At 57.2% G+C, this 272762-nt stretch overlaps 16 protein-coding genes, 1 long non-coding RNA gene and 1 pseudogene across 26 annotated transcripts in view; 13 read left to right on the top strand and 5 right to left on the bottom strand.

The window, feature by feature from the left end:
• Positions 1–3108: 3108 nt before the first annotated feature.
• Positions 3109–7707, bottom strand: CCR10 (C-C motif chemokine receptor 10). The gene is made up of 2 exons (XM_077806545.1): positions 7681–7707; positions 3109–4191 (listed from the first exon to the last, which is right to left on the bottom strand). Exons 1-2 carry the CDS (start codon positions 7705–7707, stop codon positions 3109–3111), a joined length of 1110 nt encoding a protein of 369 aa, XP_077662671.1.
• A 10060-nt stretch (positions 7708–17767) lies between these two features.
• Positions 17768–41244, top strand: CNTNAP1 (contactin associated protein 1). The gene is made up of 24 exons (XM_077806167.1): positions 17768–17910; positions 22089–22190; positions 22556–22749; positions 23384–23531; positions 25587–25790; positions 26531–26715; positions 27243–27386; positions 30033–30294; positions 30809–30958; positions 31042–31213; positions 31711–31817; positions 31907–32026; positions 32609–32812; positions 33302–33458; positions 33970–34097; positions 34224–34391; positions 34834–35052; positions 36772–37011; positions 37304–37531; positions 38070–38197; positions 38475–38568; positions 38879–39109; positions 39595–39642; positions 39976–41244. Exons 1-24 carry the CDS (start codon positions 17832–17834, stop codon positions 40164–40166), a joined length of 3903 nt encoding a protein of 1300 aa, XP_077662293.1. The 5' UTR covers positions 17768–17831; the 3' UTR covers positions 40167–41244.
• A 784-nt stretch (positions 41245–42028) lies between these two features.
• Positions 42029–67037, bottom strand: EZH1 (enhancer of zeste 1 polycomb repressive complex 2 subunit). Its single transcript, XM_077806058.1, has 20 exons — positions 66923–67037; positions 63443–63566; positions 62743–62871; positions 62295–62414; positions 59533–59653; positions 58388–58561; positions 57520–57622; positions 56139–56302; positions 55136–55227; positions 54243–54423; positions 53447–53643; positions 51988–52079; positions 51384–51424; positions 50709–50834; positions 48608–48786; positions 47886–47981; positions 47024–47105; positions 46134–46214; positions 45548–45632; positions 42029–44898 (listed from the first exon to the last, which is right to left on the bottom strand). The coding sequence occupies exons 1-20, from the start codon at positions 66931–66933 to the stop codon at positions 44838–44840; spliced, it is 2259 nt and encodes a 752-aa protein (XP_077662184.1). The 5' UTR covers positions 66934–67037; the 3' UTR covers positions 42029–44837.
• Positions 67038–89152: 22115 nt separating this feature from the next.
• On the top strand, positions 89153–104867 carry RAMP2 (receptor activity modifying protein 2). The gene is made up of 6 exons (XM_077806262.1): positions 89153–89292; positions 91891–92025; positions 94811–94945; positions 97743–97877; positions 100916–101018; positions 103528–104867. Exons 1-6 carry the CDS (start codon positions 89223–89225, stop codon positions 103781–103783), a joined length of 834 nt encoding a protein of 277 aa, XP_077662388.1. The 5' UTR covers positions 89153–89222; the 3' UTR covers positions 103784–104867.
• A 3743-nt stretch (positions 104868–108610) lies between these two features.
• On the top strand, positions 108611–114463 carry VPS25 (vacuolar protein sorting 25 homolog). Its single transcript, XM_077806315.1, has 6 exons — positions 108611–108721; positions 109637–109782; positions 111816–111869; positions 112309–112397; positions 113071–113146; positions 113739–114463. The coding sequence occupies exons 1-6, from the start codon at positions 108675–108677 to the stop codon at positions 113849–113851; spliced, it is 525 nt and encodes a 174-aa protein (XP_077662441.1). The 5' UTR covers positions 108611–108674; the 3' UTR covers positions 113852–114463.
• A 2285-nt stretch (positions 114464–116748) lies between these two features.
• LOC144258014 (uncharacterized) lies at positions 116749–118750 on the top strand. The gene is made up of 2 exons (XR_013344625.1): positions 116749–116944; positions 117798–118750. It is a non-coding gene; the product is annotated as an uncharacterized LOC144258014 (long non-coding RNA).
• A 6897-nt stretch (positions 118751–125647) lies between these two features.
• Positions 125648–150796, top strand: WNK4 (WNK lysine deficient protein kinase 4). Of its 3 annotated transcripts, none has more exons than XM_077806588.1 (20): positions 125648–126340; positions 139226–139398; positions 140382–140602; positions 140872–141029; positions 142069–142157; positions 142541–142760; positions 143164–143494; positions 143880–144019; positions 144121–144194; positions 144467–144608; positions 145032–145148; positions 145228–145401; positions 145703–145760; positions 146087–146242; positions 146535–147103; positions 147612–147708; positions 147916–148351; positions 148668–148870; positions 149198–149298; positions 149590–150796. In XM_077806588.1, exons 1-20 carry the CDS (start codon positions 125786–125788, stop codon positions 149590–149592), a joined length of 4017 nt encoding a protein of 1338 aa, XP_077662714.1. In that variant the 5' UTR covers positions 125648–125785; the 3' UTR covers positions 149593–150796. The 3 variants fall into 3 exon arrangements, with proteins under 3 accessions (XP_077662714.1, XP_077662715.1, XP_077662716.1); XM_077806589.1 differs by having other exon boundaries at positions 149201–149298; XM_077806590.1 differs by lacking the exon at positions 146087–146242.
• A 2223-nt stretch (positions 150797–153019) lies between these two features.
• On the bottom strand, positions 153020–154065 carry COA3 (cytochrome c oxidase assembly factor 3). Its single transcript, XM_077806407.1, has 2 exons — positions 153870–154065; positions 153020–153455 (listed from the first exon to the last, which is right to left on the bottom strand). Exons 1-2 carry the CDS (start codon positions 154048–154050, stop codon positions 153352–153354), a joined length of 285 nt encoding a protein of 94 aa, XP_077662533.1. The 5' UTR covers positions 154051–154065; the 3' UTR covers positions 153020–153351.
• A 410-nt stretch (positions 154066–154475) lies between these two features.
• CNTD1 (cyclin N-terminal domain containing 1) lies at positions 154476–162717 on the top strand. The gene is made up of 7 exons (XM_077806406.1): positions 154476–155415; positions 157254–157329; positions 158291–158465; positions 159428–159554; positions 160254–160398; positions 161340–161436; positions 162063–162717. Exons 1-7 carry the CDS (start codon positions 155244–155246, stop codon positions 162216–162218), a joined length of 948 nt encoding a protein of 315 aa, XP_077662532.1. The 5' UTR covers positions 154476–155243; the 3' UTR covers positions 162219–162717.
• A 130-nt stretch (positions 162718–162847) lies between these two features.
• On the bottom strand, positions 162848–168997 carry BECN1 (beclin 1). Of its 2 annotated transcripts, none has more exons than XM_077806403.1 (11): positions 168730–168997; positions 168097–168164; positions 167813–167871; positions 167003–167093; positions 166570–166706; positions 166190–166384; positions 165753–165899; positions 165071–165220; positions 164926–164986; positions 164188–164330; positions 162848–163642 (listed from the first exon to the last, which is right to left on the bottom strand). In XM_077806403.1, exons 1-11 carry the CDS (start codon positions 168890–168892, stop codon positions 163474–163476), a joined length of 1383 nt encoding a protein of 460 aa, XP_077662529.1. In that variant the 5' UTR covers positions 168893–168997; the 3' UTR covers positions 162848–163473. The 2 variants fall into 2 exon arrangements, with proteins under 2 accessions (XP_077662529.1, XP_077662530.1); XM_077806404.1 differs by having other exon boundaries at positions 168766–168996.
• A 2808-nt stretch (positions 168998–171805) lies between these two features.
• On the top strand, positions 171806–183883 carry PSME3 (proteasome activator subunit 3). Its single transcript, XM_077806263.1, has 11 exons — positions 171806–171978; positions 175529–175561; positions 175977–176039; positions 176451–176555; positions 176858–176906; positions 177465–177577; positions 178209–178277; positions 178966–179033; positions 179202–179256; positions 181416–181502; positions 182053–183883. The coding sequence occupies exons 1-11, from the start codon at positions 171937–171939 to the stop codon at positions 182131–182133; spliced, it is 765 nt and encodes a 254-aa protein (XP_077662389.1). The 5' UTR covers positions 171806–171936; the 3' UTR covers positions 182134–183883.
• Positions 183884–188561: 4678 nt separating this feature from the next.
• On the top strand, positions 188562–190160 carry LOC144257850 (amine oxidase [copper-containing] 3 pseudogene; annotated as a pseudogene).
• Positions 190161–192100: 1940 nt separating this feature from the next.
• On the top strand, positions 192101–205617 carry LOC144257976 (amine oxidase [copper-containing] 3-like). The gene is made up of 4 exons (XM_077806257.1): positions 192101–193685; positions 202679–202964; positions 204114–204243; positions 204772–205617. The coding sequence occupies exons 1-4, from the start codon at positions 192116–192118 to the stop codon at positions 205054–205056; spliced, it is 2271 nt and encodes a 756-aa protein (XP_077662383.1). The 5' UTR covers positions 192101–192115; the 3' UTR covers positions 205057–205617.
• Positions 205618–210085: 4468 nt separating this feature from the next.
• LOC144258039 (amine oxidase [copper-containing] 3-like) lies at positions 210086–217547 on the top strand. The gene is made up of 4 exons (XM_077806351.1): positions 210086–211670; positions 214023–214308; positions 216826–216955; positions 217263–217547. The coding sequence occupies exons 1-4, from the start codon at positions 210098–210100 to the stop codon at positions 217545–217547; spliced, it is 2274 nt and encodes a 757-aa protein (XP_077662477.1). The 5' UTR covers positions 210086–210097.
• Positions 217548–233547: 16000 nt separating this feature from the next.
• On the top strand, positions 233548–241767 carry LOC144258033 (glucose-6-phosphatase catalytic subunit 1-like). The gene is made up of 5 exons (XM_077806346.1): positions 233548–233777; positions 235075–235184; positions 239080–239185; positions 240016–240131; positions 241256–241767. The coding sequence occupies exons 1-5, from the start codon at positions 233548–233550 to the stop codon at positions 241765–241767; spliced, it is 1074 nt and encodes a 357-aa protein (XP_077662472.1).
• A 12142-nt stretch (positions 241768–253909) lies between these two features.
• Positions 253910–259471, top strand: LOC144258044 (glucose-6-phosphatase catalytic subunit 1-like). 2 transcript variants are annotated; one of them, XM_077806360.1, is made up of 5 exons: positions 253910–254139; positions 255800–255909; positions 257058–257163; positions 257636–257751; positions 258960–259471. In XM_077806360.1, exons 1-5 carry the CDS (start codon positions 253910–253912, stop codon positions 259469–259471), a joined length of 1074 nt encoding a protein of 357 aa, XP_077662486.1. The 2 variants fall into 2 exon arrangements, with proteins under 2 accessions (XP_077662486.1, XP_077662487.1); XM_077806361.1 differs by having other exon boundaries at positions 257058–257157.
• A 2104-nt stretch (positions 259472–261575) lies between these two features.
• Positions 261576–265952, top strand: LOC144258042 (glucose-6-phosphatase catalytic subunit 1-like). 4 transcript variants are annotated; one of them, XM_077806357.1, is made up of 6 exons: positions 261576–261799; positions 262606–262715; positions 262810–262915; positions 264554–264673; positions 264833–264843; positions 265456–265952. In XM_077806357.1, exons 1-6 carry the CDS (start codon positions 261576–261578, stop codon positions 265950–265952), a joined length of 1068 nt encoding a protein of 355 aa, XP_077662483.1. The 4 variants fall into 4 exon arrangements, with proteins under 4 accessions (XP_077662483.1, XP_077662482.1, XP_077662484.1 ...); XM_077806356.1 differs by lacking the exon at positions 264833–264843 and having other exon boundaries at positions 264554–264675; positions 265423–265952; XM_077806358.1 differs by lacking the exon at positions 264833–264843 and having other exon boundaries at positions 264554–264675; positions 265459–265952.
• A 4254-nt stretch (positions 265953–270206) lies between these two features.
• Positions 270207–272762, bottom strand: part of AARSD1 (alanyl-tRNA synthetase domain containing 1) — a 6789-nt gene continuing 4233 nt past the window's right edge. For 2 of the 3 annotated variants that reach the window (XM_077806312.1, XM_077806310.1), the window contains 4 exons: positions 272494–272585; positions 271687–271741; positions 271024–271118; positions 270207–270448 (listed from right to left, as the gene is read on the bottom strand). In XM_077806312.1, coding sequence (XP_077662438.1) covers positions 270313–270448; positions 271024–271118; positions 271687–271741; positions 272494–272585 — 378 coding nt within the window. In that variant the 3' untranslated portion in view covers positions 270207–270312. The remainder of the gene's footprint in view (positions 270449–271023; positions 271119–271686; positions 271742–272493; positions 272586–272762) is intronic. The other variant, XM_077806311.1, reaches the window with a different exon arrangement.

The following is a 272762-nucleotide window of genomic DNA, read 5'->3' on the forward strand; positions in this document are numbered from 1 at the left end:
AGAAGAGCGCCGTGCTGTGTCAAGTGTCTGTGTGGGACTCGGGTCCCCCTGTGCCCGTGGCAGCTGGCCCGCTGGGCAGGAGAGGTGCTGCCCCCACCCTGGTGAAACCGGGAGTCCTCACAGATTTGGACAATGGCAGAAACCCGCCCCAGGAGCCAATCCCCAGCACAGGACTGGGCCATGAGCTCGCTCCTGCTGCTCCAGGGATGGCACTGTCAGTGTGGTGCCACTCCCGTGGGCAGCCCCAGTGCCCAGCCCCAGTGCCAGGGAGAGGGTGCAGCAGGGATGGGTGCCCCGGCGCATCTCACAGGAGCATGGTGAGACGTCTGACCATCTGCTCAGCATGCCACCGAAAGGGGGTGTGGGGGCTCTGCTAGCCCCATTTCACCATTATTGCAAGGCATTTGCAGAGTAACCGAACAGCCAGGCTAGTGGGATCCCAAAGAGGCGGGAGGCTGTGAAACTTGTCACCTCAGGTGGGGGAGTCCCCCTCCCATGCTGCCATCCAGGGAGAGACCCTGGGCTCCCAACCTGGCTGACTCCGAGCACAGGACTACAGGGAGGCTGGGCCCTTCTCCCCAGGGACCTGGGGTCGGGGTGGGCCTTGCACTGAGATTAGACGCTCTGCCAGCCCGACGTGCAGGGAGGGGGAGGGGACTACAGCTGAGCTGTGACTCCCATACACGGGTGCCCTGTGCGGGCCACCAGCCAGGGCTGCTCCTCTCCCCACCCCCGGTGTGGGTAGCCATGTCTGCCAGCCAAGAGCCAGGGATCAAGGGCAGAAGAGAACACCCTCCCCCTGACCCCCTAATGCCTACTGCTCAGCCCTGGGGGATGGGGCCAGAGGAGACAAAGGGGAGCAGGCTGGGCACCGGCCTGGAGGGGCTGGACGCCCCTGAGCCCCACAACCCTGCAAGATGCTCTGGCACGGGGCTGACTCACCTGTCTGGGCCACTAACCACAGGGTGCGGCAAGCGACCAGGCTGAAGAGTTTGGTTCTACTGCCCCCTGCAGGGCATCCCTGGCCAGAGGGTCAGAGACAGTCACCCCACGTGGGCCTGGCCATGTCCCATTTCTAGCCCATTGCACCCCCAGGCTCCTCCTGGCTCCCGGCCCGCTGCTCTCCTGCCAGAACGACCCTCGCTTTCAACCGAGCATTGGCCCGCTGGCCCCGGGGCAGGGGAGCACCTGACAAGCTCGTTAAGTGTCTTCCGCCGCCGGGGGCTACGCGGGGTCAGCGTGATCAATAGGGGAAACTGACACAGCACAGATGCCCCGACTCCGCATCCTGCCCCCCAGGACCTGGGGCAGAGACAAGGGAGGCTCCCAGTAGGTGAGCCAGGGCCTGGAGAGGAACGATGGGACCACTGCAAACCCCTCTGAGAGCTGCTAAGCAGCCCCCTCACCCAGCCAGCCAGCCAGTTGCCCCCCCCCCCCGCCACCCAGCCACCCCCCTGTTGCCCAGCCAGCTGTCCCCTCCTTTTGCAGCTGCAGCTCCAGGGCCACGCTTTCCAGCGAGGCCGGCTGCAGTTACCACCAGCCCCGGCCCACAGGTTGCCTGGCAAAGCGGCATTTGGTAGCAGGGGGCTGGGAAGCTCTGGGAACATGTGGCCCCATCCTTCATTGTTGCTGACACAGCCATAGGCCATTAACACACCGGGGCGGGGGGAAGGTTCAGAGCATCTGGCCAGGTGCCGGTCCTGACCCTAGAGGCCCCGAAGCCTTGCCGTCTATAGCTCCTGGACTCTTAGTTCTTGGCTCTGATCATGAGACTGCATGTAACGGGGTCACCGCCTCCGAGCACCCCGTCATGGCATGGCCCTGCAGCATCCTTGCCTCAGTTTCCCCTCAGTGACTTGGCTGTCTGGCCTGCTGGAAAGACAGAGTCTTCTGGCCAGCTGCAGGCTGCACCCAGCACCTCCAGTCTGAGGAGCTGCTCTGCCAGTCACTCAGACACTTGGCACCCCACACCCTTCCGCCCAGCTGAACTTCCCAGGCTGCCTGGCCTGGCCCCAGTGTGTTGCTCCCGGCTCTTTCCCCAGCAGCTGCTCCCAGGCCCACCTGGCTGGAGTCAAGTCTCCTGCACACTCCAGGCCCCTGCTGAAGCCCCTAGTGTCTCTCAGGCCCGGGGCCTTCCCTTCTCTGTCCCAGAGGCCAGGGCAGGGCACATGGGAGCCAGCTAGGTCACAGGGAGGCTGAGAGCCAGCTCCCTTTAAAGGGCCAGTCATCACTGCAGCTGAGTGGCTGGAGCAGGGGAGTTAATGAAGAATCAAATGCACATGAATAACAAGAGCACACAGGTGCCCAGGGCATTTTATTGGTTTGCAGGGGAAGAAGACGAGGAAGCTTGATTATTTTTCCACTTCCCCAGATAGTGCTGGGCATTACACAGACCCTCCAATGCGCTGGCATTACACAATTCCTCCCCCCCCGCCCCCCGTGCTGGGCGTTATACAACCCACCCCCATGTGCTGGGCATTACACAGACCCCCCCCCCAGTGTGCTGGGCATTACACAATTCCTCCCCCACCCCGTGCTGGGCGTTATACAACCCACCCCCATGTGCTGGGCATTACACCCTCCCCACCCTGCCCATGTGCTGGGCATTATACAGACCTTCCACTGTGCTGGGAATTACACGGATACCCCACAGAGTGCCGAGTGCTACACAGACCCCCCCCCCACATCCAACGTGCTGAGCATTACACAGACAGCCCCAGTGTGCTGGGCGTTACACAGACACCCCCACCCCCCAGAGTGCTGGGTGTTACATGGACCCTCCCCGCACTGTGCTGGATGTTACACAGACACCGCCCCCCCCCCCGTTTGCTGGGCATGACACACACACCCCCCAGTGTGCTGGGTGTTAGACAGCCCCCTCCCCCCATGCGCTGGGCATTATACAGACCGCCCCCGCCCCAGCCCCCCCCGCACCAGCCAGTGAACAGTGCCCCTGGAGTGGCCAGAGGAGGGGGCTGTAACAACATGACCCTGCCTCCTCCCATGAGCCTGCCCCAGTTGCCCCCTGCCAGCCGGGGAGGGGAGCCCTGGCCTCCCGGCTGGCAGGGCAGAGGGCTGAGCCCTGGGCCAGCCCGCTCAGCACCGCCCCTACACCATCTCCAGGCAGGTGGAGAGTGATGCCCGGCGCCTGGAGCTGGGGCGCTGCCCATCCCGTGCCCGGCCCACGCAGCCAGCATCGCTGGCCAGGAGCCACAGCTCCTTCCGGAAGCGCACGCCCACGAAGGCGTAGAGCACGGGGTTCAGGCAGCAGCGGGCGAAGGCCAGGCCATTGGTCACCACCAGAGCCAGGTCCTTGCGGCGGCTCTGGGCACAGCTCATCTCCCGGCTGCCTAGCATGTCGGCCGTGTCCAGCAGCACCACCAGGCTGTAGGGCAGCTGGAGGACCACAAAGACAAGCACCAGGGCCAGGATGACGCGCAGGGCCTTGTGCCGCTGGAAGCTGCGGGCAGCCAGCAGGGTGCGGGCCACGGCCGTGTAGCAGGAGGCCATGACCAGGAAGGGTAGCACGAAGCCCAGGATGACCTGGGCCAGGTTGGTGGCTCCCCGGGCTGCCTTGGAAATGCCGGCAGGGAAGAGCACCCTGCAGAGCTCGCGGCCCTGGTGCCGCTTGGCCTGGCTGTAGACGAACTGGGGCAGTGCCAACAGGGTGGAGAGCAGCCAGGCCAGCCCGGCGGCGAGCCAGCCGTAGCAGCGGGCCCGGGGGCGCAGGCGGCAGGCAACTTGCGCCCGGACGATGGTCATGTAGCGGTCCACGCTGATGCAGGTCAGGAAGAGGAAGCCGCTGTAGAAGTTGAGGGCGTAGAAGCCCTGCAGGGTCTGGCAGGCGCTGGTGCCCAGCAGCCAGCCCTGCAGCGCACCCGTCACGGCAAAGGGCAGCGAGGTCAGCAGCAGCAGCAGGTCGGCCACGGCCAGGTGCAGCAGGCAGACGTCGGTCACGGAGCGGGCCTGGCGGTAGCGGGCGTGGGTGAGCAGCACCAGCCCGTTCCCCGCCACGCCCAGCAGCGACAGCAGCAGGTAGGCGGCCGGCTGGTAGGTGCGGGCAAAGTCCTGCACGGGCCCCTTCTCGCACAGCTCGGGCAGGGGGCTGCCCCCGTCCGGGAACAGCCCATCCTCGTCCTCATAGTAGAAGTCGGTGGTGACCGGGGGCTCGGCCGCCCAGGGGCTGAAGGTCTGTGAGGGTGAAACTTCGTCAGGGTCATTAGCAAGAAGCTTCGCTGAACAACGCAGCACCGCACAACGACACAACGTGGCATCCCACAGCCACAGTACACAGAAACACAACACAGCACCGCTACACAGCCCTACACAACAACACAGCACGGCACTGCACAGCCACAGCACACAGCAACACAACACAGCACCGCTACACAGCTACAGCACACGGCAACACAACACAGCACCGCTACACAGCCCTACACAACAACACAGCACGGCACTGCTCAGCCACAGCACTACACAACAACACAGCATGGCACTGCTCAGCCACAGCACTACACAACAACACAGCACGGCACTGCACAGCCACAGCACACAGCAACACAACACAGCACCGCTACACAGCTACAGCACACGGCAACACAACACAGCACCGCTACACAGCCCTACACAACAACACAGCACGGCACTGCTCAGCCACAGCACTACACAACAACACAGCACAGCACTGCACAGCCACAGCACACAGCAACACAACACAGCACCGCTACACAGCTACAGCACTCAGCAACACAACACAGCACCGCTACACAGCCCTACACAACAACACAGCACGGCACTGCACAGCCACAGCACACAGCAACACAACACAGCACCACACAGCTATAGCACACAGCCCTACACAACAACACAGCACGGCACTGCACAGCCACAGCACTACACAACAACACAGCACAGCACTGCACAGCCACAGCACACAGCAACACAACACAGCACCACAGCTACAGCACACAGCACTACACAACAACACAGAATGGCACTGCACAGCCACAGCACCGCAGAACACAACATAGCACCGTGGTTACACCACACAGCAACACAACACAGCACTGCAATGCAACGTATTAACACAACACAGCACTGCAATACAGCACAGTACACCAACACTGCACAGCACCGCACAGCAACACAGGAACACCACACAGCTACAGAGCAACACAACACAGCATCACACCATAGAGCAACACAACACAGCACCAGACAGCACAGCTACCCAGCAACACAATACAGCATTCCACTGCAACGCTGCTCTGCACCACAACACCCCACAGCAAAACAACACCGCACAGCACCACACACCAGGTCACAGCACCGCACAGCAACCCACAGCACTGCAGAGCAAGGGGATCAATGTCCATTGCACAAGCCCCGCTCAACCAGCCCTGCAGCCCAGCCCGGGACCCGCACCCCCAGGGACATGCTGCCAGGCTGGGCAGCTGGAAGGGTCCTGTGCCAGTCTGGTGCTGGCCCCCCATTGCCCCGCCTTGCACAGACCCCAGAGAGAAGCTGAGTCTCTCTGGCCCCTCAGCCCGGGTCCCCTGCTGGGGCTGCCAGTGAGGGGGCTGGCTGGTGCCCGCTGGGTTGGTGGGTTTGTGTGATGTGGGCGCCTGTCCTGTAGGAGCTAGGCTGAGCCCAGGGGAGATGGCTGGTGCCTCGGGACGGGGCCTGCCACACCAAGAGCCACTGGATTCAGTGACTGCGTTTCTGTCTCACACCCAGCCCTGATCAGCGGGGGCGATTTCCGGGCTGCCAGTTGTGAGAGCTACTGTGTCACTCCCTGGGCTGGGGACTCGTGTGCCGGGGGCTGCCAGGTAGGGAGAGGGCCAGGCTGGCATGACGCCCTGCAGGAAGGGGGAGCGGCAGCCTCGTCTGTGGTTTCCTTTAACTCCTGGAAGCCTGGCAGCGTGGGCACCTGGGCAGCACCCCCAGCCCTGGGCTGCAGCTCGAGGCCCTGAACAGCTCGGCATTTCACTGACGAACAACGAAAGTGTCAGTGACCAGAGTGCGAAACGGGAGCGTCATGGAGGGGACAGGTGCTCAGCACCCTGAACTGGAGCTGCCTGGAGCTCGGCACCCAGAACCAGAGCTGCCTGACACTCGGCACCCAGAACTGGTGTTCAGCACCCAGAACCAGAGCTCAGCACCCCAAACTGGAACTCGGCACCCAGAACTGGAGCTGCCTGGAGCTCAACACCCAGAACCGGAGCTTGGCACCCAGAACCAGAGCTGCCAGGAGCTCGGCACCCCGAACCGGAGCTGCCTGACACTCGGCACCCAGAACTGGTGTTCAGCACCCAGAACCAGAGCTCAGCACCCCAAACTGGAACTCGGCACCCAGAACTGGAGCTGCCTGGAGCTCAACACCCAGAACCGGAGCTTGGCACCCAGAACCGGAGCTGCCTGGAGCTTGGCACCCAGAACCAGAGCTCGGCACCCTGAACCGGACCTCGGCACCCAGAACCGGAGCTGCCTGGAACTCGGCACCCCGAACCGGAGCTCGGCACCCTGAACCGGAGCTGCTCAGAGCTCGACATTCAGGCCTGGAGTTGCGGTCACTGACCCATGCTGGGCCTGAGTCTCTGTAGATCAGGTGCCCATGGGGTGAGGTGAGGGTGCGTCTGTCTCATGAGTTGTGTCAGGCCCCACAGACAGGCACTGGGACCCCACACAGTGATGCTGCGCTGAGCCTGGATGCACCGGTGGACATACACCGGCATTCAGACATGGGGAACGTGCTGTCCTTCGTGGGGGGATTTCCCAGGGGCCGGCAGGTCTTTTCCCCTTTGTGGCTGCCTGAATTGCTAATCAAGATGTTTGGGGGAAGAAACGTGTAAAACCCGTTGAGCTTCTCTGGACCCCGGGGTGATCAGATGTCCTCTGGGATGCCCCTGGACACCTGGGGCCAGCCCTGCCTGGAGACCCCGCTCTGGATCCCATCCCATCAGAGCGCAGATTCTGTCCCTTGCGGCTCAGACCCGCGCGGAGCCAGAGCCCAGCTCGGGTAAATCGGCAAACTGAGTGCTGCTGACTCAGGGAAACTGCCGTGGTTATACCAGCAATTTGGCCCTGGCCTGCAGTTTCCTTCTGACTGGGCTGCGCGCTGAACCCTAAGGGGCTGCAAACCCCAGCAACTGGGCCTGGCTTCCCTTCTCCTGCCTCACAGCAGCCCTTGGGCCCCACACTACGGGCGGCTGCTCATGGTGTCTTGGGGCCGGACGGAGCCCAAGAACTGCCCAGGGACAGTGTGATTTCCCAGCGGCCCCACGCTGGCCTTTCCCAACTGCCCAGCCCCTGAGACCCCAGTGTGGAGCTTTGCCCTGCCTTTGGGACATGGGACCCACAGTGTCTGTGCCTGGTGGGCTGGGCAGAGAGTAGCTATCCTGCAGAGCCAGCTTTGGAGCTCTGTGTGGGTTCAGGGGTCAGCATGGAGCTCACTGCAGGATTGGGGCCCCGACGTCCCTTTCTGCTCCCAGCCCCCAGGCTCCGGGCTTGGAACCCATCCCAGCCTGCATGGGCTGGAGGATCCCAGGTGGGCCCATGTGGGACCAGGTGCTCATGACTCAAACCCACGATCGGAAAAACCAATCAGAGAAAATGGTTTTACATTCAAACAAGCAAGTGGTGTCCCCTCCCCTGCCCCGGAAAGCCCCCGCAGCCCCTCACCTGGTTTGGGGGAGGCATCTCTGTCATTGTGAAGCTGCAGTAAGCGTCCCGCTTCTTCGAGGCTCTGCCGTGGCCACCCCCGAGTGCGACGCGGCCTGTGGTTTGACCACGTGCCCTACCTGATACCGAGAGCTGATCTCAGAATCCAAGACCTGCCCCCACGGGACCTGAGCGCCGGAGGTGACCCCAGGGCGGGGTGAGGCCCTGCGTCGGTGACAAGAGGCATCCAGCCAACACCCTGAGCGCTGGTGCCAGATTGAACAGAGCACAGTTCCGCGCCCCACGCTTCGTGGAAATGGGCCCTGTGGTACGTGGCAGGGTGGGTGCCCCGGCCATGGGGATGTAGGCTGCAGAGCGCGAGAGCTGCCAGCAAACTGAACGGAAACCCCATGAGCATGCGTGGGCTGGGGCCAAGGGAGCGAGCCTGGGTCGGCGCACCCTGCTCAGCCCCAGAGCCCTGGGCACGCGGTGCCTGCCGGGCCTTTGCTTCTCCAGCTGCCGTTGGTGTCAGCTGCCCTGCTAGCCCATGGTCAGGGCGCGGGGTGCTGGGCCTGACCCCTGGGAGACAGGCCTGGAAACGAGCCGCTCATGAATCGGGGGCCACTTACTGGGATGAACTTGTCTGGAGTCCCCCGAGAAGCCCCCACAACGGTGTGATGGAGCTGGGGCTACACAGCCTGGGAGCTCTCGGGGGCCGGGACCAGCGAGATGTTTTGGGCTTGTGCGGCACCCAGCACAATAGGCCCCTGCTCCAGGACAGGGCTCCTGGGTGCTGCCGTAATGCACCAAATAAGCTACAGCACCCAGCGCAATGGGTCCCAGGGCTCCTGGGCGCTACCGTAATGCACCTAGTAACGTACAGCACCCAGCCACAGTGAGGTCCGGGGCCATGACAGGGCTTCTGTGTCGCAGATAACACGAATCGTGCCAGACCCTTGGCTGCTGTGGACCAGTGTAGCTGAATGAATGGAACGAGGCCAAGTCCCACCAGCGGGGCTCTGGCCCCACTGACACCAATGGGGCTCTGGCCTGCTGCTCCCAGCCCTGTGACAGGGACTCACCCTCCCTAAGGAACCAGGACAGTCCCTCTTTCAGGACGCAGCTTCACACAGGAAACAGTTTGTTCTTGGACCAAGGGGCAGCTGCTGTCATCACAACCCCCCGGGGGGCTCCCTGGAGGCTGAGCCCTTCTGGCCCAGCAGAGGTGTCACCCCAGACGGTCCCGCTCCAATACACTGGGGGGATTTATGACTTGACCCCCACAAAAATTCTTAAGCTTTTTATTACCATGCAGATTAGGGCATGGCAGGGGAGGGGGAGGGCGAGGGGGAGGGGAACCGCTTTTCTCTCCGTGTCGGCAGCAAATCGATTCCCGTCATTAATAGGCTTTCTGCCTTTTGCAGTTATAATCTCACAATCCCCCCTTTCTCCGAGGCTCGAGTCATCTTTGCAATGGCTTATCCCTGCTTTGCCTTTCAGACCCCCACACCCCAGCTGCCAACACCAGTCCACCAGCCAGCCTGGGCTGCCTGGGAACGGGGGCGGGGGGGTGTCCCTTTAAAATTTGTGAGCCTTCTACTGGTGCTCACCGTGTCCTGGGTTTCAGAAGCCGCTTGACCCCCATCAGTGCAGCCGTGTGTGCATGGAGCCAGGCCTGGCATGTTGTATCTAGCCAGTACACGTGGTCTTTGGGCCCCACCATGCCTGTGGGGTTCCTTCCTCTGAGCATTGTTGTGCAAGGAGCAAAGGACACAACAGCCCAAAGGACACAGCTGGGCTGTGGCTCTTACCATCCCTCTCGCCGTTTCCATGTGCTGCTGCTCTGGGCTTTGACTCCCCCGCTCCACTAGTGCCAAGAAAGGGGCAGCTGCCACGCCCTGGCAAGCTGGCAGCAAGGGGCAGTGAGCGGGGGGGGAGCGCTTGGCGGGGCAGCGGCCCCTCCTCACCAGGGGAGAATGCAAAGTGGCCCGTAGGAGTTGTGTGGGGCGGGGTGGCATGGAGGGGTCAGCCCAGCTTCTGCTTGGACCAGCACACAGTGACTGTCATTCATGGCCCCCCATGGCCATAGGCGCGGAAAGTAAGGGTGCGGGGGAGGTGCTGCAGAACCCCCAGGTTTTATGCAGGGCTGCTGGCCCTGCACCCCGCTCCCCAGCTGCTGGCTCCATGCATAAAACCTGGGGGTGTTTCCCACGCCTATGCCCTGCTCCTGGCCCTCCACCCACACTCTGCTCCCCAATCCCTCATCTCACCTGGGGCTTGGGTCCTGGCTGCCGGCCCCACCCCCGCTCCCAGGACTCCGCTCCCGGGGCCCACCCCACTCCTAGCCCAACGCCCTGGGTGCTGCTCCTAGGGTCCTGGCTGCTGGCCCCTGCCCAGGGCTCCACGCCCACCCCCAGCTGTGGCCTCGGTCCCCTTACCCCCGTCCAGGTCCCCACTCCCGGAGACACAGCTCTGCTCCCAGCCTTGGTGCGGGGTGGGGGGTGGACAGGGGCAAGGGGGCTGGCTTTCAGCTGCAGAGATGGGCCAGAGGGAAACGGGCTTCGCAGCCACCTTGTTGCTTCCCTCTGTGCCCCTGGGGGAGGCGAAAGCTGCCTCAGAGCCAGGGTGGGGCTGCTGGTTTGGGGGTGCCCTCCTGCCGCTTAGGCAGGGGCCTGGCCAGGTGGCTCCAGCCCCTACACAACCCAGCCCACAAGCCAAGAGCTGCTTCGCTTCTGAGTAACTAACTGTGTCCCTGCCCCCGGGCCCGCTGCACCTGGGATTCTCTGTTCTCTCTTTCGCCCTCCGACCAGGCCCTGCTAACAGGAAACAGCCACGTCGCCCACCACCGAGCAGGACCCAGACATCCTCCCAGGCCTGGCCCCGTCTGGCTCCTGGCCCCCGCCTGCCCCGGGGTGCAGGGATGAGCGCCCTTCAGCCGGGCTTGGCTCCCTGGGGCTCCCCCTAAATCCAGGAAGACGCCAGCTCCGTGGATGTGGGGGAGCCCCCTGCACGGGGGCGGCCAATCGGGGCTGCCATCTCTGACCCTGGCTCCTGCAGGTTCTGAGCCCTGGCCCCACAGACATCCCTCTCACCATCAATAGCCAGGGACTGTGGGGGGCTGCCAGGGGCCGAGGGAAAGCCAGGGTGGGCGTGCTAAGCCGCAGGGCCAGAGGAGGCTGGGGTGGGCTCCTGAGCCATGGGGGGGTTCTTATGTAGGCACGAAGCCCGCTTGCTCCAGCCCCCCCACTGAACGCGCCCAGGGAGGACAGATGACAATGGCCGTTTGGGAGCAGAGAGGCTAAATCCCGTGTCTTTTTTGCACCCGTGGAGAGAGACAGGCGACCCCTAACCCCGAAGGCTTAATCTGCTTGTTGATTACAGGCCGGTTCCACATCTGTCACAACGCCTGCTTTGCAAACGTTGTGGTCACCGTTATCCTGCCCTCACTCCTCCTCCTGCTCTCCCCGGCGTACCCTGCGGGGACCAGGGCTCACGACTACTCAGCGCCAGGCTCTTGCTTGTGGTGTCACTGGAAATACCCAGACCGCTGGAGTCGGCAGCTGCCGGCCTGGAGTGCCCACCCTCGTCCGCAGCTGCGGACTGACCACCCCTGCAGAGGGCCTGTGGCACAGGGCCGTGGCCCGCCAGCTGGGCTGGGAGGGGGGGTGCGTGGGGAGCCTGCTTGGCTGCTGCCCAGCCAGGCCTGCATGCCCCCCAGGGCAAGTTAAGTTGTGTGGCCTCTCCCCAGCGTAAGGCCTGCAGGGGCCTGACAGAGACTCCTGGAGCAGCCCCCCCACCCCCGGTTCCATCCCCTGCTCTCTCTGAAGAGGGCTCTCGTGCTCCGGCTGCCCTCCCCCCTCCCCCCCGATCCCCACAGGCCCTGGGGGAGGAAGGGGGCAAGCGCTCTGTGCCGGAACAAAAGCCCAACACAGCCTGTGACACAAAATTGCTCATAAAGTCAGGCAAAGCTGGAGCCCAAGAGACTGGTACTGGGGGGCCTGAGCCTGGGGGTTCTGCAGGGAACACCCCAGGGGCTGTGAGGTTCTAGAGATGGGAGGGAATCACCGCCCTGCATGGTGACCAGCGGGATGAGGCTGCTGCCTCTTCCGGACGCTGTTTGTCTGGGGGTGGGGGTCACTCAGCTTCACCATTCCCGCCAGTCATGTCCTGAGACCCACCAGACAGTGCTGGGCTTCATCGTCCTGGTCCTGGCGACGCCCTAGCCAGAGCGGGCCAGGCAGAAGGAACTGATGCCACCTCCACCGGCTCCTGGTCTGAATGGCACCTGGGACGTCAGACTTAGGGTCCTGCTGTCAGCACCTCTGGGCCATTTTCCTTTGTTCTCCTCTCTCCTGACCCTCTCTCTGTCTCAGGCTAATGAGAACCCGTATGAGGCTGCCCAGACAACTGCACCTTTTGCAACAGAGCAGTGAGCCTGCACCTGGAGGAAGCTAAAAGCAATACCGTAAGCAAGCCCAACACTGGTACGAGTTTGCCAGGTCTCAGCGTGGCTGGTCAGACCGTGGGCTGGGCCCGTTTTTCCAGCAGTGAGGTTAAGTGAGAGTCAACAGAGACAGAAGCTGCATTTTCCCTCTTAGCTGTTCGTTTCTCTCCCCTTTCCTGTGCGTTTGTCTTGTTTTGTAGGGAACCCACCTCAGCTCCTGTAACGAGGCTGGTTCTGGCGGGACCCAAGTGAGAGTGCCAATTCAGGACGAATTGCTTCAAGCAGGGCAGTCACAGCCCAAGGCTGGGTTTTTCCACCTCTAAGGCAAACCAAACCAGCCAGCCAGAGAGGACTTCGGTCTCACCCCACTGGCTAACCACAAGTCACACAAGCAATTCCTTAGACACTCCAGTTTCCCAGTATCTCCACCAGTGCCACTTGTTATGGGGACAAATGGTGATAAAAACCAATACCCCAGTAAAAGAAAAATGGTTTTCTTGATCCCAAAGGCCCAAGCCCCAGACCCAGGTCAATGTACAAATCAGATCTTGCCCACAAATCACGCTGTTGCCAATCCTTTAGAATCTAAAATCTAAAGGTTTATTCCTAAAAGGAAAGAAATACAGATGAGAGCTAGAATGGGTGAAATGGAATCGATGACACCCAGTGATGGGAAAGTTCTTGGTTCAGGCTTGCAGCAGGGATGGAATAAACGGCAGGTTCAAATCAAGTCCCTGGAGAACAGCCCCAACTGGGAGGGTCTTTCAGTCCTTAGTTCAGAGGTCAGGGCAGCCAAGTCCCTCCGGAGGTCGGAAGCAGGACTGAAGACAAGATGGCGGAGCTGCAGCAGCTCTTTACAGTCTCTTGCCGTGTGGTCTCTGCTGTCTGTGTCCCAAGGACAAGCTGCCCATCCCATGGCCTGGAAACACCTCAGAGTTCTGTCCCTCGGCTGAGTCCCCAGGCGTGTCTGCCTTCTCTCAATGGGTCAGTTGTGTCGCTGATGGTCCTTAATGGGCCATCCGGCAGGCTAGGCAGAGCTGACACCCACTTGTCTGGGGTGTCACCCAGAAGCAGAGCAGAAGTTTGAACTTCAGACAGTGTAGAGCCAATATTCATAACTTCAACTAAAAAAATGATACCCACATATAGACAGCATCATCCTAACCAGCAAACCATAACCGTGTCTGAGACACCTCATTTGACCCCCCTTATACAAGATTTGGTGCCACGACAGGACCTTGGTTGCAACAATGATCTATACGGTCCCAGATTAGGTCAATAACGTCACAGCAGGACACACAGCATGGCTCCCCTCCCCACAGCCACAAGGACCCCCCATTCCATTTGCCATGCCCAGCCCCCCTCCAGCCACACGGACCCCCCATTTCCTGTTTCCTCCCCCCTTCCATCACCCTAGTTTGACACATTTGCAAGGGGGAGGCCCAGCACGGAAGTGTCATGAAGCCTCCCCCCCACGATTAGCACCGGGGCAGCCAGAAGTGGGGGGAGAAGTGCCTGCTCCCTGCCCCCGAGCCCGTTGGGTCCAGAAGGCCCCAGAGCTCGGGCTGGGGACCCTGAGCAGCAGCCCCCAGAGCCACAAACAAGGTGCCCTGTGTTTGGCCTCATCCCCAGCACGGAGTGGGGGGGGGCAGCACCCCGGGGGGAGGTGCAATGCACTGGCAGAGGAGCTGCAAGGAGGAAGCCCAAAATGTTCAGGCAGGAGGAGCCATTTGGGACCAAGCTTGAGACCTGCGAAGGGGCTGGGCACCCACCTCCCCAAACTCCAGCCCTTGGGGGTTGCCCTGGGCACCCCAAATAACTGACCACTTCTGAAAACATGCTCAGCTGCACAGAAGTGAGAGCTCCCAACCCCCTTCTGCACCCACCCCCTGCTCTGCACCCCCCCACTGCTCTGCACCCCCACCCCCTTATGCCCCCCACCCCACTGTGCCCCCACCCCCTTCTGCACTCCCATCCCCTGCTCTGTGCTCCCCCACTGCTCTGTGAGCCCCCACTGCTCTGTGACCTCACCCCCTTCTGAACCCCCATCCCCTGCTCTGTGCCCCCCACTGCTCTGTGCCTTCACCCCCTTGTGCCACCCCCACCCCACTGTGCCCCCACCCCCTTCTGCACCCCATCTCCTGCTCTGTGACCCCACCCCCTTCTGCACCCCATCTCCTGCTCTGTGACCCCACCCCACTGCTCTGTGCCCCCACCCCCTTCTGCACCCCCATCTCCTGCTCTGTGACCCCCCACTGCTCTGCACCCCCACCCCACTGCTCTGTGACCCCACCCCCTTCTGCACCCCATCTCCTGCTCTGTGCCCCCATCCCACTGCTCTGTGACCCCACCCCCTTCTGCACCTCCATCCCCTGCTCTGCGACCCCCACCCCACTGCTCTGCGCCCCCCCACTGCTCTGTGCACTCCGTCCCTCCACCTCTGGTGCCTCTCCCCAGGGCTGGATTAACTTCTTGTTGGCCTAGCGCCAACCATCGCTGTGGGCCCCCCCAGGGAATGAAGGGGTCGGGGCAAGAGCACAGTGGGCAGGGTGGATCTGATTTGATTTAAATCACTAGTCAGGAAGATTTGATTTAATCATGGGTTTTTCTACATAGAAGTGCATTCTTCGTGGTTGTTCTAACCTTAGTACATATTCTTCACAACTCAGACAGAGACGTAGGGTTTGTTTTTAGAAGGTACACACTCTGCTTTTTTAAACAGTGATTTATTTTGAAAGCTTTTCAGATGAGTTTTACAGCTATGTCAGAAAACAAAGGATTGTTTGGTTATTTCATTTACCAAAGGTAATTGAAGCAGATATTTATGAAGTCATTGGGAGGTGAACTATCTCCCATTCAAGAGGTTAATCCTTAATTTTTGGAGGATTTTCTTGCCAGGCTGTATTAGGAGGAGAGCATCACCAGACAGACATTTCAATTGTTTTATTTAACTAAAATGACAACATTAAGTATTCTGGATTTTTTTTTTTCAACAGCAAACAGAGTATTTTAACAAAACAAGCATATATCCTTCGCTTCTCACATTTATCTCCAGACTTCTTCTCCTTGTCCAGATCTATTCCGCCCCCCACAATCTTCTATTCATTGAACTTTTTGAAACTTTTCACTTTCAGAGAGAGGTAAGGGATTAAGTCTGTGTACACAAATTTGCAGAGGGACAATAGAGTTGAGGTCTGATATTTCTCATCTCTATATATTATTTAAAAACATTTTTGCTGTTAACAAGCACGTTACCTCTGGAGACACAAATCCACAGTCTGAGAACTGCAAAACTAAGCATCTCGGATGGTATCTTCTGGACTTAGCACCGAGTCCCATTGGGTAGATAGAAAGATTAACCTAATTTAGGCTATACAGAAGTCCCTGGAACCCCATAAAATTGAGTCCCTCATCCATGAACTATTGGAACTCATTTACAAAACTTTTCTTAAACGTGACATGACTATATTGTCTCGTACTACAAAATTATAATTTATGATCCCTATTCCATGATGAGAGATCTTTGCTCTACAATGTGTCTTAATTAAAATGATCGTTAGATAGGTTTTTTCCTCCAAAAGCATTTTATCAAAAAAATCTGATTTAAATTAAAAAATAATCCATTTTTTAAAAATCATTGATTTTTATCCACTGTGAGAGACCCAGACCAGTGGGGTGCAGGAGTCTGGTCGAAGGCAAATATACTGGCCACTGGATGGATAGTTTTCTGTTCCCGGAGGCTTCAGGAGGAAGGTCCTGCGGTGGAGATAAAGAAGGGCTTGGGGGAGGCCATGGGGAAGTAGCCCAGGGAGTTTTAGCTGTAGCTCTCAGGCCGCTGATACAGGAGAAAGAAAAGGAGTACTTGTGGCACCTTAGAGACTAACGAATTTATTTGAGCATGAGCTTTCGTGAGCTACAGCTCACTTCATCAGATGCATACCGTGGAAACTGCAGCAGACTCTGCTGCAGTTTCCACGGTATGCATCTGATGAAGTGAGCTGTAGCTCACGAAAGCTCATGCTCAAATAAATTCGTTAGTCTCTAAGGTGCCACAAGTACTCCTTTTCTTTCTGCGAATACAGACTAACACGGCTGTTACTCTGAAACCTGTCATGATACAGGAGAGGATGCAGATAGCTGCTATCCACAGGGTCCTGGGCTGGAACTCGGCGTAGAGGGCAGGACTGGGTCCCCCCCACTCTCTATCTGACACAGGAGGAGTTGACCTGTATGTAAGACACACCAGAGGGGAAGGGCTCATTTGGAAAGGGATCTGGCCTGTTCCCAACCCACTAGGTGGGATAACAGAGACTGCGGAGATTGTTCTCCTCCATTTCCCCCATGTTGGCCAGTGCTGAGGTTAGCTGGGTGAATGGCAGGTGTCACAGAGTCCCCGGGCGATGCTCTGGAACTGCTCCCCATGAAGCCAGGCAGGACTCTGGGGAAGTCTCCTTTCTGGGAGCAGCCTGTTTGCAGGACACACAGCTCACCCGGCTTCCCCCTTCCTGGGTCTGACCTCGGAGCATTCAGCATCCTCTGCCCCTCCGTGCGCTTCCCGCAGCGAGTCTGCTCATGCAGGGCTCCTGGGAAAGCCAAAGGGTCCCGCACCCCAACTTCGCAGTCAGACGTGGGTCCATTTTGGGGTGCAGTGAGCCAGACAACCACCTCTGCCCTTCACTCCGTGTCCTGGCCAGCCCCTAACTGAAACTCCCTCCAGTCCCTCCTCCTCTGGGCTTTGTCCCTTTCCCGGGCCAGGAGGGCACCTGATTCCTTTATTCTCCAACCCTTTAGCTCTCACCTTGCAGGGGGGAAGGGCCCAGGCCATCAGTTGCCAGGAAACAGGGTGTCGGCCATTCTCTGTGTCCAGACCCCTGCACACCTGCCCTCTAGGGCTCTGCAAGGATCATACACCCTTACCCCACCCCCTAGATACTTAAGGACTGCATAGGGGAAACTGAGGCACCCCCACACTATTCAGAGGAACCATTAAGAACAGTCCCGCTTAGTCACAGCAGGTTTCAGCCTCCAGCAGAAGCCCCCAAACTGAGGGCTGCCCTGAACCTCTGACAGTGGGACATGGAGGGTGGGGGGGGAGGATTGGTCCCCAGCTGGAGTGAGGCAGGGGCCAGGGGCAAGATGAGCACAGTGGGGCATAGGGGCGGAGGGCTGATCCCTGCTGACTGGAGCAAGACAGGGATGGGGGCAAAAGCACCGCGGGGCGGGACCTAGGGTTGGTCCCTGGAGCGAGGGAGGTGCCCGGGGTAAACGGCAAGTGCAGCAGGCCTGGGGAGGGGTCAAGAGGATCCCCCGCCCCGACCCACATAGAGCAGGTGTCCCCCCCCCCTCCCCCCGCCGAGCAGCGGCCAGGACCCCCCCCGGGGCGGTGACATCCCTGGCTTTGGCCCGGGGCAGCCCGTCGCGCAGGGCAGGGCGGCTCCGCTCGGTGCCTGGCAAGCAGCCTGCGGGGGGCGGAGAGGAGCCGAGCCCCGAGCCGGCTGCGGAGAGGCGGAGCGGGCGGGCGGGGAGGACGAGCCCAGGGTCCGGGCTGCAGCAGAGGCGGGGCGCAGGGGTCCCCCGCGGCGCCTGGCCGGAGCCTGGTCTCAGCCCGGTGCGGCCCCGGGGAGACGCTGCGGTGCGCGCGCGGGGCCCGGGATCGGCGCGTGCGGCAGCGGGGGAGGCGAGCCCCGGGCTGAGCTGCGGGCACCGAGCGCTCCCCGCCGCCTCCAGCATGGGCAGCCGCCAGCTCTGCCTGCTCCTCGCCGCCTGCGCGGCCGCCCAGCCGCTGGACCCCCGCCGCTGCCCGCCACGTAAGTTCCGCGGCATCTGCCCGGCTCCGCAATGCGGGACGAGGCGCCGCCGCGGCCCCCCCAGCCCCGCTGCCAGCCCGGAGCAGCCCCCGGCTTCCTTGCCCTTCCCCAGCGCCCGGTACCCAGTGAGCTCCCCGCTCCCCCGCGGTATAGACAGGGAAACTGAGGCACCGCGAGGGGAAGGGACTTTCCCAAGGTCACCTAGCCAGGTGGCGGCAAGGTCAGGAATAGACCCCCGGAGCCCTGAGCCCGAGCCCCAGGGCTCCTTCCCACGCTGGGATCAATAGTTCTTGTGCCCTGGATCCAGCCCAGCCCGGCGGGTGCAGAGCGGCTGGGCCCACCCCATTGCAGCACCTGCCTGCGCTCACTGCAGTCCTGAGCCCAGCAGCCGGAGACAGGCTCGTCCCCAGCTCCATCCCTGCGGAGCTGCCCTGCCCAGCCCAGAACCCCAGCAGCCCACCTGCCCCTGAGTGTGCACAGCCCCTGCACCCTGTCCCCCTCCCCAAATTACTTCTCCACTGGACCCCGGAGCAGCAGCTGCTGCTGCAAAAAGCATCCCTGGCAGCGGAAGGGCATGGGGGTATGGGGGTGTCCAGCTGGTGTCGTGCCCCCTGGGTGCCCATGCAGAGCGATTTGGGCCCTGGCTGCGTCCAGGTGCTGTGACCCTCTCGGTGGAGCGTGGAGCCCGCGTGCGAGGTCATTGCCATGCTGGCTGGAGCGGGGCTGCAGGGGACACAGCGCAGCTGCCAGGGCCTCTGCTGTGAAAGAGGCTCCAGCAACACGCCTTTGCTGCGGGCGGGGACGGGGGCGCTCAGGAATACCCCCCAGGGCAGGATCCTGGGCCAGTGCCCCGGAGACAGGGCGGCCGTGTTCTAGGGCAGGGCTGGGCTGGGCTGGCGTCTTCCTGAGCTCTGGGCTGGCGTCTTCCTGAGCTGCCGCCTGGCGCTGCGCTCTGGTGCATGGGCCGGATTTTCTGAGCTGCTCAGCCCCTGGGCCAGGCGGCTGCAGGAGGCCGCAGGGTGCTGCGGAGGAGCATGTGGCCAGGGCTCAGCAGTCCTGTCCTGGCTTGGGGCTGCAGGATGGGCGCAGAGCCCCTTTGGGTTCCTCCCAGCTGTATGGCTGTGCCATGCTGCCAGTGCCCCCTGCCCCCCTCAGGGGTTGTGCGGAGTCCTGCCCAGAGGCTCTGCTGATGCCTGGGATGCCGGCAGGTGACTGGGGGTCCCAGGATTGCAGCTGGGGTGGGGGGGGCACAGCCCCTCTCCCATAGGGATGCCTGCTCTGCCATAGCCCAAGCGGCACTGGGGCGTCACTTGCCAGGTGTCCCCAGGGAGAGGCGCCCAGGGGCTGTGGGTGCCACAAGAAGTCTCTGAAGAACACAGTAGGGCTGGCTGGGGTTGCGCACCCTGGGCCCCTCACTGGGCTGAAGTGACCTACCCCAGCTGCACTGGCTCCCCCCAGGACGGGAGGATTAGATTCAGCCTGGCCCTGGGCCTGTCTGACTCCCTGGGCTCAGCTGGGGCAAGGTGGTGGCATGGAGGAGGGCTGGGTACCCGAGGGCAAGGTGCCTTGGTGAGAGGCCCTTTGCCCCTCCGATACCCAGGCTGTGAGGCTGAGGGGTCTGAGCACAGGACGGGGAGGTGGGGAATCCTGCATTCAGATTCTGGCTCCAGCACTGACACCCCCCATGCCATGGGGTGAGGGCCATGGTTCTGGACCCCCCCCCAGCCTTTCGTGGCGGGGGGGCTGAATGAGGAGCCTCCATCTCTGCTGGGCGCCACCCTGAGCCTGTGCAGGGCCCTGGGTAACTGCCCCGGCTGCTCTCCCACCTGTCTGTGCCCCAGCCCAGCCTGGCCCCTCCCCACAGCAAGAGGAGAGCGTGCAGTAGGGTCCCCAAAGTGCTGGAAAATGGGGGAGGTGAGCACAGCTCCTGCTGGCCCTCCCGAAGCCCCTTGCTCTGCTGGTGAGCTGTAGCCCAAGGCAGCTATCAGCTGGGGCGCAGGAGAGGGGGAGAAAGAGGCTCGCCCGGTAGGTGCCCCGTGGGATCCGGCCTGAGGCCAGCGCATCAGCCTGTGTGGGGAGCCTGCTGGGGCTGCCCCATCTGATACTAGGCAGGGGCTGCCTGGCCCCATCTGGAGCCTCCAAAAGGCTTAACACCCTCCCAGCCCAGCCCTGGGCTCTCCCCTGCCTGTGCCCACCCAGCCCCCTGGCATCCCAGGCCTCACAAGTGCCCTGGGAGCGTGTTGGGTGCCCGACTGACACAGCAGAAACATGGGGCTTCCATCCCCCCCCCCCGGGTCTCCCCAGAGAGACCATGCAGCCGGTCGTGTGGCTGGTGCGGGCAGCCGCTGAGCTGCAGGGCGTCAGCTCTCTGCAGTGGGAGGGAAAAAGAGAGAGCGAGCAAGAGCAGAGGGAAGCCCGGCTGCCCCAGGGACCCCAGCCGAGCTGAGCCACCCGGAGCCCTGTTTGGGGCAGACCCTTCCTGATCATTTGTTGTGCAGGCAGCAATGGTCAAGGTCTCTGGGGCAGGGCCCAAGGGCCACGCTCTCTAGCACCAAATGTCCCCAGGTTAGGCACCATCCTGCCCTGCCAGCTGCCGCGGGACCATGGCCAGTGTCACCGCTCCCCACAGCTGGGCTTTCCCCTCCTGCGTTTGGCACAGCCTCCCCCTGCCGGGTCCAGGTGCCTGGGAACAGCCAGCCTTTAGAGCTCACTGGGAAATCACAGTGAGAACATGGCAGGGGCAGCGTTCCCTGGGCATCGCAGCCCTGATGGCTCTGGGGTAGCAGCAGGGGCTAGGAGGAGGGATGCACAAACGCAGGGTAATCCATAGGTGTACCCCTGGTTCCCTGTATAGCAGATCGATCACTCACCGGTGCAGCGCCTCCTGCTGGTCATCCAGGAATTAGCTCCATTCCAGGCTCCAGAGCACCTCCTGCTGGCCAGTGTCTCACCTGCCACAGCCCCCCCATGTCCCTGCCAGACCCCAATGCCCTTTACCTCAGGGTTCTGCCCCAGCAGTACCCCTCACTCTGGGTCTCCCCTTCCAGGGGAACCCCCAACCCTCTACACCCACCCTGCCTCAGTGGCTACTGCCAGTCATCATCTAGCCCCTGTTCTCTGGGGCAGACTGCAGTGTAATGGCCACTCATCACTGGCAAGGGGGTAGGACCCACTGCCCCTGCTCAGCCCCGGTACCTCTTTAGGCCTTAAACAAGGCCTCAGCCTGGGGAGTTGCCAGGCTGGAGCTCCCCGGCTCCTCTTGCCCTTCCGCAGCCCTGCTCTGCATCAGGTACCCTCTTTTCCCAGGCAGCCAGGCCCTTCTCCCTCCAGGGCTGGAGAGAGACTCTGACCCAGCTCCTCCCTGAGCCCTTCTTATCAGGGCCAGCTGTGGCTTCATTAGGTGTGGCCCCAGCCGTGGTACTTCCCCAGTCAGCCTCCCTTTTCCCCCCGGAGCGGGGTAACTGCCCGGCTACACCCTGCGAGGCTGGATTTCCACCGACGCCCTGTCCCCTCGGGCCTCGAGCGCCTTCATCTCCAGGGCTTTGCAACGGGCCGTTCTGAGCTGTAGGGGCCTGTGGCTGGACTCGTGTACCTGTAGGGGGTTTGCATGGCATGACACAAGGACCTGAAGGGGCTGGGGATGCTGGTGAACTGGGGGGACTAGATGGGTTGGGAGCATCGCACAGGCTCAGCCCCCAGGTCCCACGGGGTGGGGGTGGGAGCCTGGCCCACAAGCTCTGCTCTGACCCTGCACACGCACTAACTGAGTGGCCATAGGGGGCATTGGGGGGAGCCATCAGGCTACTTCTCCCCGCCAGGGTGGCATCTCAGCTACTCACCTGCGACGGACAGATGCTGGGGACGCAGAGACTGTGAGCCGTTCCAGTCTCAAGCTGTCCTGTGGCCAGCGTCAAAGGAGTTAATGGGCCCTTCATGTCCAAGGGTCCAGCCCTGCCCCTGGTGGCAGACTCCGAGGCCAAGGGCTGAGGAAGGGGTGGGGGTCCCAAGGAAGCACCATGCCTTGTTGCTGCCCAGCCAGGGGGACAGACAGAGGGGGACAGTCCCAGAGGCTGCAGGGCTCCGTCAGCGCGTTTGTCAGCTGGGGAGAGGTAGCAGGGCCAGGGCTGGAGCTGGGCCAGGCTGGGCAAAGTGGCTTTAACGCAGCTTCTTCCCTGCAGTGCAGTGTTACGATGAGCTGGTTGCTCCCCTTTACTCCTCGTCCATCGGTGCCTCCTCCCGCTACAGCATCTTCTACTCGTCCAGCTTCGCCCGGCTGCACAGTGAGTCCTGCCTGCCCGGGCCCGGGGAGAGCTGGGCCCAGCGAGCCTGCCCCAGCCACTGGGCAATCGCTGGAGACCCCACAAAGCAGTGGCCTGGGTGTACACGGTGCTGGCGAAGGAGGGAGGGTCCCCACATACCCCAGAGCAGCGCCTGGGCAGAGCGGGGAGGTTAGTAGGGTTCCTAGGGGATCCCCCTGTCCGTGATGCCCCGGGGTCCCCGTCGGGTGGTGCGAGGCCCTCAGGCAGCTTGGAGAGCGTTTACCCTGCTGCCCTCGGGCAGCTCTGGCCCCATGTCTGAGCTGAGCAGGGAGCGGAAAGGCCAGAGCTGCGGCTGGCACCGGGGCTAACCATGCCCCCTGGGACAGGCAGCAGCGGCTGGTCTCCAGACCCCAGTGACAAGCAGCCCTGGCTCCAGATCGACCTGATGCAGAAGCACAAGATCAACGCGGTGGCCACGCAGGGGACGTACAACACGTACGACTGGGTGACACGTTACATCGTGCTGTACGGGGACCACCCCAGCAGCTGGAAGCCCTTCTTCCAGCTAGGGAGTAACTGGGTAAGGAGCCACTGGCGATACATCCGGGGGGGCTCCCATCGGTGCCGTGCCTGGCTCCAGAGCACCCCTGTCTGCACACGGCTCTGCAGGCCTGGGACAAAAGTCTATGAAATCGTGCCAGTCCAAACGAGGCAGTGGGACCTGCCGACTTTTCTGCCCCATGAGACAAGAACGAGAGGACAGTCGCTGACAGGGGGACATTCAAAACTGATCCAAGGGGAAACTCTCCCACCCGTTGGCCTGTGGAACTCCACACCACAGGACGGCGGTGAGGCCAAGAACTCAATAAGTCTTGAAGGTGGGCTGGCCAGTTCTACGGGCAGTCTGTGGTAACAAACGTGGGAGGGAGCGTCACCCCTCCTGCCCCAGGCTGATCGCTGCCTCGGCTGATCTGAGACCAGGCCAAGAGCTAGCGTGGGGGCAGATCCTCCTTCCTCTGAGGGGCTGGTGCTGGGCCCGGTCAGAGAGAGGCCACTGGCCGAGGCAGGCCTCAGGTCGGCTCCAGCCTCGGCTGGCCCGGGGGAGCGTGGTCACCCCGGGTGGGAAGGGGCTGGTGGGGGGCCCAGTCACCCCAGGGGAGGGGGGCCTGGGCGCGCTGCGTGGGCTGCCCTGACAGGGGCTGTTTCTCCGCCAGACGTTCTTTGGGAATGTGAACGAGAGCGGGGTGGTGCGACACGATCTGCATTACCCCATCCTGGCTCGCTACGTCCGCGTCATCCCCACGGCCTGGAACCCGCGAGGCAAGATCGGCCTGCGTCTGGGCCTCTACGGCTGCCCCTACCGTGAGTGAGCGGGGCTCCTGGCCCCAGGCCGCCCGGGGGGGCCACTGGCGCTGGCAGGGCAGGGGGAGGCCGGCCTGCTGCTGCGGTGCGGGGGGCTTGGGGGTTTCCTAGAGAGCGAAAAGGCTCTGAGCAATGGGCCTGGCTTGGCTGGGTGCTGTGTGGCACAGAGCCCTGGGGCCCCAGGCCCTGCTCAGCCCATCTGGTCTCGGGTGATTTGGGGCCCATACGGCTCCCCAGGAATTCAGCTCTGACCCCCCCAAGTCTTGCCCCACTGCCCCCAGCCCACCCCACTGAGCCTGGGGACCTGTTCCCCTTCCTCCCCAGGCTGCCCCAAGGCTCCTGTCCCAGCTCTCCCCAACCCCTCCCTGCTCTGCCCCGACCCCTCCTCTCCTGCCCCACTCAGGACAGTTTCAATTTCTTTTTTTATTTGGAAACAAATCTGGTGACCAAAACACAAAAACAGCCCTGGGGAGCTGTAGACAGGGGCCATCCCAGGGCTGCCCTCGTGCCCCAGGGTGGGCCTGCAGGCTTCTGACCTCAGTTTCCCCAAAATAATTCACTGTCACCAGTGTCTTCTAAACAATCTTCCCCCCTCTTGGGTCTAATCTACTCAAATCTATCAGCTCCCCTTTCACTTCAGGGCTTCCCAGCCCTTCTGGGGAGCTGGGTGCCCCCAGTCCTGGCCCCCTGGCTTGGAGACTCTCCCTCGGTTTGGAGGTGCACAGCCCTCCTTCCTGGGGCTGGTCCAGGCCGAGCTCTCTCCTCCACAGCTCTCTCCTTGACTGGGCTGGAGTCACCTGACCACCTTGACCCTGCCCAGGGCGGTCTAATCACCCCAAAACCAGCTGGGGGAGCCTTGCCCCACCCCTTTTCCAAGGCTCCTGGGCCCCCAAAGGAACAATGGCCTGGGTTTTCCCTACACCTCCCCCTCAGATACCAACTCTTCCCTGGCCCATCTTCATCTCCCCCGGTGTCTGCTTTCCGTTATTCCAGACGCCTGGAAGAGGGTAACTGGCCCCTCAAGTGACCTTAAAGGGCCACTGCTTGTTATGGAACCCAGAAACCTCCTTGCTTGCTGGCAGTTCTGGATCTTTGGGCCGGGACTCCCAGCTTACATCCCAGGAGCTAGCCCTTCAATCGGTACGGATCACGAACTGTTTAATCAACAGCCGATCACTGAGACGAATGCACAGCCCCAGCCCACAGCCTCTGCTCCGACTTGGTCCTGTGGATTGGTCTAGCCATGGGAACGTGCCTTAGCACTGTTAAATGTTTTACCCATTGGGAGCTGCAGGTTAGAATCCCCAGGCGTTACTCCAGCTCCGACATAAAGGAAAATCCTACAGACAGGAGGAAATCAAATAGTGGTTGAAATAATGACTATGGCATGAAACTCAGGACCCTGCGCTCCTTCCTGCATGGAGCATCTGACACCACCTGGATAACCCGGCCAGTGACTCATGAAACTGCAGTACAGACCTGAAACAATTAGAAAACCATACGCCTGGTAGATGTTTGCAAACAGGCACCCCCGAGACAACTGGGAAGTCTTGTCTTACCTGGGTCGCGCGTTCCAGTCAACGAGAGACAGTCCGAGTCCAGGCTAGCGGGTTTGCTCTGCAATTAGCATGGCCCCTGGAACAGCCGGGAGCTGGGATCGGGTCAGCCCATGCGATTCGAGGGAATGTTAAATGGGCTAGTTCCTGAGTCCTTGGGCTGGCGTTACGCTTGCCAGCTGCCTGGATTTCCAGTGGGCCACGTTTGTCTGGACTCTGTTCCAGTCTGGAGCTTATTTCGATTCTTAGGCCTCTCAGCTGCTCCCCTGGCAGGCCGGGGCTGGACTCTGCTAGGTGGGAATGCAGGGCCAGGGCTGTGAACTGTGGCTGGCACAGTGCCCCCCACGACCGGCCTCGCTCCTATGGCTTGTGGCCAAGGAGCCTATTCTCTGCAGGGTCGGGCCCTGGCTCTGGCTCTCTGCAGGGAGAGTAGAGGCCAGGCAGGGGGTGTGAGCAGGTTTGGCCAGTGCCCCAGGTGACGTTGGGTCTTGTCCCCCAGGGTCTGACGTGTTGTACTTCGACGGGGACGATGCCATCTCCTACCGCTTCCGCGGCAAAACTGTCCGCACTGTCCAGGACGTCTTCTCCTTCAGCTTCAGGACGATGGAGCAGGACGGGCTGCTGATGCACGGCGAGGGCTCCCAGGGGGACTACGTCACCGTGGAGCTGAAACAGGCCCAGCTCGTGCTGCATATCAGCTTAGGTGAGCCTGGGCCTGGCCAGGGTGCTGTGGGGCTGCTCAGTGCTGCAGGGGCACTGGGGATGGTGGGGCTTGGACAGGGGATGGGGGTTAGGAAGAGCTGCACAGTATGGGGGGGCAGATTGACAGGGGCTGTTCTGTACTCTGGGGGGGCATTGTTGGGGGTTTGGGTGGCAAAATGGGGGTGAGCAGGGTCTGGTCTGTACTGGGGGAGGATTGGGGCCATGGGCGTGGGCAGTGGGATGGGACTGGTCCATACTGGGGGAGAACTTGGGCCGTGGGATGGGGGGGTTGGCTGGGGCTGGTCCATACTGGGCGGAAATGGGGCTTTGGGGGTTGGGCAGCAGGAGAGGTGTCGGCTGGGGCTGGCCCGTACTAGGGGTAGGATTATGGCCATGGGGGGCGGGCAGTGGGATGGGGGTTGGCTGGGGCCGGTCCCTAGTGGGGTAGGATTGGGGCTGAGCCATACTGGGGCCTTGGGAGTTGGGCAGTGGGATGGGGGTCGGCAGGGGCTGGTCCATACTGGGGTAGGATTGGCGCCATGGGGGGCAGGCAGTGGGATCGGGATCAGCAGGGGCTGGCTTGTACTGGGGGGAGGATTGGGGTCATGAGGGTTGGGCCGTAGGATGGGGGCTGGCTGGGGCCGGTCCATACCTCGTAGAGGGGTTGGGATGACCCCTGAGCGGCACAGGGCAGGCCTGGGGCCCCTCCCTGTCAGTCGGGTGACTGGCCGCCCTCCCCAGGCAGCAGCCCGCTGCACTCCAGTCAGGGGCACACGACGGTGACGGTGGGCAGCCTCCTTGACGACCAGCACTGGCATTCGCTGCGCATCGAGCGCCAAGGTCACCATGTCAACCTGAGCCTGGACGGGGAGGTCAAACGCTTCCGCTGCAACGGGGACTTCCAGCAGCTGGACCTGGACACCGAGGTAGAGCCTGTCCCGTGCCAGCGGGGCCGGCCGGGGGCACCGCTGCCCAGCTGGGGTGGCAGGGGCAGGACGGGGGGCCTGCTCCTTGGGGCAGCCTGGCTGGACACAGTGTTGGAGGGGAATGCCCAGCGCAGCTCTGCCCGGGCTCCCAGCCCTCTCCCAGGAGCAGCTGCTGCGGGGACGGAAGCGGCCCATCACATTGCTGTGCTGAGAACCGCCGGCAGCGGGGCCCAGTGGCCTCAGGCTGCGCCTGTGTGATGCCTTCTGAGCTGAGACCAGGGGCTAAGCCAGCGGCAGATCTCAGCCAGGCCTCTCCCTGCCCCCTGTGGGGCTTTGCTCTGTGCTGGAGGGGGCTAGCGGGGGATACCCCCGTCCCTGGGAGCCCCAGAGGGATGCATCCCAGCCCCACTGGTGCTGAGCTCCACATCGTTCCTCTCCCTGATGGGTAGGGGGCATGTCCCATCCGCACTGGGGCAGCGGTGCCCCAGACCGCTGGGGCTCAGCCCAATCCTGCTGACTCCCCACAGCTGTTCTTCGGCGGCGTGATCAGTCAGAAGAATCGGAGCCTGGTCTATCGACAGAACTTCCGGGGATGCATGGAGAACATCTTCTTCAACTGGGTCAACATCGCCGACCTGGCCCGCAGGAGAGCGCCCAACATCCGCTTTGAGGTGTGGGGCGCGGGCAGCCCGGGAGGGGTGGGAAAGCTCAGGGAAAGGGTTGGGGGCCCTGAGGAGTGCACATGGGGTCCTTTTGGCCTTGGCAGATGCTGTCCCAGGCACTCTGTGAGGCAGGCATCTCTGGCTGCCAGGATGAAGCTCAGTGACCCGAGCCCAGCCGTGGGGCTAGGATTGCAGCTGGCTATGGGCCAGGAACTGGTTGCTCCAGCCCTCACTCATCCATCCCAGATCGATAGCGTGAGGTCGTTCTGGGCCTGGGGCCACCGGCTGCTGTCACCAGGCGACGGGTGCAAGCTCAGAGCGGGGGTCTCGGCTGCGGCTGCCTCATGGGTTCGGCTCTGGTGGCTACAGGCTCGAGTTCAGCAGACCTCTCGCTGCCTGGTTTGGATCTAGAGCTCATAGGAACACATGAAACCAGAGGCAAGTAACAGCCAATCACAGGAACAAGGTCCACTATCTCTTATCAGTGTAATGAAAGTTACTATCACAGTTAGGAGTTTCATGCAGCTCGCAGCTCGGTCTATCCCGGCACCAGTGATAGCTACAGACAGAGTCACATCCTCCCAGACAGTGTTCGGGGGTAGAGGGATGGTCCCTGCTGGATCCTCCCAGAGGAAGCTCAATTTTCCCACTCTGGGCACCCCCCTTTTGTAATGTGATTCTGCCTATACCTTCATGGACATGCGCAGAATGTAAGTGTCACCCCTCTTTTTCCTTATCAGTCTGGTGTCCCCATGACACTTAAGACCCCCGATTTCCATAGGTCGTGTAGGTCTCTTTATTCTCATTAGCACTGACACACAGCCTGCATTCTGTGGTTAAGAACTAAGAACACCCAGACTGGGTCAGACCAAAGGTCCATCTAGCCCAGTGTCCTGTCTGCCAGGTGCCCCAGAGGGAGAGAACAGAACAGGGAATCATCAAGTGATCCATCGCCTTTTGCCCATTCCCAGCTTCTGGCAAACAGAACGTGTTAAGACACATGTTAGAGACAGATGTGTCTCTACTGCATGTCACAGAGTCCCCGGGCGATGCTCTGGAACTGCTCCCCATGAAGCCAGGCAGGACTCTGGGGAAGTCTCCTCTCTGGGAGCAGCCTGTCTGCAGGACACACAGCTCACCCAGCTTCCACCTTCCTGGGTCTGACCTCAGAGCCTTCAGCATCCTCTGCCCCTCCGTGCGCTTCCCACAGCGAGTCCGCCCAGGCGGGGTCCTGGGGAAGCCAGAGGGTCCTGCCCCCCAACTCCGCAGTCAGACGGGACTCTCAGCCAGCCAGTAAAACAGAAGGTTTATTAGACGACAGGAACATGGTCTAACACAGAGCTTGTTGGTGAAGAGAACAGGACGCCTCAGCTGGGGCCATTTTGGGGGGCAGTGAGCTAGACAACCACATCTGCCCTTCACACCACGTCCCCAGCCAGCCCAAACTGAAACTCTCTCCAGCCCCCCCTGCTGTGGGCTTTGTCACCTGACTCCTTTGTTCTCCAACCCTTTAGCTCTCACCTTGCAGGGGGGAAGGGCCCAGGCCATCAGTAGCCAGGAAACAGGGTGTCGGCCATTGTCTGTGTCCAGACCCCTGCACACACCTGCCCTCTAGGGCTCTGCAACGATCATACACCCTTACCCCACCCCCTAGAGACTTAAGAACTGCCTAGGGGAAACTGAGGCACCCCCACACTATTCAGAGGAAACATTAAGAACAGTCCCACTTCGTCACAACCACACAAATGAATAATCAACTAAAATCACTGGCTACACTCAGGAGATGGGCCCCAGACTGAAATGCTCCCCAGCGGCCCTGGCGGGAGGGTCCTGCCAGGCAGCCCAGCAGTAGGGATGTGCCCCAATTCCTGCTCTGCCACCCCTGCCCCTCCTGCCCCCTCGTGTTGCCCATGTGTGATGGAGATCAGAGGGCAGCCAGAGGCCGAGTGGCTCTTGGGAACCAGCCCAATGTAGCTGCAGGTCATTTGCTGCCTGGTCAGCTGGGTGTTTACAGGATTCTCCACAATCCTCCCGATGTCCCAAATCCAAGACGGGCCAACGGGACAGTGGTGCCCCCTGGGGAAGGGGGTATTGCATGTGGGCCCAAGGGAGGCCTCCTGCCTGACCCCGCAGTGCCCTGGCCTTGGACCCCTCGGAGCCTGCCCTGGGCCATGGGCTTCCCAGTTGTGTGGGAGTTGAAGCTGTCACCCTGGCAACCCCATGCACAGCCCGGTACCCTAGGCAGCACCAACCCCTCAGCGGGAGGTTCGAAGGGTTCCTCTCGGCGCCCGGCCTGGAGCTGGCAGCAGCCTGCTCAGGCCAGGGCTGCCCCGGGAGCATCACCTCCCACCCATCAGCCAGGGGAGCCTCTGCCACAACCCCGCCTCCCCCACCCCACCCCACAAGTGCAGCTCCCTGGCTAAGGCTCTGGGATGGAGAGACCCAGCTGGTCCCCTGCCCACCAGCTGGGGGCATTAGCGACTGGCTCAGGCTAATGAGGCTCCAGGCCCAGCTGTGATCCCTGAGAGCCCCAGGGCAGGGCCCACATGAATGGGCGTGGGCTGTAACTGCCCCACTCCCACCCCGGACAGCAAGAGGGGAAGCAGCAGTGCCAGGGGGCTGGGCGCTCACCAGCTCTCGTGTGGTTATTCCCAGGGCCACGTCAGCCACTACTGCCAGGACCAGCCCTACATGCCCATCACCTTCGCTGGCATCAACAACTACCTGCAGGTGCCAGGCATCCCGCGCCGGAACCGCCTATCCGTCAGCTTCAAGTTCCGCTCCTGGGACACGGTGGGGCTGCTGCTCTACACCAGCTTCGCCGAGCAGCTGGGCTCCCTGGAGATGGTGCTGAGCAATGGCCAGGTCAACGTCTCCATTGCCCAGCCCGGCCGCAAGAAGCTGGAGTTCGCTGCAGGTTCTTAGCTTCCCAGGCTGGTCTGACCTGCTGCCCAGTGCAGCCCCTGGGACCCTCCCCCCTGCCCCCGTTAGCTCCCAGAGCAGAGCGTGAAGGAAAACAGCCAGGCTTGGATTAGAAGTGGCCAGTGCTAGAGAATCCTCCATGGCCCTGGTGCCTTGTTCTAGCGGTTAATTACTCCCACGTTAACACTGCACACCCTTAAGTTTGTCTAGCCTCCACTTCCAGCCATGGCCCCGTGTCGGACCGTGCTCTGCTAGACTGAAGAGCCTGTTCCCAGATATGAGTTCCCATCTCGGCACTTACAGGCTGGGATCCCGTCCCCCCTTCCCCTTCTCTCGACCAAAGTGGGGCTGGGGGAGGAGGAGCTGGGGGGATGGCAGGGCCTGTCTCCCCATGGCCACTTGCTGGGGGTCTCAGGCCCCGGCGTTGAATCATCCTTCCAAGGGGGTGCAGGAGGTGATGGGAACCAGCAGCCCGTGGGCCCACGCGCACCCCCTCTCCCCTCATCCAGGGTATCGGCTGAATGACGGCTTCTGGCACATGGTGGAGCTGGTGGCGCGGGACGGCTCGGCCGTGATCACCATCGACGACAACGACGGGGCTGAGTTCCGGGTGGCCCACCCCTTCCAGCTGCGCACCGGGACCCAGTACTTCTTTGGAGGTGGGCGGCCCAGGCCGGGGGGGCAGCTGGGGGGGCAGGTGGCAGGCAGCACTCACCCCACCCCGCCCCTGTGTGTGTTCCAGGCTGCCCCAAACCTGCTGCCATCACCGGCTGCCTGTCGAACCAAACGGCCTTCCACGGCTGCCTGCAGACCCTCAGCGTCGATGCCCAGCCCGTGGAGCTGGACCTGCTGAGGCAGGAGCGGCTGGGGAAATACTCCAACGTGTTCTTCAACATGTGCAGCATCACCGACAGGTACGTGCCCGCCGGCCGGCCGGCCACACGGCTGCCTGACTCACGCCAGCAGCCGGGCTGCGTCTGCGCTGGGGGTTTGCCCCACTTCCAGCTACGGCTGCCCCAGAGCAAACCGTGGGGGAGGGGCATGGGCTTGTCCTCAGTGCCTAGGGCTGGGCCTGGAGGGAGCCGAGTTCGAGCCTCTGCCCTGCCGCCAGCTTTCAGCCACCCCTTTCTGCTTGGTTCAGCGTGAGCTGGTCGGGGCAGGACTGTGTCTGTGCAGTGCCCGGCCTGACGGGGGGCCGCGGTCTCAGCCGCCATCCGTGCAGCGCTGCGGCCATTGATAACAGCTCTAAGGACAATTTGCCCTTGGGGCAGAGCCATCAGGTTTGAGGCAGGGTCTGGCTCTGCTGGGGCAGAGGACGGGTTTGCCTGGGCAGCTCTGCCGATGGCTGCACACCCTGTTCTCCCCGGTGTCCATGCACCCGGCCATCCTCAGCTGCATCTGTCCCCACCAGGTGCACCCCCAACCTGTGTGAGCACGGCGGCCGCTGCCTGCAGTCCTGGGATGACTTCACCTGCGTCTGCGACCTGACGGGATACAAGGGAGAGACCTGTCACAAATGTGAGCTCCGGCCCAGCCAGGGGGACGGGAGGGCTGAGGGCGGGTTCCTGGCCCCAGCTCAACCCAGCCCCCTGCTTTGCCTGTTCCAGCCCTTTACAAAGAGTCGTGTGACGCCTATCGGCTCAGTGGAAAAACGTCTGGGAACTTCACCATCGACCCTGACGGCAGTGGGCCCCTCAAACCCTTCACTGTCTACTGCGACATCCGAGGTAGCAGGGTGGGGAAGGAGAGATGCCAAAGACTCTGGCAGGGCCTGGGAAATGGGGCCTTTCCCATCTAGGGGGCGCTGGCTCTGACCCAGCCCCAGGGTGGGGGCCTGGCTGGCTCAGGGGGGCAGGGAATGGGACATGGGTTCTTTCCCCTCTAGGGGGTGCCAGCTCCCATCTGGCCCCAGGACAGTGGGATGGGCTGGCTCAGGGGGCAGGGATTGGGGCACGGGGCCTTTCCCCTGTAGGGGGTGCCAGCTCTGACCCAGCCCCAGGCAGTGGAGACCACATGCAGCACCTGTGTGGTGGGGTCTCAGCCCAGTTCCTGGAGGGCCGGTGACGGTGTCCATTCCAGAACCAGGCCCGAGAGTGACTGCCCCCTGCCTGCAGAGGGGCCCTCGGGGCGGCCAGGGCTGAGGCCCATTGGTAAGGAAGGGGGTTGGACCTTGTCATGGTGCCCCCATTTCCCCCTGCCCCCTAGTGATGCAGGAGAGAGCCAGAGGGAGGGGCTGGGGTGGAGGGGCCAGGGGCTCCCAGGCTGTTCCCTCGCTGACTCTGTCCTTTCTCCCCGCGCGTTGCCCCCAGAGGATCGGGCCTGGACAATTGTCCGGCACAACCGGCACTACGCCACGCGGGTGAGGGGCTCCAGTCTGGACCGGCCCTTCCTGGGCGTGGTGGAGTACTGGAACGCCTCGTGGGCGGAGGTGGAGGCCCTGGCCAATGGCTCCGAATACTGCGAACAGCACCTGGAATTCTCCTGCTACAGCTCCCGCCTGCTCAACACGCCCTGTGAGTGCCACGGGGCGCTGCCCTGCCCCTGGCGGGGAGGGAAATGGGGGCTGCTGCCCGGCCCCTGGCAATGGGGGCTGGGGGGGCTCTGCCCCACCTCTGGGAGTGGGGAGTAATTTGGGGGTGCTGCCCTGCCCCTGACAGAGGGGAGTGGGGGGGCACTGCCCCACCCTGGCAATGGGCGGTAATGGGGGGGTGCTGCCCTGCCCCTGGGAGTGCAGGGTGCTGGGGGGGCACTGGCCTGCCCCAGGAGTGGGGAGGGGAGGGTCATGGGGTGAATCTCATGGTCTCTGCCCACCCACTCTGCACCTCCCGCCTGGGCAGGTGCAGCCTGGCCCCCTGGGCTGCTCTCTGTCCGATTGCAGAGGTTGATGCTCCCCCAAGGCGGGGCTCGCTCCCCCAGCCCCTTAGCCCCGCTCAGCCCTCCCCCCACCGGCAGGCTGCTCCCCCCTCCCCCCGCCTCACCCACGGCTCCGTCCCCTCCTCCAGCCGGGCTGCCTTTCAGCTTCTGGATGGGCCGCCACGACCAGCGCCATTACTACTGGGGGGGCTCCCCGCCGGGCGTCCAGCGCTGCGCCTGCGGCCTGGACAAGAACTGCGCCGACCCCAAGTACTTCTGCAACTGTGACGCCGACCACGCCCAGTGGTGAGCCCCTGGCGGGGCTGGAGCATGGGGTGGCTCTGAGGCACTCGTGGGGGCAGTACAGGGCGGAGGTGGGGTGCCTGGGGAGGGGGTGCCTGAGGTGATGGGGCACTGCAGGCGGGGGGGGGCCGGTGGAGTGGGGCGGTGCAGGGTGGCCAGCGGGCTGGGGGGTGAGTAGGCAGCAGTAGTGGGGGGCAACTGAGTGGGGGCGGAGCAGGCCGGGGCAGTGGGAGGCAGCCAGCTGGGGGTGGGGCAAGGGGGGGCGTGGAGCAGGGGGAGCAGTTGGGGGTGGACAGTGGGGGGCGGAGAGGCGGGGCAGTGGCAGGCAGCCAGCTGGGGGTGGGCAAGAGGGGCAGGGGTTATAGAGCAGGCTGGGGCAGTGGGGGGCGGAGCAGGGGGGGCAGCGGGATGCAGCCTGCTGGGGGTGGCAAAGGGGGGCAGGGGCGTGGAGCGGGGCTGGGGGGGCTCCTGTCCCTCTCTGATCCCTGCTCCTTCGCCCCGGCTCCGGCTCCAGGAGGACGGACAAGGGGCTGCTGAACTTCGTGGACCACCTGCCCGTCACCCAGGTCGTGGTGGGAGACACCAACCGCTCCCAGTCCGAGGCCCAGTTCCTGCTGGGGCCTCTGCGCTGCCATGGAGACCGTGAGTGCCCGGCGGGGCGGGGGGCACGGCTGGGGCCCTCTGTCCTGCGGGGGAGGGGCTGGGCCCGGGTCACCCCCTTGCTGGCTCTGCGGGGCCCGGGTCTCACCCTGCCCTGGTCTCTTTCAGGGAACACCTGGAACACCGTCTCCTTCAACAAAGGCGCCTCCCTCCTCTTCCCCACCTTCCTGGCCAACCAGAGCCTGGACGTTTCCTTCTACTTCCGAACCACGGCCCTGTCCGGGGTCTTCCTGGAGAACTGGGGCTGCCGGAACTACATCCGCATCGAGCTCAACAGTAGGGGCTGGGCGCGGGGCCGGGGAGTCGCAGACGAGATCTTCCAGAACTTGGCTGCAGTAGTGAGGGGGCCGCGGGTCGGGATTGAGGGGCACCAGCAGGGCTGTCAGAGGGTGACCGGGTGGGGTCCGGGGCTGGGATTGCAGGAGCTGTGGGTCGGGATTGCGGGGCACTGGCAGGACTGTCAGAGGGTGATGAGGTGGGTGGCGAAACGGGGATTGCAGGAGCTGTGGGTCGGGATTGCGGGGCACTGGCAGGACTGTCAGAGGGTGATGAGGTGGGTGGCGAAACGGGGATTGCAGGGGCTGCGGGTCGGGATTGAGGGGAACCGGTGGAGCCGTTGCAGGGTGACAAGGGGGGCCAGGGCTGGGATTGCAGGGGCTTTGGGCAGGACTTCGGGGGGCCGGGAGCCCCCGAGAGCTGATCTCCCCTGCTTCCCCAGCCACCAGAGACGTGGTGTTCGCGTACGACATTGGGAATGGGGACGAGAACCTGACAGTGAGATCCCCCGTCCCCTTCAGCGATGACGAGTGGCACCAGGTGAAGGCCGAGATCAACGTGAAGCTGGCGCGGCTGCGAGTGGACAAGCTGCCCTGGGTGGTGCGGCTGGCCCCGCCCCAGAGCTACGTCCGGCTGGAGTTCGACAGGCCCCTCTATGTCGGTGAGCGAAGGGCAGAGCCTGGGGCCCCTTCCCCAGCCCAACAGCAAATACGGGATGCTCCAGCTCCTCTCCTTAGAGACCGGGGCTGCCCTGAACCCAGGAGTCCTGCAGCTGGCACGGCAGGTTTAGCGCCAGGCTAAGGGCCTCTCTGGGCTGCCCTGGCTGCATTGCTCCTTAGCCAACGGGTGGGGGTGTCCTGGCGTTAAAGAGTGCTCTGCTCAGATCTGTAACCAGCCCCAGGCCAGGGCCCCATTAGTGTGCCAGGCCCTTGCCCCCCTTTCTGCAAGGGGGAGCCCTGCAGCTGTGAGAGGAGCCCTCGGGTTCCCCCACTGCCCAGCAGAGCCCCGCACCCCATCCGATCCCTCATCCTCATGAGCCCCTCAGCCTCATCTCCCTGGAGCTCTGGCAACTTCCCTCAGTCATTGCCGGGTCTGTCTGAGAGCAGCAGCCCAGCCCAGCCCAGTCCCCCGCTTGCCCCTGGCCCCGGGGAGATGGTGACCCAGGAGGAGCGGTGCATTGCCAGAGGGGAACCAGAGTCACTGGGCTTTTCAGACAAGAATTCCCACCCAGCTTTCTGCACACCCTGGACTCCTAACATCCCCCCATGAGTCCCCATGGACCTCCCTTCATTCCCCCCTAGGTTCTGTACCCCCTTTCCATGCCCCTCTGCAGCAAGGTCCCCCTTTCCCCCCCCCCAAGTCGGGGCCTCTGGGTGTCTCCTTTTTCTCTCCCCAAAGTACCTTGCTCCCCTCTGGTTTGGAAGCAACGAGCACAGGCTGGTGCCCCCGCATGGAGCGACTCTCAGTAGGCAGTGAGCAATGGGGCAGGGCCGGGCCTGGCCTCCCCTCCTGGCCGAGCACCGCCCTGGGGCCAGGGGATTGCTAGGGGTTAACCGTGTGGCACCCAGCTGTTTGTGGTTTTGTTTGATTTGATCCCCAGAGAGCTGCAAGGTGTGTGACCCTGCGGCTGTGCTAGGCAGCTGGCAGGGGCGCCATGCATCCCCCTGGGGCCCCCTTTTCCCAGAATCCCCCAGGTTCTGACTGTTCCAATGGAGAATGTTCCCTGGGCGTTGGGAACTGCTCAGATGCGGCGTTCAAACATTACAACGGTACAGACAGAAACACAAGCCAGCCCCAGAGCCCACATTCCCCTCAGCACTTAGAATCTCAGGGTGGGAAGAGACCTCAGGAGTCATCTAGTCCAACCCCCTGTTCAAAGCAGGACCAATCCCCAATTTTTGCCCCAGATCCCTAAATGGCCCCCTCAAGGATTGAACTCACAACCCTGGGTTTAGCAGGCCAATGCTCAAACCACTTCTTCAGTCTCAGAGCAGCACTGGCTAGTGGTGAGAGCGGGGGGTTGGGAGCCAGGACTCCTGGGGTCTCTGCCTAGCTCTGTTACTGACTCCCTCTGTGGTGCTGGGCACATCCCTTTGTCTCTCCGTGCCTCAGTTTCCCCGTAAGGTGAGAACCGGGGCCTCTCCTGGGGGCCGGGGTGTTCCCTGGCTCTGAGCCCTGAGCAGGGGTGCTAGCGAAGGGTGAAGGTCAATTTCCCTGGGGGAGTCGGTGCTTTGGGGCTCTGCCGATCCCCCCTTGGGGCCACTGAACCCGTGGCCTCGGGGTCGACCGTCCAACCCAGCCTGGCAGCGCAGGGCCCACGGTGGGGGCAGCCGCGCCGCTGGCTCATCCCGGGCGTGACGCGCTCTGTCCCGCGGGCCAGGCTCGGCCGAGCACCGGCTGCGCCCCTTCCTGGGCTGCCTGCGGGCCCTGCGCGTGAACGGGCGGACGCTGAACCTGGAGGGCAAGGCCAACGAGACGGCGGGCGTGCGGGTGAACTGCACCGGCTACTGCCAGGACCCGCGGGTGCCCTGCCAGAACAGCGGGCTCTGCGTGGAGCGCTACAGTCACTACACCTGCAACTGCAGCCTCTCCGCCTTCGACGGGCCCTTCTGCAACCGCGGTGAGTCCCACCGCCCGCCCAGAGGCCGGGGTGAGGGGCGGGGCGTGCGGGGTCAGGGCTGCCTGCCCACAGGCCAGGCTGAGCGGAGCTGTGTCGAGGTTCCTGTAGCACAGGCCCAGAGGGCCAGCAGTGGGGCAGGCTGTGCTCCCCGGGGTGATCCCTGGGGGCGTGGGGGGGCCCCAGGGGGATCCTGTATCCAAGGGTGCTGGGGCGCAAGGGGGGGGTTGTGGGGCACGTAGCTGCCCCCCACCTCAGGCCAGGCCCCCTCACTCCCTCCGTGCCCCCCACGCAGACATCGGCGCCTACTTCGAGCCGGGCACCTGGGTTCGCTACAACATCCTGCCGGCCGAGCTCTCGGCCGCCCGCGAGTTCGCCAGCATCGTGAGCCAGCCGCTGCCGGGCTACAACCTGACCAGCGAGGAGCTCAGCTTCAGCTTCCGCACCAGCACCGCGCCCGCCGTCCTGCTCTACGTCAGCTCCTTCCGCAGGGACTACCTGGCCGTGCTCATCCGGGAGGACGGTGAGAGCCCGGGGACCTCAGGCCGGAGCCAGGGCCCCCCACACCCTGCCCGCTTGGGGCCGGAGCCAGGGCCCCCCACACCCTGCCCGCTTGGGGCCAGAGCCAGGGCCCCCCACACCCTGCCTGCCCGGGGCCGGAGCCAGGGCCCCCCACACCCTGCCCGCTTGGGGCCAGAGCCAGGGCCCCCCACACCCTGCCTGCCCGGGGCCGGAGCCAGGGCCCCCCACACCCTGCCCGCTTGGGGCCAGAGCCAGGGCCCCCCACACCCTGCCTGCCCGGGGCCGGAGCCAGGGCCCCCCACACCCTGCCCGCTTGGGGCCGGAGCCAGGCCACTTCCCCCCACAACCTCAGACTGGCATCGCCCCCTCCCCACCTTCCCGGGGTCTTGGCCCAGAGCTGACGCCCCCTCCCTGTCAGGGATCCTCAGGCCCCGGCGCCTTACAGGGGGGTCTAACCGCGGAGCCGGCCCCTCCCCGCGCTGGGTTCTGGGTCGCTCCCAGCTGGCCCCTGCTCATCGCTCTGGGCCTTGCCTCGGCAGGGAGCCTGCAGCTGCGTTACCAGCTGGGCACCAGCCCCTACATCTTTCCACTGACCACCACGCCCGTGACGGACGGGAGACCCCATCGCATCAACATCACCCGCGTCAACCGCACACTCTACACCCAGGTACCGCCGGGCGGGGCCACGGGCTGGGGCCAGGCCTGCCCGGCAGAGACCCGCTCCAGGGGCCGCGGAGGCAGGGGGGAGGTGGGTGCCAGGCAGAGTTGCCGTGGTCGGGGGGGACATGAGACTTTCTGGCCGGCGCTGAGTGGCCGGACCCCAGATTGGCTCCCGCGAGGACGTGCTGAGCGGACACAGTGAAGCTGCCGGGTCGGTGGCTGAACGGGTTTGGGGGGCAGCAGGCTCGGGGGGGGGCTGACCAGGCCTCTCACTCTCACCCCAGGTGGACTATTTCCCCGTCACGGAACAGCAGTTCTCCTTGTTCGTGGACAGGAAGCTGGACTCGCCCAAGAACCTATACCTTGGGCGCGTGATGGGTAAGCAGGGCCCTGGGGAACTGCCTGCCTCCTGCCCACCCTGGGGAACTGCCTGTCCTCCTCCACCGCCCCCAGGAAACTACCCTGCCCCCCCATTGGGAACTGCCCTGCTCCTTGGCAGCTCAGGGCCCCTGGCTGTGGCCACCTTGGACAGACTGGGAACCATTCACCTGCGCCCGGCTCGTGGAAGCTGAAACCCCTAACCAGCCTTATGGGGCCAGGGTAGCCTGCTCCCCCTCCCCACTGGGGGAGACCCCTGGCCCCTCCCAGCTCTGCCCCAGTTAACCCCGTCCTGTCCGTGCTTCTGCAGAGACAGGCGTGATTGACCCCGAGATCCAAAAGTACAACACGCCTGGCTTCTCGGGCTGCCTGTCGGGGGTGAAGTTCAACAGCATCCTGCCCCTCAAAGCCATCTTCCGCCCCAGCGGCAGGCTGGTGCCCTACAACATCAAGGGGGAGCTGGTGGAGTCCAACTGCGGCTCCATGCCCCTCAGCATCCTGGACATCCCTCCCGAAATGGACCCCTGGTACATGGGCACAGGTAGGGAGGGCTCATGCCAACCCTGCCCATCGGCACTGGGTTCTAGTCCCAGCTCTGGGAGAGGAGGGGGGGTTTGAGTGGGTTAGAGGGAGCCAGGACTCCTGGGTTCTAGTCCCAGCTCTGGGAGAGGAGCGGGGTCTTAGTTGGTTAGAGCAGGGGGTGGGGAGCCAGGACTCCTGGGTTCTGCCCTGCAGCACTGGGGGGAGCTGTTCTTGCCGGGCAGCCCGGCACCAGCCCTAGCCAGCAGCGCAGCAGCGGGAGGGCTGGGGGCAGGTCCATGGCTGCAGCATCCTGGCCCCACCACCTCCCCCTGGGTGCGTGTGGGCTGGGGGGGCGGGCCTGTGCCATGCACCACATATCAGCCTAGCAAAGGCAGTGACCCCCAAAGAGCCTGCCCCATCTGCCCACTCTCCTGAGGCTGATCCCGTGGCCCTGCCCCCCCGGCTGAGCCCCCCAGCTGACCCCCGGCCATGTGTCTCTTGCAGAGTTCCCCCACGTGCACGATGACGGCTGGATCGGGATCGTCACTGGCTGTAAGTGACTTGGCCGCGCGTTGGATCAGCCGGCAGCAGGGCTGGGTTCTCTCTGCCGGCTGCCGAGGGCTCCCGCTCTCATGCCAAGGGGCTGCCCGCAGGGGTGGCTCGGGGGAGCGGGGCAGGTGAGAGGAGGACTTGGTTCTGGTTGCACGGGGCTGGGCCCAGAGCTGAGCCGGGGGAGGTCGCGGGCCCAGCCGCGCGCGCGTGGGGATCTGGGCTCCAGGGCCCAGCCTGGCTCGGGTGCCCCGCCATGCTGCGGCAGGGGAGAGGGCTCAGGCCGCGGCTGCAGGAGGGAGACGCACTCACGGCTGTTTTCCTCCTTCCCCGTAGTTGTGACCTTCTTCCTGCTGCTCCTGGCCGGGCTGCTGCTGCTGCTGTATCTCCACCACCACCGCTACAAGGGCTCCTACCGCACGAACGAGCCCAAGGCCGTCCAGGACTACCACGGCCCCAGCAAGCCCCTGGTCCCACACAAGGACCAGAACCTGCCCCAGATCCTGGAGGAGGCGAAAGGCGAATAGCCACCGGCTGCGGGGGCGGAAGGGGTTAATGCCTCTGGCGCTGGCCCCTCCTGCTCGGTGCTGGGAGGGGATCGAGCGCTGCCGGCCCCAAGGGGCCAAGCAACCCAGGACTGCCAGAACCCAGCTTCCGGCTGGGGCGCCTGCTCCTTCCCCTCCCGCTGCACCTCCCCTGCCCGCGCCGCTCTGGGGGCTGCCTGGGGCCGAGCACCGTCTAGCCTGGGAGCCCCACGGGCAGGGCCCACGTCTCCCTCCTGGCTGGCGCGGTAACAACCCCCCTGCCCTGCGCACCGAGCGGAAGGTAGGGGCCACGCAGAACCACCCCCCGCCCCGGTGCCCCTGGAACCAGCTGCTGCAATCTCTCCTGCCCCCCCACGGACGGGACGTCAGCCCCGGGGGGTGATACGGGCCGACCCCGAGACGCCATCTGCGCCCAAGCCTGGGCAGTGAGGCACGTATGGGGGCTGCCAACCCCCCGCCCCTATAAACTCCACCGCAGCTTCCCCTTGGAGGAGACGCGGTTGTGCCAAGAGAACCTGGGCGGGGCAGCCTGGCCTTCCGGGGGGCCGGCTGGCGATGCTAGCAGCTAGATTTCCCGCTTGTTTGCTCGCTTAGCAAAAGCCGTGAAGTGACCCATGCACTATAGAGCACTGGAGCACGGCCAGCGAGCGTGTTCTGCGCCCCGGCCGCGGTCTGCAACGGCCCTCGCTCGTGCACGCCCCCTCCCCCCGCACTTCGCTGCTCTCGTACAACCAGGTAAAGGTCTTTGGAGTCTTTCTACCATTTTTGTTGCTGACCAGTCGATGACACACACTGCGTCTTTTTATTCTGTTTGTATAAAAAACAAAAAGCAACCAGGGCGGCTGCTCCGGCTGAGTGGGTCCTGGGGCACAGGCCAGCGGGTGCTACGTTTCGCCCAGAGGGTCAAGCCCTGCTGAGAGCAGCCGACCCCGGGACCGCCCCAGTTCGCGCGCTGGGGCAGCCATGCATGGAGTGACCCAAAGGCCTGGCGCTGCCGGGCGTTTTATTTGGTACAGCTGTTTTGTTGACTGACACATGACGACGTGCAAATAAAGGCAGACTGAGAGTGCAACACCCCCAGCCTCGGCTTTGCTTGTGCAGCAGAAGGGGTTTTCCCTGCCTTGGGACCCTGTGTGCGCTGGCAGTGAAATGGGCCCCTTTGCCAGCAGGGGGCAGCGTCCTACTGCGGGTGGTGGAGCCGGCTGCTGCTGCCTACGGGCAGAGGGGGTGGGGCAGATCTAGAGCCAGGCCTGGGGGGGAGTGGGAGTGGGGCAGGTTACGGGGCTGCTTCCTTGAACCAAGGAAAGCTCAGAGCAAGGTCCAGGGGGAGAGAAGCAGGAGCCTCCCCCTCCCAGCCTCTGCTCTCTAGGTCCGGGTCTGGATCAGTGGAAACGGCCCCCGGAGAACGACGCTGTGCAGGGCGAGTGCTCCTCCCCCTCCCTGCGGCTACTGGGGGGCGCTAGTCACTGGAGTGCCAGGTAGGGCAATGCCCCTGTCCCCGCGGGCACAGAGACAGAGGTCACTAAACGGGGCCAGCCCCTCAGACTATAGCCCCGTTCTGTGCCCAGCCCTAGCACCAGGCGCCACTGTACCCCCCACGCCTACTGCAGTTAGCTGCTGTTAGCCCCGTCAGGCCTGCTCCGAGCTCGCAGGCGAGAGCAGAACAATACCGCAGCCAGGCAGCTCCAGAGCAGGGCAGTCCTCGCCAGAGCCAAGCCAAGGATCGGGCCAGCGGCCGCTCTCCGCTCCTTTGAACCGCTCTGGTGCATCCAGGCCGCAGTGCAGCCGCCAGCTCCTGCTCAGGCTGGTGTAAGAGAAGGGAGGCTGGCGGCCAGACCAGCGAGGATATTCACTACCACTTTATTCGGACAAAGATTACAAGCCACATCAGTTTTAAAGTGCATATAATTCACGGGCAGCAGACCACAGACACAAAGCCTCTTGCTGCGCAGGCGGCAAGCCACTAGCTGGGGCAGGCGGTATGGTGCCAGGGAGGGGTGGCTCTCTCGGTGAGACACAAAGGGGGCCCAGGCTCACAAAGGGGGCCAGCCCCAGGGAGGGAGACGGGCCTAACAGCCCTGGGCGGAAAGCCGCGCAGGCAGGACAGGCCTTCGGCCCCACGCAGCCGCTAGCAGCAGTACCAGATGCCTGGGTGCTGGAGAACAGGAACAAGCCTGCATCAGTAGGCGCCAGGCCCAAGACCCTGGCTCTCCTCCAGCCTGCCTGCACCCTCCGCCCAGAGCGAGACAGCGGTCAGCCAGCTGCCCCTTGGCCTGCGTGCTACGGACAGCTCCCCCCAAGTCTAGTCCGAGGGCATCGGCCAGCGAATGGACTCAGCTAAGCCCTGCGCTCTGTTCTCGTGGCCTCATTGGCCCACGGCAGCTTGGCACTCAGGATCCAGCTCTCGGGACCCAAGCTAGCCATGGGGCTCAGCTGTTTGCTGGGCCGATAGGCTGATCTTCCTGGACCTGCCCCAGCTCCCAGCTCTGTTACACCCACCCAGCTTCTTGCCAGTCCCCTGCCCCAAGCACACAGGCATTTCCCATGGATGCTACCCTGCACCGAGTGACCTGGAGAGGAGACCAGCCGGGGCACTGGGAGCCGGAAACCTGTAAGGTAGCTGCCCTTAGCTGGAGGCCCTGCCCCCTGGGTGCTTCTCAGTGTGTGTCAGCCCCAGAACATTGTGCCCCCTCTCCGCAGGCACGAGCCACCCCTTGCTTTCATTCCTGTTCCAGGTCAAGACCCTCGTGTCTGAACTGACCCCACCCAGCGCCAGCTGTGCTTGGGGAGGGAGGGACACGGGAACATGCCCCACTGAAGGATGGTACCTTGGGCTGGCAGGTGTGTCCTCAAACCCAGAGCTGCCCAGGAACAGCCCTGGTCCCAGCCCCTTGGCTGGGTGGGAGGCTTATTTTAAAGTGCTCACTTGATTTCTTTGCATGGGGTGCTGAGAGCAGACCCTGCCCTGCTCTCCAGTCCAGGAACCATCTCTGGGGAGCCTGCCCCTCGGGTCTGCACTGCCAGGATAGGGCCTGGCGCGACAGATCTGCTGGCAGTCAGCAACGTATTTACAGCAGGCAAAGCTCTCGATGATCCAAACGCCACCCCGCGAGTTCTGTGCAATGACAGAGGCTCCAGGCTGGAGCAGGGAGCCACGCAGGGCTTGTAAAGTGCCTTAGGGGTACTGCTGGGTCAGCTTGGCCCAGGGGAACCTGCCAGCTCAACAGTCCGATGCTGGAGCACCCAGCCCAGCACTGGGCAGGCTGGAACCTCTGCGCTGCCGGCGATCTGCGGGCCAGCAGCTCTCTGATCTCCCGGGGAGACCCACACTTCCAGCCCCAGCAGACCTACGCTGACTGGCAGCCCCCCAGAGAGGCCCCAGCCCCACTCGCTGGTCAGCGTGGAGCAGTGCCTGGTAGTTCAGTGCCCAGCATTCGCAGTGCTGGCTGGCTCTGGCGTGGCATCTCTGGGGCTGATGCCACCCCACAGAAGGGCAGCTCCAGAAGGGGAAAGCCCCTCTCGAGGATGGGGAGTGAAGCAGCCCGAGTCCCAGCCCTGGCGGCACTGCCAGTTGCTCAGCCCTACAGAGACGCGGGTTAAAGCGTCTGCACCACTCACTTGGCTAACAGAACAGAAACCACCAGGGGCCGAGAAGGGTCCACAGCCCAGAGGGGCCATCCCAGCAGTGCCCACCCTCCTGTTACGGCCTGAAGGCTTGACTCGGGAAGGGCCCAGGGTGCCCGCCCCTAACCCCAGGCGCAGGGAGCTGGAGCCGCGGCCCGTGGCGCCCCACTCCTGCACAGCAGGGGGGTGTGCGACACACCAGGCTCCAAGGGCCCCTCCAGCACAAGAGGCAGAAATAGACATCATGCACCTGTGGGTCTGCAGAGCCAGGCAGGTGGGAGCTGGGGCCTCCCACGCCCCAGCCGGCCTCATGTTTCCTGCCCCCTCCCACCATCTCCTGGGGCAATCCCACGACAGATACACACACAGCTCCTCCTGGCACCATCGCATCACGGGACCAACATGGCTCCTCGCCCCGGCGGACTCTTCCACACGCTGTGCTGGGCGGCTCCCCCCTTTCGCCAGGCAGCGGGGAGCGCCTGGGGCCCCTGGAACTGCGCCGCAGGGAGGCGGGACTGACCCTCCACGGGGTCTGACTGTGTGCTAGCAGCCTAGTCCCCAGCACTTCAGCATGGAAGGAAACCGAAAGGTAGCAACAGTCGCCCCAGGGCTAAAAGCTCACTCCAACGGCTGTGCTGTGAGCAGAGTAACATCAATCACCAGCTACCTGCTCTTTACATGCAGGTTGGTCGCTCCAAGGTCCCTTAGCTCCAGATGCAGCTGGTTGCTCAGGCAGCTTTAGAAACAGACTGAGCATTTCTTGGCCACTCTTCTTCCTTCCAGTCCAACAGCCTCAGTCTCTGGAGTCGTCCCAGCCCAGGAGCGCCCACCTGCCCTGGAACCGAGCCAGGTTCCTGCTAGCCCCAGGCAGCGTCTGGCTCCTGCTCCTGCCCTGGGCTTTGCTCCCAGGCGCCTGGCTGGAACGGAGCACTCGGGACACACAGCAACGGGAACAGGGGCAGCAACGACGGAGCATGGAATGGACACGGCATCGCGGCAGCCAGGAGCAGGGGACACGCCTGCAGGGGGCTAGATGATATCCGTCTCCCTTTCTATGCCCACGTACTTCAGGGCATCGGCCTGGCTGTACCTGCACGACAGGGACACCGGTGCATAGTCGCTTCCCCAGCAGCCTCTTTTCCACAGCCCGTCTCTAGAGCAGCGGTCATCAACCGGTCGATCACGATCTCCAGCGGCACAGTGGGGCTGCCGCTAAGACAGGCTCCCTGCCTGCCCCGGCCCCAAGCCGCTCCTGGAAGTGGCCAGCGTGGCCTCTGGGGCAGGCGTCTCCCTCCACGCACTGCTCCTGCCTGCAAGCGCTGCACCCCAAGCCCCAGCCCTGACCCCCCTCCCAAAGCCAGCACCCCAGCTCGGAGCCCCCTCCTGCACCCCAGCTCGGAGCCCCCTCCTGCACCCAAACTCCCTCCCAGAGCCCACACCCCAACACTCTGCCCCAGCCCGGAGACCCCTCCTACACTGCAAAGCCCTTGGCCCCAGCCCAGAGCCCGCACCCCCTCCCGAACCCCAACCCCCTGCCCTGTGAAAGTGAGTGAGGGTGCGGGAGAGCAAGTGACAGAGAAAGGGGGGATGGAGTGAGTGCGGCGGGACTTTGGGGGAGGGACGGGGCAGATCCTGGGTTGCACTTAAATTCAAAAAGTGATCTTGGGCATAAGAAGGTTGGAGACCCCTGCTCTGCAGAGCTTCACACCATGCATCGGAGGGGCCAGGCCCTGGCTCACCTGTAATCAAAGAAGAGCTCCTCCCCAGCCTGGATGGCCCTCTTGGCAAAGATTCCTATCCGGTGGTCTCCATTCACCATCACCACTGCGGCAGAGAAAGGAGTCAGGGCTCGTCTCCCAGCCCGGCTCTCCCGCAGCACCACAGCCCACCAGCCTGCCTGAGCGCTGGTGAATCGCCTGGGGGCATGGCTGGCCAGCAGGCTCTGCTCCGGGCACTCAGCTCCCACTGAGCAGCAGGAGGGTCCGGCAGACCGGAGAGGGCCCAACTGCAGGGGCGTGCCTGGAAACCCAACGCTCGGCCTTTCCTTTGACGTTCAGCCCCCTCCAGAGCTCACAGACCCAGAGGATGCTTCCAAGAGGCTCAGGAGACCCTGCGTAACCCAGGGCTCCATGGGCATTTCCCGGAGCGACAGTAGGGGATTCCCTGTCTAGGGTGACCAGACAGCAACTGTGAAAAAACGGGACGGGGGTGGGGGCTAATAGGTGCCTGTATAAGAAAAAGTCCCAAAAAAACGGGACTGTCCCTTTAAAAACGGGACATCTGATCACCCGACCGGCCTGGCTGCAGCTGGGCACAGGCTCTCACCTTTGGCGTAGCAGTTGGGGTTCACAGAGTGGTTGGCAAAGCGGATTTTGTTTCCTTTGCGGGTGGCATCAACAACGAAATCTATTAGGAAAGGAAACCACAGAACCCTGAGATTCCCGTCAGACCAAGATCCCACTAGCTCTGGGGCTCGGCTCGAAGTCTCTCCCCTCTCCCCCACGGCTCCGGGGCTCGGCGTCCCCCCATCTAGCTCCAGAGCTGGGTGAGACTCAGCGAGTTGGGTAGACTGCCCCAGAGCCAGACCAGTGCAATGGCCTCTGCACTCAGCTGCTCTTCAGAGCCGGGCACACAAAATCCTCCTGGGTTCTGGAGGGTCTTTCCCGTAAGGAATTTATTCCTCACAAAAAGACACCTGGGGCCAGATCCCCCAGCTCACCCGAAACCCTGTAATGGAGTCACGTCCCTTGGCTACTCCGACACTGATCCCAGCACCACCGGGGGCTGATCGCATTCGCTGCCTGGTTCTACAGCCCGGAGCCAAGCCGTGAGCTCAGGAAGCGAATCCCTTGGGACCGGCTACTCTCCAGCCCTGGCTCGGGGCTCGCAGCTTTGCCTTTCTAGAGTTCGATTCTGTCCTCAAAGACCACCGAGCAGCAACTGAGCCCCTGGCGCTGCCAAGTGCCCGGCGGCTACAGGGAGCTCGGACGGTGGCGTGTCAGACCAGCCTGGCCCAGCACTGCAGAGGTAGGCGTCCAGGAGCTGTGGCAGCTGCGAGACACCCCAGGTGATCCTGAAAGCACAGTGCCTGGGCCAAGCCAGTGTCGAGCCTGGGAGACTCCTCCAGGCATAGCTGCTGTGGGCTCCTCCCTCCCCACAGCCAGGCCCTGCCCTGAATGACCCTAAGGAACCTGGGTCCCCACCCGGGAAGTTACCATTGTTGAGGTTGAAGAGGAAGCTGGACATGTACTTGTCATAGACCTTTCCTCGCCGGTCGGCCTCGTCCTGAGAAATAAGCTGGGAAATGGGTAGGCATTACACTGAGTGTCCCAAGGGATGGGGCTCTCCAGAGCCAGGGAACAGCCCCTCTGCATAGGGCAGAGTCTGCTGCTGGCCTCCTCAGGGAGAGCCTCCCTCTGCACCGCTGGCCAGGGCCAGGACCTTTATCACAGCCTCCCTCTGTAGATGGCCGACCACGTCAAACGAAGCCTGGCTCACACGCTCCACTTCTGCCATGACAGGCATTCAGACAATGCGTGTTCTCGGAGGGGCTGAGAGCTTTTACCCACTGAGACAGGAGCAGCTTTCCCATTTACAGCCCTAGGGCCACAGCTGCAGAGGATACCGAGCACCCACAGCTCTCAGCTATTTCAATGGGCGGTCGCTCAGCCCCCTCCACAGACCCTGCCCGTGGGGGCTCAGGCTGGATTCCTGAAAACTGGTTTCCCCAATCCAAGGCCATTTTCACAAACTTCGCCCAAGGACACCCAGTGAGTCTGGACCAGGACCCAGCCCTGCTCTGTCCCAGCCCTTCCCCTTAGCCTTCACTGGGCCCCTGGGGTTAAGGGGTTTATTTGTTTAAGCCTCACTCATTGTTACACATCTTTGAGGGTGGGGAAAGCTGAGAAAATCCTGCTAGAGGCTACATGCCACATGAACTGCCCCACAGCATGAGGGCAGGGACTGCGTGTTAACCGGTACTGTGACACTTGTGCAGCTGCAGCCCCAGGAACAGTAGCTAGGCACGTCTGTGTCATCCCAGACCCCACGGGGATGGGCCGAGACGGCTTTACTAACCTCACCACAATATTCAGAGATAAATTCATTCTTCTGCACAGATTCCTTGATGAACGTCCCCCAGCCAGCGACATCTGATGGAGCCAGCAGCAAATGCTAGAGTGCAAGAGACTTGGCTGAGTCTGCAGAGCTGCTGCCCAGCAGGGTGCGCAATGGAACGAAAACGCCCCGACATCAGGCAGACTAGCCCAGAGCCCCCCGGGGAATCGGCTCCCCTGCTCCTTAGTGCCCGTTTATGCATTGCTGGTATTACCGCTGTGTCCAGCTTTGACCGGGATCAGGCCCCATCGAGACACAGTCCCAGCCTCAGGGAGTTACCATCCGACACGACAAACGCCCCGGACAGAAGGATGGCTACGAGCCATCCACTGTGAGCAGTGGCCCCCGGCTTCTTACAGCCACTTTCCTTGCAGCTTCATTAGTTCCGTTGAACCCTGGCCTGTTTTCTAAGGATCTCACCGTGTCCCCTGAGTTCTGTCCCTTCCTACGCTTAGCCCCAGGTAGCTCCAGTTCCCGGGGCCTCTTCCTGCTTCACATTAGTTCAAACCCTGCCTTTGAATCTGAAAACGCTTTGGGAGCCTGGGGAACAGCCCAGCCCCCACCTCAGGCCTGATCTTTGGGGCGGCTGCGGCCTGGGGAAGCCCAGGGGGGACAGAGCAGCAAGGGTGGATTTTCTCCAGCCAGGCTGCTCTGCACACCAGGGGAGGGGGGCAGCAAATTACCTTTTTGAGGCCGCGCTGGATGCTGCAGTTCTTACAGGAGACCACCTTGCAATCCCAGTGCTCCGAGGCCCCGCAGGTCAGGCACAGGTCAGGGTCGCACTCCCGCACAGCCAGGTAGCATGGACACTGCTTGGTGTTGCACTGGGTCTTACAGCGGCAGCCCGGGAAGCGGTTCTGACCTGCAGCGAGAGACACCCAGATTACACAGGTCAGGCTACAGGATCCCTGCTGGCCTCAAACGCCAGGACTCCACCCCAGGGACACATCCCAGCTGGAGAGGCTGCTCAGCTGCGGTGTGGCCCAAAGAATCCCTCAGTGGGTTCGCTCTCCTGTCCCAGCACTGCCTTTCAGGCCTGACAAACTCTCTACACCTAACCCGCTGCTTTCACAGCGGTTATTCCAAAGGGCGTGGGAGGTGTCCAATGAACACTTACATCAGACAACCTCACACTCCTTGCAGGAGGTACCTCCGGGTGATGTGTCGGGGCCACGCGCACGCTGAAAATCCGTCCCGAACATGTGCTCTGGAGGCAGAGCGGGGACGAACAAGTTTGCTGCCAGGCATCGGATGCTGATTCTCCAGCCTTGGTTCAGATGGACATTAACCATTCTAAGCCAAAGACATGGGAGCTACGTTGAGCTACGTTGAGCTACGTCAAGTCAACAGGAAAGGAGCATGCAGGACACCAAGCAGCGGGGCAAAGAGTTTTATCTGGGGGTGCATAGCTAAAGGATGCACTTCAAATACTAGAGGGCAGAGTCAGCACCACCCCCCATCACTGAGGAAGCAGGAAGGCGAGCGCTGGGTCCCGACCATGGGAGCTAGAGTCACTGGAAGGCAAGAACTTACTTCAGACAAGGAATTCAGCCTGTTCAAGTTAAAACTCCAAGAAGCATGTTATACTCACACGTGTTTCCAATATTCTCACTCACTGTTCACATGAGTCTTTGAAACTCTGTTCTTTGTTAATAACCTGATCCTTGGATTTTATTTTAAATCCGTCTCAGTGCTGTGGTATTAAGTCAAATGTGAACCCTCAGCTGAATTAAACAAGCTGGTGCATAGACTGTTCCCTTGGGACAAGGGAACCTGGTAATTACTGACAGGGGCTGGATACCACAGGGGGAGTTTTGGAGGATTTTGAGGACTGAGCGCATCAAGTGTTAACCTGCAAGGCAAAGTGGGGACTGGCATAAGAATATAACGGCCACACTGGGTCAGACCAAAGGTCCATCTAGCCCAGTATCCTGTCTTTCGACAGCAGCCAATGCCAGGTGCCCCAGAGGGAATGAACAGAACAGGTCATCATCAAGTGATCCTGGGGAGATTGTTTGGGGGTGTCACAGAACCACAGGGTCAGAAGAGACTGCAAGGGTCATCTAGTCTGACCCCCTGCCAAGACGCAGGATGTGTTGTGTCTGACCATCCAAGAGAGGTGTCTAGTCAGGGAGTGAACCAGTGAGAGTCACTTGCTGAGGCAGGGGGGTAACACGCTGAGAAAGTATTCCACAGACGGAGACAGGTCAGCCTGCCTTTGCCCAGAGCTGCCCTGCCAGCCCACCTGATGAGGGAACAAAGGGAAGCAGGGCTGGGGCTCTGCACCAGTAAACACATGACATGGTTTTCAGGTTCCAAGGAAGGAGAGACAGCACTGCAAAGGGAATAATGCAAACCCCCGGAGAGCACCGCCGGCAGCAGCAGGCAGGCATGTTCCCTGCTGCCCTCTCTCCACCCAACAGCACCCTTCTGCATCCGATGCAGCAAGCTGTCGCTCACGCTCAAATAAATGGGTTAGTCTCTAAGGTGCCACAAGTCCTCCTGGTCTTTTTGCGGATACGGACTAACACGGCTGCTACTCTGAAGCCTGTCACTATGGAAGTCCGCATTACCCACTGACAGCCCACGATTTACCACAGAACACACCACTTCCCCTGACTTGGGCAGACTGCTAGCCAGCCCTTGTGTGTTTAGACTCCAGCCACCCTGCGCGAGCTGCCTGATGTGGGAACGCGAGGGAGCCGCTGTAACGCCCTGTTCACGCCGCTGTGCCGGCAGCAGGGCGACGGGCTTTGTTCCCGGCCGTCTCAGCTGTGTCCTTACAGTCAGGATTACACTGGCAGAACTTTTCACAGAAATTCTGAGTCATGATGCAGGGGCAGGAGCTGTCGCAGGGGTGGTCGGGGTGGTCGCAGGGCTGGTAGTTGTACACCTGGGTAGGTGAATTATCTACAAGAAGAGGGGAAATGCCATGGTTACAACCCATGCCCCGCAAACACACATGGATGAGGAGTCACTGGGCACCAGGCTCTGGAGCATCAGAGCCTGCCATTTCCAGTCTGCCAGCAGAGGGCGGGCAGCCCAGCAGCAGGCAAGCGTGCCCCTTGTGCTGAAGGCCTTACAGACACTGCACCGGGATCACAAGCACATGATCCGTTTACTTAGCTCCTGAACAGCCCCCATTACCCCCCGGCCCTTGCTCCAAACCTCCGCCTGGAAACGAGAGGGAGCTTGCGCCACTGACCCCACCCCAGAACGCTACCACCGGGACGAAGCCCCACCACAAGCAGATGGGAACTTCACAGGCTTCCACGGCAGCCAAACAAGGTGCAGCCGGGGAGCCAACAATAGCACCGGCTCCTGTGGCTGCTGCTGGCCTGGTGCTCACAGCTCGAGCTGGCAGGCTGGATACATGCTCAGCACTACACCGCGCACTGATGCTTCTCAAACCCAGGCCGTGCAAGCAGCCCCCGGATCACGGCCGGCACCGCACGGTACCTTTCTTCAGCTGGATCTTCCTGCAGTGTGCAGCCCACAGCCTGAAAGAGAAACAGAGACGTGGGAAACGGGCGCCCACCTGAGGAACGGCCAACAGAGCGTCTGTGCCTGGACCCTCGGGGCTCCCAATGAGCTCAGCCAGCCTGTCAGCTTTGCATGCTAATAACCATCAGCTACTGATCACAGAGGCGAGGGCAGAACAGAATCAGGCGTCTAGGAGAGACGCTCCTTAGGGCAAACCCTAAAGTCAAGCAAAACCCCACGGGAGACAAACCGCTTGGCAGGGTGGATCAGAACAAGTGCATGAGAAGACGGTTAGAAGCCAGCCATCTTCCAGCTGGGCCTGGAGGGAGGCTCCTGGGACTGATGCTCACAGGCAGCTGTTCCTCAGTGGCTACCAAGCCATTGCCAGCGCCTTGGGTACCAGGGCCCAGGGACACCGCAGCAGTGGCAGAGAGAAGGCCGGGGACCAATTCCCAGCCACCAGCACAAGCCCCCCATGCTCACAGCCACTTGGGCAGGTGTGGATTAGCGGGAACACCAGCAGGGTGTGCAGAGGCTCTGCCAGCATTTTAAGAACAAGACAAGCTCGCGGAGCACTTGCCTGTGCTTTCTTTTTTTCTTCTGGGACGGATTCATGAGCTCGCTGGTCGGCAGTTTCATTATAAGGGATTCTTTCACCGCAAACTGGAAGACCTGTAGAAAAGAGTTCAGCTCCTTCAAATCATACCCTGGAGGACAGGCCCAGCTCCCACAGGCCAGGAGCCCGCTCTTGCCCTCACTGAGCCAGTGGAGATTGCTGCTGCTGTTCGTTTGGAAAGCAAACCCCTCCCTCTTGCCAAAACACTTCCCTGCAGAGCTCGTCCTCGGGGGACCATTAGAAGCACCAACCCTTGAAGCTCCAGCATGACGGCAGGGCAGGGACAGCTCTGGGCAATGACAGGCTGCAGCTAGCTGGGCTGGGGGCTGCAGTGATTTTCACCATATGGAGCGTGTGCACATCCAGCACTAAACTTCATGAGACTCGATGTGCCTAGAGCTGAGCAATGAAAGCTCATCCTCACAAAGCCTGGGCTGGGCCCGGGATGCTGCGGCTCCCTCTTTCCCATGCTCCTTCCCTCTGCACCTGGTTCCACGCGTAGCTGTGAACCCAGCCAAGACGGATGCGTGACTGCGTGAGCACATCGAGTGGAATCCGGCACTGGGTCTGGGGTCCCTAATTCTTCAGAAGGGAGATGGAAAAATCCCAAAAGGGCAGCAAAAGGGATTCCAGGCTGGGAGAATGTACATGGCGTGACTTTGCAGTGCTAAAGGGTGTGAGCGGCATTTTCAAAGGGCCTCCTAAAAACCCACTCACAGCTGTCTGCACACAGGCATGCTGGAGCAGGCAGGTACTCGTCTACACATGGCCCTCTGAAAACCTGGCCCTGCCCAGGAAAGAGAAGAGTCAGGGGAAGCCCTGATCCAGGCCTTGTACATCCCTTCGAGTTTACTCCACAGTCAAAGGAAGCGGAGCACGCCGGATGGGCTGAAACCAGAGCCAAGCAGTCAGGGCAGTGGGATGGTGGAGGCGGACTGAACAGTGTCATGACACAGGGGTATTAGGCACCAAATCCTCAGCTCTGCAGAGAATCAGGAGCAGGCTAGTGGGTCGGAGGCAGGGGCAGAATCCAGGGCCTTGTGGTACTATCCTTAGGACAAGCAAACGGCTTTGCAGCTGCACCGCTCCAGGCTCCTCCCTCACGACCGTGACTGACACGTCGAACAGGAACAGCTAGGTGTGCGGGAAGCTACCAGACCAAAGAGGCAGCCGGCATCCTCCGAGACGGAGCAGAGGAAACAACAGACTATGGCACTCCAAGGAAGCAATTCCTTGGGCACCAGCCCCTCGCACAGCCTGGGCAGATAAACGATGCAGTTACCTCACTTGGCCCCTCAAGGCACATTTCCTCTGGTCTGTCTGCGGCACAGAAGGCAAAGCAAGAGAAAGCGAGGCTCCCAAGACTCCCTCCCCTCCTGTCCCGCCCGCCCAGAAGCGGCCAGGCGAGGATGCCAGGCCATACCTGCTTGCAGGTTTTCGTGCCCAGCAGCCTGGCTATGGAGCAGAAGTTGTTGAAGTAGGTGCCGTGGAGCACGCGGAAGAGTGACTCCTCAGCCCCCGTCCACTCGACAAGTTCCTGCGGCGCTTCCATCACAAAGAGCTGAGAGGAGGCAGGGCTGCCCTTCTGCTTGGTGGGGGTCTGGCTTCGGGAGTTGGCCTCTAACAAGACCCAGATGACAGGAAACACAGCAGTCAGGGCAGCAACAAATACACAAGACACCCACGCTGGGGAGTCTGGGTCTGCCAGGAGCCAGCCCCTTCCTCCCATGGCCCCCCTCCTTATTCCTGCCTCCAACTCCTCTCACCCGTGGCAATCTTCCCAGCAGAGCTCCTGCCAGGGCCCAGCACCACCCCGCGTGTCTGTCTGTGTAGGGCAGCAGAGAATCACGCAAGCTGCTCCCTCTGTTCCATGGCCCTCAGCAGCCTGAGCCCCAGACCAAGCCATGTGGCATCGCTGGCAGGGAAGCACTCTACCCCAGAGCCCCCTCTCAGAGGGGGCCTGACTCACGGTGGCCGGACACACAGAGCCGTGGCAGAGGCCTGTGTTCGATGCATGGACAGAAGGGGATGCTCTGATGAGCCCGTTTGCTCCTGCTCCCCCTGCCTACTGGGCTGAGCCAAGGAGGGAGAGGAGCTAGGCTAGCCGGTGCAGCCAGGAAAACCTGCCTTGGCAACCCTCCAGTGCCAGGTCTGCAGCAGCCTGGTTAGATGGCAGTGGGGAGGGTCTACGGAAATGCGGAGGCTCCCAGGCATCATACCTGAGGAACTCGAGGCCCAGTCGTTGCCCGTGTCTCTGTCGCTGTCTCCCTCCCTCGTCTCAGTGGTGGAGGAGGCCGAGGGGTTTGAGCTGGAAGCACTGACCACATGGTGCCTACGGCGTCGCCTACCGGAGCATTTGGACCTGGGATTGTGCAGCACTGCAAACTCCTTGGCTCCCTCCTGCAATCAGACAGCACGTGGCACATGAGAGCCACGCAAGGAACGCACAAAGCTCTGTTCCACGGGCCCAGGGCTCTGCGCTGCAGCAGGGACCCTCAGCTCTCTGGGCGAGGTGCCTACAAATCCTGTGGGTGACGAGTCTCTGCAACCTCCATTGCAGTGAGACTATTCCTGGTGAGCCTCTCACACTGTAACCTGCCCATCTCCACTGCCTTGTGCTTCCAGAAGCCCCTGGCCTCTCCTCCTGTCCCCAGACAGCTCCCCTGTACACCTCCAGCTAGCGCAGCATCAGCTAGAGGGTGAGCTCCCAGGGGCAAAGACCACGTCCCCTTGTATGCATGTCCAGCACTAAGTCCTTTCCACAGCTGGCTCATCTCTCAGCTGGCTCATCTGCTGCCGAGTCACGTGCTGTTTGCCAGTGCCCCTGGCTGTGGGGGTTGGGGATGGGTGGCTGGATTTAGGGAACCTAGCCGGGTTATTTTAAACACAGTTTCCCATGCTAATACTGCACAGTCTTGTGGTACCACCCAGTATTGCAGGGCCTCACCCGTTTGAGACCAGCTAACACTCCGTGGCTGGAGGCTCGTTAACGTGGGTCTCAAGTGAGGTTTTTATTTGGACTTGTGCTCACCAACTCTGTCTGATCACTGGAACGATACAAAGGCACCAGCTGGTCCTGCAGGTAAGGCAGGAGAGTATCCCAAAAACCTACCAGCCAAAGGAAACAATCTGTCCCGCAGGGGTCTGGCTCAATCTTGATCTCTCTGTTCTTCCGTTTATAGACATTAGGAGTTGCATGGAAAGCTGAAAAATACAAGCCACCTTCATCATGTTAGCACCAGGCACCTTCCAACTGAGAGGCTCATTCGTCCCCACAGTGGAGGAGGCAGCCGACAGCCCAGCATGCATGGTGAAAGGGGCTGAAATGCACCGAAATGCAATGCTGACCAGGCACCATGGGCACTGACCGGGAGTCCTACACTACCAGGCAACTTAGCCACAGCCCCTGGCCTCCCCGCCCACTCACAATGGAAGGAAACCTAGATCTGTGATGTTGGGACAACCCGAACACCTCCCATTCCTGGAAAAGAGACTTAACGGGAAGGTTTACTTTTAAACTGACACACATATACTAACTCATGGTCGTATGCCAGTGTTTAATAACAGAGTCTAGCTGAAGAGACTCCTGTAACTCCGCAGTGACCCCCAGGAACAGAAAAGCTCCAGGTCTAACTGGCAAAGCAATGCTCACAAGGCTTTAGCACGACACGCTGGAGGAATGGGCCCAGCGACTCGTTACGATAAAGTAGTAAAATGTGGGGGCAGGGGCAGACCACAGTGAGGTGTCAGTGTAATGTGCGTCAGGTCTGTGCTGTGCCATGTCCACGGTGCAGAACAAGGGGGCTCACACAGCAGGACTGGGACTCCAACCTACTGCAGCTAACCCGTCCATCTGTGGAGATCGCTGGGGAAGATACAGACTCACGGCCACTTTAACAATGCAAGTAGGTGCCTATCTGCATCTTTAGGCGCCTGAATGTCTTTGTCAATCTGGCTCTCCAGGATTGCAATACTACACGGTGCAGAGCACCAGGAAAAGACAGAGGCACCTGCCCAGCATAGTCTGGAGTGTGAGGCACAGTAAAGAAAGGGGTGGAAATGGTGGAACAGGCACCAGAACCTCCAGGGGAGTTTCCAGTTGAGTCTCAACTTACGATGCAGAAAACAGTCATATTTGAAGCAACGCCTGCAGAAGAGCGTATGGAAAGAATGCAGGGACTGCTCCCGCTGGACTGACTTTGCACATGGCCCATCAATGTTTGGAGTGCACTGGGGGGGCAGCACGTTCGGATCAGACTGTTCAGTAAGTTCCCTGTACCTGTTTTAAAAAAAAACAAAAAAACATGCATGTGTATTTTCCTAGTGTCTGGACACACTGCTCTATGTCACTGCAACTAGCCGCTCGGCGTGCTGATCAGCTCTGTACAACAGGGCTGAGTTCAGGGGGTTGAAACAGTCAGAACTTGGGTTTTCTCCTTGCAAGTTCTCATTAGGCTACTTTCATTCTATTTCCCAGAAGTCTTTGTACAGTGTTTCCCCTCCTCCCATAGAGACAGTGTGTGACAGACATGGCAATTTATTGCAATATCCTGGGAGACCTTACTGAACTAAGTTTAAGCGTTTTTGGGATCCATTGTATGAAATGAATGCTTTATGGGCCAGGATTGTACAGAGCCTCTCCAGGGGGCAGATGTGACAGATGAGAGGCCTGGGGGTTCAATGGACTATATTGAACAATGGCCCAGACAAGAATGGACTCTTGCAACAGCGTGAAGTGGTTTTCCTGGGGAAATAGCTAGTGGGAGGTAAATGCAAATTCCCCACCTCTGGTTATGCCAAACCCCAGCCTTTGGGGGCTAAACCCTGAGGGGTGGGCCATTGTCTGCTGATCACCTGTTACTGAGGCCAAGCTACATAAGGGAAAGACTGAAATCTTCATTGTTGTTCTGGTTCTGAAAAGGAGACTTGTAACCCTGGGGAAAACCCAGGTGAGAGTTTTGAAGGACACTACCAGAGCCCAAGGTTCTAGCTGGCATGACCTCTAGTAAGCTTTAGCCTGTGTCTAGGTTCTTTTCTTGTTTTCAGCATGTCTTCTCTGTAACACTTTCACCTTAAGAATAAATGTGCTTGCTTATAAAGAGTGTGGGAACTTGTAACTGTGGCAATGACAGTGCTCACTGCCTCTGGAGAGAAAGCAAAGCACAGACGCTGGCCTTTTAGGCAGTCTGCCTTGCAGGGGAGGATTTCATAGCACAGGCAGGGAACCGTGCAGCCTAGAAAAACCCATCAGGAGGGAGAGAGACACGGGTCTCTAGCCAAGAGAGGTGACAGCTGAGAAACCGGGAGTCTAGTGTAGGTGCCCTAGAGGGACCCTGGAGGGGGAACAGAGGTGCAGTTTCCCTGAACATTGACACTGTCCAGGGCAGATACAGGTCTACTGCACTAGTCAGACTAGCGTACTATTATTTGCTGAAGTATCTTTGTTAAAAACTGGAACTGGTTCTGCTAGACAATTTAACCAGGAATGTCTCCTACCGCTCTTTCATGTCTTCCGGGAAGCCGTTCTCAGGAAACATTGAAGAAATAGCACTGAAGATCATGTCATTTGGGAACTGCTTCTTTGAACACTTTTTGTTGCCTAAACCAAAATGACAGAAGATTCTTAAGTTAAGCAGGACTTGAAAGCACCTTTCCCTTTTAGGGGTAGGGTTACTCCAGGGATGCTTTGGATCCCATTTTAAAAGGCAGAGAGACGATCACACAGTCATCCAACAGAGAGTCCTTCCTTAATCCAACAGCTAGCATAAGGAACACACAGTTCCAGAGGTGCCCCTTCTACCCACCAGCAACGCCATCAGTGAGATTCAGTGATGATTCATAAGGGAAAAATTACTAATTTGTGCTGCAAGGGGACTGAGTGCACAAAAACCCTTCCCCAAATGCCAGAGGGGTTTAAAGAAGCAGGACTCTGCTTGGACTCGGGTTTTACTCTTGGATGTTTCATAACCAGACTAAAGTATCAGCAAGAAGATGCGTTAGCTGCGATCGCCAAGACCCAATACTTTGTGGAGTCTCTGCAGCTGAGACGAGAGATATTCCCTGCTACTGGTGTCACTCAGAGCACCACATACAGCAGTCCGAGATGAAATCTGCCACGAAAGCTTCCTGCGATTACACAGCACACGTGAAAATCCCACTGTTCTAGCTTCCTCCCACTGCAACCCATCCCACGGAAACACTCCAGCTAGCATCCCAGGGGGAGCAAGGACAGGCCACGGAACTTTCTACCTGGCACTTCACTACCCTTATTAGCAATCAACATGATGAGTGCAGGAGGGCACAGTGACTGCTGGGGAGGATGGAGGCCACCAGAGACTGTCCCAGCTTCTGCTGCCAAACCCACCTTCCATTGTGGTTCGCTTTCTTTTTCTTGTGACTGGCAGCTCCTCCTTCCCATCCTCCTGTTTACCCTCCGAGTCATTGAGCCCTTCTTCTTCCTCATCCGAGTACTGATTCAGAGCATCAACGAGCTCCAGGAACACAGCGTCGCTGATAAGGACGGACCCTGTAATCATCTCTGAAACACAGCAATATATCAGCTGCTTCGTGGGCGTGCTGCAATCTTCCAGCCTGGGGTTTGGTGGCAACCCTAAGTCAGCCACGGGACAGACTGCTTGTTAGGAACAGCGCTTTCACGAGAGGATTTTGCCAAGGCAGGGTGTGTTTGGGGAGGTGGGGAGATGCTGACTGTGCATCACTCTTAATCACACCTGGCAGCCAACACATGGAGCAAAAGAGCCAGCCCCTCTTCCCAGCTGTGTAGTAACTGCTATAGACACAGGTTTCAGAGTAACAGCCGTGTTAGGCTGTATTCGCAAAAAGAAAAGGAGGACTTGTGGCACCTTAGAGACTAACCAATTTATTTGAGCATGAGCTTTCGAGAGCTGAATGCATCCGATGAAGTGAGCTGTAGCTCACGAAAGCTCATGCTCAAATAAATTGGTTAGTCTCTAAGGTGCCACAAGTCCTCCTTTTCTTTTTGCTATAGACACAGACACTCACTAATTAAGCCATTTGGGGCGTGGGATGGGAGACAGCTTTTCAGTGTCTCCTACCTCCAGGCAGGGCCTTGTGAGGGGCTAGGCAGCTTGGTGGGAAAACACACAGGCTTTTCACCACTTAAGAACTGGATTCAGGTCTTGGCTCAGGTCACAAGTGAAATGAGTTTTCTTGTCTCACCCTAACCCTTCATGGATATCTGCCATCGTTATACAAATGGCAGTGCTGCTCAAGAGAGGCCCAGGGCTGGACCTGCCTGGGACGCGGAAGGTTGGGCCTGAGGTGCTCTGGCAGAGCTGAGGGCAGGGAGACGGGACCAGGCCAGCAGGGGTGCTCTTGCTTTACATGCTCCCTATTCTAAGGGACCCTCGGCAGAGGCTGGTTATTGGTACTGCTCTTTGCCTCCTCAGCTGCTCAGAAAGCTTGGCCATGCTCCCTGCTTGCAAGCCGTCCAGTGGGAAATGGAGAGCACCCCTGTGCCCAGGTTACCTTCCTCGCCGTGAACTTTCCCGTCGTAGTTATTAATTAGCTCTTCAATGAAGGTTTCATCTTCCTCCTTCACCTCATCTCCCATGTAGGGGATATTGCACAGCACAGTCTCATCCTCCACCTGCAAACAGGTCAGGCAGCTAGCGCTCACCAACAGCCAGTCAGAGGGCAGCCTTGTGACTGCCCCTTCCCGTTCACATGCGGGGCTGCAAAGACTCACCCTTCCCAGACTTCACTGCTACCCGGAACACTGTGAGGTGCTCTGTTTGTAACATACCCCCTGCCACAGAAGGGTCGTGTCTCCAGAGCCCAGAGACGTTCAGAGACACAGGATAAAGCCGAGCAAGTGGTCAAATAAGTATCAGGGGGCTCATGAGCGGGACAGTACTGGGTTGGCACACAACCAAGAGCACACGGTAACTCAGCCCTGTCTGAAATACAGTACACACTAGAGGAGCATGCTCTCATTACATGCAGTGGGGACAAAGGCACTCTGCATACTCCCGTGCTACACTCGGTTTTCGTCACTCGGTTCTGCCAGAGCTGCTCCCCACTGGCCTTAAGGGAGTTATTGCAGCAGGCAGATCGGTACGCTCCTGCAGCAAGCAAACGGCCAGTAGGAAATAGCTACAGATTGACGTTTGTCTCATAAATAATTTTAAACGAAGAAGGTCACAGCATTAATGCTGTGCCTGAAAGTGTATTTCAATTATTCTGCGCTGTCCTGTTCTCTCAACTAACCCTCAGCAGCACCGCTGTGGGGTCAGTCACAAAGGTAGGAGCTGCCTGACTTATTTATTGAACATTTAATTATTTTAAACTAGGGCTGTCAAGTGAATAAAAAAGTTAACCGCGATTAATTGCGCTGTTAAACAATAATAGAATCAATTTATTTAAATATTTTTGGATGTTTTCTACAATATATTTGAAAATTATTTCAATTACAACACAGAATACAAAGTGCACAGTGCTCACTTTATATTATTTTTGATTACAAATATTTGCACTGTAAAAAACAAAAGAAATAGTATTTTTCAATTCACCTCATACAAGTACTGTAGTGCAGTCTCTTTATTGTGAAAGTGTAACTTACAAATATAGATTTTTTTGATTACCTAACTGCACTCAAAACCAAAACAATGTAAAACTTTAGAGCCTAAAGTCCACTCAGTCCTACTTCTTGTTCAGCTAATCGCTACAACGAACAAGTTTGTTTATATTTACAGGGGATAATGCTGCCTGCTTCTTATTTACAATGTCACCTGAAAGTGAGAACAGTCGTTCGCATGGCACTTTTGTAGCAGGCATTGCAAGGTATTTACGTGCCAGATACGCTAAACATTTGTATGCCCCTTCATGCTTCAGCCGCCATTCCAGAGGACATGCTTCCATGCTGATGATGCTCATTAAAAAAATAATGTGTCAATTAAATTTGTGACTGACATCCTTGGGGGAGAATTGTGTGCCTCCTGTTCTGTTTTACCCACATTCTGCCGTATATTTCATGTTATAGCAGTCTCGAATGACGACCCAGCACATGTTCGTTTTAAGAAAAACTTTCACAGCAGATTTGACAAAATGCAAAGAAGGTACCAATGTGAGATTTCTAAAAATAGCTACAGCCCTCGATCCAAGGTTTAAGCATCCGAAGTGCCGTCCCAAATCTGAGAGGGACAAGGTGTGGAGCATGCTTTTAAAAGTCTTAAAAGAGCAACAGTTCAATGCAGAAATTACAGAACCCGAACCACCAAAAAAGAAAATGCTGGTGGCATCGGACTCAGATGATGAAAATGAACACGCATCGGTCCACTCTGCTTTGGATCATTATCAAGCAGAACCCTTCATCAGCAGAGACACAGGTCCTCTGGAATGGTGGTTGAAGCATGAAGGGACGTATGAATCTTTAGAACATCTGGCACGTAAATATGTTGCAATGCTAGCTACAACAGTGCCATGCGAATGTCTGTTCTCACTTTCAGGTGACACTGTAAACAAGAAGCAGGCAACATTATCTCCTGCAAATGTAAACAAACTTGTTGGTCTGAGCGATTGGCTGAACAAGAAGTAGGACTGAGTGGTCTTGTAGACTCTAAAGTTTTACATTGTTTTATTTTTGAATGCAGGGTTTTTTGTACATAATTCTACGTTTGTAAGTTACACTTTCATGATAAAGAGATTGCACTACAGTACTTGTATGAGGTGAATTGAAAAATACTATTTCTTTTGTTTATCATTTTTACAGTGCAAATATTTGTAATAAAACTAATATAAAGTGAGCACGGTACACTTTGTTTTCTGTGTTGTAACAGAAATCGATATATTTGAAAATGTAGAAAAACATTTAATAAATTTCAACTGGTATTCTATTGTTTAACAGTGCGATTAATCACAATTAATATTTTTATCACAATTAATTTTTTTTTTAGTTAATCGTGTGAGTTAACTGTGATGAATCAACAGCCCTATTTTAAACAGAAACAATTCTACAGTTTACTAAAATCAGCCACTAAATTCAGGCGTTGAATCCTGCAAAGGCAGCAGTCAGGCTTGGCCAGCCCTTGGGATTTCAGGGGAACTGGTGAGCCAGCTCTGCTATTAAGGGATACAGCATAACACGAGACAAAAATGTTCCCTTCCAACGCCTTGGGAGCAGCAAGAGACTCAAAAGGAGCAGGCTGAGGAAGGTATCTGCAACCGCAAACATGTAGGGATGACGCATTAATCGTCTCAAAAGTCTCACACCACAATGCGCTCTCACATACCATGAAATTCTGCTGAAGAGGGGACCAGGAATACATAATAGGCACCAATGCTACTGTGTTTAGGGACCTCATGAAGATGGTCTGGTTTGGGAATCCAGGGTAATTGCTCTCAACGGTACACTGGAGAACAAGCAAACACAGGGACAGTAAGCAAAGGGCAGCTCAGACACAGTGACTGCAAGACATGAACATACACTTTGATCCCGTCTCTTAGGTACAGCTACTGATCTGCTGAGCTTTACAGTCACATACAGTCCTCCCTGGACACTAGCCACAGGGTTTTCTTTTTACCCCCATTTCTGCAGCCTGGGGGGAGCACGAGGTGCAGTAAGAGACTGACACGCAGAGAGCGAAGAAAGGTACAGCCCTCTTCAGCCTTCCCTGCAAAGCCCTGGGTTGTAATCAGCTTGTGTGGCTGCCCTGCCATTTCCACCTCATTCTTCTGTACCTGTTTCAGGAAAGGGTGCCCAGTGCCTGGCTTCATTAGTGGGACTGGCTGAACTCGAAGCTTCTTCCAGTCTTCGTTCAGAATTTGAGTTTTTTCTTGAACCTTTGCAAAATTGGCCACAAACAGAGCCTGAAATTAGAGAGAGAAGTGCTTACAATCCTCAAAGCAAGTTTAGACTCAAGTTACTGAAATCCGAATGTGTGACACACAGCAGGCTATAGAGTCAACACAGCTGCCACTTTCAGCAAAGGCAAGGAAGGATATTATTCCCATTTTACAGACAGGGAACTGAGTTTCAGAGGGACTAAGTGACTTGCTCAGGGTCATACAGAAAGTGTATGGCAGAGCAGGGCCCTGAACCTAGGCTCTCTAGTCCCTGATCACCAGATCACGCTGTCACAAGGAACACCAAAGAAAGATTATCTACGCCACACACAGACACTGATCACGGTCTAGTCTAACAGCAGAATGTGAACAATTAGAAAAAACTCCACAGATTATAAAGCCTGACGGGACCATTCCCATGGCTCTCCTCTGAACCCTCTCCAATTTTTCAACTTACGTCATGAATTACGGACACCAGAACTGGACACGGTGTTCCAGCAGCCATCACAACAGTGCCAAATACATATAATCTCCCTACTCCTACTCGATATTCCTGTGTATACATACGAGGTCTGGCCCCAGAGAACATATCTACCTTCGCTCCCATGTTTGCCTGAAACCTCTTGAGCTGCCGAAGACGCATATATTCAGACTTGACTTTCCTTTTCCAGTAAATAATTTTGCACTTAGACGTTGGAGGAGTTGGGATTTCCATTTTCCTGAAAAACAAAACAGAAAGGGTAGCACCCGAATGGCAGAGTGCTTCTTCGCAAACACAAGGGGTTTCCTAACAAAAACGGAGTGCTGGGATTCTCAGTGCATCACCAAGTTTATCTGGCAAAAGAAGTACAGTAACTGCCTGCACGGGCCACATTGGTTCTGTTTGTTTAGGGAACAATTATGGTGCAAACTGTACCTAAGAGAGGCACAGAAAGTTCTTAGAGCCAAGAGGGCACTGTGTGCTCAGGACAGATCATTCGTTGGCAGGGGCCTCACCTATCAGTGCCCCTAGAATGCCTGGTCCCAACAGCATGAGCCTGGGTGACCTCTTTTTCCACTAAATATTCTGACAGGTTTCAGAGTAGCAGCCGTGTTAGTCTGTATCCGTAAAAAGAACAGGAGGCCTTGTGGCACCTTAGAGACTAACAAATTTATTTGAGCATAAGCTTTCGTGAGTGACAGCTCACTTCATTAAATATTCTGAGCAGCTCCTCTGTTCCATTTGCCCCGGGCAGTAACAGACTGAAGGCAAAGGTGACACTGGCTTCATTATACACAGACTGGAATCACAGCTTGTGCCTCCAGGTGACCCTCCTAGCTCAGCTGGGACCTTTCCCCCACTAGCATTTTCCTCCTCAGGAGTGCACAGCCAAGGGTTATTTATTAAAGATGCCAAACATTCCCTGAGGCAGCAAAAAAATCAAAACTAAGAGCCAATCGCACACACCAAGAAGAGGATCCGGGGCTGTCCCCAGGGACTGCAGGGTTACAAAACATACTTCTGCAGGGTTAAACCTCCTTAAAGTTCACCCAGTGCCAACTGTGCACATTTCCTCCGGATCTAGTCTTAGGGGTGGGAGACATGATCACAACATGCATGTAACAAACTTGGCTGCAGAACTGTGAACGAACCTGCTCTCCTATCTAATGGAAGGAGCGGTGTCTCTCTCTAACACACACACACAAACACACTGCAGCAACACTAAACAAGGCTCTGATCTCATGCAAACTGTAGGTGCAAGCCTGACTGTCCCAGGGAGTCAGGTTAGCCTTTGCAGTGAGTTACAGTCCATTCCGGTTCATCATTTAACCCTTCTGTTTGTATTATTGTTGTTCCAGTTCACCCAAGAGCACAGCAACATAGGTAGGGATCCGATCCCCTCACTTCCAGGCAGCCTGGATCCCGTTGTAACAATACAGAAGTCTTTGGACAATTAGGATTCTGAGGCATACAAGTAGGTTTTCAGGATTATACTTTTGTTTTCCTTTCATCTACTGGGATTTAACGGTCCAATTCCCCTTGCGGTACAGTTTCAAAGATATAGTTCCCCAGCATTCAAACATCTCTTTTACAAGAGGTACTGCCATTCAAACCTAAAAAACTAGACGCCCTCAGAAGCACCCTGGGCAGCTTTCCCTACTGCTTGGAATAAGCCTCCTGTGAGTGATGGGGTTAAAATAAACTACCTGGCAGAAACCAAAGAGTTAGACCAAGAAAGGGGCATTTCAAAGGGGCATTTAACTGTAATTAAGAGTCAGCAGCAGCGTCAGCCACAAACACAGTGGGGCATTACATGCGTATGTGACAGTGGGGAACATCATTCGGCTTCAGCCCATGTTCTAGCCCCAGTAAGTCAGGAGTGAAGGAACAATGTCAAAAGCACAGCAGACACCTACTGCCCAGACACACAGATGTTTTAGTTACAGATTCCAAATGAAGGAAATAGGACAGGTGATGGTGCCATCCCAGTAGCTGGAGGCAAAATGATGGCACGCAGCAATCTGACCCCCTCACAGAATATCAGGGTTGGAAGGGACCTCAAGCGGTCACCTAGTCCAACCCCCTGCTCAGACCAATCCCCAATTTTTGCCCCAATCCCTAAATGGCCCCCTCAGGGATTGAACTCACAACCCTGGGTTTAGCAGGCCAATGCTGAAACCACTGAGCTATCCCTCCCCCCAAATAAGGCCCATCATGTTTCAAACTGGTCAGCCAGAAATGGAGGCACCACAGATTAGTGGCTACTTTTTCGAGTCACAGAATCTCAGGGTTGGAAGGGACCTCAGGAGGCCATCCCAGCTCAGCAACTTCCCAATACCCCCCCAGTTGCACAGGTACCCCCTATTCCAGCACCCCACTCTCCCCACCACACCTACCCTAAGCCTCCCATCCCAGACATCCTTAAACAAACCCCACAGATGAACCCCAAACCAATCCACTCCCCATACCCCAGCTGCAACCAGCCCCCAGACAGATCGGTCTGCCCCAGTTCTCCTCACACCCAGAGGCCCTCCAAACCCCTTTCCCACAGGGCAGTCAGCCCATATACCTGCTTCCCACACTGTCGGAGGCCCCAGAGCCCCCCTGGCCCACACCCCGCCCCTCCCCCAGGAGGGGGGCCAGCCCCACACCCCGCCCCCCCGGCCCACACCCGCCCCTCCCCCAGGAGGGGGGCCAGCCCCACACCCGGCCCCCCCCCGGCCCACACCCGCCCCTCCCCCAGGAGGGGGGCCAGCCCCACACCCGGCCCCCCCCCCCCGGCCCACACCCACCCCTCCCCCAGGAGGGGGGCCAGCCCCACACCCCACCCACACCCGTCCCTCCCCCAGGAGGGGGGCCCGCCCCTCCCCCAGGAGGGGGATCAGCCCCACACCCCGCCCCCCGCAGCCCACGCCTCGCCCCTCCCCCAGGAGGGGACCAGCCCCACACCCGGCCCACACCCCGCCCCTCCCCCAGGAGGGGGGCCAGCCACCCCCCGGCCCCCCCCGGCCCACACCCCGCCCCTCCCCCAGGAGGGGGGCCAGCCCCACACCCCGCCCACACCCGCCCCTCCCCCAGGAGGGGGGCCAGCCCCACACCCCGCCCACACCCGCCCCTCCCCCAGGAGGGGGGCCAGCCCCACACCCCGCCCACACCCGCCCCTCCCCCAGGAGGGGGGCCAGCCCCACACCCCGCCCCCCCGGCCCACGCCTCGCCCCTCCCCCAGGAGGGGGGCCAGCCCCACACCCGGCCCACACCCCACCCCACCCCTCCCCCAGGAGGGGGGCCAGCCCCACACCCGGCCCACACCCCACCCCACCCCTCCCCTCCCAGGAGGGGGGCCAGCCCCACACCCCGCCCCCCCAGCCCACGCCTCGCCCCTCTCCCAGGAGGGGGGCCAGCCCCACACCCCGCCCCCCCAGCCCACGCCTCGCCCCTCCCCCAGGAGGGGGCCAGCCCCACACCCCGCCCCCCCGGCCCACGCCTCGCCCCTCCCCCAGGAGGGGGCCAGCCCCGAAGCCCCCCCCCCGGCCCAAGCCTCGCCCCTCCCCCAGGAGGGGGCCAGCCCCGGACCCCCCCGGCCCCGTTACTCACTCCTCATCCATCGCGCTCAGGTGACCTGGAGGCCGCAGCACCCCGTCTGCTCTGCGCCTGCGCCAACCAGCTCGCCCCGCCCCCGCCGCTCACTTGCCCTGCCCCCTTCCAGGAGGCTCCTCCCCTCAGGGCCGTGTCCGGGCTCAAAGTCCAGCCCACTTTCTAAGACTCCGCCCACAAGGCCGCCGCAGCTCGGGGCCCCGCCCACGTCAAGAGACCCCGCCCCCTGAAGCGAACGCCGTTTTCTCACCCGCCTTGGGATGTACCAAGCGAGGGGAGGGGGGAAGGGATCATACCACTGGGATCGGGAGGGGGGCATGGGCTGTACCACGGCGGGCCCCATGGAAAACATTAGAAACAATCCCTCAGTATCTCCCAGCCCCCTGCTCTAACCCACCAGACACCCTCCAAACGGGGGGTAGAACCCAGGAGTCCTAGCTCCCAACCCCTCCCCCTCGTTGGGGGAGAGAACCCAGGAGTCCTAGCTCCCAGCACCCCCACCTCTCCTCCAGTGGGGGAGAGAACCCAGGAGTCCTAGCTCCCAGCACCCCCACTTCTCCCCCACTGGGGGAGAGAACCCAGGAGTCCTAGCTCCTAGCACCCCCCTCACCCCCACTGGGGGAGAGAACCCAGGAGTCCTAGCTCCTAGCACCCCCACTTCTCCCCCAGGAGTCCTAGCTCCCAGCACCCCCACTTCTCCCCCGCTGGGGGAGAGAACCCAGGAGTCCTAGCTCCCAGCACCCCCCCTCACCCCCGCTGGGGGAGAGAACCCAGGAGTCCTAGCTCCCAGCACCCCCACTTCTCCCCCACTGGGGGAGAGAACCCAGGAGTCCTAGCTCCTAGCACCCCCCCTCACCCCCACTGGGGGAGAGAACCCAGGAGTCCTAGCTCCCAGCACCCCCACTTCTCCCCCACTGGGGGAGAGAACCCAGGAGTCCCAGCTCCCAGCACCCCCCCTCACCCCCACTGGGAGAGAGAACCCAGGAGTCCTAGCTCCTAGCACCCCCCCTCACCCCCACTGGGGGAGAGAACCCAGGAGTCCTAGCTCCCAGCACCCCCACTTCTCCCCCACTGGGGGAGAGAACCCAGGAGTCCCAGCTCCCAGCACCCCCCCTCACCCCCACTGGGGGAGAGAACCCAGGAGTCCTAGCTCCTAGTACCCCCCTCACCCCCACTGGGGGAGAGAACCCAGGAGTCCTAGCTCCCAGCACCCCCCCTCACCCCCACTGGGGGAGAGAACCCAGGAGTCCTAGCTCCCAGCACCCCCACTTCTCCCCCACTGGGGGAGAGAACCCAGGAGTCCTAGCTCCCAGCACCCCCCCTCACCCCCACTGGGGGAGAGAACCCAGGAGTCCTAGCTCCCAGCACCCCCACCTCTCCCCCCCCCCGGGGGAGATAACCCAGGAGTCCTAGCTCCTAGCACCCCCCCTCACCCCCACTGGGGGAGAGAACCCAGGAGTCCTAGCTCCCAGCACCCCCACCTCTCCCCCCCTGGGGGAGATAAGCCAGGAGTCCTAGCTCCCTCCCCCTCACTGGGGGAGAGAACCCAGGAGTCCTAGCTCCTAGCACCACCCCTCACCCCCACTGGAGGAGAGAACCCAGGAGTCCTGCCTCCCTGCTCTAACCCATCTCAAAGTCCCAACCTTGCTGATGACCCATGTCGGGTCAGTTATGTTCCTCGTGATGAAATTTCTGTTTTCTTCATTTTTTTTTTATTTGAAAATTACATACAAATAGTACCAAGTATCAGAGGGTAGCCATGTTAGCCTGTATCCACAAAAACAACCAGGAGTCCGGTGGCACCTTAAAGACTAACAGATTTATTTGGGCATAAGCTTCTGTGGGTGAAAAACCTGCTTCTTCAGATGCATGGAGTGAAAATTACAGATGCAGGCATAAATATACTGACACATGAAGAGAAGGGAGTTACCTCACAAGTGGAGAACCAGTGTTGACAAGCAGGGCTTTGGAGGTGTGCTCCGGCTCCGCTCCAGCTCCAGGCGAAAACCTGCAGCTCCACTGCTCCGGGGCTGCTCTGCGTTCCAGCTCCAGGCTCTGCTCCAAAGCCCTGTTGACAAGGCCAATTCAGTCAGGGTGGATGTGATCCACACCCAATACTTGATGAGGAGGTGTCAATACCAAGAGAGGGAAAATTGCTTTTGCAGTGAGCCAGCCACTCCCAGGCCCTATTCAAGCCCAAATTAATGGTGTTAAGTTTGCAGAGGAATTGTAGCTCTGCAGTTTCTCTTTGAAATCTGTTTTTGAAGTTTCTTTTTGAAGGATGGCTACTTTTAAATCTGTTATTGAATGTCCAGGGAGATTGAAGTGTTCTCCTACTGGCTTTTGTATGTTACCATTCCTGTCTGTTTATTTTTTTACGTAGAGACTGTCCGGTTTGGCCAATGTCCATGGCAGAGGGGCATTGCTGGCACAGATCACATTAGTAGATGTGCAGGTGAACGAGCCCCTGATGGCGTGGCTAATGTGGTTATGTCCTCTGATGGTGTCGCTAGAGTAGGAGAGTACCATACACAGTACGTTAGCAGAAGGTTATGCTGCCAAAGCCAAGCACTCACACATTGGGAAATGCCAGAATTCAAGATAGTTTGTGCAATCTTACCCCAGGCCCTATGTGCCTTGTAATTTCTGTTACAGCCTTTAATGACATGATCATGTATAATTTTTTCTCGAGCTTGACTTTGCAGCTTTAGGGTGCTTTGAAGCTAGTTACTGGGGCTGTAATAGGGTATGTCCAGCCTCAAACCATGCAGAGGACAGGTTTCCAGGACAGGGTTTTTGGAACTAATGGGAGCCGTAGGAGATATCGTTTAGATTTTAGAAACCCTGGGTTGGGTGACTTTGGTATATTATTTCCAATCTGCAGGGCAGTTTCTATGGGCCTGACAACTACCTGCCTGGAAGATTCCCAGGTGAAGGACTCGCAGAGTTTTTCTGTTCTTGTTTTCAATTCCTGTAGAGCAAGCTCTTGTTGAGACAAAGAGGGAATTTAAAGCCTTTCCTGGCTGCCGGCTCTGTGAGAGACAGTCAGTCTCATGATGTTATGGTAACGCCAAATGCTTGGATTTACTCCAGTGACAACATGCACCTTTGTTAGAGTTCACTCTGGCCCCTGTGGAGCATGGAGCTCATCTTGTTTTGTAATTTGTGCTGCCCTTCTGGTTGGTAGCATTAGAGGGTACATTACACCAACTTGTTCCTGGCTTCCAGGTGCTGCCTTTCATCAACAAAGCACAATGTGGCTTGTGTGCTGGCTAGCTGAGAGACTCCTCTGATTAGGAGCCAGATCAGCCAGGACATTCAAGCGAACAGCCCCCAGAATCAAGCATCTGGGGATTGGATGCAGGTTGTTCTGGTGGTTGCCAGGCTTGGCTCTGGAGTGCACTTCCTCCAGGGGTCTGACAGAGCCGAGTTTGTTGATCTTTTGGGCATGGTCAAGGGCCCATCTGTTTCCTTTGGCTTGTGTGGGAGGGGCGGAAGGGTTGGCCAGGCTGCTGTGTCAGGGATTCTTTTCCTGACAGGTTTTTGTTCCTAAGCTTCTATACTGCATGTTGCCCTTGTGCCTGGAGATGGGGTATTGGGAGCATCCGACACACACAGTAATAACTATGCCAGGAAAAGGAATTGCACATCACATCCGCTCGCCCCCACCCCCACCCCTGCCCTTCACATGTCAGGCCAGAATCACAGCTCAGCTATTGGGAATGCAGCTGAAGGCCGACCCCTCCCCTCCATACTCCTCATTCTGATCCTTGTTAATTTCAGCCTCTGCCGGGCTGGAGCTGGATATTGTACTGAGTATCACTCCTGGCCTGTGCTGCGCTGAGCTGCGTATCTCAAGACCCCTGGGGCCCATGCTCAGCACTCGACGTGCACCTGACACATGCTAAGCTTTTCCAAAACCTAACCCATAGGGCTGCAGCAGGACTTAAGTCATGCCTAGGCTTCATGCTGGGCCCTGCCCGGGATGAGGGGCTGGGACCAAGGCCTTGTGCTGGCCCTGCCCAGGGGTGGGGAGCTGGGGGGAAGGGGGGGGGGCTAGGCCTCAGGCCCAGGGGTGAATTTCCTCCTGAATTAGAAGCTGAGAGAACTGGGCATGGTGAGAGGGGTGTCAGCCATTCAGTTGCGGGGTAGCGAGAACTGCCCTTCTCACCTGGATCCCGCAGGGGGAAGTCAGGAACTGTCTCAAGTTTTGTAATCTGCCATTAAGAGAGTCCTACGGGGAAACCTGAGCAGCCAGTGCTGAGCAAGCAGACAGGAGGATTTCATCCTGGAGGAGCCTGGCCCCCGCTCAGAGTAATAACCCCCTGCCTTGCATTGCAGAAACACGAGGCTCTGTTTGCTGGGGTTGGGTTTCCAGCCCGTGGGCAGGGGCTGCGATAGCAGCAGAACAAAAGCTGATTAGCATCAGCTCATGTTGCTCTCCCAGGGAAACAGGAATTATTTGTGCTCCGGTATCTTCAACAAAAATCTCCCGTTGTTTATATTTTGCTTTATCTTTATTGGCTTCAGAGCCGTGTTTTTCTTATTACCAGTTGGATATGGCTGAGCAGGGGGACGTTCGTGCCCCTTAGCACATTCCCGCCACCCCGGAGGCGAGGCCCAGGCTCAGCACTATTGATGCTGCCATTGCTCCATGCTGTAATGCCCTCGCAGCTCCCCAGTCTGCACCCAAGTCAATGGGAGCTTCTGCCTCTGACTTCGGTGGGGGCAGGAGTAAGATTCTTGTGTGTCTCAGAGCCCTGCTAGCTTGCAGAACTGCAGCATACAGGAGCAGGGGGTTGGAGCCCCCCACACACGTCTCCCACAAACCAAACAAACTTACAGGCTCTAGCTGTTCCTGAGGCCCCCAGCCCGGATGGTGCCTAGTGACTTCTCACCCATCTGCACATCTGGTCCTCCTGTGAGAGGCTCTGCATGTAAATCAGATCCTAGCTCCATAGTCTGCCAGCAGCAGCATCTAAATAGGAACGGACTCCAGATTAAACAGCAGGCACTGCCTGAACAAGCAGCTAAACACAGTTGCTGAAAGGGGAACAAAGGGATTGTGACTCCCAGTGAGAGGCCACCCCCGTCTCCCAAAATGATCTGAGCTAAGACCACCGGAAACTCAGCACGGCAGCAGCCTGCAAGGGTCGCCCTGGCTTCGGTAGTGTTGCCAGGGGCCTCTGGACAGGATCCCCTGGCTGAGGAAGCACCAACCTGCAGGTGGAACCTTTTGGGGAATTCCATGGTGTGAGAAGAGCTCTTTGCGCTACCCTGGGCGGAGACAAAACATCTTGTGAAGGGCAGGGAGGCCCGATGTCCCCCACCCTCCTGTATCTCAGGGGTTGCGCTTGGAAATGTACCACAATAGCTATTCTGGACTGAGCCCTCGTGTGGACACCCTTATTCCAGAATAGCTCCATTAGTAAATTCCCAAGTGTAGACAGGTTCTCAGTGCAAGTGATCAGAGAGTGGGCGAGAGGGGGCGCTGAAGGGAAATGGAGAGATCATTAGCGTCACTGTGTTCGGAGGGCCCCCCGGGGCTTGCTGCATGGTTGGTTAGAACCTCAAAGGTAAGAATGGGGCTATGCGATCCCTGTCCAGCGCAGTGCGCGGTGCAGGCACAGAGCAGCAGCTTTCCTGCATTGCAGGGCTGCCTCCCACACCTCTGCAATTAACGGGAGCACAGAGGGGGAAGCGAGGAACCGCCGCTGGGGCTGGGACAAGCTGGCACCGGCTACGGCTTTTGTCACATGAGCTGAGCGGGAGGCTGGGCTGGGGCTTGGATTAATCAGCTTTTGCAAGAACGGCCCCACGGTCCCTCTTTGGCCCAGCAAGTGGCGCCAGTGCAGGAAGCTCGGTGTGTGTGTGCGGCTCCGATCAGGGAACATGGTCCCTGCCTGGGAAAGCCGCTTATCTCTTGGAGCCGCTCCTGCCCTGCTGCTGGGCTGGGCTGAAGGTCACAAGCACGCCGGGCTGAGATTCCAATCACAGCAAACTGGCTCGTATAAGAGCCTGGCTCAGATGCAAACAAGAACTAGACACGTTCAGGGAGGCTAGGTCCATCAATGGCTATTAGCCAGGCTGGGCAGGGAGGGTGTCCCTAGCCTCTGTTTGCCAGAAGCTGGGAATGGGCAACGAGGGATGGATCACTGGGTGATTCCCTGTTCTGTCCATTCCCTCTGGGGCGCCTGGCGTTGGCCACGGTCGGCCGACCGGAGACTGGGCTAAATGGACCCTTAGTCTGACCCAGCCTGGCCGCTCTTATGCACCCCTCACCCGAGAGGAAGCCAAGGCACTGGTGGGGAGGCTCTGTGGAGCCTGGGGAAGTGGATTCCTTGGTGCCCCTCACTTTGATAGAGTACAGCTTTGCACCTGTACCCCACCTTCCCTCTGGGATCTCCTCGCACTCAGCCACCGTTCAACAGCGAACCCCGCCTCAGCGCTATGGGCTATGGAGAGGCCTCAGTTTCCCCAAGGTGACGCCATGATGCCCTGGCAGAGATGGGAATGGAACCTGAGCCCTGCTCCCCGTCTCCAGCCCCAAACACTAGACCCTGCTGCATTCCTCCCTTAACCCACTCCCAGCCGTGAAACGTCCCACACAGCAGCCAACATCCCAGCCAGCACGCTGTCTGCCTTCCCTGGGGGCAGGGGGGTCACTTCCCTCCCAAGTTGCCCTGGTAGAAACTTTCCCTGATGTTTCACTTAGACTGTTCCTTCCTCCCCTGCCACCCCGGTCTGAGCCGGTGAGAGAGACCAGCCCTTTCCGGTGCTCCCACATGGGCTTCCAGCACATCCCCTGCACTCCCTTCTCCTAGACTGCATCAAAAGGCCGGATTCTCATCTGCCGTGAGTGGCTGTGTTCCTCTGGTGACGTGGGTGGCCCTGAGCCGATTCACTCCATCCAAGGGTCTGGCCCCCTGGGTTTGTTTCCTTGCTCTCTCCCCACGTGCCCCCTCTGATCCCTGTACTGGTTTGTCATCGCCCTTCTTTGCATGTTTTGTTTGGACTTTTCCTTCCTCTCTGGAGTGAATCGGGGCCCTGCTTATGGTCCCAGCTTTACCTGCTGGAGCTGGTTGCTTTGCTTTGTGCTGCCCGGAATTTCTCCCGCAGGGAAGGGGAGGCGCTCCCAGCTGCTGACACTGATGGAATCCTGCCCCGTCTTCTCGGGCACCCTGATCTAAGCTGGCCCTCTCCCTGCTCGGTGGCGCATATATAACGACCAGCTGAAATCCCAGTAGGGCCAGCCCAGCTCTGCCTCTTCCCGTGGGAGACAGATTTGGTCCCGGGAGATTTTCCATGTGTGGGTTTCTCACCCCTCAATTGTCTTTGCTCTGTGTGGCTACTCCAGAGCCAGGACCTGGGTCTGGCTGCTCTGCTTCCTTCAGCCAGTGTCCAAGCTCTCCAGGGGTGGGGCTGTTTTCGTAACAAAATGCATCCAGCAAAGCTAGGAAGACACTGGAGCAGGTGAGCAGAAATGCATGGTACCACTCAGCCATCAGCCTGTCCCCCAGTGCCAGACCCTGGAGCGCTCCCTTGCCAACCCCCCAGACCCCTGCCCTATCCCTCCCTGTACAGTCACCCGCAGCCTGGAGATCTCACTCAACCTCTTATCTGATGACTTTGGAGGCTGGAAGATCCAGCCCTGGGTGAGCAGATGTTTTCCCTGCCCTCTTCCCTCCCATTGGCTGGGCTGCCGCCAATAGCCCAGGTGCTAGATGGGGCGATAAGTGGCTGGGGGATATCTGGGCAAGGGCCCTGCTGCCCCTCTCCTGGGGAACGTCTGCGCCCTGGCCCCACCGGTGGGGAGCATGCCCGTCCAGCCCCGGCCACACCTCTGCTACTGGCTGCTAATCCCTCTCCTGCAGTGGGGTAAGGCAGCTGCCCCTCCCCGGGTCCTGCTTGTGGGGCCAGATTTCCCAAAGAGCCCAGGCCCGGCAGCTCCCGCTGGGCCCCTTGCGGTCTGACCCCAGCGGATTGGATGCTGAGCCTGGCTCCAGGCCTGACATGCTGCCTGGGAAGCCCCTTGGAAGGCAGAGAGCGGCCGACCCTGGCCAACCGCCCTGGCTCCAGCTGCTGCATTTGTCTCTTCTCCCTCCCCAGGGCAGGTGCTGCCTCTTTGTGACCAGCTGCTACAGCTTGGCCCTTCTGGTTCAAGGGATGTGGCTCTGCTAGTGGGGATGGTCTGAAGGGAGCAGTGTCCCCTAGGCTGGCCTCCCCCACCATGAAGAGCCCAGCCCCTCGGGGGGCCGTGCCACATCCCCAGCACCCTGTGTGGTCACCAGCCCTCCCTGCTGCTCTGGAGGGGACGGGTGCCCGGGGGTCCCCGCTGCAGGCCCAGGGGTTCTGTGCAGCACCTGGCCGTGTGCGCGTCTCCTGTAGGCAGGCCCTATGGAGTCAGACGTGTCCACGTAAGGGCGCGTCCCTCGGCCCATCGCTGCCTCCCGCACACACAGCCCCACCCGGCTCCTCTGACGCCCTCAGCACCCGGCTGGGAGGTCCCAGCAGGGAGAGAGGAGCAGGGGGGCACGAGCGCTCTCCTTGCATCCAGGCCCTAGAGCCCCAAAGGGCTGGTCGGCAGGGGGGTCAGCTGCATCGGGCTGACTCCTGTCTGAGGGCTAGATACTGTTTGGGAGGGGGTACAGCCCATCTTCCTCCCCCGGGCAGGGCGCTCCTGGCTCTCACATCTCCCCTGGGTTTGGGTTCCTTTCTGCCGGGCTGTCCCATTGGGGACCCCTCCCCGGGAGCCCTGAGCAGATTTATGGCTAGTCGGAGGCCCCGGGGGGTGGTCAGCGTTTCATGCTCCCAGCCAGGGCCTGTCCTGCAGTGCTGAGTAAGCCCGTCCTGAGCCAAGGCACCGAGAGGCACTGGGGCTGTGCTGGGTGGGGTGTGAGGGGGTCCTGGTGGGCTGGCGCTGGGCTCAGTGCTGGGCCATGGGGCCCGTATCCAAAGCCCTTGGGGGTGGATGGGAATGGCTCCTAGGCCATGAGTGGGCATGTGCCAGGGAGGGACACGCCAGCCCCTCCCGTGGTGCGGTCAGTCCCTGGGCATTTCCACCCTCTGCCTCCATCTCCACCCTGCTAGACCCGTGCCCCAGCTCTGCCCCGTGTCACGGAGTCCCTGGGCGATGCTCTGGAACTGCTCCCCATGAAGCCAGTCAGGACTCTGGTGCAGTCGCCTTTCTGTGAGCAGCCTGTCTTCAGGACACACAGCTCACACAGCTTCCGCCTTCCTGGGTCTGACCTCGGAGCATTCAGCATCCTCTGCCCCTCCGTGCGCTTCCCCCCAGCGAGTCCACTCAGGCGGGGCTCCTGGGGAAGCCAGAGGGTCCTGCACCCCAACTTCGCAGTCAGACGTGACTCTCAGCCAGCCAGTAAAACAGAAAGTTTGTTAGACGACAGGAACATTGTCTAAAACAGAGCTTGCAGGTGCAGAGAACGGGACCCCTCAGCTGGGTCCATTTTGGGGGGCCAGTGAGCCAGACAACCACGTCTGCACTTCACTCCATGTCCCAGCCAGCCCCAAACTGAAAACCCCCTCCAGCCCCTCCTCCTCTGGGCTTTGTTCCTTTCCTGGGCCAGGTGGTCACCTGATTCCTTTGTTCTCCAACCCTTTAGCTCTCACCTTGCGGGGGGGGGAGGGCCCAGGCCATCAGTTGCCAGGAAACAGGGTGTCGGCCATTCTCTGTGTCCAGACTCCTGCACACACATGCCCTCTAGGGCTCTGCAACGATCATACACCCTTACTCCACCCCCTAGATACTTAAGAACTGCCTAGGGGAAACTGAGGCACCCCCACACTATTCAGAGGAAACATTAAGAACAGTCCCACTTCGTCACACCCCGTCCCTGTGCCTCGGAGCCGATATTTGCTGCTCACCTTCCTCGGCCCGGAAAATCGATCTGTCTGTTCAGGAACCAGCCCGTCGGCACCAGCGCCCCCGATGTTGGAACCCAGCCCCCGCAGACAGCTCCCCACGGGGGGTCTCCCCAGGGCCCAGGGGGAAGCCCCAGCCCGTTCCCTTTGGCGTCTCCCTCCAAAGCCGTGGCCTCCTCTGCGAGCTCATCTCAGCTTGAGCAGGTGACAGGGCTGGGTGTGGAATGGCCTGTGGGGCCAAGCCCAGCTCTGCCATGACCGCTCTCTTCTCCTGCTGCAGGGTGCGGGGAGCTGACCTACGGAGACCTCGAGGATGAAAGTAAGAGACCCCTGTATTGGCCTCCCAAGGTGGGACCCCGGGAAGAATTCTGGGGGCCTGATCCTGAGCTCCCTCCTCCACCCTGTGCCCCAAATGGCACCTTCCCCCCTGCCCTCCCGGTGCCCCCACTCCTGCCCCTGAGGTGGGGTGCTGTCAGGGATGCTGAACTGCGGGCACGTGGGGGTCTCCCTCCAGCAGTGACCTGTTTCCCCATAGCTCCCACCCAGTGCTGAGGGCACCCTGCTCCTGGGGGTCCCTTCCTGGAGGATTCCCCAAGGTCTTGGCTAGCGGGTAGAGCGGCCTGGGCCAAGTTGGAGGTAGACGGTGCCCACTGCTGCTGACGGTGCCCACACAGCTGAGACGGGAGCTGGACCGATTCACCCTGGCCAGGCCCCACTGGCTCGCCCCCTCCCTCCACTCCCTGCACTGATCCTTCCCCTTGCTCTTGCAGGTCATTACCTGTATCTGGAGGAGGACGGTGAGTGACGCCCCCCTGCACCCATCATGCCTAGGTGTCAGTCCCCCCATCAGGACTGGGGGGCTCTGCACGGCGGCACTGCACACCACACTTCGGTTTCCATAACACACGCGCTTCGCTCCGTGTGGCCACAGACCCAGGCAGGAGCGGGGGGGGGTGCCCGGGCTGGGCAGAGATGGGGACACTGGGCCAGGCTGCAGGGCTCCCAGCCCCGCTCCCAGCAACACCAGCTGTCGCTAGAAAGCAGCCGATGGTGCCCAGAGCTCACGGGCACTGGCTCAGCCTGGGGGCAGGCCCCAGACCCATGAGCTGCTGTCCCAGCACCGAGCCAGCAGGCTGCTAACTCTGAGGCTCATTCTCTGGGCCCCGGCCCTGCTAGGAGGCAAGGGACAACGGCACTTTTCTGGATCCACCCAGGCCAGCTCAGCCTGCCCCCAGTTGTGGGAGCTGAGTGTCTGGCCAGGCCTCTGGGATCTCGTGTCTTAGCTGGGGCTCTCAGAACAGCCTCTCCGGGGAGCCCGAGGCTGGGTAGGGCTGGGTCCGATGCAGCCGGGCCGAGGCGAGGGGCACGCTCTGGACTCCGCTGGGCTGTGGGAGGGGACGGGAGCTGCGCTGCAGGGGGCAGAGCTAGTGGAAGGAGCTGGGAAACGCAGGACGGAGCTGGTTGGGGTCCTTCATTCCCCCAGCCTATGTGCCTTGTAAGGAGCTGGGGTAGAGCAGACACCAGCCTAGCAGTGCCAGGGCCTCTGCCCCACCCAGAGCTCTGCCGCAGATCCTCCGGGGTGACTAACAGGCAGATCTCTTCCCCTAGGCCCCTTTGCTGGGGAGGGCGGGTCGGCCCACTGCAGGGACACCTACCTGGAGTGGATCTCCCTATACTGCTGGACCACCTTCCACGCCACAGTCATGGCCATGCCAGAGTGGAGCCGGTGTCAGTGGGACCAAATCAGCAGGTCTGGACGTCCGTCCGCCCCAGACAGATCCTTGCTTCTGAGGCGCTCTGGGGCTGGGAGTCGAGTGCACACAGTGCTGGGGCAAGGGCAGGTGCCGGGACAGAGCATCGCCTCGCTGGGGTTTGCTCTTAGATGGGCTCCGGGACCCCAAGGGCCCCGGCTTGGTAGCGACCCCATGCAGAAAAGGGATTTTCAAACAAGTCAGGGCTGCAGTGTGTCCTGTTTCCCTGCGCACAGCTGTCAGCACGCTGAGACCAGGGCACATCATGCAGTGCCTCTGGCGGGTGCGACGTCCTGGGCGCAGGGTGGTGTGTGCGACGCACCATCGGCTGCCTGCAGCGTCCCGCGTGCGGGGTGGGGTGGGAGTGGGAGTGCGACGCACCATCGGCTGCCTGCAGCGTCCCGCGTGCGGGGTGGGGTGGGAGTGCGACGCACCATCGGCTGCCTGCAGCGTCCCGCGTGCGGGGTGGGGTGGGGGTGCGACGCACCATCGGCTGCCTGCAGCGTCCCGCGTGCGGGGTGGGATGGGGTGGGAGTGCGACGCACCATCGGCTGCCTGCAGCGTCCCGCGTGCGGGGTGGGGTGGGGTGGGAGTGCGACGCACCATCGGCTGCCTGCAGCGTCCCGCGTGCGGGGTGGGGTGGGGGTGCGACGCACCATCGGCTGCCTGCAGCGTCCCGCGTGCGGGGTGGGGTGGGAGTGCGACGCACCATCGGCTGCCTGCAGCGTCCCGCGTGCGGGGTGGGGTGGGGTGGGAGTGCGACGCACCATCGGCTGCCTGCAGCGTCCCGCGTGCGGGGTGGGGTGGGGGTGCGACGCACCATCGGCTGCCTGCAGCGTCCCGCGTGCGGGGTGGGGTGGGGTGGGGGTGCGACGCACCATCGGCTGCCTGCAGCGTCCCGCGTGCGGGGTGGGGTGGGGTGGGGGTGCGACGCACCATCGGCTGCCTGCAGCGTCCCGCGTGCGGGGTGGGGTGGGGGTGCGACGCACCATCGGCTGCCTGCAGCGTCCCGCGTGTGGGGTGGGGTGGGAGTGCGACGCACCATCGGCTGCCTGCAGCGTCCCGCGTGCGGGGTGGGGTGGGAGTGCGACGCACCATCGGCTGCCTGCAGCGTCCCGCGTGCGGGGTGGGGTGGGGGTGCGACGCACCATCGGCTGCCTGCAGCGTCCCGCGTGCGGGGTGGGGTGGGGTGGGAGTGCGACGCACCATCGGCTGCCTGCAGCGTCCCGCGTGCGGGGTGGGGTGGGGGTGCGACGCACCATCGGCTGCCTGCAGCGTCCCGCGTGCGGGGTGGGGTGGGGTGGGAGTGCGATGCACCATCGGCTGCCTGCAGCGTCCCGCGTGCGGGGTGGGGTGGGGGTGCGACGCACCATCGGCTGCCTGCAGCGTCCCGCGTGCGGGGTGGGGTGGGAGTGCGACGCACCATCGGCTGCCTGCAGCGTCCCGCGTGCGGGGTGGGGTGGGGTGGGAGTGCGACGCACCATCGGCTGCCTGCAGCGTCCCGCGTGCAGGGTGGGGTGGGGTGGGAGTGCGACGCACCATCGGCTGCCTGTGGCACAGGCTGCGGCCGGTGGCTGCTTGGCTCCCAGCAGGTGCTGAGTGGATGCAGTTTAAGGCCCAGGGGGACCCCGCGGGTGAACGGTGCCCCCATCACTGCCATTACCGGATGCACGGTCACTGCCTGGCTTGGGGCTTGTTTTGGCCACCTCGCTGGCTGCTGCTGAGCCCTGAAGCCCCAAACCCCACAGACCCAGCCAGGCTCAGCCTCACATCTCTTCCTCTTCCTCTCCCTCTCCAGGATTTACAGCGACCTCTCCAACTGCACGGTGCTGATGGCCGAGGCTCTGTCCTGCCCCTGGCCCAGCCCCGCTCTTGACTCCTTCTTCCTGCAGATCCACATGGAATATTTCACCAACTGCACCATGCCTGCCAGCTCCCAGCCCAGCCAGCCACCTCTGGGGCCTGTCCTAGCCATGGCTGCCATGGCTGCCTGCCTGATCCCTCTCGGGGTTGCTCTCACGCTCCGCAAGGCCAGGAAGGCTGAGCCAGAGCCAAAGCCAGACTGGCCCCTCCCAGCGGCACCACCTGTGCTCAGCAGACAACGGGCTTCTTCTCATGCAGTCCTGGGCACCAACTGGAAAGGGAGAGAGAGTATCTAGTGGTTGCGGGGGAGGGGGTGGTGCTGGGAGCCAGGACTCCTGGGTTCTATCCCTGGCTCGGGGAGGGGAGTGGGGTCTAGTGGTTAGAGGGGGTGGGGCTGGGAGCCAGGACTCCTGGGTTCTATCCCTGGCTCGGGGAGGGGAGTGGGGTCTAGTGGTTGGGGGGGGGTGCTGGTGTGACGAAGTGGGAATGTTCTTAATGTTTTCTCTGAATACTGTGTGGGTGCCTCAGTTTCCCCTATACAGTTCTTAAATATCCAGGTGGTGGGATAAGGGTGTGTGATTGTGGCAGAGCCCTAGGGGGCCAGTGTGATGCTGTCTGCACAGAGAATGGCCGACATCCTGTCTCCTGATGGCCTGGGACCCTTCTCTGCAAAGATGCCAACTGAAGGGGTTGGAGAACAAAGAGATCAGTTGGCCTGCTGGCCTGGGAAAGAGACAAAGGAGAGGAGGGGCTGGAGAGTTTCAGTTTGGAGCTGGCTGGGGAAATGTGGGGAGGCTCAGATGGGGCTCTGGCCTCCCTGCCACCCAAGATGGACCTGACTGAGGGGTCCCGTTCTCTGTACCTACAAGCTCTGTTTTAGACCATGTTCCTGTCGTCTAATAAACCTTCTGTTTTACGCTGGCTGAGAGTCACGTCTGACTGCAAAGTTGGGGGGCAGGACCCTCTGGCTTCCCCAGGACCCCGCCTGGGCGGACTCGCTGGGGGAAACGCACAGTGTGGACAGGGATGCTGAATGCTCCGAGGTCAGGCCCAGGAAGGTCAAAGTTGTGTAAGCTTCTTGCCCTGGGGAGAGGAGACTTCCCCAGGGTCCTGACTGGCTTCGTAGGGAGCAGTTCCAGAGCATCGCCCGGAGACTCCGTGAAGACTGGGAGCCAGGACTCCTGGGTTCTATCCCTGGCTCGGGGAGGGGAATGGGGACTAGTGGTTGGGGGGTGCTTGGAGCCGAGACTCCTGGGTTTTATCCCTGGCTTAGGGAGGGGAGTGGGGTCTAGTGGTTAGAGGGGGTGGGGCTGGGAGCCAGGACTCCTGGGTTCTATCCCTGGCTTGGGGAGGGGAGTGGGGACTAGTGGCTAGAGTGTGGGGGGCTAGGAATTCTGTTCCTAGGTCTGCTCCAGACTCCCTACGCCCCTCCCCTTGCTGTACAGGGGCGAGCAGTGCTGCCCGGTCCTGGGGGTGGCTGGTCTGGGGAGGGGGAGTACTCAGGGCCCTGCGAGGGGCTGAGGGACAGTGGGAATGATGGTTGCTCTGCAGGCCCAGGGGTGATTAGAGGAGCTGAACCCAGACCCCTGCAGCCTTGGCCTGTCCAGAGCACTCAGCCAGTGTGGACACGCCTGGAGCAGATCCCGAGTTCAGTGGGGCAGCGATCGCAGGCTCTTCCCCTCAGCAGCCTCCAGGCCCTGCTGCAGCCCTCCGCTTGCCCTGCCCTGTCTCGAATCCCCCGGGGCAGGAGTCAGGAGAACAGGCTTTGGCTGGCAGAATGTGGGGGAGAGAGGGTGAGCTCTGGAGCTGCTGCTGGGCCAGGCGGAGGAGAATCACATGAGCAAGTGACAGCATGGCCCCGTCTAAACTCCAGCACTACAGCTGACATCAGTGGGTGTTTCCTTGGCAGGGAAACTATCTGCCGAACTCCAGCCTCGGCTCCAGACAACAAAGAACAGGATCCAGGGGCTCTAACCCCGAATCCACACCGGGCAGCTTCATGCGCTGGGGCGTTATCCGTTCCAGATGCGGCTGCTTTCCAGTGAACGGCTGGGAGCTTCCCGGAACGAGGTCCTCTGGTGCTGCCCAGCGCTACTTGGCCAGTGACTCAAGGACATTTCCAGTGAAAGCCCAACGCACAGAGCGATAGGATCTTCCTCACTGCGAACCCTTTGCCCTGTAATTTACACACAGTATGGGAGACCCAGAGACTGACTTTAAAGGGGAAACGCTGGACTCAAATGCTGTCTCAGGCCACAAGTGACATGAGTTTGGTTGGTCTCAGCCCGATCCCTGCAGGAGTGCATCACAGAACTGCTGCACAGTGCGGTGTCGTTCTGAAGGGTTCACTGCTGCTTGGAGGCACCCCGGGCTGGGATAGCAGGGGGGCTGCAGACCAGGATGGAGGGGCGCCGGCAGAGCTGTGTATGGAGGGAGCCCCGGGCTGGGCTAGCAGGGGGGCTGCGGGCCAGGACGGAGGGGCGCCAGCAGAGCTGTGTATGGAGGGAGCCCCGGGCTGGGCTAGCAGGGGGGCTGCGGGCCAGGACGGAGGGGCGCCGGCAGAGCTGTGTATGGAGGGAGCCCCGGGCTGGGCTAGCAGGGGGGCTGCGGGCCAGGACGGAGGGGCGCCGGCAGAGCTGTGTATGGAGGGAGCCCCGGGCTGGGCTAGCAGGGGGGCTGCGAGCCAGGACGGAGGGGCGCCGGCAGAGCTGTGTATGGAGGGAGCCCCGGGCTGGGCTAGCAGGGGGGCTGCGAGCCAGGACGGAGGGGCACCGACAGAGCTGTGTATGGAGGGAGCCCCGGGCTGGGCTAGCAGGGGGGCTGCGAGCCAGGACAGAGGGGCGCCGGCAGAGCTGTGTATGGAGGGAGCCCCGGGCTGGGCTAGCAGGGGGGCTGCGGGCCAGGACAGAGGGGCGCCGGCAGAGCTGTGTATGGAGGGAGCCCCGGGCTGGGCTAGCAGGGGGGCTGCGGGCCAGGACGGAGGGGCGCCGGCAGAGCTGTGTATGGAGGGAGCCCCGGGCTGGGATAGCAGGGGGGCTGCGGGCCAGGACGGAAGGGCGCCGGCAGAGCTGTGTATGGAGGGAGCCCCGGGCTGGGATAGCAGGGGGGCTGCGGGCCAGGACGGAGGGGCGCCGGCAGAGCTGTGTATGGAGGGAGCCCCGGGCTGGGCTAGCAGGGGGGCTGCGGGCCAGGACGGAGGGGCGCCGGCAGAGCTGTGTATGGAGGGAGCCCCGGGCTGGGCTAGCAGGGGGGCTGCGGGCCAGGACGGAGGGGCGCCGGCAGAGCTGTGTATGGAGGGAGCCCCGGGCTGGGATAGCAGGGGGGCTGAGGGCCAGGACGGAGGGGCGCCGGCAGAGCTGTGTATGGAGGGAGCCCCGGGCTGGGCTAGCAGGGGGGCTGCGAGCCAGGACGGAGGGGCGCCGGCAGAGCTGTGTATGGAGGGAGCCCCGGGCTGGGCTAGCAGGGGGGCTGAGGGCCAGGACGGAGGGGCGCCGGCAGAGCTGTGTATGGAGGGAGCCCCGGGCTGGGCTAGCAGGGGGGCTGCGGGCCAGGACAGAAGGGCGCCGGCAGAGCTGTGTGTGGAGGGAGCCCCGGGCTGGGCTAGCAGGGGGGCTGCGGGCCAGGACGGAGGGGCGCCAGCAGAGCTGTGTATGGAGGGAGCCCCGCGCTGGGCTAGCAGGGGGGCTGCGAGCCAGGACGGAGGGGTGCCGGCAGAGCTGTGTATGGAGGGAGCCCCGGGCTGGGCTAGCAGGGGGGCTGCGAGCCAGGACGGAGGGGCGCCGGCAGAGCTGTGTATGGAGGGAGCCCCGGGCTGGGCTAGCAGGGGGGCTGCGAGCCAGGACAGAGGGGCGCCGGCAGAGCTGTGTATGGAGGGAGCCCCGGGCTGGGCTAGCAGGGGGGCTGCGGGCCAGGACAGAGGGGCGCCGGCAGAGCTGTGTATGGAGGGAGCCCCGGGCTGGGCTAGCAGGGGGGCTGCGGGCCAGGATGGAGGGGCGCCGGCAGAGCTGTGTATGGAGGGAGCCCCGGGCTGGGCTAGCAGGGGGGCTGCGGGCCAGGACGGAGGGGCGCCGGCAGAGCTGTGTATGGAGGGAGCCCCGGGCTGGGATAGCAGGGGGGCTGCGGGCCAGGACGGAAGGGCGCCGGCAGAGCTGTGTATGGAGGGAGCCCCGGGCTGAGCTAGCAGGGGGGCTGAGGGCCAGGACGGAGGGGCGCCGGCAGAGCTGTGTATGGAGGGAGCCCCGGGCTGGGCTAGCAGGGGGGCTGCGAGCCAGGACGGAGGGGCGCCGGCAGAGCTGTGTATGGAGGGAGCCCCGGGCTGGGCTAGCAGGGGGGCTGAGGGCCAGGACGGAGGGGCGCCGGCAGAGCTGTGTATGGAGGGAGCCCCGGGCTGGGCTAGCAGGGGGGCTGCGGGCCAGGACGGAAGGGCGCCGGCAGAGCTGTGTGTGGAGGGAGCCCCGGGCTGGGCTAGCAGGGGGGCTGCGGGCCAGGACGGAGGGGCGCCAGCAGAGCTGTGTATGGAGGGAGCCCCGCGCTGGGCTAGCAGGGGGGCTGCGAGCCAGGACGGAGGGGTGCCGGCAGAGCTGTGTATGGAGGGAGCCCCGGGCTGGGCTAGCAGGGGGGCTGCGGGCCAGGACGGAGGGGCGCCGGCAGAGCTGTGTATGGAGGGAGCCCCGGGCTGAGCTAGCAGGGGGGCTGAGGGCCAGGACGGAGGGGCGCCGGCAGAGCTGTGTATGGAGGGAGCCCCGGGCTGGGCTAGCAGGGGGGCTGCGAGCCAGGACGGAGGGGCGCCGGCAGAGCTGTGTATGGAGGGAGCCCCGGGCTGGGCTAGCAGGGGGGCTGAGGGCCAGGACGGAGGGGCGCCGGCAGAGCTGTGTATGGAGGGAGCCCCGGGCTGGGCTAGCAGGGGGGCTGCGGGCCAGGACGGAAGGGCGCCGGCAGAGCTGTGTGTGGAGGGAGCCCCGGGCTGGGCTAGCAGGGGGGCTGCGGGCCAGGACGGAGGGGCGCCAGCAGAGCTGTGTATGGAGGGAGCCCCGCGCTGGGCTAGCAGGGGGGCTGCGAGCCAGGACGGAGGGGTGCCGGCAGAGCTGTGTATGGAGGGAGCCCCGGGCTGGGCTAGCAGGGGGGCTGCGGGCCAGGACGGAGGGGCGCCGGCAGAGATGTGTATGGAGGGAGCCCCGGGCTGGGATAGCAGGGGGGCTGCGGGCCAGGACGGAGGGGCGCCGGCAGAGCTGTGTGTGGAGGGAGCCCCAGGCTGGGCTAGCAGGGGGGCTGCGGGCCAGGACGGAGGGGCGCCGGCAGAGCTGTGTATGGAGGGAGCCCCGGGCTGGGCTAGCAGGGGGGCTGCGAGCCAGGACGGAGGGGCGCCGGCAGAGCTGTGTATGGAGGGAGCCCCGGGCTGGGCTAGCAGGGGGGCTGCGGGCCAGGACGGAGGGGCGCCGGCAGAGCTGTGTATGGAGGGAGCCCCGGGCTGGGCTAGCAGGGGGGCTGCGGGCCAGGACGGAAGGGCGCCGGCAGAGCTGTGTATGGAGGGAGCCCCGGGCTGGGATAGCAGGGGGGCTGCGGGCCAGGACGGAGGGGCGCCGGCAGAGCTGTGTATGGAGGGAGCCCCGGGCTGGGCTAGCAGGGGGGCTGCGGGCCAGGACGGAGGGGCGCCGGCAGAGCTGTGTATGGAGGGAGCCCCGGGCTGGGCTAGCAGGGGGGCTGCGGGCCAGGACGGAGGGGCGCCGGCAGAGCTGTGTATGGAGGGAGCCCCGGGCTGGGCTAGCAGGGGGGCTGCGGGCCAGGACGGAGGGGCGCCGGCAGAGCTGTGTATGGAGGGAGCCCCGGGCTGGGATAGCAGGGGGGCTGAGGGCCAGGACGGAGGGGCGCCGGCAGAGCTGTGTATGGAGGGAGCCCCGGGCTGGGATAGCAGGGGGGCTGCGGGCCAGGACGGAAGGGCGCCGGCAGAGCTGTGTATGGAGGGAGCCCCGGGCTGGGCTAGCAGGGGGGCTGCGGGCCAGGACGGAGGGGCGCCGGCAGAGCTGTGTATGGAGGGAGCCCCGGGCTAGGATAGCAGGGGGGTTGCGGGCCAGGACGGAGGGGCGCCGGCAGAGCTGTGTATGGAGGGAGCCCCGGGCTGGGATAGCAGGGGGGCTGAGGGCCAGGACGGAGGGGCGCCGGCAGAGCTGTGTATGGAGGGAGCCCCGGGCTGGGCTAGCAGGGGGGCTGCGGGCCAGGACGGAGGGGCGCCGGCAGAGCTGTGTATGGAGGGAGCCCCGGGCTGGGCTAGCAGGGGGGCTGCGGGCCAGGACGGAGGGGCGCCGTCAGAGCTGTGTATGGAGGGAGCCCCGGGCTGGGCTAGCAGGGGGGCTGCGGGCCAGGACGGAGGGGCGCCGGCAGAGCTGTGTATGGAGGGAGCCCCGGGCTGGGCTAGCAGGGGGGCTGCGGGCCAGGACGGAGGGGCGCCGGCAGAGCTGTGTATGGAGGGAGCCCCGGGCTGGGCTAGCAGGGGGGCTGCGGGCCAGGACGGAGGGGCGCCGGCAGAGCTGTGTGTGGAGGGAGCCCCAGGCTGGGCTAGCAGGGGGGCTGCGGGCCAGGACGGAGGGGCGCCGGCAGAGCTGTGTATGGAGGGAGCCCCGGGCTGGGCTAGCAGGGGGGCTGCGGGCCAGGACGGAGGGGCGCCGGCAGAGCTGTGTATGGAGGGAGCCCCGGGCTGGGCTAGCAGGGGGGCTGCGGGCCAGGACGGAGGGGCGCCGGCAGAGCTGTGTATGGAGGGAGCCCCGGGCTGGGCTAGCAGGGGGGCTGCTGGCCAGGACGGAGGGGCGCCGGCAGAGCTGTGTATGGAGGGAGCCCCGGGCTGGGCTAGCAGGGGGGCTGTGGGCCAGGACGGAGGGGCGCCGGCAGAGCTGTGTATGGAGGGAGCCCCGGGCTGGGCTAGCAGGGGGGCTGCTGGCCAGGACGGAGGGGCACCGACAGAGCTGTGTATGGAGGGAGCCCCGGGCTGGGCTAGCAGGGGGGCTGCGGGCCAGGACGGAGGGGCGCCGGCAGAGCTGTGTATGGAGGGAGCCCCGGGCTGGGATAGCAGGGGGGCTGCGGGCCAGGACGGAGGGGCGCCGGCAGAGCTGTGTATGGAGGGAGCCCCGGGCTGGGCTAGCAGGGGGGCTGCGGGCCAGGACGGAGGGGCGCCGGCAGAGCTGTGTATGGAGGGAGCCCCGGGCTGGGCTAGCAGGGGGGCTGCGGGCCAGGACGGAGGGGCGCCGGCAGAGCTGTGTATGGAGGGAGCCCCGGGCTGGGCTAGCAGGGGGGCTGCGGGCCAGGACGGAGGGGCGCCGGCAGAGCTGTGTATGGAGGGAGCCCCGGGCTGGGATAGCAGGGGGGCTGCGGGCCAGGACGGAGGGGCGCCGGCAGAGCTGTGTATGGAGGGAGCCCCGGGCTGGGCTAGCAGGGGGGCTGCGGGCCAGGACGGAGGGGCGCCGGCAGAGCTGTGTATGGAGGGAGCCCCGGGCTGGGCTAGCAGGGGGGCTGCGGGCCAGGACGGAGGGGCGCCGGCAGAGCTGTGTATGGAGGGAGCCCCGGGCTGGGCTAGCAGGGGGGCTGCGGGCCAGGACGGAGCGGCGCCGGCAGAGCTGTGTATGGAGGGAGCCCCGGGCTGGGCTAGCAGGGGGGCTGCGGGCCAGGACGGAGGGGCGCCGGCAGAGCTGTGTATGGAGGGAGCCCCGGGCTGGGCTAGCAGGGGGGCTGCGGGCCAGGATGGAGGGGCGCCGGCAGAGCTGTGTATGGAGGGAGCCCCGGGCTGGGATAGCAGGGGGGCTGCGGGCCAGGACGGAGGGGCACCGACAGAGCTGTGTATGGAGGGAGCCCCGGGCTGGGCTAGCAGGGGGGCTGCGGGCCAGGACGGAGGGGCACCGACAGAGCTGTGTATGGAGGGAGCCCCGGGCTGGGCTAGCAGGGGGGCTGCGGGCCAGGACGGAGGGGCGCCAGCAGAGCTGTGTATGGAGGGAGCCCCGGGCTGGGCTAGCAGGGGGGCTGCGGGCCAGGACGGAGGGGCGCCGGCAGAGCTGTGTATGGAGGGAGCCCCGGGCTGGGATAGCAGGGGGGCTGCGGGCCAGGACGGAGGGGCACCGACAGAGCACATTTGTCTTCACTAAGCAGCAGTTAGCACCCCACCCCCACTTCGGTAACTTCCCTGGGAGGTCCTGGTGGCGCTGTGAGGCCTCCTGGCACCCTGGTGTCAGCAGTGGTGCCCCATCTCGCTCCTTTCCACGGGATGGTGGGGGGACTGGCTCTTCCCCAGGCTGATGGGGCGTGGGCAGGTGGTGTTTGGAAGGACTGGGCACATTAGCCATGCCATGCCCGCAGCCCCGCGAGTCCCACAGCCCGTCCTGGGCTAGTACACGTTCCGTGTCCGCTCCCTGGAGCCAATGGATTTCACAACCCAGCCCAGACGGGATTAAAGGGAAATATACAAGTAAACAAACAGTGGGCCTCGTAAACGCTGCTGTGCGGTCGGTGGAGGGAGCGGAGCCTCTCCCACCGGCCCCAGCTGCCAGGGGCGACACGGGGAGCCGCCGGGGGCTGGCAAAGGCTCGGTGCCCCCAAGGAGCGATGCCCAGCTGGTGGTACACACACCTAGCAGAGCTGGGCCCGGCAGGCGGGCGGTCCTGACGGGCGTCCCGTGGGGAGGTCTGGTTTAAGGCAGCACTGAGTAATCTCATTTTTCACACGTCTTCTGTAGTCACTACCAGCCCTGTCAGAGGAAAGGAGTTTGCTTCCTGTTATTTCCGTTGAAATAGTCGTCCTGGCCGTTAGCAGGCAGGCTTTGCAGGATGGCACTTTGCAGAGAGGCCGGCTCTGGCAGGCTCTGCCCTGGGCTCCTGCTGCTGCTGCTGCTCTGGGGTAAGTGCTGGAGGCAGGCTGGGTTCGCTCCAGCTCCAGGAGTCTGGGGGTGGAGCTGGGGAGTTTGAAGCTTTGGGCCACTTGGCAAAGCAAGACCTGGCTCCAGCTTCCGCAAGCCAGACCCCGCTGGAGCTCCAGGGTACTCTGTGTGTGAGGGGGGCTCCAGAGGGGCTCATAGCTAGCAGTAACCCAGCCCCAAGGTCTAGCTCCGTAATGCACAAGAGGTCCCGGGGAAGGAACTGGCTATTGGGCTCAGAGTTACCCCTCCGCCCTGGACTGTGTGAAAGGGGGGCTTGAAGGGAGCTGTCCGCAGCCCTCACCTCAGGGATCTGAGTGGCATGGGTAATCCCTGTGTGGAGGATAAGGCTTTTGGGACCCTCCCTCCCCTGCTGGGAGCCTGGGCTCCTGGGCTCCATTCCCAGGTCTGGGCCTGGACCCTGCATCCTCGGGCAGGTCCCTGCCCTTTCTGTGGTTCAATATCGTCGTGCATGGGACGGAGGTTGGAGTCTCGGAGGGGCAGGGGGATTGGTAGCTGGGTTTTGTGCAACACTAGTATAATGCATGTGACTGTGCCCAGGACCCTGCTCCTGCCTGGAGGGGCAGGGACATGTCTCAAGGAGACGCGGCTCCCTGGGACCTGCTGGGGCGCCCCTCGCTATTCCATGCCCATGGGTCTTGTCAGCGCTGCCATTGGCTCCTGGCGAGCGTCGCGTCGCCACCGGACAGATCTCTTGGCTCAAGACCTTTGGTTCTTCCCTGCTAATTAGCGGCACAAACCTTCACGGACCTTAACGAAGCTCAGACTGGCAGAGAATTCCCAGTCAAAGCTGGAAAGGCCCCAGGACGGACGAGCCAAAGGGGCTGCGTGAAATGGCTGCCCGTGGCCTGGCCTGAGAGGTGCTGGACACGTCCGTTTGGGCCCCTGCCTCTCACGGGCTGGCTGCCTCGCCCCAGGAGCCCAGAGCTGTCGCTGGGTTGGATTTGCTCCTACACGGACATGCTGACGGGAGCAAGAAGAGCCGATTGCTGTGAGATCCTGCAAATGCAGGAACAGATGGAAAGACAGAAAGGGGACAGCCCCACAGACCAGCCCCCAACCCCACTGAGCCTCAGAGCAGCCCCTAGCCCCGCTGAACCATGGGCCACTCCCCCAGTCCCCCTGTGTCATGGACCAGCCCCCCAACCTCCCTGAACCCCAGACCAGCCCCACAGCCCAGCCTCCAGCCCTGCTGTGCCATGGCCAGCCTCATTGTGCCACAGAACAGCCCCGACAACCCCAGCAAATCCCAGACCAAGCTCCAGCCCCACTGAGCCATCACCCAGCTCCACTGAGCCCCGGGCCAGTCCCCAGTCCTGCCATGCCACAGACCAGAGCCCCTCCTTTTGCTGTCTGTGAACCCCTGGTCAGACTCTCATCTTGCCCTGGGGACGAGCTGGGGTGACTCCAGGTTCTCTGTGGGGGTCACCACGTTCCCAGTCTGGCCCCAAGGGGTGTGGGTGTCATCAGCACCGGGTGCCACAGGCTTGCAGAGCCCCTCTGAGTCACGGTATTTATTGCCCTGCCCAAAGACATGGACTCAGCCCCACAGTCCCTGTCCTAGTCGAGAACAGCTGAGGGAGGGGGAGCAGTTGGGAAATTGAGGGGGGCCCAAGGAGGAGCCAAGCAGGTCGGCCTACAGAGTGAAGTCTCCTGTTCGGGGTCCCAGACCCTTAGCACCCTCAGTGAAGCCCCCTCCCGCAACGCCACAGGGACTCAGAGACCCCCAGCCACAGCCAGCCCCATGGAAGCCGGCTACCAAACTGGTCACTGGGGCTGTCTATAAATCGTCCAAGCTGGGGTGGGGGTGGAACTTCTGGGGCAGTGAGACGGGCTGCACCAGGCCCCGCCCCACTCCCCAACCCCAGACCAAGGGGGAGGCTCATCTGCCTTACGCCACGGCAGCTGGCCCCAGAGGAGGCACTGATGGGGCAATGCGTGGGGAGCTGGCAGCCCGGGCAGAGAGCAGAGGGGCAGGGCCACTGAGCCCTCTGCAGTGGGGCGGGGTGGTCCCCGCCTGGGGAGCTGGGCTAACCCATGTGCAAAGAGGAGAGGCGCTGGCAGGAGGCGCCGTGTGGGGCTGGAGCTTCTCCGCCCTGCTGGTGGCTCCAGCCTGCACCCCCTTTGCTTCTCCTTTCTGCTCCCACGCCCACCCCTTCTGCGGCTGCCTGCTTGGGCTGCGGGCGCGTGGCGGGTGCTCAGGGCAGCGCTCTGACAGGGCCTGGGGAGACCTCACGCTGTTCCTTCTGGCCCCGCCGCCCGGCCTGGCCATGAGTGAGACGCAGGGCCCGGGTGTGCTGGGCTGAGCGATGGAGACGCCGTGGGTGGGAGGGCTTGGAGCCAGGGGGTGACGGGCTCAGGCCTGCCTCTAGCCCACACGAACCACCCCAGCGCTGCCCCTTCTCGGGCATCTCCTCTAGAATCAAAATCCCCCCCTCGCGCCGCAGGGACCGGCCAAGGGATGTCACTGCCCCCCATGAGCCCCAGTTCGGGGCAGGGCACCGGGCCGGGCAGCAGCATACCCGCGGGCCGTGTCTCACTGACGTGTCCCCCTCCTCCAGCGGCTCTCGGGAGCGAGCTCCATCCTGCAGGCACCACCACGTCGGGAGACAACGAGTCTCTGGCTGAGCTCCAGAACCAGACGGCTACTGAGCCTGAGCAGCCGTACAAGAACCTGCTCCTCGACATGACTGCGGGTGAGTGCCCGGAGCGCCCGGCCGTGGGCAGGGCAGTGAGGACAGAGCTTGCCGTGCCAGGACCAAGCCAGGACTCCAGGGATCCCGCCCCTGCCGCTGGCTAGCAAGTCTCCACCCGGCACCCGTCTCCCTTTGTCAACGAATGGGCAGCGCAGCCGGGCCATCGCCCCGGGCGTCTCCCGGCTCCGTCAGGGCTGGCAGGGGCTGGGGAGACCCGGGCACCACTGACCCGTGTCGTCTCCATGGCTTGTGTGTCCTGCCCCACCCTGCAGGCCTGAGAGCTCCCAGGGAGGAGACTCTAGAAGGGCAGGGCCCTTCCTGAGGAAATTGGTGCCTTGCACGTGGCACCTGGAGACAGCAGGGATGGGCACAGTAACATGCCCTGAGAATGCCAGGTCCCCGGGGCTCACAGGTGCTGCTGATCCCCTCCAGCCCTCATAGGCCCCCTCCCCAGCCTCAAGACCTTTGGTTCTTCCCTGCTAATTAGCGGCACAAACCTTTACGGACCTTAACGAAGCTCAGACTGGCAGAGAATTCCCAGTCAAAGCTGGAAAGGCCCCAGGACGGAGGAGCCAAAGGGGCTGCGTGAAACGGCTGCCCGTGGCCTGGCCTGAGAGGTGCTGGAGACATGTCCGTTAGGGCCTGTGACGATGTGACTCAGCAGGGAGGGGGGAGTGTTGACCTGGGAATGTGCCCTGGGGATGGGAGACCTGAGAGCCTGTCACCTGAGCAGTTGTCACGGAGTGTGGGGGAGTCCAGGCCCTGCACCCCTCTTCCTGGGATTCACTGAGACTCTCAGCCAGCCAGTAAAACAGAAGGTTTATTGGACAACAGGAACACAGTCCAAAACAGAGCTTGTGGGTACAACCAGGACCCCTCAGTCAAGTCCTTCTGGGGGAGCAGGGAGCTTAGACCCCAGCCCTGGGGTTCCCTGTGTTCCTCCACCCAGCTCCAAACTGAAAACTAAACCCTCCCAGCAGGTTCCCTGCTGCAGTCTCCGTCCACATTCCTGGGCAGAGGTGTCACCTCCCCCTCCTCCACCTGGCTCAGGTGACAGGCTCTCAGGTCTCCCATCCCCAGGTCAACACTCCTCCCTCCCTGCTGAGTCACATCGTCACAGGGCCCCTGCCTCTCACGGGCTGGCTGCCTCGCCCCAGGAGCCCAGAGCTGTCCCTGGGTTGGATTTGCTCCTACAGGGACATGCTGACGGGAGCAAGAAGAGCCGATTGCTGTGAGATCCTGCAAATCCAGGAACAGATGGAAAGACAGCAAGGGGCCAGCTCCCAGCCCCACTGAGCCCTGGACTAGCCCCCAGCCCCACTGAGCCACAGAGCAGCCCCTAGCCCCGCTGAACCATGGATCAGCCCCCAGCCCTGTTGAGCCCCAGACCAGCCCCACAGCCCAGCCCCCAGCCCTGCTGTGCCATGGACCAGCCCCACTGAGCCCTGGACCAGCCCCATTGTGCCACAGAACAGCCCGCCCCGCCCCAGCAAATCCCAGACCAGCCTCCAGCCCCACTGAGCCATCGCCCAGCCCCACTGAGCCCTGGACCAGTCCCCAGCCCTGCCATGCCACAAACCAGAGGCCCTCCTTTTGCTGTCTGTAAACCCCTGGCCAGACTCTCATCTTGCCCTGGGGACGAGCTGGGGTGACTCCAGGTTCTCTGTGGGGGTCACCACGTTCCCAGTCTGGCCCCAAGGGGTGTGGGTGTCATCAGCACCGGGTGCCACAGGCTCACAGAGCCCCTCTGAGTCACGGTATTTATTGCCCTGCCCAAAGACATGGACTCAGCCCCACAGTCCCTGTCCCAGTTGAGAATGGGTGAGGGAGGGGGAGCAGTTGGGAAATTGAGGGGGGCCCAAGGAGGAGCCAAGCAGGTCGGCCTACAGAGTGAAGTCTCCTGTTCGGGGTCCCAGACCCTTAGCACCCTCAGTGAAGCCCCCTCCCGCAACGCCACAGGGACTCAGAGACCCCCAGCCACAGCCAGCCCTATGGAAGCCGGCTACCAAACTGGTCACTGGGGCCGTGGGGGTGGAACTTCTGGGGCAGTGAGACAGGCTGCACCAGGCCCCGCCCCACTCCCCAACCCCAGACCAAGGGGGAGGCTCATCTGCCTCACGCCACAGCAGCTGGCCCCAGAGGAGGCACTGATGGGGCAATGCGTGGGGAGCTGGCAGCCCGGGCAGAGAGCAGAGGGGCAGGGCCACTGAGCCCTCTGCAGTGGGGCGGGGTGGTCCCCGCCTGGGGAGCTGGGCTAACCCATGTGCAAAGAGGAGAGGCGCTGGCAGGAGGCGCCGTGTGGGGCTGGAGCTTCTCCGCCCTGCCGGTGGCTCCAGCCTGCACCTCCTTTGCTTCTCCTTTCTGCTCCCACGCCCACCCCTTCTGCAGCTGCCTGCTTGGGCTGCGGGCGCGTGGCGGGTGCTCAGGGCAGCGCTCTGACAGGGCCTGGGGAGACCTCACGCTGTTCCTTCTGGCCCCGCCGCCCGGCCTGGCCATGAGTGAGACGCAGGGCCCGGGTGTGCTGGGCTGAGCGATGGAGACGCCGTGGGTGGGAGGGCTTGGAGCCAGGGGGTGACGGGCTCAGGCCTGCCTCTAGCCCACACGAACCACCCCAGCGCTGCCCCTTCTCGGGCATCTCCTCTAGAATCAAAATCCCCCCCTCGCGCCGCAGGGACCGGCCAAGGGATGTCACTGCCCCCCATGAGCCCCAGTTCGGGGCAGGGCACCGGGCCGGGCAGCAGCATACCCGCGGGCCGTGTCTCACTGACGTGTCCCCCTCCTCCAGCGGCTCTCGGGAGCGAGCTCCATCCTGCAGGCACCACCACGTCGGGAGACAACGAGTCTCTGGCTGAGCTCCAGAACCAGACGGCGACTGAGCCTGAGCAGCCGTACAAGAACCTGCTCCTCGACATGACTGCGGGTGAGTGCCCGGAGCGCCCGGCCGTGGGCAGGGCAGTGAGGACAGAGCTTGCCGTGCCAGGACCAAGCCAGGACTCCAGGGATCCCGCCCCTGCCGCTGGCTAGCAAGTCTCCACCCGGCACCCGTCTCCCTTTGTCAACGAATGGGCAGCGCAGCCGGGCCATCGCCCCGGGCATCTCCCGGCTCCGTCAGGGCTGGCAGGGGCTGGGGAGACCCGGGCACCACTGACCCGTGTCGTCTCCATGGCTTGTGTGTCCTGCCCCACCCTGCAGGCCTGAGAGCTCCCAGGGAGGAGACTCTAGAAGGGCAGGGCCCTTCCTGAGGAAATTGGTGCCTTGCACGTGGCACCTGGAGACAGCAGGGATGGGCACAGTAACATGCCCTGAGAATGCCAGGTCCCCGGGGCTCACAGGTGCTGCTGATCCCTCCAGCCCTCGTAGGCCCCCTCCCCAGCCTCAAGACCTTTGGTTCTTCCCTGCTAATTAGCGGCACAAACCTTTACGGACCTTAACGAAGCTCAGACTGGCAGAGAATTCCCAGTCAAAGCTGGAAAGGCCCCAGGACGGACGAGCCAAAGGGGCTGCGTGAAACGGCTGCCCGTGGCCTGGCCTGAGAGGTGCTGGAGACATGTCCGTTAGGGCCTGTGACGATGTGACTCAGCAGGGAGGGGGGAGTGTTGACCTGGGAATGTGCCCTGGGGATGGGAGACCTGAGAGCCTGTCACCTGAGCAGTTGTCACGGAGTGTGGGGGAGTCCAGGCCCTGCACCCCTCTTCCTGGGATTCACTGAGACTCTCAGCCAGCCAGTAAAACAGAAGGTTTATTGGACAACAGGAACACAGTCCAAAACAGAGCTTGTGGGTACACCCAGGACCCCTCAGTCAAGTCCTTCTGGGGGAGCAGGGAGCTTAGACCCCAGCCCTGGGGTTCCCTGTGTTCCTCCACCCAGCTCCAAACTGAAAACTAAACCCTCCCAGCAGGTTCCCTGCTGCAGCCTCCGTCCACATTCCTGGGCAGAGGTGTCACCTCCCCCTCCTCCACCTGGCTCAGGTGACAGGCTCTCAGGTCTCCCATCCCCAGGGCCCATTCCCCGGTCAACACTCCCCCCTCCCTGCTGAGTCACATCCTCACAGGGCCCCTGCCTCTCACGGGCTGGCTGCCTCGCCCCAGGAGCCCAGAGCTGTCCCTGGGTTGGATTTGCTCCTACAGGGACATGCTGACGGGAGCAAGAAGAGCCGATTGCTGTGAGATCCTGCAAATCCAGGAACAGATGGAAAGACAGCAAGGGGCCAGCTCCCAGCCCCACTGAGCCCTGGACTAGCCCCCAGCCCCACTGAGCCACAGAGCAGCCCCTAGCCCCGCTGAACCATGGATCAGCCCCCAGCCCTGTTGAGCCCCAGACCAGCCCCACAGCCCAGCCCCCAGCCCTGCTGTGCCATGGACCAGCCCCACTGAGCCCTGGACCAGCCCCATTGTGCCACAGAACAGCCCGCCCCGCCCCAGCAAATCCCAGACCAACCTCCAGCCCCACTGAGCCATTGCCCAGCCCCACTGAGCCCTGGACCAGTCCCCAGCCCTGCCATGCCACAAACCAGAGGCCCTCCTTTTGCTGTCTGTAAACCCCTGGCCAGACTCTCATCTTGCCCTGGGGACGAGCTGGGGTGACTCCAGGTTCTCTGTGGGGGTCACCACGTTCCCAGTCTGGCCCCAAGGGGTGTGGGTGTCATCAGCACCGGGTGCCACAGGCTCACAGAGCCCCTCTGAGTCACGGTATTTATTGCCCTGCCCAAAGACATGGACTCAGCCCCACAGTCCCTGTCCCAGTTGAGAATGGGTGAGGGAGGGGGAGCAGTTGGGAAATTGAGGGGGGCCCAAGGAGGAGCCAAGCAGGTCGGCCTACAGAGTGAAGTGTCCTGTTCGGGGTCCCAGACCCTTAGCACCCTCAGTGAAGCCCCCTCCCGCAACGCCACAGGGACTCAGAGACCCCCAGCCACAGCCAGCCCTATGGAAGCCGGCTACCAAACTGGTCACTGGGGCCGTGGGGGTGGAACTTCTGGGGCAGTGAGACAGGCTGCACCAGGCCCCGCCCCACTCCCCAACCCCAGACCAAGGGGGAGGCTCATCTGCCTCACGCCACGGCAGCTGGCCCCAGAGGAGGCACTGATGGGGCAATGCGTGGGGAGCTGGCAGCCCGGGCAGAGAGCAGAGGGGCAGGGCCACTGAGCCCTCTGCAGTGGGGCGGGGTGGTCCCCGCCTGGGGAGCTGGGCTAACCCATGTGCAAAGAGGAGAGGCGCTGGCAGGAGGCGCCGTGTGGGGCTGGAGCTTCTCCGCCCTGCCGGTGGCTCCAGCCTGCACCCCCTTTGCTTCCCCTTTCTGCTCCCACGCCCACCCCTTCTGCGGCTGCCTGCTTGGGCTGCGGGCACGTGGCGGGTGCTCAGGGCAGCGCTCTGACAGGGCCTGGGGAGACCTCACGCTGTTCCTTCTGGCCCCGCCGCCCGGCCTGGCCATGAGTGAGACGCAGGCCCCGGGTGTGCTGGGCTGAGCGATGGAGACGCCGTGGGTGGGAGGGCTTGGAGCCAGGGGGTGACGGGCTCAGGCCTGCCTCTAGCCCACACGAACCACCCCAGCGCTGCCCCTTCTCGGGCATCTCCTCTAGAATCAAAATCCCCCCCTCGCGCCCCAGGGACCAGCCAAGGGATGTCACTGCCCCCCATGAGCCCCAGTTCGGGGCAGGGCACCGGGCCGGGCAGCAGCATACCCGCGGGCCGTGTCTCACTGACGTGTCCCCCTCCTCCAGCGGCTCTCGGGAGCGAGCTCCATCCTGCAGGCACCACCACGTCGGGAGACAACGAGTCTCTGGCTGAGCTCCAGAACCAGACGGCGACTGAGCCTGAGCAGCCGTACAAGAACCTGCTCCTCGACATGACTGCGGGTGAGTGCCCGGAGCGCCCGGCCGTGGGCAGGGCAGTGAGGACAGAGCTTGCCGTGCCAGGACCAAGCCAGGACTCCAGGGATCCCGCCCCTGCCGCTGGCTAGCAAGTCTCCACCCGGCACCCGTCTCCCTTTGTCAACGAATGGGCAGCGCAGCCGGGCCATCGCCCCGGGCGTCTCCCGGCTCCGTCAGGGCTGGCAGGGGCTGGAGAGACCCGGGCACCACTGACCCATGTCGTCTCCATGGCTTGTGTGTCCTGCCCCACCCTGCAGGCCTGAGAGCTCCCAGGGAGGAGACTCTAGAAGGGCAGGGCCCTTCCTGAGGAAATTGGTGCCTTGCACGTGGCACCTGGAGACAGCAGGGATGGGCACAGTAACATGCCCTGAGAATGCCAGGTCCCCGGGGCTCACAGGCGCTGCTGAACCCCTCCAGTCCTTGCAGGCCCCCTCCCCAGCCCACCGCCTGGTGCCATCCTGCCAGTCTCTCAGGCTGGGGCTTTGCCACTGGGCAAGGGCCATACTGCACCCGCCCTGCACCGTGGCCCACCCTCAGCCCTGACTGCATAGAGAGCCTCAAGCTGCCTGCAGTGACTCAGGACTGCGAGCACCAGCCTCGGGGCAGGCTGTTCGGAAGTGGGGCACCAGCCCCGGAGTGGTTGAGCTCCATGCTTTGATCTCCCCAGCCTGCTATCCGGTGTGCATTCCTCCAGCACCATCGCAGCTGTCAAGGTTCCTCCCCCACTCTGAACTCTAGGGTACAGATGTGGGGACCTGCATGAAAAACCTCCTAAGCTTATCTTTACCAGCTTAGGTCAAAACTTCCCCAAGGTACAAAATATTCCACCCGTTGTCCTTGGACTGGCCGCTACCACCACCAAACTAATACTGGTTACTGAGGAAGAGCTGTTTGGACGCGTCCTTCCCCCCAAAATACTTCCCAAAACCTTGCACCCCACTTCCTGGACAAGGTTTGGTAAAAAGCCTCACCAATTTGCCTAGGTGACTACAGACCCAGACCCTTGGATCTTAAGAACAATGAACAATCCTCCCAACACTTGCACCCCCCCTTTCCTGGGAAATGTTGGATAAAAAGCCTCACCAATTTGCATAGGTGACCACAGACCCAAACCCTTGGATCTGAGAACAATGAAAAAGCATTCAGTTTCTTACAAGAAGACTTTTAATAAAAATAGAAGTAAATAGAAATGAAGAAATCCCCCCTGTAAAATCAGGATGGTAGATATCTTACAGGGTAATTAGATTCAAAAACATAGAGAACCCCTCTAGGCAAAACCTTAAGTTACAAAAAAGATACACAGACAGAAATAGTTATTCTATTCAGCACAATTCTTTTCTCAGCCATTTAAAGAAATCATAATCTAACACATACCTAGCTAGATTACTTACTAAAAGTTCTAAGACTCCATTCCTGGTCTATCCCCAACAAAGACCAGCATACAGACAGACACAGACCCTTTGTTTCTCTCCCTCCTCCCAGCTTTTGAAAGTATCTTGTCTCCTCATTGGTCATTTTGGTCAGGTGCCAGCGAGGTTACCTTCAGCTTCTTAACCCTTTACAGGTGAGAGGAGCTTTCCCCTGGCCAGGAGGGATTTCAAAGGGGTTTACCCTTCCCTTTATATTTATGACAGCAGCCTTAACGGGGAGTCACAGTCCCTGGGATACCCTTTGTCTGGCCACCCAGGGGAGCCTGGCTGTATGAGAGATGATCCCTTGCACCAAGAATCACAGGAATATTCAGGTTTCAGAGTAGCAGCCGTGTTAGTCTGTATCCGCAAAAAGGAAAGGAGTACTTGTGGCACCTTAGAGACTAACCAATTTATTTGAGCATAAGCTTTCGTGAGCTACAGCTCACTTCATCGGATGCATGCAGTGGAAAATGTTCTCTGTGAATATAAAATCTCCCCACTGTATTTTCCACTGCATGCATCCGATGAAGTGAGCTGTAGCTCACAAAAGCTTATGCTCAAATAAACTTGTTAGTCTCTAAGGTGCCACAAGCAACATTCAGGTCACTTACCACCTCAGATCTCACACCAAGGACAACGCTTGTAGCCAATCCGATAATAAACTACATAAAGTAGTTCTTATAACTAGGAGAAAGGAAACGAGAGTTATTCACGAGGCTAAAGCAGGTAAACACACATGCACAAGCTTATGTTTCAAAAGGTAATAGAAGCTTCTATAATAAGCAAACTCTGTATGTCCTTTAGGACTAATCCAGGCTAAACAGCTGGGGAAGCCTGTGGTTCTGCCTAGAAAACTTGCCCCCAGAGTCCAAGCAGCATGGAAATCCAGTTCCTTCTTGTAAGGGTCTTTTATTCCCCTCTTCCCCTGTGCTCTGAGCTGCAAACTCAGCTGATGGGAGGAACCCACTTGTACGATTCATCTCCATGGCGGGGCAAGAGCAGAGTCACAAAGTCATCTGTCCTCTTCAACATCCCACAATAGTGTGTCTGGTGTCACTGGGCAGAATGTAACACCCATGCTACACATCAGCACTCTGCACTAGTGAAAGTCCCTCTCCTGACTGGGCATTTACACAGTCAGAGTGGCTCTCCATACAGCCACTCAGCTATTCCCTTACAGACGTATGTGAGATCAGTGCCAGCAGCTGCTCACGAGCATCCAATAAACACAAAACCCATTCTTATAGCTCTGCTACCTACTTTAACACCACGAACACACAGGGGAGCCAGCCTGAGCCCCGCTGTGTATTTGTCAGTGGTCAGTTGAGACATGGGAACTTGGCATGAGCTGCCACCTGGCCTGCCAGCGTCACAGAGGGGCCCCTAGAGCCACCCCTGCTGGGAGTTGGTGTGCAAGCAATGGGGAGGGATAGCTGGGAAGGGGACTCCAGGCTTGGGCTGGGGGGAAGCTGCTTGAATCAGTCAGAGACCAGCCTTGCCAGCTTTGTCCTTGTTGCTGCCTGTCCCAAGGGGTGGACCTGTACCCAGCGGGTAGCACTTGGCTCCCAGGCCTGAGCAAGCTGCCAAGAGCTCTGGTTTTCTTCTTTCCAGATGAAAAGTACAATCTGATAGCCTACATGTGCTGGGACAATTTCAGTCACTGGATGATGAACATAACCAGGGCGCAGCTGTGCGAATGGAGAGTCATCAGCAGGTACTGCAGGGGCTGGGGGATTGATCAGCCCCAGGCATGAAGCCACACTGTGGAGTTTGTTCATTGGCTCCCGGCAGAGCCCTTTCTACCATGCACCAGCCTGTGAGCTGCAGAGAGCGACGACCAGCCCAGCAGAGGCGCGGGGGGCAAAGCACACAGGGCTCTCAGACCCAGGAGGCTGGGAACCCAGCAGAGGGCAGTTGCCTCTGGGTGATGCGATGGGGGGTGGCAGGTGTCACGGAGTCCCCGGGCGATGCTCTGGAACTGCTCCCCATGAAGCCACAGGACACACAGCTCACACAGCTTCCACCTTCCTGGGTCTGACCTCGGAGCATTCAGCATCCTCTGCCCCTCCATGCGCTTTCCACAGCGAGTCTGCTCAAGCGGGGTCCTGGGGCAGCCAGAGGGTCCTGCCCCCCAACTCCGCAGTCAGATGGGATTCTCAGCCAGCCAGTAAAACAGAAGGTTTATTAGACGACGGGAACATGGTCTAAAACAGACCTTGCAGGTGCAGAGAAGGGGACCCCTCAGCTGGGTCCACTTTGGGGGGCAGTGAGCTAGACAACCACGTCTGCCCTTCACTCCATGTCCCAGCCAGCCCCAAACTGAAAACCCCCTCCAGCCCCTCCTCCTCTGGGCTTTGTTCCTTTCCTGGGCCAGGTGGTCACCTGATTCCTTTGTTCTCCAACCCTTTAGCTCTCACCTTGCAGGGGGGGAAGGGCCCAGGCCATCAGGTGCCGGGAAACAGGGTGTTGGCCATTCTCTGTGTCCAGACCCCTGCACACACCTGTCCTCTAGGGATCTGCAATGATCATACACCCTTACCCCACCACCTAGAGACTTAAGAACTGCATAGGGGAAACTGAGGCACCCCCACACTATTCAGAAGAAACATTAAGAACAGTCCCACATCGTCACAGCAGGGGTGTGCATCCTACTGGCTGTACCGGGGCCCCACTGAGCCTGACACCCGTCTGGGGCTGGGCGGAGCACGGGGATTGTTTTCTGCAGGGAACACTGAATGAAAGGAAAAGGCTTGTTTTGTTCCCAATTTCCGATGCACCGACTCTAACCGAGCGGAACTGTTAGTCTCCAGCCGTATAGCCACCGGGGCGTGCCAAAGGGGCATGAGGTGTTTGGGGAACAGGCTCGGCCGGTTTGAATAGCCCAAAATCCCCAGCAGCTCCAGCCGAGCAGCCCGAGGGTCCAAGGTGCTGGAGCCTCTTTCCCCAGGCTGGGGCCAGCTGCCCTGCCTCCTGCCTGGCACCTGTGACCCGCTGGCCGCTTGTACCTGTGAGTTCGCCGAGCCGGGTGTGTTCATGGACACTGATTTCCAGAGCCGTGTGGAGCACCTCGCTCCACAGAGTAGGGGTGAGGAAGGCGGGTGGGATGGGGACCAGGAGGGTTGGGATGGGGATGGAGAGGGTCAGGATGGGAGGGGGGTGGGGAGGGGAGGTTGGGATGGCAAGAAGGGGGACTCCACCTGGCAGGCAAAGCTGAAACATGGGGTGGGTATCCTTGTAGCGAGTTCCCAAGGCGGGCAGAACTTCTGCTGAGCTTGCCTCCCAACAGGGCCAGCCACAGTGGAGCCCCGAGCAGTCAGCTCTGAGCTGCTCCCCAGGGGCCTGCTGGCCCCCGGCCCGGCCTGCTGAGGAACCCAGCCAACCTGCTACTTCGCTCCGGCCTGGCCTGGCGTCTGTGGGGCCTGTGGGGAGCTGGGCATGGCTGAAGAATGCAGCACTTGCATGTTGCCTGCCTCCTGCTGCCCCCCAGCTCCTCTCCAGCCCCCCGGCACGCTGCCATGGCACAGCCTGAAGGCGCGTGCCTGGCTTTGTGCATCCCCTGTGGCTTGTGAGCAGGGCTGGGGTGGGGTTCTAGTGGGCAAGGAACCACACCGGGACTCAGGGGTCCTGGGTTAACTCCCAGCTCCGCTGCATGACCTTGGGCAAGGCACAGCCCTTCACGTGCCTCCGTTTCCCCATCTGTAAAAGGGGGCTAATGAGGCTGCCTCCTTTAGGCAGCTCAGTGGGTGAGAGGAGACAGGCTCTAGTATTATTAGGCACCCACCCTGCCCAGCCAGCCCCCGGCAGTACGACCCAACAGGCCAGTCAGGGAGCCTCACACATGAGAATGGATGGGCCCAGGTCCCTGCTGCCTGGACCTGGGTTCCCCATTTCCACCCACGCAAAGCACCAGCAAAGAGCCGCCAGAGCACGCAGCAGCATCCCGCCCATGTTGCCGGGTGCCCACGGCTGTGTGAGGTGAAGGGTAGCGGGCAGTTGGGAACGAGGCAGTTGTAACCTGGGGGCAGGACTCCTCCAGGGGGAAGCCCCTTTATCCCGCTCCGGCAGGGCAAAGCAGCCAGCATGGCGGAAAGGGACCGTCCTGGCACGATGAGCCGACCCGGCTCCTCAGCTGCGGTTCTTGCTGGTCCACAGCCAATTTGCGGCACCAGATAATGCCTCGGTCCCGAAGGAAACTCCCCAGCTTGTCCCCTCTCCCCCCGCAGGCCATACAGCGACCTCCGCCACTGCCTGGAGACCTTCGCAGAAAAACAGAATTACGGCTACCCCAACAGCATCGCGGAGGAATGCATCGTCCAGAGCCACCGCACCTACTTCCTGAACTGCACCCAGGAGCACCCCGTGTTCCTCGACCCCCCGGAGGATGTGCTGCTGGCCCTCATCCTCGCCCCCATCTGCCTCATCCCTTTTCTGGTCACACTGGTGGTGTGGAGGAGCAAGGACGGCAAGATGCAGTCCTGAGCACCACAGGGCTCGGAGGGTGCTGGAGGCATCCCCAGTGTGTTAGAGAACCAGACCGGGCTCGAACTTCTGACCCAACCTGACCTTGTCCCCCGGGAGCCAGCGCCAGGCCTTTGCCTGCTGGCTGAGCTCCAGCGCCGGAGAGTTGGGAGACCCGAGTGCTCCACCCCTACCCCTGCAGCACTCGCTTCCGGCTGCCACTGGAACCAGTGCCCTGCTCCCGCCGCTTCCAACCTGGCCACAAGCAGGAGCTGGCAGAGGCCCCGTCTTACAGGCCCGACTGCCAGGCCAGGCCCAACAGTTCGGAGACATTCGGAGAGCCAGCCCAGAGCGGCCCCCTCCGAGCGCCTGGAGCATCCTCTATCTCTGGCTGAACACCCAGGGTTTGTACCACGCTGGGCCTGCTCAAATGCGGTTACAGCTCTGGGCTTCCAATCCCAGGCCTGCTAGACCTCGCCGACACCGGCGGGGCAGGAGGGGAGAGCCCCGTGGGCGACTCTGCTCCGGATCTCACGCCTGCGTGGCCCCCTGCTGGGGTCCCACTCGCAGCTCCCCACAGCTTAACAAGTGCAAACCCCTTCCAGGTCAAGGGCTCTGCTGAGACCCAGCTGCCCCAGTGCCCTGGGGAGGACGCCCTCCTGTCGGTCCCTGATCTGCACTGAGCAGCTGGCGAGGGAAGCCCCGGGTGGACTGATTTACAGAGTGGTTGCAGTTCCATGCGAAGAGGGGCCAGATGTACCCGGACGCGCCCACACCCTCTGGAGAAACCCCCTCTCCTCACACGGCCGCTTTGCCTTCTAGGCCCCACCAGCAAGAAAAGGTTGCTGTGCTCGGGCTGGCGTCATGGGTGCATGAAGGGGGCCCCTCGCCTTGCATTGCTGAGGAAGCCTTGTGTTTCGGGACAGGATGTCGTGCCAGAGCAGCGGGTTTCCCCACCCTGTTTATGGGGCTCTGATGCCTGGGGCAGGCTCCCTCGCCATGTGACACCGGAGGCTGCGTGCCTCTTTTACTGGCTTTTTCTGATCCCCTTTGCAAACAGGCTCCCTGGTTAACCAGCTGGAGATTAAAGATCTTCCCTTCCTGAGCCCTGGGCGCGTCCTTTGGCCGTTCGGTTTCTTGCCTTGGCTCCTGCAGACACGTGGGAATTAGAGATAAACCCCAGCCCTTCCCCCCCATACCAGCTGGGCAGCGCCCCCCTTGGCGCACTGTGCCACAGTCCCATTGGGAGTTGGGTGGAACTTGATTCTGTCTCCCCTTCAATTTGTGGTACTGAGCAGGGACTTGGGGCCTGTCATAGGATCCTCCAGGACCAGTTGGTGGCTTACAGGCCTCTTGGCCCATGGCACGTTGCTGGGTGACATGTGGACCCCGCGGTTCCCTCTTTTGGATAATGACACTGAGTCCAGCGACCTGCCCGGTGAGCTGCCAATGACCTCGTCGTGCAGGGGGACTCCCTGATTGCCTTGGCCTGGGTCCCTCAAACCAAGCAGCACTGGGGAAGCGCTAGGGAACAGGGTCCCCTTCCATCAGGGCTGGAGCGAGGCAGACTCCGGGGTCAGGGTGGGACCAGGTTCCCTTGGAGCAGTGCAGGGAGCAGGGCACTGGGGCTAGGAGAGAATCGGTGCTGGCTGAGGGCTGCACAGGTTACTTGTGGGCAGATCTGTGTTTGGCAAGTCTGTGGCAATCACTGTGTGTGTGTGCTTGTGCACACCTGGCGACTGCGAGCCTGCGTGTGTATCTGGGGAGGCCCAGCCTGCCGGTGGCTGCTCTGTAGCTGGCTCTCCCGTCTGGGGATCCGTGCCTGGTAGCCCAGACCCGGCCTCTTCTCTCCTGCCAGCCCTGCTGCTCTTCCTGGTCTAGTCACTGGGTGGCCTACGCCCTGAAAAGGCCCCTGGTTTAAATGTCAATACCTCCTCCACGCAGAGCATGGGACGTGTGGCTTAGCAGGCCCCTCCTGTCCGCCCGGGTTGCTGCCAGTCTGGGTGGCACCCGAAGCCGGGGCGGGGGGGGAGGGCGAGGAGGGAGCCCCTCTGCAGCAGCCCTTCGTGCTCAGATCCAGACCGAGAGTCAGTCCCATTCCAGTGCGCAGCCTGGCCCCAGTTTGCCATGGGCCCTGGAACGTGGGGGTGGTGGCTCCAGGCAGGCATGTCACGGAGCCTGGGAAGCACCCACGGGGGTCCTGCCCCAGCTGGGCCCCTTATCTGCCTGCATCCACCCGGTGAGGTGGGGTGTGCCCACAGTCAGCTCCCTCCTGGGTTGGGCCCCACGTCACTCCCTTTGTGGAGCCAGGAGGTAGCTCGTTCTGGCTAGGGTCGGTGTGTAGGGTGGCCATGACTCCCTGGCTTTGTTCCCTAATGCTCCCAGCCTCCCAGCCCTCTCCCCTAGTGTCTGGGCTCGGGCAACCCTTGACCAGGAGTCGCTCCCGAGGGCTCTGGGTGGGCACCAGGCCTCCCTCCTGCCCAGCAAGGCAGCAGTGCGTGTGCAGGAGGGAGATGAGGCTGCCTCTGCCGTTCCCTTTCCTGCCCAGAGAGTCGGGGAACAAAGCCCCTGAGGCCCACTCTGCTGGCTCCTTCCTTCCTCCTCTCGTCCACCGGCCACTCCCTCGCAGTGAACGGAAAACACGACACTGGCCAGGTCTCTGCAGCTCCCAGGAACGCCCTATGCTGTGACCTTTGGGAGAGCCCCTGCTTAGCTGACAGCTGGGGCCCAACGTGGCCGCAGAATGAGCCCTTGGGCAGGGGAAGGGGGAAGGACCCCAGTGGGCATTTCCAGAGGGCCCTCAACAGCTCTGCCGCCCAGCAGTCAGGGCAGAGTCTGCCACAGGGGATGGAGGCTCTCCAGGCTGGGCCCAGCCTGTGGCACCCCATGTCCCACCCAGTTCTGAGAGCAGGGTTCCCTGCTGGCACCTGGCTCCTCCCAGAGCCTCGGGCCAAGGTGATGAGGGGCGTAAATGCTGCTGCTGTCAACCCTTGTGCGTGCAGCTCGCTCTGGGGTGTGCAGGCCTGCAGCGATGGCAGGGTGCAGGGGCCCAGAGAGGGCAGAACGGGCCAGGTGCTCTGCCCTCCTCATCGGGCACATGGATTCCCCCACCCCGAGGGAACCCGGGGTCCATGCCCGCGTGGCCACTGCACTGAGGACAGGGACAGGCTCCAGCTCCCAGGCAGCTGGTGGCAGCTGCAGCCCAGATGGAACATTTGGGGAGTCGCCGCTCGCCGCGCCGCAGTGCCTCAGCCCAGCCCAGCCCCGGCCCTCAGACAGTGCCACGCACAGGTCAGTCACCTCACCCCCACCCCGTCTGCCAATGCGCCAGGCTCTGGCTGGGAGGGCAACGCTGCCCCCTAGTGACCAGTGCACCCCAGTGCTACCAGCTGTCCCTGATGGGAGAGAGCAGCTCCCTGGATTCCTGTCCCTGCTGTACTCCCCATCCCAGGGGTGATCTGGAGGCCTGGTGGTGGCAGGAAAGGAGCCAGGTGGCAAGGAGAGGGCTGAGAGGCACCAGAGGCATGGAGCTGTGAGCACCAGAGGCTGTGGGGAAGAAGCAGGGTGACTCTGGAACCACCCAGGGGAATCCTAGGCCTTTGGGGCACCCGGTCGGGGATGAGGCCTCGCTGGGATGGACATGCCCGGTGCAGGGAGCGTGGGGACTCGGCCTATTCCAAGCACCCGGAGGGGCCATCCCTCCCAATCCCAGTCACTGAGAGCAGCAGGTTCCCCTCCCGCAGGGCACCAGGGGACTCTGTGAGAGGGAATGAAGCAGGTGTGGCTTCATGAGAGGAAGGCTAGGAAGGAATGGTGAACAAGCGAGGGGCCCAAAGGCACCTGGATGGGTGTGGGCAGAGCTGGCGGGATCAGTTTGAAAAGTGCCCACCCGTGACCCTGCCATTCCTCCTCCCCATGATGGCAGCTGTCCCGTCACGTGGGATAGGGCAGTTAGACAGAGAGACAGTAAACACCCAATAGAGAACAGTCTGCCAGTGGCCCAAGAATGGAACTGCTGTGCGGCTGGGCACGTAGGCCCCAGCCCTGTCCCTGCAGCCAGGCCTCTGGGATGGGGCTGGGAGCTGCTGCAGCTGCATTTCCAGCCTGGCCAGGACGAGAGAAAAAACTGAAATCTGATGAGAAACCCTCTTCCCAGGATATTCACAAGCTGGTTTCTAACCCCAAGATGCTTGTCAGCTCACTGATCTGCCAGGCTCCAGCTGCCTCTCCCAAGTTATGAGACTGATGCTTGGCACAGTCACCCCACATGCCCACAGCCAGGGCCCCACTCCTCGGCTGCAGCTCTGGAGTACCCGGTCTGCGCTGAAGCCTGAGGCACATGTCCAAGCGCCCCCCAAGGCTGAGCCGCCTTATGGCCCTTCCAGGGCAGCTTTAGGTGCAGATCTCAACGCTCTGCACAAATACGCATGTATCCTTGCGCTGCCCCCGAGCAGTCAATCCCGTCCCCGCTGTGGCCCAGGGAAACTGGGGTAGCAAGAGGGGATGGGACGTGCCCAAGATCGCAGAGCAGGGCACAGACCCCTGACGTCCCGGCTGCCAGGCTGGGGCCCTGCACAGCTCTGTACAGACCGTCCCACCCACCTCCCGCAGCCATAGCTCCCGCTCCCCTCCGCCCCACCAGGCCCAGCGTCCACCCCCCGCAGTGCCGGGAGCTTTCAGGGAACGCAACCGGGCCCTGAGGCGTTGCCCGCTGGGCTAGGGCCACCCAGCCGGCCCGAGTGACCAGGAGGCCTTGAGTTCCCCCCACCCCCAACCTGGGGCGGAACGGACCCTGCCCGGAACCTTCCTTCGAGGCTGAGGGAGGGCCGGGAGCCCATGCACCGGACCGGAAGTCAGTGAAGAGGACCGGAAGTCGGTGGTGCCGCGGTTCCGGGTTCGCGGGGCGGTGGCGATGAGCTTTGAGTGGCCCTGGCAGTACCGCTTCCCCCCGTTCTTCACGTGAGTCCCCGGGACCGGCCGCTGGCCCGGCCCCCTCGGAACCGCCCCCGGGCCCCGCAGGAGCCTCCCGGCCCCTCGGAACGGGCCCCGCAGGAGCCCCCCGGAACCACCCCCGTCCCCCTGGGACCGTCCCCCCGGGACCGCCCCCAGGAGCCCCCTCGGAACCGCCCCCGGCCCCCCAGGAGCCCCCCGTGCCCTCGGAACTGCCTATGGGCCCCCCAGGAACCTCCCCCCCCGTGCTGACGGGGTCCCCCCGAATGTCCTCTGCCAGCCCTGCACCGGGCAGGCCCCTCCCACCCTTTGAGCCCCCCCCCCCCCCGTGCCAGAATCGGGCGCTGCGCCCGTGGATCTGGCCCCTGCCCGGTGCCGGGGCCCGCGTTACACGTCCCTGTGGCGTCTGCATGGACCCAGGGCCGAATGGCACCCTGGGCGAACTTGCATTTTGGTGGCCATGGTCCCCCATGGGCTCCCCACCGACCCCTGCCCTGTGCCCCCGTCACTCCTGCCCCTGCACCTCTCTCCTGAGCCGCTCGATCTGTGCGACGGGGGACTGAGTTCCGGCCAGTGGAGCAGATTGTGAACTGGCCACAGCCTGATTCGTGTCCTGCGGAGTGTCCCTGGCCCTCTCCGGCAGTGAGAGCGCAGCACGGGCTGATACAACTCGGCGTACCAGCCAGGTGGTATCTGGAGTGGGGGTAGGTGTCAGGAGCGCTGCTGGAGGCTTGCCTCGGGATTCATCTGTTGATGTAGCTGCTGTTTGTTAACGCTTCAGGTCCCACCAACATTATGGCAAGGTTTGCATGTGGGAGTGGCCTGTCTGGCTGCATTTGTCACCCTCTTACACCTCTTTAAGCCCAGATCTTGCTGTGCCTGGAACCAGATGTTGACCTGGAGCACCTCTGGGTTTGTTTCTAGATTGCAGCCCAATGTGGACACCCGGCAGAAGCAGATGACAGCCTGGTGCTCCTTGGTTCTGTTGTACTGTCGCCTCAACAAGCAGTACACAATGACGGTCATGGAGGCCCAAGAAAGCCCACTTTTCAACAACAGGAAGCTGCAGCGTATCCTTCACTCCCATGCTGTTTCCTTGCCCAGGTTGCTGTGGTGGCTTTAATGCAAACTAGGGCTGTCAATTAATCACAGTTAACTCATGCGATTAACTCAAAACAATTAATTGCGATTAAAAAAATGTAATCACAATTAATCACAGATTTAACCGCACTGTTAAACAATAGAATACCAATTGAAATTTATTAAATATTTTGGCTGTTTTTCTACTTTTTCATATATATTGTATTCTGTGTTGTAATTGAAATCAAAGTGTGTATAATTTTTTATTACAAATATTTGCACTGTAAAAATGATAAACAGAAGAAATAGTATTTTTCAATTCACCTCATACAAGTACTGCAGTGCAATCTTTGTCCTGAAAGTGCAGCTTACACATATTTGTTTTTGTTACATAACTGCTCTCAAATATCTTGCAGTGCCGGCTACAACAGTGCCACGAGAATGCCTCTTCTCACTTTCAGGTGACATTGTAAACAATAAGTGGGCAGCATTATCTCCCGCAAATGTAAACAAAGTTGTTTGTCTGAGCGATTGGCTGAACAAGAAGTAGGACTGAGTGGACTTGCAGGCTCTAAAATTTTACATTGTTTTATTTTTGAATGCAGTTTTTTTGTACATAATACTACATTTGTAAGTTCAACTTTCATGATAAAGATATTGCACTACAGTACTTATATTAGGTGAATTGAAAAATACTATTTCTTTTGTTTTTTTTACAGTGCAAATACTTGTAATCAAAATAAAATAAAATAAGGTGAGCACTGCACACTTTGTATTCTGTGTTGTAACTGAAATCAATATATTTGAAAACGTAGAGAACATCCAAAAATATTTAAATAAATGGTATTCTGTTACTGTTTAACAGTGTAATTAATCGTGATTAATTTTTTTAATCGCTTGACAGCCCTAATCCAAAGCAATAGTTTGAGGTGGATTTTACTATCTCTGTAAAGCATATTAGGTTAAAAAGCAATCGGTAACCGCTGGAGGGGAATCCTGGAGAACAGTTTGGGTTGGGACCAGGGTGTGCTGAGTGGCGCAGTTCCCTGCAGTAGTAGATGGCTGCTCTGTCCAGGACTCCATGAATACAGCGAGGGACTCTCAGTTACTTCTGGTACTTACAGAGCAGAACTGTTTGCAAGATACACATTCTTCCCGGTCAACAGCTCTGCCCCTTGGCCCCGGACCAGCAGGCTCATTCCTGTTGTTAGCACTGCAGCATTAGGCAGTAAATAACCCTGGCCTGCCAGGGGCTTTCCCTGAACAAGCGGCGGCCCTAGTTTGAGAAACACTGCTCTATGCAGCAGACAGGAGGCAGGCTCTTGATCCAGAGCAGCTTGGCCAGGGGCGGCTACATTTGGGGTGGGATGGAGGGTGCAGGAGCAGCAGAGGCTGCAGATGGCAATGGAGCCGGAGGTGGGAGGAGGGGCTCCCCTGTTGCAGAGGAGTCACTTGGCTGGTCCAGCCACCCCCTTACAGCTCAGGTTGTCAGTCCACCCTCTCTAAATGCTGCCGCTCACCTGCCTGGCTGCCTCCATAAGCCCAGCTGGGTCTCAGCAGGTCAGGTGAGAGATACCACGCGGTGCACCTCTGAGTTGTGCACGGTGCCCCCGTGAGTATGGCGCTCTGGGTGAGGTCCTCCTTTGCCTACCCCTAAGGCTGACCCTGCCCCCTTCCCTCACTTTCATCCAGCCTGCCCTGTATTTGTCATGTGCTGCCATCCACCCCAGAGATGGCTGCATTTTGATGGGAATGTGGTTTTTGGCTTGTACGCGGTTTGTGAGGCACAGTGGAATCTTCAGTGATGAAAGCTGCCATGGAAATGTTACGTGGACTTATTATTTTAGAGCTTTGCTTATTTCAGTTATTTAGAACTGTGTCAGGGCATGCTTTGCTTTCGGTTCCTTCCCCCAACCAGTTTCTGCTGTGAACAGTGTTAGAGATGGTCACACAGCTGACATCATCCTCTGAGCTTTGCCTGTACTGCTAAATTGCACTAAATGTTTCCTTAACTCAGAACCAGGGAAACTCCCCATGGAATCCATACAAGTTGTACTAGAAGAACTCAGGAAAAAAGGTGGGTGAAAATCTCTGCTGAATTGTCTGTGACTGTTCATGTTGCCTGTGCGGGGTGCGTCAGCAAGACCTGTGTCTAATTTCCCTCCTAGTGCCGAGAGTCTGGCTGTGCGACTGTCCCAAAACACTCTGGGCATGGACTGTACCACTCCTATTGGAATCTCCCTGAGTTCTGGTTGTTTTTCACTGTTGTCTCTGTTTTCAGAGCTCCTTGTCCATTTCCTTATGCAGCATTGCAAGCTGCTGCACAGGGAGAGGGAGAGTCAGGCCCAGAGGCAGGAAAGATTTTTTATTTGAATGTGGGGGTAGGTAGGAAGCCGGTGTGAGTGACAGGATGGGGTAGAGATGGAGCTACATACATACATAGCATCCACTTGTAATGAGGTGTCATTCTTGATTTGGGGCCCTGTGGTAAATACACCCTTTCCATTGCGTTTCAGGGAACCTAGAATGGTTAGACAAGAACAAATCCAGTTTCCTGATCATGTGGCGAAGACCAGAAGAATGGGGAAAGCTCATCTATCAGTGGGTGAGGCCATACAGAAGCTTTGATACCATGGCCCAATTTCTGTGTGTGGGGGGCAGCTGTCATTTCAGACTCGCCGCAAAAGGATCTGAACTGAGTTGCTGATTTGACGTCTCACCCGCAACCAACCCTTTCTAACTGCCAGTCCCACAGGCGGATGGACGCTGCCAGACAGTCTGGCTTGTGATTTGTGAAAAATGCAACTGTCAAATGTTGGGGCCCTGATTTCCCACTGCCTTTAACTTTGCGGGTCCCATTTCCCTCTGCTGCAGAGGGGTGTAGGGATCGCTGCAGTGGTGCACACCTTACATTGTGTAAAAAGCTGTGATTTGCAAGTGAATACACTGTTCACACCCATCTCCTTGTGAGTGTGGGTGAGAGTTCAGTAGTGAGGACAAAGCTGCTGTTGCAGTCCCCTTCATGACACAAGTTCTCGTTGTAAAACTCATTGTCAGAGTTGGAGAGAAGGAATAAAGGATGGTGGGACAGCGACAGGGGTTAGACTGCTTTCTCCACAGTCAAATCTCCTTGTTTGAGGAGTTAGTTTGTGTGCCCAGTAAATACTGACTGGGTTCTACTCCATTGAAATGAAGATCCGGCAGAGATCAGTGCTGGGAATATTAACTGTTTCTAAGACACATAAGTGAAATTCTCTACGTTGCTCTTGCTTTTACAGGTGTCTAAGAACGGCCTGACCAACTCTGTATTCACACTCTACGAGCTGTCCAATGGAGATGACACACAGAATGAAGGTAACTCACATCACATGTGTTCTGGGGCTGCTTTCCAGAGCACAACAGTACTATAAGAATAAATAATTTGTACTGCCAGGTGACAATTTTAATGGTGAAATTCTTTACAATTGCTTGTAGTTGCTGCATGCTATCTCTGTATTTTGGGGCTCACACTGATCACCACTGAGAAGCGGGGCTGTAAGCTTTTTTCGCTACCCACCCCAAGATCTCCGTATCATTAATGTGTTATCCCTGCCTGTCACCGAGCCTCTTTCCCTTCACCATAGCAAAGCTCTGTCCTCGTGTTCCTCTGGCTCCAGGGGGGTTGTTTTTTCTTCCTTGTGAGATCTGCCTGACTCCCTTGCAGCTTTCAGGTCTCTGCTGAAAGCTGCATTATCTGTTCCTTCTCTGTTTAACAGCACCCAGCTTCTCTCTTTCTGACATGGCAGCAGTGGCTTGGATTAATTGTGCTCTTTGTTACGCTCTTGGGTCTGTGAAAGGTGCTCCGTAAGGCACCTCCTAGTTTGCCATCATAAGTTGCAGACTGTGTTGGTTTTGAGGTGTGATTCTTGTGGCTTCTATTGACTGAGAATGTTTCATCCTTCCCTAGAGTTCCATGGCTTGGAAGAGTCCATGTTGCTTCGTGCCCTGCAAGCCTTACAACAAGAGCACAGGGCTGAAATTATCACACTCGACGACGGCCGAGGCGTCAAGTTCTTTTAACAGGCACACCCTCCCTTCCCATCTCCTCTGACTGTTAAAGTGTTTCTAGCTTGAAAGGTTCAGTCTTGAGGCCTGGAATCGAGCAGTGACTGGAAGCAGCTGCATATTCTGGCTTTCTTAAGGCAAGGAGAAGCTGTGAAGCCTTCTGAAGACATGACTTTTTCTTAGAAATCTTCAGAGATCTTCTGTCTTTCTCTTCTTCCTGTTGATTCTGTTTATCTGAGGGGTTAAAGCGGCTCTGGGTAGATTCAAGGGGAACCACTCCAGGACTGATGCAGAACCACTCCAGTTATTGACCCTAGTTCCCTTGAAAGTAGCTGAAGAGCAGGCACTGGCAAGCCAATCGCATGGCTCTTCAGCTGGTGGCTGGTTAGTTGAGTTTGGCTTTCAAAGGGCAGATCTTTCACCCCTGTTCCGGTCACAGAGTCAGGCTCTGCAGCCTGCAGAGTGCGATGAGCAGAACCACTGAACCGGTGACAGCTTTTGAGTTATAAAATATCTCAGCAGAAGAACGAGAGGTGCTCACTGTGAAGCAGGCGGCACCGGGTGTGGTGGGGGTGGGTGCCTGGGAATTAATTTGGCATAATTAAAAGAAGGTGTATTTATAGAGCAGCACTGGGTTGTTTTTTTTGCTTCATTGCTAATGAAACTGAGGGTTGCTTTTCTGTCAGGTTAGTGGCCTTACATTGTAATTCTGCTTTGAAAAGGCTGTGAAGATGGCAGCCTTCTGGGGAGAGGGGAAGGATTCCCAGCAAGTCTCTCTCGTGGTCTGTCTTTGTAAGTGAAAAGATGTCTCTTCTAACTGCCAGCCCCACAAACAGTCTGGGCTCTTCCAGCCTGTGTCCTAGGGTGTGCAGCCTGTGGCTAGAGGGATTGAGCAGGTGTGACAGGGCTGCTCTGTAGCAGTGATGGGTAGTGGGAGGGAACAGTTCGGTGTTCAGACCCTCTGCCCTGGTGACGATGGGTGAAACAGCAAGAGCTCAGGTTGATTCTGCTGGACAAGTCTTAGCTGTATTTTCTGGGGCAGCACGGGACAGTTTGTCCTTCCCTGCCCTTGTCTAAGCGGTGTTGGGCACTGATTCAGCTGCAGCCCTCGCTGACACCCATTGTCAACAGCAGGTAATTTTCAGTGCTGACAAGGTGCTAGATCCCAGCCTGAGTTTGTGGGGCTGGTGGAGAGAAAACCCTTCTGCCTTGTAATGGGAACTCGTGACTTGGAGTCAGTGGTACACGCGCCCTCAGCGCACGTGCTGTCCTCCTCACACGTGCATCTGTGTTGACCTGCGCTTGGGGGCTGTGGTGTGACACCTCGGCTCTGGGGCTGTATTTTACTGCTGTCCTGAGTGCTGCTTTGCTGGTAGGAGGTCTGGCTCCTGTAACCTAGGCTCAGAGGAAATAGCTCTGGCCTCATTCCTCTGCACCAAGCCGGGCCGGTTTACACAGGGCTAATGTGGTCTCCAGTCCTGTCTGGAGCTGATCGTCTCTCTGCAAGGACTTTACTGGGCTGCGAATAAAGAGCAGGATAACACAGTGCCCTGACGTCCCCCGCCCCCAGCAGCCAGGATGGCTTGTTTTTTTGACAATTAAAGCCTTAAACAATTGGTTTGACGAGCCATAACCGTAACCCTTTGCTTCCCAGTGCTGCCTCGTTGTTCCTCTCTCATGTCGGGGGTTTTGACTGGCTGTTTTGACAAAGTGGATTGTGACTCCTTATTTAAGGCACTGATGTGTGGGCATGGTGCTCTCATGTGACTTGCCACCCACCCCATCACATCTCCCCTGAAACTGACAGAGAGGCAGCTGAGGCTAGGAAACCTCTTGGTCTGTTTCCCTAAGTGCTCACAGTTTCCATCTCCCCGCAGGTGACGCAAATACTGAGCAAAAATAGTTACCCTTCAGCCGGAGCCTGGTAATGAATGGGTAAGCAAAACAGACCTGAGCCCACCCTCGTCTGTGAACCGCACCAAGAGTCACTGTGCTGGGGGCTGGCGCCCTGCGTTGGCGTCTCTGGCTCCCGTCTGGACAGAGCGGCAGTGGGTGGTTGTGCTCCAGAGCATCAATTGAACAAGTCTGGTTTGTTTGTCCCAGCAGAGGGAGCCAGTGCACTCCCTGTGGAGCCTGTATCCCTCAGCCAGTGCCTCCAGCCGCGCACTGCCCTAGGACAGTGCCCCAGCTCACTATTCTTTGGTTCAACACGTTTTCTCATTGGCTTCCAGCCCTCTCCCACGCTGTCTGCAGACCAGATGTGTGCCAGTGAAGATCTCTACTTCAGGGTCGGCTTTGGTTCCTCCCTGTTCTCCCCTCACATCCAGGCTCCTACCAGTCTCTGCTGTTTGCCCTCTCTGTCCTCACAGCTCATGCTGTAGCTCCAGTACCCTTCCCCTCTCCAGCCCCTGTGCCCTCCTCTCTCCGCTCCCCTCCACACGCTGCAGCAAAGGTTCTCTTCCTTGGTGGCTCTGTGCATGGACAGCCCCGGCTAACCCACATGCCTGTAGTGGGGATGGTACCAGCAGTGTTACAAACCTTCTTGTCTGTGACCCTGAGCTGTGAGTCTTTAACAAACAGGCCCAGGGTGTTTGTGTGTCTTTCCTGTTCACGTGGCTCAGACCTGCTCCGGGCCTTGCATTCCTGCTAGAGTTGCCTTCCCTATATGTACCCTTGCTCTCCATGACTGAGTATATGTTCTTAATTAAACATGCTGCTGCCTCAGGAAAGAGCTGATGTGGCTTTAGATAACCCTGTAGCCAGCATGCTGTATTACCTTTTGTCCGGAGTGCTCTGACACCCCTTCCCTGCCCGGGTCCAGTCTCCCAGCTAGCTAGTTGCTCTGTGGGAGGAGGAGGAGGAACAACATCCCTTTTTTTCCCTCCCCGGATGACAGAGTAACCAGGCCACCTCACAGCCTTGGGGGAGCGGGAGCTTCCCCTCCATCACATCCAGTCAGCTCTAACCTGGATGGCGAGTTCCTTGGGGCAGGGACTGTCTGTATTCTCTCACCAAGGCCGTGTCCAGTGGGGGGCTGTATGGAAATGTCCATATTGCGACCAGCTGCCCGTCCTGTGGAGGAAGGACTGGACTGTCTGAAGGGGCCATGTAGAGCAACATTGTGCATGGTGTGGTCTTGTGACTAAAACTGCTGCGGCCAGCTGGTGCCGCCATGTCCACCAGAGCCCAAAGAGCCTTGCTGGCCACCGCCTGTCCTTGCAGGATCCCAACGGCGCGACTGCCAGCCATGGCAATGCAAACGGCGCCGGCATCGGGAGGGGTAATAACCAGGCTTTTTATTGTCATCAGACATTGTTTGGCATCCTTATCTGCGTAGCGTGCGTGGCTTGGCAGTGACATCAGAAACAGGCTGGCTTGTGTGGGTTGGAGTTGCTTGCGCTAGAGCCATTCTGGGTTGGAAGCCCTGAGGTGCTGTGTGGAGCTGGAGGGGTTCTTGTACAAGTGCCAGGAGGGAAATAGCTGTGATTGCCGGGCCGTTAGCTAGGTGAGAGCCGTGTCTCCGGACCGCCTCGCAAACAGCAGCTGAGCCACTCAGCCAAGCCAGGGGTGAGACCGGCGTTTGGCTTCCCCGGCTACCTGTTTTCTCCACCTTCTGTGCTGTGTCTGACACTAGACTGCAAGCTGTCTGGGGCAGGAGTGGTCTGTGCCACACACAGCACAATGGGGCCCTGATTCTTGCCTGGGGTTCTCAGGGGATACCACTCCCGCCAGCTGGATTGACGTGGGTTGTTCTCTGGCCTGGGTTACACAGGAGGTGAGACTAGATGGTCCCCTCTAGCCTTCACATCTATGGAAAACATCGTTGTCATTTCCAGAGAGGGCCTGGAGAGCAGAGGCTAGCCCATGGTCACACGGGAGGGAACAGAACCCAGGCGTCCTGACACTCTGGACCGGCTCTAACCAAAAGACTCCACTCCCTCCCCTTCATATTTCTTCACAGCCAAGGAAGAACTCCAAAGATCTTCTGTATGTAAAGCACAGGAATTGGTACACATGGAAAGTACAACCTCCGCCCCTCAGCTCGGAGGAAGGAGAACTGCCGTGTGTGTGCTGCAGGCCAGGGTTGGGAATAAAGCACAAGTTGGGGGGTGCTGTCAAATGGAGCGGGAAGAAGGAAAGAGCGAAGCTTGAAGAATCACAGCGCTTTCACCTTGGGCTTTGCCAGAAAAGTGTCAGAAAGTTGCCCAAAGAGGCTTCTGCTTCCCTGGGCTAGAAAAGAGAACCAGGAGCGGGCAGATAACAGGCAGCCAGTTCCAACAGCCCTGCTGCGGAAACCTACACTCAGTTGTAGTTGAGACAAGATGGAAAGGAGACCGCCCTGCTGGTCCATGGCAGGAGGGTACTCTGCGTGCACAGGGGTTCAGTGGCTGATACCGAGGCAGGGAGCTGTGCAAAGCCCAGCTGTGCGGAGCCTGCTGGGTGGGTATGGGGGATGGTTGCCGGGTAGGAGAAGCAGTGGGATCAGGTTTCACCCATTCCCACTGTAGTGACACAGGAGTCTGGACTCCCACTCTGCAGCAGCAGCCACCTGGGATAGGGGCCCCACACTGAGACTCAGCTGTGTGGGGCCTGTTTGGAGCCTCCCTGTTCACACTGTGGGGCACTGTCCCAGCCAGGAGGGTGCACTGCTCCCGCACTGAGCCCTGGCTGGCCCTTTGGACGCTCCCAGGGCAGTGGCTTGTCAGATTCCAGCGGAGGCTCTGCTACTGCGCCAAGGGTTGGGGTTAGGCAGGTCTCTCTGAGCTGATCAGGTGCCCTGCAGATCTGAGATCACAGCTGCAGCTGGTCACACTGATTACAGATTATGTCTTCTGCAGTTTCCACAGTATGCATCCGATGAAGTGAGCTGTAGCTCAATAAAGCTCATGCTCAAATAAATTGGTTCGTCTCTAAGGTGCCACAAGGACCCCTTTTCTTTTTACGGACACAGACTAACACGGCTGTTACTGTGAAAACTGATTACAGGCTAATTGGCCTGGGGAAGGTGGAGCGTAAGGGGCCCTGGGCTGAGATAAGGGCACTATCAGGCCATGCACACCCAGCTCAGACCTGCTCATGGGGGAGGAAAGAAGCTTGGGGCTTTTTTTTAAATGTCGTCGGTGTCGTTTCAGTTTGATCAATTCTGACCCCTTGTCTCTGGGGAGCCCTGAGTCTGGGTACGTGTGCTTTGGGGGACTGATTGTACATAAGATTAGGACTGGAGCTCCAGGAGGAAAGTGACCTGCATCACACCAGGAGCTGAGAACAGGAAGCTGAGAACTCCTGTAACCAGGTCACTGAAAACACATGGTTCCCTTAAAAAGAAAAGGAGTACTTGTGGCACCTTAGTGACTAACAAGTTACTATCCTTGTCAGGAACTCAGGGCTCTGGGACTCCTCTCAAGCAGGGGGTGGCATCACCATGCCCCTAGCGCAGAGCAGGGAGCACGCCCTGCCAGGAAGCAGCAGCATGAGGCAGGCATGACACTGCATGTTACCTGGGTAGGAGAGTGACTCTGCTGTGGATGTGCTGCGCAGCTGGGACCTTCTTGAATTTTTCTGATCGTGCCCAGTTCTCCTGACATCCTGAGTCTTGTGCCGTTCTGCTCTGTCTGCCTTGTGAAAGGGTTCAGCTGAGCCCTGGGATTTGAGGCCCTTCTTAGCAATGTGGTTAATTTTGAGTTTTTAATGGGATCTGTCCACCCCCAAGATACACACGGCAGGGCCCAAAGCCTTCCCCATATGTGCAGAGGCTGGGGCAAGCCCAGGATGCTACCCTGCCAGCGCCAGTCCAGCCAGATATATGGTTCCCCAGAGCGTGTAGTTGATTGAAACGTGCGACCCAGTCTTGCGCAGGGGAGGCCTGGGGACCATGACCAGATGCTGAGAGGCGCTGAGTTCAGTAGGTGCTCAGTCCTCCTCCCTGCTCAGCCCCTTGGCAGCCCCTCCGTCTCCCTGCCATGAACTCTGAGCTCAGAGGAGGTGGGTTCTGGCAGCACGGGCTGGAGCTAATAAGCGAGAGTGGAGCGCTCAGCAGAGCAGCGTTCCCTTTGATTCGTGACCTCATCCCCTAGGAGAGTGACTGCCCAGCTGGCAGCCAAACACATCGGAAAATAGATTAGGTTGCTTCATTAGAGCGGGCCGTCAAAGAGCAGGGCCGGCACCGGCAGCAGGGACCACAGAAATGTCACCCTGATAAGACCTGCGTGGTGTGTACAATCCCTGAGCTCTAGGGACCAGCTCTCCATGAAGGGCTGGGAGTTTGTATTCTCAGCCCACGTCGGACTCCCACATGGTGCCCCAGGGTTAGGTCAAGAGGAGGTGGCTGGAAGGCGCCTGTCTCCGCCGTGCAGCAGCCATGCCCCTTTCAGCTGTGGCGAGTATGGGGCTGGAGTCTGAACTCCTTGCGGCATGATGGGACAACGCCAGGGCAAACTCCCTTTGCCTAGTAGCTCTGCCAGCATGACTCCTCCTCCTTGGGTGGGAGAGGGGTGTTCATCCTCCATGCTCATCAGGGCTTGGCCCCTCTGCTGAGGCTGCTGACAAGAGGCCTGGCCCCAGAAGTGGCTTTTGTGATGGGGACACCTGGCTGCCAGAAGCTGAGCTGAGGTCCCCAGGCGACTCAGTGCACACGGACTCCTGAGCCCCAGCAGCTCCAAATATGGCCCAGTGACCTGGAGGCAAAGAGGTCTGGTGCCCCCGTGCCAGCCCTGCCCTCCAGCGTTAACACGGACATCCTGTTAGCTCTGAAGCTGACAACGTATCCCAGGAACTCAAATGCCAGGTGAGCTCCCGGTTTTCCACCTGGTCATGAAGCCCAGGCTCTGTGCAGCCTTCTAGACCCGCGCTGGGTTTGGTCCCATTTCCATGCACTGGGCCAAGCCCCATAGCTTATATAACAACACTCTCCGAAGGCTTGGTGGGGGTGTCGGTGCTGAGAAGGGAGAGAGGAGAGGGAATCTGCTTTTCCTCTGCCTGGGGTGTCGGACATCTGTGCCAGAACGGGTGGTGCGGCCGGACGAGCAGCACAAGGGGCCGTGCTGCGCCTACGCCATTGGGAGGTGGCAGGAGTCCCGGCGTGCCGGGTTTCTCTCGCAGAGGGTGGAGTTCTTTCCCCATGTTATTTTGGAAGCCATTGGCTTGCACCACTTGGTGCCAAGCTCAATATCCCCCAGCCACATGTTCTAGTGTCCCTGTCTCTGAGCTGCAGATTATTCTCACAGGACAGCTGCAGAAAAAGCCGCACCCTACCTGTGTACGTCAGGCTGAGGATCCCTGGCTTTGCTAAAAGCCGCCGCCAGGACAGGAGAAGAGTGAAAGCAATTACTGGAAACTAAGCCGGGAACTTTACACACCTGACATATGCTGCAGGAGCAGGGAAGCTGCAGCCTCATTCCCGCAGCTTTGCCAGGCCCTAGAGGGGAAGGTAAAGCTTGGACCAGGCATGCTGCTTCCTCTGGCTGCCCTTCACTTCGGGCAAACACCCGACTGGCTTTGTGACCAAATGGGTATTTGGCAAGTGAATTCACTGGGAAGGGAAGTCGGGCCAATGCCTGTCTGAATGCTCCACCACGGGAGCTGTGTGACCCGCAGGGACAACCTACCCCCTCGGGGTGGATCGCTAGAAAAATGTCATCTCCTGTTCCCTCCTGTGCAGAGCGAGCACACATCATTCTGCAGAGCTGAGCACCCAGGTGTGTGGTCTGTCACAACCAGGCCCCCGCTCCGCCATAAGAACATAGCGTTTGCCAGACCGGATCAGCCCATTGGTTCAATGGCTCTGGCTTCAGAACACCGCAACCCCCTCCTCCCCTGACCTGGGCATTGCTGAGCGGGCAGCTATTCCACCCAGCCATGTTTCTGCAAGCTGCCTGTGCCCGTTCTCCCAGCAGCCTGTGCCCCTGGGGAGCAGAGGGGTGGGCTGATTTCTTCTCCCAGCTCACACACCCAAGCTACGTTAGCAATTTTCAAGCAAGGAGAGAGAGCAGGTCTCAACAAAGGGGGTGCTGGGGGGAGAAGTCATGCCCAATCCACTTGTTCACTGAGCAGGGGAGAGGTGATGCTATCAGGAACCCGCCAGTGTTCAGGGGATTTGCAGTTTGATCCCAGACCTATCCAGGGCTTCTGCAGAAACAACATTTCATTAAATGTTTCTCGACACCCCCCACCACCATCCCCCGCCCCCCAGTTAAGGGGATTTGCAGTGCTGCACATTGACTAGTGCTGGGTTATAAACTTTAGCTGCTGCTCCAAGGATCTGTGTACAATGTCCTGGAAATGTGGGTTTAGTGGCTTTAATCTGAGTGGACACTGCTAGGCTGAAATAGTTCCTCTTATCGTTTAGTAGAAACAATCTGACTTTAGGGGAAACACATTAATCTGAGCGACAATTGCTTTGTATTTTGTGTCAACAGCTCCACGGAACTGTTAAACAAACGGAGAGCACCTCCCAGTTTAACCGTAAAGGCAACAGGTGCTTGTCCGTATGCGAGATAAAGGCTGCTGGTCCAGGCCATACACTTGTTAATAGCTCATAACTTAATGTCTTTATTACACACTCACTTTGCTATTTTCACCAGTAGCTAAAGCAGAGCTGGCTGCCATGCTGAGGCAGCAGAGACAGACACAAGGGCAGGCCTTGAATCACAGCTGCACGAAGCAGGAGTCGGTTACAGCAACTTGCAAGAGAGAGGCGGCTGCTGCTTTCCAGTAAACATGATGCTCTGAAGCCTTGGGTTAAAAGCGGTAAGTAAATGACTAGATCAAGCACTTTGGTACAGCTCAATTACACCTGCGTCACCCCGCTGGCTGAGTCATTTCACACCGTACTGGAGAATGGATTGCAGGGAGCGAGCCTGGAAAAGCCAGGGGCTAGCTGGGACCCACTCTGACTTTCCCAGCTCTATAAGGAGAGGAGAGGCTGGGGTGGCATAAATTAAGCTCTCTGTAAAGCATCTGGTCTGATCAGGGCTGGCCCTAGACCAAATGGCGCCCTAGGCACGGAGCATCTTCGGTGCTCCCCCCCCACCCCACATTTGTTAAACTTCTGAATGTCTTATTTTTTGCTGCATTTGTAGCCCATTTCATGAGTTTGATGGATGATTTATCCCTGTCACATAAGATGATAAATTTACACACTAGGATCTGTAAATCTATTTATTCATGCCATATATAAGCCAATACAAATAATTTGTTTCCTCTAAGTTTATAGAAACTTTTTAATTTTAAGAGTAACTGAAATGTACTAACATCAAGAAATTGAACTGTGCACCTACATTGCGGGGACATAATAACGTAAGAGCAGCCAGACTGGGTCAGAACAATGGTCCATCTAGCCCAGTATCCTGCCTTCCGACAGTGGCCAATGCCAGGTGCCCCAGAGGGAATGAACAGAACAGGGAATTGTCAAGTGATCCATCCCCTATCGCCCATTCCCAGTATCTGGCAAAACCAGTATTAAGTAGCATTCCAGTAGATGACAGTCTTAGAATGTTAACACTAGTCCTTTAGTTCCAAAGATCACTTTTCTCGCCATTGCCCTCGCAAACTGAAGCAGTGTCAGATCCAAAGACAGGCCAATGGCACTTTCAAGCGCTAAAATAGCAAGTGATGTCAGTCTCTCATTAGCCATCGTCGATCGAAGTTATCTTTTAATGAACCTGAGCTTTGAAAAGCTGCACTCACCACTTACGACTGTGACCGGCAGCATGAGCAGAATCCTCAAAGCTATCCACACATTAGGAAAAGTGTCCTCCAGCTCTGCATCATGTATGAACTGGAGAACTTGGAGTGGAAAGTGCTCCCCGTGTGGCAAAATGGGATGGCTGTTGTCCAATTCGACAAGAGGTCTTTAGCATTGGTGTCCGAACATTCCCCATGTGTCAGTGTCCGGCGAAGGTCTGGTGAATTGTTCAAGAGTCTTTTCCTGTCCACCGGCAGCTTACTAAGGTCATACAACCCTTCTCCCTGCACCCCAGTCTTTTCCTGGTGCTTCATTTGTCCGAACCTTTCTTCGATGGACACTCAGCAGTGTCAGTGAGTGAGCAAAAAAACCTCCCTCTGGAACTTTTCTTCCAAGCTTCCCATCACCTCATCTCGGCCCTCGTAACCAAACTGTCTCTTCTTCTGATGAATAAGAGTTTCCTTGAATACATGCTCAAATCCTCAGGATTCCACCATTTCTTTGGCACTAGTGATGGCGTCTTCAAATCTGTTGACTGGTGACGCCCCGCCCCTTAAATACCCGCGAGGGCCAGGCTGACAGTGCTCTAGGAGGTTCAAGGAAAATGTAGTTCTCAGAAAGTTTGGAAGGTTCCATGAAATTCTACAGAAGTCCAGAACATTCTAGGAGGTTAGTTAAAAATGAATCCACACACAGACTACCTGGAATATTTTACTTCCAACCTTCTATTTTCCCTTTTGTCACTAACAACAAAAACAGCACCCTGAGCCTGGTATCCCCCGAGCCTGGTATTCCCCAAGCCCAGCACCCCATGTGGTCCGGCCCTGGTTCTGATCACTGTGCTGTGACAGTGCATGGCTGGCTCTCCCTACTCCCCTCACTGAGCATGGGAAAGTTACAGCCTCAGCAGAATAACGTGCAGCCAAGTGAGGAAGACGTGACCAGTGTGGACTCACACAGGTGAATTCTGCCGTTTCCCTGCAGCATCAGCATTTTAGGGGTCGCTTCCTTGGTGTGGGGGTGGCTGGGTTTGTGGATCAAGAGTCTCCTCCACCAGGAACGCCCTCCCCAAGTGCGCTGCAGAATAGACAGCAGAGGAAGGAGCCCTGTATAGCAAGTGGCTCTGTGCTGCATACAGGAAGGAACTCGTGCCATAGCAGGACAGACCAGCGGGCCATCTATAAGAATAACAACACTTGTTATCCACAGATCTCAAAACACTTTACGAAGGAGGTCAGCAATATCAACCCCATTGGACAGATAGGGAAACTGAGGCCCAGAGAGACTCAGTGATTTGTAAAAGGTCAGTGGCAGAGTCAAGAACACAATGAGCCCCAGTGCAGTGCCCGGGCTCCCCAATCTAGGCCAGTCTCCTGCCTCTCCCAGACAACAGAGCTGCATGTGTGGGAGGGAAGGACTTGGTCATGAGTTGTGTGCCCTGGTCTGACGTCACCCCGTGATGTGGGTCTGTCCTTTAGCTGGGGGCAGAAGGCAGCTGGCCCACAGGGCTCATTAGCCCACAGTGACCCGAGAGATCTTTGTGCCCAAGTGCTCCTGTCCCAGTGTCGGTCTTTCTGCAAGGAGGATCCATCTCTTTGGGCTTTGCCATCCCAATATTTGGGGCTTTCCTTTCTGCCAGAGCAATGCCCCCGGTGCCCACTTGGGACCAAGGCCCCGCGGTGCTAGGGGCTGTACAAAGAACAAAGGCAGGCCCTGCCCCAGAGCGGGTTTGGATAGAAGGCCAGGCGAGCAAGGGGCAGCCGAGGCCACGCAGAGACAGCACCCGTCGTGTGGCCGCCACAGCCGGCTCAAGTGGCCCCGGAACAGCAGGCTAGGGCGGACTGGAGCGGGGCGCAGGGGGTCAGGCTGGCTAGTTCTGGCAAGGTGGCTCGGTGGCGCTGTTCTTGTAGGGTTGCTCCTGGAGGGGCTGAACTGTCCCAGCCTCACCAACACCTGTGTCCTCCTGATGGCTGGGGGGCGGGTGGGGAGCCCCGGGCTGGCCTTGCCCCCCGCCCCCATCCGGGCTGGCTGCGGGGCAGGCGCCGGGGCTGCTGCTGCTCACCCGGCTCTCCGGCCGGCGGCGGCGGGGGCGGGCCGGGGGCGTGCGCTGCGCCCGGGGAGGGGGAGGCGCCAGGCAGGCGGAGCTCGGCTCCGGGCAGCCCAGGGCCGGCGCCTTACAGCGGCTCCCAGCCCGGGCTCGGTGGCTGCTTCGCCTCCAGGTGAGAAGCGGGGAGCCTGCCTGGCCCCGGCGCGGACCCCCCACCCCCATGCTGATGCTCCACGTGGCCGGGCCCCCCGCGGCCGGAGCCATGTCCCAGACCGAGGTGGATCTGTCCGGCTGCGGCATCGCCCTGGAGCCGGCGACCCCCGGCCGGGCAGCCCCGCTCCGCAGCCGGGGGCGCGAGAGCCGCCGCGGCTCCCACAGGTTCAACAGGCGGAGCTCGGCCGAGCTGGAGCGGCTGGGCTACGAGGGGGGCCCGGCGCCGGCGTCCGGCCCGGCCGGGGCGCAGGACGCGCGGGGGGACCCCCGGGCTCTCCAAGGCGCAGAGCCCGCGGCGCGCTCCGGCTCGGGGAGCGAGAGCGGCGGCCAGACGCCCTCGCCGCCGCCGCCCCCCGGCCGGGTCTCCCCGCGCGGCGCCCCCCCGGACGAGAGCCGCCGGGCGCAGGAGGAGAACGAGGAGATCGAGACCCGCGCCGTGGCCACCTCCCCGGACGGCCGGTTCCTCAAGTTCGACATCGAGATCGGCCGCGGCTCCTTCAAGACGGTGTACAAAGGGCTGGACACCGAGACCACCGTGGAGGTGGCCTGGTGCGAGCTGCAGGTGGGTGCGGGCCCCTCAAGGGGGGCGCGGGGGGCTCTCCGGGCCAGGCGCCCTCAGGCAGGGGCGTGTGGGGGTGCTGAGAGCCACTGAACCAAACTGTAAGCCCTGGATATGATGGACAGCACCCCTAGTTCCAGCGCCTAAGCCCTCGGGTGGGCCTGGGGGGTCCCTGGGGCCGGCTGCTCCCCAGTGGCCACTTCACCGCGCAGCCTGTAAGTGTGGGAGGTGCTGCAGAGCCGGGAGCCCCCGTCCCTTGGCACCTGGCCGGCCGCTGCGCTCCGGGCGGGGAGGTGCTTGCCTGTGGAGGGGGGTGAGGGAGAATGGGGCCTCCTGAGTTCTTAGTGGGGAAGGCACTTGGCTTGGACTGGGTGCTGTGGCTCCCGGAGGTGGCTGGCTGGGCAAGGCACAGTCCCTTGGGGAGGAGGTCCTGGCTGTCAGCTGGTTGGACCCTGATGTCTGACAAAGGTGGGCGATTCTGTTCAGGATCCTTCTCCCATGCTCCAGGGGCTAGTGGAGCAGCTCCCCAGTGCAGGGACACAGCGACTGCAGGGCTGGGGCACCTCACGCCAGCCAGCCTAGCAGGCCCCTGCTCAGGACCCAGCATAGGAAGACCCTGCTTGGTTTCCCCACTCTGGGGCTGCCCCCTGCTCCCCCAAGGTTCCCAGATCAATGGGGCTCTACTTCAGGATTAATCAGAGGCTGCCCTGGGGCACAAGGCAGCCCCTTGGCACTCAGGCCCCAGGGGGTGGGTCGGAGGTGAGGGCTGTGTGGGAGTTTCTCCAGTCCCTGGTCCTGGATTGCTGAGTTAGGCAGGTTGGAGTGAGGCAGCAGGATGTTCCTGGCCCCTGGCTCAGTGCTTTGGCTCTGCCTGTGGTGTTGGCTGGGCTAGGGCAGGCCGTTCGGCAGGGCCAGCTTTTCTGCAGGTGCCTACTCAGAGGCTCCTTTCACCAGAGGGATTTAAGAAAGTCTGGGGTTTCTGATTGGCCAGCGCTTGGTCCTGACCCAGTCCCTTTGACAGTCCTGGGACTGAGCCGTGGGTCGGATTGGGCTCTCCTGGACCCCCAAAGCTGAGTTCAAGACACGTCTCTCAGACTTCAGGTGGGGGCATGTGTGGGTCCCTGCACTCTCTATCGGCTTTAGCTTCAGCCTCTTTCTTATTCCCTGGGCTTCCCACTCCCCAGGGATACTTGTGATTCTGCGTCAGACTGGGGAAGAAGGAGCTCTGAGAAGGTAGGGGGAGGCTTGGGGTCACGTCTGTTCATTTCTCTGTTATCTCTGGCTCCTGCAGCCCCAGGTCTCTCCCTTCCATTAGTAGTGGCCTCCCGTGGCTGGCATGCTGGACCTGTGATTTCTGTTATGTAGGAGAGGGAGCTGGCAGCAGCAGCCACAGATACTGACTTACTGTAATTCATGGCTATTCCCACTGGTGCCATTTCTGCAGATGGACTGCAGCAACCTTATAGATGGACTATAAAGTGGATACAAAGCTGGCTGGATCATCGGGCTCAACGGGTAGTGATCAATGGCTCCATGTCTAGCTGGCAGCCAGTATCCAGTGGAGTGCCCCAAGGATTGGTCCTGGGGCTGGTTTTGTTCAATATCTTCATTAATGATCTGGAGGATGGCGTGGATTGCACCCTCAGCAAGTTTGCAGATGACACTAAACTGGGAGGAGAGGTAGATCCACTGGAGGGTAGGGATAGGATACAGAGGGACCTAGACCAATTAGAGGATTGGGCCAAAAGAAATCTGATGAGGTTCAACAAGGACAAGTGCAGAGTCCTGCACTTAGGAGGGAAGAATCCCATGCACCGCTACAGACTAGGGACCGAATGGCTCGGCAGCAGTTCTGCAGAAAAGGACCTAGGGGTTACAGTGGACAAGAAGCTGGATATGAGTCAACAGCGTGCCCTTGTTGCCAAGAAGGCCAATGGCATTTTGGGCTGTATAAGTAGGGGCATTGCCAGCAGATCGAGGGACGTGATCGTTCCCCTCTATTCGACATTGGTGGGGCCTCATCTGGAGTACTGTGTCCAGTTTTGGGTCCCACACGACAAGAAGGATGTGGAAAAATTGGAAAGAGTCCAGCGGAGGGCAACAAAAATGATTAGGGGCCTGGAACACATGACTTATGAGGAGAGGCTGAGGGAACTGGGATTGTTTAGTCTGCAGAAGAGAAGAATGAGGGGGGATTTGATAGCTGCTTTCAACTACCTGAAAGGGGGTTCCAAAGAGGATGGCTCTAGACTGTTCTCAGTGGTAGCTGATGACAGAATGAGAAGTAAAGGTCTCAAGTTGCAGTGGGGGAGGTTTAGGTTGAATATTAGGAAGAACTTTTTCACTAGGAGGGTGGTGAAGCACTGGAATGCGTTACCTAGGGAGGTGGTGGAATCTCCTTCCTTAGAGGATTTTAAGGTCAGGCTTGAGAAAGCCCTGGCTGGGATGATTTAGTTGGAGATTGGTCCTGCTTTGAGCAGGGGGTTGGACTAGATGACCTCTTGAGGTCCCTTCCAACCCTGATATTCTATGAATTGAGCAACGCGCGCCCCTACCCACCCCCCTGCATGGCTCAGATCCGTAGGTGCCCATGTGCTGGCATCTTGGTGCTGTGCTATTTCTGCCATAAGAACGGCCAGCCTGGGTCAGATCCAAGGGTCCATCCAGCCCAGTGTCCTGCCTGCCGACAGTGGCCAGTGCCAGGTGCTCCAGAGGGAATGGACAGAACAGGGAATCACCAAGTGATCCATTCCCTGTCGCCTATTCCCAGCTTCTGGCATGTTGGGTGTGAAATGCTCCCGACATCTCGCTGCCCAGCTGCTCTGGACTCCTCACAGCTCAGTTCTGCATCAGTCGCAGCTTCCTGCATGGCTCCTTCTCATCACTTGGTGAGCACCCGCGGCATGCTAGTGCCATGCATGGTGATCCCTGGCCCACAGAGCTTGGAGATGTGTATCAGGCCTTCTGTGCCAAGGTTAAGTGCCAGGCTCTGGGCTTCCTTTTCTGCATGCACTGTCCCACCCATCAGAGGGGCTGCTTCAAACACCAGCCTCGCCCCTATTGCCAGCTCTGTGCCAAGTTCTGTGGAACTGGCCCCTTCAGGTTCCGATTTAGGGGCACTGTTGGCAGGTGTTGGAGGTGTCTTTGGAGTGTAGATGGGAGCTACAGTTCCTCTCAGGTTCTCCCTGACAGAGGCTAGTGTGGTGCCTGTGGCTTAATTAACAGAGATTTGTTGTTGGGTGCCCATGGGGGGGTTGTGTGGCACGGCCAGAAGCTCTGTGGTGCCCTTGGGTTGGATGCAGAAGCTGCTTTAACACGCTCGGACCTGGTGCTTTCTGGTCTCCTGCCAGCTCTCCCATCCCTTCCTCCTCCAACCCCAGCCTCCCTCTCCTGGGGCTGGGGAGCGTGTGCTGAGGGGGGGCTGGTTTCTCTAGCCCCCACCCTCCTTCCTGCTGTAACCTGTAGCACGGCTGTATGGGGACTAACCCTGCTGGAGGACCCCACCTCTCCATACAACCCCTTGGGATGGGCTTTGGCTGCAATCCAAAATCTCTGACCACCGTCTCGTCCTTGGGTCGGCTGGCGCAGCTGCGAGTTCCAAGTCCTTGTTTACACAGAAAAAACTTGTCTTGCGAGTTTGTCTCCTGCCCCTCAAAGCAGCGTGGGGCGTCACTGTGTGCACACCCGATGGCTGCATCTCCGGGTGGGAGGAGGGACTCCTGCATGGCAGCAGGTGGTTCTGTGAGAAGGGACATTGTGCCCTGGGCAGCAGGCTGGCCCTTCGTGTCTGCCCACTGAAGCTTTGTTCTGTGTCCCGGAGCTTTCTCCCAAAGCTTCGTACCTTGCATACAAATCAGATGTCCCTTGTATTAGTGGTGACACTTCCCGGGGTCAGGCATTGAGGTCCTTTGCCCAGAGGTCACAGTCGCGCTCTCTGCGGTCAGCCCCACGGTGCCTGGCTTTTCCTGTGTGTGTAATTTTTGTGTCCCTCTGTGGGTTTGTCACGTGCTGTGTCCTGTATTTGGGCCGTGCCAGGCATGTGTGTCCCTGGCCCGCTCTCCGCACTTGCAGCTAGTGCAGCCTGGGGGCGTCTGGCCACCTTTCTTAGCCCCAGGTTGGCCTTAGTGTTGCTGCTCCAAACCGAGTTGCCAGGCAAATCCGTCTCTCTCCACAAACCACAGGCCACGTCAGAAGGGCGCCCATCAGGCTGAGAGCACGTGCTGTTTGCGAGGCTGGATCTGAGGTACCCTGCTGGGGCAGGAGGAGGGGGCTGTGTGTGCTGGTCTCTTAGCCTGCCTGGCAGTGTTTGGCATGGCCAGGCCAGCTGTCATGGGCATAGTGCAGACTGCTTTCTGGTGTGCTTATAAAGTGATGCTGATTGGTGTCTTGGGGGGCCAGTCAGTGGCGGGCCTGTCTGCAGGCATCAGTGCTGAGCAGTCCCAGCCGCTCCATGTGTGTTCTGGCTGCACCTTCCTGGGAGGAGGCAGGGGACAGTTGGATACAAAGTCCCAGGAAAGCACAAGAACGGCCACGCGGGGTCAGAGCAAGGCTCCGTCGAGCCCAGCGGCCTCTCCGCTGCCCGCCGGCAGTGCCAGGTGCTGCAGGGAGAATGACCAGAACAGGCAGACAAGGAGTGATCTGTCGCCCGGTCCAAGCTTGTGTGCCAGCCCTGGCTTAGCTGCCCCCTCCAGCTCTGCTGATACCCCTTGATCCTGATCTGCCCCCCTGAGTCCCGACCCATGGCCCCCCTGCTACCTCACTGCCCCTCCCCGAGAGCTCTACCAGTGCCCCTCAACCCTGACCCACAGCCCCCCTGCTACCTCACTGCCCCCCCCGAGAGCTCTACCAGTGCCCCTCAACCCTGACCCACGGCCCCCCAGTTACCTCCCCCCGAGAGCTCTACCAGTGCCCCTCAGTACTGACCCATGGCCCCCCTGCTACCTCACTGCCCCCCCCGAGAGCTCTACCAGTGCCCCTCAACCCTCACCCACGGCCCCCCCCCCCCGAGAATTCTACTAGTGCCCCTCGGTTAGGATTTCCTCATTTAGCATCTCTGGTCCCAGGCCCCTGTGCCATGCGGAGCCAAGGAGCACGTGAGCAGACTTAACAAGCCTGTTTTTGAGCCCTAATCCTGCAGCGAATCAGCCGCTGTGGGACAAATATAGGAGTTTGCACCACAAATACAAGTGGTTGTGGTTGTGCCTTTTCAGAAATAGCTTTGTCCTGCGTTTGTCACCCGGTTGCCATTTATTGCCTTTAAAATATAAATGGTCACTTAGCCTCCACCCTGACCCGCTACCCCAGCCTGCAAGTCTCACACAACAGCTCTGCCAGCGCCCCTCTGTCCTGGCCCCCCAGAGCCCCCTGCTAGCCCAGTCCTGGCCCCCCAGAGCCCCCTGCTACCCAGCCCTGGCTCCCACCCCCCTCAGTCCTGGCCTGGAGCCCCCTGCTACCCCAGCCCTGGGCTCCCTATACAGAATAGTCTTGGCCTGACCCATTGCTGGTTTCTGAAGTCAGGTTTAAAGCAGGGTTTTTATTGACAGATGCCTGGGGGATGCTGGGAGGGGCTGGGGAAACCAGAGGCCCAAAGTGGGCCCAGCTGGTAAATATTTGTTTATTGTGAATGGTTTCCTGCAGCTCCCCCCAACCCTTGCCGTGGGCAGTGGCGCAGGGCCAGGAGCTGGAGTTGCCTGAACTGGCCAGGGTGTGTCTGCACGGCGCTCTCCTTATGCCCCGAGTGCTTGTCCCTTCCCCAGAGCCCAGGCTGCTGTGGGCGGAGCAGAGCTGAGGAAGGGGGGCTGGCAAACCCAAACTGGGGCCCCCCAAGTGGATGTGAGCCCTTCAAGGGGGCAGGGGCATCTGGGGTTGCTGTTTTACAGTGTCCGTTGTCGTGCCCCGTGTGCTGGGTGCATCCCAAACGCTGGCAGGACAGTCCCTGCTCCTGGGGCTTGTGGTCAGAGGCTGGGGGGGTCTGGGCTGGGAAGTCGTGGGAGAGTGTCCGGTGGTGACCCAGAAGCCTTGTCTTGTGCTTACAGGCCTCTCTGTACTGGTGCAGCACTGCTGGGGGTCACGTTACACTCCAGGGAGGAGGGCCAGCAGCTCCTGGTGTGTTTCCGGTCCCTGGTCAGGAGGCTTCGGTCTTGGGGGCAGCCTCTCTGTGCTCATGTGCCCAGCTGGGAACGCAGCTCCAGGCTGTCCTAGTGGCCCTTAGGTTCAGGGCAGGTGGCTAACATCTCCGGTTCCTGCTCCACTGGCCCCAGGGCAGCGCCCCGTCCTCCGCGCCCCCCCCAATCATTCTGGGTGTGAGTCTGTGAAGCTTCTGGGTGGCAGAGCTCTGAGCTGGCCTCCCCATGGGTAGCAATACAGTGGGGGAGACCCCTCGGGCTCCCAGCTGTGCGCTGGCTGTCTGGGCAGGGAGGACTGGGGCTGTGGCCTGTAGGCTGGGCTCCTGTTTCGCGCCTCAGACTGGCGCATGCTGGGACATGCTGGGGGACGAGGCGGGCTCTGGTCACTGCCTGGCACGAGAGATCCTGTACTCCCCGGTTACGCTGCGTGGTGTGGGCACTGCTGGGGGCCCTTGCAGTTTCTTGCCCCTGTTGATCTGTGGGCACAGCCCCATTCCCTGGTCTGGGCAGTACCATTCCCTCTCCCGGGGGACAGACCTCCGCTGAAGTCTTGGCTCTAGCAGGGCTGTCAGTAGAGGCTTGCCGGACCCTCAGGGCAGGGCTGGGTGCGCAAGGAGGTGCCAGGTGCTGCTCCTTGGCCGCCTGCTGGCGAAGCAGCCCTGGTGCTGTGCTGGGGGCCCATTTCCTCCTGGCTTGTTCTGGGAGCCGCTTGTTCCAGGCCTGGTGGTTCCTAGTACATTTTGGGGCTGGTTCCTGGGGGCTGTTAAGGTTCGTGGGACCTAGGAAAACAATCTGCTCCCTGCACCCCACTGGCTCCCTGTGCCCGAGGTGCTCTGACCGTGGGTGCCAGTCAGGAAGTGAATGGAAGAGCTGAGTTGTTTTCAGGCTCCTGTGGGATGCGAGGGGCATGCTGTAAGTACACATGGAGCCTGGGCCTCTGCTCCCAGCCTGGGAGGAGGCAACAGCAAACAGGGAGGCTCCGTAGAGGCTCTGATCTCTTCTCCAGGCGGCAGTTCTGTGCCAGCCTCTCTCTTTACCGGGTTGCTGTTTCTCTGGGGAGCAGCAAGCTGTCTCCAGCAGGAGGGGTCTGTGGGGCTGTCCCAGGCTGGGATTTATGGCCGGGTGCTATTTCAGGGCCAGCCTGCACTCGCTATGGTGACCTGCAGAGGCTTTTAGCTATAAATGCACCATAATTATGTAAATTGGTCCCCTCTCCAGGACTCTGGGCCCTGCACAATGCGGCTTTCAGAGGCTGCTGCTCGGCTGTGCTGCCCTGGGCATCACAGAGCTGGGTCTGTAGCCAGAGCCTCATAAACACCCTTGGAGAGGAAGAAATGTGGAAAAATACCACACCGCCTCCCCCAGCTCCACCTCAGCAGGGGCCAATGAGAGCAGTGGGGCACCCTGGGCTAGCTGCAGCAGGAGTGCACGTGGGCTGGCAGTGAGACCTAGCGGTGAGAGCCCGGCCGGCTCTGGCACTTGGGACTCGGTGGCTCTGGATTGCTGAACTTCTGGGACTCCTCAGCTGGGAGTTGGGGCGGGAGGCAGACGGTGTCTGCAAAGCACTCGGGGAGCTCAGTGATGCTGTCAGGGTGCCCTGGTGCTGCTCCAACGCACAGCGAATGCCCGGCTTTGGGCTTTAATTCCAAGTGCTCATTGCTTGCTCTGGGTCCTCTCCCTCATGTGCGGGACACACAGTTACTGTGCAGGTTTCAGAGTAGCAGCCGTGTTAGTCTGTATTCGCAAAAAGAAAAGGAGTACTTGTGGCACCTTAGAGACTAACCAGTTTATTTGAGCATGAGCTTTCGTGAGCTACAGCTGTGCAGCCGTTACTGTGCAGCCGTTCTCCTGGTCCCGGTCCCGGTCCCCCTGCCCACAGTGACTGGCTAGAACTCCCTTGGTTCAGCCTCGCCAGGAGGAGGCCAGGCCTGCCTTGGCAAGTGGGGGAGGCTGGATGGCTTCCGTCCCAGCTTGTTAAATGGCTCCGGCGGCTGTGACCCAGAGCATCGTAGTGCTGTGCACCAGGCGGCTATTAGCGAGGTTCGTTGTGTCCCTGCCCTCTGGGCTGAGCCCGGCTGCTGGAGCTGGGTGGGCACCACCTGCCCTTGCTGAGCAGGCGACTTCGTGGCCCTTCTCAGTGAGTGGAGCCAGGGAGGAGGGGGGTTGCTGCTGGCATGGCATGGCATCGCCCTCCTGCGCTTGTTCGTTGGGCACAGGCCGTCTTGGCTGTGTGGAGCTGCTGGGGCACCTGGCCCACAAGGTGAACTTTCACCAAACATAGTGCTGCCGAAAGGGAGCCAGGACCGAACCCAGGCATCCTGGCTCCAAGCCCCTTCCCTCGCCCCCACATCTCAATGGTAATGTATCAAGAACGCTGAGCAGCATGTGCCAGCCTGGTTATTGCCCTCCTGGTTGGGGGGCACAGGACTGGAGGGCAGGCTGTGTCTCACAGCTCTGGGGGTGGCATGATCCCCCCTTGCACTCTGGCACTCCATCTGGGGGAGCCCGTATGCTCTGTCCAAGCATGGTGAGCCCCTGGGGGTGGGGGATAGCCTTGGGCTCTTCCCTGTTGTCTCAGCAGCAACTCGCAGACTTGGGGAACAGATTCCGGAGTTCCTGAATCTGGTTACTCGTGAGCACCTTGGGAGATGTGTGGCTTCCCGGAGCCCAGCCCTGGGCCAGGCCAGCCACCTTTCCTCAGCAGACCCCTCCCCTCCCATCTCTGGGTCTGGAAATTGGGGGTGTGGAGCTGCCTGGGGACTGTCTGGGGCTGGGATGCTCTCAGGCAGCTCCCCAAGTGCTGAAGGACCAAGCGCTTCCGGCTGCTGTTTGTAATTAACCGAGGCTTAGCTGGTCCCTGACGAGTTTGCTGGGGCTCAAGTTGGTGCCACTGGACGTATTGGTCGCTGTTGCAGTTTGGGAGCACTTGTTTGAGAGAAGCCAAGGCTGCAATGGGGGGTGGCTGCAGGTCAGGACTGAGGGGCATTGGCAGAGCTGGTGGTCTTCCCGACCTCGGCTGTACTAGCAGGGGCTGCTACGGGTCAGGACTGGCAGAGGAGCGGAGTGGGGCTTGGAGATCAGTTTGCTTGCCCTGGATCTAAAAGGTGCCATTCATTGGTCTCGGCAGATTCCCTGCTGTGCTCTGGGCTGGGTCAGGTCCCCGAACTTGTGTTTGAAAGGAGGGGATTGTGCATGGCCCCATGTAGGGTACTAGGCAGCTGCAACCCAGCCACGGGGCCAGTTATGATGCAACAAAAACATTACGAAAGATCCCCGGCTGATTTATGGCTGCTGTGAGCCGAGGGGCTGAGCGCACGGCTCCCTGGAGCCAGCAGCTTCCAGTGTTTAGGAACGCGGCAGCCGCGAGCCGTTGGTTTCTATGGCTGTCAGTTCAGGGATGTGGAGAGTCTGTCCCAGCCGGGCAGCTCCAGATCCTGCCTCCGCTCTGCCTCCTTGCTGCCTGGTGCTGGGGCAGGGGGTCAGGCCTCCACAGGCTGCTACTTGTGACAGTTTCCCATGGGCCCTGCTCTCATCCGGCAGGGGCAGAGGGAGCTGCTTGCTGGAGGATGCTGGTCTGCAGCCCCTCAGGAGCAGTGTTCCCGCTCTCTTGGCCCTGCCCTTCTACGCCCAGCAGGCAGGGCCCTGCCAGGAAATACCGCCTGTGCGGCACATTCGGCATGCCGAGCAGAGGCCAGGAATCGATCGGGGGCCGTGGATGGAGTCAGCTCTCGCTGCTCCAGCCTCTTGTAATTTCATGCACCTGCCTTAAAGATACGCCAACGCAAGCTGGGCTCGCAGCGACTGCTGGCATACCTCGCCTCCACGCCAGGCCCGGCTCCCCAGTGATCATCACTGGCCAGGGCCCAGTTTGCCCGGCCAAGGAGAGAGCCATGGCCACATAGTGCCCTGCGGGGGTGGGAGCAGGAGCTCTGGCCCATGTCTGGGGAGGGACTGCCACAGGCCAGGCAATGTCTGGTCCTGGGGCAGGGGGGTCAGCCCTCCACAGGCTCCTACTTATGCCCGTTTCCCATGGGCCCTGCTCTCATCAGGGAGAGCAGAGGGGGCCCTCCAGTTTCTCCAGACGTTGCTGGGTTCTGAAAGGGAGGGAGCAGGGCAGCGTCTAGTCCCTGGCTGCTCCAGGACCTTGGGCACAGTTACCAGCGGCCAGGCACAGCTCCTGGGGAGGGTTTGGTTTGTGAAGTGCATGACAGGAATGTAGGGGGACTCCAGGGCCTGGACAGCACGCAGGGAGAGCCGTGGGGTGGGGGCTGCAGTGGGGAGGCAATGGGGTGGGGAAGGGGCGGCCCCAAATTCAGTTGGCTGTTTTGGAATTGCTGGGCTGCAGTGGATCAGTTTCCTTTGGACAGATGTCCCAGGGGGTGGCTCCTTCCGTGCCCTGAGTCCCCTGGCCCCCCAAGGCAGCCGGCGTGAGCCTGGGCCAGGGATGGGCCTGCCAGGCATCAGCAGGGTTGGCGGGGTTGTCACAGTGGGTGCCTACGAGGCCCCTGGGAGCCTGTCAAGACCCCTGCTGTCTGCCCCACTGCTCCTGGGAAAGTCCCCAGCCCCCTGTGTGTGCTGAATGGGAGTCATGGGGGGCCGCCCCCGTGGGTCCCCAGGGAGTTTGCCCGGCCTGAGCTGTCGCAGCGGAGCCTGTGGGCAGAGGGGAAGCTGTCCTGGCTAGCGTCAGCAGCCCTGGTGAGGGGATGGAGCTGCCAGGCTGAGCCGCGGGAGGCAGGTGCTGTGCCCTCCCTGCTGACCTTGGGGCTGGGCTCCTAGTCACGGCGCTTTAAGCCTCTGTCAAAGCTCAACTTCTGCTTCCACTTTAATTAACTAGAGCAGGAGGAACATGGAAAAACCAGGTCCAGAGCCTGACGCGCCTGGGCTGCCAACAAAGGTGGCATTGAGGCTCATGTGGGCTCCTTGCCATAAAGGTGCCCTACGTCTGCACTCGCCAGCCGCCCGCCCGCCCGCCCTCTTAGGAAGCAGCAGAGGGAGGTGGCAGGAATTGTTATTCCTTGTGTGCGGGTGCAAGGCTGGCCTGAGGGGCTTTGATGGCGGGGGTGAGGGGCACTGGGGGGGCCATGCCAGGTGGAGAGGGCAGCTGTGGGCAGGCTGCCCCTGTGGCATGCAAGTTATCTCTTGGCCAGCGCATTGGCTGGCAGGAGCTGTGCTGGGCGCTCCCTCCTGTCTCTGCCACAAGTTCCCCCGGGCTGCAGATTGGGACCCAGCTACCTGGGCCCTGCTGAGCTGCCGGGGGGTTAGCACCTGGGAGTCAGAAGGCCTCGGGCCCCCCCTTGTGCAGGGGCTGGCGACTGATGCCCCGGGACAGATCTGCTGGCACAGAATCCCCAGTGGAAATGAGCCCCCGCGCTTCTCCCCCGCTCTCCATGCAAATGCGTGCCCTGAGCTGGGGGCACAGAGGCAGGCTGGGTGGGCTGCTGGGGAGCAGTTGGGTTTGCCCCCCCTTGGATAAAGGTTTTAATACAAAGGTGGCTCCAATCTCCTGCAGCAGGGAGGTGCAGACACCGGTGGCTTTTGCTGTGTCACTCCGAGTCCACGTGGGTGCATGCCCAGCGCCGTGCGAGCGGGCAGCCTCCTCTGGCTGGGCCCACTGGGCACAGGAGGGAGAGGGGCCCCGCGCAGCCTCACCAGCCAGTAACCTGCGTCCTTGCTGAAGAATCTCAGAGCCGGGCCAGGGGCAGCTTGTGGCAACTTGCCTCCCTCCAGGCCAGCTGCTGAAATGCTGGCCCAGCCCCCTCCCCCCATCCAGAAAGTGGCTTAACTGGGGAGCAGCAAATCCCCAGTAAGTCAAAAAGTCTCACTCCTGCCCTGTCCTTGCCGGGCCCCTCTGCTCCCTGGAAGGGGTGGGCGAGACACGTCCTTCCCCTCTAGGGGCTGGCACACGGGAGGCTTGGTTTGGTCACTGAGCCCGGCTGCCCCCTGCTCTCCGTGTGCAGAGCCCGGCTGTTTGCTGGGCAAAGGGTCTTGCTGTCCCTGCTTGCTCTCTGGGGCTGGGAGGTGAGTGAATTTCCATGCTTGTGCCCCCGCCATACAGCCCCGGACTCTGCCAGTGCTGTTCTGTCCTCCCCCGGCACTCCGTGCCTGCCCTGACCCAGATACGGGCTGTCTCTGGTGCTGATAAGCCGGGCTGGGGCGTTCTGGGGGAGTCGGGCAGCTGGGCTGCACAGTGTGTCCAGCCGGCGCGATTAGCGGCTGCCAGCTCCCCAGCCCTGCGCTGGCTCCAGGGCGCGGGGGCAGCAGCTGGCAGGGGCGTGGGGAGGTCGACACTCCGTGTGGCCTTTCTGGTGCAGTGGTGCCTGGCTCCGCTCGGCTCAGCTCCATGAGTAATCCTGCTGCCCTGGGCAGCGCCGGCAGGGCTCATGGGGCTGCGTCTGGGACAGGCCACGGCTGCTGTCTGTGTGGGGCACCGGTGCCCACGCAGCCAGTCTGGGCTCTGTACTGGGAGCTAGGCATGGCCTTGCTGCCGTGTCTGTGGCTGGTAAAGGGAGCCGGGAGGATGCAGGCTCCGGGCCTGGAGAGGGGAAACACTAGAGGCTCCATCTCTGGGTGAAAGCATGGGGGCTCTCGGCGGCTGCGTTGTTTGGGGGGCTCCGTGGCAGGGGTACGGGGCAGCGAGGGGTGGGCTCCGTGGCAGGGGTACGGGGCTGGCTCAGGCCAGGCCCTGGTCCATTGTGCCACCAGCCCCGGTGCCAGAGGGTGCTCCCCGGTGGCCACTCATGCCTCTCCTGTGGGTTCCTTGCAGACCAGGAAGCTGTCGAAGGCTGAACGGCAACGCTTCAGCGAGGAGGTGGAGATGCTGAAGGGCCTGCAGCACCCCAATATTGTCCGCTTCTACGACTCCTGGAAGTCCGCCATCAAGGGCCAGATCTGCATCGTGCTGGTCACTGAGCTCATGACCTCGGGCACCCTGAAAACGTGAGCGGGGCTGGGCTGGCAGCGGGGAGGGAGCCGGGGGTTCTGGCGGGGCGGGCGGGGGGGGGTTGTGTAGCAGGCGGAGAGGGGTACGGGGCCCTGGCGGCTGGGGGTGGGAAGGAGCCGGGGGTTCTGGCGGGGTGGGTTGTGTGGCAGGTGGAGAGGGGTACGGGGCTGTGGCGGGGGAGGGAGCCGGGGGTTCTGGCGGGGGGGGGTTGTGTGGCAGGTGGAGAGGGGGCAAGGGTCCTAGCGGGTGGCAGGGGAGCCTGTCTGGCCTGCGTGTGACGGCTGTGGTTGCTTGACCAGCATGTGGGCCAGGTGCGTTCCAAGCCGCCCCTGCCTGGCGCGAAGGGGCTCGGGCAGGGTCCGGGCAGAGCTCGCAGCTCCTCCCGGCCAGGCTGGCCTGCAGCCGCCTGCCGGGGTGGGCCTGAGAACTGGTGGGGGTGCTGTGGGAAAGCCCGGGCCTGCCAGGCGCTCTGCGGCCCCCAAGCCCCCACTGCACAGCCCGGCGGCTCCGGGATCAGCCGTCAGAGTGTCCCGGACGCCCTTATCTCGACCCCGGCGCTGTGCCGCGTGGCACCAGGCAGCTCCGGCTGCTCGCCGTTGCTAGGCTCCTGCTTGGCCCTTGGCACCCGCAGCACCACCCGTTCCTGCGGAGCCCGTTGTGTGCACTGCCTGGGTGAGAAGAGTCTCCACGCAGCCCGCGCCGGGACCCTGCTGCCCGGCTCCGTGCAGCTTGGGTGGCGCCTGGCTGGGGGGTCTCAGCCGGGCCAGCCCCCTCCTGCCTGGCCCCATGCAGGCGCTGCCGGGTTCCCCTCAGCAGCGAAGGGGTGCGACCAGGCTCTGGTGACAGTAGGGCGCAATGTGCTTGGTGCCAGGGGCTGGGCCTGGTGGCTCACTGGGCTCTGGCCTCTCCCGGGGCATCTCTGTGCTGGGTGGGGAGCAGCTGGAGTTGCCCCCTCATGTCCCCCGTGTCGCCCCTGCAGCTACCTGAAGCGCTTCAAGGAGATGAAGCTGAAGGTCCTGCGGTGCTGGAGCCGGCAGATCCTCAAGGGGCTGCACTTTCTGCACACGCGCTCGCCCCCCATCATCCACCGCGACCTCAAGTGTGACAACATCTTCATCACGGGCCCCACCGGCTCCGTCAAGATCGGGGACCTGGGCCTGGCGACGCTCAAGCGGGCCTCCTTCGCCAAGAGCGTCATAGGTACTGGGGCGCTGGGCGTGCGAGCGGCCGGGTTCCCCTGGGTCTCACGGCCAGGCTGAGGGGCCCCTCGCGGTCCGGGGGGCACGCTGCGCCATGGGACCCCTGGGGTGGCCAACGCCAGCTTGGCTCTGCCGAGAGGAGAGTCAGGGAGCGCAGCCTCCCCTGCAGCCAGCCCCCCACCCTGGGCTGGCAGGGTGTGGCTATCAGCCCCACTGCCCTCCTGCCCTGGGGGGCAGCTCGGTGCTGAGTCGTGTCCCCTCTGCCCCCAGGCACCCCGGAGTTCATGGCCCCCGAGATGTACGAGGAGAAGTATGACGAGGCGGTGGACGTGTACGCCTTTGGCATGTGCATGCTGGAGATGGCCACCTCGGAGTACCCCTACTCGGAGTGCCAGAACGCCGCCCAGATCTACCGCAAGGTCACCTCGGTGAGTGGCTGTGTGCGCGCCTTGATGCGGGGACCCCCCCGCCGGCACCGCATGGCCAGGGAAACTCCTGCCCCGCTGGAGCCACTCTAGGGGCCCGGGGAGCCCCCTCCCCCCTGGCAGCACCCCTCCCTTCACCGGAGCCACTCTGCGGTCCCGGGGATCCCTCTCCCCCCAGGAGCCACTCAACGCCAGCCTGGGCCTTAGCTAAGACGCTTCCCCCTTCCTGAGGCTGCTCTGGGAGCAGCTCCATGCCCAGACACTTGGGCAGCCATGAGCCACTGCTGAGCTCTTGGGTCCCTTGTCCATCCCCTTGGCTGGGGACAGAACAGGGAGCCTGGGTGCCCTTGCAGGCTGGTCCCATTCCCCTGGAGCTGTGCCTCCCAGCTGCCCCTGTCCTGCTCCCCAGGTTTCTGTCTGGTGGAGGCCACGTGGTGGTCCACGTGCAGCTCCCAGGCATGCCAGGGCCTGGGAGCAACAGCCACCAGTGTTAATGGAGCGGAACCAGGAAGCTGTTTGTGAACCTGCTCCGATCTGCTGCCCTGGGCCAGCCCGCAGCCTTTACGACCCTGAGCCAGCCAGATCCAGCGCGGGGCCGGTTTGCTCCATGACCTCCCGTCCCCCAGAACTGCTCTGCCCCCTCGCTCAGGGCAGGGAGGGGCATGGCTCGGGAAGCTGGTTCTGCACTGGGCTCTGCCTGGCCCATGAGGGACTGGTGCTGGGTGGTTCCACTCACTCTGAGCCACTGGCTCTCGCCTGCCTGAATAGGGGTCTCTGTCCCTGGGGTGGGGGGTGTTTCCTCAGGGCCCCTCCCTGTGGGGTCCCTTCCACGCTCAACTTGCGGGTACTGGGAGCTGGGTCCCAGGAGCCAGAGGGCAGCCCCAGATCTCGCTCGCTCGCTCGCAGGGCCAGTCTTGCCTCAGTCCGGCCCCCGGCACGTTCAGGGACGTCTGCTGCCAGAGCTAAAGCGCAGAGGGTGTCTCAGCGGCTTGGGCACAGCCTGGCCTGGGACCTGCCTGACGGTTGGGGTGTCTCCCTGCAGGGCATGAAACCCAACAGCTTCTACAAGGTGAAGGTGCCAGAGCTGAAGGAAATCATAGAGGGCTGCATCCGCATGAACAAGGCCGAGAGGTGGGCGCGGCAGGCCGCAGGGCTTGGGGGTCCTTTGAGATCAGGTGGGGTGGGGCAGGGCTCGGGGGGCCCCTGGGGTTGCGGGGGCAAGGCTGAGGGGTTGGAGGTCTCTGGGGTGGAGGGGGCTGGCTGGGTTGGGCTGGCGGCCCGGGTTCCAGATGAGCTAAGGTGCCCCGGTGCGGTTCGGTCGTGCTGGGCTCTGCCCCTTGGCGCCAGTTATGCTGGGTGGGGTGCTGTTGGTTTGCAGGGAGCTGAGTTGTGCGGGGCTGGGTGGGGTCCCTGTGCCAGGTGGCCCTTTCCCGTACCGGGTTCCCCGTCTGGGCAGCATCCCCCTGGGGTGCCCAGGCTGCGCCAAGCCCCGCTGACTCTGGCCTGTCCGCCAGGTACACCATCCAGGACCTGCTGGAGCACTCCTTCTTCCAGGAGGACACGGGTGTGCACGTAGAGCTGGCCGAGGAGGACGACGGCGTAAAGTCCGGCCTCAAGCTCTGGCTGCGCATGGACGACACCAAGAAGCTGCATGGCAAGTACAAAGACAACAACGCCATCGAGTTCCTCTTCGAGCTGCACAAGGACGTGGCCGAGGAGGTGGCCCAGGAGATGGTAAGTGCCCCCGTGGGGAGGGGGAGCAGCCCTGCCCCCACCTTGGACAGGGAGACAATGATCTGGGCCAACCCTGGTCCTGGGCTCCCTGCCCCGCAACTCTCCACGTACCCACGGGGGAGCCGCTCACCGCTGGGATCTGTGCTGCTGTCCAGGGCTTTTCCTTCCCTGTCTGTAGTGGGCGCTGCTCCTTGTGCAGGGGGCAGGGGCCATTCCGGGGCAGCGACCATCTTACCCTCTGCCTGGGCTGCCCCCGGCGCAACTGAGCCCCACCCCCTTCGTCCTCCCTGCCCTTGGTGCCCTGACCTCGCCTGTGCCTGGCTCACTGCCTCCCTGGGTGCCCAGATTGCTCTGCCAGGCTGTGCCAGGGCAGGGGCTGACCTGCCCCCCACCCCCACTGCAGGTGACCCTGGGCTTTGTGTGCGAGGCGGACTACAAGCTGGTGGCCAAGGCGGTGCGGGACCGCGTGGTCGCCATCAAGCGCAAGCGGGAGAAGGTGAAGCGGGCGCAGGATGAGCTGCTGCGCCAGGAGCAGGAGAAGCAGCCGGGCATCCTGCCCCTGCTGGAGGAGCTGAAGTGCCCCCCGGTGCCTACCACCCCCCAGCCCTCGCCGCCCACGCCTGGCTCCGGGGACTCCGTCTTTGGGGGCACCTTCCCCCCGGAGCCCGAGGAGCCCGAGGCAGATCAGCATCAGCACTTCTTGTATCGGCACACCAGCTACTCCTCCACCACCTGTACGTAGACCGGCGTGGGCACCCCGGTGCAGGGTAGGGGAGGGGTCTGGCTGGCATTGGCCGGGGGGGCATGGCTGGCATTGGCCTGCGTCTCCCTGGGGCGCAGGGAGGGCAGCTCCCAGCCTCCCGGTGGTATCTGCGGCTGGCATTGCTGGGAGCCTGGAACCTGGCGCCCTGGCAGTGATTGTTCCTGTTTCTCTCCCGTTCTCCGGGAAGGGGGGCGAGAAATGGCAGCTCCCAGGGGGGAGTGCAAGAGCTGTTGTGGGGAGTTTGCCTTGGCTCCCCCCCATGAACAGCTGGGAGCCAGGGATTGCCGGCTGGGTTGGGCTGGATTTGGTGGGATGGGCACCTGGGCTGGCCACTCACCCTGCTCTCTGCTTCCCAGCTGACTGCGAGACGGATGGGTACCTGAGCTCCTCTGGGTTCGTGGACTCCCCAGACCTGTCCCACTGCCACTCTGGCACCTTCTCCACCGGGGACCCCTTCAGCCCACCAGCTGTCCAGTCAGAGAGCTGCTTCCCCGTGGTGAGTGGGGCCTCGCGCGGCCATAGGGGCACCTGGAGCTCCCCTTTGGGGGGCTGCTGGGGATGCCTTGATGCCCCCTCACTCTGGCTTCTGCCCTGCAGAGCATCGCGGTGAGCTCGCCTACGGAGCGCCTGCCGTCTGCCCCGGCCAGCGAGTTCTCTTCCCCAGTGGACAGGTACGTCTGGGCCCTGCTCCGTCAGCAGGGCAGTGGCAGAGTGGCCATGGCCCCAGCCTTAGTGGGAGGAGTTGTCGTCCCCCCCCGACCCCCGGGAGGTGGTGGCTGGAAGGGGCTGGGACTGGCCACTGAGATGGGGACCGGGGTGAGTTACGGGGCAGCTTGGGCTGGGGCAGGGGGAGCTTGGGGCATGATGGGCGCAGGTGGGGTCGGGCCTTAGTAACTCTTGCCCCTGTGTTGTGGTGCTACCTGGCTCTGGGGCTGCCCCCCAGCTACGCGTCTGACGTGGCGTCCGGCCTGAGCGACGGCTGTGACGGGCTCTCGGCCGGCGAGCGGAACGCCAAGCTGCCGGCCAAGCGGGCCGCGGGGAAACTGCTGCGTCGCCGAGCCAGGTCAAGGCTCCGCATCACCAACGTAAGCGCCACCAGGCGCCTGCCTGTGTCCACGGGCCCCGAGGGGGCGGAAACTCGCTGTGAATGGGGAGTGTGGGGTGGGCGCTGTCGGGGGGAGGTCGGGGTGGCATGCCTGGGGAATAGCTGCTCCTGGGCCCATCTCCCCGGTTCCAAGCGGGTCCCGGCCCCGGCCGGGCACTCGGGGTCCCGCTCGCCTGCCCATGTGGATGTGCAGTTCACAGGGAAGGACGCGGGGGGCAGAAGCGCCGACCGGCTCCTCACGTTTCCATTGCGGGGGCAAAAGGGCCCCCCCCAAACCCGCAGGGCTCGCACAGGCCTGGGACAGCAAGCACTGGCCCCCCCCTGTGCGTTACCTGGCTCCCGGCGGGGCAGGGTGGCATGGGGGGGTCTCCGCAGCTGCCTGAGAGCTGCCCCTGCCCTGCAGATCTCGGACAAGAGCGACCGGGTGGTGGAATGCCAGCTGCAGACCTACAACAACAAGATGGTGACCTTCAAGTTCGACCTGGACGGGGACAACCCGGAGGAGATCGCGGCTGTCATGGTGAGTGTGGGGCCCGGCTGGGCTAGGCAGGGTTTGGGGGGCCCGCGCCCAGCACTGACCCGCCTGCTCGGCCCCGCAGGTAACTAACGAGTTCATCCTCCAGTCGGAGCAGGACGGCTTCATCCATCGAATCCGGGACATCATCCAACGCGTGGAGACCCTGCTGCGCAAGGACGGGCAAGGTGCCGCCAGGGCAGATGGCAGCCCGCAGCCCGAGAGCCTGTCGCCCTCTGCCGCCATCAACGGCCTCCCGGTGAGCGCCCCTCCCTGGCCCCTGTGAGCGCCCCTCGTCCCCTAGTGAGCAGCCCCCTGCCTCCTGGTGAGTGCCCCTCCTTGGCCCCGGGGAGCAGACCCCTGTCCCCCCACCCCCCGTTGAACACCTCCCCTCACTCTCCAGCTGCCCGGTGAGCAGCCCTCCCGGCGAGCGCTCCGCCCCCGTCCGTGTTCTAGCTTCCCGGGCTCTGCCGGGGGGTCCCAGTGTGTGGGGCGCGTGCAGGCAAGAGCTCGCCGCAGCCCCAGCCTGGCCCGTCACAGGCCCTATCTCTTGTTGGCAGGCTCAGCTGCAGCTACAGGATCTCTCGCGCTCCATCTCGTCCTCGTCCTCGCTCAGCGGTATGTGCCTGCCACCCCCTGCCTCCCTCCAATGGGGTGCCCCTTCCCTGGGCCTGCGACACCCCCTCCCTGGGGGGCTGGGCCACCCTGTGCTGCCCGCTGGCTTGTGATGGAAGCATGTCCGCCTTGAAAGGGCGGTTCCTGTGGCCAGTGGGTGCCCGGGCAGCGGTAGCCAGGTGGCATTGCCCTATGCAGGGAGAGGCCTGTGCCACCCCCTGGCCAGCAGCTGCACAAGTTGGCCCCAGCCGGGGGAGGGCTGCTGCTGCTCGGGAGCATCGGAGCTGCACGGTGCCAGGACTGACGCCCTGCCTCTGCCTCTGTCCCAGACCTGGGCTGCAGCAGCCCTGGCCAGTCGGAGCCGTCTCCGGTCCAGCCCTCGCTCAGCGGCTCCCCCTTCGAAAACGACCTCTTCAGCCTCGCAGGCACCCCGCCAGGGACCCAGCCACTTGGGCTGCAGCCTCTGCTCCCAGCAGAACCGCCAGGTACTGGCTTGGACCCCGGCCTCCCCACCTTCCCCGGGCCCGGCCATGGCCCCACTCGGCCGGAGAGGCTCCTGGCGCCCAGCCGAGCTGGTGGCTGGGCAGGGCTGGAACGCCCAGGCTGCGCCCCACCAAGGGAGCAGCCAGCGACAGGGGGAGTGAGAGGGAGCAAGCGGGTGTTGGGGCAGGGATATGGGGACCCTAGATGGGAGGGAAGGGGAAGCACCCAGCCATGGAGGGGGGACATGGTTAACCCTTCTCCCCCGCCACATGCTCACCCCTTTCTCCCTCACAGGTTCCCCCAGTGCAGCTGCGTGGAGCTGGCCCTCCTTCTTAACGGCGCCCGGCCTGGCCCCGTACCAGCTGCCAACATCCCAGTCTTTCTCACAGACTGCCGTGCCCGGGCCCCAGGCTGGGGGCTCCCTGCTGCCCACCACACCACCCAGGGGAGGCCTGGGCCCCCTGAGCCCCCCCAGGAACAGCACCGCACCCACTGCGCTCCCCTGGTCTCCTGCCACCTCCCCCTTGTTCTCGCTGGCTGAAATGGTCTCCCTGGCAATGATGAGCATGGCCCAGACGCTGCTGCCGTCCATCTCCTCGGCTGTGTCCCCGCCGGGTGGGCCCCTGGCCTCTGCACCGATCCCTCGCCCATCGGCGCTGTACCTGGGGCCGGCGCACTTCACCTCCCCTGGCCCCGCAGGCCTGGTGGAGCCAGCGCCACGCTGCAGTGGGACCCAGGAGCCCACCAGCTCCCATGTCACAGGGGGCTGGGGGCCAGCTCTTGCCCCTCAGGGCCTGGAAAGAAGCGGCACCAGGGAGAGTCCGCTGTCATCGGTGAGAGCTCCTGCTGTGGACAGCGGCTCGGTAAGCACCCCCCAGAAGGGCCGTGGGCACTGCAGCATGAGGTGGGTCAAATAGCTGCCAGAAGGGGCTAGGCTGGGAAGACCCCAAGACCGTGGGGGGTACAGCCAGGACATGCCCCCTGGGGAGCCCCCGAGTGGCGTGAGACCCTGGCTCTTGGTGTAGGGCTGGTGGGAAGGGACCAGCTGCAGGCCATGCCCTCTGCTGCAGCAGAGCTGGCAGAAGGGCCCCAGGGGGAAGGTCCTGCTGGGACTAGTTAGTGCAGCCCTGGGGCTGGTGTTACTCCGGGGGACGAGCTGCTGCCCCTGGGCTGGGGCAGCGCTGCTGGCTCGGAGCGAGGCCTGGAGCAGCTTGTTAATCCAGAGGCTTGGGCCTGAGCCAAGGAGCCGCAGCTCAATCCCTGGCCCATCTGCTGCTGGGGATTAGGTGGCCCTGGATGCTGCTGTGGGCCAGGACCCTGCATGGGGGCGGCTTGGTGCTCCCTGGCCTGGCTCACTGGCTTCTCTCCTAGGTATCGCCCTGCTCCCTGAAACCCAGCAGCCACCTGATCGTCTCAGAGTCGCCCGCCCCCGGCACGGCCAAGGCCCGGCTGTCCCCCATCAACGAAGGTAAAGGCCTGTGCCAAGCAGGGTTCAGGGTGGCAGCTGCTGGTTGAGCTGTGATGCCAGCCCTGGGTGGGGACAGGGCTGGCATCGCAGAGTGCCTGGTGCCAGTTCTCCCACCAGTGCAAGGAGAGCCACGCCCGGCGCTCAGACCTGCCCTGGCCCACCCTGAGCCGGCTCCCTGCTAACCTGCCCTTCCCCTTTCGTTCCCAGAGGCCAAGCCCCAGATTCTGGGCCGGTTCCAGGTGACCACATCCAAGGACCCAGCCAACAGCCCCCTGGGGCAGCCGAGCCAGAGTGACCGTGAGCAGAGCGGCCCGGAGCCCTGGGAGGGGGTGGCTGGCACCTCCTCCCAGCCCTCAGTGCCCAGCTCCTCCGCCCTGGAGGGCAGCACGAGCTCCGACTCAGACTCTGTCCCCGACACCCCGGTGCAGGACCCGGACGAGCTGCTGGCCGAGGAGGGGACGCCGGTGGTGCTGGCGGACAGCGACCAGGAGGGGCCCGCGGAGGGTGGTCCCGAGAGCCCTCAGCAGGCCGTGGTGAGCCCGGTGTGGATGAGCTACGCCCGCAGCTTGTCCTACCTGAGCAGCGACGACACGGAGAGCGAGGACGAGGAGATCTGGGAGGAGCTGCAGAGCCTGCGCCAGAAGTGAGTGGGGGACCGGGGCTAGGCCTGACCCATGGCTCCCGCGACTGGCACGTGCTGCGCTGCCCGGGGGGAAGGGGAGCAAGCTGAGCCCACTGCAAGCGCCTCTGGCTCCAGGGAGAGGGGCAGGCTCGTCCCCTCTGCCCCAGCAGGGCAGCTCTCAAGGGGGCTCCAGGCCAGTGCTGGGGAGCTGTCACCCCAAGTCCTGCCCGGGGCGGAGTAAGGCAGCTTCCTGCCAGTCTCCTCCCTGTGGGCAGCGGGGCTAGAAACAGGCATCTGCCCCCTGCCCTGCTCTGCCTGACGGCCCTGCTGTCCCCAGGCACCTCTCGGAAGTGCAGACGCTGCAGGCTGTGCAGAAGAGGGAGATCGAGGAGCTGTACTTCCGGATGGGGAAGCAGGCCCCCCCGGGCATCGTCTCCCCGGCCGCCATGCTCTCCAGCCGCCAGAGACGCCTCTCCAAGGGCAGCTTCAACCCGTCCCGGCGCAACAGCCTCCAGCGCCTGGAGCTCTCGCAGCCCACAGGTACCCGGCCCGCTGCTCCCTGCTGGCCCCGGGCCCCCGCTTGCTCCCTGCTGGCACCCCCCCCCCCCGCCGTCCTCGCTCTCTCTGCCCGGGGCCCCCAGGCGGCTGTAGGACCCAAGGGCATGCGCTGTGGGGAGCTCTCTGGGGGCCGCACCCTGGGCTGCATGGAGGATCCTCAGGTCTCCGCCCTGGGGGAGGTGGCATTAACCTGTGTGTTGCCTGCTGGGGGAGACGTCCCCCCACGCCAGGCTGTGCAGCGGGCGCCTGGGGGGCTGCTCCGTGGGGGGAGGCGGCGGCCCCCGGCCCCTCACCCCGTCTGACTCCCAGCAGGGATCATGCGCAGGAATTCGCTGAGCGGCAGCAGTACCGGCTCGCAGGAGCAGCGGCCGAGCAGAGGGGTGTCGTTCGCCGGAGACCTCAGCCGAATGGTGAGAGCAGGGGGCTGCTGGGGGCCTCCTGGGCCGTAGGGTCCCGTCCCACCGAGCCCCAGGCTGGCACCTCTCCATGGGACACGCTCCCTCTGGCACAGAAGGGGTTGTGTTGGAGCACGTGCTCTGGTGTCACCGCACGCCCCAAAGCGACACGGCCCGGGCGCCCCTCTGTGGAGGGGCACGGGGCTCTGAGCCCCCGAGGGCACGCACAGGTGGCTCCTGCCCGTAGGCCCCCCAGGGTGAGTTCCCCCTGCTGGGAGTCAGCGCCCCCTTCTCCTCTCTCTGCAGTGACCAGCCTGCCAGGACTGATTTTCATGGACTACCTCAGCCATGCGCCAGCTGCCATGGAGGGGTGGCGAGAGGCCCTGTTGTGAGCTGACCAGGCAGCGCCCTGCCCCACAGGCTCCTCCGTGTGTGGAGACAACGCTGGCACTGTGGGGCAGGGGTGGCGGCGGCTGCTGCTGCTGGGAATGGAGACGCCTCCTGCCCTTGTGTGCCCCTCCCAGCTTTGTCCCAGCGGAGCAGGGCACTGGGCCCCATGGTGTCGGCTGTGGGCGCCCACCGCCCGGAGCGTGGCCAGCAGAGACTCCTGGCTTTGTCCCACAGCCCCGGGGAGCATCTGCCCTGCCCTGCCCGCACTGGGCCCCACGTGCCTGTGTGAAGTCTGATGGTGGCAGCACTAGGGTCCCAGCCAGCCCGGTTCACGCACCCCCAGGTTTGGGGGCTGGGAAGGAGACTGAGTGGGGTAGGACCCATGACGGGGTAACTCCCCATCACCGAGCCATGGGGAGCCTTGCTGTAGAGCGCCCCCTCGTGGTGTCAGCTGAGACATGCTTCCTGCTGAGCTGAGTCCCAGCCCTTCGCTGAACCCATCTCCCCGTTCAGCTCCTCGCTCTTCAGGTGTGCTTCCAGAATCCTTCAGGGACAGCACCAGAGCCACCCCCCCACCCTCAGGGCAAGTGCCACTGGGTGGGCCACCATGGACGCAGGCCCAGGCTGCCTGGGGCATGGCTGGTCTTGCCTCTCCCTGGACGGATAGCACTTGGTCCTAGTCCCTGGACACCCTGGGCTAGGCCCCTGGGCTCATGTTTGCCGAAGGCAGGGCCTGGGTTGTAGGAAATGCATGTGCAGACACCATCCCTCCCCTTTATGGCAACTCACCTTTGTGCTTTACTCCTCGTCAGGAGCCACCGCCCCACTGCAGTGAGAGGGGTGCTGCCCCCTGCACAGGGGCTGCGTTCTCAGTGCCTCTTTGCCCCAGAACCATAAACGAGCAGCAGCAGGCCAAGTGCATTTACACCCTCGTGCCAAGCCATTCTCCTGGGCAACAGGCATCAGGCTTGTATGTGCAGCAGGGAGCCTCAGAGCTCGGCTTCCGCTGTGGCCCCATGGCTGCAGCGGGAAGCCCTGCCTCTCCATAGGACACAGACTGACCTTGTTGTAAAAGGCTTTTTAGAGACTGTACAGTGGTTGTGAATAAAACAGATCAAATGGCGATCGCTGTCTGCATGGTGCTTGGGGCGGGGGTGTGATTACAGCAGCTGGAGCATCTTGTAACCAAATCAGTTCTTTCTGTAGGATGGATGTGGGTGGGAGGTTTTTCTCAAGCCGAGGAAAAACCCTGCTGGGTCCATGGCGGGGTGGGAGTGGAAAGGTGGCCAGTAGGTAATATACCTGCTCTCCTGGCTGCAGCAGGAGAGGCCTGTCCACCTGTAAATTCAGGACATAGTACAATGAGCTGGAAAATCTCATTTTCCTGCCCCCCCCACAACCCACTTTTACTTTTAAGCCTCTTAAGTAAATGTGTGCTGCATGGAACAGTCCCTGAGGCACAGAGCTGGCCTCCTGCCACCACCTCAATAATCAACTTGGAAGCACATTTTCCAGTGGCCTTTATTGGAACATGAAAAAGGCAAAGATAACTGCAGGCACTGGAGCTGCTCCCCTGGGCTCAGGTCTGCTCTTCACAGGGGCAAAGGACCGAGTGTTTCCCCTGCAAGCTGGGCCAGGGGCATTAAGAGCTACCCTTTCCCTAGGAGCCTTTTCTGGCAGTGAGGAGTGTGGTTTGTACCCCCTTTCCCAAGGGCAGCACACCACCTTTGTATCTAATTCAGTGGGCCCTGGAGGCAGCATACAGGCACCTTCCCCCCGATTACTTCACTTACAGGGTTTTCCTCTCCCTGGAGTATCTGAGCAGGCGCACAGGAATCATTAGCTGAAGGTCACACAGGCAGCTCACCACAAAGTTGGTTTTATTCATATCCTCAAAGTTGCATCACCTTTTAAGGAATGAGTCACTGACTTCCAGGTCTAGTGCCCACTTCTCCAAGGCCCAGTAAGGTCAATGCCTCAAGCACACTGACCTGTGGCAATGACTGCAGAACAGGGCCCATGGCTTGGGCAATCCAGTGCTTCCCCCATGGGGCCGGGTCCTGGCCCCAATGCAGATTGAATGAGATTGTTGCTCAGCCAGAGGTTAAGCACAATTCACTCCAGGGAACTCTGCAGCCATGTGCGACCTCCACAATGCACTTAGAAAGGCATGAGCAAGTACTGTCCCTGCAGGACTTAATCTCTCCCCCTGAGGCCAGCAGGCACATTTCCATGTATCAGCCTCCCCCATGGCTCTACTCTTCCCCCCAACCCCCCACTTCACCAGGGGCTCTTCACAGCCTGGGGCAGAATTACTCCAGTGCTACGTCCTCCTCTGCCTGCAGGTGGTAAACAGGGTGTGACACTCCCAGGCCAAGTACCTCCCCATGCTTCCTCTCAGCACCAGGAAACAAGGAATTCATGATGCAGCCCTATTCAGCCCAAGAATCATAGAATATCAGGGTTGGAAGGGACCTCTGGAGGTCATCTAGTCCAACCCCCTGCCCAGAGCAGGACCAATCCACAACTAAATCATCCCAGCCAGGGCTTTGTCAAGCCTGACCTTAAAAACTTCTAAGGAAGGAGATTCCACCACCTCCCTAGGGAATGCATTCCAGTGCTTCACCACCCTCCTAGTGAAAAAGTTTTTCCTAATATCCAACCTAAATCTTCCCCACTTTAACTTGAGACCATTACTCCTTGTCCTGTCATCTGCTATCACTGAGAACAGTCTAGATCCATCCTCTTTGGATCCACCTTTCAAGTAGTTGAAAGCAGCTATCAAATCCCCCCTCATTCTTCTCTTCCGTAGAATGAACAATCCCAGTTCCCTCAGCCTCTCCTCATAGGTCATGTGTTCCAGCCCCCTAATCATTTTTGTTGCCCTTCGCTGGACTCTCTCCAATTTCTCCACATCCTTCTTGTAGTGTGGGGCCCAAAACTGGACACAGTACTCCAGATGAGGCCTCACCAGTGTCAAACAGAGGGGAACGATCACGTCCCCCGATCTGCTGGCAATGCCCCTATTTATACAGCCCAAAATGCCACTGGCCGCCTTGGCAACAAGTGCATGCTGTTGACACTGGCACTGCCGTTGCAGCCAACAAACGTGGTCCTAGACACTTCCTATTTTACCACCTTTCCCCATTTGCTCTTAAATAGCTACAAAGTGCACCAGGGGCTGCTAGGCCAGGCCTCAGAGACCCCATTTAAGCTCCCACCTGTGTATTTCCACCAACAAGAAGATATTACAGGGATGGTGCACCAACCCCCATCCCAAGTGCCCCCCAGCAGGCCCCACTTGGGGAGGCCCAGGGCTAGCATTTCACAAACCCACTCTGGTGAATCATTTAGACAGGTTTATTGAGGCCTTGGCCCACCTGCTGCAGGGGGTGACTAGCAGAGGAGCACGTCAGGGAAGAAACCTGGTGCTGCTGCACCACAATCTGCAACTGCAGCCTGAAGGTTTAACTGGCGGTGGCAGGAGCCTGGTCCGCACAGGGGAGGGAACCCCTCTCCCCCACACACTGCAAGGCCCCCCCCCACCAGAGGGAGCGCCAGGCACATCAAAGGCAGATGCAACCCAGGAGGGGTCGGGCTGCGGCGGGTCCCTGGCACATGCGTCAGTTCCAGCTGCGTCCATCCCAAGTGGGGAGCAGCCCCGGCCGGCTCAGGGTCTCAGTTCACCGGGGTCTTGGCAGCCTGGGCCCGGGCAGCCTCGACCTCCTGCTCCAGCTCGTCCAGGAATCGCTCCTGGGAGATCTTGTAGAAGGTGTAACCATCTGGGGAGGGGCCGCTCAGGAAAACATGGGGGGGGGGGGAATCAAAGAGACACTGCCAGAAAGCCCACCCCCGGCCCTTCCCTGCTCCATTGGGCTGCTCCCCCCCTGGAGTTTCCCCCCCTCCAGGGGTTCCCCTCCGCCCCCCCTCCCCCTCTGGGGGGACACACACGCTGCCCCCACCCATCCCCCCTCCCCGGGGGTCCTCCCAACCCCCCCTCCCCCTCCGGGGGGGACACACGCTGCTCCCACCCTCCCCCGGGGGGGGACACACGCTGCTCCCACCCATCCCCCCTCCCCGGGGGTCCTCCCAACCCCCTCTCCCCCTCCGGGGGGGGACGACACACGCTGCTCCCACCCTCCCCCGGGGGGGCACACGCTGCTCGGGGGGGCCGCGCCCCCCGCCCGGCCGGATACAGATGCCCAGCACCACCGCGCCGATGCCCAGCCCCGTCAGCAGGTTGCGGCCCCGGAGCCGCCGCTGCAGGGCCCGCTGGCGCAGCGCCCCCTCCGCGCGCTGCACGACGCGCCGCGGCTCCGGCTCCGGCTCCGGCTCCGTCCGCTGCGCGCCCCCGCCCGGCTCCCGCGGCGCCGCCATCTTCCCCGCCGAGCCGCGCCCCCCGCTCGCCCGCCTGACTGACTGAGCGGCACGTCACATCCGCTGCGGGCGCGCGCGCGGCCGTCGACATAAGGCGCGTGCCGCCACGTTCGATGAGGGCGCGAGAGCGGCCGAGGTCCGGACCTGTGGCCAATCATCGCCAGGGGCCCAAGTGCGCCCGTCCGATTGGTTACGCGGCCCACGTGACAGCGAGCGCCACGGCGGCGTCTCTTGTGATTGGGCGGGGGGGGTCAGTGGCTTCAGGGGCTCCTGGCGAGTTTTTAGGCGGGAAGAAGTGACTCACTGGGGCGCCTCGAGCGACCGCCACGTGACCCGACGCAACGGGCAACGGCGTCGTGTGATTGGCTGAGAAGCGGCAGGCGAGGCAGCGAGGCGAGGCGAGGCGATGAGGAGGGAGGGAAAAAATGTCCCTGAGCAGGCGAGGCTGCCGCGGCCTCCAGCTCCCACCATCGGCCTGGGCCCCCCCGACACCTCCCTTTCCACGCCCCCCAGCCCTGCCCAGGCCTAGGCCTAGGCCGCAGGTTCCCCACCTCGCCGCGGCCTTGAACCCGCCCTGGGGTCACGGAGGCTCTTGGGAGAGGCCCCGGCTGCCAGGCTGCGGCCTGGGGGAGCCGGCACGGAGCCGCCAGCTGGCTGCCAGGCCGGGCCCTGTCCGGCTCCAGCCTCCTCCGGGGGGACAGGCCACCCTGCCTCCGCCTTGGACCCGCGTGCCCTTGGCGTCCGTGGGGCCGCAGCTCGTTCCTTTTGCTGTCCGCGACGCCCCAAGCGGCACGAGGGGTGGACGGCGGTCACGGGTGCCCCAGAGCCCCGGGGTCGGGGCCCTGCCCTGGGGTCGGGGCGTCGCTGGCCGTTCTGCTGAGGAAGCACCAGGCTGGTTGAAATCCCGTTCTCCGGCCCGCCGCTGTGACGGCCCCCGCCACACTGACCCAAGGGCGCACGTGGACACGTGTGGACTGTCACTAACTCCGGCATGATTCCGGTCACACGCAGGGCACACATCCAGACTGAGGAGGTGCAGTTTCTCCATAGCAAAGTTCCTGATTATACCGCCGCCTTATTCCAGGCACTGCCTGGTGCCCTCGCTAATAATTACCGTAGTGGGCACGGCTGCAGTGTTATCAAAATAACGCTGTTATTATTTTATTGTTTGAGAACTGGCCAGAAGTGCTGAGATGAGCTCCGAGGTACAGGCAGTGTCTAGGTTTCGCACCCCGGAGCCAGTCTTTGGAGTTGTTGCTCCTGAGATCATTGAAGATACTTTAATCTGTTTAGCTACAGAAAACGAACAATATCTGAATGAGCTGTCGGATCAGGCAGGATGCTTCAAAGAGACCCAGATAGTGGGTGAGAGACGCAGATCTTTGTCAGCCTGTGTATGTTTGTGTGTCTGTGTCCACATGCCGTGAATGCCTGGTTTGTGCATTTGTACGCACCGTGTGCTTACAAATCCTTATCCTTCAATGAATATTTTGTAATATTCTACAGAGCACAGTGCAGATCTGTGTTAAATTTACTCTGCTCTAAAGGTTTAGGGTGTGTGTCTGAGATTATGGAAATCAGTACATAGGACTGATTCTCACCTTGTTTTACACTGGAACAGGGGTTTCAGACTCATTTGGTGTGAAGGGCCAAATTACATAAGGTATTTTACAGATTATGAAACTACCTTTACAGCATCCTATAAAGAAGGAGCAGAAGGTTCAAAACTAGAGATAAAAGTAAAATACAAATTAATTATGCTGCTGAGCCTCTGCTGCCAGACTGCAGGTGCAGCACCAAGGTGTTTTCTGTGTGCATGTGGTTCATTCTTGAACTTTAAGGCTCCCAGAATACAAGGATTACTAATGTTTTTATAAAAAGAAAAGGAGTACTTGTGGCACCTTAGAGACTAACCAATTTATTTGAGCATGAGCTTTCGTGAGCTACAGCTCACTTCATCGGATGCATACCGTGGAAACTGCAGCAGACTTTATATATACACAGAGAATATGAAACAATACCTCCTCCCACCCCACTGTCCTGCTGGTAATAGCTTATCTAAAGTGATCATCAGGTTAGGCCATTTCCAGCACAAATCCAGGTTTTCTCACCCTCCACCCCCCCACACAAATTCACTCTCCTGCTGGTGATAGCCCATCCAAAGTGACAACTCTTTACACAATGTGCATGATAATCAAGTTAGGCCATTTCCTGCACAAATCCAGGTTTTCTCACTCCCTCACCCCCCTCCAAAAACCCACCCCCATACACACACAAACTCACTCTCCTGCTGGTAATAGCTCATCCAAACTGACCACTCTCCAAGTTTAAATCCAAGTTAAACCAGAACATCGGGGGGGGGGGGTAGGAAAAACAAGAGGAAATAGGCTACCTTGCATAATGACTTAGCCACTCCCAGTCTCTATTTAAGCCTAACTGACAGCTTAATGTTTTTATATGAAAACTAAGCTGGCTGTAGGCTGGTATTTGCTGTATACTTATGTAGTTATACACCACAGTAGGAAAATTTCTTTATGATTATCAATAATGTAATCTACAGGGAAATTCATGAATTTACAAAACTATTAGTAAATATACAGACATGAGGGGTTGTAGCAGCTGCTACAAGTGTGAGAACTCTTTAGAGTGGGGTTTCTAAGGTAACCAACATGTCAATTAAAAACATGAATTTGAGCTAACATCTTGTGAGCAGAGTTAGAAACAAATGTTTAAAAAGCATAAAAGCAAATGTGGGATTAAATCAGAAAGTATGAAAATGAGAGAGTATGGTATTTATTCTTGTACACTCCCATCCAAAAATGCTCTGTCCATTCAGGCAGTGACATTAAAGGGGACCTGAGTATGGTGACTGTTGTGTGGGCCAGCAGTGGTTTGGTCTTGCTATGATGGCAGTCTCTGTTGTCTGTAATGAATGGTAACAAGTCAAATGAGGTCTAGTTAATTCCTGGTTTTAGCTAGAGGATGCTGCTTTATTAGCTTAGGTGCCACAAGTACTCCTTTTCTTTTTGCTTTACTAGTAACATCCTCTGTATAAACTCCCATTAGTGGCCTCTCTACAAAGGCTGACTCAGTTATCATGTCTGATTCCTTATCGTCTTGCTTAGTTACTTTTACTTTTTGATAAAGTGTGTCCATCTTATCCATCAGTTCCAGTGATGACTGTTAATTGCACTTTTTTGCAGAATTTGTATTTCTTTTGTGTGAAAAATGGTTCCTGGACCAATCTGCACGATATCAAGCAGTTGAAATATTTGAAAGGTAACTTCCCAAGCAAAGACAACATGCAATTCTTATACGTGTAGTAGTTATACTGTATGTACTCTGCACTGCTCGGGCAGAAGATATGGAGTATCTTTAAATCTGCAGCTTTGCCTTTCCTGTCATTTAATTACAAGTATAATTGGTATGTATATTGAGAGTAAAGTATTCTGAATGCATGTAGGAGGTATTTTTCCTTTTGTTAGCAAAACACAACTTTTCTGAGAGCTGATCTTTACATAAGAATGGTCCTGCTGGGCAATCCCAATACCCTGTCTCTGACAGTGGCCAGTGCCAGATGGTTCAGAGGGAATGAACAGAACAGGGAAATGTTGAATGATCCTTCCCTGTCGTCCAGTTCCAGCTTCTGTCACTTGGAGGTTTAGGGATACCCAGAGCATGGGGTTGTGTCCCTGACCATCTTGGCAAATGATGAACCTATCCTCTATGAACTTACAAATCCTTTTTTGAACCCAGTTATACTTTTGGCCTTCACAGTATCCCCTGGCAACAAATTCCACAGGTTGACTGTGCATTGTGTGACGAAGTACTTCCTTTTGTTTGTTTTAAACCTGCTGCCTATTAATTTAATCAGGTGACCCCAGTTCTAGTGTTACGTGAAGGGGTAAACAGCACTTTCCTATTCACTTTCTCCACAACATTCATGATTTTTATAGACCTCTGTTGTATCTGTATTCTTCTCTTTTCTAAGCTGAACAGACCCGGTCATTTTAATCTCACTTTGTATGGAAGATGTTTCATACCACTAATTATTTTTGTTGCCCTTTTCTGTTCCTTTTCCAATTCTAATATAGCTTCTTTGAGATGAGGTGACCAGAACTGCATGTAATATTCAAGGTGTGGGTGTACCATGGATTTATATAGTACCATTATATTTACTGTCTTCTTATCTATCCTTTTCCTAATGGTTCCTAACATAGTTAGCTTTTTTGTCTTGCAGGTTTATGATTAAACATGTAGAAGAGAGCTATAACTCTACCGCAGAGTCAAGGATAAACAATGAACAAGGAGAGGGCAACATCTGGGGCACTTTGAAAGCACAGATGTGTGACACATTTGTGCTGCGGCTTGTATCTTGCATTCAGCTTGCAAGCAAACTTTCTTTTCACTACAATGTGAGCAAATTGACCACTTTCTTACACTAGATTTTTAGCAGTACAGTATACTCTTACTTACTTAAATTTTGATCTTATCTAAACTCCGAACCAAAGGAGTTACTGTTTCAAAGGACAGCAGTGACTATGTAATCCAGGATAATTTTGGCATGGGAAATCTAGATCCTCTTGCACTGGGGCACAGTAACTGTTATGCCTCTGGAAATTGTACACTGCACCTTCACAATGAAAGAAGTTAACATAATTTTATTATTTAGAGTAACCATGACCTGTACGATTTGGTTCTTAAGTACACCATGATATCAAAACCCAGCATTGTTAATGGATGGAGTCGCCAGATGATGCCGTTACATAGCTTTACAAGTTCATTTTTTTAGTGTGTGTGATGCCCTATTCAGTCTGAAGAAATGCTGTGTTGTTAGTATTGTGATGTATTTTCTTTTTGAGGAAAATATTGCAAGCAAGAGTTTTCTCTCTGCCTTAATCTCTCTAATTAGAGTCGGCCCTTGGGACAAATATACTTCCTGGGAAGTGGGCAATGGTGTTAGGGCTGAGATTGCAGGGGGAGGGCTTTGCCTGTCTGCCATGTGTGACCACTTCTGTTCCAGGACATGTGTATATTGTGTAAATAAAAAAAGTTAAACTGATAAAATACCTAAACTCAGCATCCCTGATTTCTGCTCCAATGGGGCACAGCCCTGCAAAACCCCAAGATGTGCTACTACCTGGCAAAGGGTAATAGTTTCAGCTTGCATTTTCCATTTTTAGCTTAGAAGGCAAGTTAAACACAAATTCTATTAGTTCTCAACTCAAAAAGAAACTATTAACAGCATACCATCATGCAGGTTAACTTCTGAGAGCTTGAGAGAACACGTCTTACAGCAGCAGTTTTAGTTTTAAAAATAACCCATCACTGTTTTTTCCAGATAATTAACAATAACACAGTTCTGAAATTTCTGCAGTCCTTAGACTATTCATACACAAAACAGAACTTGGTGGAGTCAGAACTTGCCATTCTGAAGGCTCTACGCTTCCAGATCAATGTGCCAACTCCTTTTGCCTATGTTGAGTTGCTTCTGGAGGTGTTAGGTAAGAGTATTAATAAAAGGGAACTGTGTAGAAATTAAAAAAGACTAAATGCAGTTACCACTAGACTCTGAAACAAATAATCTCAGATTTAATCGTTTGTAAAATCTGGTAAAATCAAGCATGAAGTGACCGAGAGAAACTCGCCAGTGTGGTTATTATTAATGGAAAGCCCAAAGCTTCAAAGTGTTCTCCCTACTCTGGGATGTTTCCTAGGGTGAGTCCTGGGCCTCATTTTACCTGTCAAATGATAGAAATCTGCACAAGAGCCTTCTACCATTGACTGACACAAGCAAGAAACTTTACACATCACAGAGTGAGGAGCCCAGCAGTTAGCATCCAAGAAGAAATACATCTGGGCAACTGGTCTTCTGGCTGTTTGGCAAGATGTTGTTATAAGATTAATATTATTAAAAGCAGTTCTATAAGGCCACAATTTTTCCAAAGTGAATTGTGATTTTTGGGTATCGTACTTGAGACCCTTCAAAGGGGCCGGATTGATGGAATTTGCTGAGCGAAGTCAGACCCTTTTATGGAGTCTCAAGTTTTGGGTGCCTCACCTTAAAGTGGTCACTACTGAAAATCTTAGCCATAAGCAACTCAGTACACAAGACTGCCTTGGTCATAATGGCTACTATTTTTCATAATCTAGTTTTATGGATCATAAAATATATAGCTGACCATGTGTAATCTCCACTTTAGGACATAATGGCTGCTTACTTCCTATGAAACAGCTGCATAAGATGTGCATGCACCTATTGGATTTAACTTATCTCATGCGGAACATCATCTACGGTACTTTACTAAAAATATCTATTGAGAATTCAACACCAAGCGAACTCCAGATGTAAGTACCACCTATGCCCTAGGACACATTTGAAGTAATATTGACTTTATGCTCAGAGGGGAGGGAAAAAGCATGTGAGGGTCACATATTCTTGTGCATTTACCGTCTATCTGCTGCAGTTTCATAGTTTGACACATTATGACACAGCAGATACAGATTAGAGAAAGTGCTTAGTGTACTGAGAAAATATGAGTCACAGTTATTTGCAATACAACTCAACAGACCATTCTTTGTGAACTAAGAATCTGGGACTGAGGTTTCTGGATTTAAGTTGCTAATTCTATTAAATGTCAAGAAGTATACAGTGTGTCCATACATGACTTCCTTTCCGTAGTAAGTGGTATTTGGGAATAATCGGTTCTAAGTATGACTAACTTAATTTGCCAAGTTTTGATCCCAGCTCTGACAGCGACTGTTTGTCATCCTGGGTGCACTGCATCTTTCTCCATCTGCAGAACAGTGATATTTACCTGCCTCTTAGGCTGGCATTGATCAATAAGTGTTTTCAAAAGAGCTTTGAAGACAAAGTACTATAGAAGTACCAACTACAATAAGAGTTATTAGCATACTCCTCAAAACTAATACCAGTTTTTCTAGCCTTTTACAGTTTGTGGTCTCAGTTTTTCCACATGCTTATAAAAGTTAAAATGCTTCAGCAACATTGCTGTAGAATAGGCAGACTGGGAGGATCTCTCTTATCTTTAAGAAAATGCAGCCAAACAAATAAGTTAAGTAGTGGGAGAGTGGACTTTCAGTTGAAGATATTAGTATCAGCCTGAAGTGCTTTTAAAAGTGTTAATTTGTATGTGTGTTTTGTAGATTAAAATGCCACTAAAATTGTTTACCTCCAAATACACAATATCAATGCTACAACACTCAGCTGTTGAAATACAGAACAGTTTCAGTTTAAAGCAGCTATTACTACTGTTTTAATTATACAGAGCAAAATTTTTGTCAGTAAAGGAAGATTTCATGCTCTTGGCAGTTGGAGTCATCAGCACAAGCGCTTTCATACTAAATCCTGAATACTGGAATCAGGTACTGCTAGACAAGAAATACACAGTGCAGTTCTTAGGCTTACATGAACTAAAAACGTTTTGCATCTTTTACTGTTTACACAGCACAGGGAGACAGGTGTGTTGCACTGGGAGTATAATAAAGGTGGAGTCCTTTAATATATTAATACTGCAGGGCAAGGGGAGGTTGGGAATTTAACATGAGTGTCTCATTACTTTTCAAACCTATTCTGAGAAGCCTGCAAATTTCTTACTCCGAGTCCTAGAACATGCTGTATCCAAAGGCTTCCATTGACAGAAGGGGTGGGGGGAGAGAAGTAATCCCATAAGGCACCAATCTCCCCCCAAACAGCCAGCCTGTGTTTTATAATATAAAAGAGAGGTCCTATTTAAAAGACGTTAGTTGCTTTAAAAAAATAAATTCTTCCCCTTTAAGGGAGAAAGCTTCCACTACCAGGATCCTCAATTGGCAATTGCAGAGGGCTAGTGTTTTTTTTATTTGTATTCCCATAGCAGCTAGATAGCACAGTATTAGAGCCCTAGGGTAGATTATAATCAAGTTTTTGCTTTCCTTTACATATACTCAAAGATTTAAGATCTAGAACTACTTCTCTATTGCCCAAAATAAGGAGGAATTTTTTTTTTAAGGTTGTGGAACATTTAAATTGCATCACTGGCATTACCACACAAAGCATTTTAGAGTTTTCATATGCAATACTGAAGCACAGTGTTGGCACCACTAATCCAAGGAAGAACAAAGGAACTAGATCTTCAGAGAACTATGTTGTACCTCCTACAAAATAAACTTGGCTTTTCTATTGCAACCTTTGCTACGTATCAGTGTCCTCAAAGCCACGTTCCACCCACTAACTTTTTGTAATAGATGCAGGTGGTTTAGACTTGTAACTCATGTAGGATGAACTTTTGTTTAGTTGCTATGTAGCAGCTGTCAAATATGGCATTTGAAATTGTTAAAAGTGGCCTTTGCAAACTATCCCCTATTCTCAATCTGAAGTAGTGACATGGGGAGTAAAATGCTGCAATTGTGAAGTGTTTTGCTTTTGGGAAAATGGTTATAGAAATGGCAGCGATAAGTCTACAAACTGTTCTACTGTGTACAAGTGCTACAAGCTGGGCCAGGCTTTCTTCACACAGTTGCTGTTGTGCAGAAGCAGTGACTGTCTCGAACAGTTTACAATATCAAGATTGTTCCTTCCGCCTCCCAGATCTAGTTACCCCCACAGCCCAAAAAGAAAGTCAGGTAGGTAGTCTGCCAGTGTTGACGGGGGAGGGAAATGCAAGTCAAATCAAGCAGCACCTGTTTTGAAAGCTTGATTTAACTCTCACTTGGATGGAAAGCTATTCAGGATCTACATCCGAGTACACAGGATGCCATGCTATAGTTACAGTCTATGGGGAATGGAAGCACTCCATTTGTCCAGAATACAAGTATTTTATTACAGTGTTACTCAGTGCACCTTTGTGCAGTAACAGGCTGCAGGAAATATTTGTTACAAATAGTTAAATAGCTGGCAATGTTTTAAACAATATCAAACCCCCATAAAGTTCAATGGCACTAAGTGCTCATCAGTTCTGATTTAAAGAGAAGATAACTAAGTTTCAAGCATTAGTCACCATTTAGGGTGATCAGGCAGAGCTTCCATAGGCTTTGCCCCCAACACAGTTCTCACTGTGTCACTAATATTTCATTTTTCTTACTGCATTCTCTGTTAAATTGTAATGAGTTACATCGGATCCTACTGGTGCTGTACAGCAAGTTTCTGATTTGTCTATAAAACTCTCAGACACTTGCGAACTAGCTATTTCATGAAGAGCTGAATTATATTCTGTTCTGCTCAACAGTACAATTTTACAAATTGCTTTTCTATGCACTACTTGTCAAATGAAATTTTAAAGTGTCTTGTGGATTTTTGGTATTGTAAACATGTTGTACTGGTTAATATTAAGTGACAATTTATAACATTCTCAAGAAAAAAAAGCAGATACTCTCTAGCCCTCAGGACAAGTTCTTCACACACACACACATGCACACACTCAGTCATTTGTTATAAAATTGGGATGAAACCCAGGCAAGACCCCATTTCAGGTTAGTTAACATGAATTTGAGTGCTTTTGTCCATTGCTCTTCAGAGTTAAACTGTGTTTTAATAGAGTAAGAGCCACCACTGCCACCTGTATCTTCGATCTTGCCTTTCTCCACATCCATTCTGTATCATATAAAAAGAGGTTTATTAACACATTTACATTTCAACATAAATCGTCACCTCTGATAAACGGCTAACGCTGTGTAATCTCTTCTGTGTCACTTCATTTAAGTTAGCTTCATTCCACTGATTATGAAGCAGTTATTTCCAGTAGTTGGGTTTGACATTTGAAGTGTCCAAGTACTGTATTTTCAGACCCTTTAATCTCAGGATTATGAATCTTACATAAGTGCTGAACATTTTGTCTAAGACATGGTCTGATCCCCTATATTAACAAAGGTAAAAATCAGCTTTTAAAAAAACTATGCAGTGGCCTTTCATTGCTGAGGAACTAGCTTTAAATCCCATTTAGGTCAAAAGGGACAGAGCCCAGGAAATGGTTCTGTGCTGCTCTCCCCTTAAGCACAGAACCATCAGATGATTTGGCTGAAAATAAGACAGGCCTGGAATAGCACAGAATGCTGTGGGTCAGGATGCAGTGGCACTGGTAGAGCTGCATGGGCTAACATGCACTATGTTACAGAAGCACTTCAGATAGTGACATTTACCTGTAAGGCAAACAAAAGCGAGTTTCGCCTTTCTCCACCTCCTCTTTGAATTGCTGCACGCAGTCCAGGAATGCCACCATCGCATGATCAAATTTATTGTCCCAAAAGAACCTTAAACCCCCAGAACAATACAAGGGCAACTCCTGAAAGAGAGAAGGTAGTTCTAGGCAGCCGAGAGACTCCAGTTTAGAAACACTCACCACAGGCGCAGGAGATGGCCCTAGGGATTCCTCTACCTTCAAGAGCCAAGCCACACTGTGTTCCACTCATCCCAGCCACCATTCACCACCTGGACAGGACTCTCGAGCCCATTGACACACCTCAACTGGCCAGAAGAATGGCTTTTAAATAAAACAGGGCACCTCCTCTGCTTCTTTGCACACCCGTCCCCTAGGGGAGCACGAAGCATAATACGTAGTCCTGCCTTGAGTGCAGGGGACTGGACTAGATGACCTCGAGGTCCCTTCCAGCTCTATGATTATTAGAGGTAAGGCAGTTACAGCAGCAATTGTATTAAGCCTCAGTAACAGCCCTGTTAGTCTGTATTCGCAAAAAGAAAAGGAGTGCTCAAATAAATTGGTTAGTCTCTAAGGTGCCACAAGTACTCCTTTTCTTTTTGTATTAAGCCTGTAATAAGAGCTAATCGTGAATGGCAGGATTTAAATTTTCTGTTCACTCATATTAACAGGAATAGAGGGAATTTAACTTTCCAGGCAGATTACTTTTGGATTTTCTTACCTTCGATTTGTCTGTGAGGGACTCTAAATATGAATGGTTTCCATAAGGAACGAGACGGTATCTGAAAGAAAAGGCAGGTAAGTCTGTGAGTGCCTTTTCCCATGGTACAATAGCCAGTACGAGGTGTATAAAGTATTGCTCTTACCTTTGAAATTTCAGGCCCATCTTGTTAGCAAGGGCATGAAGCAGTAGCACAGTCTGCCCCCAAGCTGCATTGATCTCATTCCATTCTACAGGGACGCTGGGGAGGCGGCCAAGTCTGAAGTTATTAATTGTGCCAAACTGCCCACTGTGCCTGTGTTAAGAGGAAAAGCTGTAAGAAAGCTCTTTGGGGCAGGGTTTGTCTCTATGGTACCTAGCACAACAGGGCCCTAATCCCCATTGCTGCTGTAATGCAACGTAACCCTGCAAGCCATCAAGTCTCTTTAAGGAGCTCAAAGACAATGGAGCAGCTTATATTATCTTTGTAAAGTTCAGGATTCAACATGGCAAGTGCAAAAGCTCAAGCAGAGCTGTTCAGTTATGGCTCAGCACTGGGCTCCACCTGGTCCCAGGTTTGATAGCCTATAGATTGCACCTGCCAGCTGCTCTCATGTTTGCAAATCTCCCCACACAGCCTGGGTAGAGCATGTTTCCTTTCCTGCCCTTTCAGCTGTCACCATGAGGAGATCTGATTGCCTGCTCTCAGCTAAGAAGTAGATTTCAGCCCTGGGTTGCACCTAAGTTGCCAGAAACCAGGTTGCTATCTTGGCAATGATGCTGTAATGCAGATTCATGAAAGCTGGTGCTTCAGCAGCTCTGCCCCTCTAGCTCAGAGCCTATGTTACCAGATATGGAAAGTTGCATTGAACACATTGGTTTTCTTCAGTTTATCCAACTGGATCTGGGCATAGCGCATCTGGTTATCAACACTTTTCAGTTCGTCGTCCAGCTCCAGTTGCTGCCTCTTGAATTCACTGTACTCCTTCTGATACCTTCAAACAGCAACAATGAGAAAGCTACCAACAGCACAGGACAGCAAGAGACCAACTCCTACATGCACCACTACCCCAGAGAGACCCTCTCTATGGAGAGAGACCTAAGTCACTCTCACTAAGGTACCAGATCCACAGCTTTGTAATAGAGGAAGCCACTTGTACCCAGTCACAATTCTAATTGTGGGTCATTAGAAGTACAGTACATGTTTACTCACAACCCCATCTGATACACCCACTTGTCCATATTTGTCACTACTGGCATGAAATAGACTTTGGCTAAGACTCACTGTGCTTCCTCCTGATCCAGTCTCTCTGCTTCTGTCCTGACTTTCTCAAAGTTTTCTGCTACCATCTTGCGGTTCTTCTCTACTTCCTCCAGCTCCTGGATCAATCTCTCCTCTTCCAAAGCAAGTTCTTTCAGTTCCATCTGCAGCTTCTCCTTATCATCCTCATTCATTTGTTCCAAGATCTCCAGACATCGTCTACAGGAGACAGTAGGTGGTTACAAAAGGATACTTAAGGCAATTCTCAAAGGATGAGATTTGGAGAATTGCCAAATGCTTAGTTTAGGAACTTCTTTATATCTATATTCTTTCCCTACTTTTCAGACTAAGGCTACTGGAAGTGATGATGGAGTGCTCCAACTGTTCTATAATAAATCACTTACTTGTAGTTCTGGCATTCATTCTCTGTGATATTGAGTTGTGTGTCTAACTGGTCTAGAAGGGTATCTGTGCATTCCTCACACAGAGGATGGTCCACATCTGTTTGTCCTGACATAATGTCAAAAAGGTCACCAGTAACCTAGAGAAAGAGTTCACTCTTAGTATAGAAAATTTAGAATCAGCTCCTGGTTCTGCTCGATATTAAATGAAAAACCAAGTGTTAAATGGACAAACTTGTGCCCCCTAAGAGAACAGCAATGTGCCATTTTTCACAGCCCAAGCTTGATAAACTGAACAGATTTTAAGCTTGTTTACCTTTATTCTACGCAAATATTTGAAGGCTAGAAATATGAGTTACAACTCCAACTCGCAAACTGCCCCAAAGAACTTACACTACATTCAAGAGAATATCTAGTTTGTCAGCATGAGACTTGCCTTCAGTCTTCTGCTTAGATTTTCCATGGTGCCCCCATCAGAAGCCTCTCCAATCAGAGTAAAACTGTTGGCACTTTCTGTTGACATCATTCTTGAAGAGAAAGGGATTTTGTTGTTGTGAACTGATGAAGAATGTCAAAACATCACTGAATTTCTCTCACTGGAATACTATGTCCCAAAGCTTCCTCACAGAGACCCCTCCACTGTGCCTTTAATTCTGATGTCTTGTGCAGTCCTTTCCCTTTTGATTTTCATCTGTACACTGAATTTACATGAAGGTCAGTGGGAGATTTACAGTCTTTGGTGGCAGTGCACAGGTATTAGTTCTGTGCCACCCCTTAGCTGGTAAATAATGCCCCAAGAACAACACAAAAGCAGGAGTAAGAGCTGCTACAAAGGGGGTGGGTGGGAATAGCAAGGTCCTGAACGGAATGGATTAAAAAGGGTTTTGGGACCCTACTGGATCCAGCAAATACCCCAAGTGCCCAAGGAAACTGAGGATCTCAGCATAAGCCTAGGTGAGGTTCACCACGGCAAGGGAGAATCTGTACTTAATGCATGATTTCTGTGGTCAACCACCCACACCCAAAACATGCAAGTTACACTTATCCTTCCCTATATAGGAGTTCTTTGGGCTTTCATATATTACAGTGGAGTGCGTGATAAATAAAGAATGAGTAAGATTTATTCTGAAATGAAGCCAGCAGCCACAATGTCTTCCATAATGGCAGCTCTTATATAGATAGATCCATGTAGAATCATGAGACCCCCACAATGTTTCAGAAAATTTACTGCAAACACAAGCGATACCTGGCTGGAGGAATGAATCTCCTGGATACACCATCCTGACGGTTTTCTGCGAAGGCTTCCTGAAAATTAAGGCAATACACCATCAGTCAATCAAATGCCACTCATGACAACATAAAAGAGTAGAATCAGCTTCCTTTTGGGTTCTCTCGCAAAAGGAGGGTTATCATCCTCACTGGACAAATTAATTGACGCTCAGGCTAACCTGTAGCCTCCAAGAGACAAACTAGCTTTATCACAGGACCTTGGGTAAAGGAATGAAGAGATATTCAATCTGAGCCTTTTACCTCTGTTAAGTTGGTCTCTTCTTCATGAAGGTCTCCTGGTTTTGCTGGAGCTGTGGTAAGTAACGGAGCTGAACAAAGAACAACAATGACAAGAGGACTGAAGAAATTGTGCACGATAAGCAATGAAACGATTTCACAGAGCTGCAGGTTTCTGAACGACACGGGCTGTACAGTCAAGGTCCCACCTGTGGGCATCCCAGCCATCTTCTTCCAAGGAGAGCTGGGTGTTGACCCCTGCCCGGCTGCCACCCAGATAGCCCCTCTCCGGTCATTCCTCAACCCACCCCCAGGGTGTGCCAGGTCAACAGGAACCTTCGTAACCGCCTGGTCAGTGGTGTGCTGCGAAAACAGGGGTATAGCTCAGTGGTAGAGCATCTGACTGCAGATCAAGAGGTCCCTGGTCAAATCCGGGTGCCCCCTTGAAAGATTTTAGGGGGAGGGATAGCTCAGTGGTTTGAGCGTTGGCCTGCTAAACCCAGGGTTGTGAGTTCAATCCTCGAGGGGGCCATTTAGGGATCTGGGGCAAAAATGGGGGCTTGGACTAGATGAGTCCTGAGGTCCCTTCCCACCCTGAGATTCTAGGAAAACACCGAGCCGCGTGCGCTTACCAGGCCCGCCGCGCTCTCTACTCACCCGCTCTCCTCCCGCCCCGGGCGGTGCCCCCGGTACCTGTCAGCTCCTGGATGGTGACCCGGTCGAGGATCTTGAAGGACGTGTCCAGCTTGAGCGGCTGGCTGCAGCGCTGGCACACGAAGCTGACCTGCATGGTGCACGCCGATGACTTGGAGCCCTCCATACCCGTGCGCTCCCCCCGCCTCCGAGCGCGGAAACGGGCGCCGCGCCAGGGCCCACGCGCCGCCCGAGTCACCGCCGGGCCGCCCCGCGCAGGCAGGACGTGACGCCACCGGCCCGCCGGCAAGTCGTGTCCGCGACTCCATTTCGCGGCCTGCAGCGCCCCCTAGCGGGAAGGGGGACTAATGGGGGCCGCGGGGTGACGGCATCGGGGCAGGGGAGCAGGCTGGGGAAACCAGCAGCATGGCGGGGGGAGCCAGCAGGGGAGGGGGCAGTGGGCGGGGGGAGAGCCAGCAGGGGAGGGGGCAGTGGGGCAGGGTGAGAGCCAGCAAGGGAGGGGGCAGTGGGCGGGGAGAGAGCAAGCAGGGGAGGGGGCAGTGGGCGAGCCAGCAAGGGAGGGGGCAGTGGGCGGGGAGAGAGCCAGCAAGGGAGGGGGCAGTGGGGCAGGGGGTGAGCCAGCAGGGGAGGGGGCAGTGGGCAGGGGAGAGCCAGCAGGGGAGGGGGCAGTGGGGCAGGGGGACAGCCAGCAGGGGCGGGGGCAGTGGGGCAGGGGGAGAGCCAGCAGGGGCGGGGGCAGTGGGTGAGCCAGCAGGGGAGGGGGCAGTGGGGCAGGGGGAGAGCCAGCAAGGGAGGGGGCAGTGGGGGGGGGGGGGGGAGAGCCAGCAGGGGAGCGGGGGCAGCGGGGCGGGGGGAGAGCCAGCCGGGGAGGGGGCAGCTTGGGGGGGCAGCAGGGTGGGGCTGGACTGTGTTGTCAGAGCACCACCCTGGGCTCGGGGGCCCCTGAAGGGCCGGTGTGCGGCTCCTGGGGGGCCGATGGTGCTCTCAGCAGCTCTTCACAGAGCCCGCTCACCATTACAGCCGTGGGCCCTGGCTCAGACCAACATCTTGGCAGGTCGTCAGAGACCGACCGGTCGCGGTGGGGAAACACGCAGGCAGGGCCTCAGCACTTGGCCTGCCCTGACCAAAGGTTTCGCACGCTTTGGAGGAGCCAGGGCCAGAGTCGGGATCATTCTGACCGTGCCCACGGGCGAGTCCGCCAACACAGCTCAGCGGCCGGGGCAGAGGCTTGTTCTCTCCCACACCCGAGGTGTTGGCAGCCGGTGGAACAAGAGGCCAGTTGCCACAGAGGCGGGAGTCCCTTATTGCCATAAGCGCCCTCTCCCCAGAGGTGCCCCTGTCTATCATTTGCGGATGATACTAAACTGGGAGGAGTGGTAGATACGCTGGAGGGGAGGGATAGGATACAGAAGGACCTAGACAAATTGGAGGATTGGGCCAAAAGAAATCTGATGAGGTTCAATAAGGATAAGTGCAGGGTCCTGCACTTAGGATGGAAGAATCCAATGCACCGCTACAGACTAGGGGCCGAATGGCTAGGCAGCAGTTCTGCGGAAAAGGACCTAGGGGTGACAGTGGACGAGAAGCTGGATATGAGTCAGCAGTGTGCCCTTGTTGCCAAGAAGGCCAATGGCATTTTGGGATGTATAAGTAGGGGCATAGCAAGCAGATCGAGGGACATGATTGTTCCCCTCTATTTGACATTGGTGAGGCCTCATCTGGAGTACTGTGTCCAGTTTTGGGCCCCACACTACAAGAAGGATGTGGATAAATTGGAGAGTCCAGCGAAGGGCAACAAAAATGATTAGGGGTCTGGAACACATGACTTATGAGGAGAGGCTGAGGGAACTGGGATTGTTTAGCCTGCAGAAGAGAAGAATGAGGGGGGATTTGATAGTTGCTTTCAACTACCTGAGAGGTGGTTCCAGAGAGGATGGCTCTAGACTGTTCTCAATGGTAGCAGATGACAGAACGAGGAGGAATGGTCTCAAGTTGCAGTGGGGGAGGTTTAGGTTGGATATTAGGAAAAACTTTTTCACTAAGAGGGTGGTGAAACACTGGAATGCGTTACCTAGGGAGGTGGTAGAATCTCCTTCCTTAGAGGTTTTTAAGGTCAGGCTTGACAAAGCCCTGGCTGGGATGATTTAACTGGGAATTGGTCCTGCTTCAAGCAGGGGGTTGGACTAGATGACCTTCTGGGGTCCCTTCCAACCCTGATATTCTGTGATTCTATGATGTCCTCAGAGCGAAGGGACGGGCAGCAGCGGAGTCCGCCCCCCCGCCCCCCCATCCCGCATGCTCTGACTCTGGGGGATCTCCGGGCCCGTCTCCCAGCTCTGACGCTCGGCTGGTAGTAAAGACTCCCTGCGAGCCGGACCCCCTGGCTCCCCGAGCTGCCTCTCCCGCCCCAGGGGGGCTCGGCTTGGCTGCCCCCGGGGTCCGCCTTGCAGGGAGGGTCACCCGCTGGTGGGCGACGCACGAGGCCGGGGGCGCTGCGAGGGGGGAGCGGGGGGGTGCTCAGCGCCCCCACGCCACCGGGGCGACCAGCCCCCCCGGCCCGTCGGGTTGCCAACCCTCCCGGACTGGCCTGGAGTCCCCGGGGAGGAAGGCGAATCTTTAGTGAGGGAGGGTGCCCTGAGCCGCAATCTCCGGGAACGGCTCCCAGCGCAACCGGTCACGCTGCGGCCGCCCCCGCGCGCGCGGGTCCCCCTCGGCCGCCCGGCCCCACGCTGCCCCCCGGGCCCCAGGGGGGTCCCAGGCTCCGGGCGGCTGCGGGTCCTGGAAGATACAACACAGACTTTATGAGGGCGAATCAAAGCGCCTGCTCCGCTACCCAACCAGGACCTACGGCTCCCAGTCTCGCGAGCGGCGTCGGTGCCAGGGGCGTGACGTCAGGCGGGGGCCGGAAGCCGGGCGGGCGGGGAAAGGCTGAGGCGGCCATTTCTGTTCGCTCCCCCGCCCTTCTCTGTGGCCGGCGAGGGGAGGAATTTCCGGTCCGGCCGGGGCCCTGCTCCGCGTGCGGCGCATGCGCGCCGGGAAGAATGGTCACGTGCGGAGGGCGAGCTCAGGGATTGGCGGAGGCTATTGTGAGGTCAGTTCCGGCGGCGGCGAAGCCGGTGGTTCGGGCGGGCGCGAGTGAGACCCCGAGCGAGAGCGAGACAAGGGGGCGCCCGGCCCGAGACCCCTCCCCGCCCCCGGCCCGGCCCCGCCATGGCCTCGCTGCTCAAGGTGGACCCGGAAGTGAAGCTAAAGGTAACGATGCCCCGGGGGCCCCGCCCCTCCCCCACAGCCCGTATTCCCCCCCCACGTGCCCTCACGGCCATGTCCCGCCCCCCCCCCCCCGCTCACGCCCCCCCCTCCGGCCCCGGACCCCCTCCCCTTCCCGGGGCCGCCCCTCCTCCCACGGGTCCACTCGTGGGGCCGCCCCTCCCCCCACCATACACATGTGCTCTCCCGGCCGGGGCCGGGGTGGGGGCGAGGGGAGCTGCCGCCCCCGCGGAGCGGTTGAGGTCTCGGGCGCGGCGGTGCGCGTCGTTGACCCTGAAGCCTACCGATGACACGTCAAACCTGCTGCTTTCCTCGTGGTGGCCCCCAGTTACCGCCGCAAAAACCCTGCGGTGCCTGCAAATCCCAGCCCGCCTGCTGCGGGGCGAACCTCTCCCGGAGCCCAGGACGTGGCGGTGCCCCTCGCTACCGCCCCAGCCAGAGCTGGCGCTAAGCATAAGCAGACCGAGCCATTACATTGGGCCCTGAGCGGCTCAAGGGGGCCCCAATTTGCTTTTTTAGCATGGGGGGGGGGGCAAATATTCCTGTTTAGGGTCCCCGGTGGGCTAGCACTGCCTTTGTCCCCAGCAGGGCTGGATGCAGACAGCCGCACACCTGCAGCACACATGGCCGTAAAATACAGCTTAGTGGGTGGCCAAATGACTGACCCCGGGGGAGGGGCCGATTCACTGGCTGCATCCTTCTTGCTATATCTAATTCAATGCTGACCTTCCTTTTACTTGCCATGTCCCTGGCTGAGAATTTCCAGCCTGCTGCACCTGCCAGAGTCCCACAGAGCTTGGGTCCCGCTTGCCCTGCAGTGTACAGGACCCTGAGGGGTCTACACTTAAAAATTAGGCTGTGAAATTTTGTGCATTGAGTGCCTTAGGTCGATCTAACCCTCAGTGTAGATGCAGCTAGGTCGACAGAAGAAGTCTTCCATCATCAACCTAGCTACTTACCGCCTCTCAGGGAGCTGGATTAACAACATCAACCAAAAAACTCTTTCAGTCAAAGTAGAAAGTGTCTACACCACAATGTTGTGGTGGCAGCATAGATAGACCCTGAATATCAGCGACTCAGTGTCTGGGCAGGCTGCCCTGTTGCTCAGGATGGGTGGCCATGTGCCTTCGCTTGCTACTTTTTGTTTTTGCTTGGGAGATAATGGCAGTAGATGTTAAATGTCTTGCTGCTTTGCCCTGGAATTCACTCCTCTGAGGAGCAGCCTTTTAGGTGAGGTGCCTACAGTGTGGGAACGCTTGCCTAAGCCTGGGGATTGGGGGAGAATATTGGAGGGGGATTGTCACTGGGGACACTTTTGTTGTAATTAACAGTCAGGTCTGTGGGGCCAGATCAGCCACGCAGTTTTTGTTCATTGCACCTCTCAGATTGTAGATCTGGGCGCTCGTGCTGCACGGTCTGCTCTAGAATAGGTCTGAGTCTGCAAAACCCTTTGTCTGCTCCAAGTCACTCCCTTTTCCATTCACAGAGGCTCTAGATTGTTCTCTGAAATACTTGTAAGGGCACCATCAACTTCAGATTTCACTCTGACTGCAATGTTTTGCACCTTCTATTGTCAGAGCAACACCTCAGATTACAAAATGGAAATATTGGCATTTGTCCTCGTTTGTTTCCTTTGCTTGTTTGACTGTGCATAGTTGGTAGCACTGTTTCACTGCTATAGTCAGGTTCTCTGTGTGTGGGTCAGTCACGTGGCAACATGAGAGTAAAATATTTTTTAAAAAAATAAGAAAAGTGGTCGTCATACCCCAAATTGTCAAAGGGCTCAAGATCATGCGTAGGACCCCAAACCACTTGTATTTTAAATTGACTAGCCTTCAGGTTGGTGATGCCCCTTTCAATAACTGAACTGCACTTGTCTTCAGATTCTTGCCCTAGCTGTTACTCTGCAGTCCTGTGTTTTTGAGCCAGGGAATGTTGAGTTTCCAGTTCTTTGATGGCAACCAACAAAGCCTCTCACCATTGGGGAGCATGCCCACTTCTCTCCCCAGAGAAAAGGACTGAATTGATGGGACCCTCATGTGGAGTGAGAATAAGGGCAAAACATTTCAGTAACTGGTAGCATTTACTGCTATGGCAACCATGGGCTTCTTATGCAAATTATCAGTTATGCCCACCCCTCCACCCCCTCAGTGAACAGTGAGAACTCTCACTATCATCCAGACCACAAGAGCAAAGGAAGTATGAAAACCCACTTGGCCTAAAGCTGAGCAAAAGGAATAGATCTTGCAATGTGCATGCATGTGAGGTGGTGCAGTTACTCTGTTCTTCCACTGCCTCAGATAGGCAGTTGTTCCACTGCATTTCTGCTTTATGATAAATCAGGCCAGGCGTTAGGCATTTGACCAAGTCAGCTTAACAGCCAGATAAAGGAGAAGGGTTCGGCAGCCATAACACTTGACAATGAGTATTTAGGGTGGCCCTGAGAAGTTCGGCTGGTGGCAGCCTCTGTTCCAGTCCAGGAGTGCTCTGCAGATGTCACTAGCATAATGTGCATGTTTCTGACACTTCATGGGGACCTTCTTGAGTGCACTTCTTAACTTGTCGATCTAACAATGCAGCTTCAGCCTCTGGTTGTGCTTCACCTGCCACGGCAGCTTGCTGTGTTCTCCATCACCCATGGTAGCAGTGCAGGGATCGGGAACGTTAGACTTGCTGTCCCTGCACTGACAGCATGGGCTCTGTTTACTGAGGTTGCTGAGTCTGACAAACAGGGACTTTCCCTGTCCTGGGGTAACAGCTTCTGCCCGGAATATCGAGTCTGGAGGCCTTTCAGCAGTTGGTAATAATGACATCTTATAAAGCTCTGTCGTCTTTCCCATTAGCCTGGTGGGGAAGGTGTCGGAGAGGCTGCTGTGTGGCCACCCGCCCCTCTACAATATCATTCTCACCCTGGGTCTCCATTGTAAAGGGGCCACTTACCCTATGCGGAGGTTCTGTGTGCTTCAGGGCAAACTGGACCTTGATGCAGAATTTAGGTCCCCAAATTCTGGGCATTTAGGAGACTCTTGGGAGCTTCGGATACATTCTGAAAACAGGGTTTCTTATTGGATTCAATATGTCATGGCTAGGATGGTCGGGGGGGTGGCCCCACTGCTTAATTTTAGGATAGAGTACAGTTTTTAATGCAGGCTCTGCATTTCCAGTTCTCACACTGTCATCTTCATGCTTCCATGCAAGCTCATGAAGATGAGTAGGTCAGCTCACTCCTCTTTGCTATTGTTTGAGGCTCTCTGCAGACAGGTAAATGGCCCTGGGTCAGTTACCTCTTGTACTAGTTTTCAGGCTTTTCACTGGCCTTCAGGAATGTAACAATGTACACCTCTAAGAGAACTGGAATTTGGGAGCCCAGCTCTGAGGCAGGGGATGAGTTCTGTAGCTGTGGAATGAATATGTAGGGCTTTGCCTCTGGGCCAGTGCCTGGCACACCTGGGCTGCTATATCAGGAAGAACTAAGGCTGGCTGTGAACTGTGTTTTGGATCAGTTATTCTGAGCTGTTGTTTTCCTCTTTTCTAGGTTGACTCTTTCAGGGAGCGGATCACAAGTGAGGTAAGTGTCCACTCCCATCTCCCCAGAATGGCATGTGGGGGCAGAGTGAATGCCATGTTGGGATCTAGCTTTCTATTGGATTGTGCTATGATCTCTGAGGTGCAGCAGAACCTTTCTTTGCAGGCTCCTTGCTGGCACTCAGCCCTTCAGTCACTCACTGAGTGTGGAGAGTCTGTAGCTCTGTTGTTCTCCAGAGCCTTGGCAGAGTGGAGGGCTGCCAAGACTCCTCCACCTTCAGGTGGGAGAGTTTGACTCCCTCTGAGATTTTTTTCCCCCTGGCTTTGAACAGAGCTGTATGCTTGGCCTTTTGCAGTAGCCTTGGTTTCCAGTGTCCTTGCCTGCTGGCTAAGTGCAGAGGTGAGGGCAGCCTGGGGCGCTGCTCTCATGTAACCATCTGCTGTTCTTTCTCATTTAGGCTGAAGATTTGGTGGCAAATTTTTTCCCAAAGAAGTTGTTAGAACTTGATGGGTTCCTTAAGGTAAGATATGTGCCGTTGCCTGCTTCCCCACTCGCTTCAGCATGCAATCCTGACCCTGGGGATGAGTTGTCTTTAGTCAGAGCAGAGGGTAAAACAGAGGATAAAACGCTGAAAAGCAGTGTCCCAAACTTGCGTTATACCCATTTGAATGCCATTAGCCCTAGACACTCAGCCCTGTGTATCTTACGGACTGTGATGGTGTATGGAGTCCATCAGATAGAAACTTAACGAATTCTGTCCCAAACTGACAACCCATTTTCCTAGTCCTCTCAGTCCCATCTTCATACCTGCCTCTGTTCTTGCTTGCCTGGTGGCTGGATGAAACCTGAGGTCTGGAATCTCCCATTTCCTGGCGATTAACATGACGACAAAAGTTGTTAGATTTGTATATGACTTCTTGTTGTTTTCCAGGAGCCCATCCTGAATATTCATGATCTCACCCAGATCCACTCAGACATGAACCTCCCTGTCCCTGACCCGATCCTTCTCACTAACAGCCACGATGGACTGGACGGGGTAAGATTCCTCCCTTGGCTATATTAATTAAACCTGCATGGCTTGCTGTGCATTCAGTTAGGCTGTTCCCTGATAATGACAGGCTGCAGCCGCCCGTGAGCATGTGAGAACTGGTCTTTTCAGCCCCTGGATCCTGGCTGGAGGCAGTGCTGTGGTTTGCTCTGTAACCCGCCCCCGGTTGGAGGGGGAAGGCTGCTCTGATATCAGAACCCTTGAAGATGTTCTGTAAGGAATTTCCTCGCTGCTGTCACTCTAGGTCCCGGGTAGTTGGGGAGTAAAATGTTCTGTTGTGTGTATTTTAGCCAAATATGAAAAAGAGGAAGCTGGAAGACTGTGAAGAGACCTTCCAGGGTAAGAGTCCCCAAGTCTCTGTGCCGCTGCCTGCCCGCTGAGCCAGCGCTACATGCCTAGGGGTATGAACCTGCACAAGCTACACCTGCCCTCTCCCGACTGCTACTGCCCTACCCAGGCCTGTCCGTGCTTCCTCTTAAAAGCTGGGGCGTGTGACTGAGTCATGGAGGAGCCCGATAGTGGTTCTGCTGAGCCGAGCTTGGCCTCTCCCAAGAGACTGGAGTAGTGCTCATCAGAGCTGGCATGCTGATGGAGGGAGCAGGGTAGAGCCCCATGGACCCCTTCGTGGAAGGAAGGAGCTGTCAAGCCACATGCTGCATCGAAACAGAGGCAGCTCCTACGTGTGGCTCAGGGAGCAGCTCCCTTTGCACCCTGTTTCTCCAGTTTGGGTTTCTTCCTGGGTCTTGTCTCTCTTCCCCTTCCCATGTGGTAGTCTCTGTAATAGCCTGTTAAATATCCCTGTCCCCATGGCAACCCGGCGTGGTTGGAACACGTGCAGAGCTGGCTGTCTCTGACTTGAGATGCTGTGAATAACTGGCCTTTCCCCTCTGGCGCTAGGTACTAAAGTGTTTGTGATGCCCAATGGGATGCTGAAGAGTAACCAGCAGCTAGTGGACATCATTGAGAAAGTGAAACCGGAGATCAGGCTGCTGATTGAGAAGTGCAACACGGTGGGTGTGGGCCTGAGCATGGGGCTAGATGGCGATCGGCCTCCAGACACCGCTATCCGAATTCTTTCCCCATAGCGTCAGGGCTTCTCACTGACCCACAAAGAGCGAACTGGGCCTCCATCCTACCTATAGAATAAGGAAATGTAGGACACCGCCCCTCCCCCCGGCTTCTCATGGTCTCTGAACAGGATGCTCCTCAAAGGGGCAGGTACCGGCGCTGGCCAGTAGAAATGGCATTTCCCTCAAAAGTGCTTGGAGCTGCCCTGACTCCAGCTCCTGGAGCAGGCACTGTCACTGCAGCCCCCAGCTAGCTCCCTCCCGCTAGTCCTTTGCTCAGAAGGGCTTTGCATCTCTGTGATGTTGTACGGCACCACCTTGCTGAGTGGGGCTTCAGTAAAATCGAGGGACAGAAGCTTCCCTTAATGCTTGGGTGGATGTCACGGGGTCCCAAGAGAGGTCAAGGTATCAGGCTTAGTCCCCAGTCGCCGCATGAGTCAGGCCCTGAGACAGTCTTGGGATGAGCTGCGCGAGCGAGAGTTTCTGAGGGCTCCCAGTAAGAGGTTCTGGTTTAAAGACAGGTCCCTCCAGTGCTGTCTGCACTCAGTCACAGTGTCACTTTCTGTCCTTCCAGGTCAAAATGTGGGTGCAGCTCCTGATCCCCAGGATAGAAGATGGAAACAACTTTGGCGTTTCTATTCAGGTAAGGCGACCCATGACATCGTGGCTCCTTTATGGGCTAGTGCCCCAGACACCAGGGCATCTTGGGCTCCTGAGGAGCCTTTCATTAGATCCACCTGGCTCTGCTTCCAAACAGCTCTCTTTGATGGATAGATTGGGCTAGTTTTGGTCTTGAAACCTGAATTCTTCCCTGGCATCTGAGAGGCGGGAGGGGCAGAGAGTACCTAAAAGCATCACTTTGCTCAGAGGCCTGGGAGCCACACCATAGTCTTGCAAGACCCAGTAAAGCTGAGCCATGTTTGAGGGAGGCTGTGTGCTACAGGCAGCCTGCCCCACCCAGCACCCTAACCTGGCAGGATCAGGGTGGTTGTGTGAAGCTATTTGCATTGCTTTCTTCCCTGAATCTCCCTGGAACTTGGCTGCTGATCCTCTGAGCAAGGCAAACTAAATTCTTAAGGCTGTGTGGCTGGTGCAGGGAGTCATTGTGGCCAGGAACTTCTGGTTCCTGCTGGCTCCTATGTTCCCGTAACCTTCGCTAACTGACTGAGGCTTGAGACTTGCATCTGATTCTACCCTGATGGGTAGATGGAGCAACTTTAAAGATGGCCAGAGACTGAGCTGCTTGACCCTGGGTGGCTGCACACGTGAGTGGGGTTGGAGGTTCTTGCTTCTGCTGTGAAGCTCACACTGCGTCCTTGGCTCCCTTGCAGGAGGAGACAGTGGCTGAGCTGCGGACTGTGGAGAGTGAGGCAGCTTCATATCTGGACCAGATTTCTAGGTAGGTGGAGGTGGGGAAGGGGTGGCTGTGAGCTCTTCGATGGGTCCCTCCCTGGGGAGGCTGAGTGCATTTGGGTAAGGACTTGAGCCCCGTGGCTAAGGCAAGGTCTGAGAACACTGCTTTGCTATTTTCTGACTATTAAATCCACCCTCTTCCATTCCCTTCCAGATACTATATCACGAGGGCAAAGCTGGTTTCCAAAATAGCAAAATATCCTCACGTGGTAAGTGGAGCATCTCTTTGCTGAGCGTTTGGTGGGGTTGGAGAGAATTAATTGTCTTTCTGTTTCTGTGGATAGCCCTCTACTGGCTGTTTCTATCACTGACTCCTTTAAGTAGCAGCTGCCAGAGTCCTGTGGGGGCTGGGAGCCTGGAGGGTTGGCGGAGGGGCTCTGTGGTGGCTAGGAGCCCTGAGAGGGGAGCCTGCAGGGCTGGAAGGATCTGGCTTCTCTCAAGGGAAGGGAAAAACTGATGATAATTAATATAAATCAGAAGTTAGGTATTGCAGAAAATCGATAAGGGATGCAAAGGGACACAAGGAGAAATCTATGGCCAGCAGAGTAAAGGACATTAAGGGGGAGTTTTAAAATATATGAGGAACAAAAAGAACCCTCCAATGGTATTTGTCCAATACTAGATGGGGATGGTAGAATTATCAGTAATAATGCAGAAAAGGTGAAAATGGTCAATAAATTCTGTTCTACATTTGGGGGGAAAACAGAAGATACAGTCTCATCCTATGGTGATAACACTTTCCATTCTAGTAGTATCTCTGGAGGATGTTAAGCAGCAGTTACTAAAGACAGACATTTTGAAATCAGTAGGTCCAGATAACTTGCATCCAGGAGTTCTAAGAGCTGACTGAGGAGCTCACTGGACTGTTAATGTTGATTTTTTTTTCAATAAGTCTTGGAGCACTGAGGAAGTTCCCGAAGACTGGAAGAAAGCGAATGTTGTGCCAGTATATACAGGGTAAATGGGATTACCCAGGTAATGATAGGACATCAATCCCAGGCAAGACAATAGTGTCTGATATGGGATTTGATTACTAAAGAACTAAGGAATACATCAGTTATATGATCTGTCAGCATGATTTTATGGTAAATAGATCCTTTCAAACTAACTTGGTATACTTTTTGTAAGATTACAAGTTTGGTTGATAAAGGGGATAGTGTTGATGTAATATACTTAGACTTCTGTAAGGTGTTTGACTTGGTACCGCACGACATTTTGATTACAAAACTAGAATGATATAAAATTAACATGGCCCACATTAAATGGATTAAAAACTGGCTAACTGATAGGTCTCAAAATGTAACTGTAAATGGGGAATTGCCATTGAGCGAGTCTGTTTGCAGTGGGATCCTGATGGGATCAGTTCTTGGCCCTATGCTATTGAAAATCTTTATCAATGACCTGGAAGAAAACACAAAGTTATCAGTGATAAAGTTTGCAATTGACGAAAATAGGGTGTGGTAAATAATTAAGAGGACAGGTCACTGATTCAGAGCGATTTAGATTGCTTCGTAAACGGGGTGCAAGCAAACAATATCCGTTTTAATACGGATAAATGTACATCTGGGAACAAAGAATGTAGGGAAGCAGTGACTCAGAAAAAGGGGGTCATGGTGGATAATCAGCTGAACATGAGCTCCCAGTGTGATGCTGTGTTCAAAAGACCTAATGCAATCCTAGGATGCATAAGCAAGGGAATTTTGAGTAGGAGTACAGAGGTAATTTTAACTCTATGTTGGCACTGGTGCAACTGTTACCAGAATCCTGTGTCTAGTGGTGGGGTGCCCACAATTCAGGAAGGACGTTGATAAATTGGAGAGGGCTCAGAGAAGAGCCACAAGAATTATTAAAGGATTAGAAAACCTTCCTTATAGTGAGAGACTCAGAGTCCAATCTATTCAGTTTAACAAAGAGCAGGTTAAGGGGTGACTTGATCATAGCCTATACGTACCTACCTGGGGAACAAATATTTGATAATGGGCTCTTCAGTCTAGCAGAGGAAGGTCTAACATGATCCAATGGCTGGAAGCTGAAGCTAGACAAATTCAGACTGGAAATAAGGTGTGTGGTGTTAACTGTGGGAGTAACTAACCAGTGGAACAATTTCCTAGGGTCATGGTGGATTTTCCATCACTGGCAATTTTTAAATCAAGATTGGAGGTTTTTCTAAAATGTCAGCTCTAGGAATTATTTGGGGACAAGTCTCTGGCCTGTGCTATACAGGGTGTCCTACTACATGATCACAATGGTCCCTTCGTGCCCTTGAATGCATAAGGTTGAACAGGAGAGAGCCCCCTTGATGTCTGTAGAGGGAAGGGCAGCCTGGCTTTTAGGCTATTCACAGCCACATTCTCCCTTCTCTGTGTAGGAGGATTATCGCCGCACGGTGACAGAAATTGATGAGAAGGAATACATTAGTCTGCGCTTAATCATCTCTGAGCTGAGGAATCAATATGTGAGTGAGAGTTGGGACCCCAGCTCATGTGTTCCCCTGTGGAGAAGCACCCTTGGATCAATCCCACCTCAGAGCCCTGAGAGGGAGCTGGCCTGGGCCTCTGCTTTCCCGTTGCTCTTAGCAAGCAGAGATCGCGGCAAGTTGCTGCCCTGGAGAGTCTGGTATTTCCCACCTCTGTACTGAGTGCTGGCAAGCCCAGGGGCATGCAGTTCATTGTGCTCTTTGCGGGAGCCTTCCGACCCAACCTCTCCAGATGGCGTAGGCCAATCCTGGGCTCTGTTAACTAATTCACTCTCATTGTTGGGGCCAAAACATGCTGGTCTCTTCAGAGTGCAGACAGGCAAGGCCTTGCCTAAGAAGCTTACTGCTTGACATGAGACATGATGCGCTGAGTGAGGGCGATGGCTGGTGAGGCAGGGAAGGGCCAAGGGGCTGTAACTAAGAGCAGCCATTACTCAGGTCAGGCCAGTGCTTATGGTGAGAGTGAAGTTAAGTCAAGTTGTGGACCTCCCCTCCTGATGTACATCCATGGTCTCTCTCCTCTTTCCAGGTCACTTTGCATGATATGATCCTTAAAAACATCGAGAAGATCAAGAGGCCTCGGAGCAGCAACGCCGAGACTCTCTACTAAGTGTCAACGTTTGAACTTGAGAACTGTTCAGTCAACTAAAGACCGTCATTGCCTTGGTTTGTTACGTGACTATCGAGATGGGAAACTGGCTGGAAATAGTATTGCACTCGTAGTTAAACTCTAAAGAAACCCTCGCCTAGTTCTGTGATTGGTTTTATTCAGGTCTTAGGAACTCTCCCTAATGTAGGAATTGGTATTGAGCAGGCCACTGCCATGGGACATGCAGGCTACCGAGAGTGAGCAGCTGCCAGGTAGGAATGCTCCTCCAAGCCTTTCTTCCTACTTAGGTGGGAATTGGATGAGACACCAAGCCCCGGGGTTCTCCCCTTTCCCCCCCGCCATCTGTCAGCTGCAGGGTTTCCTTGGGGTCCCTGGGAATGGAGGAGATGCAGTGTCTTCAACACTAGACTGAGTCCACAGAGTGTGTGCTGGCTGCGAGAAGCCGGCTGCTTCTCAGTGCCATCTCTGAGTGAGCCCTCTGCTGCCAGTCGTTTTATGCGTGTTAACTGTAAGGCTGGGAGGAGGTGCCCCTTCGGAGCAGGCAGCTCCCCTAGGCCAGGCTGCAGCCACACTCAGCAAAGTGCCATTGAGAGATTTTTAGGTTCGAACAAACCAGGAAAGAGCTATCTTAAGTTAGATCCCACCCCATTTGTCCCTCTCCCTTGTGAAATGCAGCTAGATCAATGCAGAGGGCTATGTGGCGCACCTGTCACTAGATCTGGTTGCCACCAGCCACGTCCCACTGGCTGGTGGGTTCAGAGCCCGGGTAGCTTTTGCTCCTATGTAGCTTTCCTCTTGGCTCTACAAAAGCAGTTGTCCTGGTTAAAATCAATGTTAATCTCCTTCGGCGTGAGGCATTTCTGTCCAGAATGAAGTTAGGGAGAGGGCCCGAGCTCAAATTTTGAAGTCCTCATAGTCTCCAATAATGCTAAGGAATTAGCAGGTTGTGACGCACAGTCCCCTGCCGAGTGTATTTGGGGGGCAGGGTTTGGCAGGCTGGCTGCGATGGCTGATCTGTTGGGATGAGGATGGCCAAAAGCAGCCACAGCAGATCAGTATCAAAACCCCAGCACCCCATGAAAAGTACCTCGATTCCTTCTCCTGTGCCCAGGAGCTCCTCTAAGGCCATTGGAACGTTTCATGGTCCATTGCAAACCCCATGGGAAACGGTCAGTTGCGTTGTCAGTTTTTGTATGTGTGGGAAATGGGCTCATGATGCTGCAGGCTCCTTCTACATTTTCTTATTTATGGTATTTTTACTTCACACCCTCCTTCAGGGGAATGCTGGGTCAGTTGGTCCTGGACCCCTGAAGCTTCCATGGGTCTCACTGTCACACTTGTAACTTCTTGTGCAGTAGCCTTATAGTAGTTAGTTGTGAGAAATGGAATGAACGTCCTCTCCTTCCCTCTTGCGTTCTGTTGCTTTTGTTTCTTCTTCTATGCTGAAGAGCCACGTTTTCTCTTGCTGGTTTCCCAGGGGTTGCTCTGAGCGTGGAGGGCCCCCTGGCCCTTTCGATAGACTCCTTTGTTGTTGTTTGTAGTAAGTCCAATTTTCGTCTTCCCGTTAATAAATATTCAGTAACAAACCAACTGCGTCTTAGCTGCTGCCTGGGAGCAGCACCTTCACTGTGTGTTTCTTTGTACTGATTCCTTTTTATTTGTTGGACTGTTCAACTTTCCTTGCCAGATGAACGTATGTAAAACTTTTACCATGTCAAGAAATTAAAATACAGGTACTTTGAATTCTTAAGTAGGACCCTTGTGTGATGCTGCGTTGTCAGACATGCTCTGTCGGTGGCTATGCCTCGCCTCTGTCCCAGTCTGGCCATGCCTCTCTCACGTCCACTCGCTCCACCCTTGTGCTGTATCTATCGCCGTGTCCTTCACCATGTGTCCAGACAATCGTCTGCTGCTGTGGGGTTCCAGCAGCATCCAGCAACTTAGTACCAAGGCCCCATGTCCTTACACTGCCCATTACTCACTCCTGCGCGGGGTGAATGGGAGTTGCTAGAATAATTTGGAATAAAATGGGCCGCTGGGGACCAGGGACTGGGATAAGGGAGCCTCCAACTCTAGGCAGCTGGTGCCTGGAGCTTCTTCCTTGGGCCCTGGCTGCAGCTCTGTGTAGTGGGTGTCTCCCACATCAGGGTTGTCAGTCTCAGTGGTGAGGGCTGGATGGACTAGGCCTGCATGTGGGAGAAGCTGGCACAGCTGCCTGCCGTTTTAGGGCTAGAGTGCAGACTCCAGGGCTCTCACCTGGCCCCTTTCACTAGGCTGGAGCTGGAGACCAAAGGAGGAAAGATACAGGCCAATTGCAAAGTTCAGCAGCAGTGCCCAGGCTGGCAGTCTGCCACGCCATGGTTTTCTCATTCCACTTCCTGCTCTGAGTTCAAAGCTACTGTGGTCTCAGAACACTGACCTCATCTTTTCTTTTTCATCTCTTGCCTCATTTCCAGCTAGCAGCTCCATCCTGGGGCTAGAGACCTGCTCCTCCGCATCAGTCTGCACGCGCACTCCCAGCTCCGCCACATTTTCCAATGGCAACCGATGGTTTCCAAGCTTCCTCTCCCATGAGCTTGAGCTCTGAGGGAGGATTGAAATCTCCCCCTTAATGCTGTCTCCTTTCTGCCCTAGAGCCAGGCTCTCCCCTGGGTTAATGGAACTTGCCGCACGCTCCACTCCAGTGTGGTGTCAGGTATTCGCAGTCCTCTTAACCCCCTGGACTGGGTGAAGGAGGGACTTAGACAGTTGATGCTGAGGATCTGAGGTAGTTAAGGCTGCTTGATCTGGGCAGGGGTCTGTTCTGTACAGAAGCCATCCTCAAGCACACACTGAGGGGTTCCCTGTCTGGAGCCAACAGCCACTAGATGATGATCTTGCTCCAGCCACCGACCCATGGTGCTCCCGCCCCGAGCAGCTGGCTCCTGTGAGAGCACGCTGGATCTCATCACAAATCTTAGGAACCACTGAGGAATGTGAGAAACAACTTCTGGATAAGTCTGAGTTTCCTGCTGCCTGTGAGGCCCCCTCCACTCTGCTCCCTGTGGTGTGGGAAATGCCAAAGGCCTACTCAAGCCAGGCCCCCTTCGCAACAGGAGCGAAGGACTGTGGCTTAAAATAAAATTCCTTTGTTTGCTGTGAGGCCGCAGGAGCTGGGGGTCAGCATGGATTGACGCTGAAAGAACCTGATGTGGCACTGTGTGAAAAGCACCCGCTCATCACTACCACAGAAATAAGCGTTCGTGGATCTTAGGGGCTGGTCCAGCTGCAGAGCCAGGGGAACAGGCTGCTTGTGTCAAAGCTGGAGCAGCTTCCTGGGCGTTCACCCTCTAGCTGGGAGTAGCTCTTTTGCTGTGCTCACAAGGAAGCTGGTAACATGTTGCTAGGGCCTGAACTCATGGGTATGTGGGGAAACTCACCTAGGTGAGTGTGCCTATTAATGCCTGTCAAAGGGGCAACCAAGCACAGCAGCGATCTGCCCCATCCCTGCAGCCAATATAAGGAGGGTGAAAGAACATCAAGCAAACTTATTTTGACATTTAAAATGATGTAACTAGCTGACAGGAGAAAATGGGAGCAAGGAATTTAAACGTCCCTGCAGCCGGAGTTCTGCCTGGAAGTAGACAAGCCCAGCCAGCTCATGGGGAGTTGAGTAATGGGCTCCCTGCCCTGGTGGCTGGCATTCTGGTGCTGCCGCTGGCTAGCTGGCTTTCGGTTTGGTTCCTGTACATTGCAGAGATGAATTGTGCAGCTGTACCTGTTGTGTGAGCTGCAGTGTCTGCTCTCCTCAACACGAAACTTCCCTTCTCACTCCTTCGGGGGGGAGGGGGGGAATTTACCAAACCCAGGATGTAGCAATAGGTGGTCCCAAAAAGGAATTACCTGGCTAAAATAAACCTCCGCAGGAAGTGAATTCTCTGGGGCAGGGCTGCAAGAAGTTCTGTATTGTGGCTGGATCGGATGTGTGGAAGGGGATGCATGCTCTGAAACTGGGAGTAAACAGGTTGTGTTACTGCTAGTAAGGAGACTTCCTAAGTTCTGAGCTGCTGGAGGTGTTCTGTTTTAGAGGAGACCTAAAACCAAGGCCTTCAGCACTTGTGCTTCTTAAAGAACCCAGATCACTTTTCGTAAGCATCAGAGAGTAAGCCCAGGTGTCCTAGCGTGCTGCTGTTCAATTCATTTCATTTGCTTCCTGACATTTCCCTTGCAGTTTTGAAATGGATTCAGATTTGTTCTCCACGGGCTCTGAAAGGGTGGGGCTGCTGTGACTCCGGAGAACTTTATCAAATGCTTTCAGATCCCTCGGCTGGAACCGTGCCGCAGAAGCAGAAGGTGTCAAGTACTGCACGTTTAGACAGTGCGCTGCCCTGGGGTGTCCTCGGGCACATCAACAGGCCAGAAACTCGGGAGAGCAGCAGCACAGAACCACCCGTTCCCTCCATATTGGCCGTGTCCTTCCCCACAAATAGGCTGCTCGTTAGTGTGGGTAGGTGGGTTTTTACTGTGGTGTAACTAGTGAGCTTAGATCTACATCAAAACACCGAACAAATCCCAAACCTTTGTGTTCAGGCCACCCTGCAGCTCCCTCCGCGCTGGCTCCAGGCAGCTGTAGGGCTTAGCCACCTTTCTTTAAGCCCTCCCTGTCCCTTAGAAAAACGCTGTGTTTACAGCCTGTGCCTGGCTACAGACAGCTCAGAGGAGATGCAAACTGTCATTGCGTCGCTCGTAGCCAGGGCTCCATTCTCAAGGCCGCTGCTGAATGCGCCGCTCCTGTACTGTCTCCTCCCTGGGTTCGTGTTGCTTGTCTGCAGGTGTGATGCTAGTGAGTCCAGCAGAAGGGAAGGTGCATGTTTCTGGGGTAGCCATCTTGTATAATTCGCCTGCCAGCAGGTGAGTGGTGACAGCAGCAGCCCCTGCCCTCGCCACAGCGCTAGACTCCAGCTGCCCAGGAGCCGGAAATGGGTGGACTCAGAAATGACGTGCGGCCGCTTGTGTCTGTCTTCACAGCTGCAGACTAGGCCAGAGAAGGCTGCTGGGGCCGATGATGATGGGACGGTGGTGTGGGTGCTCTGTCAAGAGCAGCCCTGGCTAAATACTTCTCTACAGGGCAGGGAGATGGGTCCAAACCCACGGTGAGGAAGTAGAGGTGGAACTGCCCGAGGAGGAAGCGACCTGCCCCCAGCAGGAAAGAGCAAGTGTTGCCTGCAGGAGACGGTAGGGAGGGGTGGCTGGCAGCGGGAATGGAAACTTGCTCTGATTCTTGGTTTGCTTGTGTGTTCAGCACAGGCTGGAGATCCGGCAGGGATTATGGCTCAAGCTGCAGGACTTTTATTTATTTCATTTAGGAGCCGTCTCACTAGCCAACTGTGACACCTGCGCCTTTCTGGAGGTGCAGGGAGACCAAGGAAAACAGTAACTTATGAGTCACGAGAAGTCGTGCTCGCCAGTGGGAATTCCAGCAGGAGGCTGCCAGCGCCATGATCAGTCCAGGGAAAATGTGAAAAGTGGCAGTTCAGAAATGTGTCTTCTCTTTTTCCTGAGCCCGCCCATCCGGTACCAAGCTGGGCTCCAGCGTGTGGCCAGGCAGCCTGGGGAGAGGGAGGAGCACATGGTGGAATCCAGGGACTCCTGTGCGCTAACCCTGGTTCTGCCTCTCTTGGTGCCCTGCAGCCATCTCCTCTCCGCCCCCCCACGCCCTCCCTCCCATGAAGCAGGGCTAATAATGACCCTGAGTTGTCTCATGGGAGTGTGGCCAGGATTGGCTAATTACCGGCTGTGCAGTGGCATGATGCTGGTGCTAATTATTCATTGTGATTTGGGTGCTGGGACTAAGGCCCTAAAGTGGACCTGGCTGGGGCTGCCGCATCCCTTTGGCTGTTACATAGCTGGGCATGTTCCTTCATACAGGAACGGCTGCTGGAGGTCAAACTGGGAACCAAAACCACACAGCGAGGGGGGTATGTGTGAAAGGAAGGAGCCTGAGAAATCAGGGAAACTCAGTGAACTGCGAAGAGGTGAATTCTGAGCTGTGGCAGTGAAATCTCCACTCTCACAGGCTGGGAATGTGCCTCCCTCCATTCCCTGACCTGATGCTGACAACGCCATCCCAGCTCTCATGGGTAACCTCAGCAAACTGGCCAGACTAAAAAAGCAACATAATCATATGAAATTTGTCTTATGAGTCACTGGTCCTGCGGCTTCAGTAGTTTTCCTAATGCATTGCTCTTGGAGGACCACGGAGCGTGCTGGATGGGCTGGGAGCAAAGACCTGCCCTCTCTGGTCCCCACAAATTTCAGATCTCCTCCCCCAGCCTCTCTCCACCTTTTGTGTTTCCTGTACTAACCATCCAGCCACAGTCCAAACAGGCTGACGGCAGCCTCTCTGGAAGCTGTTGTAAGGCTCCATAAGTCTCTTCTACTTTTGTGGCTGCAACAACATGAACCTGAAAACTGTCCTTGTCCTCTTGGTTCTGGCGCTAGCCACAATTTTTGCTCTGGTTTGTGTGTTGCTGACGAGAGGAGTGAAACCAGCCAGCTGTGAGCCGCAGACCCTGAGCACCCTGCAGGGAAAGCACAGTGACCAGAGCCTGGTCTTTGCTGATCTGAAGCCAGAAGAAATGGTGCAAGTGGTGACGTATCTTCAGGAAAACCTTGGGGTGCCACTGGTAGATGCCTCTCAAGCAAACCCTTCTGATAACTGCATTTATTACATCGATGTGCAGCTCCCCACCAAGGCAGAGGTGCTGGGGTTCTTGGATCATGGGGGAAAGCGACCCTCCCGGCAGGCGCTGGCTGTGGTGTATTTTGGAAACCAGCCAGATCCAAATGTCACGGAGTACGTGGTGGGTCCCCTGCCGACACCAACAACTCACCAGGACATCTCGGTGCAGAAGTATGGAGGGAAGCTGCCGTACCACCGCAGACCAGTGCTGGATTTTGAGTACAAGCTGGTTGCTGGCTTTTTACGGAGGACAGCATTTCCCACAGCTCTAACCTTCCTGAGTCAAGTATTGGATTATGATGGAACTAATTTAGCAGCTATGACCACAGCCCCCCGGGGGTTCCAGTCTGGAGACCGCAACACCTGGTTTATTCTGTTCCACAACGTGAGCGGCTTCTTCCTGCACCCGGTGGGGCTGGAGGTGCTGGTTGATCACAGCAGCCTGGACGTTTCCCAGTGGAGGGTGAGCAAAGTGTTCTTTAACGGCCAGTACTACGGGGACTTGGTGCAGCTGGAGAGGGAGTTCAAGCAGGGCCATGTCAAAGTGGACCCAGTTAAGAGAGCCCCACCCGACGGGGGATTCTCTTCTATGCAGCCCCGAGCAGCTCCCAGGGCCCCGTTCCCCCTGCAGTACGAGCCTCATGGGCCCCGCTACAGTGTCCAAAACAACCAAGTTGTCTCCCGGGCCTGGAGCTTTGCCTTTGGGGTGAACGTGAACACGGGGATGCGTCTCTTTGACATCAGATTTAAGGGGGAGAGGATTGTCTATGAAATCAGTGTCCAGGATGCTATATCTGTCTATGGGTCCAACTGTCCTGGAGGGATGTCAACCAGGTACATGGATGGGAGCTTTGGCATTGGGAGATTCACGTACCCGTTAGTCCGGGGGGTTGATTGCCCCTATTCAGCTACGTACGTAGACACACATTACTTAGCTCAATCCCCAAACCCTAGAATTAATAAAAACTCCATCTGCATTTTTGAAGAGAACTCTGGGTCTCCTCTGAGGCGCCATTACTCCAACTTGCAGTCCCTGTATTATGGGGGGCTGACCAACTCTGCTCTGGTCCTTCGGTCCATTGCCACTCTGGGCAACTATGACTACGTCTGGGACTTCATCTTCTACGAGAACGGAGCTATCGAGGCCAAAGTCCATGCCACAGGCTACATGACTTCATCCTTTCTCTACGGTGACGGTTTGGACTATGGCAATAAGGTTGGGGATCACACCCTGGGGACGATACACACCCATTCCATCCATTATAAAGTGGACTTGGACGTTGGAGGTAGGTCTCTTTGGTGGTGATTCTCTCTCTCCCGCTCCTAGTGCCTCTCACTTGCTATGTCCTTGGACTTATGACAGTTGGTTCCTGAAAATTGTGTCGTAAGTCGAAATGTCGTGACTCGGAACCGCAATGCACTCTATTGCGGGACTGATCATCGTAAAGTCGAAACCAATAGTTGTTAGTCGAATCAGGGTGTCAATTCAGAACGGTCGTAAGTGCCGTTCGTTGTAAGTTGAACGTGGTAAAGTTGAGGCCTGCCTGTGTTCTGTAGAACTGCAGGAGTGGGGGCTGTCCCAAGATGCAGAACTCCTGCAGACGGCCAGCGGCATCCTCCTTGTTCACTCTCTTACCCTTAGAGCTCTTTGCAACATTATTTTTTGACTTATTCAAATGAAAAGTCAGGGAAAGTCACAAACCCCAGGAGCCATGTGAATCCCAGCGAGAGGCAGCTGGCTCCATGGTCCAGAGGAAACGTGTAAGGTAGCAGTTTGGAAATGTGTGTATTTTTCTTACCCCCATCAGTGGCCAGGCCTAGGGTGGGAGCCAGAGTCTCACTAGTTCTAACCGCTGCCTCTCCCTATGACCTTGGGAGCATACCAGTGTCCTATCTCATGGGACGGGGAGGATTAGCTGACTGGCTTGTGCCGTGCTAAGCATTTACTGATCTTCTCTGGGAACCTTTGTGGTTCAGGTCCCAAGACTCGGACCCCAAACTGGCCTCATTGCGGCTGCTGAATTCCTATTGCTTCAACCCAGCCAGGCATGTTTTCCAGCAGCAGTTCCCATGGAAGGTTATTTGAGAGTTGTATGACGTCCTACACACCAGGGTTGTTTGGTGCTACTGTGCACGCCATCTGCTGGCTGAAACTATTAGGTGTCGTCTAAGTGTCTGTGCTCGGGGGTCACTGGTGACCCCAGTCATCTCAGTGGGGCTGTCAGTCTGTCTGTCTGCGACTCAGCAAGACGTCAGTTCAGCAGGGACTCTGTGACAGCACTGGGGGGAGGGTCTTTAAATTAAAAATGCTTCTGCAAAAAGGGAACAGTAACGAGGTGGCACTTTGCATCCCCCCAGAGCCAGACATGGCATCGGGAGGAGATGGATCCCCTGCCTCCTCTCCATCTCACAAGGACCTGCTTCCTGTTAGCAACACAGAGGTGCTGACTCCTGGAATGGCGGGGGTGGGGGGAAATGGAGGCCTTGTCCGGGTTACCCCAGTGCAAACCCCAGCACACGCACCTGCCACCAGCGTGCTTCGTGTCCCCCGTAGAGGACTGCACCACTCTCCCTACAGCCTTTGTCTTGGCAAGGCCCGAGAGCGCATTAAAATCCAAATCCTCGCCTAGCGCCTTCCGCCACATTTGCTGTGTCCCGCGGCTCTAGTCTTTGTCCCAAACAAGCATTGGTTAAGCCAGAGCCACAGTCAAGATGAACCCTTTTCAGAGATAACAATACAACCACCCTGCTTACCAAGGAAATGCAAGAGCAAATCAGACGGAGAACCAGAAACTAGCAGCAGCGTGGAGAGTTCACGAGAAAGGAGCCCCAGGAGCAGTCCAAGCTTAGTGAGCCAGGAAAGGATGAAATTCTGCACGATAGCAAAAATCTCCAGCCTTTTGCAGATTTGGTTTCACCTTCCTACTGATGCTGAATGCTTGGATCACAACTTTTACAGGCAGCCTCTGGAAGTTGGTCTGAACCAACAAGTAATGGGGCCTCCTCTGTAACTGGTCTTCTGTGTATCAGTTACAGTGTAACGCAGAGCGTGCTGGATGGGCTGATAGCAAAGACCTGCCCTTTCTTGTCCCAACAAACTTCAGATCTCCTCCTCCTCCCACCTCGCCTCCACATTTCATGTTTCCTGTACTTCACCCATCCAGCTGCAGCTTAAACAGGCTGCGTGCAGCTGGGAACTCCACTCTGGAAGTGGCTCCTGAAGGCTCTCACAGTCTCCTCTGCCTTTGTGGCTGCAACAACATGAACCTGAAAACTGTCCTCATCCTCTTGGTTCTGGCGCTAGCCACAATTTTCGCTCTGGTTTGTGTGTTGCTGACGAGAGGAGTGAAACCAGCCAGCTGTGAGCCGCAGACCCTGAGCACCCTGCAGGGAAAGCACAGTGACCAGAGCCTGGTCTTTGCTGATCTGACGCCAGAAGAAATGGTGCAAGTGGTGAGGTACCTGCAGAGCAGCCTTGGGGTGCCACTGGTGGACGCCTATAATGCAAACCCCTCTGATAACTGCATTTATTACATCGATGTGCAGCTCCCCACCAAGGCAGAGGTGCTGGGGTTCTTGGATCGTGGGGGAAAGCGACCCTCCCGGCAGGCACTGGCTGTGGTGTATTTTGGAAACCAGCCAGATCCAAATGTCACAGAGTATGTGGTGGGTCCCCTGCCAACACCAACAACTCACCAAGACATCACGGTGCAGAAGTATGGAGGGAAGCTGCCGTACCACCGCAGACCGGTGCTGGGGAAGGAGTATGAGCAGATTGAAATCTTCTTACGGAAGGAGGCATTCTCAACAGCCCCTACCTTTCTGAGTCAAGTATTGGATTATGATGGGACCAATTTTGCATCACTAACCTCAGCTCCCCGGGGGTTCCAGTCTGGAGACCGCAACACCTGGTTTATTCTGTTCCACAACGTGAGCGGCTTCTTCCTGCACCCGGTGGGGCTGGAGGTGCTGGTTGATCACAGCAGCCTGGACGTTTCCCAGTGGAGGGTGAGCAAAGTGTTCTTTAACGGCCAGTACTACGGGGACTTGGTGCAGCTGGAGAGGGAGTTCAAGCAGGGCCATGTCAAAGTGGACCCAGTTAAGAGAGCCCCACCCGACGGGGGATTCTCTTCCATGCAGCCCCGAGCAGCTCCCAGGGCCCCGTTCCCCCTGCAGTACGAGCCTCATGGGCCCCGCTACAGTGTCCAAAACAACCAAGTTGTCTCCCGGGCCTGGAGCTTTGCCTTTGGGGTGAACGTGAACACGGGGATGCGTCTCTTTGACATCAGATTTAAGGGGGAGAGGATTGTCTATGAAATCAGTGTCCAGGATGCTATATCTGTCTATGGGTCCAACTGTCCTGGAGGGATGTCAACTAGGTACATGGATGGGAGCTTTGGCATCGGGAGATTCACGTACCCGTTAGTCCGGGGGGTTGATTGCCCCTATTCAGCTACGTACGTAGACACATGCTACTTAATTGAAACCCAGACTCCTGAAAAGCATAAAAACTCCATCTGCATTTTTGAGGAGAACTCTGGGTCTCCTCTGAGGCGCCATTACTCCAACTTGCAGTCCCTGTACTATGGAGGGCTGACCAACTCTGCTCTGGTCCTTCGGTCCATTGCCACTCTGGGCAACTATGACTACGTCTGGGACTTCATCTTCTACGAGAACGGAGCTATTGAGGCCAAAGTCCATGCCACAGGCTACATGACTTCATCCTTTCTCTACGGTGACGGTCTGGACTATGGCAATAAGGTTGGGGATCACACCCTGGGGACGATACACACCCATTCCATCCATTATAAAGTGGACTTGGACGTTGGAGGTAGGTCTCGGTGTAACTTTCCTTTCTAGTTCTGTGCCCATCCTTTTAGTATCTCAGCATCTCCCAGGCACATTTACATTTGCAAAATTAGGTTTCTCATGGACTCTGCTGCTTTTCTCCTTCTGCTGGTATCAGAGGGACCTCCCTGGCATATGCCCCAGCAATAGGGTTTCTCTGTCTCTGCCCCCACTTGTGTCCTCACTCTGGTTGTGGTGGGGAAGCGTTAACTTGCTCTGCTGCTGGTCAGACTCCTTAATCGCTGCATAACCGCTCTGATCAATAGCGAAGTGAGAGAATGGAGCCCTGAGGGGGCCTGAGAAGCAAAGGCAAGGCGGGGGAATACTGGTCATTTTACAGATTTCCAGGGGTGAAGGAAATGAAGTTAAGGAATCTCTATTCGTCAAAATCTGAAACCCGATAAACAGTGAAGAGTTCTAGAGACCCCCACTGAACGTGTGTGTTTCATTTGTAAATCAATAAGGGGCATCCCAGAATTGCTGTGGTCTGATTCCTGGTGTTTGTGCATTAGCTTCCACGATGGAGATGTCTGCTCTCCGCTCTCTAATGCCGTCTGCTTGGGGGATGGGCCACGTAGGCTGACAGGTTGCAGGGACAGGCTCTTTACCTCCCAGGATGTGCCTGCTTGGGACCCATGTGGATAAGACCCACGTATTGTGATCTCCCAGCTGTTTTGTTTCCTTTCTGTCCTAGGGCTGGTAACTCTCCCTTCTGGACCAGCTCTCGGCTTTCCCGCTTTGTGTTGTGTTTGACACACAGCGCCCGGGCCCACGTTCCAATCCTAGGTGATCCCAAACGTAGTGTTAGGAAAGGGAAGACAGGAACAGGGTGTGCGTGTGTATCTGAGAGATTACAGAGGTGTCTCGTCTACCCTCCTCCAGAGTAAAATCTCTCGCTCTGATCTCCTCTTTAGCTCTAGTCTACACTGGGCATTTTGAACATACGCTGGGTGGCACAAGGGCCAAAGCCCCCATGAAAGACGCCGTAGGGGGTGGATCGACACCGTGGGCTGGGAGGGCAGCAGGGCTGCCGGTCAGAGAGCAAGGCCAGTCCCGTGGGCTGCAGGAAAAGTTGCACAGCCCAAGACTGACCATGGAGTGCGTGGACGCAGGTATAAAGGCAACATCCCCTCCCTTTCTGGATGAAATGGGAGGTCACGTCCCTGGACCCTCGTCCTCTGTGTGTTCCAGCCTGGAGGGTGCATGGGAAATCCAAGAGGCTTTTATGTAAAGAATCCTAATGGCAGGTGCAAGCTAGTCCCAGCGCCTTCGTGAGCGCAGAGCCCCAACAGCTGCAGTGAATGGGTCACGTTAGAATTCTCCTCTTGCCCAGGGGGCTGCCCACGGTAGCACAGGCCATTCGCCCCGGCCCCGGCCCCGAGAGCGCTGAAAGATGGTGCTCAGATCTTTGTCTGCTGTTACAATACCCCTCTCCCATGTTAGCAGGCTGTGCGGCTCCCTCCCCCAGGTGGCTGTATTCTAATACCCACCATCCCCTAATGCTATGAGAGGGATGCAGATACAGCAGTCTGCCTTCTGCTCTTGGGTACCTGTGGCTGACTCGCTGAAGTCAGGGCAGTGACATGAGTGTCACTGGCCCACTGTCTGGTTCGGTCCCGGCAGCACGTCTCTCAGCCAGCAGAGAGCAGCCTTAGCGCAACCAACAAGGTAAATCGTGCAGCAGACGAGATGCTGGCAGATCAGTTTCTAGCAGTCACAAGAACCTAACCCGATGCCCCGGGCTGGAACACTGGTGCTCCCCTTCTAGCAGTGAGGCTGCTCTGTGCAGGCTCGGTGAGAGGCACAGGACATGTACAAACTGGTTTTAAACAACGCCTTACGTTTTCCCCCATTTCTCACAAGCCCTCTGGGATTTTGCTGAGGGTTGAAGCAGGCACGGTGGGTATGGGGCGGGTTGGTTAAGAGGCCTGCATCATGCACAGTTGTCTGTCTATGCTCTGCACGTGACTTGCAAATGTCCATCAGATGAATAGGTTAGAAGTCTGCCCTACCAGCTCCTTTCAGCAATGGGCTGTGGCCTGAATTCTGGTAACAGCAGCCCCTGCACCCGTCCCAGCACCAAATGAACTGGAGTTCTGGGGCTCTGTAGAGAAAAGCTAGCCTGCTGACTACCAGCCACTGGATGGGGCAGAAAGGCTGAGAGCTCCTGGCAGTGGAGACATGAAGAGCATCTGACTGACAAGAAGCTGCAGACGGGAGATACTCTAGGGCAAACTGCCGCAGTGAGCGTGCATAGCACTTACATTAGACCTTCAGTCATAGATCTTGAATTGCTTCACAGAGCTGGGTCAATCGTATCGTTCTCACTTAAATGGGGAAACTGAGGGGACAAGCTCACCAAGTAACTGGAGACAGAATCCAGGGCTCCTGCGTCCTGCCGCAGTGCCCAGGGTGATGACCCATGCTGACTTGCCCTAGACTCCATCAAGGTCCGTTCATTGGTTGCTGTTGGTTCAGCAGGGGACCACTAACCCAACAGCATTTCAATTTGTCCCGTGGGATTTCCAGCTGGAGGAAGTGGGAGCCAACTGTCCTTTCACAAGGAAATGGTCCTTGTCCAACATGGCATGATAAGATTTCTGGTAGGAAACAGGGAGAGGGAGGTTCTCCATTAGGAGTCTGTCTCATGGTTGCTTATTTCTGTTGCATTTCTCAGCCCAGGCTCATCCACATGCCCAGCTCCTGGTTCCTCAGGCCAAACGTGACCTTTTTAAGATTGGTGCCCTCCTGGTGAGACGCCATCTCTGCTGCTTGCCTAGTGGGGTTTTGGTCCATAGGCCAGCTTTCTTCAGGGGCAATAGCCCTGTGAGCCAGAGCATTGCATGAACCTTTGCTTATTAAAGACAACAAACAAATGTCACCCACCAGGTGCTTGGCCATGCAGGTGTGGGGAGGCAAGGGAAGCACCTCAGGATGGAGGTAAATAATGCACTTCACTGGCTTTATCTTCTCTACCCAGAAAAAAACAACCAATGCAGCGGGGTGGCTGGTCTCAGGAACCGGGATAAATCCCTGGAGCAGCAGTTCACAAACTAGGCAAGTCCTTGTTTCAGTGAAGCCCTTCCAGGAGTCCAAGTTGGGTGGGGGGATTGTAAAACCAACCCTAAGCAGGAGGCATCTGGCTCCTGGGCTGAGACAACCGCAATCTCCCCTGCAAGTGTAACCCAGTGGGGTGTATGTCACACATCTCCCTCCAAGCCTGATCTGCACATGTGTGTCTGTTGGAGCCCCAGCTCCTGAGCCTGGCTCTTCGGCTCGCCCTATAGAGGCTCACGTTTTAGCTCTAGAGGTCCTCGGTTCAACACCTGCTGGGGCGGCCATAAGCGTGCTAGCCATGAGGCTGAAGGATCCAGGTCCAGGCTCGCAGGCAGCACTGTAGAATCCAAGGAGCAGGATTTAAAAACAGGATGATCCATATGGGGCAAGACACATTTCTTCCCAAGATGCCAAAAGGAGTGGAAATTTGCTAGGAGCCCTTGGTCAGCTCTAAGGTGGTGACACACCAGGCCTCCCCAAAATGTAGAGATGGCATTAACTCTTCTCACATCTGCAGAGCCCCTGGAATCCCACTGGCGTGGGGCTGAGGCTGCTGGGGCTCTGCCAGTCACTCTGGATCTCTCCGAGAACCCTCAACTCTAGTTTGTTTGAGTTCCTGCCTTGTGCCATTCCGCACACTCCTTGGAAGCTGGCAGGGCCTTTGCCGAACTGTCCCAGGTCCTGTCTCGGTGCAGTCCTTCAGCAGGGAGAATCATCGTGTCAGAGCCCGAAACAGTGTTTGTGCCTTTCTGCAGGAATTGGGCTCACTCCTCCAGGCTCAGCTGCTGCTTGCTGTAAAGCAGATCCAAGGGTCACAAGAGCAGCTCCTTGGGGGAACAGGGCCCTGTGTGCTAGGCGGTGGACGAACACACAGTGACTCGACAGTCCCTGCCCTGAAGAGCTTACAGATGCGGTGGGGCACGTTCACCCTTAGAATGCCCCCCCTTGCGTCCATGTGTAATGGCTCCAGAACCCTCGGTCCAGCGCTGCCGGCAGGCTGTCTGCTTCTCACCAGGTCTTCCATGGCCAAGACAGAGTTCAAGCCCCGTCCAGGGTAACCGGAAGGGCCAAGTGAAAAGCCAAACAAACCTGAATCATTCACCTGCCCCTTGCGCTACTGAAGATTTCTGCTCTCGCTTACAAAGCCTATCTCAGCCCCGCCCCACCCTGGAGCCTACTCAGTTCCCTGGGGGTTTCTCTCCGTAGGAGAATCCTGCTTCCTCTGCAATCTCTCCCTGGATCTTGCCTCCTTTCCAGGGCCTACCACAGGGCCCAGTTTTGTCCCCACAGCCTTCCTCAGTTTCCTTAGCAGGCCCTTCCCAGAGAGATGCGGGGGGACACACACTCCCTGCCTCCTCTCTCCTGGGCCTGCTCCCGTCAGCCGTGTCCAGCTCTGGTGAAGTAGTTCTCTGTAGCCGTGCTCAGCCGCTCCAACTCCATGACACCCGGCTGGGATCGCGAACTGCCCCTACTCGGCTACGTCGGGGCAAGGCTTGAGGGGTAACTGCTAGATCATGGCCAGGCTGAGCCCCGCTTCCCTTCAAGGGCCAGGTAGCCTGTGACTGTACGTTACATGGGGCATGTTTTTGCATGGATTACCTGTGTGCACCATGGAGCTCCCTGTCCTACCCCGCACAAAGGGCTTCATGTGGATGATGGTTGGGAAACTGCCCACGCAGCAGATGGGAGGGAGGGTAGCAGCTGGTCCCAGGGCTGGCTTGGGAGTGTGTTGCAGGGTTTGACTAATCTGTCCCACTGGACCGAGCATCTGTGAAGGCCTCACGGGAGCTGCACGGGCTCCCTTGACGTGAAGCTTGCTGTGTCAGGTTGCCCAGAGGATTCCCTGCCAGTAGCAGCCATGAAGCCGCCATGCCAGGGGCGATAGAGTTCATAGGAATTGCTGGAGAGAGCTACAGGCATAGTCTGTAGTGACTGATACAGTTGGGTCCCGCTGCACTTTCCTCCTGAGGCTGTAGCTGCTCTGAAATTATTTTCAATGAACGCCTCAATTAAACTCGCCTTGCCTAAGCAGAAGAAGCCAGAGCAACTCAAACTGAAAACCAGAGACTATAACCACCTTTTCCCGGCTCACAGAGTTTGGAAAGTTCCTGGGAATCCTTCTCGTGAGCATCTCCCTTATTCCCATGGGCCCTTATCAACGTTGTGTCCATGCACTGAATTTGTTAGTAGACTAGTCTTAGTTACTCCCATACAAATATTGCGGAGCCTCCTGATTTACTGGCAGTGCAATGGAATCCATCCAGTTACTTGGGAGAGGCCCATGTCTGCCGTCCACCTTTCTTCAGCTGCATCTTGTACTTCTTGAGCATTTTTTGCCTTGTACAACACTTAATCTATTCTTCGCAGTAACTACCAAATGCAGTGTCTGTTCTGTGAAAGTCTGATCCAGTCCTATTTTTACAGATCTGTCTACAAGGTCTCCAAATGTTTTGGCCCCGGAGGGCTTTCCTATGGCTTGTACCAAAGCTTATGCATCTAGCACAAGACAGCTTCTCCCACCAGGGTTAACTGTTGGCAGGCAGTGGACATCAGCTGTCAGTACCTCACCCAATATTGCCTTTGGGCCTGTTCTTAGACTGTCATTTGCCTGGGCTAATGCCAAAGGGATAGGCATTAACTCGTGTCGAAATCTGTTGCAAAGTCAGTCCTGCTGGCTTCACAAGGGCTGTGCTTTGTTGCTGAAAAACATGTCAGGCTTCAACTATGAAGGCTTTCTTTTGACTTCTTCCCCCACCTCATAGAGCCTGGAAAAAGTTCGAGCATTATTTCTTGGCAGTGGATCATGACTCTGTACGTGACCAGGCTCCCTCTCTCGTGTCATAAGCTGTTTCTCAGCAGAGCTGGCCCTAGGCTCTCTGCATTCAGCACCATGCCCTGTGTGGCTTCGGCAGCTACATCTTTTGTTGCGATATTTTGCAATGAAGTTGGTGGTTCATCTCCAGAGAACACCTCAAATCTCTGAAGTGTTCGTAAGAATGAATCCTCAACTTCCCCGTCACATTGCTTCCTTGAGCCAGCTGGCCAGCCAAGCCAGCGTGGAACTTGGTTCTGCAGTCTGCTGTGATCTGGGCTCTCTGGTAAGACACTCTCTGCTGAGGACTGAGCAAGTCTTGGTGACGCCTGCAGTCCTTTCTTCCCTACCCCAGTAAGCCACTCCTGGCTCTGATCAGGGTCCACTTGGTTGAACGTCTGACATGATCTCTTGACCACACAGTCTCCTTGCTGGAACTCTTTGACGACTTCAGCTGGTAGTTGATGCATTTCTGCACTGTAGGTCGCACGCCTACCTTGCACAGTTTGCGTGGCCACAGCTCACAAAGAATAGCATTATTCAAATTCACATTTGAAGGTGGAGAGCTGCAGCTCTCAATTTCCTTCTCTCTGTGCATAGTTGAACATGAGCAGTAGGGACACCATTTTCATGTACTGACATCAAAACCTGAAGTTCACCCCCTACCTTCACCTTTGCTGGTCAAAAATGTAGAGGTGAAATTTTTTGAAAGCTTATATGAGTTTACCATAAGAATGTGACCGATCGGCTTTCACAATATGCTCTTCAAGATCTTGATCATGCGTTGCTATAAACTCCAATAGTTGTGGAAGAAGCAGGCACCACAGTGCTAGAAATGGCAGTCTGTGAGCCAGTATTACCCTGGCATATGTCTTATGATTCACAGCTTGTTCTGTTGCGTTTGGGCCAAGAACTCTTTCAGTCCAAACATCTGCTAGCCCTAAGCCTGTGTATGTCAGACTATATGTTTTTTTGGAAGTTCACTGAGATATGGAGGCCTCCCAGTAGTGGAATAAGCCACTCTTACTTACTTTTTTTGTACAGTACATCAGAAGCAGGAACCATGCCAAACAGTCCATGGGGCCACTGAATGAGTGAGGTGCAAAAGGAGAACTCAAGGAAGATAAGGCCATTGTGGAAAAGCTAAATGAAGGCTTTGCAGAGTCTTCACTGCAGAGGATATGGGTAGAGCCCTGTGCAGATACAAAATTTGTATCCGTGTCCGATCTGCAGAAATGGTCTGTGCCTGCGGATATCTGCAGATATAAAGCGGATATCCATGGATAGGCAGGGCTCTAGTTCTGGAGGAGAACCCCACGCCCGAGCCATTCTTTTTAGGTGACAAAGCTGAAGAACTGTTCCAAACTGAGGTGTCAATAGAGATGGATTCTGAACAAATTGATAAACTAAACAGTATTAAGTCACCAGGACCAGATGGTATTCACCCAAGAGTTCTGGAGAGACTCAAATACAAAATTGTGGAACTACTAACTCGTATGCAACCTATTGCTTAAATCAGCCTCTGTACCAGATGACTGGTGGTGGTGGTGGGGGTCACTAATGTAATGCCTACTTTAAAAAAGGCTCCAGAGGAGATCATGGCAATTACAGGGTGGTGAGCCTAACAGCAGTACCAGAAAATTGGTTGAAATTATAGTAAAGAACAGAATTATAAGATGAACATGATTTGCTGGGGAAGAGTCAACACGGCTTTTGTGAAGGGAAATCATGCCTCACCAATCTATTAGAATTCTCTGAGAGAGTCAACAAGCATGTAGCAAGGGTCATCCAGTGGATATAGTGTACTTGGCCTTTCAGAAAGCCTTTGATAAGGTCACTCACCAAAGGCTCTTAAGCAACCTAAGCAGTCATGGGATGAGAGGATCTTCCCTCTTATCCCATGAATCAGTAATTGGTTAAAAGATAGGAAATGAAGGGTAGGAATAAATGGTCAGCTTTTCAGAATGGAGAGGGGTAAATAGTGGTGTCCCCCAGGGATCTGTACTGGGACTTGTGCTGTTCAACGTATTCATAAATTATCTGGAAAACAGGGTGAACAGTGAGGTGGCAAAATTTGCAGACAATACAAAATTAATCAAGTCCAAAGCTGACTGTGAAGAGTTACAAAGGGATCTCACAAAACTAGACAACTGGGCAACAAAATGGCAGATGAAATACTTTGTACTTAGCAGCATTGAAATGGACACTGGAAAATATGATCCCAGCTATACATACAAAATGACGGGGTGTAAATTAGCCGTTACCGCTCAAGAAAGAGACCTTGGAGTCATCGTTGATAATGCCCTGAAAACATCTGCTCTATGGACAGCGACAGTCAAAAAAGTGAACAGAAGGTTAGAACCATTAGGAAAGGGACGGATAATACGATAGAAAATATCATAATGTCACTCTATAAATCCCTGGAATTCACATATGACAAAAGCCGCCCTCCCCTCCCCAACCCTTACCGCTCAGACTCATTCCCTGCAAGGCCCTGAATTATATGGACTCGCCCAGTTCTTGAGAGGAGCTGCTCACTCCCCCGGTCATTTTGCAAGTTCACCTTCTCTTCTAGGAAGCTGCAAAATCGTGAGCAGAAATATTCCACTTGGTCTGTCATGATGGTTTTCACCCTGTGGTGCATGGACACAGACTATGGGATCTGCACCGCCACTGGAAATTGTTTAGGGGTCTGCAAATGAAAAAAGTTTGAAAACCCCTGATCTATTGTACATGTATCGTTGGCTAATGACATTAGCTGCGTTGTCATCTGGGGAGAATTCACCAGTCTGCAGGGGCTAGCACAAGGGTTATGCACCTCTTAGGCTCCACTTAACCCTCTGCACAGGGTGGGAGCCAGATGATGGGGTCAGTCACATCTCATTGCAGCTCAGCCACTCGTCACAACTGCAGTCATTGCTGAGAAGGACTTAGCCACTCGTTTGGCATGAGATTGCTTGTTGGGCACAGAGCTGCAGACGTGGAGATAACACCATGCAGAACCCACGCTGTTCAGAGCCTCTGGGACGGGGTGAAGGTGAGGATGCATATGCTGTCTAGGGAGCCCAGGAAGTGATTTCTCAGTGGTATTTCCCTTTGCCTTTTAGGGACGTATAATACTCTGGTGGCCCATGACATGGCATTCGAGTCTGTGCAGGCTCCTTGGAGTCCAGAGCACCAGATACAGCGCCCACGACTCACCAAGACAGTCCTGGACACAGAGGACAAGGCCGCATTCCGGCTCCATTCCAACATGCCCAGATACATCTATTTTGCAGCCAACAGTGAAAATAAGTGGGGCCACCAGCGTGGCTACAGGATCCAGATTGTTAGCTTCACCGGGGAACATCTACCAGAAACCAGTTTGATGGAGCGAGCTATCAGCTGGGGGAGGTAGGCAGCTTTCATCTAGATGTTCCCACATAATTTATGATGATGCATAAGTCACCTGTGGATGCCTAGGTGTCCAGTGGCTGCTTGGTTCAGGTACTCATAGAACGGACATGGGCAAAGGCTCTTGTACGCCATAATGAAAGTGTCACATTCCCTCTTACCAATCACTGGGAGTTATGCCGAAAGCTAAGATTTTGTCATGGTTATTTTTAGTAAAAGTCATGGACAGGTCATGGGCAATAAACAAAAATTCACAGAAGCCGTGACCTGTCTGTGACGTTTGTTGCTGCGGCTCCCTGGTTTCCCCCACCACCATGGTGGCTGGGAGCTGTGGGGTTCCCCCTCCACCCACAGCAGCTGGGAAATGCAGGGTGACCATATTTCCCCAAGAGAAAACCGGACACCCCAGCCGCTTGCCTGAGGCGTCCCCCACCTCCTGCATGAGGCTGTTGCCCGTCGCTGGAACCCTGAGGAGGGCCCACTCAGGAGTCTGTCACCTGTTGCTGGAACCCTGCCAGGGCCCCACTGGCTGTCAGCTCCAGAGTCCTGCAGCCCCTGGGGCTGAAGCAGACAATATCAGAAATCTCTGGAAGTCAGGTACTTTGTGACATAAACGTAGCCTTAGTTATGCCCTATCAGCTGTTTGCCCACTCCTTGGAGTTTAAAGCCGAACCTCTGTTGCCACCTTGACTGAATTTTCTTCTTCATCAGTTCATTTTGTCCCCTGCTGCCACACACTTCTTCCAGTCCACCTTAACTGTGGCCTGAAGCCCCCGCTCTTTTCCCAGTCCTGCCTCACCCCTTGGCCATAGCTCAGCCAGTGTATCTCAGTCGTGACCTGCAGTACCCGCTATTCCAGCCCAGGTCACACCCACTCCCCTTCTGCTGATGCACCTTGCTGGCACCCTCTCTGGTGTTTCCTTAGTAGATCCTGACAGCTGGGCTGAATGTTGTGGTAATAGTTTTGTGAGGCGTACATTAGGATCGTAGACGCTTGAGATGGAAAAGATCCCTTACATTATTTAGCCCATGCCCCGTCCACCCTGCCAGGTGGGGTCAGGGCAGAGTGTTCCCTGTAGTATATTTCTCCCAATCTGGTTTTAAATGTCCCTGTCCTGTGAAGCTGCCTTCTTTCTCTCCTCTCTTTAGGTACAAACTAGCTGTCACCAAACGAAAAGAGGAGGAACCAACCAGTAGCAGCATCTACAACCAGAACGACCCCTGGACACCCACTGTGGCTTTTGCTGACTTCATAAACAATGAGAGCATCGTAACCGAGGTGAGTTCGGTTCTCTTTGTGCTGGGGCCACGTATTACAGCGTGCTGAGTATTATCAGTCTTAAAGCTATCCACAGCCCAGGACCCACACAGACAAGCCCCATTCTTTTGCTCAGGGCTCGGACAGACATTGCTAACAGGATTCTTGGTTTCTGTGGGACAAAAGGAAAACCTTGGGGAAGGAGAATTAACTCACTGCACTCCATGTTTCCCCTCTTCCAAGTTGGCACCTGTTACAAGAAAGCACAAGCCCTTTGCCCTTGTGAAGTCCCTACGACTGAGTCGTGTGTAGAGTGAATGAGCAGAGCTGGTCAGGAGAGTCTGAAAATCTGAAATTGCCCCAAACAAATGGGGAAAAAATGTCAGGAAAATGTTTCCATTGTCCAAGCCGCTCTCCTAGAGAGGGAGCCCGGCAGGTGGCATTTGCTGGCTTTGGCCCAGGTGACGTTACTGGTCTGCCCTGTATGTGCTCCCAAATGGATGTTCTCCTGAAATAACCAAATTATCTGACGTTGTCTCCCTTCCCCAGGACTTGGTTGCCTGGATAACAACTGGTTTCCTTCACATCCCACATGCCGAGGATATTCCCAACACAGTGACAGTGGGAAATGGAGTCAGCATTCTCCTGAGACCCTACAATTATTATGACACAGACCCTTCCATATATTCACCTGATGGCGTCTTTTTCAGCAGTGAGCAGGACTCTAGTGTATGTGAAGTCAATCATATTGCCTGCCTGTCCAAAACTGCCTCATGTTTACCAGTCCTCCCTCCATTCACCTATGACGGCTTCCAAAATCTGACGAGACTGTAAGAGTTATGGGCTGCGGGGTCTCTGTGTGGCAGAAGAAAGGAATATGGTGCCCCAGAATCACTACTCTGCCCAGAAGACCCATTTGCATGACGGAGATCGGTCTTAAAATCCATTTCTAATTACTATGTTTATCTTTTGATAAAGTGACATCACCATTATCACTGCTTACAAGGGCTGTATCTAAGAGTTGTGGGCTGCAGGGTCTTTATGTGGTAGGAGAAATGAATCTGATGCACCCGAGTGACCACTCTGCCGGAAAAAATCTATTTTAATAATGGAGATCTGTCTTCAAGTCCATCTCTTGATGATGTTGCGTAGCTTTTTATATAATAACTTCACTACTGCAAGAGACTGTATCTTTAAAGAGAAACATAACATTCTCGGTGCACGGCCAGGTTAGAATTTGCATTAGTCTTTTTTAGAATAACTTGTTTAAATCCAGTCTGTCGCATGGAGGGAGGCAGGGAGAAGGAGAGTGAATTCTGTTCCTCCGATAACAGTAATAAATGCTGAGTAGTAACTAGCTCAGGTGAAAATAAAGAAGCTTGATGTTGGTCCAAAGTTATCTCAAATGCCTTATTCCTAAACCGTTGCAGCTGTGTGGCACGGCCTGTGTCCACGAAGGCTGAAGGGGTGAAGAGTCTTAGCATAAGCACATGTGACTAGATAGCCGCCCTGGGTCAAACTAATGGTCCATCTCGGTCAGGATCCTGTTTTCTGACAATGGCCATTCAGAGGGAATGAACAGAGCAGGGCAGTCACTGAGTGATCCATCCCCTGTCGTTCCGTCCCAGCTTCTGGCAGTCAAAGGCTAGGGACACCCAGAGCATAGGGTTGCGTCCCTGCCCATCTTGTTTAATAGCCATTGATGGACTGTCCTCCATGAACTTATCTCGTTCTTTTTTGAATCCAGTTATACCTTCGGCCTTCCCCCAGAAATGAATTGCACAGGCTGAGTGTGCGCTGCCTACATTTATAAGTCAACTTTAAAACATGCTCTGGCCTGAAGCTTTGGCTAAATCACAGCCTTGAGAAAGCACAAGCCTTACAGCATCTGTGAGATCTCACTGAGGTTAGCCAGTCCTCATCATGGGTTAGTGCCTTTCAGGAACATCAGATATATAAAGCCCGATAGCCTGAGGCCTCTCCTGAGGGTCTGATCTGGCTGCAGTGAGAGTCTGGTGCCCTGCAGAAGGCTGTGAGCTAAGTCATTCCTACTCACTTCGCTTTCCAGACCTTTTGGGTAGTTCAACAACAGGAAAGGAATAATGGATGAAGATTTGACAACTGGCTTCTGAGCATCTGCTCCCTAAGTGAGCAGCCTTGGGGACGGTGATCTCTGGTAAATACTTGATGTAAAAGCAAGATGTCTGAAGATCCGCAGAATAGTAGATGGGGCACAAGGAGCCCCTGAGTCATCACAAGCCACAAAAGGGACAAGTGAGCTGTTCAATATTTAAATGAATGGGATGCTTAGAACTGAAAGGTGCTGGGTCGAGCCAGACCATGGGGGTGAGGGGGTTCTACAAGCCACTCACTCACAGGTGTCATGGCTGTGATATTATGGGATGGGACACTGCACACTCTTTCGTATCACATACCAGGGTGCAAAGCAGCTTCCACTGCCTGGAGCACAAAAGAACGTTGGGCTGATGATGCAGAGGCAGGCAAGGAGACCTGAAAGACCTGTTAAATGGCTAAGAATGGTCAATGCAGTGAGTGGACTATCGAGTGGAAGAAACGAAGACCAAGCACTGGCCAGGGCTAGGCCAGAAGCTAATGAGACCATTAGGGCTCATCATTGGAAGGATGTTAGTGACAAGGGGACATTGAAATAAGTTTCGTCCCTCCCTAGTCCCAAGGGAGGAGGCTCCTTCCCAAGATCGGGGGTCTGTTGTCCGAGGAGGAAGCATGGTTTTTAGAGCAGCTGGGGAATGATGGGACTGCTGAGGCTCCAGACCCAGATGAATTTGATCCTGCAAAGGAAGCAGACTAAGGGCCCTAGGTCAGCTTTTGCTCCGGGAGACCTGGTCATTTGTGGGGGAGGCAATGTGACCTTGGAGGGTACTACGAGAGAATCTGAACTCAAGCTTCCTCTGTGGCCTGGGAGATTAGACAGCAGGTGAGGCTGCACCTCCCACTGCTCTTAGCTAGGGCTGTCCCACAAGACTGACACCAAGCCCTATTCGTTCCCATAACGCCCATCCTAATGCAGGGCTCGGGGGGTGCAGGGCTGGGGTTGGTGAGCAGGCTGGGGGGTGCTGTGCTGGTCCAGAGGTAGCTTGGGGGTAGCTGGGCTGGTGGTGGGTAGATGGGGTGCTGGGCTGGGGGGGTGCAGGGGTGGGTGCTGGGCTGATAGGGAAGCCAGCAACAGTGATTGTGGGGCTAGTGTTAGGGCCCCCCTCACCTTGAGTCTCTGCTACTGTGGGCTGGAGCCTGGGGCAGTGAGACGGGAGGCAGAGGCTGCTTGCTTGGCAGCTGCCACAGCAGCCCGGGACCAGGAGGAGGCGCTGCAGGGCCAGGGCCCGTCGTGGGAGTGCAGCTGAGACATGGCGGGCGCTCCTGGTGCGAGCACCGTGTGGGTGCCAGGGGCTGGGCAGCCCTGCTCCCCACAGGCAGGGGATGGCGCTGCCTTACCCATCTCACTGCTAGGGGGCTTCTCCCAGTTTCAGCCTGTCCAAGCCCGTCCCTCTGTGCCCTGGGGCCCCCTCTGATACCTGCCTTGCAACAAGCATCCCCAGCCAGGGCCTGTTCCCGCTGCCTGCCAAGGGGACGGGGCTCTGCAGGCAGGTTTGGATCAAGTCACAAGGCAGGGCCATGCCCCTGCGCAGAGGGATGGTCCCTAGGCCAGAATTAGGGACATATTGCCAAAAGGGCCCAGTGCGCCGCTGACCTGGCCGCGAGAGGAGTTGGCCATTTTATCTGCTGGGACACTGCCCTGCTCCACTGTGAGAGACCCCTAGGAGGAGGAAGCATGGAAGGAGTGAATTTGGAAATGATTCTGGGGTTGGAAACGGGCTCCTGGGAAGGAAAGGGGCAGAGTGGGCAGCTCAGACGTCTCCTCCATCACAGGAAGGGTTGGTCTAACCCCCCTCCCCTCCCCACTCAACGCCCACGGAGACTAAATTCCAAAGTGCCTGAGCTGAGCTTGCAATTTCTGCCAAACTGGTGGGACAGGACAGGACATGGGGCCTTAACCAATCAGGGGTGTAGCCCCCACCCCTATGCAGAGTCCAGATCCTCACCTGTTCCTGGTATTGAGGGGGCAGCAGCCCTCAGGATGAGGCCAGAGAGTCACCTGGGTCAGCTCTGCATGGGGGGTGGAGCGTGCAGGGAACGCTTTGATTTTGACAACATGCAGGTTTCAGAGGCACCATAAATCCTGGAGCCAGCCCTGCCCAGCTGTTACAAAAGCAAAGCCTGGTCGCCTCTAGCTACACAGTGAGAGCTGGAGGCTCTCCAAGCATTTGGTGAAAGGAACTTATGACTTTAAAAGAGGAAGGGAGGGGAATGGGAAGAGGGGAAAACACCTAATGTCCTAAACAGCAGGAGAGAAGGCAGCAGAGGTGGGCAGGAAATGTGGGGATGGGAGCAGAGCCTGAGGGAGATGGGGCATTTGCTGAACGTGGGGGTTAGGGATGGAAAAGGACAATTTGCTGACGAGGCAAACTGAGTGACAGTGAGTCGAGTCAGAGCATCCTGGGCTTCGCTGCTGCCACCCTATCTTTCTGCGCCAAATCCAGCTCCGAACCGGATGGGAGGGGTATGCCATGGGGAAGGAGATTTTTGAGGGGATGAGACACTGTTGGTCTCTGACCCTGTCTGGCCATCATCAGCAACCCGCCTACAGCACATTTGTGATTGGTACATCCAACCCCCAAAATATGGGGAATGGGAGTGGGATTTGCTTATTTTCTCTGGGCTTATTTCATAGCATCTGTGAGCTCTGTCTTCCATGTATGTTTGCTCAGTGCCCATCACCAGGCAGCTCCGACTGGCCCCAGAACCTCTGGGTGCTGCTACATAATATAAACACTATTTCTAAAGGCAAACAGGTAATCCGTGAACCCTCCTGCAGCCCCATTCCCCTCCCAGCAGCCCCTGTTACTATGATTTTTATCACAGATAGCCTCAGCAATGTGCAGGGTGCTTGACAAGCAAAGAAAGAGTCCCTAGCCCCCATGGGCCCAGTTCGGCCTCTCTTATTCCCGCTGGGTTGTACTGCTAGGGAGGAGTTCCGTTCCAGAGGGCTTTTCGCAGAGTAAGGTGCCACACACCCAGTGAGGAACTCCCTGCGGTGTTGAGAGAGGAACAGCAGCAGGAGGCTGGAACAGGGACTAGATATAGGGAGTCACCCCTGGCAGAGCCAGGCCCGTTTGCCCTCAAACGCTAAATAAAGGAGTGAGCAGAGCAGGTGCAAGAGACGAGTCCAGCCTGATCAGCCCGAACAACAGCTCTTGGGATGTAACCAAGTAAATCGCCCTGCAGGAGAACCCGTTAGGAGCAAGACCGAGGGAAGCCCGAAGGGGGAAAGTCTGGGACAGGGCTGCAGAGAAGTGGACTGTAGCCAGGGAGGGATCGAGTTACAGCATCTGGCAAGAAGCCCCTAGCAGACCATCTCTCTTCTTCAACGTCTCTGCTTTGTTGGCCTGAGCATTTTGCTTTCCCTGTTTTTTTGGGTCTATGCTTGTGTTTTCTAAAAGGACTCTAAAGCCATCCCTGCCCCAAGGACCCCGGAGCTGGGAGCAGCATCGGTAACCTGCCTCCTGAAGAGCTGGCCAGGAAGTGAGCTGTGTGGAGGCATAAAGTGCTGCTTAAGAAGCTGAGCCTGTGAATGGTCTGGAGACGGAGAAGAAGCCTTTTATGGTTGCCAGCAAACCTCAAGCGTCTTCTCACCACATCTCCCTCCTCCAGCCCTGCACCTCCCCACAAACAGACACAGCCTGCGTCTCCTGGAATAACGCGTCCAGCAGCAAGGCTGACTGCAGCAGGCCCCCCCATTCTGTGAGGCTTCAGGAGCCAGCTCTGCAGCTGCAGCAACATGAACCTGAAAACTGTCCTCATCCTCTTGGTTCTGGCGCTAGCCACAATTTTCGCTCTGGTTTGTGTGTTGCTGACTAGAGGAGTGAAACCAACCAGCTGTGAGCCGCAGACCCTGAGCACCCTGCAGGGAAAGCACGGTGACCAGAGCCTGGTCTTTGCTGATCTGACGCCAGAAGAAATGGTGCAAGTGGTGACGTATCTTCAGGAAAACCTTGGGGTGCCACTGGTAGATGCCTCTCAAGCAAACCCCTCTGATAACTGCATTTATTACATCGATGTGCAGCTCCCCACCAAGGCAGAGGTGCTGGGGTTCTTGGATCGTGGGGGAAAGCGACCCTCCCGGCAGGCGCTGGCTGTGGTGTATTTTGGAAACCAACCAGACCCGAATGTCACGGAGTACGTGGTGGGTCCCCTGCCAAAGCCGACGACTCACAGGGATCTCACAGTGCAGAAGTATGGAGGGAAGCTGCCGTACCACCGCAGACCAGTGACTGAGAAGGAATACAAGGCTATTGACCACTTTGTCTACCAGGAGTTCTCCAAAGCACCAAGCTTGCTTAGAGAGTGCTGTGATTATGATGGGACCAATTTTGCCACCCTCACCACGGTTCCTCGGGGGTTCCAGTCAGGAGATCGTGCCACCTGGTTTGTTCTGTTCCAGAATGTGAACGGCAGTGGCTACTATCTGCACCCAGTGGGGCTGGAGGTGCTGGTTAATCACAGCAGCCTGGACATCTCCCAATGGAGGATAAGCCAAGTGTTCTATAATGGCCAGTACTATCAAGACATGGAGCAGCTGGAGAGCGAGTTCACAGAAGGCCACGTGAAAAGTGTAAAAGTTAAGAAAGTCCGACCTGATGAGGAATTTGGTTCCATGAGGCCCAGAGTAGTCCCCATGGCACCAGGCCCTTTGCAATATGAGCCTCGTGGGCCCCGCTACAGCATCCAAAACAATCAAGTCATCTTCCAGTCCTGGAGTTTCGCCTTTGGGATGGATGTGAATACAGGACCACGTCTCTTTGACATCAAGTTCAAAGGAGAGAGGATTGTCTATGAGCTGAGTCTCCAAGAAGCCCTTGCTGTCTATGGCTCTAATTGTCCTGGAGGGATGGTGACCAGATACATGGATGGGAGCTTTGGCATCGGCAGGTTTGCTTGTGAGCTGGTCAGAGGTGTTGATTGCCCCTACACAGCCACCTATGTGGATAGACACTATCTAGTTGAATCAGAGACCCCTAAAGTTAATAAAAACTCCTTATGTATTTTCGAGCAGGATGCTTCAGTCCCGCTGAGGCGCCATTACTCCAACTTGCAGTCCCTGTACTATGGGGGTCTGGCTAAATACGCTCTTGTTCTTAGAGCCATTTCAACTCTCATAAACTATGACTACGTTTGGGACTTCATATTCTACCAGAATGGAGCTATTGAAGTAAAAATCCACGCCACCGGATATATCAGCTCCTCCTTTTACTATGGCACAGGCACTGACCATGGCAGTCAGGTTGGGGAACACACCCTGGGGACAATACACAACCATCTCATCAGTTATAAAGTGGACTTGGATGTTGGAGGTAGGTCTCTTTGCATGTGCGCTCTCGCTCTCTCTCTCTCTCTCTCTCTCATGCCTGTGCATTGTGAAGGACACCCAGCACTGCAGGGTAGTCTTTGTAGAACCACATTCTGGGAAGAGCGGCCCAAGGTGGCGCAAAGGGGGCTTCTGAGTTCTGGGCTTGGCCAGGGCCTGCCCATCCCCCAGTGTAAATTAGAACCTAATTTAAGGCAGATTCCCACAGCCCAGAACAACTGCAACTCAAAGGGATCAGGCAGCCGTCTCCTTTCCCACCCCTGGCTCACTCTGCCAGGAGTGGAGTGCGTAGGAGTAGTCCTTACACTGGAGTAGCCCTGGGTTGCTCTGGGATCTGCCCTGTGCTGAAATGGTGTAAAGAAGCTGGAATGCAGCAAGAATTGGGGCCTCTGGATATAAGCTCTGCATTCTATAGTTTGTACTTCAGGGAGCTGGCAAGGGCTCCTCCCCATAAAGCGAGCTGGAGATCAGTGTAACTAAGTGGCACAGAAACTCACCAGAGCAGCAGATAAAGTGGAGAAGCCAGATTAAATTAGAAAACCTTCTGGATCAACTTCCATAGGAAAAACATAAAACTTTGGCAGGTTTAGGAATTGAGGACACAAACTTTGCTGACTGCGTGCCATAGATCTTGGATGCAACCACCTCCCTGGGGGGAGGAGAAAGGATTCAGCATTGAACATGGAAGAGTATAACTTAACTGCCTGTGGGAATAAGAGACTCGGACAGATTCACTCCAATCCACCTGTGGGGCATGCATTAATTCTGCACAGGTAAGAGGCCACTGTATGTAACAGACCTACTGAGCCCCAAAGGGGATGCTTGCAGGAATCAAACCCAGCTATTAGAGTAGGATATAGCATGGAAAACAGATTACTCTTGCTAGTGACTTTCTGCATGAACAGCATCGCATGACGAAATACCGACCATACTTAGCCACATGCCAGTAAAGCGTCCAATTAACCACTAGGTGGTGATTCTCAGCATCCCGATAGGTGTGAGCCTAAGTAGTGGAGCATCCGCAGAACAAGTCCCAGGGGCATTCTCAGCACACAGGGGACAGCCGCTACAAGGAGTGTCAGACACACGGGACAGCTGGCAAGAAGCTTCAGTTCCGTCCTGACTGCCATGGCGTGACCTGGGGCAGGAAGGGTTCAACGGCAAATACCCCTGTGTCATGTGACTCCTGTGAATGCTTTAACACCAATGGAAGAGTTAACTTGTGAAAAGGCAGCGCTGTTGGAAGCTTCTAGGAACAGTTTCTCCCTCTGGGCATTATCAGCCAGCAAGTGTCTTCTGATGATACGATGCTTCTAACTTGGGTTGCATTGGCTGAAAGCACTTGGTGTCCTCCTGGAGAGTGGTGGGGCAGAGCTCTAGCTCCTGGCTATATTCCACTCCTAATTTTCTGTCTCCCTTCTGGACTTTTAAACTCTCTTGAGCCAAGCGCAAGGTATTTTACAACTAAAATTAAACATTAATCCTCTCAATAAAGATGGCTGGGCCTCGCCCCAATCCACCCATGAAATGTCATGAGTCCCATGGGACCAGCACCTCTTGGAAGACTGGACGATAGACTCTTGAAGGTTGCACAATTAGAGGATTGGAGGGTGAACTGTAACACCTTGCCACCCTCGAGGAGTTAGATGGCTGAACGATCTAAATATCGACTGGTGATACCTATGAAAAAATATGTGCCTATTAAAGGACTACCTCTATACTCATGTCACAGACAGAGGGTGGCAGATACATTGTTTAGTGGTGGAGCTGCCTGAAGAGACATCATAGATATATAGCAGGTGATTTTGAAACACAGTCACTGTGTAGTAAGCCCTGTGCGATAAATCTCAGGTCCCCATGCTAGCTCTAAGTGTTGAGAGAGGAGAACACCCTTTTTCCCAGGAGTTGTGGGGGGGAATGACCTTTCCCCATTTCCCACATGGCTGAAGAATGGAAAGCAGTGGAGCAAGGAGGAGTTTCCAAGAGGACGCAAGTAGTTCGGGTGCACAACAGGGTGGGTTGGGGATCCTCACCCTGATGAGTCGATCCAGGAGAGAACTCTAGAATTTTTCATGTCCCAACATGCTAAGTGAGTAGGAAGTTCCTTGTTCTGCAGTATTGTCAGCTGCTCCTTTGGAGGGGGTGGTGTTTCCTCTATGCAATAGATTGGTTCTGTTCAAGATCTTTCACACAGTTCTTCTTCACTCCTGAGTGATCTGCAGGGCCTGCGTCTGTAGCTTGCAGTTTAGAATGAGCCAAGGCCTGATTCTTACAACCTATGGGGAAGCCCAGGAGGCCAAAGGTGCAATTTCTCAGAGGTTTTCTCTTTGCTTTGTAGGAACCAAGAATTCTCTGGTGGCTCATGACATGACATTCGATACCGTGCAGGCTCCTTGGAGTCCAGGGCACCAGATACAGAGGCCACGGCTCACCAAGACAGTCCTGGACACAGAGGACAAGGCCGTGTTCCCACTTTACTCCACGATCCCCAGATACATCCACTTTGCCACCAACCATAAAAATAAGTGGGGTAACCAGCGTGGCTACAGGATCCAGATAGTCAGCTTTGCTGGTGACCCTCTGCCAGAAGCCAGTTCCATGGAGCGGTCCATCAGCTGGGGGAGGTAGGTGTTTACATTTAGAAATTAAGCAATTCCTGCTTGTGCTTAGAGAATTGCCATCCCTCTCTGGGTTGGTGAGATGCTGGGACCAGTGGCTGCAAAACCGGGGCTGTGGGGAGCAGCCCGCAATGGTGCAGCAATGGGCCTGCAGCCTCCTGCTTCAGGGCCTGAGCCAAGCACTGCTTGCCTGGCAGTAAGGGGAACCAGTTATTCCACAAGTCCCGCTATGAGGTTTCTTGCACCTTCCTCTGAAGCATCTGGTGCTGGCTGCTTTCAGAAATGGGACACTGGATTGGATGGACTCTCCAGTCCGACACCAAGATAAAGGAGGGTATTCAGTGCTGGCCCGTTTCCATCCAGCCTTACTTGGGCGCAACAGGAATGCTGTGGTCTGATTGATATACCAGCTGGGCCTCTGATTCCGGCTCTCCCACCCTGTCCTGCTGGGGTCACACGGGAGTCACTCTGGGGCAGCAGGGATATGAGACCCCGAGAGATGGATCCAAAGCAGAAAGTGACTTGGTGCAAGCTCTGCCGACGGTGTTTCCCTCTCTGCCATTGCTCAGCCTCTGGACGGGGCAAGCCCCACACAAGGAGGGAATACGGCCACAGGGAAATGATAAAATCCCTGCGCTGAAATAGCATCCAGGGCTGGGACAAAGTGGAGGGAAAGAGGCCAGGAGTACGGAGGCGCTCGCTCCCCCTGCCCAGCTGCTGGAGCCTGGAGAGCTGTGAGTGAAGATAAAAATAGACTTTAAAAGGATCCAGGCACAGCTCCCATGATCACCAGGGGCTCAGCCCCAGAGATGGAGGCCCCTGTCTGGGGGTGGGGGGGCTCACTGTGGGCTCAGCCCCAGAGATGGAGGCCCCTGTCTGGGGGTGGGGGGGCTCACTGTGGGCTCAGCCCCAGAGATGGAGGCCCCTGTCTGGGGGTGGAGGGGCTCACTGTGGGCTCAGCCCCAGAGATGGAGGCCCCTGTCTGGGGGTGGGGGGGCTCACTGTGGGCTCAGCCCCAGAGATGGAGGCCCCTGTCTGGGGGTGGGGGGGCTCACTGTGGGCTCAGCCCCAGAGATGGAGGCCTCTGTCTGGAGGGTGGGGGTTCACCGTGGGCTCAGCCCCAGAGATGGAGGCCCCCATCTGAGGGGGGCCTCACTGTGGGCTCAGCCCTAGAGATGGAGGTCCCTGTATGGGGGGGGGCTCACCGTGGGCTCAGACCCAGAGATGGAGGCCCCCGGTTGAGGGGGGACTCACCGTGGGCTCAGCCCCAGAGATACTCCAGGCTATTTTGCTATTTTGCTGGTGACACAAATCCCACAGTATTTCGAACCCCAATTTCCTTTCCCCTGTGCCATGGCTCTTTGCTAACTTTGTCCTTGCTCTGTTTGGAAATGGAAATCAACAGGCCATGCCATAGCCCTGGGCAGTGGGGCTGGGGCTACCTGCCCTACAGGGGAAAGGTTAAACAATTAAAATAAATATTCTTGGCCTTTAAAATGCAAGAGAAAAGTGGCAGAATTGCTTCTCTTCATAGTCGTTCATTGACTAGAAGCTGGAGCCAGACAAATTCAAATTAGAAATTAGGCCCCAGTTTTCTGCAGTGCGGGTGATTAACCATTAGAATAAATTCCCAGGGTAAGTGTTGGTTCTCTGTCTCATGATGTCTTCTGAAGTTCTGGGGCTCAATGCAAGAGTAACACGGTGAAATGTAATAGGCTACCTACCATATGCAGGAGGGATATGATAGATCTTATGGTCCCTTCTGGCCTTAAGTGCTGTGAATCTTGATTGTTGTATGCAGTATCGCTGTAGCTGTATTAGGGAGACAAGGTGGGTGAGGTCCAATAAAAGATATTATGCCCCCCCCCCATCTTTATGTGAATCTAGGCTGTTATTTAACACCTACATGTCGAGTCTTGTCATCTTGAGCAGTATCCCTTTAACTTCAGTGTGATGCCCACAGGGAGGCAGCAATCTGGGGCTCACAAGGCCCATGTAGCCAGAGCTCTAGGGTAATCTCTCCAGTGCTTGCTGTCATGCCCCAGATTGTACCCCTCCACCACACAGCCTGTGCCAGATCCTGTCCTTCGTTACTCCTCTGTCTGACCGTGTGGTGCTGATGGTTTCATGGCCCTTCCATTTCACATCCTCTCCCCTAGTATTCCTGCCACTCGTCAGCAAGTGTGGGGTGGGTCCTCTCCCGGCCTGGGGTGCTCTCCACTGACGGATGCCATGCAAGTGGGACCACTACACTGCTGATTTGCAGAGAGGGTGTCTCACTAGCACTCCGCCCAGCCAAACACACAGGGCCATTTACAAGCACTGTCTTAATTGTCACACACCCGTGGAGGCAGGGATCATTATTGCCATTCTGCCGCTGGGGAAACAGGGACAGAGAGGAAAAGTAACTCGCCCAGGCTCATTCAGCAGGGAAGAGAATCCAGGAGTCCAGGCTCCCAGCACGGATGTCATCGCTCAGTCTGCATGGGGAGAGCAAATCAATCTCTTCTCTCTGTTCATTAGATACAAACTTGCTGTCACCAAACGGAAAGAGAAGGAGCCAACCAGCACCAGCATCTACAACCAGAACGACCCCTGGACGCCCACTGTGGCCTTCGCTGACTTCATAGACAATGAGACCATCGTAAACGAGGTGTGCGGGGTTCTCCTTCCACTGGGGGCTGCAGCACCTTCCAGGGGAGTGTGCAGGACAGACAGACAGACATACACACACAGCAAGCAGATGGGGAGCCCAGTCCACGGGTGGGCAGACACAATGCTGGCTAGAGCAGTTCATGTCACAGCCATCAGGGTATTCCCTCATTCCCTGTGTGTGTTGAAGTGTCTGCTGGACCAATGGTCGTTGCTCAGTGGTGTTTACAGAGGGTCTGCCCCAAGTGTGTTCTCCTAACTAGCAGTTCTCCTGAAATAGCCCAGTGATGCGTGTCTTCCTCTTCCAGGACTTGGTTGCCTGGATTTCTGTTGGTTTCCTGCATGTCCCGCACACGGAGGATATCCCTAACACGGTGACTGTGGGGAACGGGGTCGGCTTTTTCCTGAGACCCTACAACTATTTCGATGAAGACCCCTCTGTTCACTCACCTGACGGCATCTATTTCAGAAGTGACCAGGACCCCAGCAAGTGTGAAGTTAACCATGTTGCCTGCCTGTCAAAGACTGCCTCGTGCTCACCAGCCCTCCCCTCATTCACCTACAACGGCTTCCAGAACCAGACAGGTCCCTGAGCCGCTGACTGCAGGGCCTTGCCAGTGTGCTGGTGATCTACTGTTCCTTGGGCCATGTGCTCAGGCTTCCATCGGAAGCAGCAGTCACCTCTGGCTCACTCACACCCATAGATCTGTAGATATATATGTAGCTGAATAGTCAAACTGCTTACAAAAGTGTCAGTGAAAGAGGATGCTCTCTCTCTCTGAGCAAACATAATTGCCTTACTCTGCTGCTGGACTGACATCAATAAAAATGCACAAGTCCTAGACAAAGCACTGAGAACAGACAAGGAGAAATCTTGCACTACCCAGAGCTAGACCAGATGAGACCCCTGCAGCAGGTCTTATTTAGCTTCACTTTTTTTCTGTGATTCCCTGTTCACTGTGTACATTTAGGGCTGGATTTTCAAAGGCGCTCAGCTCCCATTTAGGCACTTAAATAGACCAGTCAGAAGTTTCCTAGGTGGGAGCTGAATTCCTCTGACAATCTGGCCCTTCAAGTGGAGTTCTGCAAAGTGATTCTATCTAGATGGCAGCGTGGGATTTCTCAGCATGCAGGTGACTGAGGCTGCTGCATATCCTGTATAATGCAGCCCACAGAATTGTGCAGGGCAGCACGTGGCTGGCCTCATCCCTAAGGCCACAGGGATTGAGATGGAGCGTTGCATGCTGGAATCTCTTGCACCTCTGTATTAAAGAGGAGAGGTGGCTGCAGTCTACTCCATTGAATGCCAAGTAGGTGAAGCAGTCAGGTTCCTGACATGTTGCCAACAGGGCCCTCAATTGGGCAAAGTTTGAAATACCTCATGTCTAATTAAAGTTTTCCCAGGTCCTTTTTGATTCAACAGATACCTAGTGACCCGCTGCAGAGCTGCAGTTTATCTAAGAGTGTATATAAGAAAGTTAGACACAGAAGCTGTGCAAACTCACTAGACATGGTCTGACGTAGCTGCAAGCAAAACATTCACTTGTAAGCATCTGTCATCTTCTCACAGGCCTACCACGGAGCTCAGGGTGGATGTGCATTCAAGACCAATTTTTATTTCCTGTAACATTTCTATATTGCTACAAGCTCTGTATCCTCATTGGCTTAGATGTATGTCAAAATATTACAGATGTCAGTACATTCACCTGTATTCAATAGTTAGACATATGTCCACATTACAAAACACAGGAAAAGATATGCTATTAATACTGAACCTAATAAAAGGTCAGTTACAGCAGTGTCCTTCAGAAAAGGTTTTAAAAAGTGCTAATGGCTTTAGAAATGTCCTGCTTTTGTCTCCCATTTTGTGGTGTTGTAAGGCACTGGCTCTCACTGGCTCTCACTGGCTTTCCAGACTACTGTACCCCATTCAGAAGTCTGATTTGTCCTATGTACCCTAAGTTTCACCTCATTTAAAAACTACCTGCTTACAAAATCAGACATAAAAATACAAAAGTGTCACAGCGCACAATTACTGAAAAATGGCTGACTTTATCATTTTTACCCTATAATTATAAAACAGATCAACTGAAATTAAAATATTGTACTTAGACATTTCAGTGTATAGTATACAGACCAGTATAAACAAGTCATGGGCTGATGAAATTTGAGTTTGTACTGACTTTGCTAGTGCTTGTTATGTAGCCTGTTGTAAAATTAGGCAAATCTCTAGATGAGTTGATGTCCCCCCTGGAAGACCTGTGCGTATCCCCAGGAGTGCGTGTACCCCTGGTTGAGAACCACTGCTGTAAGGGAGCAAAGGCACCTTCGGGTGGAAGTGTGGTCCAGCGTGCCGGACGCTGGGTGGGAGGCAGAAGGTATGGGTTCTGTTCCCAACTCTGCTTATGACTCAGTGTGGGTAACCTGGGAGGTGTCACTTGACCTCCTGGTGCCATGGTTTTCTCTGCTGTAAAAGGGGCATGAATCGATAATGCTGACCCTGTATTGTAAAATGTTTTGAGCTCAATGGATGAAGGTAATGAGTGTTCCCACTGGAGGGAGGCAGGGCTGAAACAGACCCAGCAGGATTTTTGCAGAGACCCAACAGGAGGGTGTAGGACAGCGATGACTTACTGTGTCCTGGGAAAGGAAGGGGCAGGAGGGGGGAATGCACCAGGCAGACTGTCAGAAAGCTCAGGCTATGTTGCAGCAGACTGCAGATGGCAGACGGATGTTCAAGACGGGCCTCAATGGCTGGTGCAGTTTGGGGACTGCCAGTTCCATGGGGAGGTGTTAGGGCACTGGCTGGCATGCTCATTTGCATGGAATTGCCCAGAATGCCCCTTGTTATTTCACTGCCCAGCTAGTGGGAGAACAGCCTGGATGGTTTGAGTGCTAGGTGGATCCATGCAATAAGGGTTGATAACAGTCCCTTATTTTTTCATCTTGGTACAACAAGAGTGGGAGTTGCTGAGTGCGTGATGGTGAATGGAGGTGAGTCCTGTTAATAATTAATTATAATAATAATATCAGAGGAGAGGAAGGGCAGGGACGCTAAGAAAACAGTCCCTTGTTTTTAAAATACAATGTTGGCAACCCTTTCTCCAGGCTTTTTGGGTTGGTTTTGCATCTGTCTGCTAGCTGATCAGGAGTCATTTGCTGAGGGGTCTGGGGGATTTGCAGTCTCTGTTGGGTCAAGGGAGCTGGTGCTCAGAATGGCATTCCTTGCCTAATACGCTAGCACTCAAGTGCTTTTCAAACCCAGACCTGTGTAGGATCCATTTCCTAGAGATGGGCTGGAACCAGAACCCCAGCTCCAAACACTCTCTGCGAAAGTTCGGATTCAGGCCTAAACTTTACTCCCTGACTCCAACTCCTAACACTTGGGGATTGCGCTGCCTGTTTGCTATGAACAGGACGAGATGATCTGGGGGGCAGTGGGAAGAGGTGCTCCCTTAAATTGTCCTTCATTTCTCCTTCCCCAGGCCCTGGCCGTCAGTCCTGACTCTGGAGCCTGTCAGCGGTGCTGCAGAGCTGGCTGGTTGTGGGAGATGGGGGCTCAGAGACGCTGATTGTCATTACAAGTGCATTGCAACACACTGGAAAGCTCAGAGGTGAAGGAAAGACCTGCCCTGGCCTGGCTTGCTATGAGGGGGTTGCAAGATTCTCTTTGCAGCATTCAGCGCAGTGACAGGAAATAAATGCTAGGTTCTGCTCTTGGTCCTCAGATCCCCTCTGTCCGCGATGAGGAAGTTTTACTCCCTTAGGACACTGGTGGGCTGCTTAATTGTCTCTCTAGCACAGTCAGGGCAAGAGGGGTCAAAGGCTGAGCACCAGGGCTGAGCTTTCGGCAAATCCCAGAGCAACGGTCCAGCGAGCTGGAACATGCTCCCCAGCCACTTCCAGTAAGTAGGCCCAGGCAGAGTAGCTGGCTCGGGGCGGGCAGTGCTGCGGCCCGGGGGCTGGGGCGTATTCCACACTGGAGCAGGCTGCTGGGAGTTGTGCTGCAGGATTGTGGAGTGGCCCCAGCCCCACTAAGCTGGGCACTGCACAAAGCAACAGGCCCCTGCGCTCCGGAGCTGAGGAGCGAAGTGCCCGCTATTCCCTGTTGTTATGATGATGGGTTTTCTCGCCAGGCTGGGGGGAGGGGGCCCTTGGCGCAGGCCCAAGGAAGCGTGGTGCCTTCCCTTTAATGAAGGGGACTCTCCATGTTCCTCCGCCCGACTCTGCAGGGTTCTGGGGTCAGGGAGAGGGTTGGCCTGAGAACAGGTCATCAGCCATCTTCGAAATTCCCTTGCTCCGGCTGCTTCCTCCGGGCTCGATTTGCTTGGGACATCACAGCGATCACCACAGTAGCCAGTCGTGCCGTCACTATCAGAGGGGGAAGCGGCCATGGTGCAAGACCGCTGAAGACGGCCTCACCGTCCAGGCGCGGGAGAACCTCACATATGGGGGGGAGGAGACTCACAGCTGGCAGAGAAGTGGAGCTGGCTTAGCTCCCAGCATGAGGATGCCACCTCTGCTCTCCTCCTTTTCCCCCTTTCCCGGCAGGCGGCAACCCAGCTGCTTCCGAGCTCTGTGGCGCAGGGCAAGAGCGCAGTGGGGCTGTCTGTGGCCCAGCATGTGGGAGGCTCAGCTCCCCCTCCCTTGGATTGCCTGTTGTTCCCTGAGGACTATTTGTTCAATAGTTGATTGTGATTTGTAAGGAGCCCGGTGGGTCGGAGGTACAAAGAGCAAGGGGCAGGTTAAAGGGCTCTGGGAGCAGCACATCCAGGGCCCCAGAGGCATGAGTTCTCCAGCTGTTCCATATCTGTGCAATAACTTTGCTACTGTTCCACGCACAGGACTTGTGCTGGGACTGCTCTATGGACCCAGTCCATTGACAGCAAAGCACTAGCTGGAAAGTAAGGGACAAACAAGTGAGTTAATGTGTAACAATTGTACTAAGCAGGGATTAATCAGCCCTGGCCTTGGCTTTTGTGGAGAGCAATCCTCCTAGCTCTGAATCAGAGACACGGACCCTTGTCCAAAGACCCCACAACCCTGCCAGACATCTGCAGGGCCTCGGAGCTCGCGCAGCCCAGCGCCGTGGGCACAGAACATCTGAGCAAGTCTCATGTGCCCTAGCACTCACTTCTTCATAGCGGGGCTTGTCCCAGGGAACATATGCCAAACTGGAAGGCGAGGCCCCGGAGTCCGGTGGGTTTGTGTGTCTGAGGGTGGGGGAGGCCCATGTCTGCCCCAAGGCACAGATGCTTAACCACGGTCAGGGTTTGGCCTTGCTTTCGAGACATTGGTCAAACCACACATGCACCCTAGCCTGGGCAGCCCCATGGGAGAAGCAGGGGAGTCTGCCTCATGCAGCACCTGCCTTGACCTCTCAGGGGCTGGGACATTCGCTGGGGCAGCAGGCCCAGCCTGAGAGCCTGGTGGGCTGCATAAGGATCTGCAATGCTTTCCCCATCTCTCAAACGGCAGCACTCCCCAGGCCCCGTGAGGAGCTCTGGGAGGCTGGTGTGAAGGGCCGGTGGAGCACCAGGATGTGCGTGCAGTGCAGTGTCCGTGTGAGTGCATTTATACAGACGGTCATGGAACCCCGGGGCTGGGCCAGGGGCAGTTTGCTGCCCGGGGCAGGAAGGGACTCGGTGATCTGGCGGATCAGAGCCGTCGAAGGTCAGGATTGGTAGGAAGGTGTATTGTGCTGTGGGCTGAACAAGAACAGAGCCCATTGAGATGCAGAGCATCTCCAGCTGCTGGAGGCCATGAAGACCCTGACCCTGGGCTGACGGCGTCCAGGCGGGGGTGTCGTTTGTGAGGTGGGTTTTGTGGGATCGGAGCTGGAGGCTTTCTATAAAAATGAGCCCTCGGAGCTCCCTGCTCTTGTCTGAGAGATGTTTTATGGCTGCTGCGTTCAGGGGATCCCTGCCTGGGCCCAGCCTGGCGCACGGGGCATGCAGCGATGAGCCCCTCTCTTGGGCTCCTCTGTGGTCACACAGGGGTACGTGCAGGGCTCTGTGCTCTTTGCTTTACCACGAGGGCTGCTCATTATTGACTCCTCCTCTCTCCCGGGTGCTAGTTCAACCCCAAAGCCCTGACCAGGCACAGTCCGGATTCCCTTTCCCCAGGAGCAGCAATGTCAGCTCAGCTCTCTTGGCCAAAGGGCCCCTCGGTGAAGTTACCCTGGGTCTCCCCCAGCTCTAGGCTCAGGACTGCGTCATGCTGCTGGCTCCTATGTCCCATGCCAAAGGTGTTTGCATTTCAGTGGCAAGAGCAGTTATCCCCAGTCTATGCCCTGTCTGAAGGATCCCTGTCTGAGGGATCAGTGTATTAGGATGATTCCTCCTTTAATAGAAGAACAGACAGGCCATATGGAAAGCAGTTTCCTTTGCAAACTCCCGACTGGCTGGGAAAGATGTCAGTCCCTCCTGGAGTTTTGCTGGCTGACAGTGGGTCTGCAGAGATTATCCAATAGAACAGTCCAGGAGCTGGTTCCCACGTAAGGGCCAGTGCCCAGGAGATGAGAGCGGGCCAGAGTAGCTGCCTGGACAACGGCAAACGGAAGGCATGGAAAATACCTGCCGGGAGGGGAGGAGACGTGTTAGAAAAGTCCTTGCTGTTAGGCTCCTCCCTGCGCAGGAGGGAACAATCCTGCCTTCGACCCCAGGGCAGGTGGTGGACTAGCTGATTATGGCTTTTCCATCTCCAGTGTCTGTGGTTCGGCTGTTGTACACCGCTCACAGGTGGGGGGAGTTAGCAGCAGCAGCAGCATCCTTTGCCCCACCTCTGGCCTCTGAGCATCTCACCGTGTTTTAAAAACATTGGTGCACTGAGCCTCGCGCTCTCCCTCCTGCCCCCATCCTCATCCCCGAGGTCCTGCTGCCAGGGGAATCACGAGGCCCTGGGAGTCTTTAGAGCAAGAGCTAACAGCTGTGCTCTGGTTGGACCGCAGGTTACTGGGCTCAGTCATGTCCCATGGGAGGGAACTATAGGTGCCCGTACTGCAAAGGTCCCTGTGTGGGGCTGGCCTGGCACAATAGTCCATTCTGACCTTCAAGTCCATGGGCCTTGTCTCACGCTTCCACCATCTTCACACCACCTCTGATGGTGCAGTCCCTCTGGATTTATGCCAGAGCAGGCGAAAGCAGAATCAGGCCCCCTGAGCTGGGGAAAGCAGAGGTATGGAGGGGTCAGTGGTGGCCGTAAATGGGATGCTGTTCTCTGAACGATCCCTGCCTTTCGCACATGGCGAGCCAGTCCCTGGGGAGGCCCAAGTTCTCAGAAATCCATCACCGTCTGCCCAGGGTGTTTACCGGATTGGCCTGTCTGGACTCTGCTCGCTGCCCTGACGCAGGTGAAGGCTGGGAGCGCACCGCGCTAATGCTGCTAGCCAAGACTAGCTCCTCGCTCCACACCACTTAGTCCCCCAGAAGGTCCTGGTGGGCCGGGAGCACTTTAGAGTAAATATTTGCCCAGAGGACACAGACAGGCTCTCTGACGGAGGGGCTGTCGCAGCAAGTGCAGATGCTGGGAGCATTTCCCAGAGCCCACATCGCTGATGGTGTGATTGGACACTAACCAGAGCCCTGGGAATCTCCGGGAACATGCTGTCCCAAAGCCAGCGATCTGGCCGCTGTGGTTAGTGGAACAAAGGTTGGCGAGAGGCACTTGGGCTGCAGTGAGGTTTTGTCATAACTTGTAACGTATTGAAACCCTCTGGAGCAAGAGGAGCTGGTGGTTCTGATGCGGTTGTTTTTTTTCCTCCCTGTTTATTATTCTTTCATATGCCATGGATCGGGAACTGTGGGTGCTTTATAAATAGCCCGAAGGTTAGTCCTCCATTCCTGGCATACGTCAAGGGCTCTGCATCCTCCGCCCAACGGCTGCTTCACAGCATCCTGCAGCCATCGCTCCTTGGCCAACGAGCCCTGCACAGCTCCGTAAGCACTGTAGAGCTGCGAGAGGACAGAGCCAGCAGCTGAGGAACCAGCATCACTGGCGATGCTCAGAGCTGGGACAAGGCAGCGTTCACCCTCCCGTGGGGGCTGAGTATTGAGGAAATCAATCTCACGCCAAGGCACGGCCATCCCACACCCAAGGAGTCCACAGACAGGGACACGTCTCCTCTTTCTCCGGTGCTACAGGCAGAGGTGTTGCAAGCTCCTGCACGTAGGGACCTGCAAGTCCCGGCGTGCAGCAGTTAAGGCGCATGAAACATGGCCACACATATGCCCCCTTCCTTCCTATTGCTGTGCTTACCTGGAGAGTGGGCCCCATCCTGTGGCTGCAGGGCCTCTCCTGACTCCCCTTGGAGTGTTGAGGGAAGCCCCATCTCCCCCCCAGCAGCCCAGAGGCTGTGGACTTCAGGTCTGGGCTGCGTCCCAGCCATGGGGCCCAGCACGCAGAGAAGAGCCTGGGGCAGCTGGAACTTCACGCTCAATCCTCAGGGGGTAAAACAAAGCATGAAAGCCCCTGCTCCTCCCCTCGAGCCATGGGTTGATTCCTACTCTGTGTCCCTTCCTGACTCGGGGGCATGGGCCAGACTTGCAATACCATTGAGCCAAGACCAGTTTCCTTAGATGCAAGGAGAGATGATCTCCCAGCAGATGGGAGCACAGAGCTAACCCAGGTGAAACTATTCCAGGCCCTGCTCTGCCCTCACCCCCTAGAGTGCGCCCCCTCCTCCCATGGCCCGGTGTATGCTGGGCCTGTGTGAACTGAGTTGAAGGGTCTCAGCCCAGTTCCTACTGGAGAGGTGTCCACACCAGTAAAACCACACGTCCCCGTGGCAGCCTCAGCAGAGAGGCCACGGGTTGAACCGGCCGTGGGATGGGCGGGCCTGCCTGGCTCCAGGGCAAGGATGAGGCCGGTGGGTGGAGCGAGGAGCGAAGAGGGAGAAGACGCTTGTGGTGCCATTGCCCCTCCAGGGTCTCTCATGCCTGGAGAACCCGCTCAGGGCTGAGGAAACAAAACCGGGATTGGGAATGCAGGTCCTGTGACCCATCCAGCAGGATGGGCCGCCCCCCACCCCGGTTCAGCAGGACGCGGGGTAACGGCCCCAGAACACGTCCTTCGGATCTCAGAGCACCTTGCAAAGGAAGGTCAGTGTCGTCACTCCCACTCCACAGGGGGTGAAACTGAAGCATTGCTCGGGGACCTGACTCACTTGCAGGGCAGGGCAGGGCAGAGGGCGGAACTCCCTGCTCCTGGAACCTGTGAAAGGCTGGGTTAGAACCCCCGGAGAACAGTAGTAGTGACCAGGAGCAGGGGCTTTTCTCCCTGTGATGATTTCTCATTGGGATGCAGGGAGGTTTGGGGGCAGGGGCCAAGGGGCAGCGTTTGCCTGCGACGCGTGCGCCAACATTTGCCAGCCAGCTTGTCTCATGAAAAACGAGGAGGCCCATACCATGCCGCGACTCCTGGGGAGAGTGCACGACATAACCAGCCACGACGGAGCAAGAGGGGCTAGACTCCGGCCGGGACTGGAAGGCTGGGGCTTCTCTGCAGGCGCGTGAAGGAGGAATGCGGCTCTGGCAGGCTGTGCGGGGTGATCTGCAGAGGACGAGGAATCCCAGGCATCCAAGCCCAAAGCGCTATCTCCTCAACTTGCAGTCAGAAGGAAACTTGGACCGAGACCAGGCCGGCTGAGGCCGATATTACAGCACCCTGGAGGCCAGGAAGAATCTTGTGTTACCCTGGCAAGAAGCTGCATTGCTCTCAGAGGCTGGGTGGGTTGCAGCTGTTCCTAGCCCTGGACAAATGTTCCTTAATGCTGAGAAACTCCACTAGAGCTTCCAGCAGGACGTGGGGCCCGGATGTCGGCTCTGGGCCCACCACGGCACAGACTCCGTCTCTCCTCTGGAGGAGGCGCCTGTCCCACACCTGCTGAGGGGGTCAGGGCTTGCCCAGAGCGTGGCACTGCCTCCAGCCTGGGTGCTGCTCTGCCCGTGGGTGCGCTGCGGGGTGCGGTGTCTGGGTTGTCAGCTAGGGTGACCAGATGTCCCGATTTTATAGGGACAGTTCTGATTTTTGCGTCTTTTTCTTGTATAGGCTCCTATTACCTGCCACCCCCGTCCCGATTTTTCACACTTGCTGTCTGGACACCCTATGCCAGTGCTGTGGGTGCGGCCAGATTATGCTCCTCACTCTGAACAGCCAACCCCAGAAATGCAGCATTTCGCCCTGCAGGGCTGTGTGGGACTTGGACTCAGCTACCAAGGAGACAGGGGTCCTTTGGCTGGGGGAGGAGCTGTGTTGGGATCAGAGTGACCCCAGGGTGATTGGTGTCCCCCTCTGGGCAGGAGTTTCCTGAAGGGAGGCCATCATCCAAGCAGCGGGGTTTGCATGCCGGCAGGATGCAGCTGGAGGGCATGTGGGGAATGTGGTGTATGGGTGGATGCAGTATCTGAACACCTTACGCTCGGCAGTGGCGAAGCACCTGCTGGATTTCAGGGTCTCTGGCTTTTCTCCCTTGGCCCTCGCAGTGCTGTGTCGTGATCGAGGAGCAGCTGCACTTACAGATGTTGTAGCCCTCTGGCTCACACGCCAGGTTCCTGTGGACGTGAGCAGAGCCAAGCCTCACGGCCAGGCCGAAGGAAGGCCTGGGCACAGCGCGCTTTCCATCCCGGGGCTGTTTGAGCAGAACGAAAAGTTCCAGCGGGTCGTTTTCTGTAGATGAAACCCAGGCCCCGTCCGTCACTGGGTCAGTTCCCTATTCACTCGCTTCCCGCAGCTGTGCCCAACGGATCCAGGCCAGGCTGCGTGGTCTGAGTGGGGCAGGAAGCTAGCGGCCAGGCTCAGGGCTGGGAGGTAGACATGGTCGCTCCCAGACATTCTGGGTGGGTACCATGCTGAGTGCTCAGTGGCTGGGGTATATGGGCAAAGCTGGTGCCTTGAGTGGTGCCGGCTGGGGATGGGGATGGCGGGGTGGAGTGGGAGAGGTGCTTTGGGGACTGGCTGCATGGAGGCATTTCTGGGCATCAGCCCCTTGTCCTGGCAGCAGCTGATTGTTTTCTAATCAGAATCTCTCAGCTCTGTCTAGAGGGAGGGAGGGAGAGAGGAACCCCCCCCACACCCCACTGCACCCCTCACCTCCTGCAACTTGGCCGGGAAGGACAGCTGGGGAGGTTTCTTCAATAAAACTGGAAGAAGCTGCTTCCCAGTGACTCTCAGGGTCTCCCCTCCCCCTCCTGTTTTCCATGTGGAAATGTCACAGGGCAGAACTCTTACTGGGACGTTGCCAAGAAAAGATATTTTTGAAGCTGAAGCCAAATTCCCTGGCATGGTCCAGAAAGGCTCTCGCCCAAGGACTCCAGACCAGGAGTGTTTAGCAAAGTCATTTTCTAAGCACCATTTCTGTGCACGTGTTCATTCCCCTTTGGAGCAGCTCTCACAAGGCCCCAGGGTCAGGATGCCCCTCAAACTCTGCTCCTTGGTAGGGGCAGGCACCAAGCCTGGGTTCCGAACGCAGGGCCAGAGAGCGAGGGGTCTGGGCGGAGGAACAGGAGGCCCCTTGCTAGGACGATGCTGCTGATTATTTTGTCTTTGTGCTGTGATAGCGACTTGGGGCCCAGGTCAGATCGGCGCCAGTCACAGCCCAGAGAGACTGGCATGACCCAAGGGGCTCACAAGCTGCTCTCCGCAGTGAAGGTGGGGAGGTGTTGGGTACAGCTGGAGGCCGGGGTCTGCTTCTCCTCTCACTCCGTGAGTTTCACATTCTAACCGCTGTGGGGCTGCTGGCCACGAGAATCCCCAGGGCCCATCGTTCCCAGGGGCCTGTCACAGGGTGGCTGGTCCCTTTAAGTGAAGCGGCCCCAGCTCCCCTAGGCCTGCACAGATGCATCCCAGGTTGAGCTGATGAAGAAGGCGGGGCAGCATCTGGGGCTAATAAATAGAGGAAGGCAATTTTGACTGGGGAAAAGGGCCCTGAGGGTGGGAAAGGGCAGCTGCAGGCGTGGTGCTGGCTGCAGGCCACCCACCCAGCCTGTGGCTAGTGCTCCTGAAGAGGAATGGGGATCTGAGTGGGAGAGCCAGGCCTGGGTGGCTGAAATGGGCTGGGACTTCCTGCAGAGACAGAGCAGGGAGGGGTTCCAGCTAGACAGGCCTGGGACTGGAGTGACCAGAGGGAGCTCAGGTTGGGGAGACGCGGAGCAGAGCCTAGGCTGGGCTGGGCTGGAAAATGGTGCTGAAGCTGGTAGCCAGATGGACCTTGGGGAGCAGGGGCCATGCCCAGCTGGGGCCTGGGGTGCAAGACTCCTATGTTTTCTTTGAGCTCCTTGCTAATAAACTGGAGCCAAGATTTGGGGGTTGTTATTTGACACATGTTCCTGGCGCAGGGTTATTGAGGAGCTCTGAGAACAGAACTCATGCAGCAGGGCCCCCAGGCTGTGGGTGGACACTCTGGAAGTGGTGACAGAATGGGGACAAACAGCCCCACGTAAATGCATTCAGACAGGGCCCAAACCTTCCCGGGGCTCAGCGTCCCCATTCAAACCAGGCCACCCCAACTCTGCTGTTTGGCCTGAGGCTCAGGGTGAGGCAAGGCCATACGGGTTGCACAGGGCCATGGGCTCTGGGACTTAAAACTGTCTGATGGGAATGTGGAAGCCAAAATCCCCGGGCGATGTCCCTACACGGAGGCTCCACAGCTCTCAGTGGCAGAGCCATGGGTGGCCGGAGAGCACCATGGTGGAGCTGAGATTCCTCCGTCCGCGCAGAGGCTCTTGTGCTAGTTGGAGGGACATGGGACACACGCGTGTTCTCTGCATTCTGTGGTGAGCACGAGGAGGGGTTTAAAAAGTGGTATTTACGGGAGAACAAGAGGCCTCGCCCTCTAGGGCCTTCACAGTACAAGCTTTACAAACACTGTTGCTAATCTCGGGTCTGGCTGGTCTGTGCGGAAGGCATGGGATTGTGGGTGTCTTTCTGTCGCCTTGGCAGTCCGGGTTTCTAGGGCCAGCCACAGGCTCATTCAGACCCTGGTGCAACTTCGAGAGGCCTTGAGGCTGCTGTGCTGGATCCATGCTTGGCTGCGTTTGTAGAGCAGGGGCTCAGTTATGGCTCATCATGGCTGCCCTGCGCTGAGCTCTGGGGCCTGTTCCCCGGCCAAATACCGCGGGATGATTTATTTTTCCAAACATCCCCTCAAACTGCTCTGCAAATCTCCTCTATGTCCATGGGGGCCCTGCCCCCAGCACCTTGTAGCTGAGGAGAAGCTGCTGCGGGAATCCTTCTGTTCTCGGCACCATTGCCGAAAAGAGAGGGGGAGAAACCAAGTTGTTTGCATCCAGAACCATGTAGGTATCTCCTGCAACGCTGGGGGGAGGGAAAAAGTGGAGCAAGTGGACCTATGGAAAATCAGGGGGGGCAAATCAAAGTCTAGGGGAGGGGAACTGCAAACGGTGCCCCTGCTTGCGTTATTCCCTTGTGAGCCCCAGAACCCACCCCAGACTCGCCAGCTCCCACTGTTAAAATATCCCGAGCCAGGACCCCAAATCACGAGCCTGGCTTACAAATCATGAGATTTTTTTTAAATAACTCCTTTTGACACTTTGCCTTTGGGGATCACGTTTCCCAGCTTCTCTCTGTAACCAGGAGGCCTAGAACCTTGCATTATATTTTAACAAAAGCTGAGATTCTCTCATGATCCTCTGACTCCAGGAGCTGGGGCTTTAAGAAAATCACCAACTATTGCAAGAGCTGGTACCACAGCTCACACAAGCAGCCATTTGGGAGCAGGGTGGCTGGGGTTTAGCTGATGGTGAATTCAGAGGTTTAGTGGGTGTCCGGCCGCACCGTGTCCATTGTTTTTGAGCAGGGCCCAGCTCTTGGGGATGTGACCCAAGCCTGGGACAAGCTGGCCACAGCTGCATGGTTCAAGGCTCGTGACCTGAACTTTCTCACTGAGCGGAGATAAGGGCTGTGTTTCACTGACTGGCAAACATGAAACCCTCTTGCTGTTTTCCCCTGCTTGCGTACGCCAGCGTGTTTTGGTGCAGAGGAATTTGGTTAGCTAACGTCACGGCTGTTTGGTTAGCATCTCCCCACAAAGTTTCAACAGCAGCGATAGCCGGCTGGAACCTGCAGGCAGGTCGGGGGGAGGCACTTGTGCGAGCGCTGCGTTAGTCACAGGGCAAAGATGTTGGGCAGTGCTGCATCTTGTGCCGTGGGGCTGATGCCTGTGACAGCTGCTTCCACCCTGGGCCTGTCCCTGTCTGCAGCTCTCACTGTCCCGGTGGCGCCAGTCACCCCAGGATGGTTAAAACTGAGCCACTGCCCTACTTCCCAGAACCTCACCAGCCTGCTTCCTGAAACCCAGAGCCCAGGGGCCAACTCTCCCTCCCCTCCTGGGGCCAGACCCGCCCTAACATTAGCCCCATTGCTCTCTGCGCTGCAATAGCGGGGACGCATGTAAACTACAGCTCAGCTCCCTAATCATCTCCTGCCTTGAGTGCTCAGCCCCCGCCGCTCTGTTCTTCACGGCCCCCGCCCCCACTGGCTGAAATGCTGCTGTTGAAATGGTTCCCTCCCTCCTGGCTCTGACCCAGTCACCTCCCTTTTGAAGGGCCATCAGCTCCCCATTGCTCTGTGCATCAGGTCTGGCCCTTGCCTTCAAGGCTCTACATCACTCGGCTCCTGCCTGCGCCTCTGCCCTCCGTAATGGCTGCCGTCCCAGACCCAGGGGCCTAGCCACCCCCCGCCTTCCCGTAAAGAGGGGAGCCTGCCCCACGGCCTGTGTGAACCACCCACGATCATCCGTGTGCAGCCTCGTCCACCCCTCCCTCTCCCGCGCTGCCGTTAAAAGCCCAGAATCTCAGCGAGCGCACAAGCTGCCCTGGCGTTGGCCCAGGTTCTGATTCCTGCTCATCACAATCAGAAGGGACCCGGTCACCAGATATAAAAGCACTTGTTCAGCACTTGACAGCGAATCCGAGTCCTCCGCATGCTAATGGCACGTGGTTGCAGATACCAAATCCATAATTAATGCTTATGAGGAGAGCTGCTGATTACGCGGTTGGGGCAGGACTGCCCTTCCTCGACAGCATGGCTGTAGGGGAGGAGAAGCCAAACGTAGGGACCAGGGTGTCAAGAGTTGAGTATATTCCCTTTGCTTCAGATCCCAATGATCCTTCAGGGTTTTATTTTCTAGTATAAACAGGTTCCACCTTTGCCTGAAACCCATTTCGAGGGCTGCGTGTCTCAGATTCTTTGTCACGGCATCAAGTGGGGCAGACTGGGAGCTTTTGCAGGATGCCAGGGCCCAGGGCAGGGCGGCAGCAGCCCAGTGCAGATGCAGAGCTGGCGGCCTGGGATTCGTGATTAGGAGTTGAATCAAATTGGTTGTTTCTCTGGGCGTCTGTTGTGCCCTGGGAAGTTCAGCTCTGCATGGAGCAAGCTAGAGAGTGAGGCCAGATTCAGAGCTGGTGTCAGCAATGGGACTCCACTGCAGTGCATGGGAGTTTTACCACCGCCTGCAGTGGGAGCAGGATTGGGCCTTACGCAGTGCGCACCCTCCTGTGGGGGTGCAGCCCTGTGTCCTCCTCCTCCGCTGTGCCCTATGCCAGGGCAGCACTGGGCATGCGGGAAGCGAGGGAGTTACTGAGCGAAGAGTGCTTGGTGCTCAGCGTGCAACTGTGCTAAAATTTCTAGGGTATCTGGATGCTGAAGCTTCTTTGAGGCCACACAAAGCCCAGCAAAGTGTCTCTAGAAACGCATGATCACAAGCCACGCACTGGGGAAGCCTGACTGTCTAGAGCCATTGGCAGGTCCTTCTGGAGTTTGCGGGGACACTGGCCCAATAAGCAGAGTCTGGTCCAGTTCCCAGTTAAATTACAGGGTAGTGCAAATGCCATAAAGGTGCCCATCCAGCTCTCGGCTTTCATCCTGCTCCCACAAATGCTGGGTGAGAATCAAGCCCAAGCGACGGAGGCACCTCTCTCCGAAGTGCAGAGCCCAACAAAGGGCCTGCTTGACCCCTGCGACACTCCAGTGACATGCCAACGGGACCCCACGGGATCTCTGGGACAATGTAGCACTGACTCAGGCCGGAGCGTGCTGTGCTTTGTGCCACTCGTGTTACTATCCGTCCTTCGCGTTCTGGTCAAATAATGTTCTTGACACTCGTAATTAAAAAAATGAACAGTACCGTTGTGGTTTGCAAGCGACGGGCGGCAGCGGGAATTATGCTCAGGCTGGGTTCAGTTTAAAATACAAACCCGAGTGATTTTTCCGAGGCTATTCCTGTACCGTAGCCAGTAGCGTGGTGTTGCAAAGGGGTAACGGTGCCCTCGGGTCAGCGGCTGGCAAACAGCGAGCTGGTTTGTCAGCCTCCTTTTCTCTTTTACGCAAATGGCTCTAAACATATTTGAATCAACCCCCCCCCCCCCCCGCGTGATGCACCTTTGATCAATGGGGGTTTTGACAAGAGTGTTTTGAGTCCAAAGATCAGTGCAGGAACCAGCAACTTACAGGCTGCAAACAAGAGCCTGGCAGGGTATAAAGCCAGCCAGTGAGCAGCCCCAGAGCAGCGCAGTCTCATGAGAGACCGAGCTCACTCAGCACTCTCGGCTGATACTGAAGTGTTGATAGAAAAGGAGAATGGAGGCTGGCATGAACGTCCTGCATGACATGGGGATCCAGGCAACTCGCTACCTGCAGGAGCACTACCAGGGCTCCCAGGACTGGTTCCTCTTCATCTCCTTCGCTGCCGACCTCCGAAACACCTTCTTCATCCTCTTCCCCATCTGGTTCCACCTCTGCGAGGCGGTGGGCGTCAAGCTGATCTGGGTGGCCGTGATCGGGGACTGGCTCAACCTGGTCTTTAAGTGGTGAGTAGCCAGTGCTGGTCCTGTCCCTGCTGCTTGCCCTGCACACACCCTGCTAGCTGGGGGTTGTTTGGCTGTGAAGTGGGTACTTACCAAGAGGGTTCAGGTTGGCTCCAAGCTGGAGCTTTCCAAAGACAAGTTCCTCCAGCTCTGTAGCACACAGATTTCCTTCCAAGTCAGAGCCCCTGAGTGAAGCCTTGAACTGCATCGATCGTCCGGTTCATGGATCAGTGTCCATGGGAATCCACCCACCGCTGCCGACTCTCGGAGCTCCTGACCATTCTGTACGGGGCACAGTTAGGACTCCCCCAACAGCCCAGTCACACAAAAGAAACCCTGGATATATTAAGATCTCCTGTGCGATTTCCATCACGGGTACGGCTCCAAACTTTCCCCGCTCTGCTCCTTGCCAACAGCCAGGGAGAGATCTAGTCCTTGAACTAGCCAGAGGTGTCACACGTTGCAAATAGGGTCATGCTTGTATCACTGCAGAGAGGGGCTTATGTTTAACTGCATTTATTTTCCTGTGAGTGTCTGTGTGGTGCTGGGGCTACGGGGCTTACCTGGGACACAGAGATGCTGCTGACCAGCTGTGTGATATGGGGCAAGGTAGCCTCAGTTTCCCCTTCTGTAATACAAGTGCTTTGAGGTCGATGGATGCAGAGTGCCATCTAAAATCGTAACCCTTTTTAAAGCCACGTGAATCTTTGTATAGCTCATGACAGACAGCAGCAGGGAGAATGCATGGGGCATGAGCCCGGGGTGTGAGTGAGCATGGGAGCTGGACCCAGCACTGGGTGTCAGCCATCGGTCCTAGGTGCTGCATTTATGGCGATTGCACTTCTCCAGACTTGCGGTTACCGTGGGGCTCTGATCCATCAGGGGAAGGGCGAGATTGGGTTGGTGATGGAGTTGCCTCTGGAGACAAGGAGGCATGTGTTGGGCTGGGCTGGGGGGATGATGGGTCAGCCAGCGTGAGGGCACGTGCTGTATCTCTGGTTCATGCCTGGGGAGAAGCAGCCCATCACTAGTAGATTTAATATCTCCTGTGCCCTGCTGCACCATCAAGGAAAGGGGGGAACTGGCTCCTGGGTCAGCATGCAGCAGGTGGTGCCTGTACGCACAGAGCAGAACCCAGCTGTGTGCCCCAAGCTTGGACTGAAGTCAACCGGCCTGGAACTGGGGATCCCCGATTCTTGCAACCCCTGCCCCAACCTGGGCCAGAGCTGACGAGCTATGTCCTTGCTTTCCTGCTCTTGTGCCCGAGGCAACTAGAGACACTTTTATTCTTGCATTTCAGGTTCCTCTTTGGGCAGAGACCCTACTGGTGGGTCCGGGAGACCGGTTACTATGGCAACACCTCCACCCCTGTGATCCAGCAGTTCCCCCTCACCTGCGAGACCGGCCCAGGTGAGACACATCTAGAGAGAGGAGTAATTTGGCAGAATCATGCTTCACATTATACACAAGGAGGGGAGGCATCTTCCACTGCAGCAGCAGGGCGTGGGATTGGCATTTATCAGGGCGGAGGGACCTGCTGGGAAGAAGGGGAAGGGATGTCCTAACCTGCTCCACGGCTTCACTATCCTAGTTAGAAATATTGTTCTAATGTCCACCCTAACCCTTGCTGCAAACTAAGCCACCTACTTCTTGTGCCACCCACGAAGGACATGGAGAACGACTTTCCTCTGCATATGTCCTTTTACAAATGTGAAGACTGTTTTCAGGTCCCCCCTCAGCCTTCTCTTCTCTGCACTAAACATGCCCAGTTCTTTCAACCTTTCCTCATAGATCAGGTCTTCTAGAACATAAGAACAGCCAGACTGGGTCAGACCAAAGGTCCATCCAGCCCAATGTCCTGTCTTCCGACAGTGGACAATGCCAGGTGCCCCAGAGGGAATGGACAGAACAGGGAATCATCAAGTGATCCATTCCCTGTTGCCCGTTCCCAGCTTCTGGCAAACAGAGGCTAGGGACACCATCCCTGCCCACCCTGGCTAAAAGCCATTGATGGACCTATCCTCCCTGAATTTATCTGGTTCTTTTTCTAAACCTCTGATAATTTTTGTTGCTCTGCTCTGGGATCTCTCCAATTTGTTCACATCTTTCTTAAAGTGTGGTGCCCAAAACTGGACACAGGACTTCTGCTGAGAACTCCTGGTGCCAAGTAAAGCAGGACAATTACCTCCTGGGTCTTAGATACATAGGGTGACCATATTTCCCAAAGGGAAAACAGGACACTGCGTGGGGCTGGCCCAAGCCCCCTGCCCTGCCCCGCATGAGACTGTTGTTTGTCACTGGAACCGTGCTGGCCCCCCCACGGGAGCCCTGCCTCCCCCCCTGCGTGGGGCTGGCATCTCTGCTTACCCCTCCCCCCGCCCCGCCTCGCCCCGCCCCGTCCCGCATGCTCCTCCACACCACACCTCGCTTTTTTGACAAAATTGGGCAATTGTCCCATTGGCTCTTGCCAACCGATCAAGTCCCGAAGTATGAGTCAGGATGGCTGGGACGGGGCGTTAAAATGGGACTATCCCAGCCAAAACAGGATGCATGGTCATCCTTTACACTCGTAATCCATGGGATGACCATGGGCATTTTTGTTGCCCATGGTCATCCCATGGGCAACAAAAATGATTAGGGGTCTAGAACACATGACTTATGAGGAGAGGCTGAGGGAGCTGGGATTGTTTAGCCTGCAGAAGAGAAGAATGAGGGGGGATTTGATAGCTGCTTTCAACTACCTGAAAGGGGGTTCCAAAGAGGATGGCTCTAGACTGTTCTCAATGGTAGCAGATGACAGAACGAGGAGTAATGGTCTCAAGTTGCAGTGGGGGAGGTTTAGATTGGATATTAGGAAAAACTTTTTCACTAAGAGGGTGGTGAAACACTGGAATGCGTTACCTAGGGAGGTGGTAGAATCTCCTTCCTTAGAGGTTTTTAAGGTCAGGCTTGACAAAGCCCTGGCTGGGATGATTTAACTGGGAATTGGTCCTGCTTCGAGCAGGGGGTTGGACTAGATGACCTTCAGGGGTCCCTTCCAACCCTGATATTCTATGATTCTATGATTTACAGACAACACTCCTGTTAATACAGCCAAGAATTACATTTGCCTTTTTCACAACAGCATCACGTTGCTGACTCATATTCAGTGTGTGAGCCACTCTGACCCCCAGATCTTTTGCCTCGGTATTGCTGCCCAGCTGGTTATTCCCCATTTTGCATTTGTCTTTTCCTTGCTAAACACAGAACTTTGCACATCTTTCTTGAATTTCATCTCATTGACTTCACACCACGTCTCCAGTTTCTCAAGATCATGGTGCATTCTAATCCTGTCCTCCAAAGCACTTGGATTAGTTAACTTGCATTAAACCCCTGGGTGGACACTCCCATTCAGAATTAAATCACCTTAATTCCATTACATTTAGTTAATTTTGGAAGTAAATTAACATAAACTGAATTAAGGTAAACTAATTCTGATTGAGAGTTTAAGCTTAACTGACTTCCAAAATTAATTAAATTAAATTGAATGAAGGCAATTTTTCATTCTGAATGAGAATGTCCACACAGGGGCTTAATGCAGTTTAACTAATTCATTTTAAACTCACCAAAGCCCGGGGGTGCCGCTGTGCAGAGTGGTTTAGCACAAGCTTGAGTGTTGGACACAGCTGCTGTCCTTAAGCATTTCCTGGTCACTGGAGAAAGGGAGACATTGGAAGTGCAGATTTTGCCCTGTCAGCAGTTAGGGGCAGGCCAATCTCGCCTTGCTGCTGGGGTGAAACAGGTCAGCGTATGCAAAACCCCCCTTTTAGGCTAAATTTAGGCTCTGTAGAAGAAACCTTTGCTCCGACCCTATAGCTACTGAAATTAAGAACAAATACCTTCCCATGTATGACAGAGGCCTGTCTGCCCTCAGTATCTGCCCAGCCCAGGAGAGAGGCCGTCTTTCCTTCCAGAAAAAGAGCAGACTAATCCAGTACCAGTGCAGATTTTGTTTGCAGGGGGACCCTTGACCTATGCTGGAATTAGAAGCTTGTTGCAAACCTCAGCAGGAAGGCAGGGTGGTGCAGGCTCAGGCCCAGATCAGAGGCATGCTGTGTATATTGCAACCACTGGGGCTTTGCTCATGCCAGCTGTTTTGTGCGTGTGTGTACACATACACTGTCAAACACACACACGTGCGAGCTCACACACGTTCACTACTGCTCTCTACTGGATGGGCTGTTCCAGAGCTGTGTGTGCAGTGTTGTAGCCGTGTCTGTCCCAGGATATTACAGAGACAAGGTGGGGTGGGGTGGGGTAGCTGGGGGGGGGGGGTTAATTCCTTTTATTGCACCAACGTCTGTTGGTGAGAGACAAGGTCTCGAGCTACTCAGGGCCCTTTTGAAGACGAAGACCCGAAGAAGAGCTGTGTGTATCTCGACCGCTTGTCTCGCTCCCCAACGGAAGTTGGTCCAATAAGAGCCGTTACCTCCCCTGCCTTGTCTCTCTGGTGCTATGTGACTATCCGTTCCCTCTGCCTGCTGAGGGGGGTCTGTGGCTAGAGCAGAAAGCCAGGTAGTCTTGAGCATGGGACTAGGAGCCAGGATCCTTGCAGCCTAATGCCACCTCTACCACGAGTGCTCTTTCTGTAGCCTTGGGCAACCTGGATAATGGGGACTGGGTGGTCTGCCCCTAGCTCAGAGCGTGGTGGCTGCCTTGCCGGGCGGTGCTGATAGCGGGGTGTGGAGATGGGAACCCGCACCGTGGGAAGGGGGAAAACGGGCCGGAGCATGCCGTGAAGACAAGGCCAACGTCTGTGGCGTGCCGGGGCTGGTCTCTGCAGGGGACTAGTGTGCGGGGTAATACGTAGCGGGCGGCTCTGCCCGCACAAGTGCCAAGTATTCTGGCAGCATTACCATAATGGCTCCCTAATGCCAGGTGTCGTGGGGAGCTGGGCCGGGAGTGCCTGTACGACAGACGCTGAGAAATCTTGTAGCGCGCCCCTGGGCTCATGCTAGCGCTGCGGGATCACTCCCCCTGCTGAGCGACTGCCCTTTCCACCTCATTTCCCCTCCTACGCACCCCTGGTTCTGGTAAGGACACCCCCCTCCAGTGCCTCACGTGGGGGATTCCCCCTGTGTCTGCCCCTCCCCGTCAATTCCCTCGCGCCCTGCGCAGCCAGCTATGCTGGGCTGGGCTGATGCCAGCTCCTGGCCTTTAGTCTGGGTGATCCCAGCGCTCCAGGCACCCGGTAGGAGGTTGCTGTTAGTGACCAAGGCAAGGAACAACCTGGGGAGGCGTAACGCAGGTGTTTTCTCTCCCCTAGGGAGTCCCTCTGGCCATGCGATGGGCTCTGCAGGAGTTTACTATGTGATGGTGACAGCCATTCTGTCCATTGCTCTGGGGAAGAAGCAGCTGACGATTAAAGACCAGTAAGCAGGGTTCAGACTGTTGCGCTCCTGTGTCTGCAGGGTCAGCGGGGTGCCCTGAGGCCTGAGGGAGGTGCGTTTTGAACCAAAGGAAATGAGTCTTCATGCAGCGCGCAGCGGAGCTGTGGAATTCACTGCTGCAGGAGGCCGGCAGCGCTACGTGCTCAAACACCCCAACGCGCACACAGACACAGGGTTTTAGAAGGGGTTGAATAACTGCGTGAGCACTGATCCCACCGGCAGCTAAGCCAACTAACGCCTAGATAAAGAGAGTCGCATCTCATGCCTCCCCAAGACCAAGTGTCTGCTTCAGTGGCTGGGAAGGAAGTGAAGGGCCTGGACTAAGACCTGATCCAAAGCCCACTGAAGTTGATGGGAGTCTTTGGATGAGGCCACAACGGGTATGGGGAGTGGGGTGATCAGAGGAGCTCTGCAGTGTCCGAGCTCTGCCCCACTGAAGTCAATGGGAGTTTTGCAGCTGCTGTCAGTGGGAGCAGAGGGAGGCCAGCTCCACGCGAGTTTGGACCCCTCCTGGGTGTTTAAGCTTTCCCTGGATCATGGCAGAGGGCAAATCCCTGGTTCTGAACCTCTACCCACCCCGCAGGGGCTGTTTAATGCCACTTTCCATTCTGTGACTGGCAGTCAGGACTTTATAATGTGACCCTCCCGCTTCTCCACCCGCTGAAACTTCAGCCACTACCAGCAGGGAGAGACGTCTGAGATCCCAGCCTCCCTGCTCTCCGCTGGAGGGGGCAGGGAAAGCCGCGGGGTGGCCTTGCGCAGGCCGTGCTCTGCTGACCTTTGTGTCTCACCCGAATGTCTCCCTGCTGCAGGTTCTTGCGGACAGCGCTGTGGGCAGGATTCTGGGCTGTCCAGGTCTGCGTGTGTTTGTCTCGAGTCTTCATTGCTGCCCATTTTCCTCACCAAGTCATCGCAGGGGTCATCTCAGGTCAGTGATGGCGTGCACCGTCGCCTCTCCCTGTACAAACCGCACTGTTACTGTCACTCGGAGCAATGGGCTCAGGGGCCACCCGCCAGCTGTTCCTAGACGCCAAGGCCAGAAGGGACCATTATGCTCATCTAGCCTGCCCCCTTGCATAACACAGGGCCTGGGACTGCCCCACAATCCTGCCTTTTGAGCTAGAGCCGGTCTATTTAAAAACATCCAATCTAGATTTTAAAATTGCCAGTGAGAGGGAATCCACCACGCCCCCGGGGAAATTGTTCCAGTGGCTAATTACTCCCACCATTAGACATGTACACCTTATTTCCAGTCCGCATTTGTCTCGCTTCAACTTCCAGCCATTGGATCATGTTAGGCTTTCGTCTGCTGGACTGAGCCTATTACCAAGTATTTGTTCCCCACATAGGTACTTATAGACTGTGGTCAAGTCACCCCTAAACCTGCTCTTTCAAACGAGCGTAGATAGATCGAGCTCTCTAAGTCTCTCTCTATCTGGCCTGTTTTCTAAGCCTTTCCTCATTCCCATGACCCTTCTCTGAACGCTCTCCAGTTCTGTATCTGGTGTCCTGTGCAGTGCATTGCATCGAGTGAACTATCACAGGACAGACCCTGAGGTGGACGCTGTGGCTAGGCAGCACTGTGCTGCACTGATTGCACTTGTAATCCCACACCCCGTGCCCTAGGAACATGCCTTTGCAAAGCCCTTGTTCCCCAGGCTCTGCAGTGCGGTAACCCAGCTCAGCCAGACAGAACAGTAGCAGACTAGTTCCAATCACTGGCAGGTTTTACCGCCAGCAAGCATTGTCTGGAGGTGTGGGCACAGAGGGCTTGGCACTAGGAGGAGGGGATCTTAGCCTAGGGAGAGATGGGTGGTTAAGGTTGCCTCTCTGTGCCCACAGTGGGCACTGCTCATTCCCAGGGAGGTGGCCGTGCAGAGACTCGTTAGTTGGCTCTGTGACGACCCTTGGGGCGGCTGCCCTCAGGAGCAATGCTCCACCACAGCTGTCCTCCAGCCCCTGATTTTCTTGGGAGCCCTGTGGCTCCATCTCTGCGCACCAGGTTCCTCGCTCTGACGGGTTGTTTCTCCTCTCACGCTCTGTTCCCTGCAGGCATGGCAGTGGCTGAAGCTTTCCGGCACATCCCCGCCATCTACAACGCCAGTCTCCGGAGGTACCTAGGCACCACCCTCTTCCTGTTCAGCTTCGCCCTGGGGTTCTACCTGCTGCTGAAGGCTCTCGGTGTTGACCTGCTGTGGACCCTGGAGAAAGCCAAGAGGTGGTGTGACCGGCCGGAGTGGGTCCACATTGACACCACCCCCTTCGCCGGCCTCCTCAGGAACCTAGGGATCCTGTTTGGGCTGGGGCTGGCCCTCAACTCCCAGATGTACCTGGAGAGCTGCAAAGGGAAAATGGGCCAGCAGCTGCCCTTCCGCCTGAGCTGCATCGTGGCCTCGCTCCTCCTCCTGCACCTCTTCGACTCCTTCAAGCCTCCCGCCAAGGTGGAGCTGCTGTTTTACGTCCTGTCCTTCTGCAAGAGCGCGGCCGTGCCCGTGGCTGCCGCCGGCCTCATCCCCTACTGCGTCGCCCAGGTCCTGAGCCAACAGGTTAAGAAAGCTTTATAGAAGGAAGGGACTTGGGTATTTATGCACACAACATGTGACATGTCCCAGGAGCAGAGGCTTAGGACCCTCAGCTCCCCCATGTCTCTGGGTCCAAATGCTAGAACTGGGTCCTGAGTCAGCAGATACTGGCTCAGCACAAGCCCTTTCCAGTGCGCTCTCCTTGCTAGACCTGCGGAGAGCGACTGTGTCCAGAGACCAGACCAGCCCTGCTCCTGCTCGCTTGGCCAGGGGGTGCTCCTGTCTGGCTCATGCAGTAGAGCTGGTGCCTATGTTACAGACCACAGTCGATGTGCAGGGCACACGATGAGCCAGCCCAGACTCTGGCTCTGCAGATGGCTCAGCACCGGGGCCTGGGAGTCAGCGTGCGGCAGGCAGGAGCCTCCGGAAAGTGTGGTCGTTTCCCCTGCGGGTCATGCCAGCGCTGATGAGGGAACAGCCTGGCTTTGCTGCCTCCCCTTGACGTACGGTGAGAGAAGGAGACTGGCATTCTCTGGGCCACAGGGCGCTCGCTCCTGCACGTGCTCCCCGGAGGATTCCTCAGACAGCGCCCCGTGGAGGGCAGAGGCTGTGTGTGGGGGAGCTAGGTTAGGAGACAAAGCGAGGGCACGTGGCAGAAAGGCTGGCACGTACCCGCACCCTGGGGCTCACTGGCCTCTGTGTCCCACTAAGTACCCAGTGTCCTGCAATTACCTTAATGTGAAACAGTGATGTGTGTGTGGGGGGGTGTCTGTATATAAGTGGGGTGTTTTATTAAAGCCTGAGCTGTATTTCATTACCAGCCATGAGTCCTTTGTACGTCTTAGCCACAGATCGGCCCGGAGTGGGGGCGCTGAGTGGGGGGTGACTCTCCCATGAGTGGTGTTTGGATTGACAGGGGACGTTTTGCTGCTCCTGGGGGAATCCAGCCCCCTCTCTGGATGCTGCTAACCTATCCCCTGCCAGACACACTTTAAAACGATGGAGGAAGATAACTGGACCCTCCTACAAAGTCCCTATTGCCCACCCTGCTCCCCGCAAATACTGCCAAACACTGCTGGCATAGGACTGTCCGGGGGTGGGGGCAGAGGCTCAGTGCCATGGGATCACTCAGTCAGCGACTCGCACTTATTACCTTGCTCTTTGCTTTATTGGTCACTGGTTAAACCAGCTCGCGTCTGTTTACCTTGCCATCCCACTGGCAAGAGGAGCAAGGAATTCACAGACGGGACTTCACTGGCAAGAGCAGTGTCCCGTCCTCCATGCAGGCTCAGGAAGGGGGTTTGTACAGAATCAATCACTGTGTGAGCCCCACTTCTCTGTGGTGCTGGGATGGAAACAAACCTGGAAAAGCACGAACTCTTGGTGGGTCCTAGACGTTGCCCTGGCACTGCAAGGTTCATTGTGGAGCTGGCGTGATTGATCCAGCCCAGAGCTGGAACAGACGTCTTTGTTCTCCCCTGAAGTGAAGGGGCCAGGTCCTGAACGCAGGTCAGCGCAGCTCAGGAAAGGCAGAGTGCTGCGCTGGTTCCAGGGAAGGGCGGGTTACAGCGACCCAGACCCGTGGAACTGCTGTTTCAGTCTGATCAACTGAGCTATTCCCACGCTGCTCCTGAGCATCACCAGGGGCCTGGGCACAGGCACGTCAGCTGTCAAACAGCCTCGCCTCCTGGTTCAGGTCTCTCTGGCTCAGCAAGCCTGCCTCTGGGAGTGGGGCTGGGCCTCTCCACTGGGAGTGGGGCGGACATGGGGAAATCTGGGCATGTCAGGGCTCCTCTGCGGGGCAGTGGGCGGGGGATGCTCTCTGGGCTGTGCATGCTGGAGGGGTAAGAGTCAGACTCCAGGGCTGGCAGCCCAGCCCCCTCCACTGACCTACTACGCTAAGTGGGGACATACACGACTGACTGTATAAAATGGCTTTCTAAAGATCGCCTTCTATAAAACCGACCTAATTTCTTAGTGTAGACATACCCTGAGTTAAATAGAGCACAAAGGGGAAGCAGTCCCGGGATGGACCAGGGTAGGGGCTGGAATTATTGTGCTTCATCACCAGGGTCACATTGTCTGTCGGGCCCCTGGGGGAGACGGGAGGTTCGGTGTCACACAGCTCGGCACCAGCCTTCTGGCATGTTCCTGGCTGCCCCCTCTGAGACCTGGGCTTTAGGAAGGGTTTGCTGCTGACTAGACAATGGTGCTGAACTTGGCTCATCCCTGCCACTAACTCGATTGTTAAAAGTCCTGGTTCAACGTGATTCAATTTAAAATAAATCCCATTTAGAAAAGGACAGTTCAGCCCTTTGATCTGCAGTTCATGTATTTTTGTGGAATGTGTGCAATGGGCTGATCCCTCTTGGCTGCCATCATAGGGGTCAGAGCACGCAGAGCTCCCCAGGAACTCAACACTCAAATTCACGCAGCAGCTGTAGCTGCCCAAAGCAGCCCCCTGGCCTCAGCAGCTCTCTGTCTCAGGACAGTGGACTTTGTCGCTATGCACAACACGGCATTTCTGTGTATCCGCGCTTTCTCGCCAAGGGAGGGAGTTCCCGCACTGCCCTCAGAACCCCTGTTCCTACGCCTACACGCATCTAAAGTCCTGTGTCGCAGCCACCAACACTCAGTTAAGCCAATTAGTCCCAGTTATTGCTCCAAAACTGTATGAGGTACCCCTTCCGTTCAGCCCCAGGGGGTACACATGCTATTCCCTGCCCACCCCAGTCCTTCCTTGCTCTAATTCCGACACGTCTTGTGTGAGAGGCTTGTTTTTTGCAGAGAATGAGCTATTACAGACAGTAGAATTTAATCCAGTACATTTTATGTGATCCCATTAAACTGTCTAACTTGCTGGTCTGGGCTATGAAGGATGCACTCCTGCTGACAGAGAAAGTACAACACTTAGGATTCCACTGCTGCTTCTGATACCAGCACATGGCAAGCAGCATGCAGGGGCTCTGAGCTCGCTGCAGAGCCATAGCGATCACAGCCCATTTACCTTCTCTTGGTCCTTCTCTTTCATTTAAAAAACCACAAAGGATCTGGGATTTTGATGGAGGAGGAGCAGGAGCTGTAATGAGAAGGGATGAGTAGAACTGGCCCTGCATGTCTCCATCACCCGCCAAAAGCAAACAGGAGAAGGATGGGCTCGTGGTTAAGCCATGGGCCTGGGGCTTGGAGGTCTAGCTTCAATTCCCAGTTCTGACACTGCTCGTATGCCCATGGGCCCGCCACTTCGGGCTGTGGCTCCCCTTTGTGGAATGGAATAATACTAACCCTCTTTCTCCCTGCCGTGTCTATTTAGAGTGTAACTTCTCTGGGGCAGCGACTGTCTCTCAGAGTGCATCTGCAGCAGGGAGCCCTGGGCCTCTCAGTGTGGCTGTAATACAGATAATAGTAATTACTGAAAGCTTTGCTCTTCAGCAGGGTCTTTGTGAGCCTGGGTTAAAGGTCAGCTTTGGAAAGGATTGTTAAGTAACATCCGCTGCCTCTGTTAGCACACTGGACTGGGCTCGATTGCTTATTTCCTTATGAACTTTCCTGATCAGAAACAAGCAGCATGACTCTAGCTATCGCTTGAAAGTGACATGCCCGCATCCAGCATCTGAAAATACCAGGCCAGTTTGAATTAACTCTATGTTTTGCTTTATCTTTTCGGATGTATTTTGTTTATTCTCAGGGCAGGGGTTCTGAAATGTTCCCATCTTAACAGAGTGTGTGTCCTGTGGAAAATCCCCCCTTCCACCCACAACCGCATGGGCCACCTCCCCTTGCATGCATGATATCTAGTGCGATTGCTTTCATGGGAAACGGGAAGTAGGAAAGGCATGTATTTTTAACTTTTAATGGAATTTAGCAGCTGGAAACCAGGGGTGGAGCCAGCCCCATGTGCTGAGCCAGATATCTGCTGACCACAGACAGCTACTTGGATATCTCTCCCTTGGGGTGCTTAAAGGGCTTTGGAGAGACAAGGTGAGGGAGGTAATCTCTTTCATTGGGCCAACTTCTGCTGGTGAGAGAGACAAGCTTCAAGCTACCCAGGGCCCTTCTTCAGGTTTTGTTGGACAAATCAGGACTGGTTCATACAGACCTTAATCCAGGAAAGCTCCCCAGTCCAGGACAGCACTTAAGTACCTGTCTATCTTTAACCTGAACAGGCGTGGCGCGAAGCACATGGTTATGGGTGTGGCGCACTCTATATGCTTTTATAAAAGTATGCTGATGAGTGTGACTATAATGTAACTAAAATATGCTCCATGCAAAAGGTCTTTTGTAAGGTATCATTACAAAGCATATAATCTCCTGAGTGTGGTCATCCTATTTCTATAAATGTATCACTCTTGTATCTGAAACTAGAAATATGAAATATAACTCTGAAGGCCTATTGTAGTTATGCAAAGTGTGGGCCATTAATGGTGGTTTGGAATCTTGATGGCTCCTAACAGCCAGGACAATTGACTGTGGATGGCTCTGTTTGCAGGCAGGCCTTCCTGCAAGCCAGGCTGGGAAGAATGAAGGCTTGGGGTCTCACAGGACATGTGACCATGTCATCTGAACTGGAATCCATCTTTAACCTGGTGCTTTTCCATTGAGAAGGAGGGGTGGGAACCCAGAGGGACGGATTCCCACCTTATGCAAAAGATATATAAGTGGGTGGAACAGAACAAGAGAAGCAGCCATCATGAGAAATTCCCTAGCTACCACCTGAGCTGGAACAAGGGCTGTACCAGGGGAAAGGATTGTGCCCAGACTAGAAAGGTGTCCAGTCTGTGAAAGAAACTTATTGAAACCTCTCTAAGGGTGAGATTTTATCTGTATTCAGTTTTTATTACTGTACTAGACTTAGACTTGCGTGTTTTATTTTATTTTGCTTAGTAATTCACTTTGTTGTGTCTGGTACTACTTGGAACCACTTAAATCCTACTTTCTGTATTTAATAAAATCACTTTTTACTTATTAATTAACCCAGAGTATGTATTAATACCTGGGGGAGGGGGGGCAAACAGCTATGCATATCTCTCTGTCAGTGTTATAGAGGGCGAACAGTTTATGAGTTTACCCTGTATAAACTTTATACAGGGTAAAATGGATTTATTTGGGGTTTGGACCCCATTGGGAGTTGGGCATCTGAGTGTTAAAGGCAGGAACACTTCTATAAGCTGCTTTCAATTGAGCCTACAGCTGTTAGGGGACGTGGTTCAGACCTGGGTCTGGGTTTGCAGCAGGCTAGCGGGTCTGGCTCAAACCAGGCAGGGTGCTGGAGTCCTAAGCTGGCAGGGCAGGAAAGCAGGGGCAGAAGTAGCCTTGGCCCATCAGGTGGCAGCTCCCAGGAGGTTTCTGTGACCCAGCCCGTCACAGTGGGCTTTGTGAACCGGAGCCATGGAACCTTTCTAATTTATTTTCTTGTCTCTCCTCTTGTTGGTGTTAAATAGCAAATGAATACATCAAATATATTTTAGAAACTGCAAAGCAGCAGCCAGGTCTCCCTCTGGTGCCAGGTGCCAAGGTACAGGCCACCCATATTACTGTTTATTTGTAGTGCAATAACACCGAGGCACCCCACTCCTGGACCAGGACTCTACTGTGCAAGGCGCTGATCATGGGCAGAATGAGAAGCTGGTGCCGGCCGTAAAGAGCTCACAAGCTAACTAATAAATAACCTGTTATTGTAAGGTAGCCAGGCCGATCACTCTCCCAGAGGCAGAGCCAGGGACAGCGCACAGCGGCGTGGCTGTGTTCGGGCAGCGTTACTACGTCAGTTTACACCAGTCTGGATCTGGCTGTTTATTTTTAATCAGTCTAATGACCATTAGCTTCTGATTTTGTTTCTCAAGGTACAGCAGCGTAGCCAGCACGGAGCGTCCCCAGGGCGGGTCTCCCATGGACGCTGTCTCTGCCCCGGCCCAACCCACAGCCTGCGCCCCAGTTCCTGCCACTTGCCAAGAAAACGCTTCTTGTCAGCAATAATCCATCCTGGCAGCCGGCTGCTGCTTCCAGGAAACTCCATAGACTCAGGGGCTGAATGCCAGGCCAGCGCCGTGTGTGTGGGACTCCAGGTGTGAACCCCGTCCCCTGTACACTGTGGCTGCTGGGGGGGTGCGCTGGGTGCCAGAGCAGGGGCTGGCTGTATCCTGGACACGCCCCAGGTGGGGGCAGGTTCCCCCCCTCAGCTCTCAGCCCCATTCCTGCAGAGGCACCTGCAGCGAGGCAGCTGCAGGGCTGGCCCAGCCTCTGGCTGGCAGGAGAGTTCTCCCCACACTCAGCCCCCTGTTCCCCATGCAATCACAAACCACCCCATGGAATTGGAGGGGCGGGTTGCCCTGGAGACGTCGGCGGGTTAAAATTTAAAATCCTGAGGTAAAATTCCCAGGGGCCAGTGCCCGGCCCCCCAGGCCCATGGACCAGGCAGAGGCTCCCGCCCTCCGGTGCCCGGTGAGGTCGGAGATCCTGGCAGCTGTGAGAACGGGGTGGCCCAGGGGTCAGGGCACCAGCCTAGGGCTTGGGAGATCTGGGTTCACTTCCCTGCCCTGCCACAGACTCCCTGTGTGAGCTTGGGCCAGTCCCTCAGCTGCTCTGTACCTTGGGTTGTTCCCAGCTGTGCAGTGGGGACAACATCCCAGCCCTCCTTGTGGGGCTGTGAGCACAAACACAGTCACGACTGGCATGTACCCAGATACCTGATGGATGGGGGCCAGCTCAGTAACCCGGGTAGAGCGATCAGGAGCCAAAGGGTCCTGGCCTTGTCTCTGCTGGGCAGCCAGGGGTTTGCCAAGAATGAAAGAGCCCTGAGAATGATGAAAGGATCAGAAAACTGGCCTTAGAGTGAGAGATCCCAGGAGCTCAGTCTCGTTAGCCTGACAACGAGAAGGTTGGAGGTGACTTCATCAGAGTCTGCCGGTACCTACAGGAGGCATGAATATTTGATAATGGGCCCTTCAATCTGGCAGACAAAGGTCTAATTCAATCCCGTGGCTGGAAGTTGAAGCTAGACAAATTCAGACTGGAAAGAAGGTGGGTGGTTTTGCACGCAAGAGTAACTAACCACTGGAACAATTTACCAAGGGTCGTGGTGGATTCTCCAGCACTGGCCATTTTTAAATCAAGATGGGATTTTTTTTGCAAGATCTGCTCTAGTTCAAAAGGAATTATTTGGGGGAAATTCTGTGACCGGGGTTACACAGGGGGCCAGACAAGATGATCACCGTGGTCCCTTGTGGCCTTGGAATCTAGGAATCTCCCAGCCACTGGTAGTTAGTGAAATCTTAACAAATACAGGTTCCTGCCTGGCTTGGGTATTGCCCAGCAGAAGGGCAGAGAGAGCCCCTAAGGCCTGAGCTCAACTGCTGGGCTGCCTGCGTCATTTAACAGTTAATGCTGAAGGCCAGGAGAGGGATTTAGCTCCAAGAGCTTGTCCCCAGATCAGATTAGCTGCAAAGCAAACTCACTAGAGAAGGCCAGTGTGGAAAATGGAGCCATCCTTGGGGCATTAATCTGCTCAGGGCCAGGGTCCCCTCCCGATTGCTCAGATCTCAGCCTCGCAGCCTGCACGGAGCTGGGAGGGAATGGCCCAGCTGGAACTCCTTGCTTTGGGCTGAAGGATTTAGAAATACAGGCTATTTTCAAGGGCTTAGCCATAATGCTGGTTCACATTCAACACCCTTATGGCTACTCTGTCATTTTGGGTATAGCTAATGGGTGGGTGTGTGGGGGTGTGTGGACGTTTTGGGGTCAGAATAACAGACACAGCATCGGGGTGCCTTAGGCCAGGTGCAAAACACAGGCCCAGTAATGACAAGTGTATTAAGCAATTCTAAAGTGCAGTGGGGCTGCACAGGTGTCCCGGCGATGGGCAGGCTTTGGACCTTCGGGTGTGAATGCCCTTCTTTTGTACATTTGCTCCAGTGCGAATGTCCTACTTGGAACAAGGGAAAGGGCTAAGAAAAGTTAAATGTTCTTTTAAGGATGGGTGGGTTTAGTAATAGTAGGGCAAGGGGCTCAAGAGGTGAGCTGAAGAACGCTTTCCATGGGACAGATCGTCCTGGGCTCTGCTCTGTCACGTGGCATCCCATTGTAAGACAACCATGGAGTCCTCCCACTGTACTGCATTGCAGGAAACCTTCCGTCCAACCCCCGGACAATGGGAGAGGTTCTCTCCTCCCCTCCTTGCAGGTGAAAGAGTTCCAGAGTTCAGCTCCCCATAGGCAGCTGCTCTACGATACATAAAGAAGAACTCAGTGCAGCGCCTACCTGTCAGTCAGCTGGGGGCTCACTTGGCAGATGTGCTACCCCTGGAGTCCTGAACATAGAATCATAGAATCTCAGGGTTGGAAGGGACCTCAGGAGGTCATCTAGTCCAAGCCTCTGCTCAAAGCAGGACCAATCCCCAACTAAATCATCCCAGCCAGGGCTTTGTCAAGCCTGACCTTAAAAACTTCTAAGGAAGGAGATTCCACCACCTCCCTAGGTAACACATTCCAGTGTTTCACCACCCTCCTGGTGAAAAAGTTTTTCCTAATATCCAACCTAAACCTTCCCCACTGCAACTTGAGCCCATTCCTCCTCCTTCTGTCATCTGCTACCACTGAGAACAGTCTAGATCCATCCTCTTTGGAACCCCCTTTCAGGTAGTTGAAAGCAGCTATCAAATCCCTCCTCATTCTTCTCTTCCGCAGACTAAACATCCCCAGTTCCCTCAGCCTCTCCTCAGAAGTCATGTGTTCCAGTCCCCTAATCATTTTTGTTGCCCTCCGCTGGACGTTTTCCAATTTTTCCACATCCTTCTTGTAGTGTGGGGCCCAAAACTGGACACAGTACTCCAGATGAGGCCTCACCAATGTCGAATAGAGGGGAACGATCACGTCCCTTGATCTGCTGGCAATGCCCCTACTTATACAGCCCAAAATGCCATTGGCCTTCTAGGCAACAAGGGCACGCTGCTGACTCATATCCAGCTTCTCGTCCACTGTAACCCCTAGGTCCTTTTCTGCAGAACTGCTGCCTAGCCATTCGGTCCCTAGTCTGTAGCGGTGCATGGGATTCTTCCCTCCTAAGTGCAGGACTCTGCACTTGTCCTTGTTGAACCTCATCAGATTTCTTTTGGCCCAGTCCTCTAATTTGTCTCGGTCCTTCTGTATCCTATCCCTACCCTCCAGTGTATCTACCTCTCCTCCCGGTTTAGTGTCATCTGCAAACTTGCTGAGGGTGCAATCCACACCATCCTCTAGATCATTTATGAAGATATTGAACAAAACTGGCCAGAGGACCGACCCTTGGGGCACTCCACTTGACACCGGCTGCCAGCTAGACATGGAGCCATTGATCACTACTCGTTGAGCCCGACAATCTAGCCAACTTTCTATCCAGCTTATAGTCCATTCATCCAGCCCATACTTCTTTAACTTGCTGGCAAGAATACTGTGGGAGACCGTGTCAAAAGCTTTGCTAGAGTCAAGGAACAACACATCCACTGCTTTCCCCTTATCCACAGAGCCAGTTATCTCGTCATAGAAGGCAATTAGATTAGTCAGGCATGACTTGCCCTTGGTGAATCCATACTGACTGTTCCTGATCACTTTCCTCTCCTCTAAGAGCTTCAGAATAGATTCCTTGAGGACATGATTGGCTTGGGGCTGTATTTTATTATTATTAATAATAAAGTGGAAGATATGTACAGTGAGACCAGTGACCGTATGGGAGGGCTCCTCTGGGCAGCCCAGTCCCCTGTGCGGGAGGGGGAGACCCAGCTGCTGTCCCCTCTCTGGTCACTGGCATCTCCTGAATGAGCCCAGTGTTGAAAGTAAGGACCAAAATATGGGAGATGTGTATACACCTTGTACTGCGCCCACTTACTTTGAAGTTTCATTGTTATTTGTGAAGCGTCAGGGTTAGGGTTAAAGTCACAACAAGATTGGCTCAGACACATGTTTTCCTTTAGCAAACCTGGCTTGCATGTGGCTCCACTGTTCGTGATGGCTGCAGGTTTCCTGGATCTGTAGGGTCTGGAAAGCCACCTTGGTCTCAGTGAGCGTTCGGTGCTGACATAGATAAACGCCAGCATGGAACAATCAACATCATTCATATTCGGGTGTCTGCCCTGCTCGGTAGCTGCTTTCACAGACGTGCGTGATTGCTTTGTGCTGTGCTTTGAGCTGACTTCCTGGAGCACAGGAAGGGAGATAGAGCATATGGAAACACATGGTCCTACAGGGTATATGGCAGGAAGCTAGATGGGAAGCCCTATGGGGCATGCTCTCCGCCTGGGGCTGATATGGGGATGGCCCAAGAATGATTCTGTAGCTGTTGTTTGAACAGAGTTCACCCCCTTTTACCATTTAAGAACCTCACACTGTCTACCTCCTTGGTCACTCTTTCTAGTGCCCCCACTCTGTAGCGATCCTTCCCGCCCCCCCATACACTCCACTGCGCACACCCAGCCTCCCACACATGCCAACTCCACACATGCTGTTGTGCAATAAAACGTTCTTTGTCTCTTTTCTTGATTCCAGCCTCATAAAAATGTCCTGTGGCTCCTTTAGGAGGGGGTTCAGGCAGCACAAGGGTGTGTGGGTTGTGTGCACGGACAGGGCCCTGCAGTGTAGCCAGAGGAGAATGGGTTCAGTGGTACAGTCAAGGCAGTTTTGGAGACTTGGGTTAAAATCCTGTTTTAGGTCCCAGAAAAGAGAGTGAGGTTAATGAGGCTCACTCTAAGCCCTGGTGGACACATGTCCACATCACCCTCTCGTCTGACACGGTTTACAGTCTCTGCTCAGGAGAGGCTTAAGGCCGCAATAGTAGGAGAGGGGGGTCCATGTCAGGTTTGCGGTGCACTGGCAGAGCAGAATTGGGCAGCCAAGGACTGGCCTAGCAAGGGGCTATAGGGCTGGGCACACTGACAGTGGACACACAGAGCTATGTGGGGGTGAAATATGGAACACAGACACACTCCCTTTTCTTATCCACCAAGTGACCCCTGGTCCTTCAGTTCTTTCTTTAAAATGCACCTCTTCCTGGAATGCCTCCTGCCTTCTGCCCACCAGCAATCCTGGCAACCTCCCTTTCAGAAACGATTGTTCTGGGGCTTGCCTTTGTTTGCCTTGTCTATCTTCGATTGTAAACTCTCCAGCGCAGGGAATGGTTCCGATATTTATAGGATACTGTGGACATTTGTCACATAAATCCATTTTAAAATAATATCACCGTCACTAATCCTAATGAAGCCTGCACAGTCTGAGCCCACTGTACCCAGCTCCACCCAAAGATAACAGCTCCTCATTGTCCCAAACAATTAAATTCCTGATCTCATTTTACAAAGTACAAAACTGAGATGTAGGAATATTCTGAATCCTGCAATGTGCCAGAGGGCATGAGGTATCTGCCCCTTTCCATCCACCCCACCCTGCTGCCAAGGTCGCCATAGTCATTTTGAGTAACTGGCTGGGTTTCTGTGAGGGGTCTAACAACTGATGATAAACAACTGACTTGTCCCTGCTGCTTCTCGGCAAGGCAGCTGACTCGTACTCTAAAATAAAAGGTATAAATTGTAACCTCCTGGGGCGGGGACTGTCTCTGTGGTCTGTGTTCGTACAGGGCCTAGCATGGAGCCAGGTGCACGAATAGGGCTTCTGGGGGCTCTTATTAATGCTAATAATAATAATTAATAAAGCCTATAATCATTTTTCCGAGAAAACGAAGCGCATAGCCATCGTCTTTCAGGGCGACCCATTCAGCACAGACTCAGGGGACTTTGCATCCCACAGGAGAGATGGGGCCGCATCACAGCACACCGCCTGATTTAGTACTGTATTAAACACACAGTTAAGATCCCTTTCCTGACCCTTCAGTCCCCGTCCTGGAAGCCTTTCAGCAGCTGGAAAAACAGCAAAAGCTGCAAAAAAGAAAGTCTAGTTTTTCCCACCAGTGCTAGTGGGCTAATGATTGATTTGAGCAGATCACTGAATTGCTGAGACAGAAGCCTGGAGCAGGTAATTGTGTCAAACTCCTGTGAAGTAATGTTTGCTGAGGAGCTTTGGTGCTAACATGTCTTAACTGGGGGGACGTCTTTGAAAAGCAAATGTAATCTGCATCCCAAGCAGTATATAACCAGCCAGCCCAAAAAGTGAGGGGTCACATTCCGTCCCAAAGCCCCAGCCCTCTCCCCCCTGCCTGAGCTACAGCCATGGAGACAGGAATGGATTTTATACACAGCTCTGGAGTCCAAATGACTCGCTACCTGCAGGAGAACTACCAGAGCTCCCAGGGCTGGTTCCTCTTCATCTCCTTCGCTGCCGACCTCCGAAACACCTTCTTCATCCTCTTCCCCATCTGGTTCCACTTCTGCGAGGCGGTGGGCGTCAAGCTGATCTGGGTGGCCGTGATCGGGGACTGGCTCAACCTGGTCTTTAAGTGGTGAGTGTGTGGGCCTCACTGCCAAGGCAAGGCCCAGGGTTATATGTCTATAAGAGAGACAGGGAGGGGCACACTCATGTTAATACACCAGTGCACTCACACACACTCACCCTCATGCACATGTTCACATGAGATACGTTACTATTGTACGCTAAACAGAGCCTATGTTACAAATGAAATGCATTAAAGGGGCTGTCTGTGTATTTTTAAAATTAAGCCATATAAAAATGCATTTTCCTGAGCACTTGAGTTAAACTGATGTAATTTAATACTAGAAAGAGAAGCTGCCCAGACGGGCCAGCAGGGTGCTGTTGCCCGATTTCCTCTCCATACCATGTTGATTTATTGCAGCTCTGGGCATATCAATCTTACTGTAATTTACGAAATGAGTGATAGAGGCGGTCAGCGAGACAAGGTGCGGGAGGTAATAGCTTTTATTGGTCCAGCTTCTGTTGGTGAGAGAGGCAAGCTCTCGCGCCCCACAGACTCTTCCTCAGGCAGGGGCAGGTTTGCTGGGGGGTCAGGCTGCAGGGTGCGGTGATTCTGCAATGTTTGTCTTGTGGTATCAGTTAAACCCAGCTCTTGAAAGACACCACGACTATTGGCACTGTAAAGAGGCCGAGGCCTGAGGCCATGTCTACACTACAGCCATAGCATGGGCCCATAGCTAGCCTGCATGACCCCATAGCGAAGACATAGACCGCACTGACAGAAGGGGTGTTTCTGTTGCTGTAGAAACACCATCTCCCCAAGCAGTGGTAGCTAGGGCAATGGGCGCATTCTTCCTTTGACCTAGCTGCGTCTACACGGCAGCTTAAGTTGGTGTCACTGTGTCACCCAGGGGTGTGGATTTTTCACCCTCATGAGCGACGTAGCTATGTCCACCTAAATGTTATGGGTAGAGCAGGCATCAGTAGGCCCTGGAGACTATACTCGCCTCTTGGCCCCTGAAGCAGGTCAGGGCTGAGGCGCAGTAGCAGGGGCAGGCTTGCACTGTCGGCGAACAGCAGACTGTCTGCGATCAGAGCTGTCAATCCAGCACCTTTTACCGGCAGGAAATTCACTTTAAACCTGTTAAAAACATCCTGTTCCCTTCCTGTCATGGCAAACGCCAGGCTGTACAGGCTTGGGTGGGCGGTACACGCCATCTTTCAGCAGCCCAACAGAGCATGTAGCGGTCATCTCAGGCGGGTTAAACCAGACACTGCCCAGCCGGCCTCTTCTCCTCCAGCATAGCCAAGATGTGATATATTTGTCCCAAAAAAATGCCATCATCGTGCATAAACAATCCCCAGCCTGGCCTTGACCCAGAGGCAGAGACTGCTGAATAAAATAAACAAGCTGTTCAGGGAGGACAAAATGCTGGTTAGAGACCTCGGGACTTCTAGAGCATTTCTTATCAACCAAAGTGAGATAATGGTCAAAAGGCAAATGGCGGTTCCAGGAAGAGAGCAAGAGCCATGTGCAGAGTTTGCTTCCCGTGAGAACAGATTAACCTGAAAAAAATTTTCTTGGAATTACACCCTTTCCTGGCTAATGAGCCCAAACGTGATTTTGGCACCACTTGGAGTCCTCTCCGAATGAACTGGTTGTGCTGGCCAAGAGGAGGGGGGCGGATGATGCCTGATTTGACCATGTCACCCATTGCATTTCACTGCAGGATTCTCTTTGGGCAGAGACCATACTGGTGGGTCTATGAGACCAGCTACTACGGCAACGCCTCCACCCCTGTAATCCAGCAGTTCCCTGTCACCTGCGAGACCGGCCCAGGTGAGCAATCCCCCTTGTGTAAAACAAACACATCCTCCACAGTGCATATGCAGCACACAGGAGAAGCCTGACAAATGCACAGCATGGACACCAGTCACTGTACCCACAAGCAACCATTAGCCTGTGGTTGTTAATTAATGTAACACCCCAAAGGGCGCTAGGTGCTCTGCCCTAGCACTTTACCCCAAGAGTCATCCTGCTGAATGACCACTGATTTCTACTGGGATTAAGGTGCTCGGAAATCAGACCCTGAATTCATGCCCATTTGCAGGCCTGAGTCGGTTCCTGCACCACACAGGCTCCATGCAGTGCTGGGAGACAGGGCAGCTTGTGCGCCTCACTGGCCTAGGTGTCCGAGTCTTAGTTCTAAGGGTGAGACCTTCCCGAGGGCAGACCACGCTCCCAAGGGAGGTGGTGGGAGCGGCATGGGTGGGAAATGGGCCGCGCGGCCCTACCAGCGCTATTCCAGCAAACCTCCTGGCAGAGGAGTCTGGGTAGTCTGGACTCTAGCAACCTCAGCAGCCTCCTTTGCTTAAAACTCGTCTCCCAGCTGCAGCCTGGCAGCTTGGGGGCAGACTCTGGACTGCAGCCTCTCCCTGCATTGAGCCTCCAGGTCTTTCCTGCATGGCATCCCTAGAGGCCAGACTGGATTCCAATCCCCAGCTTGTGATTTTGGGGGCCAGAGGGACACACAGACCAAAATCAAGCTGGTTTTTTTTGTGAGAAGAGCCCCCTTCTGGCTGCCCTCCCCCCACATGCTCTGGTTCCTACCTAACCTTTCACCAGGGGTGGGCTGGAACAGGGCTGCTTGCTCCAGGTGGCTGTCTGTCTGCCTACCTGTTGATCCAATTTATAACACAGTCAAGCGCTCTGGCTCTCTGGCCTGACCTGGAATGGACAAAAGAGTTAAAGGAGCAGCAGCCAACACCCAAGGTATCGGGGGGGCTGAGACTGTGAAAGGGAACGATGTCTAAATAGTTAAAGTCCTCAGGAAAGGCCTCACAGAACATCAGCCCAGGAAGCCTGTAGCAGGCGGCCTGGGCTAGAACAGGCTGTGAGACGATTCCCTTCCGTTCATTCAAACTCTCCAGCAGATGGTTTTCTCTTCACTGAGCTTACTGCAGGCTTCTCCCAACTCTCCTCCACAGGCAGCCCCTCTGGCCATGCCATGGGCTCAGCTGGAGTGTACTACGTGATGGTGACAGCTCTGCTTAGCACCCTGCGTCGGCACCGGAGATCTCCCTTCCAGCAGCAGTAAGGATCCAGCTCCGCCCTCGCGATGGGTGCAGGGGCAATTCCAGGCAGTGGCATTAGCTCTGGGCAGAATGAGCTCCAGCTAATCCCAGACGTGTGCAGCTCCTCTTGGCTTCGCCGTACTCTGATGCTAGACCAGCACAGCTCCCCGGGTTGGGCTCTTGCCCGTCAGCCCCTGGCTGTGTCAATGTGCACATTGCACGTGCCGTCTGGAGCTGCATGGGGGAGCCCCGCTGATGGGTTCGGTCCCCAGCGTGGGATTGAGTCTCCCCCTGCAGCAAGGCACTGGGACGGCCTGGTTCAGATCTGGCAGCTGCAGGACCGGGGCCTGGGGTCTCCATGCCAGATGCTGCTGCTGTGTCTGTCCAACTGAAATGTCCCACAAATCTTACTTATTGAGTAAATGGTTCATCGCGTTCCCCCCACCAATCCCACAGCTCACTGACTGCTGTGTTCTCGCTGCTTGTTGCAGGTGCCTGCGGGGGGCGCTGTGGATGTCATTCTGGGGGGTTCAGGTGTCTGTCTGTCTGTCCAGGATCTTCCTAGCAGCTCACTTCCCGCACCAAGTCATCACGGGCGTCGTTTCAGGTGAGGTGGTGCTGCCCGGGCAGTTCCCTGGATTGCTCCCCGCACCGCGGGGGGAAAGGGTGGGTGGGCTGGATGCAGCATGCCTCTGGGAAGTTTCCATGTTATTCCTCTGTAAGAGACCAAGCGCTTCTGTTGTCAGCGGTGGGAAACCAGGGTGCTGCCCAGCAAGCTTGCAGTCCGGCTCAGCAGGTGTGGGGTTAAAGCCCGAGCGACTGGCTGTGGCTCCTTGCCACGGAAGGGGCACAGTGCTCTCTGGGCCGGGCTGGACGGGAGAGGGGCAGGGAGCGATGGAGACAGGAGCTGGGTGGGGAGAGCCTGATTGGAACTGGGCAAGCGCAACGGAGGGACAAGGGGGCTGATGCACCGGGAAGGGAGAAAGGGACCCTCTGAACCCCTCCTTCTCCCTTGCCCAGTGCTGGGGCTGGGGGGAGAGGGTGTTGGCTCCTAATTATCCCGCGTCCGATAAACAGCTGAAAATGTGCCTGGCCCCAAGCCTGTGCCAGGCTTTTTGCTGGAATTTGGCCGAGCAGCTAATGACCCCAAAGCCTAACAGAGATGGGGCAGCCGGGATTCCTTGGTCCATCTCCATCCGCTTCGTGCCGATGTTATTATCGATGTGCACTGCGGGGACACCCCCCAGCTGCCCTGCACAAACCAGAGACCCAGTGCCTGCCCCACAGAGCTCACAGCCTCTGGGCCCGACTGGGAGTCCTGTGGTGACCCCGGGCCTCCGCTCGGGTTGAGGGGCTCGGAGTCTGGCCCTGCAGAAACAGGCCGAAGGGAAGGAGAAGGGCAGGATGGTTATGGCTCGGGGCATTGTCATGGTAACAGGGGCCCCGTTCCTTATGGCCTGGCTGCTGCTCCCCCCTCGACGCCAGACCTGTTGTCAAACTTCGCCCCTGTCCGCCCAGAGGCTCCGCAGCCAGGCCGGGAAGAAGGCCCCGTTCTAGTGGAAATGAGAACCATGGCGTTGCTGAATTGTTCCTCCAGCGATTGTCTCTTAGGTGGCCTTGGAAGGCCTTTAACTGTCTCTTCTCCCCACACTTTGCAAACAGGCCGGAGCCTTGCTGGTAACGGCAGCCCGGGCAGCCCGGGAATCGTGTCTGTTGTGTGAAGGAGGGGGTTGGGCTTGGTACCTTGACTCCTTCCTGCATTGCTGACACGGGCGGGTGCCAGATTGCCGGCTTCATGTCTGTCTCCCTTCTCAGGCATGGCAGTGGCTGAAGCTTTCCGGCACATCCCCGCCATCTACAGCGCCAGTCTCCGGAGGTACCTGGGCACCACCCTCTTCCTGTTCAGCTTCGCCCTGGGGTTCTACCTGCTGCTGAAGGCTCTCGGTGTTGACCTGCTGTGGTCTGTGGAGAAAGCCAAGAGGTGGTGTGACCGGCCGGAGTGGGTCCACATTGACACCACCCCCTTCGCCGGCCTCCTCAGGAACCTGGGGATCCTGTTTGGGCTGGGGCTGGCCCTCAACTCCCAGATGTACCTGGAGAGCTGCAAAGGGAAAATGGGCCAGCAGCTGCCCTTCCGCCTGAGCTGCATCGTGGCCTCGCTCCTCCTCCTGCACCTCTTCGACTCCTTCAAGCCTCCCGCCAAGGTGGAGCTGCTGTTTTACGTCCTGTCCTTCTGCAAGAGCGCGGCCGTGCCCGTGGCTGCCGCCGGCCTCATCCCCTTCTGCGTCGCCCAGCTCATCAGGAGGCAGAAGGAAAAGCTTTTATAAGAGAGAGCAGAGCTGTGTGGGACTGCCTGCCTCTAGTTCCTAGCCCTGACTTCCAGGCCTGGGACTGCTCGGTGGTGCTGTATCACAGAGCCAATAAATTGAGTGTGGCATGGGCTGGCTCTTCCGTGCCAGCTGCACAAACTACATGGTTTGAAAGATGTAGAGAATTGTCTGAGAGGTGGAGGGCGGATGAGGCCAGAGTCCTTTGAACCTGCACTCAGTCTGGCTCGGAGGGGGTTTTTGGAGGTGAGGGTTTGCTTTACACTGGGCATCTGAGAAAAGAAGCATGGTTTGGTTTTTACCCTTGGCAGTAGGATGTGGTCCTGACCCCGGCATGGTCCTTGCACCCCCACGCACACAGCAGTGCCCATGTCCCTCTGCTGTATGCTAAGCAGAAAGAGAAGAGAATTGTAGGAAATGTACAACCTGGGGCTCTCGCTGAGGTGCTGAGACACGTGACACAGACCTGTGCAAAGTCTTAACTCGGTGTGCAGTGAGTGAAGGGCGATTGGCTTTTGCAGTCATCATGGTGTCCCAGTTTTGTGTCTTTGTTCTCAAGGCTTTTACACCAGCATAAACCTGGAGTAACACCATGATGAATCTGACCCTTACAACCTCTGCAAATAATGTGTGTGTCACCTTTCTGAAACTAGTGCCCCCTCTGTGTATCCCAGCATGCACTGGGCTTGTGCTGTCACCCTGGAGTGAGACATTTACATTTGGATTTTGCAGGAGATACAAGCTGTAGCGTTTGCTTCCGAGGAGCTCTCAGCTGGTGTTGGCAGCTGTTTCATGCAGCCCTTGCTACCAGGTTTCATGAGTGTCTCCCTGCCCTCACCAGCAGGCACATGAGATCCCAGACCTGCTGGGAAATAACCAATCCTGAGGGTCATATCTCAAAACTCCTGCCCAGTTGGGCACAGGTCTGCCCTGATCACTTATGGGCATGAAAGTTCCTGCTAGAGCCAATTTATGGTTTCTTTTCAAGCTGTTACTGGCTTGAGGTTTCTTTGCCTGAGTTACTCAGACCTAAGTGTTTGAAAAGAGACAATAAGTGGTAAGATCTGGGGCTCAACAGGAACAGTGAGAAGTGAACAGGGTTTATTTTCTCTGTTATCTCCTGTTACTTCTTCAGCAAAGTGTCACAAGAGGATTTGATGGCATGCACAGCCCTGACCTCCACTCTGATCCCACTGTGTCATTAACTGCCCCTCACTGCTACTAATTGAGCTGGTTTCCTGTTTGCGGGTAACTGCTGCAGGGACCGGTGTGGGAATCCTGAGTGTGCCATGGGCCGTTGCTGTCTTGCTTGTTTACGCTGGCTCCTTCTTTCCCCACGGATGGGTTGGGGTTTCTCTTCCCGGGTAGTTAGTTTCTGTATTTCCCCCACTGTTTTGGCGATTAAATATATCTCATAAATCACATTGTTTGGGAGGTTCCTTTTCCCTCGGCTTTTTACCATCAAACATGTACTCTTTTGCCTCAGGCCTTTACACTGGTCCTTCTACAAGTCACCTCCTGAAGCCTAATGTTTCTGCCGCTGGGATCACAAGCATCTGGCCTGCCTCAGCCTAGCAGAAAAAGTGCAGCTGGAGAAAATATCTCTGTGTTCTTGGTGCATGTCATGTTCCCTCATCTCAGTGGAGCACACATCTCTACAGCCGGGAATATTCTGGGTGCTCAACAAAGAGCAGTATCAGCTGCCTCCCAACTAGGGAAAAGCAAAGAAGGGAGAAAGGGATGGAGTTACACTTGGCTCATTCACTTCTCTCTCAGTGGACACTGGGCTGCACACGTTCTGTGCACACATGTCCTTTTCTGGGAATCCTAGCACTACATGACACACTTCACAGAGCAACCCTGGATATAAACTGTCAGCCAGCTGGTGATCTCAGTTACACTCCGGGCAAATCCTGGGGATGATGGTGCAGGCAGTTTGCTCCAGATTTCTGGCTCTGTCAATAGTTTTTGTCAGGGGTGGCTCAGGATCAAAGGTTGCATGTGTCATAAAAGAGTGGAGGCTGGCAGGGTATAAGAAGCAGCTGAGTTCACCAAGCTGTCAGTGCAAACAACGGGATCCAAAGAGACACAACCAGGAGCCATAATGGACCTGCTGCACAGTGCTGGGGTGCAGGTGGTACAGTACCTGCAGGAGAACTACCAGGGCTCCCAGGACTGGTTCCTCTTCATCTCCTTCGCTGCCGACCTTAAAACCACCTTCTTCATCTTCTTCCCCATCTGGTTCCACCTCTGCGAGGCGGTGGGCGTCAAACTGATCTGGGTGGCCGTGATCGGGGACTGGCTCAACTTGGTCTTTAAGTGGGGAGTGCGGATTCTGACAAGAGGTTGTGGGGTGCTGCAGTTTGGGGTTGTTTCCACGCCCTCCCAGAGTCTGATGTAGCCTCTCTGAGGGGAAGGCTGGGTTTGGGATTGAGGAACAGGGTTGGGAGTCAAGACACTTGGGCTCTGTTCCTGAGTCTGCCACTGTCTAGGTCTGTGACCTTGAGCAAGTCACTTTACCTCTCCATCCTCGGCTTCCCCCTCAGTAAACTGGCACACAGGTTTCGTGAAGCTCAATTAATGTGTGGAGAGCACTGTGAGTTCTTGTGGTAAGGAGCTGAGCTGATGCAAATTGCGGGTGCAATTGTATTTGGCTATCAGCTAGGAAGGACAATTTCCAAAACCCACAGCCTTGTGCTTCGCTCCAGCAGCTCCTGGGCCAAAGGCACGCTGAGCTCTGCAGCAGCCCCCCTCTCTGCACATGGGGGGAACACAATGGGGCCCCTACAGGGAACACATGGAGGCTTTTTGTCTATTCACAGCACATAGGACCAAGATGCTTCCCCAGTGTCTGTCCACAGCCTGGCTTCGTCTGCAACCATCCGTTCTGTTACTGTGGCCCAGGAGCAGCACCGAAAAGCAGAGGCTGGTGCTGAATTAATAAGTGAGTTGAAAAGGCAAGAAGAGTAAATCATGCTAGCTATGGTGAGCCAGCACTTTGCACCTATGGAGTCCTCCCGACAGGCTCCATGTAGGGCAGCCAGTGCTCCTCCACCCCCGGGAATCTGCGCTGGGGGGTATGTGACATGCCCCAGGCCGCGCACTGGCATGGCCATTTTCTCCTTTCACTGCAGGATGCTCTTTGGGCAGAGACCCTACTGGTGGGTCCGGGAGACCGGTTACTATGGCAACACCTCCACCCCTGTGATCCAGCAGTTACCCCTCACCTGTGAGACCGGCCCAGGTGAGGTTCCCACTATTGCACCCCTCAGATTCACTGCAACTGCCTCCCTGGCTTCTCTCCCTTCTAACTGGCCGGGACTGGGTCTTCTCTGCAGGAAGCCCCTCAGGCCACGCCATGGATTCTGCTGGAATCTACTACGTCATGGTGACTGCCCTGCTGCCCGGCCTCCTGGGCACCCAACACAGGTCCTGTGCAGCCAGGTGAGCAGTGCCTGGTGGCCCGAAGGCCTTCCCGTGGCTTGGGCCCGGCTCTGTGTTAGCTGGAACGGGACAGGTTTTTACTGCCCGTGATTTGATACCTATAACAGGGTGACTGTCCCCCTAAGGGGACTAGGGGTCAGTCAAACCCTGCTCCACAGTGTGTCCCTTTGGGTTCCTGGGACTGTGGGAACAGAGGAGGGCCAAGGGAAGGGCATAAGCAGGTGTCGGGGCGTGGGAGGGAGGGAGATGGTCTGTCCTGGATGAACAGTTAGTGCTTGGGGAAAACCCAGGCTAGTGTTTCTTTAAGGGCCCAGGACCAGAGCCTGGTAGTGCAGGTGGGATGGGTCCCTTCTCCCAGCCAGCTGGGAGCAGCCCTGGGAAGGAGGGTGCTGTCTCCTCCCTCATCACAGGGGACACACCAGCAAGGTAAGGAGCCTGCCTGCTGCCCTCTCCCAGCCCAGGTGGTGAAAGGGCTGAGCGCAGAGGGAGAAGCAGCTTGAAGGCTGTAACTAGCCTGAGTCAGCGCGGTTCTGAACTGGGGGCTGAGGGAGGCCTGAGGGTGCCGGAGGGCTGGACTTGCAGGCCGAAAGAAGAGCTTAGCGCTTGCAAAGAGAGGTAAGAAATCGGGCTCCACAACAGGGGCTCCTGCGCTCGGTGCTGGGGTCTGGGAGTCAGTACAGAGAGCCCAGAGGGAGCCGAGCTGGCGGGGCCCTCTCAGGCCACACGGGGGGTGCTCTGCAATGGCCCCCACCCACACTCCATTTGGGTGAGTGAGCTGAGTCAGCCGGTTTCGCCTGCTGCTGCAGCCCTGGGGAGGGGATTGTTTCACCCTGCGGAGGAGGGTCCCACGGGTGACAAGGCACAATGGAGGATGACTAATGGCATTGTGGGTAAATGCCGCCCCTCCCCCCAGTCAGCATGTATTCCTGCTACCCCCACCCCCCAGATATTCTTCCCGTGTTAGGTCTGTGACCAGGAGATATGTGAGAAGTGGGATGTGTGAAACCCCCAAGAGCTGGAGCAAAAGGAAATATCCTGGGGCTTTTCACAGCTGGAACAGCAGCGCCCACTGCAGCTTCACGGCTAGTTACCGCACAGCGACTGGCATCAGCGTCAGTGAGGTCGAGTGGCTCACAGCTGAGACGGGCCCAGCACAGGGGAGGTGCCTCTCGGCTGGCAGCAGATCTGCACGGGTCCAATCAGCCAGCCCAGGGGAAAGCCCCTTTCGCCTGAGCTGCTGCAGCATGCAGGAGGCACCAGGCATGGGAAAGGCCTTGGCTAGCTCGCTCGGTTGCCCTAACATCTGGGCTCAGGGGGGCTGGAACAATCTGTACAGTGGGGGTGCTGAGAGCCATTGAACCAAACTGTTTACCCTGGACATAATGGAAACCACTTCAAGCCAGGGGCTGCCGCGGCACCTCCAGCACCCCCAGTTCCAGCACCATGTCGGGGCCTCGTGGCAGACGCATTCAGCCCATAGACTCAGTCCCATTTGCTAGCTAACGAGACGGGCACTCGTGCTGGGATGGTTGCTCCTGCAAAAGGCAGGCTCCCTTCATTCACAGGCCGCTTGTGGCTTTATTCAAGTGCTTTTGCACTGTGCGCCCATGACCTTCCTGGCTGGCTGTCTCTTCGCAGGTGCCTCCGCGGCCTCCTGTGGCTAGTGTTCTGGGCCGTGCAGGTCTGCGTCTGCTTGTCCCGAGCCTTCCTAGCAGCTCACTTCCCCCATCAGGTGATGGCAGGTATCATCTCAGGTGAGTGTCAAGGCTGCCTCCCCCTCACATCACCCGCCAGCTCTCCAGGGCCCAGTGACCAGAGAGATGATATTGAGCCCTAGATAGCCTGTCCTCTCCTGCTTGGAGGAGACGTCCATCCTCAGCTCTGGGATCACCATGTACTCAAAATACAATGGCAAAGCGCAGGGACTGGTGAAAGTCTTTCCCCAGGTACCCACGTCTGCAGTGTGGAGAAGCAAACACACAGCATAGTGGGCTTGGCCTCCCCGTGCACGGCTAATGCCATCAGTCAGTGCTGACATGATGTCACTGCTTTGCATGGTGCTTTAGAGAGCGAGTGAGTGAGCACACGCCAGGGTCACATGCAAACCAACGGGCAGCTGCAGGCCCATTGCACAGAAGGGAGGGTCCCAGTTCTCTGCACATCCCTGTTGTTAGTAGTGACTTTGGGTGACCTGGGGCTGTCACTGCATGTGCCTAGCACCTGGTACCAGGAGCCGGTTCCTGCTGCTTCCCCAAGGCCTCTCTGCACTGAGCCCACCCGGTACATTTTGCAGCTAGGCCTGTTTGCTGCTCAGTGAGACACCTGTGGCTGGCCCAGGCCAGCTGACTCCGGCTCATGGGGCTCGGGCTAAGGGGCTGTTTAGTTGCAGTGTAGACATTTGGGCTCTGGCTGCAATCTGAGCTCTGGGACTCTCAGACCACACAGGATCCTAGAGCGCGGGCTCCAGCCCCAGCCTGAACATCTATACACCGCTAACTGCAGTGTAGACATACCTATGGAGACTTTTCCGCCCCTGGCAGAAGCATTTGACCACATCCCCGCCATCTACAACGCCAGTCTCTGGAGGTACCTGGGCACCACCCTCTTCCTGTTCAGCTTTGCCCTGGGGTTCTACCTGCTGCTGAAGGCTCTCGGTGTTGACCTGCTGTGGACCCTGGAGAAAGCCAAGAGGTGGTGTGACCGGCCGGAGTGGGTCCACATTGACACCACCCCCTTCGCCGGCCTCCTCAGGAACCTAGGGATCCTGTTTGGGCTGGGGCTGGCCCTCAACTCCCAGATGTACCTGGAGAGCTGCAAAGGGAAAATGGGCCAGCAGCTGCCCTTCCGCCTGAGCTGCATCGTGGCCTTGCCCCTCCTCCTGCACCTCTTCGACTCCTTTGACCTCCCCACGGATAGAGAGCTACTGTTCTACGTCCTGTCCTTCTGCACGAGCACCGCTGCCCACCTGTGTGCGGTGGCACTCATCCCCTACTGCATTGCCCAGGTGCTCAGGAGGGGCCACAAGAAGATCCTGTAGCTGACCTGCAAACTTGCGTCGTAGCTGCCGAGCCAGGCTGCTCTTTGGAGCAGGGGAATGTGCTCTGCAGGGCTCCCCCTTCCCTTTCCCAGGGCAGTAACAGGCCTCCCAGCACCACGGACCTCACAGCTCCGGGTTACGTGATCAGCTCACACGCACAGCTCAGTGCCATGGAGTGGAAGGGGAAGTTCACTGTCTCCTGTGTGGGAAAGGAAGCGAGTGACTGTCACACACCTCAGTGCTGGCAGAGGGCCTCCGGGCCCTTTGCTTTCACCTCTGGCAAGACAGGGAGAAATATAATTGGGTCCTCGTTTGGCCACAGCCCCTGGCCCAGCCCAGGCTGGCACAAATGGTAACCTCTGCTCTAGAGAGCGTGAGTGGATAATGGGGCGGTCAGGAACGCTGCCCCAGCCGAGGGCATAGACACAGCTGAGGGGGCGGTGTCCCACCCGGAATTCGGCTCTCGGGCAGGTTGTCAGCCTCTTACACGACAACATACCAAATGCTCTCCAGAGGAGGGGGAGCAGTCGGCACCATACCATGCTCATGGCTCAGTCCCCTCTGGGGACACATGGTGACAACGATGCTGTGTCAATCAACTCAACCCCAGCAGAGCGGGGATGGCGTGCCCATGGGCTCCCAGCACGGGAAAGCTGGGCTGAGGTCCCCCATGCAGCTTGTGCAAGGAGTGTCGTAGGCATGGGTGTGTCTGTGTGTGTTACCAGGGCTGTTACGGCTGGGCGGCCAAGGGACAGGAGCTAGCTGTGAAATGCCTTTGGGAATAAAATTAGTAAATTACACTCAGTCTTTCCCATCCTCAGGCCATCTTACTGACGGGGGAACCTCTGCTCATTGCCCCAGTGGGCCCTCCAGACATGCAGGGACCCAGAGCCCTCCAAGACAGAGTCATACAAACGGCTAGACCGATGGTCCATCTAGCCCCGCGTCCTGTCTCTGACAGGGGCTGGTGCCAGATGCTGCAGGGGAATGAACAGACCAGGGCAGTTATCCAGTCCCTGTCTGGTTGAGGGGGGGAGCATTCTAGAACAGTGGTTCTCAGCCAGGGGTACACATACCCCTGGGGGTACGCACAGGTCTTCCGGGAGAACATCAACTCATCTAGAGATTTGCCTAGTTCTACAACAGGCGAGAGAACAAGCACTAGCAAAGTCAGTGCAAACTCAAATTTCATACAATGACTTATTTGTAGTGCTCTGTATACTATACGTTGAAATGTAAGTACACTATTTATACTCCAGTGGATTTATTTTATAAGTATATGGTAAAAATGAGAAAGTCAGCCATTGTTCGGTAGTAGTGGGCTGGGACAATTTTGTATTTTGATGTCTGATTTTGTAAGCAAGTCGTTTTTAAGCGAGATGAAAGTTTGGGGTCCACAAGACAAATCAGACTCCTGGAAGGGGTACAGGAGTCTGGAAAGGTTGAGAACCACTGCTCTAGAAGGCAGGAACTGAGGGGCAGCAGCAAGGCCATGGGTATGGGAGGCGCAGCCTCAGGCCCCTACTCTGCACTAGGGAGTTCTGTCGAGGTGAATGCTGAGGACAGAAGCAGCTCAGTGCTGGACTGCTGACACTGGTGTAGCTGCTCCAAGACGGAGCCCTGCTGTAGGGGGGGCTGTCACAGAGTGTGCCCCGGCCCGGCCCAGCCTCCCCCGTTCCAGGCATCCTCCTAGTGACTGACACCAAGCGTGAACAAGGCCAAAGTTCAGCTTCTCTACTTGCAGAGCTCGTTTCTATTTCAGGCCCAGACCAAAGGGTGGTTTGTCTCCAGCTTCCTACCATGCACCTAATGAAGCGTACCTGGCATCCTACCCATTGTTCTGTGCAGGGGCAGGGCCTTGACCTGAGAGAGCGAGAAACCGTTCCATTCTGGCCATGCTCCCTGGCACAGGGGAAGATCTCTGCTCCCGTGGCTCCGGTCAGGAGTCAGTGCCGATGCCTGGAATTAGCTGTGTTCAGTGGCAGGGGAAGTTCCAGCAGCAAGACGTGTATGGGGTGTGGGGGGTTGACTTAGGGCGTTTGGGTTTGAAAGCTGAACGTCCATTCCAGGAGCTGCTCGCCTGCATGCAGTATGGCCAGATAGCCTGGGTATCTGACAACACTGACAGAGCCCATAGCTCTTGGTTCCCATTAGCTTTATGGTCACACAAGGCTTCAGGCTTCCATCACCACCCTCCCTCCCTCCGGTCCCATCACCACAGACCAAGCATGGACAAAAACCCACACTGGGGAGGACGGGGACACAAATCCGTGCAGGAAATCAGAACTGGCGCGGGATTCGGCCTGATGCGTGAACAGCCTCAGAGTGACTCCTGACCTGTTATCAATAACTTTCACCAATCAGACCACGGGTGTGTGAAGTGTGCACAGAACAGCGAGAACATGAGGGAGCACCGCTCATTTCCTGCCCACAAGTGAAGGATGCTGGAGAGCCGTGAGCCCGCACCACTCCCCCGGGGGCAGTTTGGTATCTCTCAGACGTGATATTCCAGTCGGCAATTTTCCTAAGCGCATTGGAAACCCAGATCCCACCAAGTCTCACTGCTGGGCCCAGCCCTAATAATTCTTGCTACCTCGGCTGTGCAATGCAGTGAGAGAGTAATCCCGGCCTTCAGAAGCATAACAAACCCACCTGGCTGGTTTGCCAGCAGCGCTGACGCTGCACAACGGGCTGAGACTTGGTCTCTGCTGTGAAGTTATCTGCATTGCTGTGACCAGGAATTAGAAATGTAGGCAGCTGTCGGAGAGACAGAGTCACTGCAGGCCCGTAAATAAAGATGAAACTTAGGGCCGGCAGGAGGGACACAGACTCCTTGTGTGCGGAGATGTCCCCACGACATAGCTGCCAGCCAACTGCTTAGATTAACACTCCAAATACTGGTATTCTCCACCCTGCCTGCCAGCTGAACAGATCCTTAGACTACGTGTACCTGAAGTGAGCGAAGGGTTACATGTCATCTGAATGCACGTGGTCACTGAGCAGCTAGTGACCACCCTGGCAGAAGCATGAGCGGCTGCAATCCCTGTTTGTCAGTACGGTGCAAGACGTTGCGTCATCATTCCAAGGTAATGCCAGGCTGTCAGGGACTTTCGACAGCCATGGTTTGAGGAACACTTGCGTCAGGCTTGTAAATGGGTCAGCACTAGCTTGGCGGAGGTCACTGCTGAGTTCAGAGGTCAGTGACAGCATGTGCAGCCAGGCTGTGCATTAAACAGCGCAGTCCAGCAGCACTAGCGTAAACAGGTTAAACCCTCCTGCAGCTGCAGTGGCTTCAGAGCATCAGCAAAGAATGGAGGCTGGCACGAGCGTCCTGCACAAGGCAGGGATCCAGGCGATCGCTTCCTACAGGAGAACTCCCAGGACTGGTTCCTCTTCATTGCCTTGACTGCCAGTATCAGCCTTCTTCATCCACTTCCCCATCTGGTTCCAGCTCTGCAAGGCAGGATGACTGAGAGACCAGCTTGAGCCAGTCTCACCTTTGATTCCTGCCATAACATCGCGTTCCCCTCACTCCCAGAGGTTTCCTGGTGCCCTGGTTAAAGTGAAAACTGCTTGGCCAATATGAATGATGATACAACATCCTACTTTTCTCTCTCGGGCTCCTGCAGGCATGTCCCTCATCTGAAGGGCAGCGCGCACAGGATCCTGAGTAGGGACTCCTTTGAGTTACCTTGGTGTTTTTCTCAGTAATGGTTAGCAATTGTCAGAGTCCACCCCTTACTGGGATTAACCTCCTTCTTCCCCACATTCTGCACCAAATACATTTAAAGGGGAGTTTGTACTGGTCACAATAACCCGGAATAAATCCACTCACACTGCATTCACTGCCTGTTGCTCTTCAAGGGTGGAACTGGCCACCAACGGCAAATGAGGCAAAAGCCAATGATCATGGCATGCAGCACAGTGTTCCCTGGGTTTGCTGGAGGCTGGACCATGAGGGATGGCAAAGGACCTCTGCCTGGCAGTGCGGTCCCCAGCCCTGGCCAAGAATGTCAGCGCCAGTTAACGAAGCTACTTGTACCATTTATCTGGGGAAAGTTTGCAACATCATAGCCAGGCCAGTGAGAACCAGAGGGAGTCAGCCCCCCTGCCCAAATACACCTAACCCTCCCTGCTCCTCTCCCCACCCAACCTCCCCACACACATACCCTGGCATACCCCGGAGCCACAGGCCTGGTCTGAGGCCAGAGCCCAGGCAGCTTGGTCGTCAGGGCTGTGCACGCACACACATCATTCTCATAACATAACTTTTATTGGTCTAGAGGGAGTCAGCAAGTGACCCTGTCGTCCCAGGTCAATGAACAGCAGATGGGGGAAATCCTCTGGCAAGGGCTGGTCCTTACTCCTCCAGGCTCTGGTGGCCAATGAAGTCCTGGAGCAGGGCCTGCACCTCTGCTCGCCTGCTCATCCTGGTCGCCTTGCCTTGGAAGCGGTCCCGTTTCCCAGCTCCTTTGCCTTCCAGCAGTTCCGCCACTCTAAAGAGACAGATGCACACGCTGAAAACAGGAGGGCTGGGTGCGCTCTTTCACACAGTCCCAAACTGGGTGTGCCTGGAGGCAGAGGAGGAAAATGGCCCGTCTGCTAATGCACTGGCCCTGCCTCAGATATTGAGCCAGATGCCAGTGAAAATCAATTCTCTGACTAAAGCAGCCAGAACTTAATTTCTCTTCATTAATAATAATTGTAGCGTAGCAGGTGTATATCAGGGCGGCCTGCTCCTTTAAGGACCAAAGGCATGGTGCCAGGCAGGCCAGCTGGCTAATCAGACCCAGCTGAGAAGGGGAGGACAGGTGTTGGCTATAAAGACCTGCAGGAAGCAGGGGACTGACAGACTGCAGAAGAAGCAGCAGTAAGTCCCTGGGGAAGGAACGCTCCAGGTGTGATGCTCTGGCTGGGTAGGAATCTCCAGCTAGAAGTTTTATTTTTCCTTTTATGAGTTGGCTGGGTGTTTGGACAATAACTAGGGCTGGAGGCTGACTTGACAGCACTGATGGTTCCCCAGGCTGGTCAGGAGGGTTGCCAGACTACAGGTGGTCACAGAACAGTTTACCTGGGGCCTAATTTTTCAACCACTTCACTGGGCCCAGCCAGGAGGAAGAGCCCAGCTGCCTTCTCATCTCCCACAGTCAGGAAGAGCAGGGTATCCTGTGAAGAGAGATGGATCCTGCTGCAGAACATCTCTGCATCTCCCATCTTTGAGCAGTGAGACTTGGGAGTCCCATATGTGAGTAAGAACACCCTTTCTCTTTGCTGTGAACTAGTTACTGGAGGGGAGACTGTTTGGGGCACTAACTACCTTGGTGGGGGGTTGGAAATGGGCAACTGAGCCTTTTACTCCAGGTCACGAGCCCCATGTGGTCCTGGGTGGCAGTGACTAGTGTTTGGTGACCCCTGTGTTAAATGAGCTGGGGGGAGACAGGTGTCTGGAGCACAATGACCATTGCCACGTTTGGCTCTAACTGGCCCATTGATCAACAGGAGGGCACAGCTGGAGGAGCCAGGGAAATGAGCTCCCAGCGACAGGCGGGACCCCTCCAGATCACAGCTGGGGTGTATTGATGTGGGTGACAGTTTGGGCTGTAACATCCTGGGGATAATGAGGCCTGTTTTCAGGTCAGTGTGTTGTGAGGGCTGGTAAAGGGCGGGGAGAGGCTACGTAGGCCTTAGAGGCCAAAGTGCCAGCAGCGGCGAGGACAAGCCAGAGAGTGCTCACCTCTGTCCCGATCTCATTGGCGATGATATTCATGAACTCAGAGTCACCGTCTTTCCTGTAAAGGGTAAAAAGCATTTTAGAGATGCCGCGGCCTAGAGAATCCAGACACACCTCTGGTGGTGGAGGCGTTCTGGCCTAAACTCTATGACAGAACCAGAAACCAACCACCCCACACAGCACACAGACCAGGCATTGCCCTGGCTTGGCTTGTGGTTTGATTTTTAGAGTCAAATTTCCCACCAGCTTCTTATCAAACCCTGTCAGGGAACTGGAAGCCAGACCTTGTGTGAGCGTACTTTGTGCCAAGGGTCAGGGCTGTGGCCTCTCATCACTGGGACAGCAATTAGCAATTTATATGGAAAAATTCTGTTTCCCACCCACAAATGATGAATTATTGAAGTGTTTTACTCTGTAACCAAGGGAGCTCCTCAGTTTTTTTGACAATACCACCAGTGGGGAGGGATAAACAGACAAATTTACTGCTTGGCTCCAAAACCAGCAGAGTTCAACAGCCGAAATACAACCATGTTAGACTTTAATTATGAGCCCTTCCAGCAGGCCCAGGCAGCTGGTTTAATATTTTGTTTCCTTAGTTTATGTTCTCTCTTAAAGAATGGCCGGGTTTAATGGACCTCTGGTATAAACAGCCCTGAATGCACAGCAGAGGGATGCAGCTGCCATGGGACATTGTCGGCTTGTGTTATACAGGAATTCAGACGATATGATCACAATGCTCCCTTCTGGCTTTGGATGCTGCGAGTAAGACGCTGCAGCACCCGAGCCCCCTTCCCCAGATCTGTGCCTTACCTGTGCAACACAAACACTCGGCCTCGGCCTGGATTGCTTTTGAAGTTCTGCGCTGTCAAAACGGCGAGGTCTCTAAGCAAGTTCAAGTTGTTCTGCAAGGAAAGCAAACGCCATGCTGCAGACCCAAGAGTCAGCACGAGAACACGGGGATTGGATGGAGTGGAGTCGAGTCAGGGATGGAGTTTCCTGAGACAGGTGGAATGACAATTTTCACAGCCTCCACGGTCAACACAAGGGAGATTCTAAAACTTAATTCTCATTAAAGAAGA

This window comes from Eretmochelys imbricata, chromosome 27, assembly GCF_965152235.1.
Source record: "Eretmochelys imbricata isolate rEreImb1 chromosome 27, rEreImb1.hap1, whole genome shotgun sequence".
Classification (NCBI taxonomy): Eukaryota; Metazoa; Chordata; order Testudines; family Cheloniidae; genus Eretmochelys; species Eretmochelys imbricata.

Coding starts and splice junctions, on each gene's coding strand:
- RAMP2 (XM_077806262.1), top strand. CDS start 89,223: ATGGCACTTTGCAGAGAGGCCGGCTCTGGCAGGCTCTGCCCTGGGCTC. Junction 89,293..91,890: donor GCTGCTGCTGCTGCTCTGGG/GTAAGTGCTGGA, acceptor CCCCTCCTCCAG/CGGCTCTCGGGAGCGAGCTC. Junction 101,019..103,527: donor GAATGGAGAGTCATCAGCAG/GTACTGCAGGGG, acceptor CTCCCCCCGCAG/GCCATACAGCGACCTCCGCC.
- LOC144257976 (XM_077806257.1), top strand. CDS start 192,116: ATGAACCTGAAAACTGTCCTCATCCTCTTGGTTCTGGCGCTAGCCACA. Junction 202,965..204,113: donor CGAGCTATCAGCTGGGGGAG/GTAGGCAGCTTT, acceptor TCCTCTCTTTAG/GTACAAACTAGCTGTCACCA. Junction 204,244..204,771: donor ATGAGAGCATCGTAACCGAG/GTGAGTTCGGTT, acceptor TCCCTTCCCCAG/GACTTGGTTGCCTGGATAAC.
- CNTNAP1 (XM_077806167.1), top strand. CDS start 17,832: ATGGGCAGCCGCCAGCTCTGCCTGCTCCTCGCCGCCTGCGCGGCCGCC. Junction 31,818..31,906: donor GGGAGAGACCTGTCACAAAT/GTGAGCTCCGGC, acceptor TGCCTGTTCCAG/CCCTTTACAAAGAGTCGTGT. Junction 35,053..36,771: donor CGACAGGCCCCTCTATGTCG/GTGAGCGAAGGG, acceptor CCCGCGGGCCAG/GCTCGGCCGAGCACCGGCTG.
- LOC144258044 (XM_077806360.1), top strand. CDS start 253,910: ATGGAGACAGGAATGGATTTTATACACAGCTCTGGAGTCCAAATGACT. Junction 254,140..255,799: donor CTCAACCTGGTCTTTAAGTG/GTGAGTGTGTGG, acceptor ATTTCACTGCAG/GATTCTCTTTGGGCAGAGAC. Junction 257,752..258,959: donor CATCACGGGCGTCGTTTCAG/GTGAGGTGGTGC, acceptor CTCCCTTCTCAG/GCATGGCAGTGGCTGAAGCT.
- CCR10 (XM_077806545.1), bottom strand. CDS start 7,707: ATGACAGAGATGCCTCCCCCAAACCAG. Junction 4,192..7,680: donor AGATGCCTCCCCCAAACCAG/GTGAGGGGCTGC, acceptor TCACCCTCACAG/ACCTTCAGCCCCTGGGCGGC.
- LOC144258042 (XM_077806355.1), top strand. CDS start 261,576: ATGGACCTGCTGCACAGTGCTGGGGTGCAGGTGGTACAGTACCTGCAG. Junction 262,716..262,809: donor CACCTGTGAGACCGGCCCAG/GTGAGGTTCCCA, acceptor TCTTCTCTGCAG/GAAGCCCCTCAGGCCACGCC. Junction 262,916..264,553: donor CACAGGTCCTGTGCAGCCAG/GTGAGCAGTGCC, acceptor GTCTCTTCGCAG/GTGCCTCCGCGGCCTCCTGT.
- WNK4 (XM_077806588.1), top strand. CDS start 125,786: ATGCTGATGCTCCACGTGGCCGGGCCCCCCGCGGCCGGAGCCATGTCC. Junction 142,761..143,163: donor AGGAGGTGGCCCAGGAGATG/GTAAGTGCCCCC, acceptor CCCCCACTGCAG/GTGACCCTGGGCTTTGTGTG. Junction 148,871..149,197: donor GGAGCTCTCGCAGCCCACAG/GTACCCGGCCCG, acceptor TCTGACTCCCAG/CAGGGATCATGCGCAGGAAT.
- PSME3 (XM_077806263.1), top strand. CDS start 171,937: ATGGCCTCGCTGCTCAAGGTGGACCCGGAAGTGAAGCTAAAG. Junction 178,278..178,965: donor ACTTTGGCGTTTCTATTCAG/GTAAGGCGACCC, acceptor GCTCCCTTGCAG/GAGGAGACAGTGGCTGAGCT. Junction 181,503..182,052: donor CTGAGCTGAGGAATCAATAT/GTGAGTGAGAGT, acceptor TCCTCTTTCCAG/GTCACTTTGCATGATATGAT.
- CNTD1 (XM_077806406.1), top strand. CDS start 155,244: ATGAGCTCCGAGGTACAGGCAGTGTCTAGGTTTCGCACCCCGGAGCCA. Junction 155,416..157,253: donor CAAAGAGACCCAGATAGTGG/GTGAGAGACGCA, acceptor ACTTTTTTGCAG/AATTTGTATTTCTTTTGTGT. Junction 161,437..162,062: donor ATCCTGAATACTGGAATCAG/GTACTGCTAGAC, acceptor TTTTTTTTTAAG/GTTGTGGAACATTTAAATTG.
- VPS25 (XM_077806315.1), top strand. CDS start 108,675: ATGAGCTTTGAGTGGCCCTGGCAGTACCGCTTCCCCCCGTTCTTCAC. Junction 108,722..109,636: donor CGCTTCCCCCCGTTCTTCAC/GTGAGTCCCCGG, acceptor GTTTGTTTCTAG/ATTGCAGCCCAATGTGGACA. Junction 112,398..113,070: donor GAAAGCTCATCTATCAGTGG/GTGAGGCCATAC, acceptor TTGCTTTTACAG/GTGTCTAAGAACGGCCTGAC.
- LOC144258039 (XM_077806351.1), top strand. CDS start 210,098: ATGAACCTGAAAACTGTCCTCATCCTCTTGGTTCTGGCGCTAGCCACA. Junction 211,671..214,022: donor AGTGGACTTGGATGTTGGAG/GTAGGTCTCTTT, acceptor TTTGCTTTGTAG/GAACCAAGAATTCTCTGGTG. Junction 214,309..216,825: donor CGGTCCATCAGCTGGGGGAG/GTAGGTGTTTAC, acceptor TCTGTTCATTAG/ATACAAACTTGCTGTCACCA.
- COA3 (XM_077806407.1), bottom strand. CDS start 154,050: ATGGCGGCGCCGCGGGAGCCGGGCGGGGGCGCGCAGCGGACGGAGCCG. Junction 153,456..153,869: donor CGCGGTGGTGCTGGGCATCT/GTATCCGGCCGG, acceptor GCCCCTCCCCAG/ATGGTTACACCTTCTACAAG.
- LOC144258033 (XM_077806346.1), top strand. CDS start 233,548: ATGGAGGCTGGCATGAACGTCCTGCATGACATGGGGATCCAGGCAACT. Junction 233,778..235,074: donor CTCAACCTGGTCTTTAAGTG/GTGAGTAGCCAG, acceptor CTTGCATTTCAG/GTTCCTCTTTGGGCAGAGAC. Junction 235,185..239,079: donor CACCTGCGAGACCGGCCCAG/GTGAGACACATC, acceptor TCTCTCCCCTAG/GGAGTCCCTCTGGCCATGCG.
- EZH1 (XM_077806058.1), bottom strand. Junction 62,415..62,742: donor GGCACCCTTTCCTGAAACAG/GTACAGAAGAAT, acceptor CTTGTTCTCCAG/TGTACCGTTGAGAGCAATTA. Junction 50,835..51,383: donor GAAGATCCAGCTGAAGAAAG/GTACCGTGCGGT, acceptor CTCTTCTTGTAG/ATAATTCACCTACCCAGGTG.
- BECN1 (XM_077806403.1), bottom strand. CDS start 168,892: ATGGAGGGCTCCAAGTCATCGGCGTGCACCATGCAGGTCAGCTTCGTG. Junction 168,165..168,729: donor CCGGGGCGGGAGGAGAGCGG/GTGAGTAGAGAG, acceptor TTCTTTGTTCAG/CTCCGTTACTTACCACAGCT. Junction 166,385..166,569: donor AATGAATGCCAGAACTACAA/GTAAGTGATTTA, acceptor TGTCTCCTGTAG/ACGATGTCTGGAGATCTTGG.